This window comes from Cetorhinus maximus, chromosome 15 (assembly GCF_964194155.1).
Source record: "Cetorhinus maximus chromosome 15, sCetMax3.hap1.1, whole genome shotgun sequence".
Taxonomy (NCBI): Eukaryota; Metazoa; Chordata; class Chondrichthyes; order Lamniformes; family Cetorhinidae; genus Cetorhinus; species Cetorhinus maximus.
In genome coordinates, this window is record NC_135893.1 from 79,182,210 (window position 1) to 79,426,662 (window position 244,453).

General features: G+C 43.6%; 3 protein-coding genes across 4 annotated transcripts; 2 read left to right on the forward strand and 1 right to left on the reverse strand.

Moving 5' to 3' along the window:
* Positions 1 to 2,533: 2,533 nt before the first annotated feature.
* abat (4-aminobutyrate aminotransferase) lies at positions 2,534 to 207,426 on the forward strand. Of its 2 annotated transcripts, none has more exons than XM_078558697.1 (16): positions 2,534 to 2,715; positions 59,192 to 59,321; positions 93,341 to 93,438; positions 102,855 to 102,884; positions 115,885 to 116,002; positions 145,591 to 145,640; positions 165,935 to 166,015; positions 166,614 to 166,706; positions 167,951 to 168,013; positions 170,816 to 170,879; positions 176,467 to 176,615; positions 178,350 to 178,487; positions 198,547 to 198,714; positions 201,521 to 201,667; positions 203,506 to 203,617; positions 206,570 to 207,426. In XM_078558697.1, the coding sequence occupies exons 2-16, from the start codon at positions 59,252 to 59,254 to the stop codon at positions 206,689 to 206,691; spliced, it is 1,503 nt and encodes a 500-aa protein (XP_078414823.1). In that variant the 5' UTR covers positions 2,534 to 2,715; positions 59,192 to 59,251; the 3' UTR covers positions 206,692 to 207,426. The 2 variants fall into 2 exon arrangements, with proteins under 2 accessions (XP_078414823.1, XP_078414824.1); XM_078558698.1 differs by lacking the exon at positions 2,534 to 2,715 and adding an exon at positions 37,176 to 37,194.
* Positions 207,427 to 216,741: 9,315 nt separating this feature from the next.
* Positions 216,742 to 217,272, reverse strand: tmem186 (transmembrane protein 186). The gene has a single exon (XM_078557655.1). The coding sequence runs from the start codon at positions 217,270 to 217,272 to the stop codon at positions 216,742 to 216,744; it is 531 nt and encodes a 176-aa protein (XP_078413781.1).
* Positions 217,273 to 220,316: 3,044 nt separating this feature from the next.
* pmm2 (phosphomannomutase 2) lies at positions 220,317 to 242,718 on the forward strand. The gene is made up of 8 exons (XM_078558703.1): positions 220,317 to 220,432; positions 221,093 to 221,204; positions 223,822 to 223,898; positions 228,448 to 228,539; positions 230,600 to 230,699; positions 236,592 to 236,667; positions 238,550 to 238,665; positions 240,564 to 242,718. Exons 1-8 carry the CDS (start codon positions 220,355 to 220,357, stop codon positions 240,666 to 240,668), a joined length of 756 nt encoding a protein of 251 aa, XP_078414829.1. The 5' UTR covers positions 220,317 to 220,354; the 3' UTR covers positions 240,669 to 242,718.
* The last annotated feature ends 1,735 nt before the right edge of the window (positions 242,719 to 244,453 follow it).

A 244,453-nucleotide genomic window follows, 5' to 3' on the forward strand; every position in this document is an offset into this window, starting at 1 on the left:
GCAATGGAGAGGGAGCGTCGCTCCCACATGCCCAGTTTTCTTTTCACCATAGACACTTGCTCCTTCTAGTTTCTAACGCATGCTCCAGTCCCTCCGAACCATATCCCCAGCACCTTCATGCCGTCAGTCCTGACGGTGAAGGGGACAAAGGATCGGTCAGCCCAGTTCCCAAAGAACATGGCCTCGCTCTTCTCATGATTTACTTTGGCTCCCGAGGCCAGTTCGAACTGGTCGCAGATGTGGATCAGTCTGCGCACCGACAGCGGATCTGAGCAGAAGACGGCAACATCGTCCCTGTACAGGGAGGCTTTGACCTGAGTGCCTCCACTGCCTGGGATCGTCACTCCTCCTATGCCCAGACAGGACAGGGGAGAGAGGGCAGCCCTGCCTGACTCCAGATTTAATAGGAAAGCTATCTGATTCGCACCCATTGATTGAGACTGCGCTACTGATGTTTGTGTAGAGCAGTTGGATCCAATTGCGAATTCCCTCCCCAAACCCCATTTTGAAGAGCACATCCACCATGTAGGTGTGCGATATTCTGTCAAAGGCCTTCTCCTGATCCAGGCTGATGAGGCAGGTGTCCACATCCCTGTCCTGCACATAGGCAATCGTATCCCTGAGCAGCGTGAGGCTGTCAGAGATCTTCCTGCCCGGCACAGTGCAGGTCTGGTCAGAGTGGATCACCAATTCCAGAGCGGACTTGACTCGATTGGCGATGACCTTGGCCAGAATCTTATAGTCCACATTCATCAATGAAATAGGTCGCCAATTTCTAATTTCCTCCCTTTCCCCTTTGTGCTTGTAGATGAGGGTGATGATGCCTTTCCTCATGGATTCTGATATGCTGCCGGCCAGAAGCATACTCTTGTACACTTCTAGCAGGTCTGGGCCGATCCAATCCCACAGAGCCAAATAGAACTCCGCCGGCAAGCCATTGCTTCTGGGAGTTTTAGTCTCCTCGAAGGACTCAAGAGCCTCAGTCAGTTCGTCAGGAGTTAGTAGTTTGTCCAGGCTCTCCCGTGTACTGTCGTCTAAGACCTCCGTGATAGAGAACAGGAAGGACTGGGAGGCCGTGCTGTCTGTGGGTTTCACGTCATATAATCCGGCATAAAAGGATTTGCTGATCCTCAAAATGTCGGACTGCGATGACTTTACTGAGCCGTCTTCTTCCTTCAGGCTGCTGATCACAGAGTTCTCTCTGTTGTACCTTTTGGAAGAAGAAACGTGAGCATGTCTCATCCTGCTCCATGGAGTGGACTATGGACCGGAAGTGCATCCCTCAGCACTTTTTCTATCAAATGGGGAATCACAGTGGATGTGGACTTGCATGCTAACAATCTTGGCTGGACCATGATGGAATTACCACGTCAAAGTTAACCTTTCTATTCTCTTCCTTTTCGCCTCTTTGGAGAGCAAGTCATTTAGGGTCACTTTTGAACGAGTGCAAGAAGCTCTTTATGTATGCAAATATCTGGTTGGTAACAGAACCAGTTAGCAATTCAGTAAGTACAGAAATCACTGACCTTGGTGATGGCCAGTTTAACAACCTAAGTAATAACATGACTTGCACATTGCTGTACTAAATTTTATCAGATATGCACAATGATTCAGTGATGTTATTGCTCATATTTGCTGTGAATGATTGACATGTGTCTTGAAGATGATGTTGCAATGGTTGGCACATTGAGGCCCTTCAGTATTTGCTGCGTCAGAAACTTTCCCAACATGGAACAGTGGAAGTACAACTGTTTTTTTTTCGCTCTCAGGGTAGGCTGTTTCTAGAAAGTTAAAGCTATGCCAATACTCCCACCAGTATGATAGCCCCTTTATACGAAAGGGGATGGTAACATTTCCCCAGAGCAAGAGAAGCCAGAACAATTGCACCCTGCCACCTGCTCTGCGGACAGGTAGCTGCACTTGGCTGTGTTTTTGATGCACTTGTGATGTGAAAATCCTGGAAGAGGGTGTAAAACAGCCTTCCCCGTGCTGTTTAAGGCAGCCACAACAAAAACAAAAGTACCTGGAAAAAAACTCAGCGGGTCTGACAGCCTCTGCGGAGAAGGGATGCAGCTGACGTTTCGAGTCCGTACGACTCTTCTCCATTCGGACTCGAAACGTTAACCGCATCCCTTCTCCGCAGCTATGCCGTCAGACCGGCTGAGTTTTTTCCCAGGTATTTTTGTTTTTTTTTTGTTCCGGATTTCCAGCATCCGCAGTGGTTTTTTGCTTTTATCTTAGCGTTTAAGGCAGCATTCAGCCACCTGAGTGGTCTGATTTTGCAGCCGGTGCCAACAGAACTTTACGAAAGGCTGGCAAAGTGAAATGTTTTTGGGGGGGGGGGGGGGGGTGGGAGGTTCTATTTTATGCTGAACCAAGGGAAAGCAGCAGGGCTTTTTTTGTGTGGTATGGTGTGTGTGTGTGTGTGTGCGGGACAGCAGTAAAGTGACAGCGCATTTGTTTGTCAGTCACTCAGGGGCTGAGACGTCATTGGTCCCGGCTGTCTCCCGCCCAGCTCGCGCTTTGACAGTTGATTGAGTTTGTGCAGCGACTCGGAGCTCACCATTCAAAAGGCGCTGCTTCCCACAGAGCTTTCTGCTGTCTCACACCTCTCCACACTCACTGCCACCCACCCCCAGCCCACCCCCAGCCCACACCCCGCCACCCAGCTCAGCCGCAAATGCTGATTCACGTCGGAGGCACATCGCCGCCGAGGTAAGCGACCGCCTGCCTTTCTCTGCTGCCAGGGCTCTTTTCGCTGCTTCTTCTAACGAGAGATCCACGCTCGCGGCCGCTCAACATCAGCCCGGGGGGGGTGGGTGTGGGGTGGTGGGGGGACACACTGACGATGGGTGCTGATGTTTGTTTGTTTGGTGTTTTTTTTTGCATTGGGGAGGGGAGGTGGGATAATCACGGCAGCCCGAGCTTGTGCTCCATCGCTCTCCATCCAGCAGGATCCGGCTGATGGTGGTTCCAGGTCCTTTTTGCACCAGCCCCATGGGGGAAAATGGGGCGGACGGACTGTGTGCGGCTCTGAGACCCCCCGACTCCGCGACCCAGAGTCAGTTTCATTTCCAGCTCTTTTTTTTTGTTTGTTTAGGAAACCCCCAAAGAGTTCAGGCTAAACCGGTTGAGGAAATGGAATTGCTGGTTGACAATTAAATCTTTGCATGTGTGGCCCCCATGGTGGATTGCTGTTGTCCTGGTCGGATCTTGAGGACAGTCCGTGTACTAGCACACATTTTAAAAGGGCTTGATGTATGCACAGTGTTGTTTATTTTAAGCATTGGACCAAATGAATGTACCATACTTTATGGAAAGACTCGCCATGGCACTGTTACACCACAATTCCAGAGCTGTGAGTATTGGTGGAAAGTGGCAAGCCTTTTGAAGGTTGTTTACAAGAATCGAATATCATAACAGCATGGTAAGGGCACCATGGAGATATTATTGTGGAACCACCTCTTCCTTCTCCCTTCAAAAAGCACTTGTGCCTCTAGGCAAGGCCGTTGTCCTGAGCAATTAACTCCAGTTTTTATATGTCAAGTAATTATATAATTGATAAAAGCAAAATACTGCAGATGCTGGAAATCTAGAACAAAAACAAAAATACCTAGAAAAACTCAGCAGGTCTGATAGCATCTGCGGAGAGGAACACAGTTAACGTTTCGAGTCCGAATGACTCTTCTTCAGAACTAAGGAAAAAATACAAAAGAGGTGAAATATAAGCTGGTTTAAGTGGAGGGGGGGAAGGGGTGGTTGGACAGGTAGAGCTGGATAGAGGGCCAGTGATAGGTGGAGATTGTCAAAAGATGTCATAGACAAAAGGACAAAGAGGTGTTGATGATGGTGATATTAGCTAAAAAATATGCTAATGGGACATTAAGGGTAGAAAGCAGGATGAGCAAGGGACAGATAGCCCCAGTGGGGGTGAAACCCAAGATCAGCCATGTTCATATTGAATGGTGTATCAGGTTTGATGGACCATATGGTCAATTCCTGATCCTATTTCTTGTGTTCTTTTATTTCCTCAGCAGTCTCAGCGGCGGCCTTTTAATTGGCTGCAGCCGGTGACATCTTGCCTGGGGTCCCGTGGTATGTCAACAAGGACTGGGCCACCCAGTTTGGTCCCAGCAATGGGACAACCTGTGATTTGGTAAAATTCTGACCCTTGAATGTGTTGTTGCCTTCAAAATCCATTCCCATCTTTCCTGTCACTCTATGTTTGAGTTGATCCAGTCAAGAAGCCCTGTTAGAGCATTGAAAAAGGTGTAATCACAATCACAATTAACATCCTTTGTGGTTGTGACCATGGTGTACCATCCCTCCCTGTTCTTCTCAATCTCTCTGCAGCTTCAAACACAGTTAACCACATCATTATCATCCAACATCTCTCCTCCACTGTTCAACTCAGTGAGATTGACCTCACTTAGTTTCACTTTTAGCAACTGATCATTGCTATAGCATCTCCAGCAATAGCTTCTCTTTCCATTGCAATTTTTACCTGTTAATCATTGGGACGACAGAAGCCTTTGCCAGCAACCCCTAGCCAAATTGCATTCCTGCCACTCATTCCAAGCTCCTCCCTGGTCACTGTCACAGATAGAACCAGATTGTTTTCAGCTTCAGTGTCCAGTTTGGTGTTGACCCACATTTCCAACCCCATATCGTATCTCTCACAAAGACTGTCTATTTCCAACTTTGTAACACTGTCTATCTCCATCCCTGCCTCAGCCCATCTGCTGCAAAAACCTTTATCTATGCCTTATCGCTTCCACACTCAACTATTCCAATGTTATCCTGGCTGGCCTCCACAATCCATAAACGTTAACCCATCCCAGCTCCTTGATAATTCCACACCATTCCGACAACCCATTATTTCATTACTTGCTGACCTACACTGTCTCCTGGTCCTTTAATGCCACAAATTTATTATTCTCATCCTCATGTTTAAATCCTTTCATGCCTCACCACCCCATCAAGCCTCTATATCTCAATTTCAACCCTGCATCCACCAGAGAACTTTGCCTTCCTCCAATTCTGACCTCTTGTGCATCCCCCAGCAATGGGACAACCTGTGATTTGGTAAAATTCTGACCCTTGAATGTGTTGTTGCCTTCAAAATCCATTCCCATCTTTCCTGTCACTCTATGTTTGAGTTGATCCAGTCAAGAAGCCTTGTTAGAGCATTGAAAAAGGTGTAATCACAATCACAATTAACATCCTTTGTGGTTGTGACCATGGTGTACCATCCCTCCCTGTTCTTCTCAATCTCTCTGCAGCTTCAAACACAGTTAACCACATCATTATCATCCAACATCTCTCCTCCACTGTTGAACTCAGTGAGATTGACCTCACTTAGTTTCACTTTTAGCTTTGATCCTTTGACCCGAAAATTGGCAGCTGAGCTTTAATTGTTTGCCATAGATCATGGTGTAGAAGTTGACCTGGCGTGTAAGCTGACTCCATATTTCAGCCCCAAAAAATTGTGTTTTTGCAAAATACTCAGCATATAAGCCATGATATGCTATACTTGCATTAGTAGTCAGCCTCAATTTTTTGCCACACAAACGCATGTTTTACTAACCTCATAACTGGGCACAAGAGATCAAGCAGATATTGTGAAGATGCGCGAGAGTTTAAGACACCCACACAGAGCAGACCCACCCTCCCCACACCCCGTGACAAAGAGAAATGAGTCTTCCAACAAAATGAATGAAATATGAAGCTGGTTTCAAGCTAAAAGTGGTAACATTTGTTAACGCGTCAGAATAATGAGCTGCAACGAAGGAATTTGGTGTTAGTGAAAAACCAGTGTGAGAATGGAAGAAGAAGGAATCTGTCCTGAAGAAGATGCCCTGATGCGCCTGAGAACAGGGACCAGCCACTGGCCTGATCTTGAGAAGCATGCATCGGAATAGGCCCTTGAAAATCATCAGAATGGTTTCATCATCACCAGAAATGTAATGCATATATATATATATAAATATATATATATATATATATAATATATGCATTTAAGTGGGCCACATCAAACCCTGAGGCCAGCAAAGATTCAGAGCAACAGTTAGCTACTTTATAGAATGAAAATGTTTAGTGTTGCAGCAGAAGACCAAGGTCGCTCAGAGACTACCGAAAGACCTTGATGCCAAAATCACCAGTTTCCATCGATTCATCATCAGACAGCGGCAAAAACACGAGTACCCATAATGCCACATCGGCAACATGGAAGGAACACCCATGAATTTCGACATGCAAAACAACTGAGTGGAAAGGTTCGAAAACAGTTCTAGTGAAAACTGGGTGTTATTTCTTTGCGGGCGCCTCTTGATCTCATTGGTTATGTGGATCTGAACATGTCCGACACTAATAAGCCACATTCTTTACGTAGGTCACTGGGACGCCTATTCCATGCATTATCAACCCATAACTTCACTCCATCCTCATCCATCCAATGTTGTCATGGACATGCACCAAAACTCCTGTAGGGAACTTGATTTTCAGCATGTTTTTATATTTAAAAATTACCATAAGCTTTAATTAACTCTGGAATTCCTTCCTTAAATTTCTTCTTTAACCACCACCCTCCCCCTCAAAACCTACCTCTTTAACAAAGATTTTAATCACTGCTCCTAAGATCTCTGATTACATTCCTACGTTAAAGACACCATGTAAGGTCAGTTGTTGTCAAAAGCTGGACATTTTTGCACAGAACAAAGGCAGAAATAATTAATATATTTTATGTAATATCTTAAGAGTTAGAGTTTTTTTATTTTCAGAAACTTGAAACGGCTTCTCTTCCTGGTCCCATATCGTTACCTCTGCTGTTGCCCAATGATCAATCCTTGCCCCCTCCGATTTCTCATCTACACATTGCACTTTGGCAACATCACCCAAAGGCACAGCATTAGTACTGTGATAACAGCCAGCTCTACCTCACCACTACCTCTCTCAACTAAATTATGCTAAATTATCAGATTGCTAATCCGATATCAGTGCTAGATTGGCAGAAATTTTCTCCAATTAATTATTAGGAAAACTGAAGACACTGTTTTCTGAAAGTCCCCAAACTCCGTTTCCTAACGACCAACTCCATCCCTCTCCCTGGCAACAGTCTGAGATTAAGTCAGTCTGTTCGCAAGTGTCACATTTGATCCCGAGATGAGCTTCTGACTTCATCTTTGTGCCATCTCTGAGACTGCCTATTTCCACCTCAGTAACATTGCTCGACTTCACCTTTGTCTCAGCTCATCTGTTGCTGAAATCTTTATCCATGCCTTCGTTACCTCAAGACTTGACTATTCCAATGCACTCCTGGCTGCTCTCCCACATTCTACCCTCTGTAAACTTGAAGTCATCCAAAACTCTTCTACCTGTCTTAATTCACAACAGTCCCCATTCCCCTTATCAACCCTGTGCTTGGTGACATTCATTGGCTCCTGGTCAAGCAATGCCTTGATTTTAAAATTCTCATCCTTGTTTCCAAATCCCTCTTTGACCTTGCCCCTCCCTATCTGTGTAATCTCCTCCAACCCCACACCCCTCCGAGATTTCTGCGCTCCTCTAATTCTGGCCTCTTGTACATTCCCAATTATAATTGTTCCACCATTGGTGGCCATACCTTCAGTTACCTGGGGCTCAAGATCTGGAATTCCCTCCCTACAATTCTCTGTCTCTCTACCTCACTTTCCTTTTTTTAAGATACCTCTTAATACCTGTCTCTTTGACCAAGCTTTTGATCTTCTGACCTAATATTTCCTTATAAGGCTCGGTGTCGTATTTTGTTTTATAAAACCTACTGTAAAGGGCCTTGAGATATTTCGTTATGTTAAAGGTGCTGCTATATGTTGTTGTTGTAATATCACAGAATGCTCCTGACATAAGGAACCAGTTGTTAGGATCTTGTTTATGTTGTTTGATCCCAAGTCAGAGCTTTGAAATGAGATTTAAAAATGATATTTCATTAAGATCTCAATCTGTCTCATTCATACTACATTGAAGGTACTGTATCAATTCTTACAATGCCACAATGAGACATTGCTAGAGTTTAACATGGTTTGGACATTAAGGGGGCTAAATTTGATAGCCCCCAAAATGGACGCAGGGGCGCAGTTAACCCATGTGTGTTGATTGCACGCAGGCAGCACATCAACTTTGTGTTGCCCATTCACCTGTACCCAGCCAGCGCTAACCGTTTTGTTTATTGGTTGGATGCGTCAGCAGGGGCCAATATCTTAAGTGGCAAGCATCATGTAAAGCTAGATTGTACTGCTTAAAGCAAGTTTGCACCTCTTAAAGTGCAGGTGCACAATTGTTGGAACAGGTACAGGGAGCCATGGCTGAAGTGAATGTGTGCGGAATGACATGGGAATCCAAGGTTTTCAGATGCTGTACTTGAGTTCTTGGTGGAGGAGGTGCAGAGGAAAAGAAATGCCCTAGTGGGGGCTGGGTAGAAGGGGGGGTGGTGGGTAGCCTCGCGGATTGGGAGGTCACAGAGAGAGGGAGGCCATGGGGTTCAGTAGCAAGGGCAGAGAAATGGCTGTCAGCAGCCAACCCCCTGTCCCATGTCCATGCCCTCGATCATGCACAGATTAGTGCAGATTGAGGGACATTCCCCCACCCACCACCCCCTCCAGCTAACATACAGCTTTACCAGTCCTGCAGGCCGTATGTCAGCAGGTCCACCTTGGAGCTGGGAAGATTGAAGCAGAGGAGGGAAGAGGCCTTTAAGTGGTCATTAGTTGGCCACTTAAGGGACTCAAGTGGAGGCAGAATGGGAAGGTCGACCATGGGCCTTCCCACCCAGAACTCACTCCCGGTGTAGGCAGGAAGCCATCGGTATCGGTCCCGACGTCAACCCACCAAATTTTCAGGCCCATTCGCCCCTTCCTCTCCTCCTGCAGGGGCAGAAGATTCTGGCCCATTTCTGGGAGAAACTGGTTTGTGTAAATGTTTTGAAGTCATCAAACAGTCCTTCAGTACCTGCCACCCCACTCCCAGTAGACTTTTGCAACTTAAGGCAACCATAGAAAGGAACAAGCACTTGTAAAATAATAGCAATAGCCAGAAGAAATCAGCCAGCAACTAACCTATAAGCAATCAATGATCTTTTTAAATAGCGCTTGTGGGGACATCCTTCCTACTGCTGAACGTTCAGTCAGCTGTGCCAGGTTAAGAGAGGATGTTGCCTGGAGCATTGAGCTCCAAAATGGTACCGCTGACATCAAATTAGCATTGCACATTGATTGGCATCATGATCAATTTGCTCTGCATACTTCCCAGCAGATGCTCCCTATGCATGCACTAATGTCATCATTAATGTGGTATCTGGCACAAGTCACCTCATAAATGTAACCGCGTGTAGCAGACACCATTTAGGAGCGTTAAGAGTACCCATATCACTCAAAACATGGCTATTAACAAGCACAAAATCTCATCCTAAGTTTCTTCAAAATGGTCTGATAGCTAGTGTAACCTGTGGACGTTTGCGTGATTTTAAACTCTGGTCCAAGGATCTTTATTTCTTGCGGTCAGCCTGGATAATTCCACTGTTTAATGTATTTCTATATTAAAGGCTAAGGGGTAGAAAATCGTCTCATGTAGTGGTGCAGAATGGGCAAAATCGGAACAGCTGCCCATCATATGCAGCACCTGATATTTAGTTCCATTGACTGTGATAGAACTGAATATTAGGTACTGTGTATAACAGAAGGCCAATCCGATATTTCCCATTCTGCGCTACCATCGGAGATTAATTTTTATCCCGAGTTCTCTTGGAATCTGGCTGAGGAACTGACTGATGGAAAAAATAAAAGGAAAAATCACTGTCATGGCATGGGAAGGATTGAATGCACTGTTGCAATGCCTTGGTGAAATAATACACTGACACAGTTCAAAGGTATGAAAATTCTCAGTGTTTATACCACAGAGAACATTGTTGTACATGTATATAATGCATACATTTTAAATGTGAAGAATGCAAGCCGGTTGGAATTTATTGTGGAGCTATATCAAATGTGAAGGATTTTGGTGCTAATTCGACAATTTGTGTCCCAATTTTATGTTTTATGAATGTAACTTGATTCGTAAGGTGAGGCGGTGGAGAGACCTATGAGAGCAGGGCTGGGGGAATGAACCTATGCAAGTGGGGGGAGAAATCTGTGAGAGCGGGCAAAGGAACCTGTCACAGCAGGTGCAGGGACAGGGCATTTAATCTTCATGTATTTTTAAGCATCAGCCAGTGAGGCCACCATTAAAGGAAAGTGAGGATTTAAAGGGGCCTCGCAGCTGATAACATTCAGTCGGGGCTCCTTGGCAGTCATTGGTGCTGCAGAGCTTGTGACCCCAGAATCTTGTGGGGTCGTGGCCCCCAGTTTGGGATGTCCTGTCATAGCATTCTAGGTAATAAATTATTCCATTGACCTGAAATTTTCAGGCGGCGGGTGGGCTCAGCGGAAGCAGGCGGGGACGAGCACAGAGTCGATCGATTTTACGTGGACGGGCCAATTAAGGCCCATCCAACGTAAGACATGAGTGGTCAGCGCTACCTGTGCAGGCAGGGGGAGGAGGGAGAGTCGGGGCCGGCGTTCTTTCACGGAGCTGCCTCAGGGAGATTGAATCGCAACTGAAAATATGAAATACATGGATTAAAAATTTATTTAACCATGTCCCCTCATGAGATGGGACATGTTTTTATACTAGGAAAAATTTGTTATTAAATTAATAAAAGCTTTAAGAAACCTCATCCCGCTCATGGATGAGGATTCCTAAAAACGTGAAGGCCGCTTGGCCTTTTCGCCTGCCCATCAACCTTAAGGTTGGACTGGCAGCATTAACAATTACCTTAATCACTTCCTTAATGTCCTTAATAGGCTGTTTAAATATCGGTGGGCATGCAACATCGCAAGACGGCGCGAGGACATCGGGACGCACGCCCGACATCGTCACGCATCATTTTACGCGTCGGGGTGTTGGGCCCGCCCCCACACACCAACTGAAAAACCCTGCCCATTGAGTTGCCATGAGCTGTGCTAACATTGCTTTTGCGTTGTTACATGTAAGATTGACACATCAATAACTTAAAAGGAACATAACTTGACGGCTAATGCCAAAATCTGTAGGATAGGGAATATACAGCCAGTCAGAGTTGAAGTGGAAGAGATAGCGATGCTGTTGAACATCAATACACCAATATTTGGTGCAAACTAATACACAAAAAGCTCCCTTGCAGTGCATCTGTTCCAAAGGATCGCAAATGCAGGGTTACAAGTATTTTTGCAATGCTCTTTTATTGCCTGGGTAATTTGTTTCTAACAGTTAACAAATTTAAACGTTCTGTAATGAGATAATCATCAAAACAAAACTCACTTATTTCATTACTGTGCAGCAAACATGCTGCAAATTCCTCTTGCCATATGTCAACCTGGCAGGTACTTGCTCTGCTAAAATGAGTCAAACAGTGAGTTCTGTTGTAAACTTGAAAACATGAGAAACAATTGTAACACTGATGGGATTGAGACAAGGTGTGCATGCCTTATCTCAAAGTGGCAGAACCTTGTGAGGCCCCCGTGCCACTGTCCGGCATCACACACAGTGATGGGCGGTTCACTGGCAATTGGCAATGCAGTGGATGGAAAGCGTGGGTGGTGCACCAACAAATTTCTGAGAAATCACAGGGCCTTATAAAGTTACAAGGATACACAGAACCATAAAAAATTTCAGCACAGGGGGAGATTGTACGTGTAAATGTAGCTAATTTTAAAAAAAAGTTATGTTATTGTTGTTGTAATCTCAATAGCCACTTGTGGTCAGTTGTTCCATGTTCTAATAATGTACTGTGTGCTTTAACAATCTTCTAATATCTTCCCTTATTCTTCAGTTGTTGATCCTAAATGCCTTTGTTATGGATCCACCAACCAGTGGAAAGATTATTTTTCACTCTGTCACACCTTTTCATGGGCTCTATTAGGTTCCTTCCTAAGCCATCATTGTTCCATTAAGGAAAAAATGTACAATTTGTGCATCTCTTTTTAAATATCCTGTCATTGCTGACATAATTCTATACTGTACCGTTTCCATGGAGCAAACACCTAATAAGATAATCAGAATGCCTCTGTGACCTAATTAATGTAGAAATGTAGCAATTAAATATCACTTTGGGGCTAATGGCCCCTATATGTAAAATCCAGAATCTCATTTTGCCATTTTTTAATCTTTTCCACCTGAACTCCATCTTGAAAGATCTGATTAAACTGGCACTGGGTGGCAGGAACAGAGGTGGGAGGGCAGTAAAATCGTGATGAGCCAAGTTGATGGTTCTCTGATGCAGTCCTACTACCAGGGAGATGCCACCAGCATTTTTCTGGCAATGGACCAGAGCCCATCTGCATGGAGAGAGAGTCTGCATGGAGGTTACCTCCCTGCAGTAGCGCAGGGGGAACCACTGGACCTAGAGGCTCCATGGCCCAAAGAGGGGGCTAAAGGCAGGAAAGGTAGCCTCTGCAGCTCCGACAACCCTCACAAAGGGGTTTCCCTTCTGATCGGCAGGGCCTTTTGCCCTCAGCCATCCTGAATTTGTTAAATGTACTTAACTGTTCATGGGTGCCTCCATTTTGAGGTACCCCTGAGGTCTCCTAATTGTCTTTGCAGCACCCACCTCACCCAGTGAGGCTTCAGAGCTTTCTAACTTTGATTGGGCTGGTTGAAGTGGGTTGCCCCAGGCGTGCCCATTGCCAGTGGGGGCCCCTCTGTGCTTTTAGACCACCCAATTAAGAGGTGCCCCTCTCCCATCCCTGAGCCAGCAGGAATTCTGGCAGGCGGTCTTGCCATGCCAGTGGTGTTGGGTAGAGGCCCTTAGTTGGGCATTTAAGTGACTCAATTGCCTCTAGGCAGGAGGGCCATCCTCCACCTTCCCCACCACTGGTAAGTTGCCATGGTGACAGGAAGATGACAGGCCTTCTCTAACCATTTTATGTCGTCCCCCCCTCCGGCCAACCAACCTCCCAGACCATACATAAATCTCAACAAATTGCACATCTGTGTAACAGGCGCTAGTAAAAAGTGTAAAAGATATGCAGCTCTCTAATAGGCAAATTAAAAATGTTTTTAAAAATATTTTTCATTTCTCATAAGCTCATGGGGAGCAAAATAAAGCATTATAACAGGATAACAAAATAAAGCATTATAACCCACCGTGAAGCTCTGGACCTTTGTTAAATACCACTTTGCTTTTCAAAGGTTAATGCACAAAAGACGTAACTCTCCTGTCATAATCTTAATTGGGGTGTGATGTTTATGCTAGCGTGTGCAGATCCAATTTACATTAAACAGCACATAAAAAAATTCCTTCCTTTTCTACGCACAATCACCAAGCATTTGCACTATCCACAGAACATGCTTCAATAATTCACACATTGCAGAAGGCAGTGTTAATATAAAATCAAGAACCATTGCCAGTTTGCTTAGGTTAAACTGTTAAACTATTCCATATTTCATTTTGAAGTCTTCAGATCGCAAGTATTCCTTATGTCATGGCTCTACTGATGGTTCGATACGGGTGCGACAATTATTTTACTGTCTCCAATCTAGAGAGGAGGTAAAAGGCCAGAATCACTGCAAGAAAGCTATCAAGTGACTCAATTCAGCTTGATTTGGACGCCCCACAATTCTAGTTTATGCATGAAGATTAGAGTGTCACTGCCAAGTGCCACTAAATTATTTCCAAGCACTGATAAGAATCAACAGACCACAGAATTTGCATGATATGAATGAATAATTGTGTTTCAGAGAAGTGTAGAGATTCTGCTAGTACAGTTATTGAGTCTCCCTCAGCTTCCAGCTGGGTTGCAGTTGTGCTGCCTGATTTAGTTATCTGTTTTAACATCCCCATAGGGCAGTTTTCAGAGAACTGCTTCAGAAGCAGCAGTCTGCAATATGAACATCCAGTTGTATATTAATTTCCATGGTAATAGCTTTACTGCATTTTTGTTGATTGTGTGGTCTGTTACAATGTCATGTTTTTCAAGCATTAATAGTTGTAAATGTTCATGTTACAGCTGGTGAATAAAGGAACATTTAGTGCTTACCCCTGGTGTCTACTTGGTAGAAATCTTCCTGTGCTTTCTGTCATGTTGCATGCTTTGTCCCTGATGACACCTGAGAGAACCTTTTTCATTGTATCCAATTAAGTTAACCGCAGGTTGGAACAGACTATCATGATATGGATCTGCTGAGTTTTCAAAATGTGTATGGAGCTCTGATACAGTCCAAGTGGGCACAGATTCACTCATAGCTCTGCCTAAGCTTAAGGCAAGTGTTTCAAATGAAGCCACAGAGGAGCACTACCTAAATGATATTTAGTTTGCAAAATGCTGGACAATTTATTTTCGATTGCATTATAGCTAACATTATTGAGTTAAAGGCTACAATGAAAAATATGCACAATTACCTAAACTTGACATCCAGTTTTGGATGAGCTGCAGCTGAACATTGCCTTCATTGCCAGCCCCACAACTAATTCATATCCTGCCTGCCAATTCCATCCTCTTCCTCAGCCACTATCGCAGGATGAATTAAACTGTTTGTAAACTTGGCATCTAATTCTTCCCTGAGCTGATCTTCCAATATCCTCATCCTAACAAAAACTATTCCCAACTCCGTAACATCACTCATCACCAATGCTCATATTGTATCCTACATCAAATTCTGCCCTTCCACCATCTCTGTTCTTACTAATCCGTATTGGATCCTACTCCCCTAGTGCCTCAAATTTAAAATTTCCATTCTTATTTTTAAACCATGGCATCACCATACCCAACTTTATAACCTTCTTTATACCCCATTTACAAGATGCACTGCAGCAACTCACCAAGACTCCTTCAACAGCACCTTCCAAACCCACAACCTCTACCACCTAGAAGGACAAGGGCAGCAGAGACACAGGAACACCACCATCTGCAAGTTCCCCTCCAAGCCACACACCATCCTGACTTGGAACTATATTGGCTTTCCTTCGCTGCCACTGGGTCAAAATCCTGGAACCCCCCTCCCTAACAGTACCTACACCACAGGGACTGCAGCAGTTCAAGAAGGTGCCTCACCATCACCTTCTCAAGGGCAATTGGGATTGGAAAACAAATGCTGACCTTGTCAGCGACACCCAAATCCGGTGAAAGAACAAAAAAATATCCGGACCTTCTACCTGAATTCTCCATTCCTCTGACTCTGGCCTCTTGTGCTATTGTGCACAACGCCCTGCACCCCTGCACCCCCCTTCATTCATTGCAGGATTGGTGGCATTGTTGCCCATGGTCCATGCTCTAGAAACTGTTCCCTAACTTCTGCCTCTCTACTTCAATCTCCTCCTTTAAGACCCTCCTTAAAACTAATCTCTTTGGTCAAGCTTTTTGCTACGTCTCCCAATATCTCCGTCTTTGGGTCAGATTCTTTAGATTGTGCATTTCCGAAGCATTTTGGGACACTTTTCTACATTAGAAGTGTTATATCAATGCAAGTTGTTATAAATTTATTTTTTACACCATTGCATGACACACCGAAAGATTGTGTGCATCACTTGGCAATTTCCACAAAGGAAATATCAAGATCTCATCCGCAACCCCAAACATTTTGACTCATCTTAATTCTTTGGTAGTTACATTAATTTTTAAAACATTTTTGTTGCAATATTGGATAACCAAAATCTGAAGTATGTGATTCAGAAATACAGGAATTATCTTCAACATATCTGTGTATCCTAGTTATTAATAGACCTGGGTTGAATCAATGTTTTATAGGTATTAATGGTTTTAAAGTGCTTCCTAAATCTAATTGGATTGGTGACATTTTGACATATGTATAATACTTTTTCCACATGGCGTGACATGGTACAGGCCCAATACTACTTAAAGAGTAATGTTTCTTCTTTGGTGACAATTGTGTACCAGGACTGGTTTAGATGGAGGACATTATTAAATAATTCAATGCATTGGTCATCATACATAATATATGTATATAATTTAATAAATAAATGTATTATACGTAAATGTAATAATAAATGTAGGGATAAGGCTGAAAACTTGTGGACCGTTGCAATTTTCAAATCCAACTTTGCAGCTTTGGCATCCATAATTCATGGTTTGAATGACTTAAATTGAACAAAATTCTTCAATCTAACAACAGGATTGAAGCAAAATATGTAATCCAGTGCCTGAGAGAGAGCAATGTACCTTTAAGAATGCATATTATTTTGATAATTATGTTCTAAAAGCAAGGATGATGGAGAGAATCGCAATGCTGGCTGCCTATTTTAATGGTATTTTGTTTTTTCCCCCCAGAGGATTAAATAATTTGAATGTAGTACAGGATACAAAGCATCAGGCAATTATGTTCAACTCTAATGATTGTGGGTTTTCCTTAGGTTTTTCCTTATTTGTTACCATGGAGACCATAGAATGGCTTCATCCAGTCTCAACATGTCAGCTGGAAAACTGGGTCTATTTTTCTTTTACAATATATTATTTTTCCTCTTTGCGCTGTGGTTACCATAGTGATGCATTAGTGATACTGTCAATTTATCTCTTATTCTTCCAAGCAACAGTTGAAGGACTAAGATCCCTGTTTTACACATTGCAGAAAATTTATCTGGTGAGGTTTTTCAATCATTAATTGAGAGCAAGTTTTTAGTAAGAAAACTTACCAAAAATCTGCATTATTCTGCTTTAGCTTTGAATTCTATAACATTACATTCTTGTGTAAAGTAGTGGAAGATTGATGTTGTAAAGTATAAGGTTTTCTTACTTAAGGACAGAGGAATTTTTTTAGGGGTTTCCAGTCACTTGCATATTCGGTCATTTATAATGCACTGAAGCAAACTTTTTATTGCTATCAGATCTTCCTTGGCATTGTTCACGATAAGAAGCATAGGAAAGCATATAGAAACAGGAGTAGATCACTCAACCTCTCAAACCTGTTCCGCATTCATGTAAGTCATGGCTGATCTGTATCTTAACTCTATCGACCTGCCTTAGTTCCCTAACTCTTAACACCCTTGACTAACAAAAATACATCAAACTTAGTTTTTAAATATTCAATTTACCTTAAACAACTTTTTGGAGGAGTGAGTTCCAGATTTCCCCATTCTTTGTGAGGAAGGGCTTTCTGTTATTGCTTTTATATGGCTCAGTCCTAATTTTAAGTTTACTCTCCCATGTCCTGGATTCTCCCACCCATGGGCCTGAATTTTCCCGTCGGTGATTTGGGGGCGGGGCCCACTCACCGACGGGAAAGTGACGCAGGATGATGTCGGGAGGAACCCCCAACATCATCCCGCCCCATTTAAATATTCAGGAAAGCGGGCGGACAGCGAAATTAGCTGTCCGTCCGCCGACCTGTCAATGGCCAATTGAGGCCATTGACAGGATAATTAAGGTAATTAAAGGCCCTGCCCGTCCAACCTTAAGGCTGGTGGGCAGGCCAAGAGCCCCAGCGGACTTCTGAAAAAACATGAAACCTCACCCACTGGCGGGATGAGGTTTCATGTCCGTTTTAAAAATCTTAAATAAACTTTATGTGAGGTTTATTAACATGTCCCATCTCGTGTGACATTGTCACATGAGGGGGACATGTTAATTTTTTATTTACTTTTCTGTTTTGACACTTTGAAGCACTGTCAGTGATCTCCCTGAGACAGCACTTAGTCTTAGGGAGCAGTGTGCTCTATCACACGCATGCGCGAAAGAGCACACCTTGACAGTTGGGGAATCCCTCCCCCCCGCACAGGAAGCGCATAGCGTTTCCCGTCGGGCAGACCGCTGGGCGGGCCTTAATTGGCGGCGGGGCCCACTTCAGTGGCGGAGTTCGGCTGCCCGCCCGCCGCCGAGCTGGTGGGGCCCGCCCGCCAACCTAGAGCAAAAATCTGCCCATAATCTTCTATACTGAAGAAAGTGCAAGCCTAGTCTTTGCAAAGACCAGCATATTCTTCCTGAGGTGAATTGCCCAGTACTTAATATATTACTCCGGATGCTGTCTGGCCATACCTCTGTACCTAGCTTCCACCCTGTTGTCATGGTGGCCGAGTTGCTACTATTGTAGATAGAGTTGATATGCAGACACTGCTTGGGTGGAAACATTAAGCTTAGTTACAACATACTCAGCAGCAACTACACATGTGCTTTCAACTCCAAGGGTAGAATATTATGCTCAGCGTGCGGGCTCGCGCCCGACACGCCCGACCATAAAATGACACGCAGTGACATTGGGCGTGTGTCCCGACATCATCGCGCAGTCTCACAATATTTCATTCGATGGGCACGTGCCGGAGTCAGCTGTGCGCCCGCCGATAATTAAAAGGCCTATTAAGGCCATCAACAATCTAATTAAATTCAAATTTACGCTGCCCATCCAAACTAATGGTTGGTGGGCTGGTGAAAAGACCAAGCGGCCTTTACATTTTTTTGGAAACCTTATCCACAAGCGGGATGTGGTTTCCTAAAGCAAATAAGCATTAAATTAAAACTTTATTTTTGAATTGAAACATGTCCCAGCTCATGACAGAGTCACATGAGTCACGTGTTTTATTAAATTTTTATTCTCTTCATTTTTTTTTACACAGCGCTTCAATATCTGAGGCAGCTCCATGCATCAGGGAGATTAAAGCGCTCTTTCTCGCGCGCTAGGCCTGGCTGTCCCTCCTCCCCCCTGGCCCGCACAGGCAGCATTCAGCGCTGTCGCTCGCGATCCACATAGGGCGGGCCTTAATTGGCCTACCCATGTGAAATTGCGGTGTGGAGCTGATCGTGGGTGGGGATCGGCTTCCCGACCAACCCTGCCCGCCCCCACCGAGCATCCCTGCCAAGGGCAAAATCCTGCCCCAACTCTATCTCTCACTGTCTGCTGAGGTAGCCCCTGCTAATCTCCTATTGGTTACTACAGATCATGTGATCTTCGTTAACAAGTATTATTCTTAAAGGTACATTACACACTAAATAAAACCATAATTACTACATTCCTCCCCCTTTAACTCAGCTATACATATTATGCTTACAAGTACAAATTTTTCAAGACAACATAATATTTACACTGGGTAAGGAATTTACAAGTTCAATCTTTCAGGTGGTTTCCTTGTACATGTGGAACATCGCAGCTCCACAACTTCAGATTCTTTGCCAGGAACCTCCTTTTCCAGAGTTGCCTGAACATTAGGTGCATCGGTGGGCATTTGCAGTTCTGTGCCCTCAACTCTTGCAGGAACGTCAAACATGTCAGTCCTGGGTTGAGTATCCTCAACAGGAAATGCAGACCCAGTCATGGTCACTGGTGGAAAAGAATCCTGGTGATTTGCCTCTCTCTTCCTTAAATGATCCACATGTTTATGGATGATCTGGCCTTCCACCTCCACGTGGTAAGATAGAGGTCCAGCCACCTTACTAATTTCACCTGGTAACCACTTTGGTCCTTCTCCAAAGTTCTTCACATATACCGGCTCTCCCATGGTAAATTTCCTGTCACGACTATGCCAGTCATGTCTAGTTTTCTGGCTTCCCTGACTCCTTTCCACCTTCCCCTCTAAATTCGGCATTATTAAGCTCAATCTCGACCTGAGACAACGTTTCAATAATAACTCCGCAGGTGTGACACCTGTTGTTGTGTGAGGGGTAGTCCTGTAATGAGAAAGAATGCGTGCTAGCTTGGTTGCCAAGGAATTGCCAGTTAGCTTTTTCATGCCTGCTTTGAACATTTGAACTGCACTTTCAGCCAGTCCATTTGAGGAAGGTGGCATGGTGCAGTTTTTACATGAGTGATACTGTTGAGACTGATAAACCGTTGAAACTCAGCACTCGTAAATGCCTTGTCGTTATCAGAAAGGGCGACTTCTGGTAGCCCGTGAACAGCAAAACTCTGACATAGTTTCTTAATTGCAGCGGCCGACATTGGTGACTTCACCTCGTATATGTCCAACCATTTTGAATGGGCATCGACAATGAGCAGAAACATTGACTATGTTGGACCTTTCCTGGGAACGGTGTGTAACTACACCCAGGGTCTCTCTGGCCACTCCCATGGGTGTAATGGAGCTGTCATTTGCAACTTTTGCAGTTGCTGACATTGCACACAGTGCTTTACTAAACTTTCTATTTCGCCATCCATCCCAGGCCACCATAGACAGCTGCGTATAATGGTCTTCATTCGGAAAATTCCTGGATAGACATTGTGTAGTTCAATTAAAAGCAGCTTCCTTCCCTTTGGAGGAACTATCACTCGTGCTCCTCACAATAAGATGCCATCCTGATTGGTTATTTCATGTCTTCTGTTAAAGTGAGGTTTCATTTCATCAGACACCAGCTCCTGTGACCAATCTTGTAGCACTTGTTCTCATACTTGAGATAGGACTGGGTCCCAACTTGTCCAGTTTCTGATCTGTCGAGCACATACCAGTGAGGAACATATGAAATTTAACAGTAAAACAAGTTCCTGTGGAACTGGGACGTGCTCATCATTTTCTTGTAAAGGCAAGCGACTAAGGGCATCGGCGTTTGCGATTTGATTGCCAGGCCTATGTACAAAAGTGTACTCGTATGCTGCCAGAGTTAAAAACCTATTAGTATTTCTGTAACTTCTTTCTACTTGTCTTCTTTCTAGCACAGACTTTAATCTCGGCCTTCTTTTTGACTTCACTATTGGCCGGACTACTCTCAGATGCAAGCTCAACTTGCCTGAGCTCAGTTGTTGAGCCTCCCAAAATGTCATTATCTGTCTGCTTCTTGGAAAATCCTGCGACTTTTGCTTCCAAAGCCTCTTTGGCTTCATTTAGCTGATTCTTCAGCTCTTCCATCTCTTTTTTTGTATTGGTTTGCTGCCTCCCGGAAAATTGAACATTGTTGTGTCTTCTCTGCCAACTCATTCTTCAGTTTGTTCAGAGAAGTACTGAAGAAAAGAAGTTCTTTCTGTTTCTCTTCATACTTCTCCAGAGATACAAACTTTGACTTGAGGGAATCTTGCAGTGTGTGAATGTCTTTTAACAGGTTTTCTTTTTCCCTGCAAAGGTTGCTCACCTCGTCTCAAATTCTGTCATCTAGCAGGGTCTCATCGAGTTTCTTCTGTTGTTCTTCCAGGTTTTGGCTTAAGACAGCCTGTATTTCCTCAGGTTGTTGAGTCTTTATACACCCCTTTTTCAAAACAGGAATGTTTCCAGCTTCCTTTTCGAATCTCAGTGGCCAATCAAGGTTGATTTCCCTTAGCCAATTTCGCCCTAGAAGGCTTGGTCCTCTGCCTCTCAATACCAACACTGGCAGCTTTGCCAATTTGCTTCCATAATGGACAATTACTCTGCTTATGCCTTTTACTTGAATGTGTTCACCTGTATGTGTTTTGAGCTTGGCAGTTGTTTCTTCTAAACTTAATTGATGTTCACCATTATTCAGATATTTGAAAGTTATTCCCCAATTACTGTAGTGGAAGCTCCCGTGTCCCCATCCATTCTTAACAGGTTTGCCATTTACTTTCACTGTGACAAATACTGTCTCTGACTTTCCAACTTTCAGATTAAACAATGAGTTACTGTCTGAATTTGTTGTTTCAGGCTCTTCTACATTGTAGATTTCATTGGGCTTCTTCTTTTGTTCACAAACCTGCTTGAATCTTTCCTTGCACTGCCTCATCATATGACCATTTCTGTGACAATAGTAGCATTTGATTTTTTAAAACTGCCAATTGCTAAAAGATTGCTTGTTTCCACCTCTATTGAAATTATTCTTCAATTTCACTGCTAAGTTATTTTTCTTTATTCTTCGGCAAGCGGAGGCTGTTTCCTGCTTCTCGGCAGAATCTTGCATTTTCACGCCCTTTTTGGCTGGGGCTTCCCACCCAATGTGGAGGATGGCACTATTTTGTGCACCCCATATTGCTTTTGAATCTCTTACTGCGCTTTCCATAGTCAGTGCTATCTCTAGCACCTTCTTGAAATCCAGATTCACTTCGACAATAATCTTCTCTTAATAGAGTCCTCATTCACTCCACATACTAAATGATCTCTGAGCACGTTGTTCAGAGTTGTACTGAACTCACAATGTTAGCTACTTAAAATTTGCTATGTGGCATGCAATTGTCTCACCCGGGTCTCTATTTTGCAAATTAAACCTGAACCTCTACATCGTGACTGATGGCTTTGGTTGAAAATGACCCTTCACGAGGTCCATGAATTCATCGAAATTCTTCGAATCTGGGGCACTGTGTGCCATCAAACTTCGAATCAGACTGTAGGCTTTACTTCCACAAGCACTTAAGAGGATCGCTCGCCTCTTCTCTTCCCCCATAATCTCGTTCGCTTGAAAAAAAAACGCGAGGCATTCTGTGTAATGAGATCAATCGTCTGTGGCTGGTTCAAAAGGATAAATTCTCCCAAATTGTGGCATTTTGAGAGGGGATAATTTTTTCAATTCTAACGTACCTTGCTACTTACAATCACTAGGCGCGGTACAATTCAGATTTCTTTCCAACTTGATTTCTTCTAAAATACTATTTTACCCTTATCGCCAGTTTGTTGCAAGGATGGCCGAGTTGCTACTATTGTTGATAGAGTTGATCTGCAGACACTTCTTGGTTGGAAACATTAAGTTTATTTACAACATACTCAGCAGCAACTACACACATGCTTTCAACTCCAACTCTATTTCTACAGTATCTGCTGAGGTAGTCTGTGCTATTCTCCTATTGGTTACTACAGATCATGTAATCTTACTTAACAAGTATTATCCTTAAAGGTACATTACACACTAAATAATACCATAATTACTCCACACCCCTTTGTATCCTAGCCTCTTAAGACAAATGCCAACATTCCATTAGCCTTTTATCATATTTTTGTACCTGTCCATTAGTTTTTAGTGATTTATATACTTGGACCCCTAAATCTCACTGTTCATCCACAGTCCTAGCTTCTCACCATATATAAGGTGCTCCGATCTAACTTCCTTAGGTCCAAAGCGATGACCTCATATTTTCCCACATTGAAATCCATCTGTCACAGTTTTTCTCAAACTATCGACGTCCCTTTGCAACTTTCTGCTCTCATCTACGCGATATCGTGTATGACATGATATAATGATTTGCTGCTTGTAAAAAAAATCCTCTGATTTACCTAATAAGATTTTCCCTTCCTAACCTATACCACATGGACTGCAGTGGTTCAAGAAGGCGGCTCATCACCACCTTCTCAGGGGCAGTTAGGGATGGGCAATAAATGCTGGCCCAACCACATCCTGTGAACTAATATAGAAAAAGATTAAAAATAGTCAAATCTCCAGGGCCTATTGGGTTCTACTCCAGGGTATTAAAAGAAGCAGGTGAGGAAATTGCCGATGTGTCAGTCAAGTTAGATAACCGGCTCTCTATCCCTTCATCCTAGTCATTTATAAGTATAGTGAGAAGCTTAGGTTCCAGTACAGATTCCTTAGAAATGCAACTAGTCACATCGTGGCAATTCAAGTACATAGCCATTATGTTTATTCGCTGGCTCCTACCTCCTAACCAATTACCCAACCAAGCTAATAAGTTGCCTTCAATTGCATTCACTCTCATGACTGTTAAGATTCTCTTACGTGGAATTTTGCTGACTGCCGCCTGGAAGTCCATATAACAACCATAGACACTTCCTTATCCACCATATTAGTTAACTCAGAAAACTCAACTAGATTCATTAGACATGACTTACCCTTTACAAATTCATGCTGACTCTTTATGATCAGCTTATATTTGTCCAAATGCTCAGTCACTCTATGCTTAATAACAGATTCTAGAAACTTCTTTGCAACTTTTGTTAGACTAATAGGCCTATAATTTCCTAGTTTACCTCTCTTACCCTTCTGAAATAATGAACCGATACTTTTCCAATCCAAGGGGACAATTCCTAATCGAGAATTTTAGAAGACTATGATTGACCATCAGCAATTTCCTCACTTACTCCTTTTAATTCCCTGGGATGGAATCCAATAGACCCTGGAGATTTGACTATCTTTAATTTTTTTTATTCTTTCACAGGATGTGGGCTTCGCTGACTAGGCCTGCATTTATTGCCCATCCTTGATTGCCCTTGAGAAGGTGGTGGTGAGCCGCCGTCTTGAGCTGCTGCAGTCCATGTAGTGTAGGTACACCCACAGTGCTGTTAGGAAGGGAAAACTTCATTAGGTAAATCAGGATTTTTTTTGACAAGCAGTGTATCATTATATCATGTCACTCACAATATTATTCTGCTGGCAAGGTGGAACTATCTCTGATCTTACATATCCCAGGTAACATGATACAATTGCTGTAACTAAATGTTCTGAGATTCATTAGAACCTAACTACTGTGAGGTAGATCCTGCGATCAACCACAGGTGAATTCCTGGGAAGATTTCTCTGTAGATTGGCAACTGCTTATAAGTCTCTAGCTTCATCAGTAAAAGGCAATAGGAATTGTGTATTTCATTTTGTATTTTCTTAAGTAGCACAAAAATGTCTAAGTGTGATAAAGCATATTGGATAAGTCTCTAATCTTTTGTGAAAATGTTAATAGATGCCTTCCTGTAGCACTGCTAACAATAAATTGGATGAAACACTATTATATAATTACAGGCGTGTGGTGTTTAAGGTCAGAACATCTAGCCGATAAAAGTAAACATAGGGCGGAATTTTGCCCTTGGCGTGCAGGCTCGGTGGGGGCTGTCGAGAAGCCAGCCGCCACCCGCAATCAGGCCCAGAAGGCAATTTCACGCTGGTGGGCCAATTAAGGCCCACCCAGCATGAAACGCGAGCGGCAGTGCTGAGCACTGCCTGTGCAAGCTGGGGGAGGAGGATGAGCGCAAACTTCGCGCAGGCGCGCAAGTACACACTACATAATCTCCCTGAGGCAGCTCTCTGCCTCAGGAAGATGAACTGATTTTTTTTTTTAATTAAAGATTTTATAAATGTTATGAATGTTATGACTCTGTCACATGATCAGGGACATGTTATTAATGAAAAAATAAAGTTTTTATTTGATTTTTATTTGCTTTTGGAAGCCTCATCCCAACTGTAGATGAGGTTTCCAAAAAGTGCAAAGGCCATTTGGCCTTCACCTGCCCACCAACCGTAAAGTTGGATAGACAGCGAAAAATCTATTTAAATTAACTTTTTAATGGCCTAAATAGGCCTTTTAATAGGCGGAGATGCGCTGCTGACTCCAGCGTGTGCCCACCAACCGAAATATCACATGTCATTTTATGCTCGGTCTTGCTGGACACGCGCCCGCCTGCCAAGCTAAAAATTTTACCCATAGTCTGTGGTAATTTGAATTTTAACGCTTTGGTCAGAAAATATTGCAAATTGGAATGTGCAGGCAGGATCAGGTTGTAGCTCAAAAACACTTAATTTGTGAGGTTGTTTTGTACCTCCGCTGTCTGCATGCTGAAAAACCACCTTTAATATATACCCAGATCTCCTGTACCATATAAATTTAATTCATTACAGGCAGTGCTGTTTGACATGAACAGGTGTTGTTATGCTGTGTTATCAGGAAAGTGATTTACCAAATACTGCATTTAGTGTGAGCTTAATTTTTATTAATTCTTTCTCGATTGACAAAGTTCCTGCATGTTACACATATTGCACATTATATATTTTTCAATTCATTCCTGGGGCATGCCTTTTGTTGGCATTTATTATATTAGAGTTGCACTGAGAAGATGATGGCGGATCTTCTCGAAGGTTCTTCCCTTCTACAACTGGGTCTCATTCCGGTGGGTGTCGAGAGAGCTTCAAAAATTTGTTTCCTTTTCCTACCGCTACAAAAATTCTAACTTTAATCAGTTTTAATCCAATTCAACAGTGGAGGGTACAAAAAGCTACAGCACAATTACCCAAAATTTGCTTCTCAGTTGGGCAGTCTCCATTCAGGTCAGCCAATGTGGGAGAGTGAGTGCTGTTTAATATTACAGGGCACTTTGAGGCAAAGTAAAGGGAACTCTTTCTTGTATCTGACTTGTGCATTATTCACACAAGAATGCTTGGCGCTGATGCTGTTGCCTGTTCCATCTCTCAAACTGACATTTCCCATCTTGAGGTCAAAAACAAATTGAAGTATGTTTCCTTCTGCTGATCTGTAATTTTAGGCTTTCCTTGCTGTAGGTAATAAACAAAAAATGCTGCAAAAACTGAAGTGTTTATCATGTGTGAAGGCGAGTTGCACTTAAAAATGTGTACGCCGTCACACAGTAGTGATGGATCTCAAAAATCTGCTGATTAATGCACTCATACATAAGCATATGCATCCTTTGGCACGAAGGTCTGTTCTGATATTTCTTAAGTGTATCGAAGTGTTTTACATATTTCCTTCCAGGTTAGAAAGGAATGTGACTTGCAGACTTGTATTCGAGTGAAAGTTTATTTTTTTATTTGCATGTTTGGATATAATTATTTAGCCGGTTACCCATAATTACTGAATTAAAATCCCTGATATTAATAGGGGTGCATGGGAGCTCGGAAGTGGGCGATAAACCTGGCAAGGTTGGGCATGTGGAGACCCTTGCAATTTTAATGGCACAGCCTTCTTTAAATAAATAAATAAATACAGATTCACACCAGACACCTGGCCAGATTAACAGTCTGGCCAGCAGTCAAGGGCAGGAGTTTGTGGCAGAAGGTCATAGACAGAGATCTGTGGGGTAGTTAGTGGGGGTGGAGGTCAATCTTATCTGAGGTAAAGATGGTAGCCAGGTGCAAAACAAGCCCAAGGCCTCCTGTGAAGCCTGGAGGAGCACTGTTGTCCCTTCTGACGTACAAAGAAATTTCAAAAATAAGTGCAAAGCGTACCTTCGGGCCTCCCCTGGCCCAGGATCTGGCTCCCTGCACCTTTTGCCTGATGGACAAGCTGAGACTAATCGCCCTGCTCAGGCCTTGGGTTGATATTGCAAATGGAATCATGGTAACATATTGAACCCAAGCTGCATATCCCAAATAGAACCTTGATTTCAATAGCTAAATGTAAAAATATGTTTTGTTATTTGTATTTTATGTTGCTACCAGCCTAGCACTTACCCTTTCCTTATCTAGAAAAAATTGTAGATACAGAGGACTTGATTTTCTTTGGTGTTGCTAATCCAGTGGAAGCGTGGTGGAGTGGGTTTTGTGTTTTCCCTGGATTGGCTAATTTACTTACTGTGTCGATGGGCCTCTCAATGATCTGTCCGGCTGCACCAGAGCAGGTGTGGGGGGCGGTGGTTGTTATATCACTATTTTAGGCCTCAGTTACTGCAGATTTTTTACCTGGATAAACTCAGGCATGACTACAGGAACATTTATTCAATAGGGCCCAGCTACCTTCACATCCCCAAAGTCCCTAGGCTCATCGTCTGTGTGGGAACCACACATTCCATTACAGTCCGTGCTTTAAAATTGGAGCCAGTATCTGCATCATTTTCTCCATTCCTGTACAAACCTGCCTCTTTCATTTGTTAGCAACCTTACTCCCACCTTCATTGCTGTTTTATTACTAATGTGTATTTTTTTTATTTATTGCTTTATTTTATAGCTTTAATTTTTGGGTTTTTTTGCAGTTATTTGCTTTTTGTAACTTTCCTATTCATATTTTTCATAACTTTTTTATCTTCTGCCCTGCAGGCACTAAATATATATACATTTTTTTATTTCAAATTTTATCTAATCTCCCATTTCTTCCATGGAAGTCTAGTTTTTGATTTACCCTCTTTTCCCCTTATTTGAAGATGTGATATTTTCTCTTTTCATTTCCTGTTTAAATAGCATGCAAACAAGACAGACAGAAATACACCATTTAATCCATCGAGCCTGTTCCATATCATCATGGTGAGCTTAGCCATGCCCCTCATTTATCATCAACCGCCTAATCTCTTGGTAGAGGTAGAATAAAGTCAGAAAAATAAACGTAGGCCAATTCAGGGAAAAAAATGTGAAATTCTTCTCTGACTCTCAAAAGAATCAAACGTTCCACGAAACTACAATAAGAAGACACATCTCCCAGTGCCCCACTTGCCATGTGCATGCCTTGATAACAGCCACAGTTAGGAAATAGTCCAACTCCCTTGTGAACACTTAAAGTAAACCTGCGTGGGTCTGCAATTTGTTCCAAAGATTAACAACCCTATGAAAAGAGAAACCTCCTGATATTAAGCCTATCTTTACATTTGCGTAACTTATATGCATGACCATTGGTCCTCCCTACCTATGTAATTAAACTAGCCTATAAACCTGAACCAAGTCTAATTACCTTCATTACCTTAAAGGCCTCAATCAAATCTCCTCAAAGTCTGTGCTTTTCTAGAGTAAAAAGGCACAGTCATCTAATCTGATTGTGGAAATTCATATTGCTGATCTACAATTCATCTGCCACTTCTTTCTTCCAGCTCACCAGGGGAAGGCCCCCTTTTATCTTGCTATGTTTTATTCCTTTTCAGTCGAGCACCTCTTCCTTCAACCTTTCTTTTTCCTGTTAATATAGTTAGCCTAATTTACGTTGTGCTCCACTTTTAAACCTCTTTAGGACTTTCAAGTATTCTCCCTAGATTATGCTTTCCTCAGCTTCGTCCAGTCATATGTTGCTTAAGAACATAAGAAATAGGAACAGGAGTAGGCCATTCAGCCCCTCAAGCCTGCTCCGCCATTCAATAAGATCATGGCTGATCTGCCCCAGGCCTCAACTCCTCTTTCGTGCCAGCTCCTCATAGGCCTCAACTCCCTGATATTTCAAAAATCTATCTACCTCCTCTTTAAATACTTTCAGTGATCCAGCCTCCAGAACTCTCTGGGGTAGAGAATTCCAGACATTCACTACCCTCTGAGAGAAGAAATTCTTTCGCATCTCAGTTTTATCTTTTCATCAGAAAGAGCGCACTGATCTCCCTGAGGCTAAGTGCAGCCTCAGGGAGATCGGCTTCAAATTAAAATTTGCAATAAAAATGATAGGAAAATTTCCCTGACATGTCTCCTCATGTGACATTATCACATGAGTTGGGACATGTCCATAACTTTAACTGAAACCTTTATTAAAAATTTAAATACCTCATGAAACCTCATCCCGTGGATGAGGTTTCATGCTTTTTCTGAAGCCCGCCAGGGATCCTGGCCTGCCCGCCAACCTTAAGGTTGGACGGACAGGTCCATTACTGATTTTAATTAGTGTCTCAATGGCCTTAATAGGCCGTTGACAGGTTGGCGGGTGCGCAGCTGACTCGGCTGCGTCCCTGCCGAACTGAAAATGGAAATGGCGCGGGGTGACATCGGGAGTTCCATCTGACATCATCCCGCATCATTTTATGTGTTGGTGAGCGGGCCCTGCCCCTGCTCGCCAACCGGAAGATCCTGCCCTTTAAAAACCTGGCCTAACTCCATGAGAATTGTGGAGCAGTAGGACAATTCTATTGCCACAATGGAGCCGGCCAGGCCAGGAGTGCTGGATGTGGGCTTTTGACAGCCCATATACTTTAAAGGCACTGCTGAAAATTAGACAGCCCAGGAGTGGGATCGGGAATCCTAGAATTGGGACCCGCCTGCTATTTTTAAAATGCTCACTTTTAGTAGCTGTACATTAGCATTTAGTGACTTGTGGACATGTGCGCCAAATCCTGTTGCTCCTCCACAGTTCTTAGTCTCTTGCCATGAAGAAAATATTTGATCTTGTCTTTCCCAGATTCAAAGTGAAGACCTCAGACTTCCCTACATAGAACATCATCTGCCATAGTTTCGCTCACTCATTAGTCTCTCTATATAGTTGTAACTTGCTGCTCTTATTTACACAACTTACTAAGTCTCGTAACTTAGTGCCACCTGCAAACCTGGACCTGTAACTCTCTATTCCTTTAATCAAATCACTAATACATATCCGAGTACAGATCCCTGGAGAACATCCCTCATCACATCCTACCAATCAATGGATGTTCCTTTTATCCCTATGCTCTCTTCTTCTCCCTCCTAACCAATTGCCTACCTCTATACCAAGGTTATAGAATCATGTAATCTTTTCAGTGCAGAAGGAGGCATTCGGCCCATCGAGTCTGCACTGGCTCTCTGAAAGAGCATTCTACCTAGTCCCACTCCCCTGCCTTATCCCTGTAACCTTACACATTCTTTCCTTTCGGATAGCAATCCAATTCCCTTTTGAATACCTCGATCGAACCTGCCCCCGCCACTCTCTCAGGAAGTTGGTTCCAGACTCCACCCACTCTCTGGGTGAAAATGCTTTTCTCCACATCGCTTTTATTCCTTTTGCCAATTATTTGGATCTGTACCCTCTAGTTCTTGATGCTCTCTTGAGTGTGAACAGTTTCTCACTATTTACCCTGTCCTCTTTCTCATAAACACACTCTCTCTCTTTCTCACACACACTCTCTTTCTCACACACCCATTCTCTCTCTTTCTCACACACCCACTCTTTCTCACACATCCACTCTCTCTTTCTCACAAACATACTCTCTTTCTCATACACACACTCTTTCTCACACACACACACTTTCTCACACACACTGGGCAGAATTGGGGGAAGTTGATGGGTGGGCGCGAGCGGGTGCGCTTCTGATCGGCGGCCCCGATCAGAGGCATGCGCCATTTTACATGGGCGGGCCAATTTCGTGCACATGCACACGAAAGAGCGCACTCCTCTCCCTGAGGCTAAGTGCAGCCTCAGGGAGATCGCCTCTACTTTCAAAAATATTAAAAATAGAAAAAAAAATTCCCTTACATGTCCCCTCATGTGACAATGTCACATGAGTTGGACATGTTCATAATTTCCAAAACAACTTTATTACAATTTTTAAAACCTTACATGAAACCTCATCCCGCCGGTGGATGAGGTTTCATGTTTTCTCTAGCTGCCGCCGGGGCTCCTGGCTTGCCCGCCAACCTTAAGGTTGAACAGGCAGGTCCACTAATTACTGTAATTGATCTGTCAATGGCCTCAAGTGGCCATTGACAGGTTGGCGGGGCGCAGCTGATTTTGCTGCACCCCCGCCTTCCTGAAAGTTTAGATGGGGTTTAGATGTCATTTTACGCATTGGCGAACGGGCCTTACCCCAACTTGCCGATGGTAAAATCCTGCCCACTCTCTTTCTCACACACACTAAGCAGAATCCCGCCCTTTGGGCTCAGCAGGGGCAGGCAGGGCAATCAGGAAGCTGACCGCCGCCCATGATCGGGACCAGACTGTGATTTCACCCTGAACACTGCCTATGTGGCGGGGGGTGCGGGGGTGTGGCGGGGGGAGCGAGCAGGCCAAGTGCGAACTTCGTAGGAGTGCTGCATAATCTCCCTGAGGCACGGAGCTGCCTCAGGGATATGAAGCGTTTTTAAAATCTGAAATGAAGAAAATAAAAATGTAATAAAACATGTCCTCTCATGTGACTCTGTCACATGAGCAGGGACGTTAGTAATTCAATTTTAAAACTTTTATTTTATTATTATTTGCTTTTGGAAACCTCATCCTGCCTGTGGATGAGGTTTCCAAAAAAACGTAAAGGCCGCTTGTCCTTTTTGCCTACCTGCCAACTGTTAGGTTGGAGAGACAGTGAAAAATTTAATTTAATTGATTATTTAAGGGCCTTAACGGGCCTTTTAATTGTCGGCACGCGCGCTGCTGGCTCTGGCGCGTGCCAGCCGACCGAACTATCGTGCGACTGTGCGTTGACGACGACACGTTCGGCCGACGTCAATGCGCGTCATTTCACGCTTGAGCAGGTGGGGTGCGTGTCCACCCGCCGAGCAAAAATTTCTGCTCACTCTCTCTCTTTCTCACACACATTCTCTCTCCTCACACACACACTCTCTCTCTTTCTCACACACACACTTTCTCTCTTTCTCACACACACGTTCTCTCTCTTTCTCTGTCACTCTCCCTCTCTCTCACACAGACTCTCTCTCTCTCACACACTCAGTCTCATACACTCACCGGTGATGAGTCTCGTTACCACCCAACCCCCTCCCTCCACCCTGCCATCATTTCCCCCAGGCCTCGCAGTGTCTCTGACCGAGGCCCGGCAACCAGCGTCTCTCTCCCCCAGGCCCTGCAGCCAACATCTCTCTCCTCCGGGCCCTGCAGCGTCTCTCTCCCCGGGTCCCACAGCCAGGGTCTCTCTCCCCCAGGCCCTATAATGTCTCTCTCCCCCAGGGCCCCACAGCCAGCTTCTCTTTCCCACCCCCGGGCCCTGCAGCATCTCTCTCCTCCAGACCCTGCAGCGTTTCTCTCCCCTGGGCCCAGCAACCAGCGTCTCTCTCCCCCAGGCCCTATAGTGTCTCTCTCCCCCCCTAGCCCCACAGCCAGCATATCTCTTCCCTGGGCCCCACAGCCAGCATCTCTCTTCCCCTGGGCCCTGCAGCCAACGTCTCTCTCCCCTAGGCCCCGCAGCCAACATCTCTCTCCTCTGGGCCATGCAGCGTCTATCTCCCCCAGGCCCCGCAGCCAGCGTCTCCCTCCCCTGCACCCTGCAGTCAGTTTCTGTCTCTCTTTTTTAGTGATAGTTATTCTGGTAATTGATACCAAATAACAAGATATCCTGTTATTAATAGCATGGGGCTTGAACAGGCTTTAAGCTTTGCTGCCTTAATTTTGAAAAACTCATGTTCATTTCTATGGTTCTTATGATTTTTTAAGATTGTTACAAAATGAGAATTTGAGATTGCAGTCCATTTTCAGAATTTAAACAAGACTGGAATCAGTTCAGTAACTTTAACAACAAATTAGAATAGCAATGCTACTAAACAGTTCTGTTTTGTTGTGGAGCCACTTGTAATGTTTGGATTCTAATAAATGCCATGTGTTGGACAGGTCATTTCATGTGTAGGTGATTCTGGTTTAGAAGCCAATCATCAGGAAACTTTCTAAAATGTATTCTTATGCAACACAAAATCAATATCTGCTAATGTCAGCAAACTTCAATATTAAAAAAACAAGTATTTATAAAGCAGGTTATTCCACTGAAATGTCTCAAAGCACTTTACACAATTATTTACTTTGGAAACTTGGGGATAAATTGAACCTCACCACACTTATTTTTCTTTAGGGAAATAAAGATCACAGGGAGACAAATTTTGGACTGCACTCTCTCATGGCCTATCTTCCCAGGAGGTACATTGGTTGCGAAAGTGGAAGTTTACCATCCTTCCCCAGTAGGCCAGCTTGACATCAAAGCTAACCCAATTTCTAAAGACTCTAACTGGCAAAGTGCAGTGGGTTGTCTGATAGTGGCTGATAGAAAGATTAATCTTTAAAATCAACATCATCTTATTTGTACACGAAATGTAAGTCCGTTTGATCCACTTAAAAAAGCAAGGCAATGCATCACAAAATACTTTTTTTTTGAGTTGCGTCATCTTGGTTAAATTTTCCTTACAGTTCACTGTATTAACATGACTTAAAATGGATCAGGTTCTCCAGTTTCAAAACAATTTAATACACAAGCATGGTTCTTAAATGCATATCACTCTAGTTTTATTATATATATATATAATATAAAATATAATATATATATAAAATCTATGTATATATATGTGTGTGTGTGTACATGTATGTTTCAACACATAAAATTGTTTCATGTAGACATCACAAGATATCCCCACTGCATTCACTTCCCCATACCACACAAAATATAAATTCCAAGTTCGTTGTGCTTTCAGCAAGTATTTTAATGAAGGCTAAATAAATTTAAAATTCAATTTTTCTTTTGATAATTTAGATGAGAACTGACATTTGGTTGGTTAGCTAGATTTATTTGGTGTTTAAGACTGTGAAATTTGATAACCCCCAAAAAAGGGCGTGTGGATGTCAGTGCGCAATTAACTCACACCAGTTCCTTCTGATGCAGGTGGCATGCAAACTTTGTGCTATCTGCTAATTTAAAACACTAAAGCATGCAGACAGCTATGAAGTGGGCACAGGCCTGAGCATGGTACACTAAATTATAGGATGCTAATCTGAGTTAAAGCTAGCCTGCATCACTTAAAGGGGACAGGCATTTTGCCTGGAGCAGATGCTGGAAGTCAGTCTAAAAGTGATTTTGATTTGGAAAAGATGCAAGTGCTCCCAAGATTTTCTGACACTGGTCTGCAGGCCTTGGTCAAGGAGTGGAGAACAGGGAAAATGTGCTATCAAGCGGCACTGGCTTAGCAATAACCTGCTCACTGATGCTCAGTTTGGGTTCCGTCAGGGTCACTCAGCTCCTGACCTCATTACAGCCTTGGTTCAAACATGGACAAAAGAGGTGAGGTGAGAGTGACTGCTCTTGACATCAAGGTGGCATTTGACCAAGTGTGGCATCAAGGAGCCCTAGAAAAACTGGACACAATGGCCAGTTTTTTCCCGTCGGCGATTTGGGGGCGGGGCCCGCTTGCCGACCTGAAAATGACGTGGGATGACGTCAGGAGGAACCCCCAACGTCATCCCAGTCCATTTAAATTTTCAGGAAGGCGGGCGGACAGCGAAATCAGCTGTCCGCCCGCCGACCTGTCAATGGCCAATTAAGGCCATTGACAGGCTAATTAAGATTGTTAAAGACCCTGCCTGTCCACCCTTAAGGCTGGCGGGCAGGCCAGGAGCCCCAGCGGGCTCCTGATTATACATGAAACCTCATCCACTGGCGTGATGAGGTTTCATGTCCGTTTTTAAAAAGTTTCATAAAGTTTATGTGTTTCTTATTAACATGTCCCATCTCGTGTGACATAGTCACATGAGGGGGACATGTTAATAATTTTAATATTTTTCTATTTTTGGAGTTTTTTTACCTGTTAGTAATCTCCCTGAGACAGCACTTGGTCTCAGGGAGCAGTGCGCATGCACGCGAAAGAGTGCACTTTGACAGATGGGGAATCCCTCCCCCTCCGCCCACTCAAAATGGCGGAGGGCCCCATTTCGGCGGCGGAGTTCGGCTGCCCGCCCGCCGCCGTGCCGGTGGGGCCCACCCACCCACCAAGGGCAAAATTCTGCTCAATGGGATTGCGGGGAAAACTCTCCACTGGTTGGAGTCATACCTAGCACAAAGGAAGATGGTTGTGGTTGTTGGAGTTCAGTCATCTCAGTTCCAGGACATCATTGCAGGAGTTCCTCAGGGTAGTGTCCTTGGCCTAACCATCTTCAGCTGCTTCATCAATGACCTTCCTTCCATCATGAGGTCAGAAGTGGGGATGTTCATTGATGATTGCACGATGTTCAGCACCATTTACGACTCCTCAGGTACTGAAGCAGTACAAATCCATATGCTGCAAGACCTGGATAACATCCAGGCTTGGGCTGACAAGTGCCAAGTAACATTCACGCCACACAAGTGCCAAGCAATAACCATCTCCAACAAGAGAGAATCTAACCATCGCCCCTTGACATTCAATGGCATTACCATCGCTGAATCCCCCACTATCAACATCCTGGGGATTACCATTGACCAGAAACTAAACTGGACTAGCCATATAAATCCTCTGGCTACAAGAGCAGGTCAAAGGCTAAGAATCCTGTAGTGAGTAACTCACCTCCAGATTCCCCAAAGCCTGTCCACAATCTATAAGGCACAAGTCAGGAGTGTGATGGAATACTCTCCATTTGCCTGGATGAGTGCAGCTCCAACAACATTCAAAAAGCTTGACACCATCCAGGACAAAGCAACCCGCATGATTGGCACCCCATCCACAAACATTCACTCCCTCCATCACAGATGCACAGTAGCAGCAGTGTATACCATCTACAAGATGCACTGTAGGAACTTACCAAGGCTCCTTATACAGCACCTTCCAAACCCACCACCACTACCTCCTAGAAGGACAAGAGCAGCAGACTTATGGAAACATCACCACTTGCAAGTTTCCCTCCAAGTCACTCACCATCCTGCCTTGGAAATATCTCGCCATCACTTCACTGTCACTGGGTCAAAATCCTGGAACTCCCTAACTGCACTGTGGGTGTACATACACCACACTTACTGCAGCAGTTCAAGAAGGCAGCTCACTACCGCCTTCTCAAGGGCAATTAGCGATGGGCAAAAAAAGCTGGCCGAGCCAGTGACACCCGCATCCCTTGAATGAATAAAAAAAAAGCCACGGGGGGCCAGGACTCTGCAAAGGCAGTGGGATCAGATTTCTATGGGAGTCAATGATGAAAACCATGGACCTGAGCTAGATTCTCCAGCCGACGTCATGAACCTGACATCGGGACGATCTGGAGGGCATTAGCCTGTGCATGTCATTAGGGTGCCCACCACCACAACCTTCTCAGTGTTCACTGTCGCATTTAGGATGGTGGGCAGACTCATTAAGTGGGATGCTCAATCAGCAGGCCCACAGCACAGGGGAACCAGCAGCCCGATTGGAAGACATGGGTGCTGCTGAGACAGAAGGCAAAGGCGCATGGGGGCATCCTCGGGCGCCTTGTGCAAGTTTGAAAATGAAGAGACCCACAGCTGGTAGGGCTCCATCATTGGGGCCTGAATCGTCCTGTCAGGAGGCACCACCCAAGAGCTGCTAGGCTCTACATTCAGCAGGGTTGGAGGAGGACAGCTTCCACTGTCACCTACTGTAAAAAGCTCCAAAATAGGGCCTTAATTGTCCTAATTGGCTGCACACCTCCATGCAGTGGGCTGCCCACTTTGTTCCTAGCCTGTCCATGGGAAATTTCCCCAGAGGCAGGAAGGCAGCAGCAAGCCACCCTAACTCAGTTTCCTTCTATTTTCCCAGCTCTCCAACCCCCACCCCTACAACCTCCAAAGCTGTGTCCACAGGGAGGGGAAAATGCAAGGCCCTGGATACAGTGGTGCAAAGTGCCCAATGACCTCATACGAGTGGGCAAAGTCAGTGAATGTATCTCCAAATGTCATATTTCACCAACTGCACCACTAGCCTCACACATTACTCGATGCACACACTCCCCATCATTCAGATATTCAACCACAACTTATAACCAATATTCATAGCTCACAGATTTAGCACTGATGCAAGCTTTACATTCAATTTTGCACACAATGCTAGCCATTCTATAATGACACCCAAGTCATCCAAATACACTCACCACACTTCCTGACCCACTTCTTTCTTTCCTTCAGTACAAGGTAACACATAACTGAAGGCAACAGCACCAAACTTATGGGGTCAGGCATAGATGCATGTCTTTATCCCCATTGAGGAAACAATGCTCGTCATCATTGGAGCAGCCAAGGCTGAGTCCGTGGCGGGGATGAAACCATCAAAGGTGACGGCATGCTCATCCCTAATTTTCTTTCTCACATCCCACTTTTCCCTCATTGCGCAATCTCTTCAGATTTACAAGCTGCACCTCTTGTTTTCCTCCCCTTCCCTCACCACAATGTAACCCTTGTGCCTTTCTCCATTCAGCTAGATAAGAACTGCAATCTGATCAGGCAGTGATGGGAGAGCACGAAGACAGTGATGAGGAAGAAACACCGTCACTCGCTCTCCTATTCACAACCACCAGCTCAAACATTGACATTGTGTGAACTTTAGAGGGTAGCTTACTGGTGGGATTTTTGCATGGTGAGACATTGGGTATGAGTAGCCAGCACCCAGCCACCAGAGTGGACAAGGATAACAGGGTACCAGCCATTGTTTCCTCTAAGCTGCGTGGTTGCATGCCGCACACAAGGTGGCTGCTTTAAATTACTGTGTGTGTGCAGCTGCGCAAAGAGATGGAAAGGGGCTACGCACTTAAAGAAATCACCTGCGTGCTCAAAAGAATTCAAGGAACTATTTGTGCCAGCTCACCAGAGAATGAGGTCACCCAAAAGCTCTGCTGCAGAACACTCAGACGAGGACTTTGATGGGGTGGCAAATAGAAGAAGGTTGGTGGTTATGTACGCTGAAATACTTAGTCTGCCAGAAAGCCTACAGTCAATGACAGGAATAAGAAGGTGTCCCCCACTAAGTTGGCACAGGGTTTTGTGCAAAACTCAGAACCTGTCCTTTCCAGCACAAAGGTAGTGTCCAACTCCATTGGAATTCTTGCGGACCCAACCATGATACAACATTTTAGCTTAGCTTCCAATTCAGAGCAAGCAGAAACTACCCAACACCTCTGTGTGGTGCAGCAGCAGCTCAGACTGCTGCCAGTGTACCTATGGATACCAGTGAGCATGGGGGCTTGCAGGGTCCTATCTATCCTGCAGTTCATTGCTAGGATTGCTGAGGCACCTCCCGCCACACACACACACCCCCCGCCCCCCAAGCCCCAGGGGGAGTGGCAGGACCATGGAACATGAACCTGTTGTCCTCTCTCAGGATAATAGCATTTATCCTGCCACCATTGCCAGTCTGCCAGCGCTCTTGCCACTGACCTTCAATTAGCCAGTCAAGACCGCAGCCACCCATGCTAAAATGGTACTGTTTGAAGCCAGGCCTTCTAAGGCTAGAGATGCCTGAGAAGCCATCAGCAGTCTCCTATACTGAAAATGCTCAGCCTTCCACCAACCATGCTGCAGCCACTGGGGTATTACTGTGTATGAGCACTAAACCAGAGAAACACACAAGAAAGACAGGCATTAAGGGTGGTCAGTGGATGTTTGAAGGCAATATGGCAACATTTGATTTTTTAATTTGGTTTGCAATATTTATTTTGTGGTGCCTTTTATTTTTGCACGTGGCCAAATGGACAGAGTGATGGTCAGTAAGAGAGGAAAGGTGGTGTGTGGGATTGTTAGTGAATGGTGAGTGGGGTTGCATTTATTGGTATTGCAGTCAGGTTAGTCGATCACAGACAGCCTGGCAAGAATGGGGCTGTATTGGTTACCCCCTCCTTTCCTCCTCCTCCTCAGCTGGTCGCCAAACAGATGGTTCCAAAGGCTGTGCCCTCATGACGGCAAGGTTGTGCAGCGTATAGCAGACCACCACGAATCTTGACATGTGTACTGCAGGGCTCCTCCAGAGCGGTCCAGGCAGCGGGAGCTTTGTTTAAGCACCCACATGCAAAAATAAAAGTTTGCTCAATGCCTTTCCATGTGGTTTTTATTATATGCATTCTGCCCAGGAGCACATGGGTTACACATGGAAGCCATGAGCCATGTGGTTAGCGGATAGTGCTTTACACTGTAACCACCCTTTGGTTTGCCATCATGGTTTAAGTGTAAATGGGACAGGGCACTGCCGCAGAATGAAGCTATCATGACTGCTGCCAGGATACCAGGCATGATACTGCATGATAACTTATATGTACCAATATACAAATTTACGTTTAAGGGGCAGGAGGAGGCCATTTGGCCTCTCAAGCCTATTCCGCTATTCGATAAGATCATGGCTGATCTGATTGTGGCCTCAACTCCACTTTCTTGCCTACCCAATAACCTTTGACTTCATTGTCAGTCAAGAATCTATCTACCTATGCCTTAAAAATATTCAATGACCCTGCCTGCACTATTCTCTGGGGAAGAGGGTTCCATAGACTTATGACCCTCTGAGAAAAACATTTTCTCCTCATCATGTCTTAAATGGGAGACCCCTTATTTTTAAACCTAATCTAGTCTCTCCCACAAATGGAAGCATCCCTTCAACATTCATCCCATCAAGTCCCCTCAGGATCTTATATATTTCAATAAGATGCCTTTCATTCTTCTGAACTCCAATAGATACTGACCCAACCTGTCTAACCTTTCCTCATAAGATAGCTCCCCCTCCACCCCAGGAATCCCTTCACTGAACTGCTTCTAATGCAGTTATATCCTTTCTAAGTAAGAAGACCAGAACTGTACACATACTCAAGATGTGGTCTCACCAATGCCCTGTACAACTTTAGCAAAACAACCCTATTTTTATATTCCATTCCCCTTGCAGTAAATGACAGTGTTCCACTTGCCTTCCTATGTGGTCATACACTAGCTGGATGTTGAGGTGTGGAATCCCTTTCAGTTATGGTGCACCCACAAAGCAACGTGCATGCAGTCAGCGGTACCCTGCTCCAAAGGGTAGCCTACAATCCTTGCAAAACCACATGCTCGCTCTGCCTGTTCCTCTCCGATGAGAGAATGAAATGTACTTAGTTCTCTTGGAACACAGAACCTCAGTAAACCCCCCTTCCACAACAGTGGATGGCAAACTGGGAGATGTTGCAAATATCACCTGATCCAGCTTAAAAGGAACCAGGCACAGAAAAGTTCATGGCCATAGTCACCTTCATAGCCACTGGCAATGCTGTCCTTGCCCTGCTCTGAGACTGCAGCAGGTGTCAGATTTCATTGAGGACATCCCTGGTGAAGCAGAAACATTTGACACACTGTTCCTCAGTGAGGATCAGGTCAAAGAATATTGCTCCCTGAACATCCTGGGTGCATATGGCCTCCTCCTGAGAGCCCTTTACCCACTCCTCCTCCTGCTTCTTCCAACAGCTTGTCCTGCTCTGTGTCGCTGCTGCTTATTCGCTCTGTCATGCTGCAGGCCAAGAGAGATGCATTCATGCGTGCAAGCAAGATATGTGTGCAGAATTCTTAATATCAGGACAAGGTCTACTGCACATGACTAACTACTCCCTATAGCCTTCAGCAACTTGAAACAATTCTGGAATCACAGAATTGTTACGGTGCAGAAGGAGGCTATTTGGCCGATTGTTTCTGCACTGGCTCTCTGAATGAGCATCATGACTCAGTGCCATTCTCCTGCCTTTTCCCTGTAACCCTGCACATTGTTGCTATTTAAATAATCATCTAATGCCCTCTTGAATGCCTCGATTGAACCTGCCTCCGCCACACTTCCAGGCAGTGCATTCCAGACCCGAACCACTTGCTGTGTGAAAAAGTTTTTTCTCACATACCATTTGCTTCTTTTACAAATCACTTTAAATCTGTGCCCTCTCATTCACGATCATTTTACGAGAGGGAACAGTTTCTCCCTATCTACTCTGTCTAGACCCCTCATGATTTTGAACACCTCTTTCAAATCTCTTAGTTTTCTCCTCTCCAAGGAGAACAGTCCCAACTTTTCCAATCTATCTTCATAACTGAAGGTTCTCATCTCTGGAACCATTTTCGTAAACCTCTTCTGCACTCTCTCCAATGTGTTCACATCCTCCTTAAAGTGTGGCACCCAGAACTGTACACAGTACTCCAGCTGAGGTCTAACTAGTGTACTATACAATTCAGCATAATTTCCTTGCTCTTGTACTCTATGCCTGTATTAATGAAGTCCAGAATACTGTATGCTTTTATTAACTGCTCTCTCCACCTGTCCTGCCACCTTTAATGATTTATGCACGTATACACCCAGGTCCCCCTGCTCCTGCACACGCTTTAAAGTTGTACCCCTTATTTTATATTGTCTGTCTATGTTCTTCCTATCAAAATGAATCACTTCACACTTCTCTGCATTGAACTTCACCTGCCACCTATCTGCTCACTCTAACAACTTGTGTATGTCGTTTTGAAGTTCTACACCGTCCTCATCACACCAAATACATTGACAAACTCAGCAAGAGCCAGGAGAAATCAACCAGCAACTATTTAAGAGATGCATTCACTGGAGCCTTGAGTTCCAAAATGCCAATATTGGTGTCAGATCAGCATACATGACTATTCTTGCTGCAGTTTGCCTACTCTGCATACTTCTGGCGGACAGTCCTTGTATGCACCAACACTCTCACTAAAATGGTGCCCTTGGGTGTCTAGTACCAGAAGTGTGTGCACAAGCTGTGAATACCATTTGGAGCCAAAATACCACTTGTGTTGCTGAAAAGCCAGATGTTACTGGGTTGTATTTTGTGCAATAATTCTCTGTATGCCCAATGCTACCTGTCCCCAACAGCAGATGCCATAGGCCGACTTCTCTATTGTATGAGTAAAAAAATTTTGATTTTAAACCTTAATGACTATAAACTGAACTCGGGATTGAGTTGTGTGCCTACTGTTTTGTGAGAAGAGAATTTCATTGCTTTCATTTCTTAAATTTTGTTTCGTAAATCTGGAATTTGTTTTGAAGCTGCTAACAGAATTGACAACAAATGCTTTGTCGTTGTGAAAATTGAAGCTAATTAGCAATTTAATGAGCTGTGTGTAATCACATGGCATGCAGCATTAAATGGCTCAATAGCTACGCTTTTCCAATTCACACCTATGGAAGATAAAGTCCAGTTCTCTTGTTGGTGAGGAAATCTTTCCGACATGCCCAATGCAGTTTTTGATTTCTTTCTTGCGTGCACTTCATCTGATGATGACAGCAGTCGACTCAGTGTGCTGCCTGTGCTATAATTTTCTGTGCCATTACATTGTGCTCTGTCAAATGGTTATCCAGCAGCAGGGGAAATGTGTACCCAGCTTGAATACAAAACAGCCTGCTGTATCTTTTAGAACAGCAGCAATGCTTTTCTCTCAATTAACTGTAACAGATTGCATCCAGGAGTAATCCCAAGTCCAGCGATGAAGGTAAACATTTTAACTATTATTGCAGGATCTGGTGATGTGTTTGGTTTTCAATAATTTTGCATTATCACTAGATAGCATGTGTGTCGATGGTGATGATTGCTTTTTTATGTTGATTTGTCACATGTCTCGGAAAAGCCCCAGCTGATCTGTATGGAAAATTTGAATCTATGAAAATGCTGGGGGTACAACCACAATGTGTTAAATGCTTGGCAAGACTGTATTCATCCATAATTAGCGCTGCCTAGGCAGAACTACTTCATGAAGCCATTTAGAAACATGTGAAAAATTGAAGTGTTATTTAGATGCAGCGCGGAATGAAATTTTGATTGGGCTATCTCGGAGTCCTCAGCACATCTTAGCAATGGAATGTCTTCATGGTGATATGATGTGACTAATTTCTTGATGCTGCACAGTTTTGTTCATAACCTGAGGCAGTAGCGTAGTAGCAATTGTACATCATGCGTGGGAGTTATTTTCCAGCGGAGTCTGGGAGTTGTCCCCGAAAAAAGGCTGATGTGTAACACTTTTTATTTAATATGATTTCCAATGTTATTTACCCCATGTGAGAATACATCCCACTAAGCTCGACATAAAAGTAAGATGTATAGATTACCACAAAATATTAGCATATAAATACTTGTTTCTTGACTGTCATAAACCCACTGTACATTTTTGACCATTAAAATTACATTTGGCAATGTTAGCATGATATTGAACATAGGTTGCAACAATTTACTTTGAATAGATTTATACTAAATAGCTGAGTATCCTACAAATGCACTGAGTTGCAGATATTACCAACACTCATTTGACCTTAACATGGATGTTATAATCTAATGGTGTAATGTAAAAAATATCTTAGATTTACAGTAACTGCCAAAGCTTTATTTTTTTCATCTCAAAATGGCTGTACCTATTCCTATGTATTGTGTGATTTACAGTCTTGTGCTTTTGGAACTAGAATCTGGTGATATGTATAAACTATATATCATCATAACTGGGATCAGGAATAAATGAGGATTATATGTAGTTGTGGGGTAGGATGGGGAGAGGTTGTTAGGTGGAGACTTTCCCAGATCTTGCACCAACTGATGAGGCCTCGCATTCAGTGGAAAGCTTCTTGGAAAATCACAATTGCATAGTACACCATTTCCTCCCATCAATGTAGACAGACAATAGCTGACAGTGCATCTACCTAACCTGTGAGGCCCCACTGGTGGAAAGTTCCATCTGGTGTGTATTTACATTTTCATGTTATTGAGGTCTAAGGGCTATATTTAATCCTCACCCATATCCTAGCCTCCAAAAATACACCACTTGCCCCTCTCTGAGGAAGAGTGTCAACAGTTAGCAAGGCACCGTGAAGTCCCTGTACTTTAATTTTACTTACTAATAAAGTCAAATCAAATTATTAGGTTCTTAATCTAAGGGATGCAAATTTGAACATTTGTGTCAGACCACTGACAAATCTGGCTGGACCACATAAAACACTGTCAGCTCCTGCTCTACCTTGTCAAACCTAATCTCCATTCCTGTGATATCAAGATGACTCCCGACTTCCCCACCACAAACCATTTTCAGACTCTCTCCTCTGACCCCTTCACCCTCATCTCCAACCACAAGGTCAAGGAGCTCATGGATTTCTTTGGATGATCTCAATCTTGGTGACAATCAGCTGCCTATGTCACTTCCACTCCCTTCCCCTAGACCACAAAGACAAACTTCCCTTATGATTCCCCCTGCCCTAGCCCTGAACTTGTAACTTTCTCTAGTTTCCCTCCTACCTCCCCTTGAGCCCTCTCTCATCTTGTTCATGAGACCTACACCCTCGAGCCTACTCCCACCAAATTTTTGACCGCCCAAATTCCTTTCCTGATCCCACTGTTAACTGATATTGTTAACAGTTCCTGCTCCCTTCCAAATCTGCCATTATCACCCCTCTTCTCAAAAGGGTGGATCTGGTTATGATTATGGGGAAGGGCCTGTGACCCCGATTGTGGGTGGAGGTTAGACATAAATGGGGAGGGTGGGACTGGTTGCAATCAGCAGGGTAGCTTCGACCAGGGGAGTGGAATCGTCCTCAGTTTTGCACTCAAAAAAAACCTAAATATTTACCCTCCTACAGCCAGGCTAAATATTTACCTTCCTACAACCAGGCTATATATTTACCCTCATACAGCCAGGACAAAAACAATGGGCCTGATTTTGCTGGAGTTCTCCTTTAGTTAACTTGTTCATGCAACTGTTTGCCCAGAAAGTTTCTGTAAGTGTGAACTGATGATGGAAGTTACTGGGCATCTGTCGTGACCAAGCCATACCAGTGAGATTTAAGCATTGGGAAAGAAACATAGGAAGAACTGAGAAAGAGGGTGAATTGAAGGAGAGATTTCAATTGTCAGAGCAAATATAGAAAGAAATAAAGGGAGGGAAACAAAGATTGGGTTAAGAGAGAAGGGGAGAAGGAGACAAAGATATAAGTAAAATCTCCTACAACAATCCACAACCTGAAGAATGAGATTTGTACTTATAACCGTTCACTTTCTGAGCAAAAGAGATTGATTGGCAGTCATTGTCAACTATCATGTTGAAAGAAGGGTTCTTGCACTGTTAATTACAAGATTTAACTTTTGGTGGTGAGTTTAATGGGCAATTAAAGAACTTGTGAGAACTTCTCAAAACTCAAGGGGATATAGTGTCAGCTGTTAGTTTTGCAAAGCTAATGGTGGAGCTATGCAACTCGGCCAGAACCTGTGCCTCTCTTTTGCCGCGAGTTGCTGGCTAATTTGTGCATTAGTAATGGTGTGCAGAGTTCCAACGCTGTTATTTTGGCCCAGGGTTTGTAAACAATTCGCCATTCAGTGAATGCACATCCATATGCTTCTTTAATGTCGATTATCAAATACTGGAAATAGAATGTCCAATTGTATGGTTTAAGATCTTGCTTTTGAGCACATGTCAGAATTTTAACAAGTTGTGCTAAATTTGTGACAGTCTCCGTGGTCACCTATTTTTGTGTACAGTCCAAAGTTTCTTCTGGCCCAGCGATCATTGATCAGAGTTGACGACTTTGACAGATCCTGTTGTTATTATTACAGTCAAGTAGGGAACCTTGATCTGTTTGCCATGCCTTGTGTTGAAATATTTCTTTACAAGCTTCTTATGTAAAAAGGAAAATAAATTGGATAACCCTGAAATATTACATGTTCTAATATGTATCTGTTGCCACATTCATGTCCCTTTGCTGTGAAGAGCTCCGGTCTTGTAATTTTTTTAAAATTCATTCATGGGATGTGGGCATCACTGGATTGGCCAGCATTTATTGCCCATCCCTAATTGCCCCTGGGAGCAATGAAGAAGGTCATGCTTGTAGCTATATAAGCTTTAATGCTGAAGATATAGGTTGCATTCTTAACTGCGCTCAACAACCAACTTGAATTTGTATGCTATGAATGCATTTTTTCACTTGCTGATCTGTGCAAAACTTTGGAAACTATACTCGCCAGGAACAAATTACTATTTTAACATGATTGTGCATGCACGTTGCTACTGTCAACAAAAAGCTAGCACTGTAAATGCGCCATTGCTAGTGTGATCCTTGATTGCAATATTGTCATGTGTCTCAGCTGACTAAAAATCTTTAGATCTGTGGAGAGGGAAGAGGAGTTAATATTTCAAGTCGATGATCTCTTTATCTCTCTCCACGGATGATGCCTGACCTACTGAGTATTTCCAATATACCTTATTTTTATTTCAGTGCGCCATGTTTTACCTTTGTGTCATGATAACTGGTTTTGTGGGTCAGTGCAGCAGTACATTATACTTTCAGACCTCCAACCTACAATGAGAATTTTGCCGGAAACAGTGCAGTGTCATAAACAGAGAGGTGATTTCAACTGCAAAATCACTCTTCCCAAGATTCCAGAATCACTTTTAGATCAACTCATCTCAGATGATCTTTTCTTTCCGTTTTCAGTGCGGATTTGCACAATGTACTACCTTTCCCTCTTATATGCTGCACCAGCCCGTCCCGCTCTCTGTCCAAACATGCCAATTTAGGAACGGTTTGTTTTTAAAGAAACCTGTCTCGGCCCTTGGGAAGCTGACAGCATAAATACAGCCTTAAAGTCCATGTTCATAACTTGAGAACCAGTTGTTATGTCTTCTAACTTAACCTTTGTTCCATCATTTGTTTTACAGCAGAAATCAAAAACAGCACACAAACATGCAATAGTCAATTTAAAAATGTTTGCAGGCAATGCTGTGACTAGGGCTCCCAGAATTTTTGCTGTTCCCTCTTTGGAAATTCATTTCCCATGTACTTTCTAAAGAAACAGCAGTTTTGCATGGGACAGGAGGATTTTATTTTGTCGGCTAACAATATATTTCTTAAGGAAGATAGAAAGCAACTTTAAGGCAGTGCTACGACTATACTATAGAATGAATCTGAACATTAAAGAGCGCTTGATTCACCTCTGTCTCAGTGAGTAGGAAAGCCTGCTTGTTGTTAGTGCACAATATGTGGCACCTCAGTTTGAATTCAGTGAGTTTCGACTTGTTTTTGATGAAAATAAACAAAAGAAAACCCATTTCATATATTGAGAATGTTTTTTAGCAAAGCTCTGTCCTTTTTTTTGTGCTGCAAGTCCACAGTACTTGTCTTGCAAAGAAAGGTTGCATTCATTCGCCAGTGAGCGAATAATTTAATAATTGCACAGAGGAAATACTGCCATGGAATCTTTTACATCTGTCCTTGGTTTAACGCCTCATCTGAAAGATGTCCCCTCCATCAGTGAGTGTGGCATTCCCTTAACTTGGGTTTCTCTGTGCTCAAGTTTCTGGAGGTGGGACTTGCACTCACTGTCTTCTGATTCAGAAGTGAGAATTCTACCAACTGAGCTATAGATGACACCTTATTCACATTTATCATTCAGGTATTGAAACAATACAAAGATACACTTACATGATTGTAGTACCAATCTTAATCTGGAGTCAGGATCTTGCCACTACCTTTTTTGAGTACATTCAGATCTTCGCATTCCACATAGACTCAGCAAATTTAACATCATTGCAAAGCTGAAGCCACTTAATGTCAACGCTAAACTTGTTGTGTAAACACACTGAGAATGGACAGTTGGACCACAAGTCATTTCTAAAAATGGTTACCTCACATTCATGCTCACAAATGCAGAAACTCACCATTTACTGGGAAGTGCTGATGGTTGCCATTTACGCTGGCCATCTATAATTATGTTATTATATGATTATAATGACATTAATATATTTGTTATTTTGCATAGGAGGCTGCATTGTTCTTTTGACATAACTTCATATATTTTGTCATGTGTCTCTTCCCTGCCCCTGCCCCAGAAGGCAAAAAGTGTCCTTGACCTCAAAGGCTGGCAGCTGACACTCTGAAAAACTGCCAGCTAGAGTCTGTAAAAGCTGCAGTTCATCCACCTCTCTCACTGAAGTTCATAGACTGCTGTAAAGCAGTTGCAACATATTGCTTGAAATGCCCTTTAAATGTATTGATATACCCCATGAATTAACTTTCAGCATGATTCCTCATCTTCAGGTATATCAGTAAAGCTTTTTTCTGTAGAATGCTGGACTTGCCTTCACAAACTATCCACATTGCAAATCCCTGAATGTAGAAGCATTTGCTAAAGAAGTGTTAAGAATAGGACAAGGCGGTAAGTTTAAAACATTGGGGTATAAATTCAGCTTGGGAACGAGCACAAAATTGGCAATAGTTGCAGTCTATTTTATTTTTCTGTTAACATCGCTGGTATTGGCTTTGCATCAGTGCTAACTTGTATGCAGTAATTTTGACTTTGAACGATAGTGCAGGTGAGTGATTTCAGATCAACCATCCATTATACAGCTTTTCTGATTTAAATTTCCACTGAAGTTATTGAAAGGAAAATTGGGCAAGGTGTAAAACAGGCGGCCAATCTGATATCGCCCACATATCACCCTTCATAGAGTGCAAGTTGAGTGTTAAGGCATAAGTTGTCTCTGAAGTGGTTGGAGTGAAGTCACCTCATCCGGAGAGTCTCACTACTCTTTGCTTGGGTTGAATCTTGACTCAAGATCCAGACCGCACTTACATGATAATTGCAGTTAGACTGCAAAGCATAAGTGCTATGCATTGACACTATTCCTAGAGTGTGAACACAGCCTAACAGATATTGCAGATCAACTTTAATTTGCACCAACCTGAGGATGTTTAAAATGGAGGCTGGATGTAAAAATTGGGAAAATGTTCTTTGTCCACTGACACGTCAATACATCATAAGACAAAAAATTCATGAAGAATAAAATCTTAACTGAGAAATCTTCCATCAGAAATGTACATATATAAATTCTCTTTTGTTAAATTGTATAGAATGAATTCACAAGATTCTGCATGGGCAGGCTCATCCAGTTGAAGTGTTTCCTCTGGTCACCCTTGTGGCTGACCTTCATACATCTTATGTTCATTCAGTGAGAGAAAAGCAAAATCCACAAACGTTTCCCTGCAGTTTCATTCTTTCTGTGCTTGTGATCTGAGATTTAAATATGATAATCCACTTGACAAAGTCTGAGACTTGATTGTGGTTTTATTATTGTGTGGTTAGAATTTAAATCGTTTCAAGCTGAATGTAGGGCTGTGCTGCAAACCTTGAAAATGTCTTTATCATGTTCATTGTGGTGATATTGATATGTCAATTTGGAGGTCTTTGAAGAAAATGCACCAACATTGAAACATACAGTAGGAACTATCATGCCTGAAAGTTACACAGTGCAAAAAATGTAACTCTCAACTGAAGTCACTCTTGTAGAATCGTATGGGGGAGAAATTGGGCTCTGTAGCACCTCTTGTTTTAGGTGATATTGGATCAACGACCTATCACATATCTCCTCCGGTTTAAATTTCCTAACGGTGGAACGTGGAGTTCGAGGTGCGTGTATATCTTCTGACGGGATGGTATCAAACACCATCTTGGTAGTGGGGTCTGCGCACTCAATAATCACCAGCAACATGCAAAGCAGGCAGATAATGGTGACAAGCAGTGTACAGCACTGACTTCCCACCAGACCTGTCATTTGTGAACTCCACTTACTTAGCCTTGCATGGCTGGACACAACATTAAAAAGAATGAACAAACTCCCACCAGTGCCATTTAAAGAGATAATGAACTATGGGCAGGTTAATTGCTGGATTGTTTCTTCTGGCTGCTGGTGCAATTGTATGTATTGTTGAAACTCCAAGCCAAGGGATCAACCCTGGTTCATGAGTGAGTGCAGGATGGCATGCCAGGAACAGCAGGCATACCTAAAAATGAGGTGTCAATCTGGTGAAGCTACAACACAGGACTACTTGCTTGCCAAACAGCAGAAGCAGCAATTGTTAGACAGAGCTAAGCCAATGGATCAGATCTAAGCTCTGCAGTCCTGCCACATCCAGCCGTGAATGGTGGTGGACAATTAACTCACGGGAGGAGGAGGCTCCACAAATATCCCCATCCTCAATGATGGAGCCCAGCACATCAGTGCAAAAGATAAGGCTGAAGCATTCAAAACAATCTTCAGATAGAAGTGTTGAGTGGATGACCCATCTCGGCCTCCTCCAGAGGACCCCAGCTTCACAAATGTCAGTCTTCAGCCAATTCGATTCACTGCACGTGATATCAAAAAACGGCTGAAGGCGCTGGATACTGCAAAGGCTATGGGCGCTGAAAGTATTCCGGCAATAGTACTGAAGACTTGTGCTCCAGAACTTGACGTGCCCCTAGCCAAGCTGTTCCAGTACAGCTACAAAACTGGCATCTAACCGGCTATGTGGAAAATTGCCCAGGTATGTCTTGTACACAAAAAGGACAAATCCAACCCAGCCAATTACCACCCCATCAGTCCACTCTCGATCATCAGTAAAGTGATGGAAGGGGTCATCAACAGTGCCATCAAGAAGCCCTAGCAAAACTGGAGTCAATGAGAATCAGGGGAAAACTCTCCCCTGGTTGGAGTCATACCGAGCACGAAGGAAGACAGTTGTGATTGTTGGTGGTCAGTCATCTCAGTTCCAGGACATCACTGCAGGAGTTCCTCAGGCTAGTGCCCTAGGCCCAACCATCTTCAGCTGCTTCATCAATGACCTCCCTTCCATCATAAGATCAGAAGTGGGGATGTTCGCTACTGATTGCACAGTGCTCAGCACCATTCGTGACTGAAGTAGTCCATGTCCAAATGTAGCAAGACCTGGACAATATCCAGGCTTGGGCTGACAAGTGACAAGTAACATTCGCACCACACAAGTGCCAGGTAATGACCATCTCCAACAAGAGGGAATCTAACCACCGCCTCTTGACATTGAATGGCATTATGATCTTTGAATCCCCCACTATCAACAACCTGGGGGTTACCATTAACCAGACTGAACTGGGCTACCCATATAAATACTGTGGCTACAAAAGCAGGTCAGATGCTAGGAATCCTGTGACGAGTAACTCACCTGGCTCCCCAAAGCCTGTCCACCATCTACAAGGCACAAGTCAGGAGTGAAATGGAGTATTCTCCACTTGCCTAGATGAGTGCAGCTCTCCCAACACCCAAGGAGCTTGACGCCATCCAGAAGAAAGCAGCCTGCTTGATTGACACCCCATCCACAAACGTTCACTCCCTTCACCACCAATGTACAGTGGCAGCAGTGTGTACCACCTACAAGATAACATAAGAAGTAGAAACAGGAGTAGACCATTTGGCCCCATGAGCCTGCTTCGCCATTCAATCTTGTGTTTCGATTTCCACATTCCCATCTAACCCCGATAGCCTTTGATTCCCTTGCCCAACATGAATCTCTCTACCTCTGCCTTAAAAATATTCAATGACCCTGTCTCCACCACCTTCTGAGGCAGAGAATTCCAAAGCCACACAACCCTCTGAGAGAAAAAAATTCTCCACATCTCCGTCCTAAAAGGGCGACCCCTAATTTTAAAACGGTGCCCCCTAGTTCTGGACTCACCCACAAGAGGAAACATCCTTTTGACGTCCACTTTGTCAAGGCCATTCAGGATCTTGTATACTTCAATCAAATCACCCTCGCTCTTCTAAACTCCAATGGAAACAAGCCCAAGGTCTGTCCAACCTTTCCTCATCAGACAATCTATTCATCCCAGATATCAATCGAGTAAACCTCCTTTGAACCGCCTCCAATGCATTTACATCCTTCCTTAGATAATGAGACCAAAACTGGACACAGTAATCGAGATGTGGTCTCACCAATGCCTTGCATGACTGAAGCATAACATCCTTACTTTTATGTCCAATCTCTCTCTTAATAAAGGATAACGTTCCATTAGCCGTCTTAATTACTTGCTGTACCTGCATACTAACTTTTTATGATTCATGTACTAGAACACCTTGATCCCCTTGCACCTCAGAATTATGCAACTGTTCTCCAGTTAAGTAATACTCTGCTTTTTTGTTCTTCCTGCCAAAGTGAATAACGTCACATTTTTGTACATTAAACTCCATTTGACAGATCTTTGCCCACTCACGCAACCTATCTATATCCATCTGCAACTCTTCATGTCCTCTTCACAACATACTTTCCTACCTATCTTTTGTGTCATCTGCAAACTTAGCTACCATGTCTTCGCTCCCCTCATCTACATCATTTGGACTGCAGAAACTCACCAAGGCACTTTAACAGCACCTTCCAAACCCATGACCACTACCATCTAGAAAGACGAGGGCAGCAGGTACATGGGAACACCACCATCTGGAAGTTCCTCTCCAAGCCACTCACCGTCCTGACTTGGAAATATATCACCGTCCCTTCACTGTCGCTGTGTCAAAATCCTGGAACTCCCTCCCTAACAGCACTGTGGGTGTACGTGGGTGTAGCAGTTCAAGAAGGCAGCTCACCCCACCTTCTCAAAGGCAATAAATGCTGGCCCAGCCAGCGACGCCCATATCCTGTAAATGAATAAAAAAAGTATAAGTTTGTGCTGAAAAAAGTTGCTTCCAGATATAGATTGCTTGGTAGGGTTTCCTCAGGGAATGGCTGAGGGAATGAGGAAACGCCATGCAAAGGAGGAGAGGAAGGGGAGGGAAGAACAGTTGGAAGCAGGATTTTATAACCACCAGGAGCAATTATCAACATCAGTGAGGCCTATTAAACTAACATAATCAGTAACAGAATAGATTAGTTTTCCCAATTGGTATTATTTTAACACTGGCAATAGCCCATTTATTTTGGGCTACCATCAGCATTAAAATATTGCACATTTGTAATTCCATGTCCTCAAGCTCCCAAGGTTTAGCTAAGCTAACCTGTCATTATAATTCCAAAGTTAGGATATATTTCAAAGGGTAGATCCTCCCTGGCAAACATTCTTGACCTTGAGAGTATTTCAGATAAACTAGAAAGTAACATACCTGTTCAAGTGTTACAAATAATTCTTCATTGTTTCAATAAGTTCCAAAGTAAAAACTTTTTGTTCAGCTTAAAGCCAAACGAATACAAGATAGAGCATGGACAAAAAAAAGGGAAATTGAGAGTGCTCATGAGAGCTGCATTGTCAAACTGGGCATTTGGAGTGGAGTACAGAGGGGGGCCAATGCTTGAACTGTTACTGTTTTTAATCAATAAAAATTATTTGAATATCAAAATTTGTCAAATTGGTTAGAACTGAGAGCAGACAATCAATATTGTAAAAGGATTTAGATCAGTTCTGCAATTATGTGGACCAATGGAGTTCAGCAATGGTCTGTTGGTTCTTCTAGTGTTTATAAAATTCATTAACATTTGTATGAGGGTAGTTGGAGTACCATTAGTTAACGTTTATGTAAAGGAGTGTTAAGGAGAGCAAAAAAGAAGAGTAATGACGATGATTAGGCTTTAAGGCTCTAACTTGTATTAAATGACTCACTGAAATGAACATGTTTTCATTGAAGAACAGGAGAAGGCATGGTTAGAACTGAGTGGCAGTGATTTGTGGAAGGTAATTTGTTATAGCTTGTATCTGCTCAGAAGTTGGCATTTTCACTACTTCCAAGTATTTTGACAAAGTCCCCAGATCTACCAATTACATTTTCACCAGTTGCTCCCATAAGTCGTGCTTCTGTAGCTTATTTTCTTTGCACCTTTAATCAAATCCTTTTTGTATTTCCCAGCAGCCTAAGTAACATTTCTGATACAACTGTTAAGACATATCTGTAATCCAGTCATGGATGAATGATATAAGCTTAGAATGGCTCCCCAAAAATGTTGAGTATGCTGATTTAGACCTAAGTAAATTATAGAACAACCTCACAGATTGCACATGTTACTGAGTATTTAATTGTTTCCAAATGTATCATAAATGTCATGCATTTACCATTAAATGGCATTGGGATCTCTCAAGATAAATGACAATAAGACTAATGACAATAAGACTAAATACAGCAGAACAATCGAGTACTTTGATGAAATAATGGGGAGGATTGATAGTGCACTTGATGTGTATGTGATGTTTGATAAAATGCCACATAATCAACTTGTTAGCAAAACTGAAACCCATGGAATGAAAAGGGCAATGGCAGTGAGGATGCAAGATTCAATTGTAGGAGTTGGTGAGCTTGCAGTGGATATTGGTTGACAGCCTAACCCCAGAAATGGTGGTAGAGAAATTGAAGAAGGTCAGGGAAGAATCAGAGATGGACCATGTGAAGACAAGGGAGGGGTGGAAATTGGGGGGAATATTGATGAAATTTTCCAGTTTGGGGCATGAGCAGGGCACAGCACAATACAGTCATTAATGAATCAGAAAAAGAAGTGAAGAAGGGGACCTGAGTAGGAATGGAACAAAGAATGTTCCACATGTCCCACAAAAAGGTAGCCATAGCTAGGACCCATATGGGTTCCCTTAGATAAATTTTTTTTTTTATTTGGAGGAAGTGCATGAATCAAAGGAGAAATAGTTCAATTTGAGAACAGGCTCAGCTAGGTGGAGGAGGATAGTGGTGGATGGGGACTGGTTGGGCCTCTGTTCATGGAAGAAGTGCAGGGTGCATGGGTTGTCCTGGCAGGTGATGGAAGCGTGGCAGGACTGGACTTGGATGATGAAAAGGGAATTGTGAGGGCCAGGAAACTATTAAAGTGATGAGTGTAGTGGAAGAGTCAGAACTCGAGAGTTAGGACACAGGGTGAAGGAGGGACAGAGAGGGTATGGCAGAACTATTAAATAAATGTTTTGGATCAGTTTTTTTATAAATGATGGCGGATGTGAGAACATGGAAGAAGTATAGGAGGACATGAAACAACTCATAGAACCAAATGTAAAAGTTTGAATTCCTGGTGGAAGTTCACTGCATGCACCATCAACTATTGATGGAGGTCAGAAAGGAGAGAGCAGAAGCTATTGCAAAGTACTTACAGCATAGAAATGACTAATCATGCCAGCACGTCCATGCAATGTTTAAGCTCCACATGAGCTCTTGCCATGATTTTGTAATCCTCCTTAAAAATACAAGTGTACTGTATTTTCCTTGTTCAAGAGGGAAGTGAAGGATAAATTGGGTAACCATAATAGATTAGTTCATTTAACATCAGTTGTGAAAGAACATTAGTGTTTAGAATTTATGGGTAATTTGGAGAAAGGTTGGATGTTGTGTACCATAGTGATCAGTGCTAGGTTACTGTCTGTATATTTGGTAAATGGAAAACCTGAAAATCTTGAAATTAATAAATAATGCTTTTATGTCTGAAAGTATCTCCCTATTCAGGTAACATTATACCAGTTTAATTTCATTTCAGAGTTATGAATTCACACACTGATGTGGATTTTCGTTCGCGAGTCTTGTGTGCAGAGTGGGGAGAATTCCCGACTCTGTGAACCTGACTTTTAAAAATGGCTGCCTGGGCATCAGATTTTTGGTCGGGGGTGGGGTGGATTGAAACACTTGGAATTAGAACTTCCCAGTGTTAAAATATACTCATTATCATGTTATGATGTGGCAGATGTGTGCTTGATGGACCAAATCCATGAGGGAAACTTGGCCGCGCTATCGCAACTGTTTTGCAATTTGTATTTATTACAGATGTGTGCACTGAATTTAGAATTTAATAAGTCCACCAAGACCTTTAAAGATTTTTAAAAATTTAATTAAATTAAAATATTTATTAACAAAAAGATATCAAGCACATACATAAGACTTTAACTACTTACTACTATAACAACTCCTAAAATTCCCAATTAACCTGACCCCCAATTATACCCCCTTTACGGCAACGGTCCACAATAGATTTTATATTTAAAACAAACTAAGCTAGTTAACACAATATCCTGGACAGTGGAATTCCAAATGGCTTTTCTCCAGCTTCAGTTTTGTAAGTCAGTAAACTTCTGCACAAATGCTAGAGGCTTCATTAAGGCTATTTCACACACTCCTGTAAGATCTTATATAGCCTTCTCACCCATAACTTTCATTTTCCTTTATATATGTTTCTCTCTTTTTAATATGTAAATTCTATTGTTCCAGATGTCTTTGAAGCTGTATCTTCCTCATAATAACAAAAACTTTCAAGGTGCCAATATTGTCAGTAACCTTTGGGGAAAAATAAACATATCCCTTAGCCTTGCTTATTTGGCTAGCGTAAACAGACCTAAGATCCCTTTGAAATCCCAATATCCCTTCATTTATCTAAAAATGCAAATTCTCTTCACGCCTTACTTGCTAAACCAACATCCATGTTTACTCATTAGCATGTCAAACTTATTTTGATGACTTTACTATTTTACAGCCTATTTTACCGCAAAATGTAATTAAATCACACACTTCTTAACTATACTTACCCCCATAAACCTACTTCACAATAAGAAAAATATTATGAAAATTATTGTTAGTTTTTTTTAAACAGATTACCTATTTATAATCTTTATTGTCCCATTTCTGTCAAAAAAACTTTATGAAAATGTCCATAACCAATTATTTCAATAGCAGCTTCAACTGGCATCAGTTTGTCGATCTGTTTTAGTAATCTTCTTACTACACACTCAGATTCCAGAAGTGTGAGCATGTCTTGCTCACGGACTGGCCCTTTCACATTTCAAAGGATGGGTCGGTTCCTGTCATCCATTAGTTCCACACAGACCTGAGTACACTGTCCCTGGGAGACAGTCCTTCCGAGAGCTTTAGTAACCCGGGCCAGTTCGACAGTCTTAAGTTCACGGACCCTCCTTGATGATGGCGGTGGTGGAAAAGACGGCCCCTCAGTGCTGCACTGGAGTATCAGCCTTGATTTTTGTGTTCAAATTTCTGGTGCGGTACTTGAACGCAGAATCTTGAGCGTAATTTTTAAAATTTTAAATTTTAAAATTACATTTTTAAAAGAGTGCCACCAGCTGAGCCATGCTATACTGGGGTAGAGCTCCATAATTCTTTTGAGGAGCAATACAGTTTTATTTGGACAATTAATGGTTGAACATTATTCTTTAAAGTCTGATTAGATCTTTCACATTCTTTTGTATAATTCACTCATCAGTTTAAATGAGATGACACTTTTTGCTATTATTGTCATGATCGGTCCCCAGGCGAGGTCCTCCAATTTGTTAACTTCCCGAACGGGATCCCAAGTTTGTTTATGCTCCCGAGTGAATGAGCTGATTCCACTTCTTTATTCAACCCCTTCGGTTGGTTGCAACAAGGTTAATTTAAAGGAATTCCTCCCCCTCCCCTCCGACCCCTTGGATTCTTTTTCCCAGTCCAAATATATTTTTATTTTTCAGAAGGAGCCATTCTAACCAAGCTTTCTTGAGTCAAAGAGTAAGTTTATTATTTACTAAAACCCAAGGGAAAAATAATAAAAATGTAACACACATACACACTGATCAGAAATGAGAAGCTAAGAGGCCAAATAAAAGTTTTTAAAAAACAAACCGGTCTTTGGGTTGTTCATGAGGCATAGTTGGCGGAATGTTACTGCTGTTAAGTTGGGTGATTCTGGCAGAGCTGACTTTGGCGGTTTCGCAGTTGGTTTGGAGACACTTGGTTCTGCAGGGTAGTTGAAGAGGCTGTCCTATTTCCTTTTTGATTATGGCTTCTGCTGAGCCTTGCCTCCAGCAACAGAGAGATAGAGAGAGACTTTGCCTTCAACTGGAGGGGTGACTAGTTGGTCATCTTGTGCTGTCACTCCCACAGCACACACTGCACTGCTCTGCAGCTATCTTTTTAAACCTTTTTTTTCCCTGTGTATTCAGCTGAGGAAATAGTCATCTTGCATTCGTACCAGAACTATTTACACAGTGAGATATAAATCAACAGGAGATGGATTTTTGGGTGACTGCTGAGTCGTGCAAATCAGTCGTTTGGTTCTGCAACCACAGGAGATTAAAGTTCACTTTTTTGCATCTTTACTATTTCCCTTTTAAGTGTCTCTGCTTGAAGAAGGCCATGACACCTTTTCAGGTGCGACATTCCATGTTCTGTCAGGACAGGCCTGTCAGTATAATCCATATCGGGATTTTCCAGAAAGTGGGCACTTTACATTACCGGCCATCTTTTGCTCAGTGTCCTTGCTTGCAAGTCTTCCTTAAAAAGTTCAATATGCTCATAAGTAATTTGTGGTGGTAATTGGCTTTTCATGACACTATGCATTAGTTGGAGTTCCTCATGATTGTTCTAAAACCTTGTTTTTCTAATTTTTCATTTTATGTAGGAGCTAGACTAAGATTAGCAATAAAAGTGGTCTTCCTTTTTGTCCACGTGTTTTTGGTTACATTTTATACACCAAGGGAATATGATTGCTTGCATTAACAACATCAGCAATAGAATTAATTTGGAAATTATAAGCTGAAGGTGTGAAGAAGCTAAATTAATAAGCCCACATTTGAAATAATAGTTACTGAAGCAACTTGAATTAATAATTGCTTCTGCATGAATATTAGTTCTCTAATGGCTGTTATGGGAAATGGTAATGTCACACTGGAGCAATCAAGGAGTGTTCATTAGGCATATTGTTTTTCTTTGGTCTTGGGCCAGAGGGTGCCAGTCGTCTGGGATCCCACTATCCATCAGCAGTGCACTTGAGGGGCCAGGCTGCAGAAGACACAGGGGACAAATACATGCTCCCAACCCTGTTGTTGAAAAACCGTTTGTTGGATGGAGTTGAAAGAATTTAACCCAACAGGATTGTTTGAATCTGAAATTTAGTGGTGAAAGTAAAAAGGCATTTTTTTCTGTGTCACAGACATCCTTCATCTTTGATGATAAAATATTACATTTCCCCTTCAGCAAAAATTGACCTGTTTGCTCTTCACTAAGGACCTATCTCATTGAATTATTTAGTGAAGGTATTTATATACATTTGCAAGACCCCTGTGTAAACAGAATGTAGTTATACTAAATTGGATAAAGAAATCTTGGCAAGATGATATCATTTTTCAGTAATCAGTTATGATTAATAAAACATCCTATTTTGTGAATTAATGCTGCAAAAATTGATTATTTAACAAACCAAGACAACTTCTGGTACATTGATGGAAAGAATACTTCAGAGGCTTTTCCATAAATGTACCATTAATGTGGAGATTTCTGTGACTCTGATTCCAATTTCAATGTTGCCTAAAGCATAAAACTGTCACATGTAGTGTCGGTCTTTCACCCAACAGCATGGATATGTAATTGACTTTGTTTTCTCTAATGTGAGAGCTATATGTAGATTTTTATTTAGCAGAATTGCTTGGGGCACAAAGCTATGTAGCACAAAATCGCAGTAAAACATCACAAATGAGCAATGAAAATCATTCAGTGCAATGCGGACAAAATAATGAGTTCCTCTTAAGATGATGTTTATTTTCTCCTCTACAGAGCTGTTGGCTGGGAATCTGAGTTGCATTGCCTGTGAATCTTCAGTCCTCGAAATCTAAGATGGCTGCCACTATCCTCTCTCGGCAACTAACTTACATATTGCAGCAGAACCTGAAGTTTTCACTGCCCCGTGAGTATTCTCTCATTCAGGGCTAAGAAATTATGTGATATGTACAGAATGTAATCTAGATTTATAATCCTTTCAGCTTCTACATCTAGCTGGTTACTTCAATGATGTGGGGCACAATAGATCTCTCAGCCATTCGTTCTTCCAGAAATTGCATTTTCTGCAATATGGTTAGTTACAGAGCTGAGTCAACCTATTTCGAAAAACAGGGAGGAAGAATTGAGGAAATGAATACTTTCTGCAAAAGACGAGTGATGAGTTGATTGCTCCAGAACAGAAATAGATAGATGCCTAGCCTTCTATTTTATTTAGTAGATGATGGTTTAAGATGGACAAGAACCCAATACTATAGAAAACTCTCATAACTACATCAATATGCTGTTGGCTGCTGTGTATTGTATGATATAATTTAATATCTGTTCAACTTGACTCTCAGGTTATTTTACGAGAATCTTTGGTAAATTTAGAAGAAAGGTGAGCAATTGTTTATGTGACAGTGAAGGATATTCAGTTGTTCCTGATTTTTAAATATTACAAAATTGTGCCTTTAGCATTTAAGAAAGCCCGTTTGTTGTAGTAACTTGCATTAGAATAGCACATTTAATGTGGGAAAGTATCACAAGTTGCTTCACTGATGTGCATGAGAAACACTGAGCAAAAGGGGAGATTTATATCAAAGTGGTGGATTTTAAGGCCAATCTTGAGAGGGAGCTGGAGGGATTTTTGGAGGAATTACTGTGATTGAGCTGAAGGCAATTTTGGAGACTTGTCAACTAGTCTGTGATGTGAATTTGGATAATACTAAAGGCTGCTTACATGGTCTTGGTGAAATGTCTACTGTGATACTTGGAAACTGCAGCATTTTGTGTTGTCCTTACAAGAGATACAAATTGCAGCCTCATTTCCCTGTGTTTTTCTGCTTTGAATAGTGTCATCATTATTCAAACAAGAACGGGAAGTTTTCCAGACTTCTAGATCCTCCCTCAACAAACACCATCATAAAGGGATTGATCGGTCATGGCTGTTGAGCTACATTGCTAGCACAGAATGATTGTGGCATTTTTCCTACCCAGCAAGTCATTTTGAGCGCCCCTGAAAGGGCAAGGCACAATTTCTGTATCTGATATTCTCAGAGCAACCCAATACTGTCAGGCTTCATCTTTTCATATAAAATGTTAAACTGAGGCCCCATCTCTGCATTATTCCTACAGTACCTAATATATGTCCGCTTAATACATAGGAAATGGCAGCATTTCCTTCCTCACAGACACGTTCCCATCTGTCATTGATCAGGTTAACTAATCAATAAGTTGCCAGCTTCTTGGATTGGCCCCAATACAAACAATGTCAGTGTCCGCTACATGAGGAGCTGACAAAGCTTCCTGGCACATAGTGCAAACCAAGGTCAAAGGAGCACCCCAAATGGCACCTGCAACCACTGGGCCTATGCAATGAATTGCCCTCCCACTGAGCCCACAGGCTCTGGCAGGGCTCACTATTGGGGGACAGTAGCAAACTCAACCCTATGAAACTGTCAGGATCACTTTCCTGTGGAAGTTCAGGGTCACCAAGTTTGTTGTTAAAGCTTGGTTCTATTTGATCTTATTATTATAATAAACTTTTAAAACAGGGTTCAGTATCTTGTGGTTAAGGAAAGCAGACTACATTACAACTGCTTTAAACCAAATGAATTTTAATTATGTTATAGTTTATACAACCCCCAAAAGTGTATTATTTCAAATAATAATGGAAAAGCCAATATTCAAATATGTGTCCTTGTTTACTAGACATTTTTGTGGATATGGTTAACATTTTTCTTAGGTCCACTGACGTTCACAACTGTCACTTGTCATAATAATATTTCACAGTTCATTAAGTCCGTCAAGTACACTGCAGTGTTCAGTCCAGGAACGCAAATAGAACAATTAAGGATCAATTCATGATATCATTCCTTGTTGATGCTAGACAGTTTAATTTTGGAAGGTAATCTACTAATGTTTGCCAACTAAATTGATGAAAACCAGCGAGGTCAATAATAAACCTCTCACTCATGTGTTTACTTGTCTGGCAATGCTCTCTCTTTGTGAACCTCAGAGGTGACAACCTATTCACCAGCAACACCTTTCTGTTCTGACATGTAGAATTGCAACAGAGATGAGGCAACAACTCAAAATGGAAATGGCTCTGTTTCATTGCACTGAGCAAAGGTGGACACACTATGTGTGATTTGAACCCTACCATCCAGAAGAAACAGGTGGGTGGGCAGTTAAAGTAGGAAGTGTGATTTACCCACTGACATCTTGCACAGGTCATAGATAGAGTAAGGAGGTGGGTCTGCAGGTGGGTGGGCCCATAAAATACTGTGGGTGCTGTGCCTGTCACCTACCCACCCACCCCAGCCCCCACTACAATTTCACCACCAGTGACGGGGGAGGTGTCAGAAGGCCTGCCCACCCATAGACCAATTCAGGCCTTTATGTGGTAAATTAATAACCATGTATTGGGCCTCATCCCGCCACCATTGGGATTTACCCAGTGGCAGGAGAGGCCCACGCCATGTTCCAGTGTGTGGGGGCGATGGTGTGGTGGGGGGGCAAGGTGGTGGGGGGTGCTGCCTCCTTAATGGACTCCCTGGGTCTTCCCTTCCACTCTGGCTCCTCAGGGTTGGGGACTGGATGCAGCAATGGCCACCACTTCTGGTGGTACTACTGGGGTAGGAGAGCTGCTGGCCATCTGATTGGCTGGCAGCTCTTGGAGGCTGGTCTTCCTGACCTGATGGCGGCAAAAGTCTTGCCTTAACCCAATTAATGCCCCTCTGAGCATTAAATGCCTGTGGAGTTAGCTGTTAGAGGCTTTTCCTCCCAGGGGGTGGGGTGATGGTGACCCTGGAGCCCTGCAAAATTCAGCCAAGAGAATCATTCAATGATTATAGTGCAGAAGAAAGCCTTTCACCCTGTCATGTCTGTGCTGGCTCTCTGCAGCAGTAAATCACCTAGTCCCATTCCCCACCCTTTCTCTGTAGCCCTGAAAATGTCTCTTCAGATAATTATCCAAATCCCTTTTCAAAATATCCAAATCCCTTTTCAAAACCATGATTGAATCTATCTCCATTACAATCTCAGGCAGTGCATTCCAGATCCTAATGACTCACTGTGTAAATAAGTTTTCCCTCATGTTGCCTTTGGCTCTTTTGCTGTTCAGCTTACATCAGTGTCTCCTGGTTCTCAAACTTTGCCAACGGGAACAGTCTCTCCCTAGCTACTTTGCCCAGACCCCCTCATGACTTTGAACACCTCTTATCAAATCTCCTCTCAACCTTTTCTTTGCCAAGGAGAACAGTCCCTGCTCCTCCAATCTATCCATGTCACTGAAGTCCTTCATCCCTGGAACCATTCTCATCGATCTTTTCTGCAATCTCCCTAACGCTTTCTCATCCTTCCTGAAGTGTGGTGCCCAGAATTGTACACAATACTCCGAATGAGGTCGAAGCAGTGTTTTGAGAAGGTTTGGCATAACTTCTTTGCTTTTGTCCTCTAAACCTCTATTCATAAAGCCCAGGATCTCTTGTGCCTTTTTAACCACTTTCTCAACCTACCCTGTCACCTTCAACAATTTGTGCACATATACCCACAGGTCTCTCTGCTCCTGCACCCCCTAGATAATTATATGCTTTATTTTATATTGCCTCCCCTCTTTCTCCCGAGCAAAATGCATCACTTCACACTTTTCTGCATTAAATTTCAACTGCCATGGATCTGTTCATTCTACCGGCCTATGTCCTCATGAAGTCTATCCCTATCCTCCTCACAGTTCACAATACTTCCAAATTTTGTGCTATCTTCTATTACAATCCACTGTTTTGAGAAAGCTATGGAGTCCTTTAAATATGCAGAGCAGGTCCTATGATGTCATCACGCCCTGACTGCAATTTTAACTTGGGAAGCTGACATGATGAAGAAAGTGGAAAGAGGATCAATGACCTGAAGAGGCCATTTAAGATAACTTTTTTATTTTTCTTGCGGGACCAGAACAGTAAACGTGTTTGTTCCTCAAGTGGAAAGTTTAGGTTTCCCCTGCCCTGTCTTCCCTCCTGCAAAGCCCCCTCCCTCCAAATTACCTGCTTCCCATTCCTAACAGACAAGATGTTTCCTATTATGAAGCTGGCTCAGGGACCTCATTCTCTGTCCAGGTTTCGTTGTGTGTAAGAATGGTATCACTGATTTGGGTCTCTAATAGGAAACACCCTGTCCTTCTGCAACAAACACACAAATTCTACCTCTACCCTTGTTCAGGTACCTTTTAAATTAAGCTGCTCTTCCACAAGCTTCCACAGTGAAATTCTTCAGATGCTGAAGCCTAACCATCTGAAACTCCAAGAAAACACATACCTAAACTAATTATTATGCACCTCAATACATGCTCACCTCTACCTTAATAGGATATAAGGAAAACCCAAAGAGACAGCGGGAATGAATGTAGGCTGCCAACTCCTAAGGGAAAATTTGATATTTGTATGAACTATGCAGTGGAACTTCATATCCTAGGTCCCTACGATTTATTGGATAGCTTTAATTTAAAGAATTGGGACATCTTCCCAATACTCCTCCCTCTCCCATACCATCTAATCTTGAAAGAGACCCATCCGTTAATTGAAGAGAGGGCTGCCAAACCCAAGTGGGTTCTTCATGAAAGCATAGGCACTACCCTCTGAGCATTTGTTTCAACAGGCCCCCTATTAAGCCAAACAGCAGGAAGAAGAAATAAGACTGATATGGTTATATCATAGTTGAGACAAGGCTCAATTACGATTGCAATCTATTTATCAAGGCAAACTGGGCCTTTTGAAATTGGGAATCTTTGATGTATCTTCCACTGCAGTAAAGGACGACTGTAAGGGTGAAGAAGACATTAACAAAGCCTTGTCATCAGTTTCACTGCTACGCCAGCACAAAGCTGAACAAGAGAACATTCAGCTTCATCCCCATGGTAGACTTCCCAAGGGTGCGAGGTGGCATTAACTACACACACGTTCCCTTGCTTACTTTTTATCTCAAACTGGCATCTTTATCAATCAAAAGGATTCCACGCCCTCAGCACGCAGCTGGTTTGTGACAGCAGGCAGCACATCTTACAGGTCTATGCCCGGGATCCCGGCAGCAGCCGTGACTCTTTCACACTGCACCAGTCCTCTTTGCCACCATATATTCTTAACAGGATGGCAGGTTATGGGCTGGTGATGAGGCAACAAAGGATCCCCCTCTGGAAAATACATGAGAGCTGTGTAGAGGCAGAAAGCTTCAATGATTTTACACTTCAATTTGGGAGTTACCCTGTTAACCTCCACATTATTTCATTTTATTTTTAACTCAATGGGCTCTTTTTCCCAAAGGAATTTCAGGCACAAATGATGGCTTTATAAAGAAAACAATTATTTACTGTTAATACACAAAATTAGCATTAAAACTTAACCAATAACTTGAGTTTATACATGAATTTGAATTTCCTTAATAGAACACTTTCTGAAGTACACAGGATTTTGGAAATCAGGACCCCGGCCTTGAGATGGATGGGTTGCATAGGCGGAGGGACAGAGTTTCAGATGGGGAAACCCAGAGGTTTGGGTTTCCCCACACCCCGTGTGCATTTTCTTTTGGCCAGATTGACAAGCTTGGCTTCCGATCAGACAAAGAACTTCTAGTGGGAGTTTGAGGGTGGGATCTGATCCACCCACACCAGGGAGGGGTGGAGGGGGTTACAGATCCCCAATCCCAGGAGGGTAATGAGGGGTTGGACTCTGACTCCGGAGATTGCCAGACTTTCTTTGTATGAAGGGTGGTCTGATGGAATTCTGATCCAAGGCAAAAGGGGAAGCTCACGGGTTTGTGGGAGGGAAGCACTCCTGCTACTCCTAGCCCACAAGCAGTGTTATAAAGGCACTTTGCTTCTCCCCGAAGCTGTCTTCGCCTCCCTTTAGACCCTTAGTCCCAATCATGGATGCTCCTTTCACTATCCTGGTGGCCCTACAAAGTGTTACCTCAGCAACTACTACTAGGGAAGTGAAAGATCGTTGACCTTTGGTTGGTGGTCCTTCAGAAGTCCCTGTCAATATTGGCCCTAGACTCAAGATGGCAGTTGTCTAAGCTCCCATGGCAGCTATGACAGCCATGAGGACAGACTCCATGACGGTGTGGTGGGAGGAGGGGGGTGGGGGGGGGCAAACAAAACCTTTACACATTGGAACAGCACTCCTCCATGCTTTGCAACATTGTGTACTAGCTTACAGCCACAACTGTCCATCACCGGTGTTGGTCAGCATGTTATCCTTGAGGAGGGAGACAGATTCCCCCTCCTCCGATGGCAACTTCTAGAGAACGCTATGAATGAAAATGCAAGAAAGGGAGTTTTCAATTGAGAGTCTTGAGGTGTTTGGAGAATGTACCTGTCACGTTGGAATAACTTTAGTCAACGTATCAGTGAGTTATGCGAAAGCAAGGTTGATATAGCGGACAGTGTGAGGTGAAGGAGTTGTAGTGAAGTGTAATGCAGTGATTGCGGAAGGGTGAAGGAAAGAGGAGAGGGTTGAGGGTATGGAGGCTGTAGGTGATAGAGGAGTGAGCAAAGAGTAAGTGAGGATTCGCCTTGGCAACTCTATTGTGACCATTTTAACTTTTTTTCTAGCATGACAGTCATTTCCCTGGTGCTGAGATGCTGCCATTCATGTGCTCTGTGATCTCTTGCCATTATATCCTGACTAGGTATCTTGAGAGGTTGTCACCTGGGTGGAAGGGGGATGTCTCTCCCTCCTATCAACTGTTCAAACCAAGGTCTCCAAGGTGGCATCAGAGAACATTGCAGTCGCTTTCCTTTCTTCTGCAGCCAGAGTGCATCCTTTAAGGGTTGCTGGCTGTGTTTAAGTGGCATGAATGACACCTGATATCTGTTCCCCTCCCCCACCCTATAGGCATGCAGCCAGGGAGCAGCATAGATAATGGTAGCTCCATGCCTGCATGCTTCTCATCAGCAGTCAATATGAATATTACATGTTGCCTTGGTCAACACTAACAGGTGCATACAGTGTGGCACTTCCTGCTCCTCCCATTATAAACCAATTTCCATGTGAGATTGCATTTCTAGGCCATTGTCTTTTAGATGAGAAGTTAAACTGAGGCTCCATTTCCCCTCTTAGGTGAATATCAAAGATCCCACGGCACTATTCGAAGATGAAAAAGGACTTGCATATTATGACCAGGATGGGAGGAGTGCACAGTTTATCTAGCCCCATTGCTCTGTAGTTCACACCATTAGTTTGAAAGTTGAATTCACTCACCTAAACGGCCAATTATTTGCCTTCGCTACTGTTAGACACAGAGTAAAAGAGACTTTAACCAAGCTTCTTTCAATAAACCCAGAATGATTGACTTATTATAAAACAAAGCTTATTTTTTTAAAACAAGTTGCAAGAACTGGTTAACACACAATTGTACTCTGGAATTATAACTATCTCTCCCTTTTTTAAAAAAAACCCCAATGTGTGCATACACACACACACACACACATACAAAAGACAAACAGATAGGGTCTGTCTGCAGAGATAGGCTTTAGAGGATAGGCATTATAAAATAAATGATAAAGTTCACAGGGTCTCGATGCTGTCGATCTGGAATTCCCTAGTGTGAAGATGGTCCCGGTGGAAGTGTAGAGGTTCTTGCCGACAGAGCTTTGGCATGGAAGAGAATATAGAGCTGGGCCAATGCTTCTTGTCTTAGCTTAGCAGGCCCAAAATGCAGACACGTTACACTCAGAGGAGGATTCCCTGGCTACTAGTTTATAACTACACACACGTTTTCAGCCAAGGCAGAGAGAGAGAGTCGGAGTAGCCTTCCTGCTCAGCTTATACCCCAACAAGACTGAATTCACAAAACAACAGGCTCAAAACTTAAAACTTGGCCCTGCCGTGTGATTTCCAATAAATCACTTGCCTGTGCCTTTACCAGTTTTTTCCCCATCAATTAAAGTGATTGCAGCTCAAAATAAATAAACAGCTCTTCCTCAAGTATCATACTGATCAGGTGATTTATTGGAAAAGGCATGCTTGTTGACTGTTCCCAGGTGAACTTCTGATTCTTTTTAAAAAAAACTCCGGGTCAGCATCCAAGTGTCCAGATAACGCAATACCTTTCCATATTTTAACCGAAAAATCCAGTTCATGATTATATGGTTTTCCCAACAATGTATATAGAGCTTTTCACGACCACTGGCATCTCAATACTTGAAGTATTTTTGAAGTGTAGTCACAGTTGTAATGTAGGAAACGTGGCAGCCAATTAGCCAATTATTATTTATGTGGCTATACTATATCACTATTTCTGTATATATTCCTTGTTAATTTGATTTCCTATTTCTACTTTTCTTTCCTTTTAATTGTTTTCCTAACTGCTTCATATTCCTTTTTGTCATCCTATGTTTTATTGTCCATGTCGTTAGTGTATGCCTTTTTCTTTAGTTTCAGTTTTGCCCACATTGCCTTCTGCATGCATCCATGGTCTCTCATTAAGTGACTAGTTAATTCACTTTTTTTCTAAGCGGAATATATATCTTGTGAACTCTATTGATCATCATTTTAAACATTTCCCATTGCGGTTCAATTTCTTTGTCACCTTTTTTCTCCTTTCCTGGTTCCATTCTCATTCCCTTGTTCTCATCGACTACTTGGTCTTGATCTTTTTATTATCTTTCTCAATTATTATTTTAAACATTGCCTTTTCCTCTATGCTTGCTTCTCACCTATTCTGTTTCATTCCCCATTACAAGATCCAGCAATGATTCCTGTTTTGTCAGGATCCTAATGTACTGGATAACAAAGGAATCCTGTGTATACTGTAAAAACCCTTCCTCTGAACTTTTCTTGCCAGTTTATTTGGGGGTGGTTGGAATCTCTGATGACTGTTATTCTATAACTTCTATTTATTTCGTGGATTTGTGCACGTATTTCTACCTCCACTTCTCTTCCACTATAAGGTGGTCTGTAGATTACCCCCATTAACATGATAAATCTTGGTTTATTGATAAATTTGCATCCTTTTTCTCGATCCATATGGATTTTGTCTCTATTTAAATGTTAGTCATGTTTCTTTTAGCTACTCATTACTTGTCTCAAATTAGTGTATCTACCCCAGCCCCCCACCTTATTTTTTCCCCATCCTTTCTAGATATGTTATATCCTACAGTTCTGTTCTTTATGTAATCATGGTCGGGATTTTTTGATCCTGCCCATAGTGGGACGGAATGGAAAATTTGGTGAACCAGCAAAAAAATCCATTGACTTTCGGTGGGCAGCAGGACCGGAAAATCCCGGCCCATGTTTCTGTTACGTCTACTCCTCATGGCTTCTTGCTATGAATAATTGCCTCCAGATCTCCTGGTTTGTTTTGGATGCTGTGAACATTGCAGTCCGCAGTATCCAAATCATGCTGACAGTCTTAGTGGCTTTCAATGTGAATTTTTCCTTTATTCCAGCAGGATTTGGAGCTGGCATTATTATGATAAGTGGTACTTTGGAATCGTTTGTTTCTAATTACTGGAAGCAATGGGAAATCTTGGCATGTAGTGGAGAGAACGTTTGAATAAAATGGGTACATCTATCAAACGTATGAAAATGATCCTTTTAAGATGCTCTGAATGAGTGTTGGGGACTGACCCCATATCTGCTCCATCACCAAGACTGCTTAATTCCATTGGCGTAATGTTGCCTGTCTCCAACCCGCTGGAGTTGATCTGCTGCTGAAACCCTTCTCCATGCTTTGTTTTTGCCTCCAGACTCACTATTCCAATGCTCTCCAGGCTAGCCTCCCGCCTTCCACCCTTTGTAAACTTGAGCTCATGCAAAACTGTACTGCCTGCCTCCTCAATCATTCCAAGTTCCATTATCCTATCACCCAGGTGCTTAATGACCTGCATTGGTTCCCAGTTTACTGCACCTTGCTTTTAAAATTCTCATCCTATATTCAAAGCTCTCCATAGCTCACAGCTCCCTATCTCTGCAATCTCCTCTAGCATCACACCCTCTGAGATCTGGGCCAGAATTTCAAGTCTGGCGGGCGGGTGCGCGCCCAGCCCGAACAGACGTGAAATAGCCGCAATGACGTTGGACAATTGTCCCGATGTCACCCTGCATGCGAGCAATCTTCAGGTCGGCGGGCGAGTGCAGTTGTCAGAGCCGTGCCCGCCAACAATTAAAGGACCACTTAAGGCCATTAAAAAGCCAATTTTACTCGATTTTACATTGCACGCACAATTTCGCGCTTGTTGCATGGGTAAAACGGGCACTTTTAACAAAACCTCATCCAAAGGCAGGAGTAGTGAGTAGTGAGGAGTTCAGGAGATAGTTTGCTCCTGGTTGCTTATTTGAACTTGACAGCTTCATCTCTGTTCTCAACTTCAGTCTTAGCATTTTCAAGCTTCATTTCAGGAATCATTGGTGTCTCCAACGTTACTGGAGGATTTTGACCATGTGGACCCTTCCAGGCACCAGACAGCCCTGGTAATGGGGATTGTGCTCTCTGCTGGTGGCACCTCCTCTTCTGAGGAAGAGAGGGCAGAAGGGAGAGGAGGCCAGGTGTCCCTATGCAGCTTCCAGGGAAGCGACCTGTGGGAGGAGAAGCACAGGCGCAAGGCCAGCAGGTAGTCCAAGGCAGAATGGGCCACAGAAGACGCCATTATCCTGCTGCTAGGGTTTACAGGCAGCGATGTAGCTACCTCAACATGTCCGAAGTGCAATGCTGAAGGAGGCTCCGCCTCTCTAGGGAGACTGTGACCTCCATTTGTCAGATGATTGGCTCTCAGGTCACCTCCAACTGTGTGGGTGGACACACCATGCCAGTGGCTCTGTGTCACAGTGGCCCTCAACTTCTATGCCTCCGGCTCTTTCCAGGATCAGTGGGGGATCTTTGTGGAGTGTCCCAATCAGTTGTCCACAGTTGCATCTAGCTGGTGACAGGAGCTCTATTCAGGCGGGTCGTGACATTTATTCATTTCCGTATGGATGAGACCAGCCAGGCTGAGTGAGCCACAGAGTTTTCAGCGATTACTGGGTTCTCCCGCATCCTGGGTGCATTCGACTGCGCACATGTGACCAGTGGGTGAGCTGGGTACCTTTGTCAACAGGAAGGGCTTCCACTTGATGAACATCCAGATTGTTTGTGACCTCAAGATGCAGATTCTGCAAATCTGAGCAATGTACTTGACACTTACATCTTCCAACACTCACAGGTACCAAGGCTGTCCGCTGATCCAGCTTTACTGGATGAATAGCTGCTGGTGCAATCCCTTGAAAAGGTGGTCCTCCCCGCCAACCAAGAACAAGAGGCAGAAAAGGGTTTCTATATGAGCCATGCCTCTACAAGGCAGTGACAGAGAGGACCATAGTTCTTCTGAAGATGCACTTCTGATGCTTGGACTGTTCAGGGGGAGCACTACAATACCCCTCAGAGCGGGTGTCACTGATCATGGTTGCAGGCTGTGCTCTCCACAATCTGGCAGTGGCAAGGGAGACCCACTGGAGGAAGAGGATCTTGAGGCAGCTCCACAGGCCACAGATGATGAGTCCAGAAGTGAGTCAGAAGAGAAGCACAGTGAGGAGAACACTCAGGACGTGGAGCCAGATCTCTGTATATTTCAGGGAGGCAGGGACACCAGGGACGCCTTGATCGGATGCTCCTTCAGCTAGGCTGCCAAAGATCTGCTACCACCTCATGCCAGGGCTGCTGCCTCCATCCACGATGTCTGAAATGACCCTTTCCTTTGAGTTTGCTCAGCGCCTATGCAATAAAGTTTAGAGCCACTCATATCCAGCATGAGATACTGGTGTACCCTGCACCTACTAAACAAGTGAAGCATGCTCAGGCCATTAACACTAAAGCAAATTTATGTCGTGTTGGGACTCATCAAATGAACATAATAAATGTGGTAATGGTCACACCAGTGAACAGATTAATAAAACATGAGCAGAAGCCTCAATGCCTAACATAAACAGGTAGAACCAAACTCAACATTTCATTCATCCTTAAACTTCAAGGGGAAAATATCTTGCAAATGAAGGCTTTTAGTTAGTTTTGCTTCATTAACCAATGGCTGAATAATTAGACCAAAGATCTAATTTCACCAGAATTTAACTTACTACAATAAGTTAACTGAGAAGCTATGCAAATTTTCTGTTCTAACAAATAGAAGCAAGTAATGTTTTGGTGGTAAAAAGGAGAATATGGCAATGAAAGAAAAGACATGAAGGAGGAATTATTCAAAGAGAAGAAATAGAATTTCTGCCACACTTCCAGCAAAAGGCATGGCAGCAGAGTGAGAGTCGCACTGAGAAAACTCTTGGGGGGCGGGGGGGGATGTGCAGAAGTGGATATGGGCAGGCGTGCCTCCAATCGGGGGCACGCCGCCATTTTACATGAGTGGGCCAATTAAGCTATGCGCTCCGTGTGGGGGGGATGGGGGGTGGGTGGGATTCCCTCAGCCGGGAGTGCGCTTTTTCACGCATGCACACGAAAGAGCGCACTGCCTCAGGGAGATCAGCTCCAAATTTAAAATGTTAAAGAAACGATATCAAAATTTCCCTGATATGTCTCCTCATGTGACACTGTCACATGAGTTGGGACATGTCCATCGCTTTTACTGAAACCTTCACTAAATATTTAAAAACCCTCATGAAACCTCATCCCGCCCGTGGATGAGGTTTCATGCTTTTTCTTAAGCCCTCCAGGGCTCCCGGCCTGCCCACCAACCCTAAGGTCCATTAATGATGTTAAGTACTTTTTAAATGGCCTCAATAGGCCGTTGACAGGTCGGCGGGCGCACAGATGATTTGGCTGCACCCCCGCCGACCTGAAAATTGAAATGACACGGGGTGACATCGGGAGTTCCTCCCGACGTCATTTTACGTGTCGGCGAGTGGGCCCTGCCCCCACTCGCCAACCGGAAGATCCTCCCCTGGACCTTTGGATTCACCAGGGGTACAGTAGCATTTTGATACGTTACTGCAGTAGTTATCTAGAGAAAATCAGCTGACATTTCCAGCTGCTGGTAAGGTCATTGTTCCAGTCTCCTGGACAGACTCCGAAGATTCTCCCCAGCAGCCTTCAAGGAGCTGCCTCTGCCGGTTTCAAAGCACCCGCTGGGTCGCTATTGGACCCAACGCCCAACAGGTTCCCGCAGAGGCCCGGCCTTTCCCGACCATTGAGAGGGCACGTTTAACACTGGGTGGACCTTAATTGGCCATCCAGCGTGAAATTGCGTTTGCAACACGGCTGGGAGCGGATCCCACATCTGCTTCCGCCGACTTGGCACGCACGCCAAGCATGAAATTCAGGCCCTGAGCTTCACCAAATCTTGAATCTATTTTCATCACTACCATTTGTGTTTTTTGCCTTCAGCTACCACAGAACATGTCTAATATGATGCTAGCAAAATTGAAATAGAATTGTTGCTTCACCGTAACCATTTGTGATCACCTTCAAAAGCAGTTTCAGAACTGAGCTTAAATCTGAATCATTGGTTGTGAAAAGCTTAGTGCATAGACCAGTTGTAGTCCATAAATTAAAATTACAACACCTGTTTCTCTTGGCAAACTTTTCAGGCTGTTGCTGTACCACATATCCTTCTGTGTCCATTGACTGTCAGTTTTACCGTACGTAGATTATCTGATCTTACTCTTAAAACAGGCACTGCAGCTCTGAATCAGTTTTGTGGGTAATATTGATTTTTCCAAAGGACACAGTGAACAGAACTGATGAATAGGAAGGCATGTTTTATACCAGGGTTTTAACTGGATTTGGTACAGCTCGAAGCTGAGTGTGAATTAAACATTTAAAATTTTTAATTACTGTACAGGCCTTACATGGCATTACGTGGTAGTCTGGGATCTGAATTGTGAAATTTGATGTCTACGATTGTTCTACTGCAAGCAAAAGATGACAGTGTTTCATCCATTGCTGAAATACAGAAAACATATTGAAACAGAACTAAAATATTATATTTCTCACTGTCACTGAATTGTATGAAGATCTCGCTGATATAATTTTTGTACTATTATTTGCCAACTGTTTTTGAAAGTTGCTTAAGCTGCAAATAACTTCCCTCTTCGCTATTGTTTCTGTATCTAGGTGTGACATTTGCTTCAGGCCTCATGCATGGCTGCTCTCCTCTTAGGGCTGAATTTTCTGGTTGGTGGGGGAGCGGTGCAGGCTGGGCGGGCGCGTGGAGCAGGCGCAGGTGGGCGCAGACCTGATCGCCGCTCGCGATCAGGTCCGCACCACTATTTTATGCGGGCGGGCCAATTAAGGCCTGCTCATCGTACTTCACGACTCCCGTGCACAGTGGGAGTGGGCAGGCAGCGGCGGACATGCTCAGGCGGCCGGGTCCAATGGCGACCCAGCGGCCTGCATAAAGAAAGGCCCTGGCAGCCTCAGAAAGGCTGCTCGCAATGGCTGGGCAAAGGGCTGTGCAAAGGGGCAGTGAAGTTCATGCAAGTCCAGAGGGTAGGCCATCGGGGCAGGCCAGGCCGGAGGGTAGGTTTTCGGATGACTGCCTTGCTGCCCTCCAAGGAGGTGGCAGCACGGCGGGAGGTGCTGGTTCCCCAGGATGGGAGGAGGAGGCCCCCCCACATGACAAAACATGCCTGGGAGGAGCTGGCGGAGGTGGTGAGCTCCCGTGACCTGGTGCGGTGCACCTGGATCCAGTGCCGCAAGCGCTTCAACGATTTGTTGTGCTCTGGCAAGGTGAGTACCATGTTGGCATTGGTCATTTAAACCAGCAGGTCGGCTTACCCCCTGCTGCCCCCCACCCCTCCCCACCCTCCAAGCCTGAGTGTAGTGACTGCATTGACTCATTGACAGCATGTGTCCTTTGCTGTGTGGGCCAGCAGATATTGCCCATGCTGATGTCAGCCTGAGAGGGTGATGAAGAGATGTGTTTTGCCCCCGCAGCATGTGTTACACTGAGTCCCACATGACTGGTTTGGGGGCAACCTGGAGGAGCTGCACCTAGGCACTGTGTTTGAACTCCAGGACATGTCCAAGTCAGGGTGATGAGATGCTGGGAGGGGAGCTTCAAGGTGGCGTGGCAATGAACCATCTGCTGCGCCCTGCACTCCATGTGCTTGCGCCTCCTTGCTATGGAAGGGTTAGACCGTGTGGTGCCTATAGTGATGTAGGCAGCATGTGTCCAAGATGGGGGTGGGGAACTGGCCTAGCATCTTTGTGCGAGTGTTCGGCAGCAGCGGGGTGAGGAGGCACAGGAACCCTGATATGTCCCACTCTGGTTGGGGTGGGCCGTGCGCTAAGAGAGTCCATGTGCAATTTGCACTAATAAATGCTCGTCTCTCATTTTCAGGAGAAGAATGCTCAGAACATGGCGAGCGTGCGAGGACTGGCGGCAGCCAGGCACAGATTGCCATTCTTAGCCACTTCGCCCAGCTTGGAGAGGCGCCATGAACCCAAGATCCACTGGTGTCGGTGAGGCTGGGGTGCCATGGCCAGGTATTTATGCCCAACAGTGAGGTCAGCATTGTCCTCCCAACAGCCATGGCCGTGCTGAATGTTATTTGATTTAATTTTACAACATGGCTTGACCATTGCTAATGGAAGGATGAGTGCATAACGATCTGGGGGACAGGATGCAGTTTGTCATTGTCTCCATGTTAACTGATCCACTGTCCTTGTTCTTCCTTTCAGCATCAGTGGAGCAGGGCCGGGAAGAGGAGCAGCAGATGCCTCCTTTCACACCTGAGGGGCCTGAAGTCTCACCAGCGTCACACCATCTCTGCCAGGCAGGCACCAGCACAGATACTAGCATCTCGGTGGGAATACGAACATCAGCTAGTGTCCCGGGGCACAGTGGTGAGGGCACTTCACAGTCGCTGGAGGAGCTGGCAGAGACAGAGAGTGCCCATTGCGCCAGCAGTCAGAGGACTGCAGGGGACCAGGCACATGCTCAGTCGGTACCTGATGATGTGCCTCTGGAGTCCTCTGCGATGTAGCAGGTGCAGGAAATGCGGCCAGGTGTGCGGGAGCATCTGGGGGAGATACATGAGGCTACGCTTGGCTTGGTCTCCGTGCTGGAGGAGTCTCCGCGGACGATCGCTGATGCAATGAGCCACATGTCCGAGCGCCAAGCGTCCTCCATGGAGAGAGTGGCGACTCTCGTGGAGAGGCTCCTGCAGGAGACCCGCCAGGACTTCCTGGGGATGCGCTCTGACCAGCAAGCCCTCACATCGGCATTGACCTCAGCTGGTCACTGCCAGTGTGGGAGATGGTCTGGACATCAAGTTTCCCAACTCGGTGCCCATCCATCCACGGTGAGCAGGGTGGTCTGAAGTGGTCTCATGTCGGCACCGCAGCTGCCTGTCGTCTCTGCGGGCACCTCTCAGGGCACTCCGGTTGAGGGCAGCAACTCCTCCGCCTCTCTCCCAGTGACCGTAGCATCCAGTGAGGCTGCGACGACTGGGAAGATGCCAGCTGTGGAACTGGCAGCTCCCTCCCAGGCGGGGCCAGCACAGGCTCCATGGGCCAGAGGACAACTGGCAAGGTCATCAAAGCCAACAGGACAGTAGAGTCAGCAGGCTGGCTCAGATGCCACTCCGAGCGATGGGGCAGCACCAAGACGCAGCACCCGGAAATGAAAACATAAGGCACCTTAGGCACACCACGGGTTTTTCACTGGTGCTTTTTTGTTGGCCCAAGATGAGGTCCTTATGATTTGTTCTGATTTGTAACACTATTGTCTTTTTTTTTGCATAACTTTGCTTGCTTGACATATTAAATTCAGATGTGTCACCATGGCTGATGGTGCCTCTTTTCTTCTGCATGTGGATGGTTTCCAAAAATGTAATGAGTGCTTTGTTGGACGCCCAGCTTTATTAACAAGGCCCTTAGTTACTGCTCCTAACCTGTCAGATTTTGCACTTGGGTGTCGAGTATGGAGCTTACAGCCCAGGCTTGTCCTGGTGGTCCATCTGTGGTGTGCTAGCTGAAGGTTTGTTGGATTAAAGCCTCCCTGGTGTCCCTGCTTCCCTGCAGTATGCCCGGGTCAGCGTCTACCCCCTCAGCATTTCCCTGTGTGTGCTTATCCTCGGACTCACTGCTGGAATCATCGTGTGCAGCCGCAGCCACTGCGTTGATGTCTTCATCGTCCACTGCGTCCCCCTTTTCCAGCGCAAGATTGTGGAGAGTGCAGCATGCAACCACCTATCACCAAGACACGACCTGGGGGTTACGGTGCGCCCCCTGAGCGGTTCAGGCATCAGAAACACATCTGGAGAAGACCGATGGCTCTCTCCACCACAGCCCTTGTGGTGCCGTGGCTCTGATTGTACCACTGCTCAGCTTCTGTTCTTAGATGGCGGAGAGGCGTCATGAGTCACCTTCTGAGGGGATAGCCCTTGTCACCCAGCAGCCATCCATCAAGCCGGGCCGGAGCACTGAAAAGCCCTGGCACCTGGGAGTGTCTGAGGATGTAGGCATCGTGGGAGCTGCCTGGGTATCTTGCACAGACTTGTAGAATCTGCATCCGGTGGTCACACACTATCTGCACGTTCATGGAGTGGAAGCCCTTCCTGTTGACGAAGGCACCGGGCTGACCCACTGGCACCTTGATGGCCACATGTGTACAGTCTATTGCACCCTGGACACAGGGGAAGCCAGCAATGGCCGCGAAGCCTCTGGCTCGCTGTGTCTGGCTGGCCTGGTGCCAAGGGTAGTGGATGAAGGTCAATGCCCGTCTGAACAGAGCGTCTGTAACCTGCTTGACACAAGTGTGGACAGCTGATTGGGAGGCACCGCAAAGATCACCCACCGAGCCCTGGAAGGAGCCGGAGGCATAGAAGTGGAGGGCAGCTGACCTTCAGAGCCACTGGCATGGGTTGCCCACCCACACAGTTAGGGGAGATCCCAGGGCCAATCATCTGACAGATATAGTTGACTGTCCCCCTTGACAGTCGGAGCCTCCTTTGGCACTGCACCTCAGTCATATTGAGGTAGCTGCTTCACCGCCTGTAAACCCTGGCAGCTGATTGTCCACTCCTGGCCTCCTCCTTATTCTATCCCTCCCTTACTCCTCAGAGGAGCTGCCTCCAGTGGAGAGTTCAGCTCTCATTCCTAGGCTAAGGGAGGGCTTCCTGAAACCTGTAGGCCCAAAAAAGATTACTCACTGCAGAGTGCTGACCTGAAGGTTAAGAGTCCAGACAAAGCAGCTGGAAAGCTTTTTGAAGTACTGCAGATCACACAGGCAAGTTTAAATAACTTTGAAAAATAAATACTTGACAGTGTACACTCGCGACCCCAGTGAGCCCTCTTATCCCACCCGAGGATAAGGTTTGTACAAATGTGTGCTACCCGCCTGCCCATTGCGCCTGTGTGACGGCCCAATGATTGCAAGTGGGTGGTTAATTAATGGCGGGCACGCATCAGACATCATCGCGCACCCGCCGAACGAAATATCGCAATGGTGCGTGGTGACGTTGGGGTGCTCGCCCGACATCACCATGCGTCATTTTATGTGCGGGGCCCGCCCCCCGCACGCCAAAGGGAAAATACTGCCCTTAAAGTAGGCGAATACAGGTTTCACTTGTCTGAATGAATTGAATAATATACCGGAAAGCAAATGTAAATTTTTTTCACTTTGTAACATTCATCTGTAAATTTTATGTCCTTTCTATTCCTAAGGAGATCAGTTTCTTTCTGCGTAGTTGTCATGTGACATATTAGGCCGAATCTTCTGAGGAGGAGCAATCACCGTCAGATTGCCACTCCACACTTTTTTTTTCACTCAGCAGCGGAGTGCCGCATTCCTGGCCCAGACATCCGAACCAGTCATCTTCAGAAATGCGGAGTGTACCAGTTCTTGGAGTCCTTCCTCATAGGACAGGATCATCAGAGAAAGCGAAACCACGCCCCCTTTTTACAGCACCAGCTGCTGTACTTTGATAAGTCTTCATTCACTAACGCAATGAAAAGCTTTGGGACATTTAAATAGTTTTAACTGCGTTAACGAATGAGTGTGAGTGAGGTAAGCGGGTAGGGAGGTAGTCTGGCAGGGTGGGTAGGGTGTCAGGTGGGTAGGGTGACAGGGGGCAGTATGGTGAGTAGCAAAGGTGGTAAAGTCAGGTTGGATCAGGTGGGTGGGGGAAGTCAGAGGGTTGGGGGGAGTTCGGGGTGGGGTGGGTGGGATTGGAGGGTTGAGGGGTGTACGAGGGTCAGGGGGCTCAGTTGTATAGTTACCAAGGACTTAGACATGGGTGGGATTTTCCAACCCTGCCCGCCACCGGGATTGTCTGGTGCTACCAAAAGTCAGTGGACTTTTAGCTGGGCCACCACATCCCCCAGGATGGCCATGCCATGGCGGGGCCAGAAAATCCCGGCCATGGTTTTCGCAGATTAGACTTCAGACTGCTTTTTTTCTATACAATCACACTTTTAACTTCAATTGACAATTAATCAAATTGTCATAACCTTGACCTTCATGTATCATTTTAATACACAGCATTTCACAACTACAGTTGTTTCATTCCAGACGCAATAGTCTTGATATTAACCCTCCCAGAACAGAAAGGGTTGGAGGATGAGAACGGAGCTTTAAATGTGAAATCCGTATCCCCAACATATCAGAGCGTCGGAGCTTTATTAGTGCATTTAAATCAGGCTCCCACAGTGCAGCTAGGAGCCCAAGTTAAATGAACTGAAGCTGGACGGGTATCTCAGAGGTTGGGAAACTCGACAATGAAATGAAAGGAAAGTTGCTTTTTTTTGTGAGTTAGAAACAGCAAATATACCACCCCCAAGGATGCCTGAGGCTTCCCCCAGTCCAAAATCTCCAGGCTCCACTTCCAGGTCTTCCTGATCTCCAGCCTCTTTGACTCCCCAGTCTCATGATTGTAGCTTCTCCTCCCTCAGCCCTTTAGCCACTGGCCAGACCGTCAATATGACTGACTGCCAAGTGGGGGGTGGGTGAGGTGCACCCACACGAAGCAAATGAAGTTAAGACTGGCAGGTCCTCTGCCTGCCTCACCTTGCCAGATTCTTTGGCTACTTGCAGCCTCACCACAACCACCCCTGTAGATATTGGTGCCAATGGCCTAGAAATCCACCCTGAAAACAGGTGCACAGAAGGTGGGCACAAGAAGAATGTGAAACCTGTGCAGACAGCACATTGCAATAATCAGGCATGCAGCCACAGCTACCTACACTGCCTATTGTGATGCTAGACGGGATGTGAGAGATTGGGCATTTACTTGAGAGCAGACATCACCTCTTAAAGGGAAGGTGCACCTGGCTGTAGACCACGGGGAAATTTCAGGGAAACTTTGCAATTGGAGAAATAGTTGCAAGAGGTCCATTCTGGTTCTAAGCGCAGCTGTTAGCAGGGGCTTCCAGGGCGATATCATTCCTGTACTCTGTTCCCACACAGAGCCATGGGAGGGAAGAGGTGCAGACCCTGGGCAGTGACCTTGCTTCCTCCCCTGCTCCCCTGCCACCCATTTCACCAGTTTTCTTGTGAGGGCCGTAAAGCGAATGCACTAGAGTTCTGCAGCCAAACCCTTAAGATGCAGAGCTGCTCAAAGTCACCTACTACAGCCAACTGCTGTCCTCGGTTGAAGCTCAGCAGCCTTCCACCTGTAGTCACTGGAGATGTATCTCATGAGAGACTAGGATAGGTAAACAAGCACAGAAAACAGGCACAAAGACATTGTGCAAGGTTGGTTCTTAATTATTCCTGTTAACTATTATACACACAGAATAGAGATCTTTCTTCTGGATATGGTAATGGTGTTAATATTTGTAGTGAAGTGAAGCCAAGACCCATAAGATCTGAAGGAAAATGGTGGCAGTAAGGACAGTGGTGATGAGGATTGCAGGATTATTGGCATATGTGAGAATGCTCTGGATGGTTCACGTGAAGTATTCTTGATGAGCTGCCCTTTGAGAGTTTTGGCAGCTGGGGGCACTGGCGGTCGATGCTGCTCGTGCCTTTCCTCCTCTTCCTCTTCCTCCTGTTGCTTTCCAAATAGGTGCTGATTGCTCAGTCTTGTAACTTAAGCAGCTCACAGCACACACATCATGGCTGCACCGTAAAGCTCCTCCCAAACAGTCCAGGCAGTTAGAAGCATTGCTTAAGTATAGCAACGACATCGTAGCTGTTGTCGCACACCAGCTCTGTGTCTGTGGCTTAGTTCCAGATGGGAGTCATGAGCCATGGCTGGAAGGCATTCCTCTTGTCACCCCACAGGACACCTGTGACCTGAAGCCTGCTTGGAATAAAGGCAACAAAGATGGCTTGTGCTGGATTAATGAACAATGGCCACTGCCAGGAAACCAGACATAAACATACATGATGTACAGCCTGTGGTGGAAACAAGTTGTGTGTTCAGACAGTGCAATCCCTTTGAACAACAACTCTACTTAGTGCTCCTGTGAAGCAACCTGGAACATTTTCCTATTTTATAGGTTGTATTATCAAACAAAATTTGACACCGAGCCACATAAGGACATTTTAGGGCAGATAATTAAAGACTTGGACAAAGAGCTAGGTTTTAAGAAGTGCTTTCCAGGACGAGAGAGAGAAATGGGTAAGTGGAGAAGTTTAGGTAGGGTCTTGCAGAGCTTAGGGTCTTGGCAGCTGTAGGCACGGTCACCAGTCATGGAGTGATTGGGGATTGGCAAGAACCAAGAATTGTAGGAGCACAGATCTCCAGGTTTGTAGAGGTGTGGGAGGATACAGAGATAGTGAAGTGAAGCCATGGGGTGATTTAAAAACAATTATAAATGCTTAAAAATGGAGGTGTTGCTTAACTCTGAAGCCAATGTAGATCAGCAAGCACAGGATGATTGATGAACAGGGCTTGGGGTGAGTAGGAACAAGGGCAGCAGAGTTTTTGGATGACTTCAAGTTTATGGAGGGTAGAGTGTGGGAGGGCAGTGAGGAATGTGTTGAGGTAGTCGAGCCTCCCAGCTGCCCTTGCTCTCTCTCCTGTCTTCTTTGCTGCTTCCCCTTTCTCCACTAGCTCCAAAGACTACCTATGGCTGGAATAAAACCATTTTCTGGGCAGACAGAAATGATCTTTTATAATGCTTCTGACACTTGCCCTAGATGCCTATGAAGGAGCCCAATACAACATGGTCGGCTGCACACTCCCAGTGCAGAATGAACGTGTGCATGCTGCTCACCATATAATATTCTTAGATGCTCAAAATGGGTCCAGCGCAATCCAAATTGTAGGTCAATGTCTATTGGTCCTGAATGACAACTGATTATGTTGCCTTTTGTATATCGTATTCTGCACCTTGTCAAGACAAATCCTTCATAATTTCTTTCCACTGCATTTCATACTGGTTTCGGCAGCCATGGCTCCAAGAGAATAGCTTTGGTTACCAAGGAACTACCATTTAAGTAATGGTGGGACTGCCAACTGATACAGCTTGCAGCTCGCACCTGCCTGCAAAAGGTAGTTCACAAATGACATGGCATTGGTGAAATATGGTCATACCGGTTTGCCCTCTGTAAATTCCCTCTCGGGCATTGGTTTTTGCAGAGGAGAAGGAGCAGGCAGCTGCTGTTCTGGCAGGGGTGAGGATGGGTGTGGGTTGGTGTGAAGGGAGGGGAGCAGTGAAATACAGTATGGGATGATGAAGTGGTAGTCCACATCAACCAGTTTTTGCTCTCTTCATTGTGCAGGGCAGCAGAGGAAAATCCACACCCATACATCAGATTGCAATGTTCCCATCAGCACTTTGGTTTGTTGCAAACTGTAGCCTTTCTGGCAATTTGCTTTGTTTATTGGATCCCTTTCAACACTAATGTGATGCCCCTCGTGGTGCAACTGCCTTGGTAACAACATCATCTGGCCCTCAGGAACTATGTTGTTGGTTCTTATAAAGATGTAGCTTTGTTGCTTGATGCTCAGATCCTGAGTTGACACTATTTTCTATCGGTCTTGAGCTATTGTAGAATTTGGATTTGCTACTGACGCACATAATTTGAATGATAGTTGCTTTTGTGATTGACAGATTCCTCCTGCTCCTCCATGTCCTGGCAGCACATGGCATGATTCAAGGTTATGTGAAGAAATACAATCTCAACAAAAGATTGAAAGTTGCAAGCAGGATTAAGTTTCAGCACTGTGCTGTCAATGTGCGTATGTCATGATTGATGTGTATACAGCCTTTTGAGAGGGAGGAGCACATTTGTACTTTTAGATATTCAAATGACTACATAGGAATCAATGTAGAGAATAGTGCAGCCTGACCCAGAAAGGGGAGGCAGTGGCATAGTGGTATTGTCCCTGACTAGTATTTCAGAGACCCGGGGTAATGCTCACTAATGTCCTTTAGGGAGGGAAATCCGTAATACTTACCTGGTTTGTGACTCCAGACCCACAGCAATGTGGTTGACCCTTAAATAGGGATGGGCAATGAATGCTTGACTAGCCAGCAACACCCACACCCCATGAATGAAAAAAAAGAAAGGGAGGAATTGCAGCATTTGGGTAAAGCCCTCCTAAGGTATAAATCAAAGTTTTACCAGAAGAAAATACAGCTTTTAGAAAAGTTACTGAAGTATAATGTCTGCTTAACAATGCTATGAGTCCAGGGCAATGTGGCAGAACCACTTACATGCAATTTAATGTTGCTGGCATATCATCCCCAGCAAACTCACAGTTGTCTTACCATCAATGACACTCTAGTGTAAAGTTAGCGACCATTTAGACCTGACAGCATTGCAAACCCATATTTTCATGGGTCTCACAAGGTACTGATGGGTCCCCACTTACAATCCATTGCATGAATCTTCATTAATCTTCATTAAGACTAGCATTAGGATCAAATTAAATGAGAAACTACTGGTCTCAGCTTTCCAAGAGAGGTTCAATCAGGATATAAATATAAAAGCGTATATAGTGGAGCTGCAAAATTGTGTTATTGATTATAATACCCAGGCACATACACATTCGCCATCTAAATTTTGTGGGTCTTTGACCTGCCGCTTTGCTTGAGAGATCTGTCTCAGCGGCTCCCGCCTTTGTAAAACATTGCAGAGAAATTGGCCTCGATTTTAACTGCATTCACCCACCCAACAGAGAAGGGAGCAGGTGTGGGTATGAGGCAAGGGGTTGCAGTTAGCATAACTGGTGCCACTTCCACCAATCCTTTCCCCATGTGCCTATAATAACCCCCTCTTTCTTTGAGGTGAGCAGGACACCTGCCGGAAGGTAGCAGGGTCCTGTTTTTAAAAAGAGTTTGCATCCAGCGATGTCATCAGGTCAAAGTCTGCAATTTTAACCTGGCCTGAGTGCGAGATGAATGTTGGCACCTCCATCAGGGGGAAGGAAAACTGCCAGGATCTGGATCCTGGGCAAGAACATAGGATTTACATTTATTTTTCAGGTTTCCTTGTGGGCCAGGAGAGGGCGGAGTGCTCCTGTAGGCCTCACAAGGAAGACTGGGGGACCTCCTTGGAGCGGGCCAACCACCCTCCTTCAGATCTCAGCTACAGCCGAAACCCAACTGCACTTCAATTATGGCGAGACCCAAAGCCTGATCACTGGCCAGAGCCTTTCCACCCTATTCCTCGCCACCATATTATGAGGCTGCAGCTGATGGTCCTTCCTGAGTGCCGGGCACCATCCACACAGGCCATTGGCTGCAGCCTCCTGTTGCCAGCGTTTCCTCCCGCCCCCCCCTCCAGCCAGGGTGCCCATTTTGCTGGTTGCCAGGTAGGAGAGGGCCCATTAATATTCTAATGGGTGCCTGTCGTTAAAATCAGCATGGCCTCCATATCCCTGACCTGGACATGTTCCTTATCCAATGAGATAATCACCCTGTAAATATTGGACTGTATTCCTCGATATTAACTCACCTCCATGAGGGTTAGGGGAGCATAAAGACTTAAAGATGGGGAATGTGACCATAAAAGACTGCACATGTGCCCACCACCCTTTTTATGGCAGCAGATTTCAGGGCACTCCAGTTTCCCACCATGGAGAGGCCAAATGTAACCATCAGCTTTGGGCAATGGGTTCTTGCTATCTGCTCAGTTGAATAGTTTGAATTCCTGATTAGTCGAATCTCAGTGACGGCTGTCTGGATAAGTACCTTGGGAGACTTGTACCTGCCTGTCCACCCAGTTTCTGCCAGGCTGATAGGGCTGAAATTACCCCCTTAAATCTGACTTTCTGCCTAATTTCTGTTTTTAGCTGGCTACATAAGAACAATATAAAGACACTGTGGAAAAATAACTTGCCTGCTAAGCAAAGAACCACAAAATATAATCAGAAATCTCTACAAACTCGTTTTTCCAAAGTTCTAATTTCTAAGCGTGCTTACCCATAAAGCGTTTAAGATATTATTTTAACAGTTCTTTTTTTATACAACAGAACAGATATTACACTCTGCTGTGTCACAGGAAGCTGAACTGTTGAGAGGATACACAGTGAAGCATGATGAACACTCAACTAATTATCTATTAAAATAAATGAAATAAATTAACTTAGCTGCAGGGAGACAGGAGCCCTTAATAAATAGTTTTGTCTTTGACTTAATAATTTTGAGAATCCGCTCAGGAATTGCATGCCCCATGGCTAACCACACCTTCTCAGTACCAAAGTATAGACGTTTTTTTTTCTGAGGGCCATGTGACTTTGGAGCTATCTGCCTCAGGAGGTGGTGGAGGCGGGGTCATTGAATATTTTTAAGGTAGAGGGAGATAGATTCTTGTTGGAAAGGGAATCGAAGGTTGTCGGGGGTAGATGAGAATGTGGAATTCTAAACCCAAACAGATCAGCCATGAACTTAATTGAATGGCGGAGCAAGTTCGAGGGGCCGAATGGCCTACTTCTGCTTCTATTTTGTATGTTCATATGTTGTTGATACTCCATTGTTGAGTATACTTAAGGCTGAGATAAACAGATTGCTGGTCTCTCGGGGAATGAAGGAAAATGGGGAACAGGTAGGAAAGTTGAATTGGGGCAGAAGAGCAGCCATGATCTTATTGAATGGTGGAGCAGGCTTGAAGGGCCATATGTTCTAATCCTGCTCCCATTTCTTATGTTCTTATATCTGGAGAATGTTCATTTTATTGAGCTGCCCTTGCTGTTTATGGCAGAAAACCTTTTTATTTTAATTTGCTCTTGATAGCAGTGATTCATCCGAGGATATTGTTCCACAGAAGCCAACAGACTTCCCAAGTAAGTTACTCGTTACTTCCACGAGTAACTATTCCTTGTCTGTCCCCCTTTAGCATGGGGGACATCACAGTCGAGCTCAATGCTGTCCTCATTGATAGTCTATACATCAGCATTTACCAACAATTCTGCTTCACTCCTTCTACCAACCCAAGAACATTGAAGCTTACTATAGCTTCCCTACTGCTGGTCTAAATGAGATAAAACTAACCCAGCACTCATCAGAGGTGTACCTTGAGTCGCGCTGATCTGCAAACTTAATCGCACACTTATCCATTGAAATTTGCGGCATTCTAACAGCATGCTGCACGAACAAGGTTTAGTTTTTAACTTGACTTCTAGTCCTTTATACTGTTCATTTTTTTAATAGACATATAACATTGAAAAAATCAAACCTATTTTGATATGCACCTTATTATAAATCGCATATTTATTTTTCCCAGAATTTTAAATTTATTCGATCAGGTCATGCACAAAACACATACCCTGTCCCACCTATCAAATGCTAGGTTGTTATTATCTCCATTAACTGTATACACCCAGAATGATCACAGCATAACCTTTTCTTAGTTGCTAAATATAAACTGCACGTTGCATTAGACTCAAGTTTCTGGCACTGTTTACTACATAACCCCTATCCAATACTGTCCTGGATGTGCTGGCTTTTTCTAATATTTTTAGTTGGTCATGAAGAAAGGAAAACAGAAAAAGCTAACTTGGCATTATTTAATTAACTTTATTTTATTTAATCCGGTTTACAAATTAATGGGCAAGGATTTGATTCTTTGAGTCACAAGTTTACACTCAGCAGATGTGGCTTTCCTGGATAGCAGCCACGTAATGTCTTGGGGGTTTTCTCTTTTCTAAGAAGCCTAACTTGATATCAAAGTAGTCACTTTACAGAACTAGCTGTTGTGCAATAGTTTAACTGTGCTCTAGTACTTCTATTGGGACCCTTTAACTGCTATAGGTATCTCAGTAACTTGAAGGAAAAGATATTTGAATTGATTTCTCTTAAGCATTACCATTAAATTTGTTTGTGATGTACATTTGATTAAAAAAAACTATATTATTGACATTTTTGTGTTGAGTAAAATTCTTGATTGTATATGTATAGTTCTCTACTTCAAACATATATACTCATATGGAATTACTTATATAAACTGGGCCAATGCATTGCTGCTGCTATGTACTTCAGGGAGAGTTTTACATATGTACGGTGGTTGTCATTGGTGATCATCATTCTAAGCAGCTAAACTTTTATTTCACTCTGAGAACCATGGTAATATGAGAGCTATAGAAACACAATCTGACTGCTTTGAGAAATAGATATTTAACATTCCAATCTATTGAAGTTATTTCTTGAATATTTTCTTGTTAACTCTTTAACAGATGCTTAAATTACTTGTGACATTGAACTGTGACTCAGATTAAACTGAGAGAAAAAGAAAATAAAATCAAAGGGTGTTAAATATGAGTTCAATCACTCCAATGTCTCGGTCATTCTAACACTCAGTCACTTCAGCATCCCACGGTCATTATAGTTCAGATAAGACTTCATAATGTTTTTAATGAGCTGCTCCTTAATTCATGATTGAAGCCATTTGCACTATTCTGCTTGTTTGTTGAATTAACCCAGAAGACATTGCTGATTGAGTCATAGTACGATATAGATTAGTAGGTGCTTTGCAAGGAAATAACTTGCAATAACCATGTAAGAAAAAATATTTGTTACCAATTATTTTTAAAATAGTTGACTTCCTAACCTTAAAAAATACTTGCTCTCTTTTCTGTTTCTACAAATTTTCTCTCTTCTCCTTACTGGCAAAAGATGCTGGAAATGTCAGTACTTCTCTGGTACCTCATCCAATTAGCCACCCTTTAGGAAGGAAGAGGTTTGTCAATGTCTAGCTCAAGATTCTCATCCACTGGTGATTTCTAGCATGTACAGCTGAAAAGCAATCAGGAGTGGGAATACTGGTCTTTCTCCTTTTTAAACTGTGGAGCTGGACTTATTGGCCATGCCCCAACTGGTCTGGCTAAGATCAGATCGCTCAGCACAAGAGACAGATCGTAACTGGGATCTTTGTATAGATCAGTATCTAGCACTCTGCCCCTGAGGATCTGAAGTCTTATTAGATATTGTAGTGGATTTAATTTAAATGTAAATGTAAAGTATAGAATTTCTGAAGTACATAATGATGTGGATAAGAAAGGTTCCAGAGAGCGTTAAAAACAATTTAAATAGTCATCAGATACTGTTTAAAAGTATGTATATAACAAAGGAATGACTACCCTGTTCATTTCTCTACTTCTGTACCAGATGCCACCAGTGTACAGTTATTGCAAGCAGGATGAATACAAAATGGAAGAGAAACAATTAGTGACAGTAAAATGTCATAAAATTAGTTTTAAGAAAGAAGAGAAATCTGGAAGAATACATTCTTTTCAAAGTACTTTCCCATATGTCACCAACATGCAGTTTCTAGCAGTGCTCACTAGGTGGCGATCAAGAGTGAGAATCCAAGTTGAGGTTGGCAGAAAGCTGAAGTTGAACCTCAGACTGACTGGTTTCCATTAGTACTGAACCAGGCCATGCCTTTGCTCACCAAGTCAGTACCCTAAGGAAATGTAAATGTGGCATTGTATAATAGCTTATTTTTAGTCTTAGAAATACCAATGATTTATATTTCTGTTTTCCTCCATTGCTATCCCAGTAAATGAAGTACATTGTGTAATGCTTCCATTCGCTTAACAGAACTGACCTGGAGCTGACACTGAGGTACCTGACCATGGAAAGCCCTCAGAGTATGCAGCCAATAATGCTTTCCCCCAGCCCACCCCGCCTCTATAGCAACCCATCCATCAGCTTAAGCTCATAAGGAGGCCATTCAACCCATCTGGTCCATGCTGCCTCTCTCTGTACAGCAATCTAGTCAGTTCCATTCCACCGCTCTATTGCCGTGCCCTGCAGGTTTTTCCCCACATCCACTACATCTCTTGCCCAAAATCTTAATCTGCATCCCCTAGCCCTTGTACTGTCAGTCAATAATGGACATGCAGGCTAGGAATAGGACATGGATCAAGGGCAGGAGTTTCAAAGGCCATCAGGGATGTGACTAGAGGTGGGTGGGCCTGTAACTTTGCACTACTGGCCAGCATGCCAGTGAGCTGGCACCATACCGTACCTGAGTCATTTTTGAGAAAGCCTGGTCGGGAGCAGAATGGTTACCTGCCCACAAGTGGCAGTGGGAGGAGCCAACCTCCAGGGAGAGATGAGGGTGTGGGCAGTGCTTCATCCTGCTAGGGACCCCTCACCTGCCATGACCATCAGGTCACAGGAATCCTAACCCTATTCTATTACAAGAAGTGTCTGGATGAAGAATTGATATGAATAAATTTTTTATTCATTCACAGGATATGGGCTTCGCTGGCTGGGCTAATGTTTATTGCCTATTGCTAGATGCCCTTGAGAAGGTGGTGGTGAGCTGCCTTCTTGAACCGCTGCAGTCCATGCGGTGTAGGTACACCCACAGTGCTGTTAGGAAGGGAGTTCCAGGATTTTCACCCAGTGACAGTGAAGGAACAGTGATATATTTCCAAGTCAGGATGGTGAGTGACTTAGAGGGGAGCTTCCAGGTGTTGGTGTTCCCATCTATCTGCTGCCCTTGTTTTCTAGATAGTAGTGGCCATGGGTTTAGAAGGTGCTGTTGAAGGAGCCTTGGTGAATTCCTGCAGTGCATCTTGTAGATGGTACACACTGCTGCTACTGTGTGTCGGTGGTGGAGGGAGTGAATGTTTGTGGATGTGGTGCCAATCAAGCAGGCTGCTTTGTCCTGGACGGTGTCAAGCTTCTTGAGTGTTGTGGGAGCTGAACTCATCCAGGCAAGTGGAGAGTATTCCATCACACTCCTGACTTGTGCCTCGTAGATGGTGGACAAGCTTTGGGGAGCCAGGAGGTGAGTTACTCGTTGCAGGATTCCTAACCTCTGACCTGCTCTTATATAGCCACAGTATTTATATGGCTAGTCCAGTTCAGCTTCTGGACAATGGTAACCCACAGGATGTTGACAGTGGGGGATTCATTGATGGTAATGCCTTTGAACATCAAGGGGCGATGGTTAGATTTTCTCTTGTTGGAGATGGTCATTGCCTGGTATTTGTGTGGCGTGAATGTAACTTGCCACTTGTCAGCCCAAGCTTGGATATTTTCCAGGTCTTCCTGCATTTGGACAGTGACTGCTTCAGTATCTGAAGAGTCACGAATGATGCTGAACATTGTGCAATCATCAGCGAATATCCCCACCTCTGACCTTATGATGGAAGGAAGGTCATTGATGAAGCAGTTGAAGATGGTTGGACTAAGGACACTCAGGAACTCCTGCAGTGATGTCCTGGAGCTGAGATGACTGACCTCCAACAACCACAACCATCCTACTTTTTGCTAGGTATGTCTCCAACCAGCAGAGAGTTTTCCCCTGATTCCCATTGACTCCAGTTTTGCTAGGGCTCCTTGATTCCACACTAGGTCACGTGCTGCCTTGATGTCAAGGGCAGTCACTCTCACCTCACCTTGGGAGTTCAGCTCTTTTGTCCATGTTTGATCCAAGGCTGTAATGAGTTCAGGAGCTGAGTGGCCCTGGTGGAACCCAAACTGAGTGTGAGTGAGCAGGTTATTGCTAAGCAAGTGCTGCTTGATAGCACTGTTGATGACCACTTCCATTACTTTACTGGTGATGGAGAGTAGACTGATGGGGTGGTAATTGGCTGAGTTGGATCTGTCCTGCTTTTTGTGTACAGGACATACCTGGTCAATTTTCCACATAGCCAGGTAGATGCCAGTGTTGTAGCTGTACTAGAACATCTTGGCTAGGGGCACGGCAAGTTCTGGAGCACAAGTCTTCAGTACTATTGCCGGAATAATGTCAGGGCTTATAGCCTTTGCACTATCCAGTACCTTCAGCTGTTTCTTGATATCACGTGGAGTGAACTGAGTTGGCTGAAGACTGGCATCTGTGATGCTGGGGACCTCCGGAGGAGGCCGAGATGGATTATCCACTGGGCACTTCTGCTTGAAGATTATAGCAAATGCTTCAGCCTTACCTTTTGCACTGATCTGCTGGGCTCCTCTATCATTGACGATGGGGATATTTGTGGAGCCTCCTCCTCCAGTGAGTTGTTAATTGTCCACCACCATTCATGACTGGATGTGCTAGGACTGCAGAGCTTAGGTCTGATCTGTTGGTTGTGGGATTGCTTAGCTCTGTCTATCACTTGCTGCTTATGCTGTTTGGCACGCAAGTAGTCTTGTGTTATAGCTTCACCAGGTTGACACCTCATTTTTAGGTATACCTGGTGCTGCTCCTGGCATGCCCTCCTGCATTCTTCTTTGAACCAGGGTTGATCCCCTGGCCTGATGGTAATGGTAGAGTAGGGGATACGCCAGACCATGAGGTTACAGGTATGTCCATCCGTCCACCTAGTGTAATGGTAACAAGGCTTTGATGTATTCAAATAATTAAGGTTTAAAGTATCACTAATAGATTGCCAATAAATATATTTTGTGAAACTGCTGCATTTACATTTTGAGTCAAATTCCACAGCAGTTAACAATGAATGAACAGCTGCACCTATGGAAATTTGTGATCCTGCAGTTTGAGCGCTGTGATTCATGAGATGATATGGAGGCCAGTGATCTACTCTTCTCACTAACAACCAAACAACATAGTTGCCACTGCTTCTGATTCTTCGGCCTGAATTTTCACTGCCGAGTCAGGAAAATTGCCAGCTTCGCAAAAACAACTCGGGAGAAAGTGCTCCAAACAGTCAGATTTCTCATCCGGGGTGGGCAGGTGTTACTAGAGTTGGGCCCTCCGCCCCTGAAAAGAGTTCGGAGGCAGCCACAGCAGCTGCCGGGTGCAGAGACGAGCTGTTGGAAAGGCTCTCTTTGGTGATCCTGCACTTCGTCCCAGCTTTAAAAAAAACAATAAAACAAAACACAGCCCTCAAGCCCTTCCCCCTCACACTCCACATGCACCATCCATGCCAACCCATGCCACCTCATGCCTTCACCTACTCCCCCATGGCCCCTCATACTTTCCATGCCAACCTATACCCCTGTACCCACCCTCACGGACCTTTACAGCCCCTGTGCCAACCCATGCCCCCCACCAGCACCCTTTGCCCTTACACCCTCCATGCCAGCTCATCCAAGGGCTGACCTCTGGACCCATGCTGAGTTGAAATAAAATAAAGTTCTAAGTGTCCATTGCAGACTTTATTTTAAAAAAAACACTGTCATTCATAAAAGCCCAATCACTATATTTACATTCCTTCAACTACATAATCCATTATAAACATAAACATTTCATTCAAGTGTTTCATGCTGAACAAAAACAAGCACTTGTATTCCTAGCCCCAAATCAAAGATTTTATAATGACTTGGAGCTGTCAATCAACTGAGAACTGACAGGCACCCCACTGTGATTACGATAGGGTGTGAAATTGGTTATGCAGCACAAATCCTATGGCCAGGAATTTCTGATCCTGTCTGTGATGGGAAGCATCACAGGCGGGATGGAAAATTTGATGGACTAGCCAATAATGGACCAGGAAGTCCATTGACTTTGGGCAGGAATTTCTGGTCCTGCAGTGGGCAGGATCTGAAAATCCCAGCCTATCATGATAGCCCTCACATTTATGTCAACAGCGTGAAATAGCAAGTACTGTTTTTTTTAAACTGCAGGATTTTTTTTCAAACAGTTGAAGGGCAGGAGACTTAAATGCCCCGACAGCTTGACAGTTCCAATGAGTTTATACACTTTTTATGCACATTCATTTCTAATTTTTAACAATACCAAAGGGCACGTGACCTTTCCCAAAGATGCCCCTGGACCTTTCCAAAAGGCTACCCTACCTCTCCAAAATAACTCCAGCAGCTTCAGACCATCTCCTGAAAACTAAATCCCACAAGTCATGTTTTGAACATTCCAGTTACGAAAGTTGGATCTGTTTGCTCTTTCACATACGCAACTGCCTCCATGAACCACGGATGTGCAAACTACAAGCTGCCCCTGTTGCCCCCCTGCCAAAAAATGGTGGGTGCCAGATTCAGGGGTGGGACTTCCAGAATTGGGGCTCCAGCACCATTTTGGCTAAGCCAGAGACCATCCCTGTCTTAATGAAAATTCAGGCCTTGGCATTTCTAAGTTGCATTGGGGGCAGTAGTCGATCAGCAGGTATCTGTTGTAACCTCTGCTCTTGCTGAGTCTCTGAACTTCAAGAGGTGTCAACACCACCCAGTTGCAATGCTGCTGCCATCAGTGTCAGTGCAACTAAGTAAAGCTTTCCATCACAGTGTGCCGTGGTAGAATGAGCTACTCTTTGAAATTGCCATTTCACCTCCATCCAACCCACATAAATAAGATAACACCTCTGCCCCCACCCCACAAAAATACATACAGATTGGTGGCTGGACTCAACCTTAAGATTTAATGTGCGAGTGCCTAAACCCAAATATTGGGGGGGATTTTCCGACCCCACCATGGCAGGACCTGCTGCGGGGGATGCAGCGGGCCAGCCAAAAGTCCATCAACTTTCAGTACGACCGGACAATCCCAACAGTGGGCAGGTCCGGAAAACCCCGCCCATTGTCTGTACTGAGGCGTGCAGTTTTATGTAAAGTGAAAACAATTCTTATTGGTATGCATTTTAACCTCAACGCAAGTGTTTCAGTAAGTATTATCAAAACACTATAATAAAGTTAATGACCACTATGTTTCATTTTGTAAAGGATCTCGATATGTTAGTCAGTCTGCGAACAAGACGGATGTGGATGACGAGTTTGATGGACCATTAATGAAAACCGAAGTACCAGGTCCAAAATCTCGGGTATGTCAATTATACAGCATTCTGAAACCATATCAAATGACTTTTAGGGAATTGGTAAATGCAGTGTAACAATACCATGTTGTACACTTATTTTCCTTTATGGCTTATGCTGCATGGGATTGAAATTGCAGAATTTCAATTGGTTTACAGTTATCAATGATCAAAGTCTCTTTACTTCCTGTGTCTGATTTTTTTGTGATTAAAAACAAATCAGGTGAAAGATGGTGTTCCAGAACTGTCATTCTGCGAAAGAATGCAAATAATATATAGAATAACAGTTATAGCAAATCTTACCTTCCTGTGAAACTCTATAACTTAGTTGTAAAGCTAATTTTAATTCACATCCTATTGTGCAAAGATATCTGGATGATATTGATTAATACAGAGCGATAATGAGGTCATTGATTTTATGTTTCTTTTATGTTACTTGTGCCAATTCCAATTGGTCATTTGTATTGTTTAGCTAATTTTCTCTTTCCTCAATCTCTCTTAATGTTGGTGAATCCCTGCTGTAGTCTCTGTTTTTTCACATATTGCGAGTCCATGGAGCCAGTGAGGTACACTGAATCAACTTTGAATGACAATCTATAAAAACATAGGTCATAATTTATGTACGATCCTGAAGTGTCATCAGGCTATTTGACCGCAGGATCGTCATAGATACATTTGACTCAGAGATAAAAACAAAAAGCTAAAAGCTACTGCGGATGCTGGAAATCCAAAACAAAAACAGAATTACCTGGAAAAACTCAGCAGGTCTGGCAGCATCGGTGGAGAAGAAATCAGTTGACGTTTCGAGTCCTCACGACCCTTCGGCAGAACTGAAGTATAGTATATACTATAGTATATAGTGTAGTGCATTTCCCCTAACTTAGTCTACTGCATTCGTTGCTCCCAATGCGGTCTCCTCTACATTGGAGAGACCAAACGCAAACTGGGCGACCGCTTTGCAGAACACCTGCGGTCTGTCCGCAAGAAAGACCCAAACCTCCCTGTCGCTTGCCATTTTAACACTCCACCCTGTTCTCTCGCCCACATGTCTGTCCTTGGCTTGCTGCATTGTTCCAGTGAAGCCCAACGCAAACTGGAGGAACAGCACCTCATCTTCCGACTAGGCACTTTACAGCCTTCCGGGCTAAATATTGGATTCAACAGCTTTAGATCTTAAACTCCCCCTCCCCCCATCCCCACCCCGTTTCTTCCCCCTCCCCCTTTTTCAATAATTTATATAGATTCTTCTTTTCCCACCTATTTCCATTATTTTTAAATCTAAAACTAAAACTTTGTTAGTCTTTCCACCCCACCCCCACTAGAGCTGTACCTTGAGTATCCTGCCTTCCATTCTTAATTAGCACTTTTCTTAGATAATATCACCACCTTCAACACCTCTTTGATCCTTTTGTCTGTGACATCTTTTGATTATCTGCTCCTATCACTGCTTGCTTATCCCCACAATCACCCCACCCTCAACTTCTCTCTCCCCCCGCCCCCCACCTTAGACCAGCTTATATTTCACCTCTCTCCTAACTATACTTCAGTTCTGCCGAAGGGTCGTGAGGACTCGAAACGTCAACTGATTTCTTCTCCACCGATGCTGCCAGACCTGCTGAGTTTTTCCAGGTAATTCTGTTTTTGTTATAGATATATTTGATTCTGTTCTTATTAGATATCCGTGCAAGGTACTCTTGCAGAAGCATTAAATCCTAGCTGATTTTTTTCCTACTCTTAACCGAGCTATACTGAGACCAGCCCTGGCATCCTGAGCACTGGCACAAGTTAGATCACCTAGCTTAGCAAAGGCCTAGGACTGCACCTGGGATCTTTCTGGTATACACAGTCCAGCAATTCACGGAACACAAATTCAAATATTTAAACAAGGGTACTCAACAACTGAATATGGAGCAGACTTCAGCCAAATTGAAAACGTACACTGGTGAAGCCATACAAGTGAAAGGTATCACCACTGTACCTGTTTATTACAAGCACCAAACAGCACAGCTCCCTGTGAATGTAGTGGAAGGTGAAGGGCCAAGCCTTCTAGGTCATGATTGGTTAAAGGAAATTAAAATAAATTGGCTTGAAATTTTCTAGCTGAGAGCTAGCGGACTGCTAAAGAAATATGACAAGGTCTTTCGAGAGGAACTGGGGAAAATCAATGGCCTGCAGGCAATGATCTATGTTGACTCTGAAGCAACTCCTCGTATTTTTTTTAAAGCCAGGCCTGTGCCTTATGCCCTGAGAGAGAAGGTTGGCACCAATTAAACTATTTAGAGAAGCTGGGTATTACTCAGCTGGTTCAATTTTCAGAATGGGCAGCACCTATAGTCCCTGCCTTGCAACCGAATCAGACCATCCGTATCTGTGGTGATTTCAAGTTAACAGTAGACAAGGCTGCCAAGTTAGACAAGTACTCTATCCCCAGGATCAAGGATCTGTATGCCAAATTAGCAGGAGGGAGAACTTACAATAAATTAGATAAGAGTCACGCACATCAACAGCTGGAACTGGATGATACATACAGAGGATTTGTAACCATACACACACAAGGGGTTGTATCAATACACACACCTGCCTTTCGGTGTTTCTTCGGCCTGCGTGATTTTCCAGAGGATGATGGTGAGTTTGCTGCAAGGATTACTTCAAGTCATGGTCTACCTGGACGACATCCTAATAACTGGGTCAACAGAAGCAGAACACTTGGCTAACTTGGAAGAAGTCTTAAAATGATTCGTGGAAGCAGGGGTGTGCTTGAAAAAGGAAAGTGTACCTTTCAGGCAAGTGAAGTAATTTACTTGGGCCACCGGGTGGATGGCCAAGGGTTACACCAAGTAGAAAAAAAAGTTAAAGCTATTAAGGAGGCATCCGCACCTACAAATGTTTCAGAGCTCAAGTCATTCGTAGGTATGGTAAATTATAATGGTCGATTCCTACCCAGCTTATCAATGGCCCTAGCCCCTCTACATTCATTATTGAAAAGCTAATGTTGATCTTGGAAGTCACCTCAAAAAGAAACCTTCATGAAAGTTAAACAGCTCTTGCGTTCATTGAACTTGTTAGTACACTACGACCTGACAAAAGAATTGGTGCTAACTTGCGACACCGACCCCTATGGCATGGGAGTGGTACTATCTCACAAGATAGACGACGGTTCAGAAAGGCCAAAAGGCTATGTATCCAGAACCCTCTCTATGACCGAGAAGGGTTATTCACAAATCAAGAAAGAAGGATTATCAATTTATTTTTGGAGTTTAAAAAATTCCATCAGTATGTGCATAGCGAAGAACAAAGCTATCCCTCCCATTGCTTCCGCAAGAATTCAAAAGATGGACTTTGATTTTATCAGCATATGAATATACTTCTTTGCACAGACCAGGGATGCATAAAGCCAATGCAGATGCCTTAAGTCACCTTCCTTTGCAAGAGAGCATTGAACATGCTCCAACTCCCGAAGAGATCATATTAACAATGTATTTCCTGGATTCTTCACCAGTCTGCACAAGACAAATAAGAAACTGGACGAACCATGATCCAATCTTGTCTAGAAACAAATATTGAAAGGATGGTCCCAGGAACCTGTCACTGAAGAATTGAAGCCATTCTCTACATTTACGAGTGCTGTGTCTTGGTGCTCCCCTCTCGCTGGCACCGGCTTTGGAGACAGCCTGCTGACTCTGCTGGCCTTGATGACCTTGGCAGTCGTCCTCTAAGTGGAGCCTGTGTTGGCCCCGCCTAAGGGGGAGTGGCCAGTGCAGTGGCTGCCATCTACCCAGTCATCACAGCCTCATCAGATGCTACCGTCACTGGCAGAGGAGCAGAGGAACTGCTGCCGTCATCAGGAGCACCTGAGAGGAGACCGCAGAGATGACGAGCAGGTTGTGCACCAACGTGAGGTCGCTCTGGACCACCCTGTTCGCCATTGATGGACAGGCACCTAGCTGGGATACTGGGTGCCTCATCCATCTTCCACACTGGCACTGACCACCTGAGGGCATTGCCTGTGTGAGGGCTTGCAGGTCTAAGCGCAACCCTAGGAATCCCTGATTCTGTTCTTGGGGCTGCCTCTCCATGAGAGTCGCCATTCTCTCAATGGAGGAGGCAGTGTGCTTGTCCATGCAGATCAATGCAGTGCTTATGTTCCGCATGGACTCCTCTACAACAGAGACCATGGCACACATACCCTCATGGATCTCCGCCAGATCCTCCCACACATCCCGCTGGACATCCAGCATCTGCTGCCTAATGGGTGACTCCAGAGACTCATCATCAGCCTGCAACTCAGCATCGTCCTGGCCTCCAGCAATCCATTGCCGGCGCTCTGGGCACTCTCTGCCTCTGCCTGCTCCTCAAAACGAGTGTGAAGTGCCCTCACCACTGTGCTCTGACATTCTAGCCAAAGATCTAACGCCCACCAAGGTGCTGGTATCTGTGCTGATGCCTGGTTCAGAGAGCGGGTGTGACGCAGATGCATCTGAAGCCCGGCGGCCCTCTGGCATCAGGGGTGGCTCATCGGGGTCCTGCAAACGAGTGCCTGCTGGGGAATCTAAAGGGAGAACAAGGAAATGTCATTAGTTTAAGTCATCACACTGTCACTGTGCATGCCAGGCACCCTGGTGAGACAATGGAGATCTGCATCATGGTGCCATCACCTTCAGTGAGCAATGGGGAATCCAGTTTCGAGGCTCCCATCAAAGAAGAGACTGCACAAGAATGTTTGCACCATCTGAAACTCTCACCTCTGTGCACTGTACTCTTACCTTCATCTGACATCCCAGCCTTTCCGTGATCAGCTGACCGAGGTGCGAGGCACCTCTCCAGCTCCTAGGCATCCTGCTCAAATCTTGTGAGGATTAGGAGGTTGGGGGGGCCTCCGCCTGTCCGTGACCTCTCAATTTGGTTATGGTTCATCTTCTCCTGAAAGGACAGAGGAACATTGGTTAGGCCACTCTCTACCTGCAGCGCCATTGCAGCCTGGCCAACCCCACCTGAGGAACACCTCACCGGGCACATCCAAGTTGTGGCCCTTGAGTCGCAAGGCACTCAGTCTAAGCAGCCAGGACTCTCCCCCTTGGCCAGCTCCAGCATCATTGACAGTTGGCACTCAGACTCTAACACTCCTGAGCTCCACGGGGGTACGGCCAGCCCTTAACACTTCTCCACACTGCTCCATGCCAACACGGTACTCACCCTTCCCAAGCACAGCAGGTCATTGAACCTTTTGCGGATCTGTACCCATGTGCGCCGCACAACGTCATGGCTGCTGACTTCGGCTGTCACCTCCTCCCAAGCTTTTTTTGTCAGGTGCGGTGGCCTCCTCCTCCCATCTCTGGGGACAAGGATGTCCCTCTTGGCAGCCACCTCCTCCAGGTGGACTGCGAGGTAATCATCCAAAAACCGGGGAGAGGGGGAGGGGGGGTGGGTTCTGAGTGCCCACCGGACCTGCCTTCATACTTGGCGTCTCCAGCCTTATTTAAGGCCATAGCTTCGGTCTCCAGAGCGCAGAAGATAGGTTCTTCCCTGGCAGCCTTCAAGGAGCTGTCTGTGCCGTATTTAAACTGCCCGCCTGGTCGCCATTGGATCCAATGCCAAAAGGCCCCGCCCCCGTCCGGCCCTTCCCCGTCCATTGGGAAGACGCATTTCACATTGGGTGGGCCTTAATTGGCCAGCCAGCATGAAATCGCGGTTGGGGGCCAATCAGGGGGCCGACCGGTCCCGGGCTTGCCGATCACGTGTGCCCGTCAAGGGCAAAATTCAAGCCATGATTTGCATAGTCGAGAGTGAGAATTTGCTGTCGGTGGAACAGTATTTGTACAAAACTTCAGTGGTGGTTCGAGTTGGTTGCCTAGTGTAATAGTTTCTGTGACTGGACCGTTGTTGTACCATATAGAAGTGGAGGGCCGGATTACCCGAAAACGCGTTGACCATTTGAGAAGAAGGGAGATACCCTGACAAACTGATGTTCCACCTGTAACCATTGTAGAACCTGTGGTCCCCGTTGTGATTGATCAACCGAGGATAGACATATCAGATGTCTCTGTCAGAATGAACAACACTGAACTACCTATGCCTAAGGAGGTACCTGATGTTGCTGCAGTTCCAGGAAATGAAGATTCAGTAAGAGATTCTAAAGTCATGGAGCTACAATGTTCCACCTGGATCAGGAAACCACCTGAGAGACTGAACTTATCATTTCATAACCCATGTATACATTTGTAATGTCATGAATGTAGTTGTTCTTGTAAATATAAATTGAAAAAATAATTAAAGGGGGAGGAACGTAGCAACTGTAGCTTTAAGGAATGTAGTGACTGTAGCTTTAAGACTTATTGTACTTTGTGGTATCACGTGACTGTGTGAATGAATCAGCCCTAAGCATGTGGAACCTTAGGGGATGGAGTTTATGTCTAGTTGTGGATCTTGATGGAAGCATGTAACTGCTGCTTAAGCCCTGTAAATAAAGTTCACTATGTTTCTTATGAGAAACCTGTCTGGAAAATCAAGTCCATAACAGGGTGCCGGTTAGCTCAGCTGGCTAGATGGCGAGCATGTAGTTCAGAATAAAGCCAATCACGTGGGTTCAATTTCTATTCCAGCTAAGTTAGACTTGGGACCTGCCTCCTCTGCCCCTGAGAGTGGAAGGCAATAGAAAACCACCACTGTCAAAAACTGCCAAGGAAATGGCTCAGGATGAAGCATCAGCAGACAATGAGCCATAGATCTGCCTCTGGGCAGAGCACTCATGACTGAATGAAAATAATATATAGAATAACAGCTATAGCAAATCTTAACTTCAACTTACCTTTCAGTCCTTACTTATAATAAAGATAATTATACAGAATGCTACATTGCCCTGGTCCTTAGTCAAACTTATTAATGAATCAGATCAACTTTTGCTCTTGCCACAGTCTTGAGAAGACTGCTTGAAGCCTAATACTACTTCCTCCCAGCCGAACTTATTAACTTGACTTTTGTGTTGTCCCTGAATTTTAAAGCCTTTCCTGTCCAAGGGTTAGCCAGTAGAGGTGCAAATTCCACCAATTATCCTTAGAAGTCCCTGGACACTAACTTGTGTTGTTTTTGGAATTAATAGTATTTTTCCAACACAAATATTGTCAAATCAGAAGACATCTTCTACCCCAACCTCTCTAGTATTAGCTGTGTTGTGGACTCACTTTAACTTGCATCAATCATAGCCAAATCATTCCATGACATAATGGTCCAAAATCTTGAAGAACTGTGCATGTGTTTGAAGATTAAGAAAGCTGCATTAGCTTCAGTGGCAGTACTGTAAAATAAAAAAAAACCTTTGGAGGCACCAAGACTCAACTAAAGAGGTAACATTCCTTGTGCTTTAAATGGTAATTAGCATCCCATCAGCAAATATATAAAGTGCCATTGGACCCACAGCCAATCCATGCCAGTAAGCAATGTGGCCTGTTACTCCTTGTTTTTTGAATATCTTCTCCAGCAGTGGCTGGTAACTGGAAATATAAAGTTCTACATCACTTGAACAATAACTTTTTTGGGGCTCTTTGCAGAAGGTTGGTTGTGTAAGTGATCCAGATTTGACATACAGATTATGTTTTAGATTTTCAAGAAAAGTTTTTGACTAAATATCAGCTAGAATCCTAGATAATTCATCCACAATTGCATTAGAAGACGACACGTCAGCCTGAATTTTACACCCTCACCCCGGGAAAGGGCTGCCAGGCATTGGAGGTGGGGGGAGTTGCATAAAATCGAGTGCCTGTTGGTAATGCCTCTGCTTGAATTTTACCAGCAGCGAGGTAGGTGTTAGGCAGCCTGCCCACCCTTGGACTAATTAAGGGCCTCAATTAGCCCAGTAATGGCCACTTAAGGACCACCTCCCACCACCGCTGGTATTTTATGCCCTGTGCCCAAAGAGCCACCCGTCCCAACAGTAATCACCACCACCAAATGTGCCCCCCAGCCTCCTATTGTGGCTGCCTGACTGGCCCTGGCAAAGCCGCCCTGGCTTACTGGTATCCGGCTGGCCTCTTCCATCTGATTGGCTTGCAGCTCTGGGAGGCAGGATATCCTCCCACATGGAGCAGAACCCGTGACCTCAAGCAATTAACAGCCTGATGGCCATTAAATCTGATCATGGCTTCTCTGCCCGATGGAGGTGGGTCTGCCCTGGGGGGAGGGGAGGTGCAGAGTCGCTGCCTCCATGAAAAATTTGACCATAGTTGGCAGAAGTTCTTACTTAAGGAAAACATAGCTGATATACTGTCTTTTAAAATGTTTCAGGCGTTAAATTGTTCTCTTCTTCTTATGCCTTAAAATGTCACCGCTCTGATCTTGCTGTGTGTCTATGTAGTAATTTGCTGCACAAAGCATACATTCAAATTAAAAATTAGGCTTTCTGATGGATCTGTGGATAAATTAACTACACGATGTAGCACTAGGTTCTATGAGTCAGAAAAAAACTGAGATTCATCTGCTGGTCCTTGTGTACATTTTTATGTAGTAAAATGCTGACAGCCAGGCAACCTTGAAGCTCAACACGTAAAGGCACTGTCCTGTACGGTCATACACCAAGGGGATCTCAAGTTAAATCTTGTTCTGTGTTTTCAGCTAATCTCAACCAGGGCAATGGTTGGGACTCAGTTTAAAATTTTAACATGAGGCATGTACAGGGGAACAATGGCGTTCTTCCTGCCGGGCCAAACCTGCTAGGAATCAGAGATGGGAAGAGAATTGGCTCATTAGTGCAAGTTATTTATTTTAATTTTAGTTCCTTTGTGGGCCAGAGGGAGCAGGGGTGCTTCTTCAAGATCCACAAGGAGATATTGAGCCTCCCTGCCCTGGATTCCTCCCCAGACTGGGATTTTCCTGGTACTCACCCTCCTTGTCGATCCACTTACTGTAGTATTGGCACCGGTCCCTCTGGTTTTATCAGCCGGATAGTTGCTTCTTGATGACTTCCCAGTCCTTTTGGTCAAGAAGTTAGCAAATGAGGCCTAGCCATTAAAATGTATCGCACCTGCCTGCAGCCGCTCCTGAACAGGCACGCCACTTGCTATGATGCTTTCCCGCCTGGGAGTAAAATTCAAGACCAATATTTGTGCAACTTGGTGCAGGAGTGTCAAAAAATAGTTCCTGCTCCTCATGGTACTCAGTGAGCCATAGTTAAATTATGCAAGTGAAAACTTTACATAAGAAGAGTCTGACTTCACTGTGATACTCTCCTCAGTCACAACATGTCAATACTCACGGTCATTCCTCGTGCATGAAGGATGGTCATACCAGTGTGATCAGAGTGCTGCCAGTGTCTATGAAGAAGGAGTCTGTGTGCAGAAGTGGAAGGGCAACGTGTTGTTTCAGATTTTTGTTGTTTTCCCCACTGAGATTTTGCCGTAACTCTCTGATCTTTGTGTGTGTCTGCTTATTTACAGAAGTTAATGAAGAAGCTGAATGAGTTACAGGTGAGCTGCTAAATGTTATTTAATGTTAACCATAATTTGTTTACTTGGAAAATCTTTGGAACCTGGGAAACTTTCATGTAGTCATCAGCTGTTTAATATCTGACAGGAATCAAGGGTCTTGTACTGAAATGTTATGTGGTTAAATCATCTCAAGTTGTACAGATAAATTGAATTGTTGCTTTTAGGGACAATTTATTTCTTCTGAAAAAAATGGCTTCATATGCCACTAATGACAAAAGGACCTATAGTCATTTATTGAAGGGTTTAAATTTGACTTAAGCATGCAGAGGGAATTTTTCCATCTTCTTGTTTTTAATGCTGTCAATTTATTACAGAACAGCATCAGGAAATCAAATTATAATATTCTTGGAGATTTCTGATAGGTGGAATCTATCTGACCTATTTAAGAGTGATTTACACAGCAACACAACAAAAAAACAAGTCTATTATTCTTTTGGGTCATAAGTTTGGGTCTTTGTTTCCAATTGCTATCCCTTCGCCAAAGGTTGAGGAATATGCAACAGGTCAATGAATGAAAAAGAACGTTGGATTGTATATGGGCAAGCTGAGCAGCTCCCTAATTATGACTAGTCAAGATGGCAGACTGCGCCCCTCATGGGGCTGCTGTCTCCAACGCCATAAACAAAACTGCTTTCTTTCAGCGAGTCTTGGAACACTTGTAGGCAGCAGTTATGCCTCAGTTACCATGTAGCGAGGCACCAATATATGATTAATGCACTTGTTACACCTTGGGCTTTTTAAACAATTGTTGCTAATCCAACAGTTATAGCAGATGCCAATAAGGGTGCTGTCCCGCTGTGTCAGATAGTGTACATCTTAGGATGTGTAAGGGAAAACAGTTTCCAAACTTAGCAATTTGGAGTTTGCAAAGAATTCTCCCTAATTTTCCAGCTATGCAATTGGAAAATAACAAAAGCATTTCATACAGATTAAGTTTCCCTTTTACAAATTAATATTTTAAACATTTAAGCTGAAGAACGTGCATTTAAATTTTAAGAAGCTGTTATTCAAGTAGTCATACATTCAATAATTACAGCCTATTTGAAGTTATTTTGCATATAAGTGTACATTCAACAACACACTAGATGAAGGTATTATGCATATAGGTGTACTTTCATGTGTATGCGTTGAAGACTACGTACAAATAAGGAAGCATTTATATATATTTTTAGGTCATTGTATATTTACATGCACATTGATTGGGGTTCGGTTAGCTCAATTGGTTGGCCGGCTGCTTTGTGATGTAGAGCGACACCAACAGCATGGGTTCAATTTCTGTACCTGTTGAGGTCATCCACAAAGGCCCTGCCTTCTCAACCTCGCCCCTCATCTGAGGTGTGGTGACCCTCAGGTTAAACTCACCACCAATCATGTCTCTCTAATGAGCGAGCAGCCTATGGTCCTCTGGGACTGCAGCAGCTTTCATACAATCACATGCATTTTATGAAAGTGGACACAGCTGCAAATAATTCATGAAGATCTCTTCATCCTGACTGTATGGGGTCTGTGAAATTAATGTATCTCCATATCAGGTTGCTTGCACTGGGAATTATGTAGTTCTAGTTCGAGGAGCCAAGGCAGCTCTTTAGCCCTGGGTTCTGAGGGCTTGCTTGGGCTTGGTGATGGTCGGAAGGAGCCCTGTGTTCTGATTGTCATGTTGGTTAGAGTTGTTCCTTTCTGTATGTTTGTTTGCAAAGGGTCTTTTCTCTCCTTAAGCAAACTGGGTCATTTAGGATCATGGGATGGGTAATGTTCCCAAGGAATTCCTGGACTCCTGTCCAGAATGGCAGGATGTCAATGTACTGTTCAGAGTCTGACTCAATATCCTTTGCCGTATTTTCCTCCCTTAACAGGTAGTTCTGAGGGGAGGGAAGGCATGTGAGATGGATCACGATAAGATCCTGGATAACTGGGGGAGGTTCAAGGGTTACAAGAGGGGAGAAAATATTGGGTCAAAGGTGATGCGGGGCAATTGGTGGGTGACAGGAGGAGGGTAGAAGGTGGTGGACCAAGTCTGGAAGGTGACACCCACCATTTTTCAAATCTGACCTTGACCACACAGTCAGTCAGTCAGTGAGATCCCTCGAAGTGGGAATGGGATCTTTTCAGGTGGGTGGCGTTCAAAGTCAGCACAAGTGAGTCACTAAAGGGACACCCTAATAGTTATGAGGTAACTGGATGTCAACCATGCTCAGTTGTGTCCTCTCTATGGTGAAGCCTGCACGGCAGCAGGTTTGTTCCCGACTCAAGGGTTTCAACATGGAGATCTCAGCAAGATGTGGAGCTGACCTTCATTCTGTGCCATCGACTGCAGTCAGAGGCAGGGATGAAGGGAGAGAGGGAGGTTGATGCCTCCAAGGGGCACGGCTGGTGGACTGCAACCAACTCACAACTCCAAACCTCCATCCTCCCAGGTGAATGGTCATGGCTGACAAGGGCTCATGTGGTTAGTCTTTCCATGCTGCCAAGGCAATGGTGTCTCCATAGAGTCTTGAGGGAAGTGGAGGTGGGCAGAATAGTATCAGAGGGAGGCTGTTTGCATATGGCTCTCACCATCACCCTGGTCACAGAGCAATGTCTCCATACACATTCATGTATGAACAGGAGGAACACCCATCTCTGGTCCTCCAGGATGCCCTTTACCTGGGAGGGGTAGGTGGGGATTCCATATCTATATGGAGACCAGGCTTAGTGCTGGCCTGCTGGCTTTGAGGTGAAGGGAAGCCTGTAAAGGACATGTTTACTCAATGTATCACGTCAATTCATTCACACATCCACTGAAGTGTCGATGATGCAGGCTGCAGGCAACCCTGCCTTGGTAATGGCTCTCATCCAGATGAGGAGAAGGAGGGCTCATCGCAGGTTGGCACAAGGCCAGAAGGGGCAAGGGCCTGAGGATCAAGAGGCAGTGGAGCCTCTAGAATTTCAAGATGTTGGTGATCATGGACCATTGCAACAACGAGCATCAGCCAGACCATGGGTGTAATGCTGGTGGTGTTCATTTCTAGAAATGAATGAAAAGCAATGCCAGAGGTACCCTCATATGTCCCGGGATGTGGTTACTCACATCTGCCAGCTTCTCCAGTACGAGCTGCAGCCACAAGGACTCTGGAGGAGTAATGGGGAACTCCTGGCCTGCAGCCAGTGAATGTCTGTCCGGATGCCTTTTTAATATGGTGCCAGGACCTTGGAATCCATGAGGCAACGGTGGGGGGGGGGGCGACTTCCTGCCCACCCCGCTATGAGATTTGCCATGCTGCTCGCTGATGCATAATTAATGAGCTGAACAGTGGAAGATGGTACGTGTTTGGTCATCCCGCTGCCCAACAGGAATCACGCTGACTTTCCCACCTGCCACTGGACTGACTCCTGAGTGGAAAATTGGATAAATATTTGAAGCAGAGGAAGATACAAAAGCTATGGAGACAAGGCAGGGCAGTGGAAGCTGTTTCAGATTTCTTTAGCAAAGAGCCAGCATTGATATAATGGACCAAAGGCCTCTTTCTGTGCCTTAAGTATCTTTTGTTCTCTGTTTCCTCTGACCAATAAGAGCCCTTAGATTTAAAAAAAAGAGAATTTATTTGAAGGTAGCATAGAAAGGTCAAAAGAAAACAAGAAATGCAAAGCTTTACAAAGTTTTCCTTGGAAAAATTGTAACCTTCAGTTAAGTAGAAAATACTGTAAGTGTAATTACTTTTAAAGCCCTATTAGCATAGAAACACTTCAGCAGTTATTAGGGCGATGGTGTGGAAATGTGTATGTTTCCTGTCGAAATTATTGAAAGTGACAAACATACAAAATGATTTTATGCTGACACTTGAAAGTGATCCAACCAATAAGCCTAAGGATTAACAGTGCTGTTAAGGTCCATGTGCACCAAATTTAGTTCTTCCTATTAAAATAAACAGCTGTTGAAATATAGCTTGAGAGCTTTAGATAATTTTGATTCATTGTAAGCTAGATTTGCAACCCCATTAAGTGTTTCATTTTTTAATGTAGGCCAGTAAGTCATCCCACCGCAAGAGCATTCAATGTAGAGAATGAATTGAACTGATGTGGAAAAAAAAGTTAATACCACCTTAAAAAAACTAACCATTGCTCTTCTAGCACTGAGGTTAAACCCTGCAGTGGGATGTAATTGCATTGTTTGATCATTTTTTTATATTTCTCTCAAGTCCAAGCACTTCCTCGCCCTTCACTGGATCTAACTGTGGTCCTCTTTCATCCATTAACATTATTGGCCTCTCAATCTTCTGAATTGGAATTATCACACATGTTCTAACATTAAACCTGTCTCCAGGAAGCTAAGCTTCCTCTTTTGTTGCTATCAATTCTTTTCCCCTCACTATCTCCTAACCTGCTATTGGCAGCGCTCTGCGTGGACGGGCCAATTAAGGCACGCCCAGCATGATGCACGACCGGCAGCGCTGAGCGCTACATGTGCGGTCGGGGAAGGAAAGCAAGCAGGCCTAGCGTGCACTTTGCACATAGATGAGCTGCCTCAGGGAGATGAAGAATATATTGAAAACATTATTAAACAACAGAAAAAACTTAATAAGATGACCCCTCATGTGACTCTGTCACAAGAGCATGGACATGTTCTTAATTAAAAATTAAAGTTTTTATTTCATTTGTATTTGCTTTTGGAAACCTCATCCCGCCCGTGGATGAGGTTTCTGAAAAAATGCAAAGGCCGCATGCCCACCAACCGTTAGGTTGAACGGGCAGTGAAAAATTCAGAACAATTGATTACTTAATTGCCTTAATAGCCCTTTTAATTGTCGGCAGGCACACTGCCAGCTCCAATGCACACCCACCTGCCGACTGAACTATCACGCGACTGCGCCTTGACATCAGTACGGTCAGCCGTCAATGCTCGGCCAGGTTGGGTGCACGCCCGCCCACCGAACTAAAGATTCTGCCCCTGGTTCTTCTCCCCAGAACAAGTATCCCACACTGGTCTGACTCCCCTCTCTGACGAGTACCCAAGAAGACACTCGGCATTGGTACTACAATGAGAACTCCTCTGACCCTGCTTACTCTGGTAGGGTTAACACTGGAGACCACCAATGGGCCAACCCAAATGCTTACACCAGACTTAAAGGCCTGCACATTTTCAAGGTCATTATCGTTGTTACACACATTTATGTATGTAGAAGTTTTCAACTACATTTTTCACATAGGTACACTTCTGAGTTGCATGGTTTAAAAAAAAAGTACAGAAAAGTGTTAGGAAGCTCTTTCTCCACCCCCCGGCACCCCCATCTCCTGGGTCTTCCTTGCTCTTCTCCCAGGCTCCGTCCATCTGAAGGAGGCAACTGCCTGACTTGAACCGTCCCCTCAACTCTTGAGCATTTGTTAATATAGTTTATTTCCAGGGGCCTTATTTTACCCAATGCTTCACCACCCTGTTTCATTCCATTTGGCCAATAACTGCGAGATGGGCACACAAGGTGACATCTTCCCCCTGCCCCCACCATGCCTGATTGAGGTCATCTTTTGGCTTATCTCATGCCATTTCTGAATTCCTGGCAGACACTTGTAAAGATAAGATAATCTTCACTATCTTGCATTCTCTGCCCCATGTTGATCTTTACACTCATTTTACACAATAGGAACAGCACACAAGGTGCCATAAGGCTCCCTGAGAGTACCATTCTCCTTGGCCATTATCTTTGTTTTACCTCAGCCCCTGGCTGCTAAGAATGGTTTTTTCTGAAGAGAGAGAAAGCATACGATCTGCTGGAGGTTCACAATACAATGCCTGCTAATTTTAAAATATTCTTAAAGACACCATTTCTTACAGGTTTTAAGAGAGAGTTCTTTACACCTGGATAAACACCCTCATTAAATGGTGCCAGGAGTGTGCAGTATAGATGAACCTGTAGCACCAAAATGATAAGCCCTACGGAGCCAAATTTCACAGCATCAGTGTTTTTCTTTTTATCTGATATGAGATTAGTAAGTGGTTAGGTTTATATCAGGGCATTGGATTTGATGGTGTTTAATGCAGCAAGGAAGAAAACTTTACAAAGAGAATGTTCTAACCTAGCAGATGGTGGCAGAGTGCTATGAGAAAAACCACCAGTTAAAGGAGCACTGAAGAAATTCTGCAGTTTCAGCTTTGGGTTTTCACAATCCGGTTAAGTGAAAGTGTACTGAGCTATGAGTCTTGTGATTCAATTAGTTGCTTGTTATACAAAGATCAAAGTTCAATCCTCATTAAATCCCAGTTCCCATTATAAAAAAGATTTGTAAAGGCATAACTGAATAGTACAAAGGTGCCTTTGTTTGGCAAAAGTTGGCAGTACATCAAAATTAAGCAACTGCACTTCTCAAATTTTGGTTAGCTAGAAATTTTAAGTTTAAAAAAATTTGTAAGAATAAGTGCCTGATTATTTGAAATGCAAAGTAAAAAGACTGGTAAGCACTAGTAGGCACTTTTGTAAATTAGAGACATTTGTGGTAGGTTTGTAGTACAGGAGAAGAATGAATTATTGCTGGTTATTGCTTTGTCCCTGCTCTCTTACAATGTAATGAAGAAACTGAGCCACTCTGTGTTTTATATAATGTTATATAACTTGTCTCAATTTTTATCTTTTTTGTGTACAGTTGGTATATTTTTCTAATGTGACATGTTTTGTTCAAATTTAGTAAAAGACCTTGGTCTGAAATATGAAACTTGGCAGTAAACAGGTGTTCTGTAAAGTCAAGTCTTTCACAGTTAAAAACAATTTATTACCCTGACTTTAGTTTGTTCACAATGCTTAATAGCTTCCCCTTATCTATCTGGGCCCCTGCTTTGGGATCATCAATTATGAATAGAATGTTTAGCAAAATACTGACATACAATTTCATTCTTAAGTATCACTGATACAATTGCTCTTTTTCTGGATGGGAATACTTTGGTAATCTTCTTGCTATCTTGCATTCTCTTCACCATGTTGATCTCTACAACCCAATATCGTTTTACTTCTCCAACTACCATGCCAGAACTAGAAAAGAAGGAGGAAGTCTTGGTGATGGCGTAGAGGCTGGAGAATAGAGCAGAAATACAAATGGTTATGGAGAGGAACTGGGGGAAGAAGCAAGGTGCTAGGTAGAAGAGTGGACTAAAAATGCACAACTCAAGTAGCAGAATGGAATAGAGACAGGATGAGGAAAGGTGCAGCAGAACAAAGGGCACATTTGGGCAGCAGACCTACTGAGGACAAGTTGAGGATGGAAGAGGAAGAACAAGTAGGGGAAAGAAGCAGAGGGCAAGTTAGGACATTGGAACAAAAGCCTGCCTGTGGACTGAAGCAGAGGCACAGTGGACTGACTGGAGATGCAGATGGCAGTTTGAGGAATGGAGCAGAGGTACAGAGGGCACATTGTGGAATGATGTTTCCTGGGAGTTCCAGAATGACCATTAAAAGACTACTTGTTACTGAAGAGCTAAAGAACTAGTGGAACCATCATTGAGGGAAATAGAAATCAAAGCCACTGCAGACTGGAAGTTATCTCTGGCTGTTCAGCTGAAGCACCATGCTGCACTTTAAGCAGGATAGATCAAAGTAAAATAAACAGAGATCACTGTATAGAAAAAGGATATTGTTTAAAAGATCAACTCATCAAGGGCCAGAATGGCCGGGCCCAGCACACCGACGCCTAAAATGAAGCGCAGTGATATTGGGCGTGCGTCCCGACGTCACAGCGCGTCATTCAGATCTTTCATTCGGCAGGCGCACACCAGAGGTGGCTGTTAAAACTATCAAAGGCCTATTAAGGCCATTAGGAAACTAATTTAGATAATTAACAGGGCTGCCCGACCAACCTTAAGGTTGACAGGCAGGCGAAGAGCCCAAGCGGCCTTCGCATTTTTCAGGAAACATCATCCACAGGCAGGATAAGGTTTCCTGAAGGTTTTATTAAATAAATAATTTTTTTTTTCCACAATTCATAAACATGTCCCAGCTCATGTGACACTGTCACATGTGGGGACATGTCTAAATAATTTTAATCTTTCTTTATTTAAAACTTTCAATATGAACTTAATCTCCCTGCGGCAGCTCCTCCTCTTCCCCCACCCGCACAGGTCAGGCTGAGCGCTACCGGTCATGCGCCACGCTGGGTGGGCCTTACTTGGCCCGCCCATGTAAAATAATGATGCGCAGCCAATCACAGGCGGCAAATGGCCCTGTGCCCCCTCCCGACAGGCCTGCCTGACATGGGGAAAATTCCCCTCTAGGTATTTGATAAGAAGTATTTTAATAACTACTTGGCAGGAGATAGTTATTGCCTCAATATGCTTATTTATCAGTTTAATGTGATGTTCACTAGCTGGAGATTTTAGGTTTTGGTTTTCCAGTACGGTAGGTTCACAGTAGGGTTGGTCTGCAAGGATGAAACTGAAACCAGTTGCTTTTCTGTGGTCATTTTCATTTGAATTTTTAGACAAGCTGTCTGACTGATTTCCACTTGGAGATCAAATGGAGAGTGACTGTGACAGGCCTCCGGGACCTGTCTACCAGAATATAGTGTGACTGGCAGTCTCTGTGCTGCCTATTGAAGTGTGAAAAAATATAGTTTAAAAAAAGTCCCAAAGGGCAAGCAATCAACCCCTCTGCAATGACTGTATATGGTTTTTTGAGCTCTTTGGTCATATAGCAAACCTAGGTATAAATTGCCATCCCTGCGTCAAGTATTGGTGAGATGCAAACAAAGGAGAAAGTCTAGAGGATGTATTGCTGTCATTTAAATAATGACACAGTATGCCTGTCCATATACAAGCCCATTCCCCCACTGGTGCAGTAGGAAATCTTAAAAGTGATATGGGAAAGGTGATTCAAAAAAGTCCCTGCCTCCTTGAGCTGAAAGTACTGTATGTTTTTAAGCAATGAATCAATCTATCCTTGCAATAGGTCACTGTGCTGACCAGCTTTACTGTGAACCTGCTATAAAGATGCCAGTTGAGGTCCAAACTGATATCCATGGTGCACTCATGGGCATATGAACACTTCTGGTCTTGGCTGCATCAAAGCCATTTTGGTAAGGGTGTTTGCACAAGCTCAGGAAGTGTACACCTGAAGTATGCAGAGTAGGTAGATCAGGCTGTCAGTCAGCATGTAACATCGATTTGACGCCAGTGGCGCCATTTTTGACCTCTGTGCTCCAGCTACTGCCCTCTCAAACTTGCACAGCTAAACTTGCATTCAGCAGCAGGACCAACCCTCCCACCAGCCCTGGCTAAAGGCAGCATCAAGCAAGTTGCTGATTGGTTTCTATGACTCTTGTTGAGTTTCTAGCGGGGGTGGATTTACAATGAAACACACCACGCCATGGCATGGATCCCCCAAACGACAGGGGGTCTCCAAAATGATTGTGTGCTGAACTGTTGGGAGTGCTGCTTTCAGCTGAGTCATTAAACTGTCTGCTTGGCTGTATATAAAATAGCTCCTTGCAGTTTCCCCCCTCTCGAGACGCTCAAACAAACCATTGCAGGGAGTCGAGTCAGAACTCGAGTTTGCCCAAGTCTTTGCAAGTGCATGACGAGGTGATGGCTAAACTCGCTTCCCAAGAATTTCAGATCTGCCAGTTACAGCAAAAGCTGTCCAGCCTGAACTGCCGACTTGGAGAGCTGGGGGAAGCCAACAAAAGTCTGCAGAAACCCGAGGAGTAACTTCAGGAACTGCAGGTTAATATTAGCCCCCTCCAACCTGTCCCTAGGGTGCGCAATTCCTCCTTGCCCAAAAATCCCAGACTTATTTCAATCTGGTGTCCATGAGCAGAATTTTCCCGCTGTCGGGGGTGAAGTTGAAGTGCGGGTGCACGAAGGCGCACCTCCGATCGGCACCCCCAGTCGGGGGTGCACTGCCATTTTATGTGGGTGGACCAATTGAGGCCGCCCAGCGTGACGTCCGCACAGAAGCGCTGTGCACCCCCTGTGCAGGTGGGGGGAATCCCTAAACCTGAGAGTGCGCTCTTTCGCGCATGTGCACGAAAGAGCGCACTCATCTCCCTGAGGCTAAGTGCTGCCTCAGGGAGATTGCCTCTACAGTAAAAAATATTAAAAATAAAAAAAAAATTCCCTGACATGTCCCCTCATATGACACTGTCACATGAGCTGGGACATGTCCATAACGTTTTAAAAAATGACTGAAAATGGCCTCAATTGGCCATTGACAGGTCGGCGGGTGTACAGCTGATTTTGCTGCACCCCCGCCTACTGAAAATTTAAATGGGGTGTGGTGACGTCGGGAGTTTCACCCGACATCACCGTGCGTCATTTTACGTGTCGGCGAGCGGGCTCCGCCCCCTGCTTGCCAACGGGAAAATCCTGCCCCATGTTTTCTTCTTCGTGGGACTGCTTTCAGTCCCAGCAGCCGGCCAATCAGATTGGTAGCTTTCAAGGGTGGGACCTCCTTCAGCATGGGAAACCCCATGCTGAACTTGTTAGGCCACCCGCAACTTATTATCGCTGCAGGTTGCCTTTTTCAGGTTGGTTGGTTCGTGACTGACTTTTCTAATGGGGTGGGAGGGGAGGGCAAACAATACGCACCCTGCCCCTCTTAAAATTCACTCCTATGAATCAGGTATATTCTGCACAACAAAAACCAGCACAATTTTAATGAGCACCCCTAGAGCACTTTGTATCCTCAATGACCACAGCCTACTTTGAAGAAATGAAGTTGCATGCTGCCAAGAGGACTCATGCAGTATTAATGAGGCAGAACAGAGAATCATTCAAGATACATTCTCACTGCGTTACTCAATGTAGTACACTATCCACGGCAGCAGTGTAAACTGATGGTGCTGGTTACTACAGTCGCCTTTATCTCATCCCATGAGTATACTGAGTGCCCAAGCCCTTCAAATAGGGCACTCATGATATTCATACTCCCCCACATGTCAGAAAGCTTGCAACGAGGGAATAGAAGTCATGGTTTGCTTACAAAATTGTTAATTTTTTTGTCACAGGTGTTTGGGAATCCTTTAACAATACAGAAAGTATGCATTCCATGAACAGCGACCGTAATATAAATGCAACATTAGAGATCAGTGTAGATCTAAAATTAGAATTAATTCCAACTTGCCTAAAATCCTTGGCCCTTAACCTGTGGTTTCTAAGAATCCCATAGGGCACATAAAATATATTTATACTTGGGAAAGTCAGTAGTTAATTTAAAAACTCCTCACACTTGAACATTCTGGAGATTGAATTTGAGTAACTTCATTCCACCCAGACTGATAAACTTCTCAAGTGCCCTTTTCATAGACAATCAAAATGCTCACTAAATTCACTCAACGTTTAAAACACTGAGTAAGTGGAACAAAATGTCCTTGAGAAATAAATAATTATCATTCAGACTGCAGTCTGCCTCCCACAGACTCGGCTGAAAAGTCACACCAATAATAACAACAACTTGCATTTATATAGTATATTTAGTGTAATAAAGCATCCCAGGGGCATTATAAACCAAAATATGACACCCAGCTATATAAGGAGGCATTAGCGCTGATGGCCAAAAGCTCGGTCCAAGAGGTGGTAGTGTATTAATGGAAAAAAGCAAAGTAGAGAAGCAAAGATGTTTAGGGAGGGAATTCTAGAGCTTTTGGTCCAGGCAGCTGAAGGCATGGTCACAAATGGTGGAGCAATTAAAATTGGGGGTGCTCAAGAGGCCAGAATTAGAAGAGTGCAGATATCTCAGAGGGTTGTGAGAATGGAGGAGATTAGGAATAGGGAGAAGCAAGGCCATGGAGGAATTTGAAAACCAGGATGAGGATTTTAAAATCAAGGCTTTGGTTAACCTGAAACAGTTCAGTGGGAAGAGGGTGAAGGGAGCATAAGATGGGACTCATGGACCAGATGAGCTCAGAGAGGGTATGAAGGGGGATAGGAGAGAAATAAGTTCAGGCCTGGGGGGGGCAGGGTCCTGTGGGGTGAGCCTTGGCCTAGTGGGCTAGGGGAAGGAAGGAAAATTGCTGAAGTAGTTGATTGGATGATCTCGAACTTCATGACAAAGAAGTCCATGATCTCGTCCTACTTGTTGGAAATGGGCTGAAGGGGACAGGAGAGAGGAGTTTAAGAAGATGGTTTGCAGTAGAGAAAAAAAACTGGGGGCGGAGGGCTGGGTGGTGGTGGTTACCTTTGCATTCTAGAATGGACATGGAATAGTAAGTTTTCCCAGATGTGAGCAGGACCTGATAGTATTTTATGTGTTACAGCCAGATCTGAATGGGTAATTCGATTGCTCGTTATATCCGTTCAAGTCTGTCTCCCTTCAACTTAAGAGAGTGGAGATGAGGGCCACACTAGGGGATTGACCAGGTTGAGAGAGAGTAATTATTTTAATGGGAATGAGGCATTGAAGGGAAGGGTGAGGGTGTGGTTGATAAATCAGTAGTTTCAGAAACATCTTGGTGAACAAAAGGTCAAAGGCTAGAGTTAGCAATCCTGCACTGAAAAGCTATCAATTATTTTTGCCTTATATAATGTGCTGTATCTCTACATACTCCTGAAGTATTTTGTTAGAAACGCCTAGGGCGGAATTTTACAGCCCATATCATCAGTAAAATTTCCCGGTCCCACCGAAGTGAACGGACTTTTAAGCTGCTTGCTCCCCAACACGATGGGGCCATAAAATTCCGCCTCTAATTTTTGGGGTTTTTTTTTAATTCACTCATTGGATGTGGGCTTCACTGGCTGGGCCAGCATTTATTGTCCTTTCCTAGTTGCCCTTGAGAAGGTGGTGGTGAGCTCCCTTCTTGAACTGCTGCAGTCCCTGAGATGTAGGTACACCCACAGTGCAGCTAGGGAGGGATGGGGTCATAAAATTATGCCTCTAATTTTTTTGGGCTGCTGGCATCTGAATTTTGTGCCTTTGATGTTGCGGGTGCTGCACTAAATTGCAACTGTTGAACAGCACTTTTACCATTTTTAGAAATATGTTACTCAATAACTGCACTAAATGTCATTTTCCTGTTATTTCCCCCTCAGAACACAGGTGCAGTGAACTTCTTCTGTGACTATGAGGAGAGCCGGGGTAATTACTTGGTGGATGTTGATGGCAACAGGATGCTTGACCTCTACACACAGATCGCTTCCATCCCTCTTGGTAAGGGCTACATGTTTATACTGGGAGCTACATTCCTCAAACAGATATTTTAAAACCTGACAGTTCCATTTCTTGGGTGCACATCTTTCATCAGAACATCATTTTTCTTGGAGATTACAAATGTACAAAGTTGCTTATCTGGAGTATCTTATGAGGGAACTTAATTTATGGTTTACTTGCACCAAGTGCTGAACTTTCCATATACTTTCCTTACATCTTTCAAGTGTCACTAGATTAGGGTTCCCAATCCTCTTGAATTGGAAACAAACCTCCCAGTCACGGTTATGAGTAACGCTAAAGATTTTCTGATTAACCGTTTGCTGTACCCCACAAGGGGTCCATTAAACTCAGCGTGAAGACTATACTGATGTAGACTTAGCCCTGGGGCTGAGGAGTTTCCATTTCCTCTCCATTTCTTTGTCCTTCCTCTCCACGCTGCACCATAGTTATACTTGTTGGCCCAGCCAAATCATGGGTTTAATTAAAATTAAAATTGAACTGTCTTTTTGGTGTTCACACAGAGCATTGGTCACAACATTACCCCTACAGCCTTTATGCAGGTGAGCTCTCCCCCAGCAAGCAGGATTTCACATAAGCAGTCACAAGACAAAATATAGTTGATGTGCAGAGAGGTTTTACTGGTATAGAGTTTTCTTTGCTACTCTTGCTGTGAGACTCCCTGCCCTCCACAGACCTGAGACCACGAGCTCAAGTGTTAGACTTACATTGAATGTTGCTGAATGTCCAGCACAACAGGTGGGAACATGGTGCAGCCCTCCCTTTCCCACCCCAGTGGATTGTACAGTGTGTTTCTAACTATGCCCTTGGTTGATGCTCTGTAATTTCCAGTGATAAAGGAGCAAAAAAAATGATCAAATCTTTTTATAACAAGCCCTGAACAGGCAAATATCCCACAATGATTAATCACTGGCTGTGGAAATTCGATGTGATACAACCTCCTGAAATATTTATGGTCAGAGTTGGCAGATCCAAAATAGGTCCTTCTCCAAACCCACAGTTAAATATGTGAAAAGTCAAAATGGCTATTTCTTTCAACCTTCTTAGCGCTTGGTAAAATCCACTTAAAATCTTCTGAATAAATTGAATATGAATGTTAACGTTGGTTTTTTCTTATTCCTGTGAAAATATGTTCACCTTCTGGGAAAAAAATCTGTTTTCAGATTCAATATTCCACGATGCCTGTGAGGGACAGGGAACATTAACTTCCTATACATCAAAGGAATTGAGACGCTAAATTACATTGTCTGTATTCTGTTCTAGTGAATTTTGAATTTCATAAGGGCTCATTTGCTTAATTTATGTTCTGCCAACCTAAAAAACACCGTCAATCTATAACTGTCCAAAAAAGCATCAGTGTTATCCAATTTGGCATTCTTCTGCAAATAACTAATTAAATTCAACTGTTAAAAACAAATCTTTAATATAACAAATGCCATCGCTACCTCCTTTCCTCCAAAACAAAGACTATTTCAAAAGATTATCTTAACGTAGTCAAATTGAGTGTGGCTTGAGGGGATTCCCTAATGCACTGCACAGAATGCAGAATGAATCACTTCATATATTGCATAGATTAGTGGAACCCTGTTAGAATACAGGAAGGAAGCATGATTTGTCCAAGCGTGGTGTGATTTGCCACACTGGATTGCCAGCATATTAGAAGCAAACTGGTTGAAAAATCCATTGATATTTCTTTTGATCTGGAAACTCAAAGCTTCCTGTACACTAACTTTGACTCAAAATATTTTATGCCTAGCTTATGGTTCTCTGGTATATTTGCTGCCATATACTGAAAATAGATCAGGTACTCACCTAGGAAATGCAGGAAAATGCAGAGTGTAGAGGAAGTGTTTGAGCATAATCTGAGAGCATCATTACCTGATCGATCTGGTGGAATTTACAAAAAATAAAAATTGTAATGAGCTTTTCGCAACATAACGCAGATACCTGGATCAAACTAAAAATAAGAATTTCTCTTTTCCGAGATGACAAGCCAAAAGTTGTTTGATTTTTTTTCTCTATCATAATAATTTGAGGAATATGAACAGTGCAATTTTTGAATAAAACCTAATACTGATTGATCAAGCAATGATTTGATTTTTAAATTCTCATCCTTGTTGCCAAATCCTTCCATGACCCTACATCACCCTAGCTCTATAATCTCCTCCAGTCCCACAGCCCTCCAAGATGTCTGCACTCATCTATTTCTGGCCTCTTGTGCATCCCCAGTTTTAATTGCTGCACAATTGGTGGCTGTGCCTTCAACTGCCTAGGCCCCAAGCACTGGAATACGCTACTTACACCTCTCTGCCTCTCTACCTGCCTCTCCTCCTTTAAGACACTCTTTTACTCAGATTTTGGTCATCTGATCTGATATCTCCTTTTGTAGCTTGGTATCATACTTTGTTTTACAATGCTCCCCTGAAGCACCTTGGGGCATTTCATTACATTAGAGATGCTATTTAACTGTAAGTTGTTGTTGTTTGTTTGGAGTCTGGAACATAGAGCTATGGAACATGTGACAACAGATCCAGCAGTTTGCTCTGACAGTGTAAAATTTGGTTGTTCGTAAAATTTGCCCATTTTAGTTCAGTCAGGGTTTCCAGCTCTCATCTAGATGGTTTCATTGAAATAGATAAGCAGCATACAAGGGACCAGAGCAAATTGGCCAAACACTGTCACCTTGTTACCTGTTTTTAAAAAGAACTGTACATGTAAAGTCCCACCATGGTCCAGTGGGTAAATGCGATGTGTGATATGCCATTGAGCCAGAATCTCAGCATTGCTCCTTGGTCAATGGTCTGTCAACTGACCTCAGCTGCCCTAACAGAAGGCAAAAGTTGACTGGAGCACCACTATGCTGAGAGGGGGAGAGATCAGCTTGGATTCATGCACTTAGTTATTTAAACACATTCTCTGCCAGCTTGTGTACATGTGGACTTGAGGTAAGATTCAAGACTATCAAATTCATGCTTTTTTTTAAAACAAATCTGTAAATGGCAGGATTGTTACTAGCAGCTGTAGCATTCTTCTGGAATTTAGGCCATCTGAAGCCTCTGAGTGGCACTTCCTGTTTGTTATGTAATTTTAATCAGCAGGGAATGATTTTGGTATTTAGCGTATGTCCTTTCAGAGTAGGTCCTTTTTGGTGAAATGTTAAACAGAGAATGTCACCAGTGAAAGAGTGGGCAGTAAAAATAAGAATGGTGATTCAATGAGGGATCACACAGTACACTGCATCAGTAAAAAACCGCAGAGATCAGTGGTTAATATTATGCTGAACTACAGACAGGAAAGCAGAACGTTGATACACCGTTGTTAGACCTGTGGCAAAATTAAATAGCATGTCTTCAGCTCCAAGATGGAATACCAGAGCAGGTGTATTGATAGATGGTGATGCAACAAGCTGTTGTATATTTCAACTTACATTGTATACACTTCAGGATTTAGTTGTTGGTGAAGCTATTCTGCTTCATAATGTTTCATACCCTAACCTCTGTCTTCTGGAGTAATTACTACTGTATATATCTAAATCCAGAATAAAATTAAACAGAATAACTTGCTCTACCTTTCATTCTCCCACAGATATAGCTGATAGTTCATTTCATGGTCATATTTAACTGGCAAAGTGAAGCAGTTGTAACTGTGATTTTTTTTTTCTTTGGCACATCATGATTTCTCTATGATATCCAACTGAGATTAAATCTTCTTCAGGCTCTCAGGATAACCTGATTTTCTTTCTGGAGTTAGGTCACAGAATAGCCATGATCCCATTGAATGGCAGAGGAACAGGATCCAGGGGCTAAATGTTGTATTGCTGTTCCTATGTTCTTACCCCAAGGCGAAATGAGCATGAACAAACCTCACTCATCATCCAAGTGAAATGATGCACTTGACTATCCTAGGAAAAGTTATAACTCAGGTGCTCAACCAATAGAGCCACTAAGTTGCTGTATAATGTTGCGATGCAATGCCTCCAGCAGTAGTCCAATAATTTTACACCACAAGAGAAATTGGTCATGATCGCATTTTAAAAAGTACATAGTAGGGTCAAAACCTAACTACCCCCCACCCCCCCAACCAGGCCGCACCCTTAACAGACAGACATGGTGAACAGGTTAAAAATTTAAAATCTCAAAACATGACCCCAAACCCACCATGCCGGCAGTTGGCAGCAGGTTATATGGAGCGCCATTGTCCCATCTTGGAGAGGCAGAATGCATCATTATAATTAAATCAGGCTCTCACAGTGTAATTGGGAACCTGGTTTAAATTTAAAGGTTAAATTTAGACAGTTTTTCCAAGGTCCAGGAAACCTGACAGTGAAGTGGAGACAGGAGCAGCCAGCTGCAGCCAGCTGCAGCTGGTAAGTGACTTTTAGAGCACTGCTGGTGGATCAGGAGGAACAGGAATGTTTTTCTCCCCTCCCCACCCGGTCTCTCAAGCAAACCCTGTCACTTGTGGTCTCTCCTCACTGCATCCTGTAACCCCAAACTCTGTGATCTCTCATTCTTGATTGCTGGCCTGACCTACCCTCCTGCCCTGTAATCTCTCATTCTTTCTCTCCAGATTGTTGATCTGACCCCCACCTCCCATCTTTTTCCCTGGCTGGTCGCAAACTCCCCCGCACCCCCCAGTCCTGTGTTCCCTCCCTCCAGTTGTCAGTCTGAGCTGAGCCCTCTTGCCCTGTGATCCCACACTTCTTCTGATTGTTGATCCAACTTCCAGCCCCCGCCCCCTCCCCACCTCCACTCTGCTTCGGGATCTTTCCCAGTAATCTGTCTGACTGCTGGGTAGGTAACAGAATAATGAGGTGATAATGAAGTCCTGCTGTTTAATTTGGCAGCCCTTCACATCTAGGGGATTTCCAGGTTTCCTGTCTCACAATTGAGCTCTCCATAATTACTGGGGCCAGTGTATCAGAATCTGTGCTTCTAGAGCTCATGGCCAGAATTTTGATATTGGCGTGCTGGGGCGGGGTCCGGCACGGTGACAAATAAAATGACACGAGGTGACGTCAGGCGTGCGTCCCGATGTCAGTGCACATCATTTAGATGTTAGGTTTGTTGGGCGTGAGCCGGAGGCGGCTGCGTGTCCACCGAACTGTCAACGGCCTTTTAAGGCCTTTAGAAAGCCAATTAAATCAATGCTGCCTGTCCAACCTTAAGGTTGGTGGGCAGGTGAAGAGCCCAAACGGCCTTCACGTTTTTCAGGAAACATCATCCATGGGTGGGATAAGGTTTCCTGAAGGTTTTATTAAATAAATAAATATTTTTTGCACAATTCATGAACATGTCCCAGCTCATGTGACACTGTCTAAATAATTTTTAACTTAATTATTTATGAACTTATGTTATGTACTTAATCTCCCTGAAGCAGCTCCGTGCCTTAGGGATATTCCTGCGCTCTTTTGCGTACATGCTCGAAAGAGTGCAGGCCCCGACTCTCCCTCCTCCCCCCTGCCCACACAGGCAACGCTGAGCGCTACCAGCCATGCGTCACATTGGGCAGGCCTTAATTGGCCCGCCCACGTAAAATGGCACCCACGATCAGCTCTACGCCCGATCCCGACCAGCCAGCTCGACATTCAAAGAATTCTCTCCCATGATTAATTTTGTGCCAGCTTTATAATACTACTGATAAAAACTTAGCGGCCACCTAATCTACTTGACAATTTCCAGTGAAGTTGATGCATTGAATCAATTTGAAGATTTAACACTAGACATAACTGGGATCAGAACATTTGAAAAGGACCTGGCCTAAGAACTATTGTAAGGCCATGTAGGTTTCAATGGTGCTTAGGCAAGAGCGCGGCATGACATACGATTCTTTGATAAGCTGGGATGGAACTAATCTAAGATAACCCTGAGACCTAAGTGCAGAGACGAGCCACTGAGAACTGTAGAGACTGAATTTACAAGGCCTGCCGGAAGATGGAGGCTCCAAAGAAACCTAAATATGGGATAATTGTTGTCTGTTGATAGAAGACACTTGAGGCAATGCAGGGCACCCTAGCTGTATAAGGAAACTGCTGAGGCAGCAGTGGGACTAGGCTATGGATGGAAATTGTAGGTTTTATTTTTGCAATGGCATTGCTCGATCTATCGACTCTATGAAGATCATTTTTCTTATTATTGGTCTGTGACTCACTTGGTGGTATTTTATAAAATGGGATTTGAAGGATCACAAAGCAATTGGGAGTTGAATATCTGAGGTTAGGCTCTGCAGAAGATTGTATGTCGTATTTTTTGATCTATTGGAGCAGCACAGCTGTTGCAAGTTGAATTCCTGGTTATCTTGCAGCAGATGGACTGCAGCTGTTCAAGGAGACAGTTCACACCACCTTCTCAAGGAATGGGCAACAGACACATTGCCAGCGATGCTTACATTCCATAAACAAATTTTTTGAAAAAGATATTTTGGGAAATTGTCCCAACTCAAATCAGACCCATGGGGCTGAATTTTGCCGTCGGTGAGCAGGGGGCAGGGCCCGCTCGCCGACGCGTAAAATGACACGGGATGATGTCGGGGGGAACCCCTAACGTCATCCCGCCCCATTTAAATCTTCAGGAAGGCGGGGGCACAGCAAAATCAGCTGCGGGCCCACCAACCTGTCAGTGGCCAATTGAGGCCATTGGCAGGATCATTTAAACAATTAAAGGACCTGCCCGTCCAACCTTAAGGCTGGTGGGCAGGCCAGGAGCACTGGCAGGCAATAAAAAAAACATGAAACCTCATCCACTGGCGGGATGAGGTTTCATGTAGGGATTTAAAAAGTTTTAATAAAGTTTTAGTGTAATTTATGAACATGTCCCATCTCATGTGACATTGTCACATGAGGGGGACATGTTAAGGATTTTTTTTTCTCTCTATTTTTAATGTTTTTAAAACTGTCAGCGATCTCCCTGAGGCAGCACTTAGCCTGAGGGAGATGTGCGCTCTATCGTGTGCATGCGCGAAAGAGTGCACTCGCGCTTTTGGGGAATTCCCCCCCGCCCATACAGGAAGCGCATAGCGGTTCCCGGCGGACGTCACGCTGGGCGGGCCTTAATTGGCCCACCCACATAAAATGGCGGCGGGTCCGCTTCTCCGGCAGGGTCCGGCTCCCCGCCCGCCAGAGATTGGGTTGGGCCTGCCCACCCGGCAGGCAGAAAATTCTGCCCATGGTATATGTTTTTCATTCTGTGTGAATACACAGCAATTTCATTGATTACTGGGCTGCTAGTCAATACTAATTCCAATAACCCACCCACACAATTTTTCAAAGACTATCAAAGATCCTGGTGATGATAATATTTTGTAGAATAGATTGTGTCTCACTGGTATCGATTAATTCCAGTGCATTCATCTCCCTGACTAAGCTAGTCTCAACAAAAAATGATAATGCACACATGAATAAAGTGAAACCAATATAATGTGAAATATTTACAAGTGAAATTTAACTTTGAAAAACACTTTTGTGCTTTCAAATCTTATGTTAATGACTATGGAGTTGGGCAGGAAAGTTTTATGGCTGTGATGCAGAACCTCCCTGTTTGACCAGGAGGCTCTTTTATAGTCTGTCCATACCTGCTGCACTGTCAGCTAATGGCAGGTTTCATCACTGAAACACTTCCCTCGCCACATGTCTCCTGTGCATACCGCCAGCACTTTAAATTTTAATTGCAATTACGTGGGAACCAGCAAAAAGCAAGAAAGCGGAAGTGGTGCCCACTCCCTGTTCTGCCCTGGGAACATTGCGCCATGGTTAAAATTCCATCCTATTTATGTGGAAAGAACTCGAACAATATTTTCTTTCTGATGTGATATTGTCTGTCTGTTGCCAGGTGCAAATGGTTTATTTTCAACAGGTGCCAGGTTGAATTAATCACTGGAAAGTCTACATTAGGTCTTAGCTGACCTTTTTTAACTTAGCTTTATCTTATTTCGCAATTCATATTACTTCTAGCTTAAGGCTTTAGATTAAGTTATTTGTAACATTGGAACTTTCTACTCCTGGAATTAGAAAAAGTTATGATGATCCCACAGACTACAGAAATTTAGCCCTTTGTTTTCTATTACACTGTAAATGGCGTGTTATTTCTATTTGCCATTCATTTCCACTTTTTTTTTGAAAGTTGGTGTAAATGGAAAGAATGGGTAAGGAGGAATTCTGTGACTAAAAGTGGAGAGTGTGAGATATCAGGTATGTTGTAACAATGATGCTAGATATCAAAGATGTAAATTGTCAGAAAATTACAAGTATACAATCAGATTTGTGTGCAAATTTTACAAATGAAGATATTTATATCCCCTTCTGTAACTTTACATTAAAGGTAAAAGTATTCTAGTAATTTTTCCATAATCATAAAAGGGAAACATTTCTACTGTTATTGGGGTTGTCTTTGACTTTTGGGTGACTGACCAGTAGAACGTGCTGGTTGACTGCCTATTACGGTGACAAAGAGACCCCCATGTTTAAAGGCCCCGGCCCCTCATTTAAATTTGTCAGGAAAACTGTGGGCCAGCAAACAGGGCTAGAATATTATGCTCGTCAGGCGGGCGTGGGCCCAACCCAAACGAGCGTAAAATGACACGCAATGACGTCGGGCGAGCATCCCGACGCCATTGCACACTCGCACGATATTTCGGTTAGCTGGTGTGTGTGGGAGTTGGCATTGTGCCCATCGACAATTAAAAGGCCTATTAAGGCCATTAAAGTCATAATTGAAAGAAATTTTTTGCTGCCTGTCCAATCTTACAGTTGGCGGGCAGGCAAAAAGGCCAACTGGCCTTTGGATTTTTTAGGAAACCTCATCCACGGGTGAGATGAGGTTTCCAACAGCAAATAAAAATGTTTAAATTTCATTAATAACATGGCCTGGCTCATGTGACACAGTCACATGAGGGGACATGCTTTTTAACAATTTAAATTCTTTATTTTTATTTCTTAAAATCTTCATCTCCCTGAGGCAGCTCTGTGCCTCATGGAGCTTTTCCTGCATGCACCTGTGCAAATGTGTGGAGGTTCATGTTCATCCACCCCCCCGCCCCCCACCACCACACAGGCAGTGCTGAGCGCTGCCTTGCACTTTTCATGTTTGGGGGGGCCTTAATTGGCCCGCCAGCGTGAAACCGCAGTCCAGCCCCGATCACAGGTGGCATTCGACTTCCCAACCGCTCCCACCCGCCTGCCCCCGCTAAGCCTGCCCAAGGAGCACAAAATCCTGCTCCGGGCACCCAATGCAGCTCGTCAGACCAAGGGCTTAGTTGGTTGACCTTCAATAAGGCCCTGAGTATATAATTTAAGATGACGCTCCTTGCTGGAAAGAGGGGGGAAACTTGGCTTTATATATTATTATCCTGTCCTTATCTTAGGATGTCGCAAAGCATTTCCGTTCAATTTGTTACTTATGAAGTGTGATCATTGCTATTATGAAGGATGAAGGCAAATATGGTAGCAAATTTGAACACCATTGTAATTAGAAGTTGTTTTTGATAATGTGGATGAGGCATTTAGTTTGGCCAGGACACCTTGAGAACTACTTTCTTCTCTTCGAATGAGACTTGCCAGGCATCAGTTTAATGCCTTACCTGAAAAGTGTGTTTCAGTACTGCACTGAAGTGTCAGCCTAGATTATAGTGCTCCAGACCTAGAGCAGAGCTTGAACCTAAAACCTCCTATTACAGAGGGGTGATTGCTTCGATTGTCAAGCTAATATAGTATTGTGTCATACAGATACACGGACAAATTAGTGGTGATTGAAACTGTGACCTTCTTACCCAGAGGGATTATCCAAGCCAGGATGAAATTCAGGTGAATTCAGGTAATATGGTGATTAAAGGATCTTTACTTTAAATTTTAATTTCTTTGAATTATGACTTTAATGGCCTTAATAGGCCTTTTAATTGTCGATGGGCGCACTGCCGACTCCCGCACTCACCAGCTGACCGAAATATCGAAATGGAATGTTATATCATCTTTAAAGTGAGATGTAGTTAGAATGTTTGCTCCCAGGCTGCCTCTAACCAGCCTTCACTAAGTTAGGAGGGACAGTAAGTAGCGCAGCCAGTAGCAGGAAGTTGTAAAGTGGTATTGATAGATTAAGTGACTGTGCAAAACTATAGTAGATGGAGTTTAATGTCAGCAAATGTGAGGTCATCCACCTTGTACCCAAGAAACATAAATCAGTGTATTTATAAAATGGCAAAAAATTAACACTGTAGAAGAGCCAAAGAGATTTGAGGGTCCCAAATTCACAAACTATGTAAAACTGGATACAGATAGGAACAAAATCAAAAACACTAACGGAGTTCTTTACTCAGAATGGTGAGAATGTGAAACTCACTACTAAAATGCATAGATGCATCTATGTTATTCACCTCAAGTAATTTCTACTAATGTGTTTTTTTTCTATATCTGTATACAGTTTTTCATGATTTGTGAATTTGGGACCCTCAGTTATATAGGTATATGTGGGAGAAAGGAATAGTAAGATACGTTGATAGGAATGAAGAGAGGCGGGAGGAAGCTTGTATGGAGCATAACGTATGGAGCATGTGGCCTCTTTCTCTGCTGTAAATTCTGTGTAATTCTATGTACTGTTGTTGTTTATCACAATAGGGCTGAAATACCAAGGGGAGGAAGACATGGTTTAGTTGAATGGGGTCTCCAGACCCTATCAGGCACACTGCTTACAGTTTGGGGTGCATACCTCAGGAAGAATATCTTAGAAGGCTTGGCAAGGTCAATGCTGAGAGACTGTTTCCTCCGTTCTACATTGTAGATTTAGGGATCATTGGCTCACAATAAGAAGCTGATATTTAGGACTGAGATGAGAAATTTCTTCACTCTGACGATTGTGAATCTTTGGAATTCTCTACGCCTGCGTGTTGTGGATGCTCCATCGTTGGCTATATTCAAGACTGAAATCAATATATTTTTAGACACAAAGGGAATGAAGTGATATGGGGATTGAATGAGGAAGTTGGGCTGAGCTAGATGAGCCATGACCTTATAGAATGTCATGGCAGGCTCAAGAGGCAGTATTGCCTACTCCTGCTCCTATTTCCTATGTTGTTAAGTTCCTTTGTTCAACATGGAGGGGGTGCAGTGCAAATTTACCAGAACCAAATTATTGGGGCTTAAAGGGTTAAATTACAAAGACAGGTTACATAAGGTTGGCTTATATTCGCTTGTGTATAGACTATTAAGGAGTGATCTGATGGAGCTTATTTAAAATGTTCAAAGGATTTTTTTATTCATTCTTGGGATGTAGGTGTCACTGGCAAGGCCAGCATTTGTTGCCCATTTCTAACTGCCCTTGAACTGAGTGGCTTGCCACACCATTGCAGAGAGCAGTTAAGAGTCAACCACATTTCTGTGGATCTGGAGTCACATGTAGGCCAGACCAGGTAAGGATGGCAGATATCCTTCTCCAAAGGCACATTAGTGAACCCAATGGGTTTTTACAAGAATTGAAAATGGCTTCAATGGTCACCATTACGAGACCAGCTTTTTAATTCCAGATTATTGCTTGAATTCAAATTCTGCCAGCCTCTATGACAAATAACCCTTGTCCCCAGAACATTAGCCTGGGCTTCTGGATTACTAGGCCAGTGACATTACCACTACACCACCATCTCCCCTCTGAAGGGAGTATGTCCTCTGGTGCTGAAATCAAAAACAAGGGGACATAATATTAAAATCAGAGCTAGGCAATTCGAGGGGGAAAAAAATCAGGAAGCATTTTTCATACAAAGGGTAGTAGGAATATGGAACTCTGTTCCTCAAACGCCTTTCAAGACTGATAGTTAGATTTTGTTAGGTAAGGGTGTCAAGGGATAAGGAGTAAAGAGAGGTAAATGGAGCTGAGGTGCAGATCAGCCATTATCTATTGACTGCTGGAGCAGGATCAAAGGGCTGAATGGCCTACTCATGTTCCAGCGTTCTAAATCGATGAACATTGAGTCTATTCATGTTGATGTTAAAACTGTAATGGGAAAACGGTAAGTTTGGTTTCCTGGAAAGTTGAGATTAGATGGGCCAAAAGACTTCATCTGAATTTCTCTTGTGATGCTTGTGGCTTAACAAAAATAACATTTTGGGCTTTGTTCAACAGGAATTTTAATTCACCCTTTGTAGAGGGATGGAAAGCCTGGCAAAACCCTTTGACAGGGCCTTACCCATTTTCCTACCAATCTTAGTTTTCTGACTCTAATTCCACCTGAACTATCTGCAGAGTTGGATACATTTAAATGAAGCAATGATGTTGGCCTGGTAATAATGTAAGTCACATTTCTGCTCATTTTCTCCTTACCAATGCTGCGAGCTAAGAATGCTTCACCGAAACAGGTGTGTGGCATTGCTAAAAGTGGTGCAGCTCCAGGAAATGTTTGAAGAGCCAAAGCCAGACTGCCAGTTGATGGAGGGATGAATTGTCAGGCTTTTATTGCTGAGCATGGCTCTCTTCATCTGAGGATGTCAGATCCTTTTGTCCCTCAAGGCCCCCTGCTGTTTTTAAATTGCACCAGGCATCTGTTCAATGCAACAACAGCTTTCACCCATGGTACCATGCCTCTTTCCCTGCTATGTCAAGTTCCCAAATGCAGTCGGGTATAATAACCTCAGAAAACTGCCCGGGGTAAATAGCAGGTGAGTTGGACGCGCATAAGCCCTGCAGCATCATATTTCTTTCATGGATCGTGAAGAAAACCTCAGCCTGACTGTCCAGATTGTGATGTAACTAAAGCACTACCACAAGCAAACAGCTGTGTGGGCTGTTAGTGTATTGTGCAATTACATTTTCAGATGACTGATCGATTCTCTTTGTATTCAAAAAGTTCAGGACCATTGATTAAGCTGGAGTCTATCAGGAAGATTGAATCTGTCAGACAGTTTTTGTCCCAGATTTGTTTGTATCCTTTAGACATTTATCAGTAATGACAGGAAACTAATAGAGGTCTGTGCAATGTGATAGAACCAGAACTCATGTAACTTGGTGGAGAGAATGAAAGAATCCATATGAATGGAATATTAAATCGTGCATGTGGTTCTACAAAGTTAGTGTGAACAGTCAGTGAAGTTTATTGGATTGTGATTTGTTTTGCTTTGTAAAATTGTCAGTTAGCACTTATGTTTTATAACCAAGTTGAATCCCAATGACTATCCAACTAAGTTGCTAAAAATAGTTATGCTGGGATTAAGTATTCCAGTAATATGCACAATTGAATAATCTGCAAAGAAAATTCTCTAGTATTTATATTTGATGCAAGTGTTTTGTTTATTACCAAAGTATTCCATGTCCCCACTGCCCCCCACAACCTCCCCCACGCTCCCTCGAATGGCCCTAAAGTAAAAGCACTGTTGTAGACCTAAAGACATATGATCATAATATTCTCAAACTTGTTTCTTAGGGTGGAATTTTCCTTGCCCACTGGCAGCGGGCACGATAGGTGGCGTGTGCAGACAATGTGGCACAATCAGTTTCACAATGGTGGGAAGGCGGGTCACGATTGTCCGTTCAGCCTACCAATGGCAGGCCGCGTTTCCCGCCAACGATCATTGGGGAGCTCATTGTAATACATCAGCATATCATTAAAAGGCCAGCCCGCTAGGCTCTTGGACCCCCGCCGGATCATCCGTCCACGTCGGTGGGAAAGCACGTCGACGTGATTCACAACTACACACAGGCAACGTGCATTTGGCGGCCTTCACTTTGGGGGAACTGGAGGTGAGTGAACAACATCGTTCCGCAGAGCTCACCAGAGTCGCCTGGTGCTACGCAGGCTTCAGGGGCACAGGGAAGCCGGGATGAAGTGCCGCTCTGCCACAGAGGTGACTGTTGTCAGGGGGGTGTCCGGAGATAACTGCTGCCCAACCTTGAAGGTGACTGCTGTTGAGGGGGTTGTCCGGGGGCAGTTGCTGCCCAGCCTCAGAGGCGACTGTTGTCGAGGGAAGTGGCCACGCAATAGGGACACCTGAATAAACTGACCATTCCTCTGCAACTGAGACAGTTCAGGCGCAGCCACAATGATATGATTGGGGCCGGGCTCCTAGACTGCCTGCCCACGCAAGCAATGTGGAGACACCAACGTGCCACCAAGTGCTCCAGATCTTAGCCCCCTTACCCTCCCCATCGCCACCCACCCCCCGGCACAGACTGCGAGTCCGCCACCACTTTATTGGACCACGCAGCAGTTGGACTGCACATGTTGTATGATCTCCTCGCCTATGCTGGCCATGTAGCAGCCACTGCTAGAGGCGCTCACAGCCCCTTGCAATCTCAGCATCCCAGATAGGAGCAGTCTCCTCCATGTCACAGGATGACAGGGCAGGCATGCAGCGCACTCATATGTGGCCCTTCGAGGGGTGGTCAGCACTGTCTGGGGGGCATTAAAGGGCCGTCACACAGGGCCAGGAAAGGTGCTAAGTACAGCCATGATAACCACGTCTCTCTCTCTTTCATGCTACAGGAGGACCACATTAGGAGAATGGAGCCTAGTGACCTAGCTGTATGCCTGATGGCCTCCAGAGACCGTAGAAGATGGAGGAGAGAGCGACTGAGGCTCCTCACTGCGCAAATGCACGAGCAGCAACCTCAGGAAGAAGAGGCAGCAGGGCTCCCGCGCACGCTGCCCAGGAGCGACAGCAAGCCACGGCTGGTCGGCGCCTCATGACACCCAGGGTCTTTCGACGCTGCCTTTCATTCCTGCAGATGACCGAGAACCAGCATCACCGACGACTGCGCATGTCTAGGGACCTGGTTGCTCACATCTGGCATTTACTGCAGGACTTGGCGCCAAAGGGACATGAAGGGCATCCACTGCCAGTGGCTGTGAAAGTGACAGCGGTGCTCAATTTCTACACCAGTGGTTCCTGTCAGGGCTCCACAGGTGACCTCTGTGGGATTTCACAAACCGCCACCCACAAATGCATCCATGAGGTCACGGATGCCATCTTCTCGAGGGCACACAACTTTGTGCATTTTGCCCAGGACCCAGACAGCCAGGATGCAAGGGCCATTAGATTCGCCCATATCTCGAGTTTCCCACAGGTGCAGGATGTGATTGACTACACCCATGTGGTGCTCAGGTCTCCACTGCTACACACGGTGGACTACACCAACCACAAGGGCTTCCACTCACTGAACATGTAGCTGGTATGCAACCACCAGAAACGCATCCTGTAGGTGTGCGCACAGTTTCCAAGGATTGTGCACAACGCCCACGTCCTCAGTCAGTCACAGATCCCTGGAGTCTTACAGGATCCACAGAGGCTCCTCGGGGACAAGGGCTACCTGCAGAGGCCGTGGCTGATGACACCCGTGTGGCAACCTCAGACTACAACAGAGTGACGCTATAATGAGGCTCATACTGCAGCTCCAATTTGGTGGAGCAGACCATCGGGATGCTGAAGATGAGGTTCCAGTGCCTGGACCGGTCTGGTGAAGCCCTGCAATACAGTCCGCAGAGGTGTGTCACGCATTGCTGTCATCTGCTGCACCCTTTACAACCTGGCGCTGCAACAGGGAGATGAGCTGGCTGAGGGGGAGATGGAGGAGCTGCACGTCTCCTCTGATGAGGATGCCAATGGGGATGAGGGTGAGGAGGTCCTCAAAGGTGATGATGGGAATGAGACTCTCGCATTGGCGAGACGAGGCAGGCGTGCTCGGGAGGCCTTCATAGCTGCCAGATTTGTGGAGGGTGATGACGATATGCAGTGAGGTGTCCCCATAAATCCTCACATTGCATTTGTGAACGTTTGACTCCAGCCTGGCTTATGGCAGTGCCAATACCCTCTGTGAGAATGCCCCTGTTATGGAGATGCAGTAGAAGCCCTAATAGTTGCTCAACTGCAGGAGGATGAATACGACATGCAGTGAGGACACTCCATAAATCTTTACATAGCCTTTGAGGATGTCTGACTCCTGTCTGGCCAAGGGCAGCTCGCTTGCACTCCATGATCAGGGTCATATCACAGAGACGCAGTCAGGAAACTTTAAAAGCATCTGATACTTTGTCCGCATTCAGCACCTGATCCCTTCAGGAGCTGGAGCACAGCATCAATGGTCACAGATGCTGAAGAGATGGGGGCCAGCGCCTCCTTAAAGGTGCTGAGAGCACACCGAGAGAATGATAGAACTCTGTGGTGCTTGCCCACTACATTCTGGCAGCAATGACCAGGACTGCCGAGATGCAGGCATCAGTAATGTTTCCAGGGAGTGTGAGGCCGGACCATCACTTTGGTCTGAAGGCTGCACAGAGCACAGGGAAAAGGCCCTGGACTGAGACACCTGCCTTTATCTTGTGCAGAAAGGTTTCACATCTGAGTGACAAGAACACTGCTCATCAGAACACGGAGCCATCGGCAGGGAGACATTCTTGGGAGTTTATTGACAATAGTGAACATTATGTACAAGTGATTCACACCCGTGCCCAGACTGTGCAACTAATTCTCTTTAACTTTCCTAACCCTGCCTCTACGTCTTGTTGCTCCCCGGACATCCACAGCGGAGGTGGAGGCAGCCTGCTGACTGCGACGCCCTGTCTGTGATGACTTTGGCGAGCGTTCTCTGGAGGGCCGAGACTTGGAGGGCCCCGGCCTGCTTTTGGCATCCTGCTGTGTGGCAGTGGCACCCTCCTCGGCCTATGGAACTAGAGCTGCTGAGGTCACAGGAAGATGGGAATCGGATGGGCTGGACACTCCCGGAGTCACCTGGGTGGGATGGCCCCGGAGCGTGCACTTGCTGATCCTCCTCCCTATGGGTGCCCGAGGGCCCCAGGCTGACTCCCTGAGGAGCAAGGGCAGCTGGAGTGAGATCGAGCTGCCCCACACCCTTCTCGCATGCACACTGTTGGAGGCCAACTATGGCATCAGCGATGGAGTTGAGCCCGTGCAGCAGTGCAGCAGCAACGTCCTGGACCAAGGTCTCCATGGCAGCCACCACTCTACCAATGTTGATCTCAGTGCGTTGGCATGTCGGTGCTTTCACCTCAGCCTGAAGGCAGACAGGCTCCTCAATCTGAGAAGTGCAGCAGACATCCCTCCCTGATGTTCCTGAGCTTGCCTTTGCAGCTCCAGCAACTGTGACATGACTGAGTCCAGAGGCTCGTCATCTGACTCGGACTAAGCAACGTTCTGGCCTCCAGCAGTCCTCTGAGTGCCAGGGACCTGGGAAGTCCCTGCTGCTGCCTGCTGTGGATCAGACAGTGCGATGTGCTCACCAGATTGTAATCCCGGGGCTACTCAGAAGCTAGGTCCCACCGAGGTGTGTGTTTCTGAGCTGGTGGAGGGTGTGGGTGAGCACTGTGACGGGATTTCAGGGAGGATGCCTTCAGATTCCTCTGCAGAGGTTTCTTCGAAGATTGATTGGAGGCCCTGGGTCATGGACTCTGTCGGCTGTTTGGCAGATGTGCCTGCGATAGCAAGGGGAGATAATTAGTGCATGGCAGTGGCCTGTGAAACAGGACGCATCACTCACAGCATGGTTGTCTGATGGATGTTGCACTGCTGGGCCCTCACTTGGTAGAGCAGCGCTGACCTCACCGTCAGCACAGGACCGGTCCAGATCCTCGCCGGCCAGCTGTATGGCTTCGTTTTCAAAGTCCATGAGGACCTTGATTTCAGACATTCCTCCACCGGTCTGCGACCTCGCTCTCTTGTTGTGTGCCAGCTTGTCCTGCATGAATAGAGATGGAGAGAGTGTAAGCAGGACGCCTGCCAGGCCAGATGATAAGTATGCCCGGCCTGTTTGGGTGTTGAGTGGTCCCATGGACAGGATGAGGACAATGATGGTGAGTGTGAGAGAGTGAATGGTAATGTCCCTTGAACCAGCAATGAGTGAGGGCCCTGTGGATGTGTGATGGGTTTGTGAGTGTATGAGTTGAGAATAATGAGAAGGGTGACTTACCCTGGCGGAACGGAGGAGATCATTCATGCTCTTGCGGCACTGGGTGGCTGTCCTCTTCTGAAAGGCATTGACGCTGACCACCGCTGCCACAGCCTCCCAAGCTGGATTGGTCACATTGCTGCCCATCCTGCAGCCAGAGTGGGGGTACAGGACATCCTGGCGGGCCTCCATGGCTCGAGGGACCGGTCATTGAAGCGGATAGCCGTGGTCTTTTTTCCTTTGCTGGCCATGTCTGCCGGGCAGCAGTGGTGAGCTGGAAGTAATGAGCGCTGTGCTTGCGGCTGGACTTTAAACATGACACCCGGCGTGATGCATCAGCATTGTGATGGTGGGCAAGTGAATGAGAGCCCTCCCACCATGGAAACAGCGTGTTTCCCGGGAGTGCATAAATAATTAGGCAGGTTTGGGACGATAGGGCGTGAAAACCCGCCATCGTGGCTGGTGGGAATAACGTCATTTTACGTGCCCGCTACTGCACTTAGTGCAAATCTGGGAAAATTCTGCCCTTAGTCTGTGTTGAGTTACCTGCTCTCAGCTGGAACTGCAAGTATGGCACAACAATTGACTTTAGAGCCTCTAGGTTGGGAGAAAAGCAATGAAGTCTCCAGTTCCAGATGATAACTCAAGCTTGTCATGTGGGAAAGTCCACTTTTGTGGATTTACTCTCTATGGTTAAATTGCTTACTGGGAGGCTGTGTAAGCACTCACATGAAAAGTACTAACTGTCCGTGGGATTATACTCCAGTACAAAAGGACAAAATTGGCAACAACAACAAAAAAAATCACTCCACAATTCATTCCACTAGTTAAATAAACTAAATGTAATCAGGAAATTACACACAAGCAAAGTCCCCAAATAAAGCCAAAGGAGAGTTGAAAAGAAATACTTTAGAGCTGTAAGGAACAGCTTTGATCTCTCACTTAAGAGAGCTAGGCTTAACTTTCGCTCAAACTGAGCAGCCTGTTCTTGGCTTGGACTCTTGTTGGAGTACAGTGCTGTTTTAGGGATGGGTGTTTGAATAAGAGGGGTAAAATAAGGGGGAGGCAGCTTTCCCTTTCTGGAACTGAATTGTGTTGGTATACTGAGTCTTCAGCCAAGAATATTGTGCATGAGTCAACACTTGACTCATGAGTACTTTCATCAAGAGTGGACGAGGTTTATTTGACAATGATCAACCATTGGGTAACCATGCTATTGAAATACCAGTATTCTTATGGGATTTAAAATTGAAATGCAGATTCACGTTACTTTGGTAAGTAACATCAAAGCAATGTTATTCCTTCAACCTTTTTATTTAATGAGGCTTAGTAACAATACCTTTTCTAAAATATATGCCTTGATAAACCCTTTTAAAATACATTCCAGTAATATATAGATTTATGCTTCTTAAATCTGATACTGTATGACTAGAGCAGTCATATCTTCATTTCCTGTAGTTATAAATCTGTTTCGTTCGGGTGTTTTATGGCACTATTGGGAACTGCAAAGCCATCATTTTGGTACCTGCTACTGATTCCATCCCCAGACCCGATACCGTCTCAGGCTAAAGCAGACTCCTTGCAGCCTTAAGACTCTGTTTAACCGTGTGTGGTTTTCCAACCCCATATGCTGCATATCACTGTGCCTACTTCACTTCCCCACATTGCCTACCTCTACTGCTGCTGCAGTCCCTGCACCAAATAAAATGTTATGCATGCCTTTACCACTTCCAAAGTTTGTCCGCAACATTGTCTACTCCTCCACACCCCACCAAACTCTCCGTTCCTCATATGTTGGATTCTTGCTCGCTCTCCCCTCTCTCCATCCATCATTGATAGCAAAGTCTTCAACTGCGTGGATCTTACTCACTGGATTTCTCTCCCTTAACCCTTGTGCCTCCACCTCCCGCTCCCCCAATACAAAACCTCCACAAAACCCATCTTTTCACTTAAACTTTGGTCACCCTTCCGAATAACACTTTCCTTGCTCAGAATCTGCTTTCCACACACCAACTGTTCAGTGATTTGAGATATCAATGGAAGTAATACAACACCTCAATGGTAGTAGTGCGACACTTATGGCGTCTCAAGTGGAACTAAGCTACCAAGAGTAGTGTTCCTTTCTGTATGGCACCATACCACATTAAAAAAGCTGCCAATAAAGGACGTACACTGAGCGGCCCCACACGATATTCGTAATTCAATGGAATAACCTGACCCATTAACCTATCCCTTTGACAAATCTTCAAAATGAGGGCGCCCATTCAAGATGATGGCAATAATCAATCTATACACACCAGAGCCTTATTTTTGGGTCCAGCTGGAATGTGCATTTTCTGTAGCCTGCAGAAACAGCTAATAGCATCTAATTGTAGACATGAATGCTGTGACCAACATGAAAGAATGCAGCAAATAATCCATAATAGATAAATATACTTCTTGTTTATCACATCAAACATGCCCAGTGGCAGGGAAAGTTTGTCACCCAAAGCAAATATTTCCTAGCTGCAGAAAGATGGGAATAAGTTGCCCCATAATTGATTGGGTGTGGAGACTTGGAATGAAACAGGTTGCATTCCTATGATATAAAAACAGAAAGTGGTGGAAAAACTCAGCAGGTCTGGCAGCATCTGTGGAGAGAGAAATGGAGTTAGCGTTTTGTGTCTAATATGACAGTTCCGAAGAAGAGTCCTATTGGACTCGAAACATTAACTGTGGGCGGGATTTTCCGTGCCCGCTGGCATCAGGTGTGAGCGGACAATATGGCGTGAACAGTTTCACAACGGCGTGAAACCAGTTTGCGATCGTCCACTCAGCCCGCCAATGGCAGGCCACGTTTCCTGCCATCGGATGTCGGGAACCTCATTGTAATACATCTGCATATCATTATTAGGCCAGCCCACCGGAATCGTTCTCCCCCACCACACCCGCCTCCTCCCCACCCTCCCACCCCTGCTGGATCATCTGCCCTTCCCAACGACATGTTTCACAACAGCACATTAGCGATGTGCACCTGGCGGGCTGTACTTTGCTCGGGACTTCAAGGTTTGTTTGCCTACTTTGCTTCAGTCAGCACTCAGTCATCAGCACCAGGCTTCACAGACAGCACCACATCGCTTTTAGAGAGACTCACGAGCATGTCCCTACCTACCAGATCAGCCATATGTGGGTGACTTTTCAATGACTGCAGGGCTAGGGTTTCCTTGGCGAAAGGGGAAAAGTGGTCTCAGGCAAGGTAAGAGGCTGCAGGATGAGGGCTTTGCTGGAAAGGAGGGTAACCCAGAGTGTGTGTGGGGGCACATGTTAATATGTGCAAGTGGCCTCAAGATAGTAAGGGCTGAGGAAGCAGTCTCCAGAGGAGATGAGGCCAGATGGACATGTGAGGGTGTGTGTGAGAGAATGGATGGCGATGTCGCTTGAGCTGGCAGTGAGTGAGATGCCAGTGAATGTGTGATGGGCTTGAGTGTGTGAGTTTATAGTGATCAGATAGTTGCCATACCCTGGCTGAATGGATGAGATCGTTCATCCTCTATATGCATTGGATGGCCAACTTCTTCTGTGCAGCATTGGTACTGACCACCCCTCCCACCACCTCTCTAGCCTGGTTGGTCATGCCGCTGCCCGTCCTGAGGCTAGAGCAAGGATATAGGACATCGTGGCAGGCCTCCACGGCATCCAAAAGGCGTTCCAGTAACGCGTCACCAAACCTGGGGGCTGCAGTCTTTTTGCCTTTCATGGACACCTTCCCTGCAGTAGTCGTAGGCTGGAAGCACGGCTGGACTTTGCATATGGTGCCCAGCATGATGAAGCAGTGAGGTGATGGCGTGGTGAGCGAATGAGAGCACGCCCACCATCGAAATGGCGTGTTTCCTGAGAATGCATAACTAATGCGCCGGATTTGGGACAATCCAGCGTGAAAACCCACCATTGTGGCCAGCGGGCGTTTTACCCGTCCACTACTGCACTTAGTGCAAATCTGGGACGATTCCGCCCTCTGTTTCTCTCTCCATAGATGTTACCAGACCTGTTAAGTTTTTCCAGCATTTCCTGTTTTTATTTCAGATTTCCAGCAACCACAGTGTTGTGGAGAAAAACAGCCACTCTGGAGTCTGTGAGGCTCAAGTGAGTAAAACACCTTTATTCAAGCATGTCCGTGAGAAGGTTCGTAAGCCTTCCAAGGGAAACCTCTCAAAATATTACAGTTTGCAGCACCCTTTTATAATTCTTACTTCCAAACGTTACTGTTAGATCTCATTAACAACCACTAATCACTACAGGATCGCGTTAAATAGCCACTAATGACTGATTATTTTAATACATAAATCACCTGGTGAATTTCTTTTGACCTAATCAGAGCTAGACAACACATGACCTCCAAGCCCTGTCTGAAATTGAATTTCCTTTTATCTCCTTCATATTTACACAGGGGTGAGCAGCTCCTTTTGTTCATCTCCAGAATGTCAAGTATCCCATCATCCCCCTTGAGTCTACTCGAAGCTTATTAATGTCTCTGCTGTATATATTTTAATGCCAATCCTAACTGTCCCATTTCAGCATTTTGCTTTTATTTTGTGCATTCATATGATAGTTTAGCCTAATGAAATGTCCCATGGTGCCTCATAGAAAAGAAATGGATGCCATGAAGTGATGGGAATTGGGAGAGGACATCAAACTAGGGCTGAAAAGACAGACTTTTAGAAGGTTTTTATAGTCTAGGGAAGAAAGAGAGATGGAGAACAGTTTTAGGAAATGAGTTCCAAAGAGCAGGGCAGGGACAGCTTGACGTCTCTGTCAACAATGGAGCAAAGGGAAGGCCAAATGACAATGGTTTGAGAAATAGAGCTGGTAGAAGAGGAGAAAGGAAGAAAAGGCTACTTATTACTTATTAAAAATATTCCCATGCTAACCACAACTGGAATAAGGTTAGTTCCAACCTGCATAGTCTAATAGGGAATATTCGAAACTCATCCTTCACTTACAATAAGCTTCACAGCACCAAAATAAAATGTTAGAACACTTCTCTGCACTTTGTGTTGCACTTGTTGTATGATTCAAAGAAGAATGGCAGAATATCTGGTTTATTCAGCTTGTGAGACTTTTATTTCTTCACTCAAGTTTTCCTCATGTGTAGTAACCTAGTCATTGTTCCCAGTTGTACATTATCTGTCTGCTCACATTCATCAAAAATTCAAATAGTTTCTTTAAGCCTTCAATGGCCCATTACTTTAGGATACAAAACCATGATACAAGGGCACCTGAACAGGGAAACTCAGTTTTGTGATGTCAACAGTTGCAAGCCATTTTCTTCAAAGTGTTCAAGCTTGTTTTCTAACCTTTAATGGAATTTGAATTGCTGTACTGGGAATCTTCATTGGGATCGATGCTATAATCAACACACACATACATTCATAATGGCACAGCTAAACTGGCCTTAAACTTGACCCTTTCAGGAAAAAAATTGTGTGGAATATTTTGAAAGAGATAAAGACCGTTTTCAGAATGTTGAAGAAATTAATTTTGAGTTTGGAGCCCTTGTGTGTAATCCTTTGCAGATTCTTCAAGTTTGTTGTACAAATGTTTAACATTTACAATTCTGTTATTTGTTGTGCTACTGTTAGTGGAAGTCTTCCTGCAAAAACACTGAGGAAGTGTATCCACACTTAAGCAGCACGCTGATAAAAGATTCACAAATTTAGCTGTTGATGATTAACAAGAATCTGTTGGATAACATTGGTGCTTCTTATGCAAGTTTTGTCAGATTGTCTCTATGTCCAAACATATATCTAATGTTGACTAAAAATGGTACTGGTGTCAAGGCCAATTACATTAACATTCCTTAAAAGACTTCCAGCTGTTATTTGGCAAAACATGGGCAGAGGTTCTAGTCCCTAACAAAAATGATTTTTTTTCCCTTTAGCAATTAGTACTGGATCGCAATGTTCTGATTAGCATTTCAGAAATGTTCAGTGTGAAACAACATAGCAAAAATATATATTTACTTCCAATTACTGGCTACACATGAAAATTGATTGATTATTTCTGAAGACCTACTTAAGAGAAAAATTTGAGTTGCCAACATATCAACAAAGATAATTTGTGAGGTAACCAATGCATGCTTTATGCAGTAGGACAGATTTGATTAGGCTTTCCTTATGGCACAGAGTCTTACTGATGGCAGGTTCCCCTCAGACCTTGAACCTTGTATCCTTGATTTGATATTTGTCCAGTTTTTGAAAGTGAGATTTTAGGGCCAGCTGAGGCCACACTGCAGACATATGTGAACTTGAGTAAACTTTGCCACAACAGTGAAGTATATTACTGTAAGCCACTGTAATTGTACCCTCTGGTTTCTGTAGTGTTAAGAGTTTTGTGGGAAGGCGTAAATGTTCTCTGCATGTTCACTCCCTGAGGGTGCAGGACAGAAACTATTGGTATTGGTGCCCCATTTTCTATGAGGGAGGAGAAAGTATATTTACAAAGTTGGGTAAATTTACCTAAGCCCTTCTGATACCAGCAAACCTCTCCAAGCGCTGCCTCACTTCTAATGCTGCCCTCACAGTTAGGGTTCTGTAAGAGCCCAGAAGAGCTGTAATATCAGTAACATCATTTAGTTTGATTCCTGAACAGGAAAGGCAGATCTTTACATACAAAGCCAGCATGAGAATCAGGGCAGGGAAAAATTGATGAGATTCACATTAGAGACAAGATCACAATGGTTATGATAAATATTATAACTTACCAATCTGTTGATTTGTAATAGTCAAACTGTAAACGTTCATTGTGCACATGAATTACTCGATTTATTTTTGCCTTTTTCTTAAATTTTAAATGGCTCTTTAAATGACACCAAAAATTTCACCTTGACTGCATTACTATCAATAATAACAACTTACATTGATTTAGAACAATAGAAAAGTACAATGCAGAAAGAAGTCATTTGGCCTATCGGGCTTCAGCCAACCCTTTGAAAGAGCTATCCAATTAGTCCCATTCCCCTGACCCTTCTACATAGCTCTGCAAATATTTTCCCTTCAATAATTAGTCCAAACCCCTTTTCAATGTTACTATTAAATTTGCTTCCATCGCCCTTTCAGCACATTTCCCATCACAGCTCGCTGCGTAAAACAAAACTTCCTCATTTCGCCTCTGGCTCTGCAATTACCCTTACACCCTCTCTTCTGCCAGACAGTTCCTCCTTACTTATTCTGTCGAAGCCTTTCATGATTTTGAACACCTTTATTAAATCTCCCATTAACCTTCTCTGTTTTAGGAAGTACAACCCCAGCTTCTCAAGTCTGTCCACATAACTAAAGCTCTACACCCCTGGTACCATTCTAATAAATCTCCTCTACACTAAGGCCTTGACATCTTTCCTAAAGTGTGGTGCCCAGAATTGAATTAATACAGTTGGGTTTAACATAACTTCCTTGCTTTTGTACTTTATGCCTTTATCTTTTAAACCCAGGATCCCAATGCTTAAAACAGTGTTCTCCACTTGGCCTTGCAGCTTCAAACATTGTGTATGTACACCACCAGTCCTCTCTATTTCTGAATCCCCTTTAGTTTATATTGCTGCTCCTCATTCATCCTAGTAATATGCATCATTTCACACTTCTAAACTGCACCTGCCATGTGCCTGCCCAGTCTGAAAAACAACTGTTCACCAATACTTTCTGAGCTTTCTGCCCCTTTAAAGGGCCATATTTTCCCCTTTGAGGCAGGAATTATGAGTCAGAAGATTTCCTGACATTGCGACCCCACCTCCTGTCCAGCAGTGCCCATCCACACTATTTTCATGGTGAAGTGTTAGGAACGGGCTGGAGTCAGGACCTCCACCTCCCAAAGCAGGCCTGAGGTGGGAATGGAGGCTGGGGAAAGCTGAGGTGGACATGTTAGAAGACCCGGCTCCATTCGCTGGGACAGAAGCCCAATTCTTTACCTGAGTATTAGGCACTCTAGCCCTCACGCCCCCCCCATCCCCTCCCCACCCCTCCAACATCCCATCATGCCCCCCTCCATACCCCCATGCCTCCCATATTTCCCCAGGCCCACTCACTGAATTTCCATTATGGACAGAACTCATGAGCTCCATAATAATATTGTGAAGTTTCTGAGATGCTTCTAAAACTGCTAATCAAATACACAGTGATTCAAACTTGAAAAACCATTAATCTTATTAAATTGTCAAAATAAACAAAAAGCTATTCAAAAACCACTTCAAGAAATATAATCCTCTTAAGAGCTCATAAAACTGTCAACCTCAACAAAACTCAGTCCCCCTAACAGCTATGTCAATAACCCCTGCTAAGCTGAATCTATTAGTGGGGTTTGGAACTCAACCAAGCATTCATAATGAGATTACATTGCATAACTGTGTCAACAAAACCTCCAGAGCTGAATATATTAAAGTCTTTGAAGTAGTAGAACAGTTGGCCATCTGTTCCACTCTTCAAAGGCTAAACAGATACTGACCTGTCAATCAAAGAACTCAGCCACTTATTGCATTGTTTCACAGGCTGAACAGATGGTTGACCTTACAATCAATGCAAAATCAAAGCACAAGGTTGACACAGTAAAATTTGATTCTCAATACTGTTCAATGCAGAAGAGCACTTTATCCACTGGATAAATTAATCTAATGCATCTGAAGACTTTGCCACTTTCAAAATACTGGCTAACTTAATGGTCACTTACCTTTTCTAAACAAAGCCCAATCATCAATTCACTGGATTAAAAACATACTTAACTTCTTATACAGCATTACATTATGACGTGCAAAGTTAGCAACACCTTTTAAACTCACCTGTCAAGAGGTTCCCAACTCCAGAACAAGCATAGTTCACAGCACCTCTGAGCTGGCGTGAACCATCTCTCCTTCAGAAGCTGGCCTAACTGCATGAAAATTGGTGGGGGGTGTCTGGAATTGCCATCCACCACAATGGAACTGCTGAGGCAAGATTTACCCCCATCGGGGGCAAAGTTGAAGGGCAGGCGCACTTTTGATCGAGGGCACGGTGCCATTTTATGTGGATGGGCCAATTAAGGCCTGCCCAGCGTGATGTCCGCACATAAGCGCTATGCACTCCCTGTGTGAGCGCGGGGGGGTGGGGATTACCAAAATCAAGAGTGCGCTCTTTTACGCATGCGCATGAAAGAGCACACTCATCTCCCTGAGGATAAGTGCAGCCTCAGGGAGATCGACTCTAAATGTCAAGAAGCTAAAAATAGAAAAATAAAATTTCCCTAACATGTCCCCTCATGTGACACTGTCACATGAGTTGGGACATGTCCATAATTTTTACAAGAAGTTTATTAAAATTTTTAAAAGCCTACATGAAACCTCATCCTGCCCGTGGATGAAGTTTCATGCTTTTTCTAATTCGCACCGAAGCTCCTGGCCTGCCCGCCAACCTTAAGGTTGGACGGGCAAGTCCTTTAATTACTTAATTGACTCTGTCAATGGCCGGCGGGCATGCAGCTGATTTTGCTGTGACTCTGCCTATCTGAAAATTTAAATGGGGCACGGTGATGTCGGGAGTTCCGCCTGACGTCACCACGCGTCATTTTTCGCGTCGGTGAGCGGGCCCCGCCCCCGCTCACCAACGCGTAAAATCCTGCCCCTGGTGTCGGGATTGCTGTGTGCGGGCTCACAACCCGCATCCTTATCCCGCACTTTAAAAAGTGCTACATAACAGGAATTGGGGTGGGAATCCTGGAATCCAGTCTTGCTTGCCTGTTTTCTCCCTTTCTGACGTGAGTTTTCCCCAGTCCTCTGGCACTGTTCCCACATTTAAGTTGGATTGGAAGATGTGGTCAGGGCCTCCACTATCTGTGCCCTTGCTTCCCACAGCAACCGAGATGCATCTCATCTGGATTGGGTGACTATTCTTCATTGAGCACTCCCAACCTTTTTAAGTAGCTCCTCTTTATTTGCCCTATCCAATCTCTGTATAGCCACTTCCTTTACTGTGACATTAGCAGAATTCTCATCTTTAGCGTCTTTTAACATGGAAATATAGAGCAAGCCTATTTACAGTATCATGATCAAAAACAGAGACAAAGAATAAGATTATAGAAGGGGTGACTGAGGCAAAATGTAAAGAGAGCGTTAGAGGAGAAGGTGGTGGGAGAGGTTTACAGATGGAATTCCAGACCATGGGACAACTGCTCACTTGGCTTTCAAATAGTGGGCTGAAGGGCTGTGCAGAAGAGGCCAGGGATCTCAAGGGGCTGGGGATTGTAGGGCTCATAGAGATTGCAGAGATTGAAATGGGTGAGGGCATAAGGGGAATTAAAAACAAGGATTGAGAATTTTAAATGTGAGGGACTGGGGGACTGAGAGCCAATGTAGACCAGTGAGAACAAGTGTGCTGGGTAAGTGAGTCTTGGTGCAGGATGGAGTGCAAGCAGCAAAGTTTTGAATGAACTGAAGTTTGTGAAGGCTGGCCAGGAGGCTATTGGAATAGTAAAGACTGGAGGTCACAGAGGCATAGATGAATACTTCAGCATCAGATGAGTTAAAGTAGAGGCAAAGGCAGGCAGTGTTACTGAGGTCTTTGTCATGGAGAAGATATGGAGTTCGAAGCTGCATGCAGGATGAGACACGGAGGTAGTGAACAGTCTGGGTTAACCTAGCATCTTCCTGATGTTTAGTTGGGGAAACTTGCAGCTCATCAAAGGCTGTATATTGGATCAGGAGTTTGATGGCAATGAAGGGGTGGAGAAAGATGACAGAGATGTAGAGCTGGATGTCATCAGCATATATCTTAAAACTGACGTCTGAAACAACTCAAGGTATTTTTTACTCTGATTTCACCACCATCCTGTTACAACATTCAATATCAGAAAATGTATACACTTTGTCTAATGTGAGAGAACAAAGCCAATTGTGAATAGTTGGGTGTTTCGATAAACAGTTTATCAAGAAGGGTCATATGGAGTTAAAACGTTAAGTCTGTTTCTCACTCCACAGATGCTGTCAGACCTGCTGAGTTTTTCTAGAATTTTCTGTTTTATTTCAGATTTCCAGCATCCGCAGTATTTTGCTTTTATCAATGTGATTCCCTGGTGTGATTACAGGACATTCAGAAAGATCACAACAATTTTTTGAGGATGCAGAGTAGTGTTTGGCTTTGTGGAAGGTTTTTAATCATTTAACCATACTATGCTTTTCAACCTAGTTGTTGCTTGATTGTGGTTTCTGTGGTGAAATATGTTTAGAGGCAAACTCGATAAGGTGGCCATGATATACATTCTTGGATTTCCAATTTACAGATGTGATACCTTTCTTTTTACTCAGTTAAAAAGAAATTTGCAAGTTCTGAATTTAATTGTATTTACTTAATTTAAAACAAAATCTGATATACATACCAATAATTATATAGTTGATCTCTACCCATTTACTAAATACCAGTATAAAAGCAAAAAACTGCGGATGCTGGAAATCCAAAACAAAAATAAAAACGTTAACTGTGTTCCTCTCCGCAGATGCTGCCAGACCTGCTGAGTTTTTCCAGGTATTTTTATTTTTGTTTTGTACTAAATACCAGTGTTTGGACATGTCTGAAGCTTAAAAGGTATACAGTTTAAGTTCTAGTCGAAAACTGATTTGCTTTACAACTGACTTACATTACATATTCAGTAATGAATATATATATATGTTCAAGGCATATTGATAAGTTGTCTTTTTTAATGTTTTAGGTTACAACCATCCTGCACTGGTTAAAGTGCTGCAGAATCCAGAAAATGCGGTAAGTATGTCCTTTTATTAATTGCCCCTGTTTATTTGCTTGCCCTCTTTGGGGCACAGCCACCAGGCCCTTGCTGAGAGGCTGACCAGTCAACTGTAATGTCTCTGTCAGTGCAGCCAGCAAGTTAATAAGCACCATACTTGTAATATCCATGAACAAATGTCCCTCCATCTTTTTGTCTGCCCTTTCCTTAATGTCTCTCATGACTGCACACCTGAGGATAGGAATGTACTACTTGGAGAAATGGGACACACAAGTCTTTATGCTACCACCCTATGATGCTGCATCAACATAGTGCATCATGCAGTATTTTTATATTTTAAATTAAAACAATTTAATTAGGATTTTGCAGTCTATACTACTTTTGTCAGTTTAAAAAATATATATTTTACTGCTTTCTATATGAATGCAGATTAAGGAAATGTCTGTTCTGTGCATGTATATCAGAACTCTGCTCCACACGATTACAGAATAAAGAAAACAGAAAAAAATCAGAACAATTTCCTTACTACCAAGTTGGACATTGTAATCTAACTTTTAAAACTGCTTAAACTATTTGCAGTCAAGTAGTGGATATGATAATGGCCTATTAACCCAGAGATTATGCGTGCAACTCCCAGCAAACCAATGTCATGAACTTAATTCAAAGTAGCTGGTAATTTGTGGGCTAGCGCCAGGATAATGGCAATCTACTATGCTGTTATTAAAAAATCCACTTGGTTCTCCAAGGGAAGGAAACCTGTCACTCCTACACGATCTGACCTACACATAACTCCAGTCCAGACTATATGGGTTGACCCAATATCGGGGCAATTTTAACACTTCTTTGGGAAGAATGAGAAAATCTCTGGGGTTACGTACCCACCACAAGGTCTTCAGGAATCCATCGTTCCATATTTTAAGCTACTCTACCAAGCAGGTGGCAATGAACCCTCCCAAAGCTGCAGGTTCATTCATTATATATTCAATTTTAACTGGTTGCCTGAGTGGTAAAGATATTGTGGTTTACCTGCCAGGCAAAGACAGCAGGAAAAGGAGCCATGGCCAGAAGAGGCACAACAGGGAGTCTCAAGAAAAGCTTAGGACTCCCATTTCATGGACTTTCATCCCTTATTGAATGCAAGATCCCCTGAAACTGAGCCTGCCACCTACATTGTGTCAATAGGCAATCACTGGGCCATGCCTTTTTCCCCTGACTTCCCATCCATTTCTAGCAGGAAGTTAGTCAGCGGGATTTAAATGAGGCCCAGGAGTTAAATTTGGCTAGACTTCAATTCTGGAGCAATGGGTGAGTTTCCAACTCCCCACAATACCCACCTACTTAAAATCTGTTGTATGTTAAAATCAGGGTCACCACTGACACAGCATAACCCTCAGTTATAAAACAATTTCTGCTACCAATAAGGACACGAAAAATGGTTGAAGAGAGACATATTTTGTCGAAGCTTTTCGTCTTGCACTCAATGCATACAAAAACAAAATGCACACCATTCTTAACGACTGGACCAAATTCATATCCATTGGACCTGCTGCTCAACATGACCAGACAGCCTTGCTCAAAAGTAAGCTAAAAAAATCGCTTGCTGGACTTGTGTAAGAGCAATGAGCTGCCGCGTGATATATATGACGGGGTTCTTCCTCATGGCTCACTGTGTCCGCGTATGTATGGGCTGTCCAAGACAACACAAAAGTGATGTTCCTTTACATCCTATCTTATCTATGACTGGTTCTGCACAGCATGAATTGGCCAAATGGCTGGGCAAATTGTTACAACCAGTTTTGAGCATGTTTTCCACATACACAGTGAAGGATTCCTTCAAATTTATGAAGATCATATAGGACTTGCATATTGAGAGTAATGCTGTGTCCATGTGCTCATTGCTAGCCTATTCACCAAAGTTCCACTTGAGGAAACCATAGATATTTGAGCTGCAGCGTTATATCATGATGACCTAGACCTGCCACCATTGCATGAAACAGTATTCTTTGAACATACAAACTCGGCAACTTGTGCAGTTGAGTTCAGTTTTAATGACACCATGTATGCTCAAATAGATGGTGATGCCATGGGATCCCCTCTAGACCTATCTCTCATAGACACCTTTGTTGGGTTATATGAGAAACGTGTCTTCAATGGAATGACAACCAACCTCCTACTCCTTGCATATTTCCGATATGTGGATGATACGTTTGCTATGTTTAAATCCTCAGCTGCATGCAATAATTTCCTTACATCTCTTAATGGGTTCTATCCTTCGCTCAAATTCACCTTTGAAGTGGAGCAATCAAATGAACTCCCTTTCCTTGACATACTAGTTAAGAAATCTGCCGGGGGTTCTCTACCGGGTCTACCATAAGCTTGCCCTCATTGGACAATACGCATGTTGGGACTCGTACAGTCCCACGCGCTATAAGATTGGCCTTATCGGCAGCCTTGTTAATAGGGCCCAAGCCATTTGCTCACCATGCAAGCTTGATGCTGAAATAGGGTGCATCAAAGACATCCTGCAGGATAATGGCTACCCTGATCAGATCATTTCACGCTGTATATAATGCAAATTCATGAATGGGCCCAAGGCCGTCACTGTCGGCCCCAAGGCCATCACTGTCAGCCCCAAGGCCATCACTGACGGCTCTGAAAAGTGCCCAGTCTATCTCAGATTACCCTGGAAGGGCAAAGTATGAAAAAAATTGGAGAACAGGTGAAACTAACTGTTTCTCATTGCTACTATGCAGGATGCTGCCGTCAAGCCAAAAAAATTTCTGCCTATCACACAAATGAGTAACGTGGTGTATGAATTTCAGTGCCCATGTGATGTTTGGTATCTAGGCCATACACCCCAAAGACTGATGGATTGTATCAAACAGTGTGCCCCTTTTGCTGTTCACATCAGGCAAGGTACGGACTGTACCCAACCAGCCTGTGCTTGCAAAACTCAAAGCAGTGTCCAACATTAGATGTGACTCTGCGATTGGACAACATTTTCTAAATAATCCTCAATGTGCCAAGAATTATGCTGACAACCAATTTAAGATTGTCAGCCGGGCTCGCAGTGTGGAGCATTTACAGGTACTGGAAGCCACATATATTAATACACAGGGCTCTGTTCTTTGCAGACAGAAAGAACATGTACACACATTGAGCCTGTTACAGCTAAACAAAATACATGACAACCATTCACTGGTTCATTCCCGAGGGTAATGTCTTGACCAGTCGGAGTCAAGCTTTCTGGTTTAAATTTCAAACAGTGCTTGGCAGTTAACTGTCACCAACTGGTACATTCTCCATGGGAATGCCTCAACCATACATACGAATTAGCATCAGAAGTAGGACATTCAGCTCCTCAAGCCTGTTCCGCCATTTAATAAGACCATGGCTGATGTGTTTGTGTTTGGAATTCCCATCTACCTCAATAACCTTAGATTCTTGTTAGGCATGTGGATCAATCTACCTCCGCCTTAAAAATATTCAATGACGCCGCTTCCTCCACCTTCTGGGGCAGAGAGTTCCAAAGTCACACAACCCTCTCAGAGAAAACAATTCTCCTCATCTCTGTCCTAAAAGGGCGACACCTAATTTTTAAACAGTACTCCCAGTTGTGAAATCGCCCAGAAGAGGAAACATCTTTTCCATGTCCACCTTGTCAAGATCGCACGTGATCTTGTATACTTCAACCAAGTCGCCCCTCACTCTTCTAAACTCCATTGGAAACAAGCCCAATTTGTCCAACCTTTCCTCATAAGATAACTTGCTTATTCTAGAAATCAATCTAGTAAACCTCCTCTGAACCGCCTCAAATACATTTACATCCTTCCTTAAATAAGGAGACCAAAACTGCACACAGTATTCGAGACGTAGTCTCAGCAATGCCTTGTATAACTGAAACATAACATCCTTACTTTTATGTTCAATTGCTCTCGTAATAAAGGATAGCATTCCATTAGCCTTCCTAATTACTCGCTGTACCTGCATACTAACTTTTTGTGACTCGCTTACTAGAACACCTAGATCCCTCTGCACCTCGGAATTCTGCAGTTGTTCTCCGTTTAAGTAATACTTTACTTTTTTATTCTTCTATCAAAGTGAACAACTTCATATTTTCCCACACTGTGCTCCATCTGCCAAATTTTTGCCCACCATTCAACCTATCTATATCCATTTGCAACCTCCTTATGTCCTCTTCACAACATACTTTCTTATCTATCTTTTATGTCATCTGCAAATTTAGCTACTAGCCATCACTCCCCCCATCTAAGTCATTGGTATAAATTGCAAAAAGCTGAGGCCCCAGCACAGACCCACTCGTCATATCCTGCCAATTAGAAAAAGGTCTATTTTATGCATACTTTCTGTTTCTGCCAGCTAGCCAATCTTCTATCCATGCCAATATGTTACCCCCTACACCATGAGCTCCTACTTCATGCAATAACTTTTGATGTGGCACCTTGTCAAATTCCTTCTGGAAATCCAAGTACTGTACATCTACAGGCTCCCCTTTATCCACAATGCATGTCACTCCTTCAAAGAACTCCAATAAATTGGTCAAACTTGATTTCCTTTCACAAAACCATGCTGACTCTCCTTGAAAACTCTTTTCTAACTGCCCAGCTATTACCTCCTTAATGATCAATTCTAACACCTTCCACACAACAGACGTCAAATTAACTGGTCTATAGTTTCCTGTTTTCTGCCTCCCTCCCTTCTTGAATAGTGGGGTTATATTTTACTACTTTCCAGTCTGATGGAACCTTTCCAGAATCAATCAGAGTCCACTTGCCAACCAACCAGCACTCTCTTCTCATATAGTATAAAGATATTGTTTCCCCTGACATTGGTAGTTTCTTGCAAATTGTCCTGATGAGTGCCAGACGAAAAGCTTCAGCAAAAAATGATCTCTTTTGTTCTGCAATACTCTCAAGTTCTGTACTACTAAACGACTCGGGAGAGTGGTGGCGAACGAGGCGGCGAGAGGGAAACAGCGAGGGTTTGGGACAGGGAAGCAGTGAATGGGAAAGTCAGGCGAGGTGGCTAGTGAAGCAGAAGTTTGTTTTAAAAAAAACTTGAGAGAATATTCAGTTACCACACTAAAGCGAAAATGGAGGCAGCACTCTTCAGGGAACTTCACTAATTGACAAACCACACTAAATCAAAAACACACCATTAGAACACACTTTGAACAAGGAATACCTGTACTCCATACAATTCTGATCTACATATTACGAAAAGAATATGGAGGCTTTGGAGAAGGTGCAGAAAAAAGTTTTCCAAGCAATGTTCCCTCAAACCCAGAAGTTCCCAGCAGGTCAAGCACAAACCAGCCTCTTTAAATTACTGTGTGTGTGCGGCCATGCCATAGGATTTAAAGGGCCCGCACACTTAAATGAATAGGCCACGCACAACAAAAACATTTGGAGAGATTATTCACAAGGTTGACACCAGAACTGAAAGGATATACTCATCAGGAAAGGCTGACTGGACTGGGGTTGTTTTCTCAAAAAGAAAAAGCTCTAAGGGGTGACCTAATAGAGGCCTTTAAAAATTATGAAGGGGTTCGAAAGGATAGACATCGAGACGGTGCTTCCCCAGTTGGGGAGATCAAAACTATGGGTCATAAATATAAAATAGTCTCTATTAAATTGAATAGGTAATTTAGGAGATGCTTCTTTATCCAGGGAGTGGTTAGAATGTGGAACCAACATCTACAAGTAGTTGAGGCAATTAGCGTAGAGGCATCCAAGGGGAACCTAGATAAGTACATGAAGGAGAAAGGAATAGAAGGATATGCTGATAGGGTTAGATGAAGAGGGATGGGAGGAGAATATAAACACCGTCAGTTGGATACATTCGTCTGTTTCTGTGCTCTAAATACTATGAAATTCTATACGTTGTATAAGTGATGGAGGTGCTTAGAATTATGAGGAATTTTAAAAGATAACTATAACAGTTTCTGCTGTTGCATGAGCTAGTAACTAAATTGATGATCAAAACAACAATTTACACCCATGCAACACCTTTAAAGAGGTGAAATGTTACAAGGCACTTTACAGGTGAATCATCAGACAAAACTTGACATCAAGCCACATAGGGAGATATTTGGACAGGGGACCAAAAGTTTGGATAGACAGGTATGTTTTAAGCAGAATCTTAAAGAAAGAGTGAGAGGTAGAGAAGCAGAAATGTCTAGAGACATCTCTCCAGAGTTCAGGGCCTTGGCAGCTTAAGACACAGGCACCAAAGGTGAAGTGGTTAAAATCAAGGATGTGCAAGAGGCTAGAATTGGGTGAGCTCAGGATTCTGAGGATTTTAGGACTGGAGGATGTTACAGAGCTCGGGAGAGGGCAAACCAAGAAGGAATTTGAAAACAAGGATGAAAATTTTAAAGTCAAGGTGTTGCTGGACCACAGGACATTGTAAGTCAGAGAGCTCAGGGGTGATAGGTGAACGAGACTTGGTGTGAGTTAGGGAAAGGGGCAGCAGAGTTTTGGATGAGCTCAAATTTCAGGAGGGTCAAAGATAGGAAGCCGGTCAGGAGAGTATTGGAGTAGTCACCAAAAGAACAAATGGGAAAAAAGTTGAGAAACTTTTTCTTACACAGAAGCTCTGAGAACATGATGCAGTGGCAGCAGCAGAATTCCTATTAGCTTTTTAAAGGTAAAATGGATAAATACTTAATAAGAACCATGTAAAAGATATGTTGAAAGGACAGGGAAATGGAACTAAATGGCAAGCACTTTCAGAGAACTAACACAAACATAATGGACAGTGACTTCCTTTGGTGCTGCATAACTCTGCATTGCTAAACCGAATGCTTTGTGTTGACTGTAAAGCAAAGGTTGCCACACAACATTCTTGTGAAGGAAATAATTCAAATGCCTCAACTAGGAAAAACCAAGATTGTTACATTTTGGTTTATTGAGAAATGCATGTAAAAGGCCAAAGATAGGTCAGAATATCATGAAGCTTGAAAAGAGGAGATAAAGTAAGTTAAACCAAGATACTTGGGTTTTGAGAGTTTCTGCCCAGATAGCCGAGAGAGAACTTCCACTGTTCTAAGATTTCAACACAGTGAAGTTAGAGGGAGAAGAAATACCCTGTAGTGTGATCCTTTGGAGCTTAGGAGGAACAATAGAGGAATGATAAGAGAAACAATGATCATTGTAGTACCAATGAAGGAGGCAAGAAAAGATTTTAACAGAGAGAGAAGTTGGAGACTGGGAGTGCAAGAAGGATCACTTCTCAGACTGCAAGTTTTAAGAAGTGCTGTAATAACCTCCTTAGATATGGAAGCATTATAATGACAGCAGAACCTAAAGAATAAAATGTGATAGAAAATTCCAGAAACTGTTAAGAATTGTGCCAAGGAGGCTGGAAAAGAAACCATGCCACAGGTTTCAAATCTGGTTATGAAATGGGAATGGAGAACTATCGCAGAAGAGAAAAAACAGCACTGGACAAAAATGATTAAAAAGAAACCCATTACTCACATGACATTGTAAAATATTACAGGTAAATAAAAATCTTTCATGTAGTTAAAAACGATACATATATATCACTTTAAGTAGAAGAAATATAAAATATTAGAAATAATATTTTATGTTTCAATGATGCTTGAAGTTTAGTAGTTCTGTTTACTATTTTAAAATAGGTATCAAATTAATAAATAAAAGAATTCTGTTTAAATAAGGTTACATTTTAATATCTAATTCTAAAACCACGTACATTTGTTCAATTTACAGATTTATGAAGGAACGGGCTACCAAGCTTTGCGGTGACCCATGACTCGAAGAATCCTCGGTAGAGTCAGTTTCTAGATTTGGGGAAACATCAGTTGCAGAGGAACCCACAACTCTCCTCTACCCCATATGGCTCCACAACCTCTGCAGACTGGCCTTCAGAGGACAGAAGGGAGTTGTAATAGTGTCATCCTAGAGCTCCAAGAAGGAGGGTTGCTGGTTTCTCACGAGCACAGTGAGCAGGTTAACTAGAAAGGCAGCTTATTCTGCCAACAGTGCCCCACCAAATAGCATAATGTTATATGCAACATCATCCTGTCATTGTGCATCTGGGCTGTACAGTGACACGGACATTTTGAGCAACCTGATGAAATGGACATGTGCCCATCTCCAGCGTGCTGGCCTGTGGAAGGTGGAGCACCTGGTCTTTGACAGGCCCAGTGGCACAAACCAAAGACAACTCTGATGATCCTACCACAGGTGCACAGTCCTCCTGCAGCTCAGCAAAACAGTATAAAATCTGGGTCTTCTGGATCTTGGCTGTGCTCTCTTTGCAGACATGTGATGAACTTCAGTGACACCCTGCTTCTCTGATACACTGAATGGTGCTCTAGAGCATCTTGATAAAACGATATGTGGCGAAACAAAATTAAGTTTTCACTGTTAGATCCTTGACTATGCAAGCATTGCGGAATTTACAATCAGACTGTTCCATCCAATAACTAATTCAAAGTAAGCTCAGCAGACAGCTGTAGACAAAACATTATTTGGTAATTTCCAGAGTGCATGCTGGCATCATTGCTGGTATGATTTTCAGTTGGCTTATCTGGCATTAACTAAGTGGCAATAGCCTCAAAATAGTGTCAATAACTTTACCTAATGATGCAGCTGGTACCATTTCAAAAGGGGGCTACTACCAGGTGTCAAAAGTTTCAAGCAGTAAATTCTAGCATGAAAAGCTTTAGTTTTTATTTTCCTGCCCACCAGCGGTATATTATTTTGGTGCTTGGTTTGTCACTTGCAGGACATTTTATTCATTGTGGGTGATTGCATTTCACCCACCTATCCAATTTCTGCAGATCAATTCAGTTTTAATTTGTAAGAATGGCCCTCAATTGTTGCCAGAAAATACACGCCAATTGTTTGTTTACTAATTGACAACTAAAACAGCAACAACTTGCATTTATCTTGCACCTTCAACAATGAAAATTGTCTCAAAGCACTTCACAGGGTGTATGACTAAAAATGGATGCTGAGTGAATGAAGGAGCTATTAGGAAGGCAGGCAGTTGGAGAAGTGTAGAGATTTAGGGGGGAGTTCAGATTATGGGGCCTTGGCACAGCTACCTCAGATAGTTTAAAGAGAGAGGAGATGCACAGAGTTGGACAAATAGAGAGTTCAGTTGGGGGGTGTTGTACCACTAAATAAAGTTACGGGCTAGGGAGGGGGGTGAAACCACAGAAGGACTTGAAAATGTAGATGACAATTTCCATTTTAAAATTTTGAAGGATAAAAAGCCAGTGCAAATGAGTGAGAATGAAGGTGATAGGCAGGCAGGAATTGGTGAAAGGTAAGAGACCAGCCAGGTGAACACTGGAGCCTGCAGTCTCAAGTTTATTGGCAGCAGATTGATTGACGTAGGAACAGAGGTAGACAATGAAATGGTGCTAGAAATAGGCTTTCATCGTGATGGAGAGGATATGATGCAAGAAGCTCAGCTCGGGGTTGAACAGGATGTCGAAGTTGTGAATGGTCTCGTCAGCCTGTCACTGGAGCTGGGAAAGGGGATGGAGTTGGTGACAAGAGTTTGTGACAGAAGTGGAGGATGTTGGCCTGAATTTTACAATAGGAATAACAGTGAAGTTATCCGTGCTCAGCATTATTATGGGGTAAATTGGACAGCAACTTGCAACGTCTACACATGCACTATAACATGCAGAAATCAGGAAGTTACTGCCCAAGTGGTCCTGCTTCTCTACAAGCTTCACTACACCAATCTTCACTGAAATCTACCAGCCGTAGCGGCCACAGCTCCAACCTGAGAGCAGACCAAGGACCACATTGCCATTGGCTGGAATGTGACTGTGGCCATGAACTTTTATGTTCCTGGTACCTTCAGGTTGGAGCTAGAGATATTTCTAACATCTCCCAGTTTGTCATCCAATGTTGCATAAGAGAGGTCACTGAAGCTCTCTGTTCTCAAAAACAACAAATTACATTTAATTTTCTCTTGCCAGAGACAAGCAAGTGGAATGATCATATGGCTTCACTAGAATTGCAGGCTTTGCTACGGTGCAGGATGCCACAGACTGTACACACATCGTTTTGTGGGCACTGCAGGTCACACTGTCCACAGCTAAAAAGGGATTCCACACCCTCAACATTCAGCTGGTGTGTGGCCACATGCAGTGAATCAGGCAGGTCAATGCCTGGTATCCCGGCAGCCGTCGTGATGCCTTCATTCCGTGGCAGTCTGTTGTGCCAGCTGCATTTGAGCCACCATTTCAAGCCAAAGAGTGACTACTGGGCAACAAGGGATATCCGCTGACCATTTGGCTGATGACTCCAGTGCAAGATGCACAAGTAAGCACCATGCATAAAAAGAAAGCCATGCTGCCACACAAAATATCTTAGAGTAGGCCATTGGCGTGCTGAAATAACGCTTCTGCTGCCTGGACTGCTCCGGTGAAACCATGCAGTACCTGGCAGAGTAGGCATCAAGATTCTGGGTGGTCTGCCACATGCTGCATTACCTCGCCATCATGAAGCCTTGCCGCCAGCTATATGGTGAGAAGCTGAGGAACACGAGGGTGAGGAGGAAGAGGAAAGGAGAGGCAGCCTAGAAGGCCTCTTTCTGTCTGGGCTGTCCATGAGGAACTCATCGGAGTGTGGTCTTAGTAACTGCAACTCGAATTCTCCATTTGCTAACTGCCCCACTGACTGACTATCTCCTCTCACTGACCATCACACAGTCCACTTGGCCACAATGCAAAAATAAAATACACCACAAAATTAACAATCCAAAACAAATTTTAAAACGAAATTATGCCAGATGTGGTAAGACGAATGTTTCTTCCTGACAGATGACAGCTGGCTAATACTCTTTGAAGCCACTGCGCCTCCCTGGGAGTGGTGCCTCAGAAATCCTACTAACCTGTTGAAGGACATGTTGCTAGAGCTCTGCAACATTCTGAAAGCCCCTTTGTGCATTCTAATCCACAACCGTGATGGCAGCAAGCTGCAGTACTCAACATTGGGTGGCTGCGGGTTATGTTGCAATGGAAGCTGCAACATCGACCGTCAGATGCCGTATCATGATTGGGTGCATAAGTGTACGAATGGAGTTGGCCACCATTTCCTTGCTGAAAAGGATTGGCACCAAACACTGTGCAAAGCCCCATGCTAAACTACTCTTGAACCCCTTCATGCTCCTTGACAGGCTTTCTAGCCTTCCCAATGCACATAGTATTTGGTTGTGCATACCCGCCAGCGTTCTTCTGTTAGGCCACTCAATCAATGTCCTCATCTGATTCCTCTGCAGCAGAACCCATATTTGATCTCACCCACCAGCAAGCTGACACCAGGGTTACCCTTGCCCCCTGTCCTGGCTGCAGCTCACTCATGCCAAGTGTCTCACCACATGCAGATCCTGCCTCCAATCTGTGTGCAGTTTCAGTAGCTGAGCTGGTGGCTGAGTGTGTGGGATGATTTTGTTATCACTATCTCCTAGGTGTTTCTCCACTGCCTGGCCAGGTTGGATCTCTTTGTTTTTTGAAAGGTACAAGGTTAAGATTGTGGTGTGAGGAAGGGGGAAAAGTAAGAGGTGCATGTTTGACAGCTTGTAAATCAGGAGGTCATGGGATGATGGGGAAGTGGGATGTGGGAAGGAGGATTAAATATGAGCACACTGTCATCTTCAGTGGTTTCAGCCTTGCCACTGGCTATGACCTGTGTACTGGCCAGCAACGTCTCCTCTATGTAAGTACATGCAACTGTACCTGTCCCCCTCTGGTTAGTAGCTGCTGCCTCTAGTTGTGCGCCACCTTCTCCCGCAAGAGAGAGGAAAGTGTATCAGTGAGTGTGGTGCAATGTGCGTATTATATGGATGTTATGGTTGAATAGCTGGCAGTGTATACAGCTAGTGAGATGTGGGTGTGAAGCTTGCAGCAGTGTTAAATGTGTAAGAGTGAGGCGAAGCTTATGAAAGTGAGGCATGAGGTCTGACTGATGGAAACTGTTGGCTTGTGAGTGATGCCGTGTGGTGGGTGATTTGAGCAATTGCTAAAACAACTACTGCTGTAGTTGTTAGAATTTGACATTTGAGGCTGCACTCATTGACCTTGACCGTTCCTGTGAGGTCGTTGAACTTCTTGCAGCATTGCACCCAGGACCTCTGGACTTGACTCCTGGCATTGACCTCCACAACTATCTAGTTCCACTTCCTTTTGACTGTATCTGAAGGATCTGCGGACTCTCAGTAGATACAGGATATCTCTTCTCCTTTCCATCTCCTGCACCAAGACCGAATCTGTACTCTCCCTGGTTGTGCCATTTCTCACTCTTTCCCAGGTCAGATTCTCTTCAATCACAACTACCAGCATCTGCTCCAGCCACAATGCACCTTCCCTTTGAGGTGCCAGCTCACTTTAAGCAGTGCAGACAAAATTTAAGCTATGCTAGTCACTCAAGATATTGGCCCCTTGCTGATGCATCCAGCCAGCAATTAGCACTGGCTGGACACAGACTTTATTCAGATGAGCCGGCAGCATGAAGTTGGTGTGCTGTCTGCATCATAATCAACAGGGCAGGTTAATTGCGCAACGATTTCCCCCACCTATTTTCAGTGGCTATCCCATTTAAGCCCCTGTGTGTCTCAGTAAAGATTCTTCAATGTGATTGTTTGCCCTGTTCACACAGGTCCCAGATCTCCTATAGAGGACGTTACACTCTATGGAACACCCGATGGCCATAAGTTGCCACTCAAAAGCCCACAAAAGTCCATGGGCAGCTGTAAGCCTAATGAACATAGAGTGCCATTTGTTTGCCACTGACCGCAAAATTTTCAGCCTTCCCAATATTTAACTGGAGGAAGCTGTGGCTCATCCAAGGTGGGTGTCAGTCAATTTATCTGGCAGAAGGAGGCAACGGAAGAGTTGAGAGAGAAATTAAACTGGATGTCATTACTGTACATGTGGAAGCTGACCTCATATCAATGGAGGATGGTTCCAAGAGCTAGGATGTAGCTGGGAATGAGAGAATGGATATTTGGGAGAATTTTAAAGTGACAGTGCAAAGGTAGGAATTAAAGCTATTGTGAAAGATCCTCTGGTGAGGCTCAGATAGGCAAATGTAAACCCAAGTGAGGGCAATCCCACTGAGCTGGAAAATGGTATATTTCCGTTCATTTGCTTAACAAGACTGGCTCTCGAAAGTTAGCAGGATATTGCCCTTCAATTCTTTGTTTACGGGTTAACAAATAACAATAACTAAACTTTACTGAAATAGAGTCTTGTGTGCATGTGCTATTTGGTCTCTATTTTTAATTAGTTATTGAAGCTAGTGTTATAAATCACAGTGATTACACTATACAATGGCTTCTATACATTTATCAGAATTATCTATTTAATTACCCAACTGACATCAGTCGGGTTTCTGAACTTGCTATCAGTGATAAGGTCTGATGTCGTAAATCGGAATATGCATTAAAATTCTGACATTAGACGATGCAGTTTCTGCCAGAAAACTATCGTTGTCACATTTTTTCATTCATTCATGCGATGTGTGCTTCACTGGATAGGCCAGCATTTATTGCCCATCCCTAATTGACCCTGAGAAGGTGGTGATGAGCTGCCTTTTTGAACCGCTGCAGTCCATGTGGTGTAGGTACACCCACAGTGCTGTTAGGGAGGGAATTCTAGGATTTTGACCCAACGACAGTGAAGGAACGTTGATATATTTCCAAGTTAGGATGGTGAGTGGCTTGGAGGGGAAATTCCAGGTGGTGATGCTCCCATGTGTCTGCTGCCCTTGTCCTTCTAGATGGTTGTGGTCATGGGTTTGGAAGGTGCTGCCTAAGGAGGCTTGGTGAGTTGCTGCAGTGCATATTGTAGATGGTACACACTGCTGCCACTATGCATCGGTGGTGGAGGGAGTGAATGTTTGTAAATGTGGTGCCAATCAAGCAGGCTGCTTTGTCCTGGATGGTATCAAGCTTCTTGAGTGTTGTTGGAGCTGCACTCATCCAGGCAAGTGGAGAGTATCCCATCACATTCCTAACTTGTGCCTTGTAGATGGTGGACAGGCTTTTGGGAGTCAGGAGGTGAGTTACCTGCTGCAGGATTCCTAGCCTCTGACCTTGCTCTTGTAGCCATAGTATTTATATGGCTAATCCAGCTCAGTTTCTGGTCAATAGTAACCCCCAGGATGTCAATCGTGGAGGATTCAATGATGGTAATGCAGTTGAATGTCATGGGGTAGTGGTCTTGTTGCAGGTGGTCATAGCCTGGCATTTGTGTGGCGTGAATGTTACTTGCCACTTGTCAGTCCAAGCCTAGAAATGTCCAAGTCTTGCTGCATTTGGACGTAGACTGCTTCAGTATCTGAGGAGTTACGAATGGTGCTGAACATTGTGCAATGATCAGTGAACATCCCCATTTCTGACCTTATGATGGAAGGAAGGTCATTGATGAAGTAGCTGAAGATGGTTGGGCCGGGGACACGACCCTGAGGAACTCCTGCAGTCATGTCCTGGAACTGAGATGACTGACCTCCAACAACCACAATCATCTTCCTTTGTGCTAGGTGTGACTCCAACCAGTGGAGAGTTTTCCCCCTCATTCCCATTGACCCCAGCTTTGCTAGGGCTCCTTGATGCCATGCTCAATCAAATGCTGCCTTGATGGCAAGGGCAGTCACTCTCATCTCACCTCTGCAGTTCAGCTCTTTTGTCCATGTTTGAACCAAGACTGTAATGAGGTCAGAAGCTAAGTGACCCTGATGGAACTCAAACTGAGCATCAGTGAGCAGGTTATTGCTAAGCAAGTGCTGCTTGATAGCACTGTTGATGACCCCTTCCATCATTTTACTGATGATGGAGAGTAGCCCTGATGGGGCGGTAATTGGTTGGGTTGGATTTGTCCTGCTTTATGTGTACAGGACATACCTGGACAATTTCCAAATTGCCAGATAGATGCCAGTGTTGTAGGTAAACCGGAATAGCTTGGCTTAGAGGCACAGCAAGTTCTTGAGCACAAGTCGTCAGTACTATTGCCAGGGCTCATAGCCTTTGCAGTATCCAGTGCCTTCAGCCATTCTTGATATCATGTGGAGTGAATGGAAGTGGCTGAAGACTGGCATCTGTGATGCTGGGGACCTCCAGAGGAGGCCGAGATGGATCATCCACTCAGCACTTCTGTCTGAAGATTGTTGCAAATGCTTCAGTCTTATCTTTTGCACCGCATCATTGAGGATTGGGATATTTGTGGAACCTGCTCCTCCAGTGAGTTGTTTAATTGTCCACCACCATTCATGACTGGATGTGGTAGGACTGCAGAGCTTGGATCTGATCCGTGGGTTGTGGAATTGCTTAGCTCTGTCTATCACTGGCTGCTTATGCTGTTTGGCACACAAGTAGTCCTATGTTGTAGCTTCACCAGGTTGATACCTCATTTTTAGGTATGCCTGGTGCTGCTTCTGGCATGCCCTCCTGCACTCTTCATTGATCCCGGCTTGGTGGTAATGGTAGAGTGGGGGATAGGCTGGGCCATAAGGTTACAGATGGTGGTTGAGTACAATCCTGCTGCTGATAATGGTCCACAGCGCCTCCTGGTTGCCCAGTCTTGAGTTGTTAGATCTGTTCAAAATCAATCCCAGTTAGCACGGTGGTAGTGTCACACAACACGATGGAGTGTATTCTCAATGTGGAGACGGGACTTTGTCCCCACAAGGACTGTGCAGTGGTCACTCCTGCCAATACAGTCATGGACAGTTGCATCTGCTGCAGGTAGGTTTGGTTCAAACATAATGCTGGAAGCTAATTTATGTCAACAGGTTAAATAACTGGCCCTTTACGTTCCTTGGAAGATGAAAAGTATTTAATCCATAAAATTCTGCTATTAGATTTTTAAAATTTAAGCAGCTTTAATTCAGAACTCATCTTGCCAGTCTTACTGCTTCTACAAACGTGGAATTACCTAATAGTGGCAGATTTACCGTCAGCCAATTTGAGGATTGATGTTAGACTTTTGAGTGATTTACTTAATTGAATTTTTAAAAAGTGATGTCTTGGGTTTAAATGCTGTTCTTGACATTTACATAATGCTGGCAGCTAATTGATGAGTATTGGCACAGATTTTGCAAGGGGTGGTGTTTGACGGCGAACTATTGACATTCACCATCATTACCCCTCTTAAATTGACCACAATTTCAGGATTTAGCACATGCGCAGATTAATAGAAATCCTGAAGCTGTTGTCTGTCATCCACAGATTCCGCTGTGGACCCACCACCCCCGTTCCCCATCCCTTGAGCCAGCACTCTCAGAGGCCAGTTAATCTGGCAAGAACTTCCCCTTTTCATATGCCATCTTGCATACGAAGTTGTCCTAGTGTTACTACATGGTGCTATCCCAGTGGCTGCAGCTGGCTGATGAAAAGCTACAGACTTTCACTGGAGGAGATTGCAGACGGCCTTGCAGGAAGACCTTGAGGAAGTCTGGTCTTAGTAGCCCGACTTCAGACTGCAGCATGGCATATCTGGGCTGCCTGCCTGACAGGCAGTCGCAAAGGTATTAGTGGAGGGGCAGTGGTGGGAGGATGAATGCTTGCATCCTGAGAGAGGACAGTAGGTTTGTTCTCTCTGAGCAATCCAACAATGTGTTGGAAGACAGATTGCTGGATTGTTGTGATACCCTACAAGTCCCTCTGTACACTGCAATCCACAGCCGTGATGGCAGTTATCTAAATTTGCATCACAGCACTCTGATGTTGTGTGACTTCCCCTTGTGTTGTAATGAAAGCTGAGGCATCAGCCATTAGACCCTGCATCTTGATTAGATCTGCAAGTGTTCTCATGCAGTTGCCCACCTCTTCCATGATGGAAAGGATGGGCGCCAAACTTGTGAAAGACCATGTGCCAAGTTGGTGCTGGAGTCCTCCATGTTCCTTAACATTGATCGCAGGTTTTCTGACAGGCGTGCCAATGCAGCAAGTACTGTGCATTGTTCATACCCATCAGCCTTATTCTGTACAACACCTCACCAGAGTCCTCTGCAGCAGGACACATTGCAACCTTGCCCTCTGGCCAGCTGACAACTGTGATTGCACCTTGTCCCATGCCCGTGTCACCACATGCAGATCTCGCCTCTTAGCTATCCTTGAAAATACACACAGGAGCAATATCTGAGCTGGTGGCTGTGAGTATGAGTGTGATGGTGTTTCTTCATCATCACTCTCTTCCTGCTCTTCCACCTCCTTCATTTCCACCACTGCCTGACCAGGTTGCACTTCTTGGGTATCTGAAAGGAGAGAGGCTAGGGCTGTGGTAAGGGGAGGGGGCAAAAATAAGAGGTGAATGCCTACATTATCTGCATTTTGTAAATCAGAAGAGATTGGGGAATGAGGGGCAAGTGGGATGTGAGAAGGAGAAATTGGTATAAGCACCCTGTCATCTTCGATAGTTTCAGCCCTGCTGCTGGTCACAGCCCCAGTAATGGCTATGAGAGTAAGAATATGGAGCTGTGCCTGTCCCCTGCCAGTTATACACCACCTTAAGAGAGAGGCACGTATGTTAGTGAGTATGGTGCAATGTGTTTGGGTGATGCAGCCATCATGGATGAATGGCTGTGAATGTGAGACTTGCAGCAGTGCTAAGTGTGTGAGGGTGAGGCGAAACTATGAATGTTAGGGTGAGGCAAAGCTATGAATGTTAGGTACAAAGCCCAATTAATTGAGATTGTTGAGAGGTGAATGATGGGGATATGATGAAATGAGCAGTGTGTGAGGATAGTGGTGCAGTTATTAAGATATTGCATTTAGGGATGCATTTACTAACCTTGACCTCTCCTGTGAGGTCAATGAACTTCTTGTAGCACTGGTGGCATTCACTGCCACAACTATCTGATCCCACTGCCTTTTGAATCTGTGTATCTGGAGGGCCTCCTGGCCCACTGCGGATAGATACCACTTCTCTGCCTCTGCAACTTCTCGACCAAGGCCTTCAGTGCAGCATTGGAAAATCTTTGAGCCTGCCCTCTCCCATTGTATATCATCCCTGTGTCTTTCCCCAGGTCAATCTCAGTTGTGCAATGATTCCCTACTCCAGCTACAATGCAATTCTCCTTTAAGAGAAGCAGTCTGAATTTAGGTAGCGCAGGCTAGCTTGAACACATGCTCGCCTCTCACGATTTTGTGTTCTCAGTGCAGCCACTTAATAACAAGCCTAGTGCTGGCTGCATGCTGTAATCATTTAAAGCAGCACAGTTTGTGTGCTGCCTGCATTGGAAGCAATGGGTGCAGGTTAATAGTACATTGCGATTCCCAGACCCATTTTCAGGTTTTATCAAGTTTTGCAATCTAATAGTTTTTTTTTAAAAACTTACTGTTCACATTTGTGCAGTTAGCATTACATAATAGCCGTGGACAAATTGTTTCAATAGGGCCTGTCAGAACAGCATAGCCTCCAACTTACTGAGTAAGGTCATGGAAGATGTATTAGTATAGTGATTATAAAAACCTTATGCCTAGTGCATCTCTCGATCTCTAAATGTAACACTTTATATAAAATACCAGCAAACCCTACAACTGTTCAAGTCCCAAACCAGGGACTTGTTGGCTACAGAGCAACCCAGCCAATGGTGCAGGCAAGTCAGTGGATATCAGTGCCAGTCTCCAGTCCAAATAAATGGGGAGTGTTAGCAGCAGGAAAACCATCCACCAAATCCAAATGATGGTTGATATGAATGGAGAAGGGTGATCAACCAGCAATGTGGTGATCCCATGTAACTTGGGAAAAAGCTGAAAGAGAGGGGGCAATAAACCACAACTGGGATTTTTTTTCAAAGGAGTATATAATGAGAGAAAAAAGTCAATAATTTCTGCTATTTTTCATCCCTTCAAATAACCTTGCCTGTCAAATCAAATAATCCAATAGCAAACACAATTTGTATGTAATAGAAATTAAGATGTTCCTATTTAAATTACCTAGTCACGATAACCAAAGAATGGCCTAAAGCAGATAGCCAACTTTGTAACTAAATCCATAACCATTCTCCAATGGGTAATGCCACAGGAGATTAGCTAGTTTTATCAAACTACAGTATATCAGTCTGAAATGAATGTCAGTATAAAATTGAAGTGTATGGTAATTTGACCTTTGAATCATAGAATCATACAGCATCGGATTGGGGAGATGGTGGTATAGTGGTAATATCACTAGACTAGTAATTCAGAGAGGACATAAATTCAAATTTGACCATGGCAGCAATTAATAAATCTATATAAAGCTAGTCTCAGTAATAATAACCATGACAACTATCATAAATTGTTGTAAAAACCCATCTGGTTCACTAATCCCCTTTAGGGGGGGCAGGGGGAAATCTGCCATGCTTACCTGGTCTGGCCTACATGTGACTCCAGACCCACACCAATATGGTTGACTCTTAACTGTGCTCAGTTCAAGGGCAATCAGGGATGGCAACAAATGTGGACGATGCCCACAACTCACGAAAGAAAAAGGAGGCCATTCAACCCATCATGCCTGTGCCAGCACTTTGAAAGAACTGTCCATTTAGTCTACACTCCTGCTCCTTCTCCATAGCCCTGGAATTTTTCTCCCTTCAAATATTTATCCAATTACCTTGTGAAAGTTACAATTGAATTTGCTTCCACCAATCTTTTATGTGGAACATTCCAGATCACAGCAACTCAGTGTTAAAAAATGTTCTCTCAAGGCCCTTCTGGGTCATTTGCCAATTACCTCAAAGCTGTGTCTTTGGTTACTAACCCCCCTGCCTGTGGAAACAATTTCACCCTGTTCACCCTATTAAAATTCCTCATAATTTTGACCATTTCTATCAAATGTTCTCTTAACCTTCTCTGCTCCAAGGAGAACATTCCCAGTTTCTCAAGTGTTTCCATAAAACTCATCCCTGGTACCATCCTAGTAAATCTCCTCTGCACCCTCGCCAAGGCCTTAACACACTTGCTAAAGTGTGATGCCCAGAATAAGTACTCCAGCCGCAGTCTAACAAGTGTTTTATAAAGCTTTAGCAATTTCCTTGCTTTTTGTACGCTATTCATATTTTTATAAAACCCTGATTTGCATATGGTTTCTCGGCAACCTTATCAACCTGTCTTGCCATCTATAAAGATTTGTGTATGTACAGCCCCAGGTCTCTGATTCCCCTACCCCTTTAACATTATTTAGGCTGACTCTCCTCATTCTTCCCTTTGCGTCTCGTGCAAGAGGTGATCTAATTTTTTTTTGTTTGCATATATACTTGTTTTTTTAACTGTGTTATTTTTGAAAGGAACAATGACTATTTCATGTTGTGTTCTATCACAGAGCACTTTTATAAACAGACCTGCTCTGGGCTGCCTGCCTCCTGAGAATTACGTTGAGAAACTGTCTGAGACACTTCTTTCAGTAAGTTCAACTCTGTGGCGGGAGAAACGCAGCGGGGTGGTGGGTGACATTATTTCAAGCTATATGAAGTGCAGCTCAATTGCTTAGAGCAACACAATTCCGTTTAATCTTTCTTAGTGAATGCCGTCTCACACAAAGTCAAAAAGGCTAAATGAATTATCACCTCTTAGTTAAATGAACAAAATTATGTTGAATTCCATATACTGTAGAATCATTTTCTCTAGATGTAATTTATTCAGTCCTTGTTATCTGTTACCATACTACACATAGACAGTGTACACCAAGGATTCATTTGCAGCAGCTTCTACTTCAATTGGAAAAATCCATTTATAATGCAACGTAATTTACAATCATCCATGGCATGGATTTCACCATATTTTTTTAAACAAACACAACCCTCCACATGAACAGAAACCTTCACTAGGGAAAAAAACACAAGTGTTATATGAGCCGAAGCAAAGCTTTGATGACCCTATGTGATCAAGATGACTGTTTCTAAATGGATTTAAATCACAGACCATTACTATGACCTGTTTTTGTTCTTGCATAGCCATGATGAATGTATTATCATTGAGTCTCTAATTTTGTTCCTAATCAGGTTGCTCCAAAAGGTTTGAAGCAAATACAAACTATGGCATGTGGTTCCTGTTCCAATGAGAATGCCTTCAAAGCAGCTTGCATCTGGTATCGAGTAAGTGAAAGAATTGCCACCATCCTTTGAAGTGTGCCTATTTAAGTACAGCCTGTGAATATATTTGTGGCTGCATCATGCAAGAATATTAAAAGGGACTTTTACACAATCTCTATTAGGGGATTTGACAATGTTTTGTAAATTATGCAGTGAGACATCATTGAAAATAAAGATCCAACTATCTTATATGCTTGGATGGGCTGGTGAATGGCCTTCATGGTGAAATGGAGTGTCATTCATCTAAGACAGCTGGTTATAGACCCTTTCCCTGCCTCTGAATGTGCTTAAACGTGTTACATCTCTAACTTTTTCCCACCCTGGTGAAAACTCATTGCCCTGAAACATTAACTCTGTTTCTCTCTCAACAGATGCTGCTTGACTGGCTGAGTATTTTCAGCATTTTCTGTTTTTATTTCAATTTCCCGCATCCAGTTTTGCGTTTGTACTAGAGAAATAGAAACACGGGATCCCTTCATAATTTAGAAGCATATTTAAGGAGCTTTATTCTGTACCTGGTCATGCTTTACCTGTCCTAGGAATGCTTAGTGCTGAATCTATGTCAAAAGAAGTGAGGTGTGCCATTCCCCAGCATCTCATTCAACTTAAAAATACACCAAAAAATCTAATTCACGTTTCAAGATACCTTCTAATGAAGTTGTGAAGTCCTGATCAATAACAGATACACATTGATCATGTCATTAATTGAATTCATGTTTGACAGATTTCTGTGGAAGGAAGAAAACATAATACTTATTGGTCATTAAATAATAAAAATGTTATGAGACTTTGGAATAAATGCGCTGTCCATTTGTTTTAGGAAGGAAAGAATCAGCAGAAATACAGACACATTTCCTACCTTTCTCATACACATCTGCAGTCATTTGAAAATTATAATCCACAACTTTATTTTCTGGCTGATGGATTTTTTTTATTGAGCGAGAAAGAATTAAGAACGTGCATCACTGCTTTTCAACCCATTTAAAGTCAAAAATGGCAGCTGACACAGCCAAAAGCCAAACATTTAAATTGTAGCTCCAACACCGCTGCCCCTGGAGAAAGCTATGACTTCAGGTAGTTCTTGGCAATCCTGAAGGCAGCAGTATCATTACATTAAACTCCTGCTAGCAAAAATATTGTAAGGTAAATGCACCACTAGATGTCTTTTATATTGGGAATCCACTCTTACTGGTGACAGACCAGCCAATGCAGAATATAAACAAATCATCAATTCTCTTTCTCTGTAGAACAAAGAAAGAGGGAAAGCTATGCATACAAAGGAAGAACTGGAATCTTGCATGATCAATCAGGTAAGTGTTCAAATTCTGAACTATGATCAAATTTGACATTCCTCTCATGCCATCTCCTTGGGAAATTATGACCAGTAGGTGAATAATTTTGTTTTTATTTTCTTTCATTTTTGTTACCTTACTCGCTTGAAAAATTAAATGAACATTTGTGTGACTGTCTGACTGAACTAGCAATTGCGTTGCTTGTCCTGATTAGAATTTTCCTGTGTTTTGTTCTGTTTCCTTGTACAAACATACATCTGAACAATCAAGAGAAATAGCATATGGTCGACACAACTGCTTTCATCTATTTTACATGTTTTCACATATATGCATATAAAAATTTTTTTCTGTAATATAAATTTATACTGTGATACTTCTGTTACTCTGGTGTATATTTTGTTTTTTGACAATTCCATTGCTCTTCTGACTGCCCTCCCATTTTCAACACTGTGTAAATTCAGTTCTTTCTACTATCCCGTGTGTTTGCTGACTTACATCAACGCCTAGCATTCCAAAGCTTCAAAACTAAAATTCTCATCTTTCTGTTTAAATCCTTGCATGGCCTTAACCCTTCCTGTCTCTGTAACCTTCTCCAGTCCCAAACTACGCCCTCTCTACTCAGAACTCTCTGTTCCTCTAACTGTAATGTTTTAGCATTCTCCCTCCATTCACCACACATTTGTTAAACAGTAAATGAATAGAGGACCACACATATTGACTCACTGTTGACTTATGCTAATTGCACACTTGACTATCTCGCTTTAGTAGATAGAAATGTGTGTGCTAATCTACAATCTGAGACAATGGGAGGACCCCCCCCCCCCCCCGAGGTGAGTTTGGAAGTGGGGGACAGGGGGGAAAGTGCAAGGTGGAGACCTTGACTGCCATCTTCCCGACTGCCCCCAATCAAGTTTCTGGCAGGAAGGATAGAGGTAGTCTTCCCAGACAGAGGTCAATTGAGGCCCTTTAGCCATTTAACAACCACTTAAGGACCTTATCTCACTGATGCTGATATTCAGCAGGCAGGGAACCCTCCATTCGGGAAGACCGGCCAGCACACCTGTTAGGTTTGCCTGCAGCCTAGTGGCAGTGAAGGGGGGGCGTCGGTGGGTGATGGGGTTCCTTGTTCTCAGACACTCTGTGCTCAATCAATCGAGGGACCTGGCATTCTTAGTCATAGAGTCATAGAGGTCTACAGCACGGAAAAAGGCCCTTCGGCCCATCGAGTCTGCGCCGAACAAACAAGTACCTAACTATTCTAATGTGTTTTCCAGCACTAGGCCCATAGCCTTGTATGCCATGGCATCACAAGTGCACATCCAAATACTTCTTAAATGTTATGAGGGTTTCTGCCTCTACCACCCTTTCATGCTGTGTGTTCCAGATTCCCACCACCCTCTGGGTGAAAAAATTCCTCCTCACATCCCCTCTAAACCTCCTGCCCCTTACCTTAAATAAATGCCCCCCGGTTATTGATCCCTTCATCAAGGGGAACAGTTCCTTCCTGTCTACCCTATCTATGCCCCTCATAATTTTATACACCTCAATCATGTCCCCCCTCAATCTCCTCTGTTCCAGGGAAAATAATCCCAGTCTATCCAATCTCTCCTCATAACTAAAACTCTCCAGCCCAGGCAATATCCTGGTAAATCTCCTCTGCACTCTCTCTAGTGCAATCACATCCTTCCTATAATGCGGATTCCAGAATTGCACGCAATACTCTAGCTGTGGCCTAACCAGCATTTTATACGGTTTCAGCATAACCTCCCTGCTCTTATGTTCTATGCCTCGGCTAATAAAGGCAAGGTTAACCACTTTATCTACCTGTCCCGCTACCTTAAGGGACCGGTGGACATGCACACCAAGGTCCCTCTGATCCTCGGTACTTCCCAGGGTCCTACCGTTCATCATGTATTCCCGTGCCTTGTTTGTCCTGCCCAAGTGCATCACCTCACACTTATCTGGATTAAATTCCATTTGCCACTGATCAGCCCATCTGACTAGCCCGTCCATATCCTCCTGTAACCTAAGGCTATCCTCCCCACTATTTACCACCCCACCAATTTTCGTGTCATCCGCGAACTTACTGATCAACCCTCCTACTTTCATCATTTATATATACCACAAACAGCAAGGGACCCAACAGCGATCCCTATGGAACCCCACTGGACACAGACATCCAGTCACAAAAACACCCCTCGACTATCACCCTTTGCTTCCTGCCACTCAGCCAATTCTGGATCCAATTTGTCAAATTGCCTTGGATCCCATGGGCTCTTACCTTCGTTATCAGTCTCCCATGCGGGACTTTATCAAAAGCCTTGCTGAAGACCAAGTCAAATGCATTGCCCTCATCTACACACCTGGTCACCTCTTCGAAAAATTCAATCAAATTGGTCAGACATGACCTCCCCTTAACAAAACCATGCTGACTGTCCTTGATTAATCCCTGCCTCTCCAAGTGTAGATTAATTCTGTCCCTCAGAATTGCTTCCAATAGTTTCCCCACCAGGGAAGGTTTCCCCACTTAGGGGAAGCATTGCTCAGAGTGCTCACTCCCTATATCCAGCAGGGCTATGCTGGCCAACTCACAAGCTATAATCAGAGGATTACCATGGACACTCTGCTGCCCCTCAGTGAGTCATTCATAGCAGCTTGTGAACAGGTTCCATTCCTTTAGTTCAGCTATGGAATTGCGAATGGCACTGGGATGTAGAGAACCAAAAAATGTTCAGATAAGGATCCAAAAACAAGACCATTTGGGATTCATTAGGAAACAGTGTCACCTGGTGGCTATAATCTCACTGCTTCTTTCTTCAGGCACCTGGTAGCCCAGACATAACTATTCTATCCTTCATGGGTGGTTTTCATGGAAGAACTTTCGGTAAGGAAAATGCTCTTCACTTTTAAATTAATGTATGTAATTAAACAAAGAAAATAGATTGAATGATCACACGGTCAATATAGAATTTAATGTATTGTGCAGTCATATCTGTTTCCAATTCCCCAAAATAAAATTTGCCATGGTCTAAGTTAGGTTTGCAGTGCATGTATGCAAATGCACAAAGCATAGTAAGTAAGAACCAGAGGTGCAGATAGCCAGGCGGGAATATGATGTTGTGGTGATATCAGATACCTGGCTCAAAAGGGCTGGTTACTAAATATTCCCAGGTACAAAGGGCCGGATTTTGCATACTGTGGCAGGTAGCTCGAGTGGGTAAATTTCACCTCGGTAAAGTACCCAAGTGTGCACAATCTTTGCTCCTGGGGGGTGGGGCAGCTGCAGGATGGAGTGGGGGCTGCCAACCCCAGAAGCAAACTGGGAAGGGCAAGTGCCAAGGCAGCCTGGTTAGAAGGCCCACCTTGGTTCTCTGGGACTTTGTTCCAATTGTTTTAGAAGGTGTTAGGTCCTCTAGCCCTCATGCTTCACAGCACCTCACCACTCCCCCCACAACCCACATAGCCTCTATGCCAAATCATGCCCCACAACCACCCCCATGGCCGCTTATACCCTCCATGCCACCTCCATAGCCACTCACACAGTAACCACCATGGGAAGGCCTCAGGAGTGCTGTGGAGATGAAAAAATAAACTTCTATCAATCTAATACAGCTCTCACTCCTACATACTGATAGTGAAAAAAATCCCATTCGCAAAACCCATTCAAAGTTTGTAAATCTCAAGTGGTTAATCTCTTATAAAAACAAAATAAAATCTGTTTCACTAATCACATCAAAGACAGCTAATCCTTTAATAACCTCTTTAAGCTATCAACAAACTGCAAACTCAGAACCCCCCTGCTGAGACAATTGAAGCTTTTGAAAGTCAGCCAAGCGTTAATAATGAAAGCCCTTGGGGAAAGGTCAACATAGAGCTCTATTAAAAGTGCATGTACAGATGCTACTTTTTTCTAACCTACATCTGTCAAAGCAGTCCAGCAGAGGGTTTTTTTAAACTCACTGACAGCTGTAGCCTGTTTTTTTTTTCAAAGTTTAAAGAGCAGAGGATTTTAAAAAACTTCATATCATGACAGATATACAAACCTTCTCCATCCTTCAACAGTGTCTACCCCATCAACTCATAACTCCCACACTGCAGATTAAGGCCCTTGCAGCAGCCAAAATGGAGTCTGTTTCAACTCTCAATTAATTTTTAATGGACCAACAGATTCTTGATTTGCACTTGGTTTCAGGCTGGAAATGAAGGTGGGACTTTCAAATCCAGGTCCCAACTGCCATCTTTAAAGGTCCGTGAAGTTTTCACAACTCGGCAAAAATCCAGCCCACAGTGTTCAGGAAAGAAAGAGAATGCTAGAAAGGAGGCGGGTGTGGCAATATGAATTAAGGAGAATATTACAGTGCTGGAGAGAGATGGAGGGATCAATGACAGGATATGTTTAGTTAGAGTTAGGAAATAGTTGCAGTATCTTTATATTGGGTGTATTCTATAGGCCACCAATTAGTGAGAAAGATATAGAGCAAATTTGCAAGGAAATTACAGAGAGATGGGGAACTTTTATCCTAATGTTGACTGGGATCGTAATAGTGTAAAGGGCAGAGAGGGGGAAGAATTTCTGAAATAGTTCAGGAAAATTTTCTCGGTCAGTATGTTTCCAGCCCAATGAGGAAGGAGGCATTGCTGGATCTGGTTCTGGGAAATCTGGTGGATCAAGAAGATCAAGTGTCAGCGGGGGAACATCTAAGGGTCAATGATCATAGTATCATAAGGTTTAGGTTAGCAATGGAAAAGGACAGGGAGCAATCTAGAGTGAAAATACTTAATTGGAGGAGGGCCACTTTCAGTTAGGTAGGCAAAACTGTTACAAAACAATGGGCTGCATTTAAAGAGGACATGGTTCAGGTACAGTCAAGGTACATTGCCACGAGGGGGAATGTAGGACAATCAAAGCCAGAGCTCCCTGGATGGTGAAAGAGAGATTGTGGTGAAAAGAGAGAGTAGTGGTGAAAAATTGTTTTTAGGACTGGAAGATGATATAAAGTGGGGTACTAGGACCACTGCTTTTCATGGTATATATTAATGTACTTGACTTGGGCACAATTTCAAAGTTTGCAGATGACACAAAACTTGGAAGTATTGTGAACTTTGAGGAGGATAGTGATAGATTTCAAGAGGACATAGACAGGTTGGTGGAATGGGCAGACACATAGCAGATTAAATTTAATGTAGAGAAGTGTAAAGTGATACGTTTTGATAGGAAGAATGATGAGGGACAATATAGAATAAAGAGTGCAGGAACAGGGAGACCTATATGTGTACAAATGATTGAAGATGACAGGGCAGCTTGAGAAATTCTTTAAAAAGGCAGTTAGGATCCTGGGCACTATAAATAACGGCATGGAGTACAAAAGTAAGCAATGTATGGTGGGCCTTTATAAAACATTGGTTCAGCTTCTGGGCACCACACTTCAGTAAGGATTAGAAGGCTTTAGAGAGTGTGCAGAGGAGAGAGGGTGCAGAAAAGATTTATGAGAATGGTTCCAGGGATGAGGGACTGCAGTTACATAGATAGATTGGAGAAGCTAGGGTTGATCTCCTGGAGAAAAAAAAATTGCAAGATCTGATAGATGTATTCAAAATCATGTGGGGCCTAGATAGAGTAGATGGGAAGAAATTGTCCTCATTGGCAAAAGGGCCGAGAGCCAGAGGACAAATCCAACCTGGCCAATTACCGCCCCATCATTCTACACTTCATCATCAGTAAAGTGATGGAAGGGGTCATCAACAGTGCTATCAAGCGGCACTTGCTTAGCAATAACCTGCTCACTGGCACTCAGTTTGGGTTCCGCCAGGGTTACTCAGCTCCTGACCTCATTACTTTCTTAGTTCAAACATGGACAAAAGAGCTGGACTCCAGCGGTGAGATGAGGGTGACTGCTCTTGACATCAAGGCCACACTTGACCGAGTCTGGCATCAAGGGTCCCTAGCAAAACTGAAGTCAATGGGAATCGGGAAGAAAACTCTCCACTGGCTGGAGTCATACCTAGCACAAAGGAAGGTGGTTGTGGTTGTTGGATGTCAATCATCTCAGATCCAGGACATCACTGCAGGAGTTCCTCAGGGTAGTGTCCTAGGCTAAAACATCTTCAGCTGCTTCATCAATGACCTTCCCTCCACCATAAGGTCAAAACTGGGGATGTTTGCTGATGATTGCACAATGTTCAGCACCATTCACAACTCCTCAGGTACTGAAGCAGTCCAGTCCATGTCCAAATGCAGAAAGACCTGGACAATATCCAGGCTTGGGCTGACAAGTGGCAAGAACCTTGCACGCCACACAAATGCCAGGCAATAATGATCTCCAATAAGAGAGAATCTAATCATCGCCTCTTGATGTTCAATGGCATTATCATCACTGAATCCCCCACTATCAACATCCGGGGGGTTACCATTGACCAGAAATTGAACTGGACTAGCCATATAAATTCTGTGGCTACAAGACTAGGCCAGAGGCTAGGAATCCTGCGGTGAGTAACTCACCTCCTGACTCCCCAAAGCCTGTCCACCATCTACAACGCACAAGTCAGGAGAGTGATGGAATATTCTCGGCTTGCCTGGATGAATGCAGCTCCAACAGCGCTCAAGAAGCTTGACACCATCCAGGACAAAGCAGCCCACTTGATTGGCACCACATCCACAAACATTCACTCCCTCCACCACTGACGAACAGTGGCAGCAGTGTGTACCATCTACAAGATGCACTGCAGAAACTCATCAGGGCTCCTTGGCAGCACCTTCTAAACCCACAGTCACTGCCATCTAGAAGGACAAGGGCAGCAGATAGATGGTGCACCACCACCTGGAAGTTCCCCTCCAAGCCACTCACCATCCTGACTTGGAAATACATCCCCATTCCTTCACTGCCTCTGGGTGAAAATCCTGGAACTCCCTCCCTAACAGCACTGGGTGTACCTACACCACAGGGACTGCAGAGGTTCAAGAAGGCAGCTCACCACCTCCTTCTCAAGGGCAACTAGGGATAGGCAATAAATGCTGGCCTAGCCAACGATGCCCAAATCCCGTATATGAATTTTAAAAGTTAAGTCAAATGGCAAAAATAACCAACAGCGACATGAGGAAAAATATTTTTATGCAGTGAGTAGTTAGGATCTGGAATCTGAGATTGTGGTGGAGGCTGCTTCAGTTGTGACTTTCAAAAAAGAATTAGCAAGTACCTGAAGAGAAAAAAATTACAGAGCTACAGAAAAGGACGCATGAGTGAAACTAGTGAAGCTGCTCTTGCAAAGAGCCAGCACAGGCATGATGGGCCAAGTGGCTTCCCTCTATGCTGTAGCCATTATATGATTCTATGGTGTGATATACAGTGTCATATGAGGGGACATGTTTTAAAAGTTTTTAATTACTTTATTCAAATGTTTAAAAGGTGCCTCAGGGAGATTCCTGCACTCTTACACACGCACGCGCGAAAGAGCGCAGGCCCAGACTCAGGGAATCCCCCCCCGACCGCACAGGGAGCACTCAGCGCTTCCAGACGAGCGTCATGCTTGGCGGGCCTTAATTGGCTGGCCTACGTAAAATGGCGGCGTGGACCCAATCGGAGGTGCCGATCGGGTTCGCTCTCGCTCCTGCCCACCCCTGCGCAACCCCACCGATGGGGAGGGGGGGAAATTCAGCCCAGTGTATTTTTGTTCTATCACCCCATTCAGTTTTACTCCAGTCTCCCGCTCCTTAAGCATACAGTTTTATAGAAGCAGGTATTTCTCACCGCTTGCCTCTGACCATTTCTGCTATGTACACAAGAAGCTTTGTTTCAACTTCAAAAATTATTTTCTATCCTTTTCCCAGCAAAATGCTTTTCGGGAGTATAAAAAAAATTGGGATGAATTATTAGATTTGAAGTAGGCACACTGTATAATCAGATTACACATCATAGCAGTCTACAAACAGATTATTTTCATATTCATTCTTTGATAGCTTTAAAAGCAAATTACATTCATTCCTCAAGCGGCTAAAGAACACCGTTTTTAAAATTTGGTTTGAACAAAATGATTACTTTGTGTTAACAAGACATAAAAATGTAAATTCAACAAAGCTAAGAATTATATTACATGTTTAGCACAGCGCTTTAAGGTATGTTCTTGGAAAATGTACTCAGGAAGACTTTAAGTTAAGTAAATAATTCTGATGTGTTGAAGAATTTGTAACAAACTGGATTTGAGCATGTTTAAAGTTTGAATGTTTTTCCCCCAACTAACCTATGGGCCCATTCTAAGCACTGAACAATATCCTACCTTAAAAAGGTGACTGATTTTCAAAATCTGAACGTTCTGTTATGTTGAGCATAAGTGTGCAAATTAAATATCGGTGTTGTATGTTTCTTCTAATTTGCAATATTTGTGTAATTACCTAATTTTGTATAAATTACTTTACTTAACTACCAAAATTTTGGTGTGCTCTGCTTCAGACTTGATTTTCTTTCATATGCCTGCAGGCTGCTTGACAGCAACCCATTCTAAGCCTGTCCACAAAGTGGACATCCCAGCCTTTAACTGGCCCACAGCTCCATTTCCAACACTGAAATATCCTCTGGAAGAGTTTGTGAGGGAGAATGCACAGGAAGAAGAAAGGTGCTTGGAGGAGGTAGGTTTCAGTCTTCAAACTATTTGGCGTTTGTCGTTAATAGTTACTTTTTAATTACTTCCCTTGCCCTGAGTTTAGTTTTTTTTAAATAAAAAAGTTTAAAAATAAGGTGTCTCCCATTTAAGACAGAGGAGAGAAGAAATATTTTCTCCAAGAGGGTTGTGAATCTTTGGAACTCTCTTCCCCAGAGAGTGGTGGAAGCAGGATCAATGAGTATTTTTAAGGCAGAGTTAGATAGATTCACAACTAACAAGGGAGTCAAGGGCTAACAGTGGTAGGTGGAATGTGGAGTTGAGGCCACAATCAGATCAGCCATGATCATATTGAATGATGGAGCAGGCTTGAGGGGCCAAATGGCCTACTCCTGCTCCTAATTTGTATGTTCCTATGCATCTTATTGAAACATATAAGATTCTGAGGGGGCTTGACAGAGTAGATACTAAGAGGATGTTTCCCTTGGTGGGAGAATCTAGAACTAGGGGGCACAGTTTCAAAGTAAAGGGTCTCTCATTTAAGATAGAGATGAGGAAAAATTTATTTTCTTAGACGGTCGTTAATCTTTGGAATTTTCAACCCCAGAGAGCAGGACAGACTGGGTCATTGAATATATTCAAGATTGAGTTAAACAGAAATGTAATCTACAAGGGAATCAAGGGTTATCAAGAACAGGCAAGCAAATGGAGTTAAGGCCACAATCAGATCAGCCACGACCTTATTGAATGGCGGAGCAGGCTCAATAGCCAAATAGCCTACTCAAGCTCCTATTTCATATGATCTTTTTGTGCATACCTTTGAGGGCAGTGAATGATATGTGTGGGTTTTGGTGAAGGATGAGCCTGGGCTGGCAGCAGCCTGCAGTACCATTGTGGGGCTAGAAGGAACACACCTATGCTTCCTTGCCCCACATAAATGTAACTTGAAAAAAATTCTTCCATCTCATCAGTGGCGTCCTGCTTTCATATAAACCAACAAAGGAAGACCTAAAAAGCTGAACTGAGCATGTGCAGCACATGCTGCATCCAGTTACCTGAATAGATGTTAGGGCCCGAATTAAAATATTCAAAGGGCCCAGGTGGGCACACTGTCATATCTATCGGTCAGCAATAACTGGGCAGGCAATCTTGGTATGGGACATAGAACAAGAGTTTGCTCGTTGTGGGCTCAGGGTTTGGAGCTTGACAGTGTGATCAGGATAGGAGGATTCGGTATTGTGCTGGTTTAGAGGATTCGGTATTGTGCTGGTTTAGTTGATTCTGCTTAGAATCAACAAAGAGTAAACATGTAGGAATTGGTTGAATATCTGCCATTGGTAAGAATGGATTCCACATGTACTGACCTTTACTGGATAAGCCACAGTCTGCATAAAACTGGTTAAAGTGTTTGTTGATAAATTTGTTGACAAGGCTGATAAGGACTGAAGCTTTGGGTTATAATTGGTCAACTGTTATTCTTGTGAGTTACAGAAGTAGCCTTGAGTATGGAACTATGTTATCAAACCTGAACACCAGAATGCCCAGTAACCACTGTAACAGGAGCAATTGCTTGGTATTATAGCCTGCACCTGAAATACTTATTTCTTCAATATTGATACAATAGATAGTATATGAACGTAGTGAAGTGAAAGTAATTTCACCAATTGGGTTGCTCAACTTGTGGTTTGTCAATGAATCAAGAATATAATACTTGCAAGAGTGATTTTTTTTTAAAGCAATTTGTACTCTTACCCACTCTCAGGTGGAAGACTTGATAGTAAAGTTTAGAAAGAAGGGAAGAAACGTGGCTGCAATTATCATTGAGCCAATCCAATCTGAGGGAGGAGACAACCATGCATCAGATGACTTTTTCAAAAAACTGCGAAACATTGCCAAAAAGGTAACTGCTATTTATTGAACTATCCTCCCGTAAAACAGAAATGGAACTGATTGGTGTGTTCTGGGCATTCATGCCTGAAATAACATGGGCTTGAACCCCATTCCCTAGCTGGAAGTAGGGCAAGGCGAGGGCATGATTTCTGGCTACCCATTTTATCCTCCCCTGGCTACATCCCAAATGCTGAGGACAATGTCATTGGCATGTGGACAGGGCAAGGTATCTGAGAGCAACAATTATCTGCTCTGCCTACGTGATGGACCAGTCTGGTCAGAGAACTCAGGATATAAATAGTTGTTTGGTAGTACAGTATTGCTAAAAAAAAGATATGTCTAAGCTTTTCATCTTGCACTCATCAGGACACTCTCAAGAATACCAATATAAAGAGAAAACAGCAATTTATACTGTATGTGAAGAAAGCATTGATTGGTTGGCAAGTGGCATTGCCATGGAGAATGCACCACTGATGGTGACTGACAGTTAACTGCCAAGAATTGTTTGAAATCTAAGCCAGGCAGCCTGACTGATTGGTCAAGGCATTGCCCTGAGGAATGAGTCAGCTGACTGGAAAACTTCGACATGTCTCTTTTTTCAGCAAAACTCAGGATATCTGATGATAAAATTTCATTTGAAGGAACAGATCATAAGACTATAAGACATAGGAGCAGAAGTAGGCCATTCGGCCCATCAAGTCGTTCTGCCATTCAATGAGATCATGGCTGATTGGATAATCCTCAACTCCACTTTCCTGCCTTTTCCCCATAACTCTTGATTACCTTACTGATTAAAAATCTGTCTATCTCAGCCTTTAATATACTTAACCACCCAGCCTCTACTACCCTCTGTGGTAAAGAATTCCATAGATTAACTACCCTCTGAGAGAAAAAATTCCTCCTCATATTTGTTTTAGATGGGCTATCCCTTACTCTGAGATTATGCCCTGTGGTCCTAGACTCTCCCACAAGGGGAAACAACCTCTCAGCATCTACCCTGACATGCCCCTTAAGAATCTTTTATGTTTCAATAAGGTTGCCTCTCATTCGTCTAAACTCCAATAAGTACAGGCCCAATCCACATAAGAAAATCCCTCCATTCCCAGGATCAATTTAGTGAACCTTCTCTGGACTGTCTCCAATGCCAGTATATCTTTCCTTAGATAAGGGGACCAAAACTACTCACAGTATTCTAGCTGTGGTCTAACCAGTGCCTTGTATAGTTTTAGCAAGACTTCCCTATTTTTATACTCCATTCCCTTTGAAATAAAGGTCAATATTCCATTTGCCTTCCCTATTACCTGTTGAACTTGTATTTTTGGGATTCATACACAAGGACTCCCAAATCCCTCTATGCTGCAGCCTTCTGCAGTCCTTCTCCATTTAAATAATATTCAGCTCTTTATTCTTCCTGCCAAAGTGCATAACCTCACATTTTCCCACATTATATTCCATCTGCTGCTTTTTTGCCCACTCATTTAACCTATCTATATCCCTCTGTAAACTCCTTGTGTCATCCTCACAACTTGCCTTCCCACCTATTTTTGTATCATCCGCAAATTTGGTGATAGAACATTCACTTCCCTCATCTAAGTCGTTAATATATATTGTAAATAATTGAGGCCCCAGCACTAATCCCTGTGACACTCCACTAGTTACAGGTTGCCAACCTAAAAATGTCCCTCTTATCCCAACTCTCTGTCTCCTATTAGTTAGCCAACCCTCTATCCATGCTAATATATTACCTCCAGCACCATGCTAATATATTACCTCCAGCTCTTATCTTATTGAGTAGCCTTACGTGCAGTCCCTTATCGAACGCCTTTTGGAAATCCAAATATAATATATCTACTGGTTCCCCTTTATCTATCCTGCTAGTTACCTTTCAAATAATTCTAATAAACTTGTCAGGCATGATTTCCCCTTCATGAAGCTATGCTGACTCTGCTTGATTAGATTATGTAATTCTAAATGCTCTGCTATTACATCCTTTATAATAGACTCTCCTAACATTTTCCCAATGTCAGATGTTAAGCTAACTGGCCTATAGTTAGCTGTTTTTTTCTCTCCCTCCCTTTTTGAATAAGGGTGTTACATTGGCAGTTTTCCAATCCTCTGGGACTTTTCCAGAATCTAAGGATTCTTGAAAGTTACTACCAGTGCATCCACTATCTCTGTCGCTACTTCCTTTAATATCCTAGGATACAACCCATCAGGTCCAGGGTACTTATTGGCCTTTAGCCCCATTAGTTTCCCTAGTACTTTTTCTAGTGATAGTTATTGTATTTATTTCCTCCCCCTCTTTTGCCCCTTGATTATTTAGTATTTTTGGAATGCTATTAGTGTCTTCTACCGTGAAGGCTGAAGCAAAGCATGTATTCAACTCCTCTGCCATTTCCTGGCTCCCCATTATTATTTCCCAAGCCTCATTCTGTAAGAGGCCTATGTTGACTTTGGTCTCTCTCTTCCTTTTTATATATTTAAAGAAGCTCTTACTGTCTGTTTTTATATTACTTGCTAGTTTACCCTTAAAGTTTATTTTCTCCCTCTTTATTATTTTTTTGGTCATCTTTTGTTGTTTTTTTAAAACTTTCCCAATGCTCTGGCCCACCACTAATCTTTGCCACATTGTATGTCTTTTCTTTTAATTTGATATTATCCTTAACTTCCTTGGTTAGCCATGGCTGGTTTATCACCACATTGAGGACCACTCTGCAGAGATGGCAGAACTGGCAGAAATTCATGACCGGTGATGCCATCCTGCCAGTCTGGTGGTCTTCTGACATTAGTATGGGTGGAGGGCTGGACACAAAAGAAAGTTTTATACTTTGAATAAAGGGATGGAGACCCTGCAGAACCAGCTCCCATGCCAAATTTCACCCAGCTTCCTATGTACGCTCTGCGGCCCCTTCCCAAGTCCAGGATCTTCAGGACCTGAATCTGCCATTGGTGAAAATTATTTGCTCTGTAGATTTTGACTACTGCTCAGGGCTATAATCTTTTTATTTACTCATCAGATAATGTTCCATGCACTCCACTATTTTACTTGTGCGCATTATTAGTTTTGATTATTTTCAGATCTAAAATAATTTTATAGTCAGCATAATTTGTAATTCTGTAAATTGTTAATGAAATGTAAGGTTTTTTGAAATTGAATCAGGTTACTCTGATGGTGTGAAGAGCAAGTTTAGTCTCTAACTTTGTTTTTCGTAAAGGCCTCGTACTTTCCCTGATTAACAACCTGTAAAGTCTCTCACTGTTTGTTTTCCTTTCAATAAGCTGAGGAAAGCCAATGGTTTTTGAGATTATCTGCATTCATTAAATTAATTGTTAAAAGGTTAGATTTTAAAATAAAGAAATAAAAGACTTGCATTTACATTCTGTCTTTCACAACCTCAAGCATCATAAATCCCTTTAAGAACATAAGGAATAGGGGCAGGCATAGTCCATAGGGCCCTCTGAGCCTGCCATGCCATTCAGTAAGTTAATGCTAAGCTTCTATATCAACTCTACTTATCCTATCCCCACATCCTTATACGTCCTTTCTGCCCAAAAGTCTATCAATGTCAGACTTGAATATATGCTGTCATGGAACTGTCGAACCGCAGGGAAAGTAAAGGATGAAGAAAGGATATGCAAGCACTCGGATTTTAAAAAAAGAGAACCTGTGAGCTGTAGGTTTGGTTAAAAACAAAAAACTGTGGATGCTGGAAATCCAAAACAAAAACAGAAACAGAAATACCTGGAAAAACTCAGCAGGTCTGGCAGCATCGGCGGAGAAGAGTACAGTTGACGTTTCGCGTCCCCATGACCCTTCAACAGAACTAAGTAAAATTAGGAAAGGGGTGAAATATAAGCTGGTTTCGGGGTTGGGGGGGGGGGAGGCGTTTGTTGGGACAAGCAGCCAGTGATAGGAGGAGATAACCAAAAGCTGTCACAGACAAAAGAACGAAGAGGTGTTGCAGGTGGTGTTATTATCTAAAGGAATGTGCTAATTAAGAGTATAAGACAGGACAGATAAGGTACACTCTAGTGGGGGTGGGGGAATACTAAAAGGTAGAAATAAACAATAGTGGAAATACATTTAAAATTAATGGAAATAGGTGGGAAAAGAAAAAAATCTATATAAATTATTGGAAAAAACAAAAAGGAGGGGGAAGAAACAGGAAGGGGGTGGGGATGGAGGAGAGAGTTCAAGATCTAAAATTGTTGAACTCAATATTCAGTCTGGAAGGCTGTAAAGTGCCTAGTCGGAAGATGAGGTGCTGTTCCTCCAGTTTGCGTTGAGCTTCACTGGAACAATGCAGCAAGCCAAGGACAGACATGTGGGCAAGAGAGCAGGGTGGAGTGTTGAAATGGCAAGCGACAGGGAGGTCTTGGTCATTCTTGTGGACAGACCAAAGGTGTTCTGCAAAGCAGTCACCCAGTCTGCGTTTGGTCTCTCCAATGTAGAGGAAACCGCATTGGGAGCAACGAATGCAGTAGACTAAGTTGGGGGAAGTGCAAGTGAAATGCTGCTTCACTTGAAAGGAGTGTTTGGGCCCTTGGACGGTGAGGAGAGGGGAAGTGAAGGGGCAGGTGTTGCATCTTCTGCGTTTGCATGGGGAGGTGCCGTGGGAGGAGGAGTAGGGGGTGATGGAGGAGTGGACCAGGGAGGGAATCCTGCTTCTCTTGCCCACATGTCTGTCCTTGGCTTGCTGCATTGTTCCAGTGAAGCTCAACGCAAACTGGAGGAACAGCACCTCATCTTCCGACTAGACACTTTACAGCCTTCCGGACTGAATATTGAGTTCAACAATTTTAGATCTTGAACTCTCTCCCCCATCCCCACCCCCTTCCCGTTTCTTCCCCCTCCTTGTTGTTTTTTCCAATAATTTATATAGATTTTTTCTTTTCCCACCTATTTCCACTAATTTTAAATGTATTTCCACCATTGTTTATTTCTACCTTTTAGTATTCCCCCACCCCCACGAGCTATCTGTACCTTATCTGTACTGTCATATACTCTTAATTAGCACATTCCTTTAGATAATATCACCACCTGCAACACCTCTTTGTTCTTTTGTCTGCGACAGCTTTTGGTTATCTCCTCCTATCACTGGCTGCTTGTCCCAACAAACCCCTCTCCCCCCCCCCGGCCTCTTAAACCAGCTTATATTTCACCCCTTTCCTAATTTTCCATGGTGGTCCCATGGGCCATCGATCTGGTCGGGCGGAAACGACTCTCGTTCCTCGGGCCTGGGTATTCTGCTGCGGGGAGGCAACTTCACCGTCTCCGAGGTTAAAGAGGTGGTGGGCGGGCGCCTCCTCGTAGCAGACGTAATGTACAAGAACCCTCCAATCCGGTTAATTAACGTGTATGGCCCGTCACAAGGGGCCGAGCGGCTGGAGGTTTTTCAGCAGCTCCCACTGCTGCTGGCGACCTCCAGGCCGGTCATTCTGGGCGGTGACTTCAACTGCATCATCGATGCGGCTGGACGATCCAGCAGGGCCAACAGCAGATTGGACACTACGTCCAGATCCCTGATGGAAACAGTTAAGGATGCCAAGCTGCACGACGTCTTCAGCAACCCTGCAGACGGAGCGCAGCGTAGATACACCTGATCGCGGCCAGACGGGTCCATTCGTTCCAGGATAGACTTCCTGTTTGTGTCCCGTGCATTCACAGTCAGATCCACCGACGTCAAGCCGGTGTTTTTCTCTGACCACTGCCTCCTACTGGCGGACTGCCACTTAGAGAAGGACCAGAGGGTGGGCAGGGGGGCATGGAAGCTAAATGTGCAACTGCTGACCCCAGAGAACATTGAGGAGATCAAGAGGGATTACAAAGGTTGGAGAACCGTGAAACCCCTCTTTGAGTCCCTGACACACTGGTGGGAAGCGATCAAGGGAAACGTCAAGAGGTTTTTCATCTTCAAAGGCACCCAGAAAGCTAGAAAGGAACAGAGGGAAATGTCTTGACTCCAGAAAAACATGCAGAATCTACTCCGGCTGCGGTCGATGGGGGTCGATGTCAAGGAGGAACTCCAAGAGGTGAAGAGCCAGCAAGCCTCGCACTTTGCCTCGGAGGCCTCCAAGATCATCTTCCGTTCCAGAGTCCGCTCCGTGGAGCAGGATGAGACGTGCTCACGTTTCTTCTTCCAAAAGGTACACAGAGAGAGCTCTGTGATCAGCAGCCTGAAGGAAGAAGACGGCTCAGTAAAGTCATCACAGTCCAACATTTTGAGGATCAGCAAATCCTTTTATGCCAGATTGTATGACGTGAAGCCCACGGACAGCACGGCCTCCCAGTCCTTCCTGTCCTCTATCACGGAGGTCTTAGACGACAGTACGCGGGAGAGCCTGGACAAACCGCTAACTCCTGATGAACTGACTAAGGCCCTTGAGTCCTTCGAGAAGAGTAAAACTCCCGGAAGCGACGGCTTGCCGGCAGAGTTGTATTCGGCTCTGTGGGACTTGATCGGCCCAGACCTGCTAGAAGTGTACGAGAGTATGCTCCTGGCCGGCAGCATGTCAGAATCCATGAGGAAAGGCATTATCACCCTCATCTACAAGCACAAGGGGGGAAGGGAGGAAATTAGAAATTGGCGACCCATTTCACTGTTGAATGTGGACTATAAGATTCTGTCCAAGGTCATCGCCAATCGGGTCAAATCCGTTCTGGAATTGGTGATTCACCCTGACCAGACCTGCACTGTGCCAGGCAGGAAGATCTCTGACAGCCTCGCGCTGCTCAGGGATACGATTGCCTATGTACAGGACAGGGGTGTGGATACCCGCCTCATCAGCTTGGATCAGGAGAAGGCCTTTGACAGAATATCGCACACCTACATGGTGGATGTGCTCTCCAAAATGGGGTTTGGGGAGGGAATTCGAAATTGGATCCAACTGCTCTACACTAACATCAGTAGCGCAGTCTCAATCAATGGGTGGGAAACAGATAGCGTTCCGATTAAATCTGGAGTCAGGCAGGGCTGTCCTCTCTCGCCTGTTCTTTTCATGTGTTGCATAGAACCCTTTGCCAAGTCCATCAGGAAGGATCTGGGCATAAGAGGAGTGATGATCCCAGGCAGTGGAGGCACTCAGGTAAAAGCCTCCCTGTACATGGATGATGTCGCCATCTTCTGCTCGGATCCGCTGTCGGTGTGCAGACTGATCCACATCTGCGACCGGTTCGAACTGGCCTCGGGAGCCAAGGTAAATCGTGGGAAGAGCGAGGCCATGTTCTTTGGGAACTGGGCTGACCGATCCTTTGTCCCCTTCACTGTCAGGGCTGACGGCCTGAAGGTGCTGGGGATATGGTTCGGAGGGACCAGGGCATGCGTTAGAAACTGGAAGGAGCGAGTGTCTATGGTGAAAAGGAAACTGGGCATGTGAGAGCGATGCTCCCTCTCCATTGCAGGTAAGAACCTGGTCATCAGGTTTGAGGCACTCTCGCTGTTGCTGTACTGGCGCAGGTCTGGCCCATTCCACACTCCTGCGTGGTGGCGATCACTCGAGCCATCTTCCGCTTTATCTGGAGGTCAAAAGTGGATCGTGTCCGCAGGGACGCGATGTACAAGCCTCTAGATAAAGGGGGAAAAACGTGCCCAACATCGCCCTCATACTGATGGCCACCTTTGTGTGTGGCTGCATCAAGCGGTGCGTAGACCCTCAGTACACAAACACCAAGTGTCACTATGTGCTGAGGTTCTACCTGTCCCCGGTGTTGCGAAGGATGGGTCTGGCCACGCTGCCGCGGAACGCTCCAAGTAGTTGGACCGTGCCGTACCACCTGTCCCTCGTGGAAAAATTTATGCAGAAAAACACCTTTGACCACAAGTCCATCAGGCAATGGTCAGCACGTAACGTCTTAGAGGCCCTGAGGGAAAAGGAGAGGGTGGATCCTGTGGGATGGTTCCCCGAGCAGACTGTCAAAGTCATTTGGCAGAATGCCTCATCGCCAGAACTTTCCAACAAGCACCAAGACGTGGCTTGGCTGGTGGTGAGAAAGGCCCTCCCTGTCAGATCCTTCCTACATGCCAGGAGTCTCACCCCCTCTGCACGTTGCCCTCGAGGTGGCTGTGGTGGGGAAGAGACCGTTGTTCACCTCCTTGTGGATTGTGCCTTTGCAAAGAAGGTCTGGAGAGAGATGCAGTGGTTTCTGTCGAGGTTCATCCCGAGCAGTTCTGTGACACAGGACTCTGTGCTCTACGGGCTGTTCCCAGGGACACACACCGAGACAAACATCAACTGCAGCTGGAAGATCATCAACTCGGTGAAAGATGCGCTTTGGTCTGCCCGAAACTTGTTGGTCTTCCAGCACAAAGAGTTGTCCCCGACCGAGTGTTGCGGACTGGCACAATCCAAAGTCCAGGACTACGTGCTGAGGGACGCACTAAAGCTTGGGGCAGCTGCCGCAAAGGCGCAATGGGGAAGAGTCGCTGTCTAAGACCTTTCTGCCACAGCGCACCGAGGGGCTGGGAACTGTTTAAACCCCCTCGGGCTGTACAGCTCAAAACGAAAGGCTGTAAATGATTGTAATATTGTTTGTACTGATGCACCTGGTGATACATTTTGTAAAAGTTGAACCGGATTGTACCCTTGAAATGGTGCTTTTGGAATGGTTTGGAATGTGATTGAAGATATTTTATGAATAAAGTATATTTTTGCAAAAAAAAACCTTCTCTGTCTTGAGAGCCGTTGCAGTCAATTGTGGCTGTAAAAAGGGAAACACTCTTTTATTGTTAAGCATACAAAATGCACCAGAATTTATGTTGGCCAGGATTTTCCCGTCGGTGATTTGGGGGTGGGGCCCGCTCGCCGATGGGAAAATGACGCGGGATGACGTCGGGAGGAACCCCCGACATCATCCCGGTCCTTTTAAATTTTCAGGAAGGCGGGCAGACAGCGAAATCAGCTGTCCGCCTGCTGACCTGTCAATGGCCAATTAAGGCCATTGACAGGCTAATTAAGATTGTTAAAGACCCTGCCCGTCCAACCTTAAGGCTGGCGGGCAGGCCAGGAGCCCCAGCGGACTTCTGATAAAACATGAAACCTCATCCACTGGCGGGATGAGGTTTCATGTCCATATTTTAAAAGTTTTATAAAGTTAATGTGTTTCTTATTAACATGCCCCATCTTGTGTGACATTGTCACATGAGGGGGACATGTTAATAATTTTAATATTTTTCTATCTTTGGTGTTTTTTTACCTGTCAGTAATCTCCCTGAGACAGCACTTGGTCTCAGGGAGCAGTGCGCTCTTTCATGTGCATGCACGAAAGAGCACACTTTGACAGCTGGGGAATCCCTCACCCCTCCCAACCCCCGCACAGGAAGCGCATGCGCTTCCTGTCGGGCAGGCCGCTGGGTGGGCCTTAATTGGCCCACCCACTCAAAATGGCGGCGGGCCCCATTTCGGTGGTGGGGGTCAGCTGTCTGCCCGCCGCTGAGCCTGAGCATGCCCACCAAGGGCAAAATGTTGCCCAACTAATTCTTGATCGTAGAAATAGCTCTTAATTTACAGCCTGTTTCCTCTGTGAAAATCCTCATCTCTTAATGGAAATTGTTTGGTATATCACTTCAGTCTTGAAAAACATTTTGTCGTTTAGATGTACAAAATATTTTCCACATGGGATCTGGGTGTTGCTGGCATGGCCAACATGTATTGTCCATCCCTATTGTCCTTGAGAAGTTGGTGGTGAATCTGTTTGCTATTCTCTTTCAGAAGGATGAAAGAAGGGTTGCTCATTTTTGTGGCTATGTTTCATGAGGATTTCTTCTTCAAATTTACAGTATAAAAAACTCCATAAGAAAAAGCTGTTAATTATTTATATCTCAGTTTTAAATTGCTGATATTAAAGGATCTGATATAAGCTATATGTCATATACCTTAATTCAATCATAATTTGAATATCAAAACTATAAATTGATGTAAACTACAGTTTAAATAAACTTGTTTTTCAAAAGGCCATATCCAAATTGCAAATAACACAAATCATTTAAGATTGTAAAATTGTAAAAGTTAAGCTAGTATAAACTGTTCTTCCTTTCTCTTTCTCTCTTTCTCTCCTCCTCTCTCTCTTTCTTTCTTTTTCTCTTTCTTTCTCTCTCACTGTCTTTCACTTTGGAAAATAACAACTATTGAATGGTCCAAAATACAAGCACTAGCTGAGTGTAATGTCATTCACTGTTCACCACTGGTGTGAATCACTTTCCATCATCTGACAAGGCTGTCATAATCCTACAAAATGTGTGGGGTTATTTTCATAAATTCCTTTGGGAATATGAGACTGTACAAAAAAAATATAGCCATATTTCAACACAGGGTAGAAAATTTGTGAAAAATTTCAGACTGATGATCTATGACACTGAAACTTTTGGCTAAAGAGTCTGTACTGTTTTTAAAGATGGTGGAAAAAAAAACAAGGTGAAGAGGTTTAAGGATGACATTCTACAGGATGACATCTAGAGCAGTGGTTCCCAACCGGTGTGCCACGGCACACTGGTGTGCCATGTAGGTCGCCCAAGTGTGCCAGGAAATATGTTTCAAAATTACTGAAAACATGTATGTTTTTACAAAATCCAATTAACCTTTGTTTTCAACTCAGAGGTCTCGATGGACCTCAGGCCTCTTTCATATGCGCCAGCCAGGAATGGGACACACATGCACGGTTTGGATTCTTTACATTCGTCATGTGTCTGACGAACCATAAGGAATCTGAACCTCGCATGTGCGGCCCATTCCCAGCCGACGTATATGAGGGAGGCCCGTGGTTCATCGGGACTTGGAGATGCCGACCTCCAAGTTGATGACGAAGGCCCTGTGCACCTGCACAAAGAGAGAAAACTCAAGAAGGGCATGAAAACCCAGGGACAAGTGAGGGAGACAGGGAGAGGTCCCAGACATGAGAGAGAGAGAGAGGGCAGGGAGAAGTCCAAAAACGAAGTTCCAAGTAAGGGAAGACGACAGGGGTAAGAAACAGGAACCAATAAAGTTAAGAAAAGGGGAAACAGGCTCCAATTAGAGAAATGGCTATGGGGAGCAGACCTTAAGTGAAGTGGGCTCAGGAGAAACCCTAGTAGTCGAAGACACCTCAGAAGAAGCCCCAAAGATGCAAGAAGGCAACCAAAGGTTGGTAACTCCGTTCTGCGGGACATTGGGCAAGGGTACATCTTTGGAGCAGTAATGTTCTGCTTGGCACAGCCGAAGAGCTGAAATTGTGCTTATAAGTTGACACTTGAGGGCATTTATTGTGCAGTGTGGTGTGTTCGACCACATGTTTGCCATGGATAAGTTCTTGAAGAGACGTGAAGAATCCCGCTCTGATTTAGATGTGGCTGAAACATCAGAACCTCAGGAGAAAAAAAGCAAGATTTGCACACAGACAGTACAGTGGCAGCTACTTGGCCTTTGGATTTTCATGGACTGGTGATGCCTCCTGCCCCGTCCCAGAATGCCTAATTTGCATCGAACCCTGCAATGTTACCAAGTAAGTTGGAGGTGCCATTTGAATACAAACCACTGCTCGCTCTCCAGCAAGGAAAAACAGTCCTTCAAGTGCTTGAGAGAACAAAACATAAAGTGAAATCGACATTGAAGCGTATGATGGAGTGTGTACGGGTTTCAGATAACACGCAGGAGGCGAGTTATCTGGTGGCTGATTTCATAGCGAAATCGAAGAAGCCACACACCATTGCCGAAACACTAATTCAGCTGAGGTGCCAAAGTATTGTGAGAGTAATGTTGGGAGCTGAAGGTGCCAAAGGGATCAACAAAATTCTTCTTTCTGATAATACAATCAGACAGCGTATTGACAAAATGTCAGTTGATATTGAACGGGTGCTTAAAGAGAAATTAGAAATGAGTGGAACATTTGCCCTGCAGCTTGATGACACCTCAGACATTAGCAGACACTGCAGCTCTTGGTCTATGTCAGGTATGTTGACGGGGATTCGATCAAAGAGGATTTCTTCATTTGCAAAGAATTGCCCAGTCATGCGACTGGAGAGGAAATCCTTTTGTGTCACAACTGCTTATCTGGAGGGAAACGATCCTAACTGGACCAAGTGCAATAGCATCTGCACTGAGGGAGCAGCTTCCATGAAAAGATAATAGATTCATGAGGAAAGTAAAGAACAGAATCCTGACACCAGGTCAGCCACTGTATCCCGCGCCCTGAAGTCCTTGTTGCTGAAACAATGCTGTCCAAGTTAACTGCAGTATTAGACCAAATGGTGAAAATTGAGAATTATGTAAAATAAAGGCCTTTGAAATCACATTTGTTTACTATTTTGTGTGAAGAGATGGGAGCAGAGTACCAGGATTTACTCATGAGGTGTGATGGCTGTCTCAGGGAAAGGTCCTCCCCCGTGTTAATGAGCTCTGTAACACTCCGGGTTTTCGGCTCTGCATGAATCGCCACACAAAGATTTGCCATGTGATGATTCTTGGTGTGCCAAGCTTGCGTAGCTTTCAGATATATTCGGCCATCTGAATGAGCTGAATGTTAAAATGCAGGGGAAAATGAGAACATTCTGATGCCACAGATAAACTTCAAGGCTTAAGATCAAAACAGGCCCTTTGGCAGGAAAAAGTGGCAAGGGGGTCGATTGAGATGTTCAAGTTGGCATCAGCAAGTCCTGCTGGCAAAACCAAACTCAATCTCACCCCCACACATCTCAAAATGCCACAAGAGAAGTACGAATGCTACTTCCCCTCCATGAGTATAGAAGACTTTGATTGGACACGTGAACCATTTAGTTCACTTTCTTTTGAATCGTCAAAGAAATTGTCTTTAAAAGAACAAGAGGAGTTTGCAGAGCTCAGGATGGATCGTACGCTGAAACTGAAGTTTGCAGAGATGCCTCTGGACACAGTTTGGTTGCTTATGGGACAAGAATATCCATCTATTTCAGATCGCGCTCTTACAATACTCTTACCCTTTCCCACAACCTATCTGTGTGAGTTGGCGTTCTCAACACTGGATTATGTAAAAAACAAAGGGAGGGAGCGCCTGTCAGTGGAGCAAGACCCATGGGTTGCCCTGTCATCGGTTCCTCCCCGGACCTAGAGACTCTGCTCATAGAGACAGCCCAGGTGTCGCACTAACGCTGCCAGTAAGATGCTGCTCACAGCATTTCCTTCATTTGCATTTTGCTCTAATTCATATACTTTTAGTTTCAACATTTTTGACTGAATGAGAAGAAACTGAACTCTTTTCATTACATTACAAATATGAACTTTCACATTGAGGAATACGGACTTAAAAAAACTGAAAAAAATTGAAATCTTTAATGGGAAACACTTTTAAATTGTGTACATTTTCTATAAAAGATATTGTATTTGACATGCAACTGGTGATAAGTCAGTGTACATTTTTTAAACTAATGAAAAATGTATTAGATGGTGGCTTTTTCTTCTATGCATTCATGGATGTGGCTAGGCCAGCATTTATTGCCCATCCCTAATTGCCTTTGAGGAGGTGGTAGTGAGCTGCCTTCTTGAACCACTGCATGTTTTTAGGAGGTTTTAGAGATAAAAGGCTTTTGCTGGAGGGCATTTCAGTTGGAGGAAATAGGAGGTGTGCCTCAAACTTTTTTATAGTATAATGGTATGCCATGACATATAAAAGGTTGGGAACCACTGGCCTAGAGCAGTGAAAGCTCTGCCCGTAGGCAAGGAAAACTGAAAGGAGGTTGCATGGGGTGGGGGGCAGAATGAGAGGATGATAGCGCTTGACTTGGTTCATAAAACTGGAGAAGGCTGGAGAGAAAAGATGAGGCAATGTCATTAAGAGATTTGTAGCAAGGACAAGAATTTTGATTCAGTTATGTTGGGGAACAGGTTGCATGCCCTCCTGCAGTGTCAGTCTTTTCCCTTCTGTTGTGTATCTCTCTGTCCTGCAAATAGAAAGTAATATTTTGAAGTTGGAAGTGTGATGAACTTATAGTTCTCATGCTCATCACACTTTATGGAAGAGAATTCTAGTTTGGGTATCAAAGACACAAAATCGACAAAGTACTTGCCCTGTGCAGCCTGCTGGGGGCAGCAGAGAGAACAGGCCAGCAGCAGGCTGGATGATTTTTATGGAGCACTTCTGTAGCTCGTGGCTTGTTTCTAAAAATCGACAAACCTCACCTTTTCGGAGAGGCCCCCAGTGATCTCTTTATGGTTAAGGCTTCACAAGACCTGGATAAATGATATTGTCATGGACCATGTGTGCTTGCCACATTTCTCTTTGAAAATTGCAATCAGGATCCTACAACAGATGTAATTTGCCCTGGTAAACAGGTTTGTGCCTGGTCTGGGCGGGAGTGTTGGGAGCCCATATAAAGGTCTGCTTGAAAGTGGATTTAAATGGAAAAATGAGCATGCAAGGTCCCCACCAGTCTTTCAATTGCTGTTCTCACGTTTTCCCACTGATGCTTAGAAGCTGAAAGGATGTTTCTCCTCGTGGGAAATCCAGGGTTATGGGGCACTGTTTAAAAGTAAGGGGTCTCCAATTTAAGACAGAGATGAGGAGGAACTTATTCTCTCAGAGGTCATTAACCTTTGAAATTCTCTTCCCCAGAGAGCAGAGGAGACTGGGTCATTGAATATATTCAAGGGTGAGTTAGACAGATTTTTGATCTACAAGGAAGTCGAGGTTATTGCAGGGCAGGCGAGAAGATGGAGTTCAAACCGCTATCCGATCAGCCATGAATTATTGAATGTCAGAGCAGGCTCAAGGGGTCAGATGGCCTACTCCTCCTGTTTCTTATGTTCTAGGCTTGAGTTTTCCAGCCCCTCATGCCGGCGGAGGCGGGATCTTCCGGTCCCGGGGAACCCGCCACGGTTGGCAGGGGGGTAGATGGAAAACTCCGGCACTTAGGAGCTGCTGAAAATTTCCCCGTGTGTGAGCAGTGATCCAGTCAGAAGGGCTTTTGGAGTTGGTGCTTTTAAGATGTGCCAATAATTTCAGTAATAAATTGTAGTCAGAATTTGTGACGCAAAATAGTAAGGACATCCATGGTATGTATTCAAAGGGCATCTAGAAAATCAAGAATATTTAGAGGGCAGCACCAACTGAATAAATGAGGACATTTGACAACTTTTGGTTACCGACTTGGTTTATTGGTAGGTGACCTTGATTATTTCCTTCAGATCTGAAAACCTCTTGCAGATTTGGTGCCAACGGCTCTGGGTTGTTCAGAATGAATTGATATTTTGCGCCACCTGCTGCTGAGCACTGTTAACCACTATCTTACAAAGGTGGAGCTGTAACATACTGATTAGGCAGCCCTTACTTTCTGTTACAGTGTGCTGAATTTTACGCTGGGGGAAGTGGTTCTACCCCCACATGTAAAAGTCAGGAGCAAGCCCCCCTCAGCTTGACCGGCTTGCCCTGCAGCCATTGGACAGCCAACGGCCCTTTAGTTGGCTTGAGGCAGGACGTCTGCCCTTCACCAAGGGGAAACCTCGACTCAAAGAACTGCCAGCCAGTCAGGGGGCTTCCTGATTGGCCGGCAGCTCTCATACCCTGGCAGCATCACCAGGAGCAGTGGTCGCTGCTGGGACTGCAGTGAGGCTCAGAGGGAGGAGTTCAGCATTGAAGCCAGGATGCAAGGTGAGTCTGGAATTTTGCCGGGGTCAGGCTGGTTGGTCCAGGGGGGTGCATGGTTGGAAAAGACAAGCAATGTACACGAGGTGGGGGGTTGGGGTGGGCGGTTCGCACCTTGGAGGGGCCTTCAGTGGGCAAAGAGTAAGCATCAGGTAGGTATCCCCTGCCCAGCCCGACACCAAGGCTCACCAGGTTACGCCATTAATTGGCCACTTAAGGGCCTGTTTGGCCCACAGGCAAGTGGGCCACCTGACACCTCAGCCACTCTAGTAGTATCACAGCAGGAGAGCAAGCAGGTAGGCGAAAGGAATGATGCTAATGGCATGGCCCCTCCCACCACCACACCTGCCATCCTTCCCCCAGGGGCTGTAAAATTCCAGCTAGTATTTGTATCGCTGCATCTGAAAATTTGTGGCACTAGATTACCAAAACTGAAGAAATTGTTCCCAAATGTTTTCAAGCAAAAATTGACCATTCAGCCCATGCCACTTGTGAAGTGCCTGTGCCACTTTGAAAGGGCTATTAAATTTGTCTCATTCCCCTGTCCTTTCTCCAAACCCCTGTACGTTTTTCCCCTTAAGTATCAGGGAAAAGTCCTTTCACTGTCACTATATGACCTATGTAATATACTTCAGTCATCTTCAGTTGCAGTTTTTTCTTGTTCAGCTTCAGGTTCATCTGGTGAGCTCTCTCTAACAGTCTCACTAGATTCTGATCATGGTCTACATAACATAAGAACATAAGAACTAGGAGCAGGAGTAGGCAATTCAACCCCTCGAGCCTGCCCTGCCATTCATTACGATCATGGCTGATCTCATTTCGGCCTCAACTCCAATTTCCTGCGCTCTCCCCATAACCTTTCAACCCATTACTAATTAAAAATCTGTCTATCTCCTCCTTAAATTTATTCAGCGTCCCAGCATCCACTGCATTCTGAGGATGTGAATTCCACAGATTCACAACCCTTTGAGAAAAGTAATTCCTCCTCATCTCTGATTTAAATCTACCACCCCTTAGCCTAAAACTACGGCCTCTCGTTCTAGAGTGCCCCAGAAGGGGAAACATCCGCACCACGTCTACTTTGTCACATAAGATGCTATCCTCTTTAGCATCTTATGTACCTCAATTAGATCTCCTCTCATCCTTCTAAACTCTAGCGAGTATAGGCCTGAACTGCTCAATCTCTCCACATATGACAAGCCCCGCATCTCTGGAATCAATCTAGAGAACCTCCTCTGAACCACCTCCAGTGCAACTACATCCTTCCTCAAGTAAGGGGACCAAAACTGTGCACACTCCAGGTGCGGTCTCACCAATGCCTTGTACAGTTGCAACAACACTTCCCTAATTTTATACTCAATTCCTTTTGCAATAAATGCCAAAATTCCATTTGCCTTCCTTGTTACCTGCTGTACCTGCATACTAGCTTTCAGCGATTTATGCACGAGGACACCCAGATCCCTCTGCACTGAAGCATTCTGAAGTTTCTCTCCATTTAAATAATAAGTCACCTTTTTAATCTTCCGACCAAAATGGATAACCTCATATTAATCCACGTTAAACTCCATCTGCCAAATTTTGGCCCATTCACCTAACCTGTCCATGTCCATTTGTAAATTTCTTATTTCTTCATTGCAACTTACTTTCCCACCTATTTTGGTGTCATCTGCAAATTTAGCTATAGTACCTTCCATCCCTGAATCCAAGTCATTAATATAGATTGTAAATAGTTGGGGCCCAAGAACTGAACCCTGTGGCACCCCACTAGTTACAGCTTCCCATCCAGAAAAAGACCCATTTATCCCGACTCTCTGCTTTATGTTGGTTAGCCAATCCGGTGATCTGACACTTCATATTAACCTGATCCTGTCCTTCTGCAGTCATCATTCCAATAGTGTCAAACTATTTTACCTTGAGGCTTGACGGTGCCAACCTGTTCTAGAGTGTAGAGTGATTCACCAGAATCATTATCCAACATCTCTCTAGCAGCCATCTTTATAGGCTTGCTTTTCTTCTTTCCAGCAAAACACTTGCGTACAAAGTGATTCAGTTTCTTAGAATTAGAGCACTTTTTTCCCCATGCTGGACATGTTTCTTTTTGTTTTGTGTGATGTCCTCTTAATATTTACATTCAATACTCTGGCTTTGATCTTTTTGTTGGTCCTGCTGTAAATGTTTCTTCCTTTTCCCCAATGTTTTGTGTTCAGAAAGCCTGGACTGTGTCTCAGCATAATGCAAATCCTTGTCAGTTCTCCCATCAATACTGTCTGACTGATGATTAACAAATTCAGAGCTTGCATACTTGCTAATAGCTTTCTTGAGAGTAAGTTTCTCTTCTCTCCTCAAACTTGTTCCTAAGACAATCCTATCTCTGATGAGATCATCCTTTAATTGCCCAAACTCACAAGATGCAGCTTGATGTCTCAGTGCTGTCGCATACAGATCAATATTCCCCACCCCTCTTCCTGAACTCTGGTGCTGAACATGCAGCATTCAGAAATACCATTAGGGGGTTCAAGACATCCAAAAAGTCACAAGACTGGTTTTGCTGCTCCTCAGTGAGGTCTAGGGTGCAATACACCTTGTGGCACTCTTTCATCACCACTAATAACAGAGTTGCTACTCTTATTTGTTCAAGTTTCTTGTTTAACTCTGTCACAGTTTCATAGTTCTGCCTTTGACACTGAAAGAATTTCCAATTCATTCTTGAAATTCCTTTCAACTCAATAGGAGCCAGTACTGGAATATTCAAAGCCATGCTAACTCACCCAGCAGGCAATGTCTCCATACAAAGTTGCAGGCTGAGTTTTAATTATTCTCTGCTGTTGCTTACAGTGACTGGCTCTTACAGCTATCAAATCCCCTTAATTTCAGCTGCACTCTCCAACACCATGTTCCATTTGGTGTATCAAAATAGCTTTTGCCCAAAGCCTTTGCTTTCCCCAAGGTGACCTGAGGTCACATGACTATGGAAAGTCAAGTACGCAAAAGGCAGCAGTGCACAAAGGCTTTTCTCCAAACACAGACTGAGAAATAGTGAGAAGTGGGCTTTTGCAACTTGATATGCTGCTTTATTGTACAATCATGAGTAAATAGAGTAATTGTTAAAGCAAATGCTACTTTTACTAGAGTTTACATGTTTACTCAATCAGAACTCTGGCCTTGAAAAATTAGTAAAAATAATAAACCTTGACTTTGCGAATTGACTCACTTATTTTTACTTTTTTATTACACAACCTCTGACTGAAGAAAACTAACCACCCACGTCTTAACTTTCAGTTCTAGGCCTCTGGCCTACACCTCAGTTTCCTTTTTTAAAACCTGGCTTATCTTGGTTTTTACCCCACTTCAGGAGGTGAGAGCATTGTGGCTTCAACTCCATCTCCATTTAGCAATTTACTAGTCGACCCATCACCAAACTTAACTACACTGTCCCAATGGTATATTTTCAGCAGACACCTCACGCTAGGCATTCATGAAGTGATTTATCTCCACCACACTGGGCATAATAGCTTTGTCAGGCCATAAAGGTGAGATAACAAGTTGTTTAATGGTATAAACATCAATAAAGATGGATGTCTCATTATACATCAACCCTGCCCTCTCTTGTAGTGGCAACATCTGATGTAGCTTTCTAAAGCTATGTGAATTAACTGCTGTTCTCAAACCACCACACTTAAAATAATTCATTCGCAAAACTTTGAATGTTTAAAAAATCAAAACTCCCAAAATAGAAGTCAATGAAAGCTGATTTTAACCACTTACATTTGTGGTCAGTAATGCCAAATGTCTGGTGTTGCCAATACTGGACAACAGGGACAGATGATCACCATCAGTGTGCCTGTTTATCCATAGTGTGCTGTTTTGTTGTGAAGATTATATTGTTATGGAAATGTATGCCCCACATGAAATACCTAACATGGGTATGAACTTGCCAAAATACTTCCACTGGTTCCAGTTTATTACTTGCAAAACCCAATAAAGAATTTGCTGCTATTGCATTGTCATATTTGAAGAGGAAACTATTATGCTGCAACAAAGACCATTGCAGAAATATTAGTCACAAATATAAAGTGAGCATAATGATAAGTTGCATTTCCTCTCATTAAAAGAGGTTTGATTTTGCCAGTAAAACTCATGATAGTTGCAAATTGTCCTTTTCTAATACTTGCTGTGTACTAGAAAAATTGGGAATTTTTTCAGCATAGGACAGATAGAAATAATATTTACCATGTGCAAAACATTGGCTTTCTTGTCTCCTAAACTATAATGGGTAGGTAATAAGAATTGTTATTTACACTGATGGTGCATTTGTTTCACTTTTTCACTCCCCATTTTGTTTCCCTGTTGCTTAATCCCTGCAACATGCAGATCAGCTTAACTTCACCCCTTGTTACATTGTGTTGATCATTGCCACAAACGTATGAAATTTTGGCTTTTTGTCCCTCTTCTACCTTTCCCTCTCTACCTGAAACTGCTCAATCAGCATGGCTGCGCTTTCTTGTGTGACGAAGTACAGACGGGAGGAGGTAGCACCGGCAAGTTTTGGGCTCACGAACACTGGGGTCTGGATGATCCAGCAGACGTCGTAACCTTCAGTAAGAAGTTTCTATCGGGAGGCTACTTCTACAAGGATGAGCTAAGGCCTGACATTGTGAGTGCCCGTGATAAAGCATAGTTTTATATCCGTAAACTGGATTGGCGGAAATGTGTGTCATTGTACAGTGCCACCCAAACAATGGGAGGGGACCTTAACACCCAGAACATTTTCTTGCATACAATCTTTAGTTAGATTTGCAAGGAGATCTGTTAAAACATATTATGGGAAAGGTTTTTAGCCCTGAAGGGGGCAAGCACAGAGATGAGAAAATGCAAATTGCCAAGCCAGCATGCCCATTTTATGGCACCATTCTGCCCCCAGGTTTTTTCTCAAAGGTGGCATGGCGGGGGGTCAGGGGGTCGGGGAGAACGGGGTGGTGGCAGGGCTACCTGCGTATAAGAGGCAGGTGGCCAGTTGAGCTTGTTAAAAGCCTATTAAGGCCAATTATCAGAGGCCACCCAGTGGCAGTTATGGTGGCCAGTCCTCCAGGCAGTCTTTGAGGCCCTCCTCACCTGCCTGGATTCAGCTGCAGCCACAGGCTTCCCTCGAATTGGGTTCCCCAACCACAGTGGTGGGCCAGCTGCTAAGGACAGTTTTTATTTTCATTTTTTTTAAGTTAACGAAGTTGGAGAGAGGGCACTTCCAACTTGGGTGCTTGCTCTCTCTTTCTTACCTGTAAAGGCAGCCTGTTGTGTCTTCAATGCTGGAGAATGTCTCCAGCTCCAAGATTCACTGTCAATTGCACAGAAAGCCTGCCCTCTGGCCATTAACTGGCCAGTTCGGGAAATATCACTGCTAGGTGACTGTTCTTCATGCAGTATGGCTTCTGACTCCCATTTGACCCTGATGTTGAGAGTCCTGGAGCCCAGAAGGAAAATCCTGCCCGTAGGTTCTTTAAATTATGTATTCCATTCATCTTCCAAAGTCAGGCAGTGTTACAGAGGTGGAAACAGGTGGGAAAATATCTGATTGTAAGCTCAACTCAGGGCCCAGTATGGCACTGAGGTTACAAACAATCTGGTTCAGTCTCAGACTTTTGCCAGGGAGAGGAATGAAGTCAGTAGCTAGGGAAGAGAGTTAGTAATGGGGACAGAAGACAATAGCTTCAGTCTTCCCAATATTTAATAGAAGGAAATTTCTACTCACCCAGTCAGATTAGCAGTCTGATAATTTAGCGAGTGGAGGAATCAAGAGACTTGGTGATGAGATAGAGCTAGCAGGGTGTCGTCAGCGTACAGATACTTTCGGAAGATGTCGCCATTGGGGAACATGTGGGTGAGAAATAGAAGGAGGGGAAGAATAGATCCTTTGAGGGACACCAGAGTATTGGTGGGGGAGTAGGAAGAGAAGAAGAGAACAAGTGATACTCCGGCTACAATTAGATAAGAATGGAACCATGTGAGAGGAGTCCCACCAAGCTGGATGACAGTGGAAAGGCATTGGAGGAGGATGGAGTGATCAGCCATGTCAAAGCCTGCAGACAGGTTGAGAAGGATGAGGAGGAAAAGCGTGCCTTTGTTTCAGAAGATGTCATTTGTGTACTATGGCAGGAGTCAGAAACATGATTGGAGGGATTCAAACATGGAGTTCCGGGATAGATGGGAATGATTTTGGAGGCGACAACACGTTCAAAGACTTTGGAGAGGAAAGAGAGGTTAGAGATGGGTGGTAGTTAGCAAGGACACTGGGAGTCAAGGATTGGCTATTTGAGGAGAGGGGTAATGACAGCAGATTTAAAGGAGACAGGAACGACACATGAGGAGAGAGAACCATTAAAAATATCAATTAACATGAGAACCAGGAAAGGGAAATTGGGTGGTCAGCAATTTAGTGGGAAGAGGGTCGAGGGAGCATGAGGTGGATCTCATGGACAAGATAAGCCCAGCGAGGGCATGAGCGGAGATAGGAGAGAAACTAGAGCAATATGCAAGCTCAGGGCTAAGGCAGTCGGGAACTTTAGAGGAAGTTTGGCTCTGGGGGCCAGTAGAAGGGAGGGACACATGGCAGAATTAGCTGATTAGATGGTGTCAACCTTAGTGACAAAGAAATCCTTGTACTCATTTTTGGAAGTGAGGGTGAGGAAAACAGGGGAGAGCAGTTTAAGAATATGGTTTGCAATAGAGAAAAGAAACTGGGAGTTATCTTTGCATTCCAGGGTGATGTTGAAATAGTGAGCAGTTTTAGCACATGGGAGTAGGAACCGATAGTGCTTTACATGGTCCAGCCAGATTGGCAGTGGATGGCTAAACCAATTATCTGCCATATCCTTTCAAATTGTCTTAAGGGAGCGGAGAGGAGGGCTGTATCGGTTTTGGAAAGCAGTTGACATTTGTGCGATTGTGCCCCAGTATTACTCACTGCTTCTAGAATAAAAGGGAGAAACAAAATATGCCACAGTAATGAAATGGTTCAATTTCTCTGCATCTTTTATCTTTTTAAAAAGGTTATTGAAGCTTTATCATGAAGACCTTTGATGTAGATACCTTCTATATAGAACTCCAAATATAATACAAATGTGTTGATGATCAGTATTTTTGATTTTAGTAAACAGTATAGTTTATCACAGAAACAGAAAATGCTGGAAAAACTCAGCAGGTCTAACAGCATCTGTGGAGAGAAAAAAAAAGAGTTAACGTTTCGTGTCCTTATGACTCTTCTTCAGAGCAGAGTCATAAGAACTCGAAATGTTAACTCTTTTTTTTTCTCTCCACAGATGCTGTTAGACCTGCTGAGTTTTTCCAGCATTTTCTGTTTTTGTTTCAGATTTCCAGCATCTGCAGTATTTTGCTTTTATCTTAGTTTATCACAGTGTATTTTTTATGTTACCTCTTACAATCTGTACATTGCATCTTTGTTACAGCCCTACAGGATTTTCAACACATGGCTAGGAGATCCTTCAAAAAGTCTCATGTTTTCTGAAGTACTTAATGTTATTAGGAGAGAAAAACTCTTGGACAACGTCATTGAAAGTGGCAAGGTCCTATTACAGGGTCTTAAGGATTTACAGGTAACAATTAGTGTACTTGAAGACCTGCAATAAGGAAATGTAAAATAATTGCCTTACTTTACAGTTGGTTATCTCATTTATGCTGTTTTGTTTTACATCCAGTTCTTAATGTATTGAGATGCAATATGTATTATTCACCTGAAATGTTTTGAGAATTTATTTAACAAGCGTTGTTACAGTTATTCAATTGAAATTGTAATTGCTGCATTTGGAATGAGGTGGTTCATTGGAACACCAACACAGAGCGGTGTGCCACATGACACTGTGACATGATTAGGAACTCGGGGTCGATACGAAATATAGCTATTTTATATTTTACATTTTGTAAAATCAATGCTAGTTCCTGAAGTTAGCTGCAAGCCAAATTTAAAACTCCTATGACTTGCTAAGACCAACTGCCAGGAAGACCTGTTTTAGTGTGTCAGTTTTGGTAAATCTCAGCAGTTTTGTATTTAACTTTCAGGCAATTGTTTGGAATTCTTACATCTGGAATGTGGCAATTCTAGCATAGTATAAAATTACTGTAAATCACGAAAAATATTATTGTGAGGGGCATTGAGCAGAGACCCAAGTGATTCCTGCAATTTGATATCCTTCATGGCTATTCTGCGTGGTATTGTTGGAAATCTAAAAACAATTAATGCCTCAGTCCTCTTGGATTCCTCTCATTACCCATGTAAAAGTTAGCCCCTTAACTTTGTTCCTGAAAAAAAAGTCTCAAAAATTCAACTTTCACAAGAGTAGACCCATCAAATGTAGGATATTATAAAGTAGGGTATGACTGGTCCTGGAAGGTGTCATTTTTGACCCCATTAAATATCATGGCTTCAAATTAAACAAGGTAATCAAATCTTCTACTGATCATCAATTAAACCCCTCCCACTCTCCAACTGCCTGAACTGACAAATCAGTACTCCTTCATGTTGAACATTATTTGGTGGAAGCTCCGAGGGAAGCAAAGACATAAAGTGGTCTCTAGCAGGGTGACTGAACTAATGGCAGAGTCCTGATGGATGTAAATTCCAAACAGGCCTGTGAAAAGGTGGTGAAGGAACTAATACAAAAAGGACATTGCCCTCACTAACCTACCTGTCACAAACACATCTGTACCCAATAATATTGGTAGAAGTGATCGTTAACTGAACAATCCTTGTAAAGACAAAATCTTATCTCCATTTGAAGACACCATGAATCACGTAGTGTAGCACTCCTACCATGCTTAAGTGGAACAAACTAAAGACAGATTGAGCAGCCCAATACTGGGCCTAGCATATCCCTCAGTCTTTAATCACCATCAGGGAAAAGGAAGTAAGCCTAATTCAAGGCAGACTGTAGTAAGGGATACCAGGAGCAGCACTAGGCATACCTCAGAATTAGATATAAATATAGTACAGTTATAACACAGAACTACCCATTGCCAAAAACAGCAAGCTATAATAAAACAAAATGGTTCTACACTAAGGGTCACAGAGCTTTGCTCTGATCTATACCACATCCAGTTGGGAATAGCATCAGACAACTAGGCAACAGAAAGAGGCAACTGCAAAAAACATTCCTGGCTTCAGCTGAACTCAGCATGTCCAATCGCTATGTAAATAAAGTTATACTCAAATATGGAAGGTACATCAGATATGAGTACAGGTTTTGAGCAAATCATAAACTTTTTAAAAATAAAAAAAAAATTGAAAGTTCAATCAATTTGCAAGCATACCCAAAACATCTTCACAATCAATTTCAGCGGTGCATTTGTCAAATATATTACTTCCATTGTTTATTGCCATTTTTTATTGCCGTCACATCAACATATTAATGGATTTCAATACTGTGCTCTTTTTCAGGTTCTCTATCCACACATCCTGAATAAAGCCCGGGGGAAAGGGACATTCTGCTCTATAGATGCACCCAGTGAAGCAATAAGGAATCAACTTGTCTTGAAAATGAGAAATAAAGGTAGGATGGATCGGTATCAAATGCAAGACAAATTTGATTTATTCAATCTCACATGTTTTAAAATTATAGCACGTTTGTTTTTGCCTTGAAATTGAGATTCAAAAATGCAGTATAGTAACACCAGAGTGGGGGCAGCCATGAAGCTGTAAATCAATCTATACTGAGGTAAAATTTCTTCTCCCCTAGTGGATGGAGTAGCTTCTGTAGATGGGGCAGAATCCTGCTACATCAAATCCCCATCTCTTTGTCTATGGGTAGAATTTCCCCCCCACCTTGAGGGGGTTGTATGGGGGCGTGCGGGCACAGACCCGATCGGCGCTCCCGATTGTGTTCGCGCTGCCATTTTATGTGAGCAGGCCAATTAAGACCCACCCAGTGACACCCGCCCTGAGCAGGCGGGAGGGGGTTCCCTGAGTCGGGGCCTGCGCTCTTTCGCGCGCATGTGCAGAAATCTCCCTGAGGCACGGAGCTGCCTCAGGGAGATTAGGTTAAGTTCCAAAACTTTTAATAAAGAAAAAAAATTTTAAGACATGTCCCCTCATGTGACAGTGTCACACGAGCTAGGACATGTCAATCAACTTTAATGAAAAAACGTATTTAATTTATATACCCTTCATGAAACCTCATCCCGCCTGTGGATGAGGTTCCATGAAAAATGTGAAGGCCGCCTGGGCTCTTCGCCTGCCCACCAACCTTAAGGTAGGACGGGCAGCTCAGGTAATTGCTTAATTGCCTTTTTAAATGGCCTTTACTGGCCTTTGACAATCTGGCGGGTGCAGAGCTGACTCGGCTGCGCACCCGCCGAACTGAAAATCTAAATGATGCGCGGTGACATCAGGACGCATGCCTAACGTCACTCCGCGTCATTTTACGCCTTGCCGAGCGGGCCCCACCCCTGCTTGCCGAGCCAAGGATTCAGCCCTTTATGTCAGTTTCTGGCCAATGGTAGAGACACAGTGCACCTGCCAACTAACAGGTGGGAATATAACAACTCATGCAGATGAGGGAAATGCATCACAATCATGTCAAAATTATCACATCTTGCATTGCTAAAGGCTCAAGGAGTGGATGTTAAGACGCAAAAAGTCCTGCTGTAATCCGATGAAAAATGGAGCCTTTCTTCCAAATATAAAGGAAGTATTGCCGAGATAATAGAGGCATTGGTAGGAATATTCCAGAACTCACTGGGTTCCAGGAGGGTCCTGGCGGATTGGAAAACTGTTAATGTGATGCCCCTGTTCAAGAAGGGAGGGAGACAAAAAGCAGGAAACTATCGGCCAGCCAGCCTAACATCTGTTGTTGGGAAAATGCTAGAGTCCATTATTAAGGAAGAAATAGCAGGACATTTAGAAAAGCTTAACGCAATCAAACAGAGTCAACAAAGTTTTGTGAAAGGGAAATCATATTTGACAAATTTGCTAAAGTTCTTTGAGGATATAACAAGCAGAGCTGATAAAGGGAAACAGTAGATGTAGTGTATTTGGATTTCCAGAAGGCATTCAATAAGGTGCCACATAAAAGGTTATTGCACAAGATAGTAGCCCTCGGTATTGGGGGTAATATATTAGCATGGATTGAGGACTGGTTAACACACAGAAGAGAGAGTTGGGATTAATGGGTCTTTTTCAGGTTGGAAAGACATAACTAGTGGAGTGCCACAAGGATCAGTCCTAGGACCTCAATTATTTACTATCTATATTAATGACCTCGAGGAGAAGGCAGAGTGTAATATATCCAAATTTGCTGATGATACAGAAATAGGTGGGAGGGCATGTTGTGATGAGGACATAAGGAATCTGCAAGGGGATATAGATAGGTTGAGTGAGTGGGCAAAAACTTGGCAGATGGAGTTTAATGTAGGAAAGTGTGAAGTCATGTACTTTGGTAGGAAAAATCAAAAGGCAGACTATTATTTAAATGGAGAGAGACTCCAAAAAAGTGCAGCACAGAGGGATCTGGGTGTTCTTGAGCATGAAACACAAAAAGTTAGTATGCAGGTGCAGCAAGTGATTATGAAAGCAAATGGAATTTTGGCCTGTATTGCTAGGGGGTTGGAGTTTAAAAATAGGGAAGTCTTGTTACAACTGTACAGGATGCTGGTGAGGCCACACCTGGAGTACTGTGTACAGTTTTGGTCCCCGTATTTAAGAAAGGATATACTGGCATTGGAGGCAGTTCAAAAGAGATTCACTAGGCTGAGTCCTGGGATGAAGGGGTTGATTTTTCAAGAACAGCTAAACAGGTTAGGCCTTTATTGATTAGAGTTTAGAAGAATGAGGGGTGATCTTATTGAAACATGCAAGATTCTGAGGAGGCTTGACAGGGGAGATGTTGAGAAGATGTTTCCACTAGTGGGGGAATCTCAAACTAGGGGACAGAGTTACAAAATAAGGGTACACTCATTTAAAACTGAGATGCGAAGGAATTTCCTCTCTCAGAGGGTAGTGAATGTCTGGATTCTCTACCCCAGAGAGTTAGATCACTAAAAGTATTTAAAGAGGTACATCGATTTTTGAAATATTGGAGAGTTGAGGGCTATGAGGAGCTGGCACAAAAGAGTTGAGGCCTGGGGCAGATAAGCCATGACTTTATTGAACAGCAGGGCAGGCTTGAGGGGCCGAATGGCCTACACCTGCTCCTATTTCTTATGTTCTTATGTAAATCAGAGCTAGGACAGCTCTGCTATATCATGATGCCACCCATGCCCTGAGGTGGGAACCCAGTGGCGCTGTGGGTGTCTATCCAATGTATGTAAATAACCCTGGAAAGTGAACCAGAATGGAATCTGTGGACTGAAACTTCCAACCCACTCTATACATGTTCCACCCCCAAAACCTTGCAAAAGAATTTCAAGAGTACTTTCTTTACTTAAATGTACTAAGCTAGACCAAATAAACAATTGATCCGGAATTGTTATTCTATGAGTTTGACCACTGACTTTTCTCCCATTAGGTATTGTACTTGGTGGCTGTGGGGAAAAGTCCATTCGTTTCCGTCCTGCTTTGGTGTTCAGGCCACACCATGCAAATCTCTTCCTTAATGTTTTCAGTGATATTCTGGCTGCCCACAAATAAAAATGTGAAGCAGCAGGCAGCACAAAAGAATCAACAGCCCACAATCATGCTGTTCAATAGATTGCAATCTAGTGATCTTACAAATTATGTAACCATTTGTTCAGTGTTGATATCTACCATTTCCACCAGTACTTTAAAAATCAATAAATAAGGGTAAGTTTGACCTCTATAGCTAATTCAAATGTGTAATTATTGTAACATTTAACATTCTATTCCACTAATGTGAATATACATCTAATAACGTTACAAGAAATCAGTGTTAATTTTCCATTGTCAGATGCCTTGGGTGTAATGGTGTAAGTTGAACAATATTCCATTTATGTAACTTCAGTTTCATAATTAATCTGGTAAACATTTTTGTAATTTTTACTGATATTTTGTATCACATGACAGGTGTCAATTAATGGCATTCATGACATACAATAGGATATTTGCTATCTGTTCTAAAATGCTCCATATACTACTTTGTGAATTAATGGTGGATTATGTCAAAATCATTTCTGTTCAATTGAAACACATTATGCATTTACTATGTTAAATAACCAGAAAGCCTAGTTGTTTGAGTAAGATGTGTCTTAAGCTTGATCAGTTCACCATATATAGAAATTGAGATAAATTTATTCACCATGGCCATCTATATATCCCAATAAAACCCAGTTTCTTCAAATGTTATATATTATTGAAAAAGGTTATCTAGAATTGTACCCTACGTTTTCATTAAACTAATAGAGTACATTTATTGTTGGTGTTTTTTGTGTAAGCAAGAGAAATATTAGTGTTGGAAAAAGGAACGTTTTAGCAATTTTATTTCCAGTCAGTCTTATACTGGCATCACACATTCATAGAGCAGATATGATGTAGATTATGTGCAGATTTTTTAGAAATTGTATTTGCTGTTTTTGGGTCACAGTACAATAGAGTAAAAGGTACGTACTTTGAGGGTCTGACAGTGTATGAAGTAACCTTTTACCTTTGACTCTTGTTCGAACACGAGAATTACGAAAAATAAGGAGACAACACTCAAAGCTCAAATTAAACACTAATGTCTTTACTAGATTTTGTAAGAATACTAGTTAACAACACAATTCACTTGTTACAATATACCCATTAGCTATATACTCATTAGCAATATACCTGTTAGCAATACATCCATTAGTCACAAATACGTTACAAGAAATCATACATACGATCAACAGCAAGCAGTCAACCTCCGGCCAATTGTTCCTCCCAGCAGCTGACCACTACTTATGCTAAGCACCAAATAACTCTTTGAAATGATCTTTATACCCTTCTTTGCAAGGTGGGCAACATGTTTCATTGACAAGATCGTATTATCCTAACAAAAATCGAGCTTAAGCTACAGTTGTCCAATGAGGCGTACAATTCTTTGTCCAAACCTCAATATTAGATACTTCTTAACAATGTGCATATGTTCAAAACATATTTTAGTAAGTCCCTATTCCTCATGCCTTTGCAGAATCTTTATCAGTCCTTCTTTCCTGGTCAACTGGCAATAAAACAATTCAAGTCTCTTAAGATTATGACTACTTATCAACTGTTTCCTGGAGAATTAAACAAAGTCCACCTGACAAAGTATATAAACTAAATATGTCTGCTCATCTCCCTGCACTTCAAAAGGAGATATTGTCAATCAATGTCAGCTTGTAGCCTTCAAAACGCTTAAGACCGACTGAATTAGCATTTTTAAAACCTATCAATCCATTATCTTCGTATCCCAGACATGATGATCTCTCTAGGTTTTTTGTATTTGTAAAACATCTGCAGAGTTCTGACTTGACATTAAAGCGAAGCGTAGCTTTTAAACATAAAAACAAAAAGCTAAAAGCTACTGCGGATGCTGGAAATCCAAAACAAAAACAGAATTACCTGGAAAAACTCAGCAGGTCTGGCAGCATCGGCGGAGAAGAAATCAGTTAACGTTTCGAGCCTTCATGGCCCTTCGGCAGAACTGAAGCATAGTTAGAAGAAGGGAGAAATATAAATTGGTTTAAGGTGGGTGGGGGGGGGGGCGGGGGGGTGGGGGGAGAGACACATAGACACATTGAGGGTGTGGGACAACGGTTCAGTTCTGACAGTTGACTGAAATTGGTTGTTGGAAGGCCATCAGGGCTGGGACAAAGACATTTGTTGGATGTTGAGATTGATTAATTTGCTGTTTCTGTCTGAACTCAAAGGTACTTAGAGGCTTTCCCATATCTAATGACACATGAGGCAGACAAAGCACAGGTGCTTTTGTCCATTTCCATAGCTAATTTTTCATGGAAAGGTCACTAGCCTATCACCAGAGGCAGTAACTTGAGGTACGCCACTTCACATTAAGGATGGTCGACCAGGAGACTGTCCTGCTCTTACTGCCTGCCATAGGCGTGTTGGAAGAATCTACAGGTTGGTAATCATCTCCACAATCACCACACCCTCAATGTGTCTCTCCCCCCCCACCCCCCACCCACCTTAAACCAATTTATATTTCTCCCTTCTTCTAACTATGCTTCAGTTCTGCCGAAGGGCCATGAAGGCTCGAAACGTTAACTGATTTCTTCTCCGCCGATGCTGCCAGACCTGCTGAGTTTTTCCAGGTAATTCTGTTTTTGTTTTAGCTTTTAAACATGTTTGTTTATTGGTTTTAATTCACTTTACAGCTTTTATGCCTGTTGCTAAACATTCCAAAGCTTTTACTGTCATGTGTCACTGCCTTTGTAATCAGTGATGGACAACACCATCTTGTAGCTGTTACATCCTGCATACAACATAGCTTTTTGTATTTAATTTAAACTATCAATATTCCTGGGTTGGATAGCCTCAAAAGTCTCAGAATCACACAGTGCAGAAGAGGCCCTTCAGCCCATCGAGTCTGTACCGACACGTGAGAAACACCTGACCTACCTACCTAATCCCATTTCCCAGCACTTGGCATGTCATAACATTCAAGGCTATGGGCCAAGTGCTCATCCAGGTACTTTTTAAAGGACGTGAGGCAACCCATCTCCACCACCCTCCCAGGCAGTGCATTCCAGACCGTCACCACCCTCTGCGTAAAAATGTTTTTCCTCACATCCCCCCTAAACCTCCTGCACCTCACCTTGAACTTATGTCCCCTCGTGACTGACCCTTCAACTAAGGGGAACAGCTGCTCCCTATCCATCCTGTCCATGCCCCTCATAATCTTGTACACTAATTTTGATTGAAATAATTTTACCATTTCTTACAACGGTTCAGTTCTGACAGTTGACTGAAATTGGTTGTTGGAAGGCCATCAGGGCTGGGACAAAGACATTTGTTGGATGTTGAGATTGATTAATTTGCTGTTTCTGTCTGAACTCAAAGGTACTTAGAGGCTTTCCCATATCTAATGACACATGAGGCAGACAAAGCACAGGTGCTTTTGTCCATTTCCATAGCTAATTTTTCATGGAAAGGTCACTAGCCTATCACCAGAGGCAGTAACTTGAGGTACGCCATTTCACATTAAGCATGGTCGACCAGGAGACTCTCCTGCTCTTACTGCCTGCCATAGGCGTGTTGGAAGAATCTACAGGTTGGTAATCAACCCATTTAGCCATGTTATGAACGCACCTTCTGTGACCATCAAGTCCTGGAGTGGAACTCGAAGCTCTGGGTTCTAATTCAGAGACAGGGCATTATGAAATGTGCCACAAGACCTCCCTCAAATGTACTGGAAGCCTCTTGTTCAGTAATCCCAGACTCTATTTGGTTGTGGGCTAAAATTAGCAATATGTGAAATCATCTCCAAAATGGCTGCTCACTGGGGCTTTTGAATAATTGTTATCAGCATGGGATTTGGCAACATGAGGGAAATAAATAAAAATCCATCTTGTAATGCTTAGATTTGTTAGCAAATACCCAATCTGCTTCAAGAACTCTGGATAAATGTTAGCAATCCAACAGATTTTAATTTATTGCCCAAAAAATAGCCCCAAAAGAAAACTAACCAGCCATGTTATAAAATTGGGCCCTGTGGCCTCATTCTTTTAGGTGCTAAGCAGTCTCCTAATGCTTGAAACCTGGTATCCAAGATACACAGCACACTTCTGACGGGAAGTGCATTTGACGACATCTTGGTAAAGGGGTGTGCACATGCACACTTAATGACTGTCGGCAGCATGCAGAGCAGGTAGATTGTCAATCAGTGTGCAATGTTGATCGGATGCCAGTATTGCCATTTTCAGATGCCACACTCCAGCCTATTCCCTTATCCTCGCACAGCTGAACATGATGTATAATTGCATGAATCCACCTGTAAGGAACATATCCTTTTATTTCTGTTGGACTGTCGTAAAGAACATTTCTTTTTATTTTCTGTTCGATTGTGGATTAAAATTACAATGGCTGCAGTTTGAAAGACATGTCCACTGGAACAGGGTGAGAGATATATAAATGTTGCAGTCCTGGAACACAGTGTGCCATGAAAGACAGGATGGTGCCGGAAAGGAGTCCTGGACCAAGGGCAACAGTGGCAAAACCTGGCAACAATGTTTTGATTAGCTCTTGACCAAGTGACCAGGTTTTGTGTGAGAGCAGTGCAACAAAATAGCTCCTAGCCTGAAAGAAAAAGACCTAAAACCTCTTCCTCCTGTATGTGGAAGATTCCAGTAATTCCACAATAATAGCTAGCTGGTTTTTCTGCTCCTATCTCTATAATCTGCTCTCTCTCTCTCTGAGAACCCCTGTCAAGAGGCAAAGGGGAAAATCACTGTTAGAGACATTGAAAATCACTGTTAGAGACATTGAAAAGCAAGTGCTCAACCAGTGAACTAAACACTGAATATGCTGGAAGACCACCTCATGTCATCAAAACTGAAAGGAATTTGGAAGACATCAAACAAAATCAGTCCATCGAATCCTGTACTCCAGAATTAGTGCTATTGGACTGTCTTATCCCATCCTTAAAGTCCATGTTTTTGTGTGTATAAGGATTCAAGAAGGGGTAAAGTTTAGGTTATAGAGTTAGAAATTAGCAGTTCATTTTTTTTTGCCACTGGTTAATGACAGTTTGTTCAATAAACAGTTCTTCACTTATTAAGTTTACAAACCTGGTGCTCGTATTCTGTTAACCTAAATTAAACAGTTGAGTAGAATTGGGGCAGTCTGATGATTTGGTCAAACTTTTCACATTTGTCGCGGCTCAGGGAATAGTAGGGTTTGATATTACAGCGCACTATCCCCAGTGATTCGTGACAGCCCCCTACCAGTGTCATTGAAAGAGATCATGAACCATTTACAGGTTATTTTCTGGATTATTTCTTTTAGCGGCTGATACTTGGAATTGGAACTTTAGAATTAGAACAGCAGAGAATAACTAAAAAGTCAATCAGGAGAAATTAGAGTATAAGAGGAAGCTAGCTAGAAATGTAAAAATGAATAGCAAGAGTTTCTCTAGGTATTTAAAAAGGAAAAGAGTGAGTAAAGTGAGTGCCGGTCCTCTAGAGCGTGAGAACGGGGAGTTAATAGTAGATAATAAGGAAATGGCAGATGAAATGAATAAATATTTTGCTTCTGTGTTCACTATAGAAGACACAAAAACATTCCAGTAATAGCTGTAAATCAGGTGGTGGAAGGGAGAGGGGAACTTAGTGAAATTACAATCACAAGAGAAGCAGTACTGAGCAAACTGATGGAGCTGCGGGCTGACTAGTCTCCGGGTTCTGATGGACTTTGTCCTAGGGTCTTAAAAGAGGAGGCTAATGAGGTAACAGGTGTGTTCATGTTAATTTTCCAAAATTCACTAGATTCTGGAAAGGTTCCATCAGCCTGGAAGGTAACAAATATAACCCTCTATTCAAGAAGGGAGGGAGGCAGAAAACTGGAAACTATGTGGGGAGTTGTCCCAGATTTGCACTAAGTGCCGCAGCAGGCGTGAAAAAGTTGTTTTACCCGCTGGCTGCAATGGTTTTTGCGCCATATCGTCCCATTCCTGGCATGCCCCGCCTCATTAATAATGCATTCATGGGAAACACACCAGATCACTGTCAGGGCGGCCTCTGATTCACCCGCCCTGTCATCTCAGGCCTTCAATAATTCGGGCGCCATATGTAAAGGGTGCCCCCTACACAGAGCTAGCATGCTCTAAGGGCTCAAAAGCTGCTGGAAAGTCATGGCTGCCAAATGAAAGAAACACACTGCCTCCAAATTTAGCGATGTCTCCCTTGGGCGTCAATTAGACACTGTGGAGGCCCACTGTGAAGTCCTCTATCCTTGCTCTGGGTGAAGACCAGCAAACGAGCTCGCCAATCTGGCAAGGGAGCCGGTGGCAGTGGTGGTCAGCGCCAACTGCCTGTAAAAGAGGACAGCCATCCAGTGCCGAAAGAGGGTGAATGATCTCCTCCATTCTGCCTGGGTAAGTCACTCTTCTCATCACTTTCAACTCGCACTCACAAACTCATCCACAGGGCCCTTACTCACTGCCAGGTCAACAGACATTACATTCATTCTCTCACACATACCTTCATCTGCCCTGCGGACTGTGACCTCATCCTGTCCATGGCACCACTCACCATCTACACATGCCAGGCATCCTTCTCATCTGGCCTGGCAGGTGTCCTGCTTACACTCTCTCCATCTGTATTCATGCAGGACAAGCTGGCACACAACAAAAGGGAGAGGTCGCAGACTGGTGGAGGAATGCCTGACATCAAGGTCCTCACAGACTTTGAAAATAGAGTCATCCAGCTGGCGGGCGACGACCTGGACCTTTCCTGTGCCAGAGGTGGGGTCAGCTGTGCTCATCCAAGTAAGGATGCAGCAGTGCAACATCCAGCAGACAACCATCCTGTGAGTGAGTTCCCCCATTCTGCAGTCCCCTGCCATGCACTAATTATCTCTCCTTGCTTTCACAGGCACATCTGGGAAGCAGCAGAGGGGGTTTAAGACCCAGGGCCTCGAAGCCCCGAAGACACCTTGGAATAAGAATCTGATGACGCCCTCTTTGAAGACCCGTCACAGTGCTCACCCACACCCTCCACTAGTGCAGAGAGACACACCTTGATGGGATTTAGTTCTAGAGTAGCCTTGGAATCACAATCTAGTGAGCACATCGCACTGTCTGATGCACAGCAGGTGGAGGCAGGAACTTCCCAGGTTTCCGGCGCTCGTAGGACTGCTGGAGGCCAAAACTTTGCGAAGTCCAAGTCAGATGAGGAGCCTCTGGACTCATTCATACCTCAGTTGCTGGAGCTGCTCAGGAAAATCAGGAAGGGATGTCCACTGCACTTCTCAGATTGCAAGGCACGATGGAGAAGTCTGCCTGCTTTCAGGCTGAGGTGATAGCGCCGGCATGCCAACGTATTGAGGTCAACACTGGCAGGATGGCGGCCGCCATGGAGACCTTGGTCCTGGACACCAGTCCTGCATTGCTGCGTGGGCTGAACTCCGTTGCTGATGCCATAGTTGGCCTCCAACAGTGTCAACACGAGAGGTGTGGGGCAGCTCGATCTGACTCATTTCCCCATCTCCTCAAGGAGTCAGCCAGGGGCCTTGGGTACCCATAGGGAAGATCATCAATGGGTGCACACCCCAGGGCCATCGACCTAGGTGAATCCTTGGGTGTCCATCCCATCCGACTCCCCTCTTCCTGTGACTCCAGCAGTTCCAGCTCCACAGGCCGAGAGAGTGCCACTGTCACACAGCAGGACCCCGAAAGCAGGCTGGGGTCTTCCAGGTCTCGGCCTTCCAGTGGACGCCCACCAAGGTCATCACCAGACAGGACATAGAAGTCAGCAGGCTACCTCCACCCCCACTTTGGATGTAAGAGGAGCACCAAGACGTAGCAGCAGGGTTAGGAAGGTTAAGAAGATGTAACTCTTTCAAAGTCAAACAATTAAACTAAATTAACAAAATGAGGGATAAAGTAAACACAGCCCCTAAGTTAGGTTAGGTAAAACCAAAGACAAAGTTTAAAGAAAATTTACAAACATCAAATCAAAATGTGATTAAGAGGGTCGATAAAGCACCCCAGTCCCTGCGGTGCCCACCAGGCATGGAAGGCCTCGAGGGTGCCGGCAGACACCGCGTGCTCCCTCTCCAGGGACACCCGGCCGCGAACGTAGCCGCGGAAGAGGGGCAGACAGTCGGGTGGGTTAAGAAGATGTAGCTCTTTTGGAGTCAAACAATTAAACTAAATTAACAAAACGAGGGATAAATTAAACGCAGCCGCTAAGTTAGGGTCACTGCAAAACCAAAGACAAAATTTAAAGGAAACTTACATCAAACCAAAATGTGATTAACAGGTTCGATAAAGCACCTCAGCCCCCTTGGTGCCCACCGGGCACGGAAGGCCTCGAGGGTGCCGGCAGACACCACGTGCTCCCTCTCCAGGGACACCTGGCCGCGAACGTAGCCATGGAAGAGGGGCAGACAGTCGGATGGGTTAAGAAGATGTAACTCTTTTTAGAGTCAACCAATTAAACCAAATTAATAAAATAAGGGATAAATCAAGCACAGCCCTTAAGTCAGGTCAGCTGTAAAACCAAGAACAAAGTTTAAAGGAAACTTACAAACATTAAAACAAAATGTGATTAAAGGCAGTCAAGAAATACGCCATTTGGAAGTCACACCGACATGGGCGGTACATTTGACGTGGGTTGGATGCTTCCAGCAAGTAGGACTTATAATTAGATGTTAAAGTATTGAAATTAGGTTACTGACACATGGCGGCAGCAAACACAGCCCCGCCATTGACGAGTGGAGCGGACGATCGCAAACTGGTTTCACGATGGTGTGAAACTGATTTTTGGCCTTCTCGCCATATTGCCCCTGCACCCACCCACAATGGGGAGATGGGAATGTGGAATTTGAAACACAAACAGATAAGCCTTGATCTTATTGAATGGTTGAGCAGACTCGAGAGGCCAAATGGCCTACTTCTGCTCTATTTCGTCTGCTCGCATGGGAGAATGGGCAGACGCCAAGCAGAACAGGACAAGCTCCTAAAAGAGGGAGGGAGGTGGGAGAAGGGCTCTCAGCAGGATGCCATGTCCACGGAGAGTCTTTAGGGAGCAATTTTCTCCCCACAAACTTCAGTGACAACCAATGTTTGAGGCCGTGACTGAAATGAATTGCTACAGCCATACTGCAACCTCAAAACAGGGCAGGACTGCCCTGCTTACGGTTTTTGACTTTATAAATCTGGCTCCTTCCAGGCTGCTTTGGATGTCTCCCCCCGACAACCTTTGATTCCCCTGCCTAACAAGAATCTATCTACCTCCGTCTTAAAAATATTCAATGACCCCTGCCTCCACTGCCTTCGAAGGCAGAGTTCCAAAGTCGCACAACCCTCAGAGGAAAAAATTCTCCTCACCTCTGTCCTAAAAGGGTGACCCCTAATTTTAAAACTGCCCCCTAGTTCTGGACTCACCCACAACAGGAAACATCCTTTCCACATCCACCTTGTCAAAACCATTCAGGATCTTATGTACATCAATCAAGAAGTAACATCTTTTAAGCTTGCAGTATACTGCTGAATAAGGGAGGTCACGGAGACGCTCTGTAAAAATATAGACAGAAGAGTCATACAGAATCAACATTAACTCCGTTTTTCTCTCCACAGAAGCTGCCAGATCTGCTGAGTTTTTCCAACGTTTCCTGTTGTTTCAGATTTCCAGCATCCATAGTATTTTATTTTATAGCTTTTATTCATCACGCTCCCTCTTGCCAGTGGTACCCCGTGGACATTTTAGAGTGCTAAAAATGCTCTATAAATGTAAATTGATGGTTTCTTCTTATGGAAACTACCTCACTGCCATGAATTCAAGGGTAGAGAGAAAGCTCAAACCACAGCAGTTAGCATCTCAACAGGGTTAATGCCAATTACTGGGCAATGAGACAGTTGTACTTAGCTCATATAATGCTAATAGGGCATATGTTCATCCTGCATAAAATTGTGGACCCAAATGTTTAGGCAGGTCACCTGACTGCTTTCATTGTGGCTTAGTTATTTAAATGTATATGCAAATGTTAACTTTGTCCAACATACTGTTTTACAAATTAAACCAAGAGGCCAGTGAGTGGAATTATTTATTGAAGTCCTCCAAACACTTGCAGAAATTTTTGCTTATCAACTACCTGACCAAACTTAATTGTGAAATAGAAAACCTCAGTCCTATTGTACTGTTTGAACTGTAGAATAATTTCATTTGCTGCATCCCCTGTGTCTCCAAGGGGCATGACATCTTCAACAGGGACATAAAAATCCTTCCTCCTTCCCCAAAAGGAGAGATGTGAAACCTTCAGAATGGTGCCCGATTCATTTAGATACAGCATCCCTATGAAACGTCTTAGATAGTAACTCATGGAATAAAGCATGATTATAGCAAAACCTGATAATCCGGTGATATTAGTAAGCATAGCATATTGTACCTGCTCCTGCAGGTAAAAATAATAAACTGTGGGTAGAAGGGCTACGGTTATGCCAGTCTGAAGTATTTTTAGCTGAGAAATAGCTCTCAAGAATCTTATTCCTTGAAACTTGTAGATCGCTGTGAAATGTTCATTATCTGGGAATTTGGGTTTTGACTGCCCCTGGTGTTCCTGGACATCAGCAGACATTTGCCCATGTTGAATCTGTCCTCCTGCTGTCATATGATTTTCATGTGCTTTGAGATGGAGCTTCGCAACTTGAAGATATGCCACAGGACAAGTCTTGAGCCAACCAAAAATTACTGCCTTTTTTTGGGTACTTGAGGCACACACAGGTAACAAAGATCTTGACTGGCAAGTCATTTGACAAAACCTGAGTATGTTCTTAAAAACCATCACCTGAACAACAAAAAAAAATCAGTCTGTAAATGTTAAGCCTTTAGTGTGGAATTCAAACCTCTACTTTACAAAAAACATCAATGAACTGTTGCTTAAATAAATCACATCTAAGAACTGATATTATAATTAAGCAACAATTAAGAGAATTGTGATTTACAACAAAATCTGAATAGTACATAGAATTATGAATGATTTTAAAATGGCTTAAATTGTCAATGATGCAAACAAGTTTCAAAATTTTTCCAAATAAAATTGTCAGTATTTGAGATTTGGATCAGATATGTGGTCGTTCTTTTGGTACCCCGGATTCAAAAGTATGCAATATTCAGATAAAATATATTTCTTTTTTTTTAAAATAATGCAGCACATTTGATATCACATATAGCTTCACCCTATGAGCCTAGGGTGATCATACATCCCCATTTTCGAGGGTGTTTATATAAAAACAAATGATTGGTCACAGACCTGGAACATTAACTCTGTTTCTCTCCACAGAAGCTGGCATAACCTGCTGAGTATTTCCAACATTGTTTTTTTTATTTCAGATTTCCAGCAACTGCAGTACACTGCTTTTCAACATTATTTATATGGCTGGTCCAGTTAAGTATCAGATCACTGGTAACCGCCAGAATGTTGGTGGTTGCACATGTACACGACAAATGCAAAACAAACATCAATGAACCGCAACCTTCAGATGAGGTACTGTCCCTCTGGACAAATAAAATCCCCAAAACGACTTCCTGCTCACAAGACTAGTCCCCAAATAACCAAACTTTTAATTTCTTAATGTTGAAAAATATCGAATGTTTAATTGAAGTATAGCACAAAGTATGCAATGTAAGTCTTGGATAATGGTGTCTGCTAAATGTCTAAATAAATGAATGCATGAGAGAGAAATATTCAAATCATTTCTATCATTACTATTCATTATAACATTGTTGGATCAGCACAAATGCAGCTGTCACAGCTATGATACCGACCGATGGCAGAATTCATGTAAGATTCAGAGTAAAGTGAAAATACCATTATTAATGAAGTGTAACAAACAGCTTCCAAAGAAATTTCCATATCTATAACCAACTAGAAAGAAAGCATCTGTTTTATGTTCAGTATGCTTGTCAGTATTTTCCATTTCAAATGGAGACAGGACATCTATAGAAGAACAAAGGTACCACTAAACTTAAAGCTGTGCTGACATCGTGTGCTCGTTCAAATTCTGCTACTTTTTTTTGCAAAGTTGAGTCGAAACACTCAGTGGATATGAAAAAATGCCGTTATTGAACAATGATATTGTATTACAGTATTTTTAAACAGCGTCACATCTGTGGTAATTATATGTACATTTGTTTTGTGTTTAAAGTGTCTATGTGCAACCATCAACATCCTGGTGGTGACCATTGATCAGATACTTAACCGGACCTGCCATATAAATAATGTTGAATAGCAATATACTGCAGATGCTGGAAATCTGAAATGAAAACAGAAAATGCTGGAAATACTTGGCAGATTATGGTAGCATCTGTGGAGAGAAACACAGTTAATGTTTCAGATCTGTGATCTTTCATTTGTTTTCACATAAACACCATCGCTACAAGAGGTATAGGCTGAGAATTCTGTGGCAAGTAACTCAGCTCCTGAATCCCCAAATCCTGTCCATATCTACAAGGCACAAGTTAGGGAAGTGATGGAAACGCTGCATTTGCCTGGACATGTCTAGCTCCAAAAATACCCAAGAAGCTTGACACCACCCAGGGCAAAGCAGCCTATTTGATTGGCAATCCACTCACCACCTTAAATGCTCACTCCCTCCACCACTGGCACACAATGGTAGCAGTGTGTACAATAAACAAGATGCACTGCAACAACTTCAATGGCACCCTCCAAATCTGCGACCTCTATTACCCAGAAGTACAAGGGCAGCAGAGACATGGAAACACAACCATCTCCAAGTTCCCTCTAAGCCACACACCATCATGACTTGGAACTATATTGCCATTCCTTCACTATCACTGGATTAAAAAACCTGGAACTTCCTTTCACTGTGCGTGTACCTACACCAGATGGACTGCAGTGGTTCATGTGGCTCACCACCACCTTCTCAAGGTCAATTTCGGATAGGCAATAAATAAATGCTGTCCTTGCCAACAACTCACATTCCATGAGCGATAGAAAGCTGTTGAATATAGGCTGTTGCAACATTTTGCTTCGGTACAACCTGTAGTTTCCACCCCGGCTATTTCACTGTGTTGCACCCTGCTTGTCCCAGATTAGGTTTAGTAAAATTTGGCACCCTATGGGGGCAGTGTCAAAGCAAGGGCAGGGGAGGTCAGTAAGTGGCACCATGTTTAGTGATGATAGAGCAGTGCTTCAATACACAAGAGTGTGTTCTGCAATGCAATCTGGGCAACCCTCCCTCCCTCCCTGCCTGAGTGCAGTGACATGGGGTAGGAATGGCCTCTGGTTCCACTCCAGACTGTGCAGGAGCTGGGCCTTGATGGGGCAGTGTCTCAGACAGCACATAGAGAGAGACAGGACACCTACCCGGCCTGGGGACAGGAGCCTGCTGCAAACACCGCCCAGGAGAGGCCTGTACATCGCGTGTGTGTCCAAAAGCAGGCCGCCAGACAACTAGCCGGCCAGTTACTCGCCGGCCATCAGCTTCCTCACTTGAACCAGCAGTGCTAGAGATGGGCCGGCCCACCACACCACGCTAGTGCTCTGCATTCTGGGAGTTGTAGTCTGTTGTCCTGGCAACCCCCTGTGCCAGGCCAACAGCCAATCGCCGCAAGGGACTACACTTCCCAGGATTCAGCTCGATTGCGCCTGCGCACTGGGGAAGCCGTCCTGGTGCCGTTAGGAAGCCAGAAGGAAAATGGCTGCGGGGGAGAGGGAGTTTGGCGGGGTTCTGTGTCTCTTTGATGTGGATGGCACCCTCACTCAAGCTCGGCAGGTAGGGTTCCGCTTATCAGACTGGACAGGGAGAGCCGTCCTCGGACAGGGGTAAGGTCACTCCCCGGGCCTCTCGCCAGTGACGACAGAGTCCCGGTCCTGACAGGTTTGTGAACGGAGAGAGATCCCAGGACCGGTTTGTGAAAGGAGAGATCGCGGGGATCTGTTTGTGAGTGGGGGCGGATCCTGGGGATCTGTTTGTGAGTGGGGGCGGATCCTGGGGATCGGTTTGTGAGTGGGGGCGGATCCTGGGGATCGGTTTTTGAATGGAGAGATCCCGGGATGAGATCCATTCATTTTGGAGCTCCCCTGTACTGTAGCGCCTCTTGATTGATGCCTTTTCTTAATAAAACTACTGGTGTCACCAAACAAAGAAAACAGATATTTCCCCAATTAATAACTAATTAAACCATAAACAAAACTTGTAAAATTAATTCCCAGCAATGTCCACTATACTCTCCAATGCACGCTTTGATGCTCTTTTGTTAAAACGTTCCTTGGAAACCTTGTTTCCAGCTAGCTTACTATTTAAAGATACATGTCTATAAAATGGATATGTATTTAGTTTGGAAATTGTGGCCGTTTTTAATTCCGGTATCTTCCACTAATTTCCACCCTGCTGTGTTTCCCTCTCCCATCTCCCCCCATTGTCGTACTTTAGAAAATCACCCTGGACATGGATAAATTTATACAACGTTTAAGGAAAAAGGTGAAAGTTGGAGTTGTGGGCGGTTCTGATTTCGATAAAATTAAAGAGCAGCTAGGAGACGAGGGTGAGTCATTCCTTCCAAACAGGATCACAGTGAGGCGGGGACCTGCACCAGATTGACGGTACCGAGCTTCATACATTGTCTTTAGTCCCCAGTTTGTACATTTTGTTTAATGCAAAAGTAAAGGCGGTCGCTGCAGAACTTGTCAATAACAAACCCTAAGCACCTGTGACCTATCTCCAGCACTTGATTTAAAAAGAAATCTCAACTTAATCCGCCCTATCGAAAACTGAAAGTTTTTTTTTTCTCTGATTGATGATGAAGGCGGGACAAGTAACCAACCAGAACAGCAACGACGACGTGGCAATCCCGGCAGCTGGGTTTACAAAATACCAATGAGTAAATAGACAGGATATTAAGGAGAGACAGCCCATCAACGTTTGAAAATCGCTCGCAGATAGCCTCACGCTGCATTTATTGTTCAGTCTGTTTCCAATTGGGCTGTCCCTTGTTTGTACGACCTGTCTTAACTCAAGTTCTCTTGCCTAGGAGAGACCATATGTGTTATCAGGATTTATCTTCCAGAGGATAGAATGTAAATAAGACCATAAGAATTAGAAGCACCATTACCCATCCCATCAAGCCTCCTGTGCCATTAGATAGGATCTGAATATGGCCTTAACTCCACTTCCCTACCTGTCCCCTTCATAACACTTAAGTCTAGATCAAAAATCTGCCTAACTCAGCCTTAAAATATATTCAGTAACCCAGCTTCCATTGCTCTCTGTGATTCGTCCTAATTTCTGTCGTCAATGGGGGACCCCTTAGTTTTAAACTAAGCCCCCTAGTGTTCAGAGAGAACATTCTGCACTCGTTTTAAATACTTAAATTAGCTTAAGGTGACACAACTTTAACAGAACTGAAGAGGAGGCTTGAGCTGTGAAATTCTGCAGGTGAACCAAGGCGGGAGCTGCTGTCTACGCAGGTTAAATGGTTCAGCACTCCTTGTGGGCCAGGAAATGCACCTCCAAGCTCCTCAAGAAAGACTTTGGCTAACCGGACATTCCCCACCTCATACCACAATTGCAGCTCTTCCCTATTCTTTCGATTGCCAGAAACCAATCCCAAGAATCCTGCACACGAAAAACAAAAATACCTGGAAAAACTCAGCAGGTCTGACAGCATCTGCGGAGAGGAATACAGTTAACGTTTCGAGTCCGTATGACTCTTCAACAGAACAGTTTTTTTCTTCTGGCTGTCCAGTTAGCTGGAGAGGAAGAAAATGTATGAATGCCATTAAGGTCAGTAGGATCTCCACTTTCTTAGCCTTGCCGGGTTCTTTGGCTGTTTTTGGTCTCCCCAAATCCTCTCCACCTCCCCATTAACATCGGAGTCAATTTGCCACTCTAAAACGAAGTCATAGAACCCAAGTTCAATTGACTCTGTTTCACTGTTACCAAAGCAACACATTCATGCAAAGCCAAAGGTGATGCCAAAACAGATGGTAAATTTTATTTTTCAAGAAGAGTTTGTTTACAAAATGTTTGTTCTGAGTAGCAGATTCCTAACAAACCAGTTCTACCTCAATCCATATCAGAACTGACAGGAGCAATAGCAGTCTTATTGTGTCTGATACGACCATAGAAAATGGGCCAGCTGGTTGCTGTTGAGTAGGAATGGCAATAGGACTTCAGCAATATAAATTGTGGAATCTAAAATTGATATTCTGAATGTAACCTTTAAATAATGGTATGAATAGCACAATTGATACTATTTGTCAGCCAAGAAAGGTCAGTAAGAATTTGAGTGATACATAAGCAGGAAAGCCGAAAAGGAGATATTAAATTGCTCCTATGTCATCAAATGAAAACAAAACCTAATAACAGTGCCCCTTTTTAGAGGGACACAACTAATAGAGAACTTAAACAAAAACAAAGGAAACTTAAGCATATTTGTACAATCCGCCATGCTCCTGCAGTGGCTACTGATGGCAGTAGGTGTGCTCCTTCTCTACGGCTACCCAGACATGGACAAAACTGCACAAGAGAGAGACAGGCTGACAGAGGGACCACCTCCACAAGCCAAGTCAAACCTGGACCTATAGATGGCATTCTTTGCCAGGTCTTACACAGTTTATGCTACTGGCTCTCAAGACATTTATATTTCCATATATCTACATGCAATCAATGAGATTTTCAATGTAGAATTAATCTGCTGTTGTCAGCGGGTTTAGTGGAGTGATTGGTCTTCATGCATCTGGGCTAGGAAGGAGAGATTACCGGTCAGTTTCTGTAACTGATTACTTACCAGTAACTACTGCATCCAAGTTTCTATGTGTGACTTTGGACAGTTTGCTTGATCTACCATGCACCTTTGTAAACCACTCTCTTTACAAGGCTTAGTTATATTACATGTGGAGTGATCTAATTTGCTGTTGAATGTTATAAAATATTTAGTAATGCAGCATAATTAGTGGCTGTTGTTTTAACTTCTTGTATTTCAGCTTTAAATCACTAGTGTGTAGGTGGTACGTTGTTCAGAATTAGAGCAACAAATAAAGCAAGCCATGCTGATTAAGTTAACAGGTGGACTATACATAGATTTATGGTATTATGACTTCAGGAAAATAAACATCTCAGTTGTACCAGATTCTAACATGTCTGCTTTATTTTCCTTTCAGTTGTTTCAAAAGTTGATTATGTGTTTGCTGAAAATGGCTTAGTTGCATATAAAGAGGGCAAGTTTTTGGCTAAACAGGTAAGTTTTTAAAACAATGAAACTGACCTGTATCGGTTAAAGGAGAAATAGGCCCTTTTTTACTATTAATGTACACTTTTACCTCTGGGAATATGTATTCTTTGATCTATTAATCTAGCTTACTCCCACCCTCCTCTCTCAAAGAGAGGAATAAAAGAGGGGCTTGTTTTATCTGACACACTGCCACAACACTAGAAAATGTGAGTAAGAAGCACTTGGCTGAAAATGTGCGGCAGCAATTTATGCAGCCAGCGTTTCTGATCTGGTAGAAGTGTAACTGCTTATAATTTACATTTAAATTTTAAAAAATAAATTTCCATCATGCCATTGCATAATTTGTTTTACATTTAACAGATCAATTAATCATGCAGCACCTTGAATGCCAGTGTTATCTTGGTGCTGATAAAGGAAGAATTGTTTCATCCTGAGTTGCCAAATCTGTTTGAAATCTATCCCATTTAGACGGTGATCATGTGTGGCACTACCACCGTGCTAAATGGGATAGATTTCAAACAGATCTAGCAACTCAAGGCTGGGCAGCCATTAGGCACTGTGGACCATCAACAACAGCAGAATTGTACTCGAACACAATCTGTAACCTCATAGCCCAGCATATCCCCCACTCTGCCATTACCATCAAGCCATTGAATCAACCCTGCTTCAATGAAGAGTGCAGGAGGGCATGCCAGGAGCAGCTCCAGGCATACCTAAAAATGAGGTGTAATGGTGATGTAATAACACAGGAACTTTCATGCCAAACAGCATAAGCAGCAAGTGATAGACAGAGCTAAGCAATTCCACAACCAACAGATCAGATCTAAGCTCTGCAGTTTTGCCACATCCAGTCTTGAATGGTGGTGGACAATTAAACAGCTCACTGGAGGAGGAGGCTCCACAAATATCCCCATCCCCAATGATGGGGGAGCCCAGCACATCAGTGCAAACAATAAGGCTGAAGCATTTGCTACAATCTTCAGCCAGAAGTTCCAAGTGAATGATCCATCTCGGCCTCCTCTGGAGGTCCCCAGCATCACAGATGCTAGTCTTCAGCCAATTCGATTCACTCCACGTGATTTCAAGAAACGGCTAAAGGCACTGGATAGTGCAAAGGCTATGGGCCCTGACAATATTCTGGCAATAGTACTGAAGACTTGTGCTTCAGAACTTGCCACGCCCTTAGCCAAGCTGTTCCAGCACAGCTGCAACACTGGCATCTACCCGGCTATGTGGAAAATTGCCCTGGTATGTCCTGTACACAAAAAGCAGGACAAATCCAACCCAGCCAATTACCACCCCATCAGTCTACTTTCTATCATCAGTAAAGCAATGGAAGGGGTCATCAACAGTGCTATTAAGCGGCACTTGCTTAGCAATAACCTCACTGGCGGCCAGTTTGGGTTCTGCCAGGGCCACTCAGCTCCTGACCTCATTACAGCCTTGGTTCAAACATGGACAAAAGAGCTGAACTGGTGAGGTGAGAGTGACTGCCCTTGACATCAAGGCTGCATTTGACTGAGTGTGGCATCAAGGAACCCTAGCAAAACTGGAGTCAATGGGAATGAGGGGGAAAACTCTCCACTGGTTGGAGTCATGCCTAGCACAAAGGAAGATGGTTGTGGTTGTTGGAGGTCAGTCATTTCAGCTCCAAGATATCACTACAGGAGTTCATAAGGATAGTGTCCTCAGCCCAACCACCTTCAGCTGCTTCATCAATGACCTTCCTTCCATCATAAGGTCAAAATTGGGATGTTCGCTGGTGATTGCACAATGTTCAGCACCATTCATGACTCCTCAGATACTGAAGCAGTCTACGTCCAAATGCAGCAAGACCTGCACAATATCCAGGTTTGGGCTGACAAGTGGTAAGTAACATTTGCGCCAAACAAGTGCCAGTTAATGAACATCACTGAATCCCCCACTATCAACATCCTGGGGGTTACCATTGACCAGAAACTGAATTAGACTAGCCATATAAATACTGTGGCTACAAGAGGCTAGGAATCCTACGACGAGTAACTCACCTCATGACTCCACAAAGCCTGTCCACCATCTACAAGGCACAAGTCAGGAGTGTGGTGGAATACTCCCCACTTGCCTGGATGAGTGCAGCTCCAGCAACACTCAAGAAGTTTGACACCGCCCAGGACAAAGCAGCCCGCTTGATTGGCACAAACATTCACTCCCTCCACCATCGACGCACAGTAGCAGCAGTGTGTACCATCTACAAGATGCACTCCAGGAATTCACCAAAGCTCCTTAGTCAGCACCTTCCAAACCCACAACCACTACCATCTAGGACAAGGGCAGCAGATAGATGGGAACACCACCACCTGGAAGTTCTCTTCCAAGTCACTCACCATCCTGACTTGGAAATATATTGCCTTTCTTTCACTGTCGCTGGGTCAAAATCCTGGAACTCCCTTCCTAACAGCACTATGGGCTGCACCTATAGCTCACCACCACCTTCTCAAGGGTAACTAGGGATGGGCAATAAATGCTGGCCCAGCCAGCGAAGCCCACGTCCCATGAATGAATAAAATAAAAAAATTCCTTTTCTTTTTCACATCAGGTTCCACATAAACATAAAAAAAACAAAAAAAAATTAGCATAAATTAAAATCTTAAGTGTATCATATAGATGTTAGAATTTAACAAAAATACAGTAAAAATGTAAAATCTACTTTCTAATTTTCTTCTCCATCACTGATTTTATATCCTCTGAATACAGATCAATGTATACACTGGGATTTTCTTTTAACCAGAATGGGAATCAAAGTAGGGGACAATTCATATACAAGTGTGGCTTATATGACACTTTGATAATTTTGAAAACAGCAAATTGTAATGTTAGATGCCCATAACTTTTTTGCCTCTGGATCCTTCCAGAACTCGGATGGAGACATTTGCAGGATCTCCTAGTAATCCCCCTGAGGGACTGGGCAAAGAATGCTGCACCTGTACCTGTGCTGGGGCAGACTTAGCCATCAATGCAGTACTGACTGAGGTGGGATAACTAGTGCAAAGTGGAAATGCTTTGAATCAAGCCCCAACTTCCACTTTCCCTTTCACCATCGTTCCTCTTATGGTCCACCCACACTTGCCTGCTGGTGAACACTTTACATCAGTGGGTGCAAGGCTAGGGTATTACACATCCTGTTTAAGGATGCATTCTGCAGATGGCCACTCTTTACATTGAGAAAGACATCATTGCAAAGACCTGTGATATCACACCATTCATCCTTGGGACTTGTCCAATCTCTCTACGCATGTGCACCGTGCAGCTGGCAAACCTGCCAGCAAATCTCTCATTCCTTGCTGCTACTCTAGAAGTATTTTATTCGTCAATGGTCCCTAAGATATAGCAGGTGCGTCCAGTTGAATGGAGCTTGGAGTATCAGGCAGCCTCCAGCATAAATGCTCTGCTGTTTTTGTCTCCACCATCTGCTCATGCACATTTGTAATAAGTGAATCATCAGGTGAAAACTGAACAATCTGCCTTGCCAGTCCCACCGAAGTATGAGTAACTGAGCTGGTGCATGCTCTGCATGAGTCCTGTGGCGATGCACATTCACAGGGAGAAGTTGTTGTCATGCTCCTGGACTATCTCCTGAGGATGCTTGAAGGCCCTGAGGGAGATTAAAGACATGAATTAGAATTTCAAGGTAAGAATGTTAAAGTGATCATTATTCACATGATCACTGGCTGCTGATGTCAGGTCAACATGAGTGAGTGTTGTACATCATGTGGCTGCCTTCCATTTAATTCTGTTACCAGGTAGCTGGGAGGCCTCTATCCCCTGTGGTATGCATGCTGAGGCTCCACTAATGTCTAGCCTCCTCATCAGTTGTCAGTGAGAGACAGATGGAAGGCCACCTCCAGCTCTGTACCTCTCATTCATCATCTGTGCATTTGTTGAGAATGAAAATTACACAAGGATGAGGGTCTTTCAGTGGTGAGTGAACAGGTTAGGATGTGAGGAAGTGCGTAGAGAGAGAGGGGTGGGTGCACCTGCAAGGTTAGCTGGTGGGAAGAGTGATGTGTACTAACCTTTCCTGCCCTACTTAGTTCAATAAACAGCTTTCAGCATAAATTCACAAGTGTGGAATCACATTCCTGTTACTGACCTCATGAGCAACCTCCAGCATCAACTTCTATGTATCACCAGGTTTTTTCTGCCAGTCAGTAGGAAGTGTATCTTTCTGCAGGCCCTTAACAGCCTCCAACATCACAAACAGGGAAGTGTCATTAAGACGAGGTGCAACTGTACTCCATTCTGCCAGTTCATTCAGCCATGCTCCCAACTCCAAGATACATCAAGTTGCATGTTTGCAATGTTGCTTTAAATACTGAAGTTGAAATTGACTCGTGGGTTCTTGTCACTCCTTGTCACACTAATTGGTCGGAAAACCCAGAAACGCTAGGGTAATGCAGTGGGCGGGTCAGGCCTCCACCCACCCAGCACCAGGCACTTAAAATCCAGCCCACTGTATTTATTCATGATATCAAATATACTTCACCAGCAGTTTTGTTTTATATGCCATGATTTTTAGAGCATCCAGAGCTATGTTGGTGAAGAAATACTGCAGGACCTGATCAACTACTCTCTAAATTATATGGCCAAGATTAAGCTGCCTAAAAAAAGGTAAAAATCCCATCTGAAATTAAACAACTTCAGCATAGTTTGCAATCTTTTATTTTATCAACATTTTTTAAACATTCTGCACATTAATATTTATCTATTTACTGCTAACTTTGTTTGTTGATAATGTATAGTGATTCCAATGAATTAAAAGAGAAGTAAACATTTGAATACAGTGGGACCAATAGGGGTAAAAATTGGATGGACCTCGATGTACCTATAAATTACTAACCTATAATGTCCAGTCTTATCCTGTTTCTTTTTCTTAAATAAGGAAGTTGTATTTGACAGCGCCCAGTCTTCTGAAACATTTTTTTCTTTTCCTAAGAAGTTTAGAAGATTATTTAGAAGGTCAGACCATCTGCTCTTTCTTCCCACAGGATCTTCTTAAATTTATCTAATTTTATTTTGAATAATTTCATTTGTACCACTTGTCTTAATAGTAACCTGCAAAATCCGAGGGACAGTACTTAAATTTATCAATTCTGAAGATCCCTCACTCTCAATTACAAGCTTGTCACCTTAATCTCTCAGTGGCCCCACCTCTTCCTTGCCTGACCCCTGATGTGCCGAACAATAGTGCTTTTATTGCCCTTTTAGATTAATTTACATTCATGCTTTAACCTTTCTATTCTAGAAAGTTTTTTCTATTTATATTTTCCCTATTTTTTAATTAAATACCCTTTAAGTGCTAAATGCCCTTTTTAAGTTTGAAATTCAATTTGATCTCTCTACACATCCAGAAAATCTCGACCTTCAGTGCATCATTTTTTGCCTACTGATTTTCTGTCTCTTGTTTAAATATTTCCTTGCATTTAAACTGTGGTTATTTTTTGACTTCTTATACTTTACAGTGTTCCTGTTTTTTAATTATTATAACTCTTATCCTAGAATTTTCTGAGCAAAGATATATTGTAGCTACTGCTTTCCAAATGTTCTTCTAATTTTGATTACTTGTTAACTCTGCTTTATTATCTGAACCAGCTCAGGTTGTGCTTTCTTCCTTGTTGGAGTAGCAATATATTGACTAACAAGACAGACAGAAAAACACTGCAAAATGCTTTCACTTTTGCAAACATTTTTCTCTCACCATTATGGAATAATTAAAATCCCCATGAATTATAGTTTTTGTTGATACATACTTCTCTAAATTGTCTACAAATGGTGTATTTGATTTCTTCTTCACTGGTAATCTATAATTACTCCCACTAGTGTGACTAATTCCTTGCCAGTCTTCAATTCTATACAAATTAATACTTTTGGGATAACTTCTCTACTTAATTCTTTATGCTCCAGTTATTGTCTCAATTCCCCATATCCTTCCTTAGCATTTTATGATCTGGAATGTTTAATTGCTAATCCTGACCTAGCAGCAATTATGTTTCCATTACTGTTGTTAAATCATAATTTTCTATTTTGATCAATGAGTTCCCTAATTTTAATTCTTATACTTGGTGAATTTTAATTCGGTTTCTACTGTTGGGAATTTTCCCTCCTCTGTCTTCCTGCATTCTGACCCATTTTTATGATTTTGTCCTGTTTAGCCATTTAATTTTCTTATGTATACTCTCTGCTCCTTGCAGCTTACTGTATTGTTTTACCCCATCCAATCTCATATTGGTTTAAACTTTCCCCCACAAATCTAATTAACTTCCCTCTAGACCACCCCTTTAGTTAACTCCTGACCCAGTGCCCCAAGAACTTTAATCCTCCCCTCTGACACCATGCCACAAGATGTATATTTTACCTTCTTAATCTGGCCATTCCAGTGTTGACTTACATGTGGTAGTGGTAATTCTCCTTTTAGATTATTTGGTTGAATAATTTTGTATACACCAGTCTTTAGGAATATATTTCCTAAATATGTCATATTAGAAGTTATACTTTTAAAAATTTATTCAATATATTAATCATAAATGTTTTCAAAAACTTGAAGCACCTCATAGTAGATGGACTGATAATCTATACTGAAGTTATTTTACAGTCATATGTAATTCAAAATTTACAATAGTTTAAACATTAGTGATGATTAGTGACTGTATAAAGTTCTGTTTCTTACACAGGGGCACCTTTATTGAGTTCCGTAATGGAATGCTAAACATCAGTCCAGTCGGTAGGAATTGCAGCCAAGAAGAACGTATTGAATTCTTTGAACTTGACAAAGTGAGTACATTAGAAAAAAAAGTCTCTTGGATGATTTGATGAAAATATAGGAAACAGATTTGAGGACACCAATTAATCTTCAGCAAATGAAGTAACTTGAATGAAAACAATTTCAGATTGGTTGCTGGTCAGAAACTTAGGGGTTTATCTTGCCCAAAATGGTGAAAACAGGTGCTAAATGGGTGCAGTGTTATTAAGACTAGCCTGTTTGAATGCGGGCTGGGCAGGAGCAGGCACGGAGCGAATCGGCTGCATGCCACCATTTTACGTGGGCGGACCAATTAAGGCTCGCCCAGCGTAATCCGCAGCCTGTAGCGCTCAGCATTACCTGTGCGGGCGGGGAAAGAAGGGGGAGTCAGCCAGCGCTCTTTCGCGCTTCAATCTCCCTGAAGCACTGAGCTGCCTCAGGGAGATTGTATGGATATTGAAAGGATTGAATAAATGATTTAAAAATTTATTTAAACATGTCCCAAATCATGTAACTGTGTCACATGAGTTGGGACATGTTTTAAATTTATGAAAATTTACTTAATTATTTAATAAAAAGGTTCAGGAAACCTCATCTCGCCCGTGGATGAGGTTTCCTGAAAAACGCGAAGGCCACTTGGGCTTTTCACCTGCCCGCCAATCTTAAATTTGGACGGCCAGCATTCTTAAGTGCTTTAATTAATTTCTTAATGGCCTTAATAGGCCATTTATATTTCGGCGGGTGTGCAGCCAACTCCAGTGCATGCCCACTGAACAAAATATTGCAATGGCGTGCGATGACGTCGGGACACACGCCCGACGTCATCACGCATCATTTTGCACATCGGCGTGTCGGGCCCACCCCCGCACGCCGACCAGAAAATTCTGTCCCTATCTTTGCCACCATCTCCATTGCCTACCCTAACCATTGTCTCAGGTTGAACCTTGATTGTCCCAGCATGAACCAGGACTGCCTACTTTCCACCTCTTCTGTGTGAACTCATCTGCCCTCCAAAACCCTCATTCATGCCTGCTTCACCTCAGAACTTGTTAACTCCAAAACTTGTTTTGGCTGGCATCCAATCCACCATCCTCAAACTTCAACTGCTGAAAAACTCTGCTTAAGTCCCATTTACCATTATCCAAGTCCTTGCTAAAATTGAATAACATTCCCCATAATTGCATATGATCTGCTCAAGGCTGATCTAACCCTTGGGTTTTGATTATGACCGCAAACCAGACTTGTGGTTTTTGATATTGGCTGAATTAGATTACACATGTGTATCTCACTCTCAGTTATCACTATATAGAGTCATAGAGGTCTACAGCACAGAAAAAGGCCCTTTGCCCTTTCAAGTCTGCGCCAGTCAAACAAGTACCTAACTATTCTAATCCCATTTTCCAGCACTGGGCCCTTAGCCTTGTATGCCATGGCATCGCAAGCGCATTTCCGAATACTTCTTAAATGTTATGAGGGTTTCTGCCTCTACCACCCTTTCAGGTAGAGAATTCCAGATTCCCACCGCCCTCTGGGTGAAAAAAAATTCCTCCTCATATCTGCTCTAAACCCTCTGCCCCTTACCTTAAATCAATGCCCCCTGGTTATTGATCCCTCCACCAAGGGGAAAAGTTCCTTCCTGTCTACCCTATCTATGCCCCTCATAATTTTATATGCCTCAATCATGTCCCCCCTCAGTCTCCTCTGCTCCAGGGAAAATAACCCGTCTATCCAATCTCTCCTCGTAACTAAAACTCTCCAGCCCAGGCAACATCCTGGTAAATCGCCTCTGCACTCTTTCTAGTGCAATTACATCCTTCCTATAATAAGGATCTCAGAACTGCACGCAATACTCTAGCTGTGGCCTAACCAGCGTTTTATACAGTTCCAGCATAACCTCCCTGCTCTTATATTCTATGCCTCGGCTAATAAAGGCAAGTATCCCATATACCTTCTTAACCACCTTATCTACCTGTCCCACTACCTTAAAGGACCAATGCACACCAAGGTCCCTCTGATCCTCGGTACTTCCCAGGGTCCTACCATTCATCATGTGTTCCTGTGCCTTGTTTGTCCTGCCCAAGTGCATCACCTCACACTTATCTGGATTAAATTCCATTTGCCACTGATCAGCCCGTCTATATCCCCCTGTAATCTAAGGATATCCTCTTTTTACCTATTTATATAAGGCTATCACTATTTACCACCCCACCAATTTTCGTGTTATCTGCGAACTTACTGATCAACTCTCCTACATTCAAGTCTAAATCGTTTATATATACCACAAACAGCAAGGGACCCAACACCGATCCCTGTGGAACCCCACTGGACACAGGCATCCAGTCACAAAAACAACCCTCAACCATCACCCTCTGTTTCCTGCCACTCAGCCAATTCTGGATCCAATTTGCCAAATTGCCTTGGATCCCATGGGCTCTTACCTTCGTTATCAGTCTCCCATGTGGGACCTTATCAACCCTATCTACATCTACCCTATCAAGCCCTAGTACAATTTTAAAGACCAAATTTTTTTTTAAAGAGGGTCCCGCACCCTTTTTAGGCTTTACTGATAGTGGAATCATCCAACTTCCATCCCCAGTTCTGATCTTAATTGGGCTGGTAATGAGGAAGACACCGCTAACATCAGCACATGTGATCTGTTTAATCACCATGATGGCAGGAGTTAAACAAAATCTTTTTTCGGGTTACTTTCTACAAATGCTGTGTATTGAAAGCTACTGGTCCTCACTTCAGAATCACTGGTACACCGACTATCTTAGTTACTCACCTTTGCATGTTTCCTTCCCTCACCTCTTTGAACATTTGTTTCCAGCATTCCTTTCATATTATCCACTAGTTCCTTTATTTGTTTTTTAAAAATTTTTTTTACTCCTTTTAAGTTGCCAGACTAGAAGTTACATTTGAAATTTGAAGAGCTAACTCATTACATACAAAATAATTTATTCAAAATCGGTTAATAGACAAAAGTGGCATTATTGAAATCTAATGTGGCTAAGTGCCATAACTGCACATATTAGAAGAAAATTGGTAACGTAAATATTCCATAAATGTTGCCTAACCACCTACTGATGAGTTGTGCAAGGGTTTTAATTGACTCAACGCTCAGCATGTCCAGTCATATAGGAGCAACAAAAGAAATAGAATGCAGAACTATATTGCCAGTTATAGTTGAGGCAAGTCATGCTCAAAATGTATTGTGTTCTGATCAACCCACACCTGATGTATCCAGCTCTGGCCACTGAGGTGAAAGAGAGATATTCAAGTCCTGAGGTGGTTGAGAGAATAGTCTAATGTCAAAGAACTAAGTTATGAGGAAAGATGGGAGAAACGTGGTCTTTGCAGCCTTTACATGTAATGACTAAGCAGTTACCTTATAGCGTTATATAAAGATACATCGAGTCATATAAAACAAAAAAGGGTTAATGCAGAATATATCTTCAAACCAAACCATGGTAGGTCAAGGCAGCAGAGATTCACACTGTTAAAAGATACGTTTACATCTGTAGTTCGGAATGTCACACAAAAGAATAATAAACATAATAGAATAGAATTCTGATGAATGTAATGGGGATGAAATTGTGTCGGATACTGTGAAGGGAGAACTGTAGCATCTTTCTGGATGGATGAATTAAGGTGGGTCAAATAGCTCTAGGAACATTAGGAACAAGAGTAGGCTATTCAGAACCTGCTATTTATCTTGTGATTTTGTGCTGGCCTAAAATGCTCCTAACTGTAAACATAAATGTAATATTATAGTCTCCAGTTATTGCCACATGGTGGTGCTGTACAGCTACACTGAAAGTTTGCCGTTTAAACAGCAGATTTTCATATACTTTTGGCAGTTTCTGCATAAGATTCTTAAGTTGGGTACTACAGCACTACCATATTTCAGCATTAAAGGTCATTGTACAGTTCCTTCAGTGTATCAGTAATATTGGTGGGAAAGCATTGTAGCAAGTACTGGGAATTGGTTATTAAATAATTGGGTTATAGAAGAGGATTTTCTCCTGGTCCGAACCTAGGGTTCGTAAATTTCAGATCAGCTGAATTTTTAACTATTGTGTTGTAATTTTGTTTAGGTTTAAGGAACCATTTCTCTTGATGGTTTTGCAGCAACTCCTGTAACTGGACCTAATGCCCTATGATCTAGTTCACTGTACTTTGTACTGCTGTCCTAGAGTTGCTGATCTTTAGGGTTAACAATGATCCTGTTTGCAGTAATCCATATACTGAATGATAAAGCAACAGGAGTGGCCATTTAACCCCTTGAGCCTATTCTGCCATTCAGTTAGATAATGGCTAATCTGTACTTCACCTCTCTTTTCCCACTTTTGATCCATATCTCTTGATGCCATTGCCTAATAAAAATCTATCAGTTTCAGTCTTGAAAATTTCAATTCACCAAGCATTCCATAGCCACTTGAGTTCCATATTTCCTTGATCATTTGTGTGAAAAAAAAAACCTGATTTCATTCTTAAATGGCCCAGATCTAATTTTGAAATTATGTCCTCATCCTCTCAATTCCTCCTTTAGAAAATAATTTATCTGTATCTATCTTATTTTATACATTTATCATTTTAAACATCTCAATGGGATCGCCCTTCAAGCTCTGTATTCAAGGAATATAAACTAAGTTTGTGCAACAGTCCCTGTTATTTAACCCTTTAAGCTCTGGTGTCATTCTGGTGAATCTATACTGTACCTCTCACTAGGCCAGTGTACCCATAGGCCATTAGTGCCCAAAACAAATAAGATCTGACCAAGCATTTGTGATAACTGAATTATCACTTTCAAATTCCAACCCCACTGAGATATGGCCAAAGTTCCAATAGCCTTTTTGATTTACATTTTCTACCTAGGCATTGGCTTTTAGTGATTTGCGTACATGGACATCTAAATCCCTTTACTCCTCCACAGCTCTACAAGTCCCTCACCATTAAGGTTATGATCATTTCCTAATATTCCTTTTTAAGCTCCCCTGCCTTTTTTTTTGTAGCACTCTACAGTCACCACAATCTTTTCTTGTGCCTCAGCGCTGTACTGTACTTAGATGGTGGAAGATTGTTTGTGTGGATTTATTTTCTTTTACTATCATTCCTCCTCCCATAAGAGGATGCACATTTCCATGCTTAGCAGGTCCTCCAAAGGTCAGATCACTGAATTGTCAAATCGTTGGCAAGAACTTGCAGGATGTCACCCACCTGTCACAGTATGTGGGTACACCAGGATGCTGCTCCGACAAGATTACACACATTTTCTGTTCATTGATAAAACAGAATGTTCTAAATCAAATTCGAGTAACCTAAAATTAAGAATATTACCTGAATAGAAACTGCAGCTATTCTTAGTGCAGGGCCGGGGCTGTAAAATGTGGCGAGCCATTCAAAAGTCCATTGACTTCGGTGGGACTGTAAAATCCCACCGATGTGAAGTTCCACCCCTGGTTTTCATTTTGCTGCATAACTGGTATTGCAATCAAGGGATAAAAGTGTGCCTGTAAAATTTTTCCATTTGCTTCGTTTAGCCCCTATCCTGTACTTCATAAACATTTGTTCAGATTTGGTGGAATGTTAACTGGTAATTCTGATCAAGGCTTCAATCCTCGTATTCTGTGACCATTCAGATTTGGTCAGTGAATGCTTTGTATTGAAATAACTGCAGATGAGCAGTTTGTGCATTTAATTTCTTTGTGTAATAGATGTCAGGTTTGAAATTATCAAGCTGAACAAATTTTGGAGTTTAAAAGAAGCCCCCAAAACCGCCAGTACAGGTGACATGAAACTTGTAATGCGATCCAATTTACTAGCATCTTTGGAGAATTTCTTTTGGTCTAATTGAGTGTTGTTTCTTACAAAGTGAATGTACATTTTGAAATGTGCTGTAATTCTGCTTTGTTTTAAAACAGAAAGAAGAGATCAGAGAAAAATTTGTGGCCGATTTACGAAGAGAATTTGCAGGGAAGGGCCTCACTTTTTCTATAGGTAATTTTAATTCTCTATATATTCCATATATATTTGAGTGATATATATCAACCATTTCGAGATTATCAGCCATCTTTTCATTATCTAAATAGTAATTACAGAGAAGGCAGATGTATTGTCTAAGAGCAGTTAATTTTTACAATCTGCACACTCCAAAAACAATGAAAATAACATCTGTAATAATGAATTAGAATTGCATTATTGAAGTAATTTTATATACTTTCATGGGGTGCATTTATTTGAATGCAACCTGTTGTAATTGGCTTTCATTTGTATTTTGAAATCCAGCCTGTTTAATCTGTGCTCTGCATATTTGGTGTCAAGTCACCAGGTACTAAGGATTCAACCTTCAGGTCTACAGATTGATTTGAACTAGCATCAACCCTGTTTACACATCAACCTTAACTTCATTGTAACAATAAGATGGTCGCCAGGAGTTTCCTCTGGGGCTCACTGATTAGCTATCGTAACTTCAGAAGATTGGCCAAACCCTATTTATGTATCTGTCCAGAATTTTGGCTTAAGTTATGGTGGCTGGTTAGAACACCCAAAGAAATTCCCAGTGGATATGTATTGAACCCTTAAATATACTAATAAAAGTCTACATTCCTTGCACTATTTATTTTTACCTTATTAAGACACTGGAGTTTCAGGATTTGGCATCAGTAATGCTTTGTGAGGCAGAAATATATAATATATATTCCTCTCCCTCCCAGAACCATGATAGGGTCCCTCTTGTCCTCACTTATCATCCCGCCAGCCTCCTCATTCAAAGGATCATCCTCCACCATTTCCGCCAACTCCAGCATGATGCCACCACCAAACACATCTTCCCTTCACCACCCATCAGCATTCCGTAGGGACCGTTCCCTCCGGGACACCCTGGTCCACTCCTCCATCACCCCCTACACCTCAACCCCCTCCCACGGCACTTTCCTATGCAACCGCAGGTGTAACACCTGCCCCTTCCCCCTCCTCACCGTCCAAGGGCCCAAACACTCCTTTCAAGTGAAGCAGCACTTCACTTGTACTTCCCTCAGTCTACTGCATTCGCTGTTCCCAATGCAGTCTCCTCTACATTGGAGAAACCAAACGCAGACTGGGTGACCACTTTGCAGAACACCTTCGGTCTGTCCGCAAGCATGACCTTGACCTCCCTGTCGCTTGCCATTTCAACACACCACCCTGCTCTCATGCCCACATGTCTGTCCTTGGCCTGCTGCAATGCTCCAGTGAAGCTCAACGCAAACTGGAGGAACAGCACCTCATCTTCCGATTAGGAACTTTACAGCCTTCCGGACTTAACATTGAGTTCAACAACTTCAGTTCATGAACTCTCTCCTCCATCCTCACCCCTTTTTTCTAATAATTATTATATATATTCTATATATATTTTTTTTCCCCACCTATTTCTATTATTATTTTTACAATTTATTCCATCCATTGTTTTATCCCCATCTTTTAGCCTATTTCGATCCCCTCCCCCCCCACCCTATCCCCACCAGGGCTATCTGTCACTTGCTCATCCTGCATTCGACCTTAATGTCACCATTAGCACATCCTTTAGCTAATATCACCACCTTCAACACCCCTTTGACCTTTTGTTTATATCATCTTTGGCATTCTCTCCTTTGCCTCCACCTATCACTGGCCCTCTATCCAGCTCCACCTGCCCACCCCCCTTTAAACAGCTTATATTTCACCACATTTCTATTTCTCTTTAGTTCTGATGAAGAGTCATACGGACTCAAAACGTTAACTCTGTCTTCCTCTCCACAGATGCTGTTAGACCTGCTGAGTTTTTCCAGCAATTTTTGTTTTTGTTACGGAAATATATAATGTTACTTCTAACCTGTTTTGTTTTCATCTCCCTCACTCCCAGGTGGACAGATCAGCTTTGATGTGTTTCCAGATGGGTGGGATAAACGATACTGCCTGGGAATCCTTGAGAGTGACAACTACAAGTCCATCCATTTCTTTGGTGATAAAACCTCACCAGTGAGTAAACACATCGGGGAAATTTAAGCACAAACAAAACGAGTGGGTTGGGGGTGAAAATTTTAAAATTCTAAACTCTGACCCCGCCCTCTTCCGTGTTTTACTTACGAATTTGTGACAAGGGGCTGACAATGAACCGACTCCCAGGACGTGGGTGGAAATTTAAACATTTTGATAAGGCTGGCAAACTGATTTAACCTGCTTTGGAGGTTTGACAATTGGGTAGCAGGGTTTACCAGGCAAGACAAGGTCAACTTCAAGGTCAAGGTAAGTACCTTCACTGCTTTGCTTGTGGCCCAGGGTGGAGCAGGCCATAATATAGAAAGGAAGAATCACCAAGAATTGGTATCCTTGAAACTGAAATGATGCTGCTTTCTTTTGAAATAAAACTTTTAATATTTGAAGTATTCCATTGTATAAACAAGGTACTGCAGCAGACATGGCCTGGAAAGCTCAAGGGGGGGGCAGCTTGTACAAAGTACTTTAACTCTAAATATTCAATCTCATTGCAATACTTTTAGTGGAAACCTTTAAACAGGTTGAACCTAGCATTGACTGCAACAAGCTAATTTCGTAAAAATTAAGAGGATTTAATTTTAAAGTGAATTCGGCCACTGCTGTGATAATCGGTTGTAGATAGGGTTACATGTAGGCATCTTGAGTCAGCTTATTTGCATAGCAATTGAAGTAGACACTGGTATAAACCCAGTGTAAAATGGTGTAAGTGTCTGAATTCACAGCATACACACTTCAACACCAAACAGGACAACCAAAAGAACATTGCTTGGCTCTCGAATAACTTTACTGCGTGTTATCAATATTTTCATCATAGCTTTAGCAGCAGCCCATGGCAACAAGCCAGAAAAGAAGTGTGCAGAATGTTACTCATTCAGACCTCCGAGCCCTGCTATTGGTGGCAGGATGAACAGACCTTAGGGAGGGATTTTATTGTAGGGGGGTCCTCAGCCCCCAGAAGTAAAGTTGGTGTGGAGCTGACCCGCTCCACTCCAGCCTGCAACCATAACGCACCCCCCCCCCCCCCCACCGCCGATCCACAAGGGCAACCCCCCACCCACCTCCTGCCCCAAAAGAATAAACTTCCAACCCATCTTCCTACCCTTTGTAATGTGGAGCTGGAGGGTGCAGGTATGTTCCTTAATGGCTCCACATTAAAAACCATGGGCTGAGTTTTTAAAAACATACAATTTTAGTGGTGGACAGCAGAGGTTCCTTGAAGTACTGCCGGTTTTCCCTAAATGCAACTGGCTCTTTCCAAAAGCAATTTGGTAAAGGGCCTTTGGACCCTTTATTTACATATACAAAGGACTTGATGTCTAATTCATGGGGTGGGTCCAAAATACCTCTTCTGATGCCTATATCAGTATGGCTCAACTCAATGTATGCACCGACTTCGCCTGTCATATTAGAGGATATGGTGCCTGTAAGACAGGTGCAGCTACATTTCTGGGCCTATATTTCAAAAGGTGACCTTGTTGGATCATAAGTATAACTAGGTCAGTAAAGAGATCAGTAAATTCATCTTCAGCACCAAAGCCTTAACTTCAGGCCAGAGGGCGGTGGAGAGAAGGAGGTGGGAGGAAATCCCACATTGAACATGCCTTCCCTTGACTAACAAGGGAATCAAAAAACAAAGGTTATCCGGGGTAGGTGGAAAGTGGATTTGAGACCACAATCAGATCAGCCATGGTCTTATTGAATGGCAGAGCAAGCTCAAGGAGCCAAATGGCCTTCTCCTGCTTAATATGTTTGTATGTGCCTTCAGCTGTTCTAATGTCCCCCAGGATCCCAATGTAAAATATCGCCAGCCAATCATGATTGGGAATGTCTTAAATTATTTGTGGTTCTTCTCTAAACACATATAAATCTTCTTTTTGCAGGGTGGGAATGACTATGAAATATACAGTGATGCAAGAACTATAGGTCATTCTGTGACATCTCCAGAGGACACTAGGAGAATTTGTGATGAATTATTTTTCCACTGAGGGATCAGTGTTCATCATGAAGTTGTGGATGTTTTCCAAGTTCACATCATCTAAATGAAGAAATATACTTGAATTAAATCTAACTTTTCTCAGCTTATATGACCATTTCCACAAAAATCCTGAAACTATTTTTATTACATCAGGAGCAACTTTTTTTTTTAAAAATAACCTCTAATTTTTTAGTGGAGTATTAGCTAACTATTGGGCAAGCTATGGGTGTGGTCCCTAAAATTAAAATTAAAGGCAAAATCTCAAGTAGAAATTAAGCAACAGATAATTTGATTAATAAATGGGAGCTAAAGATGCAGCCAATTAATGATCCTCTTAATTGCACTTCTTACCTCATAACATGTAGAATATTTAGACCTGATGTGAAAGAAGGATGAATTTATTAGGCAAATATAGTGTAAATGCTTGAATAAGGTTATAGTCATTTACTGTGGCATTCCTTCCATTGATTTTTTTTTTTAACCAAAAAAACCTGGTTAGCAAAATTGCGAATCAGGAAATTCAATTAAGTACTTCATCAAACTTAACAGCAGGAATTATTATCACTTGAACCTTAATTCCTTAACATGGAATTTTTGGGCCAAATCTTCTGGTCTCCAGATCGTTGGATACTGGATATATGACCGAAGATGCATTTCAGGACCCTGTGGAAGATCTTATGCGCTGACCCAAATGGGAATTGCCCAGAAAGTTTCAGCATCCGATGGGCAATTCCCCAGCTTCCTGAGACCCTCTGCGAATGCCTCTGAATTAGATGTGGAGACTTGGGACAGATCCACAATAGTTACCTAGGAAATGTTAGACACATATTGGGCCAGGTTTTAATCTGGGTAACTGCACCACTGACCCCACAATCAACCACGACCCCCACCCCCCACGCCACTGACCCAACCACCCTCCCCGCAACCAACTCCCCAACTACCCACTTCACACAACCATCCACTTACCTACTTTACCCCTCTACCTGCCCCCACCTACCTATTCATCCTCTCACTCATCCATTCACTAACATTCAAAGACTGGACCTTTAAACTTACCATCCGGCAGCTGTAAAAAGGAGGGATGTCCTATCTTTCCTTGATTCTACTCTGTTCTGACGGAGTTCCCAGAGAGACACGGCGCTGCGCATTTCTGTGGAAGTTGGGATTGGAATACTCAGGGAGAAACACACTGCAGCATTGAGTCAGGGGAATTTTCGATCTCAGCGGCAATCCAACGATCATTACCACTGCTCAGAAGATCCAGCCCTTTATTACTTAACTTTAGATTCAATCAAGACCTATACTCTGCATTTTTAAAATTATGCTAGTCACTGTGAGGGTTAGAAGGGTGCTATACTTAGCAGCTGAGCTCTCAGTAGCAGCCCTGCAGTGATTTTGCTAATCATCTCCCATGGGTTCTCTGACTTCAGAATAATGCTCATACAGTACCAAGCAATAATCCACAGAACCATCTGTTGGTGTGTGATCTTCATTTTTATTTAAAACTACATTTTACAACAATTATACAATATTCATGATTATGGGGTCCCCAAAAATCTAATTAAGATCCACTTCTGTCTTTGAATTAATTAATTTTCCTATTTGGAAATCTGTTTACATTTACATCTGTAAGGATGGCTGTCAATCATATACTACATGTTAAAATAATGTTGTTATTCCTACCTCTAGCCATATGCAATGAGAGATATATTTCGATACCCTACAGTTTTAAGAATAAAGATATATATATCAGAGTACGAGGAAATAATTTTAAATGCTTGTTGTAGCTGTCCTTGTGTTCATTCAATTCAAAGAAAGGAACAACAGAAACTAGAACTCCTGAATGCAAGACATAGGCAGTCTGCCTTTCCTAATATCTCTAATAATAATTTGGTTTCACATAGCATTCCATTTTACATCTTGACTGAAATATCTCGAGCAAAGGCTTTGTGTGCAAGTTTGATTCTGTATACTGTGACATGTGATTCTGTGCACTGCAAGGATATTGTACTTTTTTTTGCAAACAAATAAAGCCATGATAAAAGCAATTTCAGGAAAAACTGGCTGCTCTCATGTATTTTTGAAAGACTGCTCAAGGACAACTCTACTCAGAGCATGTATTAAGAACTATATTTGGAGTCAGTCATTAACAGATGTTCTTTTATCTTCCCTGTGACCCTTCCCAATCTGTTGATGCCTTGGACTGTGGAATATGGTCCTGTGCCTATGTCAAAAATAACTTAGTTGGATCTGATGCAATGTTTTATGAGTAACCAAAATAGATATTAAGTATTTGCCAATTGAATGTTATAAAGAATGTTAATGCACTCAAATCCCCAAGTTCATAATTTCATCTAATTTATTTTAATAATACATTGACATGTTTAGTCTAATTATACGTTTGAATTAAAAAGATTAATGATTAAAGAAAAAGTATCTTCTGCCTGGTTCTGTAGGCTTAATTTAAATGTTCTAAAATAACCAATTTATAGAATTGCTACTACAATTTGTCTACAGGTTCTATTTTAATTTGAGAAGTGCAACATTATCTTAAATAACCAAGCCCTAATTCACACCTAGGAGCTTGCATTCTTTAAAATATAAATAGTTGGTATCCAGTTTTCATTCAGGGTGGGAGACTTGATTGTGTTTTTATAGGGAAAGCAGAAACTGAGGAATGATTGTGAATCCAGAAGTCACAAAATTAAGACTTTTTAAGAAGTTATAGAACTAGTTAGAAATAAATATAAATAAACTGTTATCAAGTCTCAGTTTGCTGCTTAGTACTGGTTATATTTATAATGGATAAATTGAACCAAATGTAATCTTTTTTATTAGATGGTTGAATCGTTTTAGGCCATTTTTTGATGTACAGTTCTGTTTTACTACCATTTATACTTGTGTAAATGTTGAATGTTAAAGAACCATTTTTCAAGTAAAAAGTTAAGGAGTCAACTTTTACACGGGTAATGTTTTCGCGGGGCTTACTTTCAACACATCCGCCCAGCTCACCTAACGCCTGCTCTCAAAAGAATCCACCAGGTAATGGGGAAGTGGCGCCCACGCCAGCCTTTTATTGTCTTGTCTATTTCTCTCTGCATTTTATTAAGGAGCCTCCCGCAACCTGGGAAAGGAAGCAGTAGTATCAACTGGGCCTGTGGTGTAAAAATTAAGACAGTATGCAGTTGTTCTCTGGGTCACATTTTCTTTTGCCTTTGAAGATCCCACAGTTTGGCAGCAAAAAAAAAGATAAAATAGTTTGCATTGATGCACTTAATTCTGTATACCCATTTTTCCACCTACCTATCCCAACAATTTTTCAATTCAGATCCATGGTTTCAACAGGCTACAACTATAGGAAAACCTTGCCCAGAGGGCTTAGCTTGTCACTGAAGGGAACATTGAAACATGTGGAAAAGTGAGCAGCTCTTGAAGGGTTGAAGCTACCCATTAGAAGGAAAGTTGTGGTGGTCAATAGAAAAGTGGAGTAAATGATTCAGAATGGTGCATCGGAGGCAGAAGAACCTTTTAAACCGGAAGCCCTATTGCAGGAGATACACCAGAGACAGGTGCCCTTTATTTGGAGCTGATGACCACCACCCAGTAAAAGCATTGGTGCATACCACATTGAAAGAGAATGTCGATCAGTTCTGCGCAGTTATCTGGGCATTAAGAACTGAGGTTTGAAAATATCAACATATTGATATAAAATTTGATCCAGTTACACTATTAAAGAATTCCAATACTGTGAAACATTCTGAAAAGATGAACTGTGTACATTTGTGCCCAACATTA

Excerpts from the sequence above, each read along its gene's own strand:
- tmem186 (XM_078557655.1), bottom strand. The coding sequence starts at position 217,272 with ATGTCTGCTGATGTCCAGGAACACCAGGGGCAGTCAAAACCCAAATTC.
- abat (XM_078558697.1), top strand. The coding sequence starts at position 59,252 with ATGGCTGCCACTATCCTCTCTCGGCAACTAACTTACATATTGCAGCAG. Across the intron at positions 170,880-176,466 it reads TTTTCATGGAAGAACTTTCG|GCTGCTTGACAGCAACCCAT; the intron begins GTAAGGAAAATG and ends ATATGCCTGCAG. Across the intron at positions 198,715-201,520 it reads ATGAGCTAAGGCCTGACATT|CCCTACAGGATTTTCAACAC; the intron begins GTGAGTGCCCGT and ends TCTTTGTTACAG.
- pmm2 (XM_078558703.1), top strand. The coding sequence starts at position 220,355 with ATGGCTGCGGGGGAGAGGGAGTTTGGCGGGGTTCTGTGTCTCTTTGAT. Across the intron at positions 228,540-230,599 it reads ATTAAGCTGCCTAAAAAAAG|GGGCACCTTTATTGAGTTCC; the intron begins GTAAAAATCCCA and ends TTTCTTACACAG. Across the intron at positions 236,668-238,549 it reads GGGCCTCACTTTTTCTATAG|GTGGACAGATCAGCTTTGAT; the intron begins GTAATTTTAATT and ends CCTCACTCCCAG.